The 218,041-nt window shown below is 46.7% G+C and overlaps 4 protein-coding genes across 20 annotated transcripts; 1 reads left to right on the top strand and 3 right to left on the bottom strand.

Moving 5' to 3' along the window:
• The first annotated feature begins 44,417 nt into the window (after positions 1-44,417).
• On the top strand, positions 44,418-52,335 carry PMPCA (peptidase, mitochondrial processing subunit alpha). Its single transcript, XM_083423242.1, has 13 exons — positions 44,418-44,531; positions 46,005-46,207; positions 46,580-46,659; positions 47,083-47,165; positions 47,765-47,859; positions 48,397-48,497; positions 49,050-49,313; positions 49,464-49,556; positions 49,647-49,765; positions 49,973-50,063; positions 50,408-50,470; positions 50,693-50,837; positions 51,812-52,335. Exons 1-13 carry the CDS (start codon positions 44,485-44,487, stop codon positions 51,979-51,981), a joined length of 1,554 nt encoding a protein of 517 aa, XP_083279368.1. The 5' UTR covers positions 44,418-44,484; the 3' UTR covers positions 51,982-52,335.
• A 1,757-nt stretch (positions 52,336-54,092) lies between these two features.
• Positions 54,093-66,262, bottom strand: INPP5E (inositol polyphosphate-5-phosphatase E). 3 transcript variants are annotated; one of them, XM_083423239.1, is made up of 11 exons: positions 66,085-66,262; positions 63,380-64,276; positions 62,186-62,309; positions 61,345-61,442; positions 59,989-60,113; positions 58,085-58,204; positions 57,318-57,425; positions 56,416-56,577; positions 56,195-56,310; positions 55,849-55,985; positions 54,093-55,157 (listed from the first exon to the last, which is right to left on the bottom strand). In XM_083423239.1, the coding sequence occupies exons 2-11, from the start codon at positions 64,114-64,116 to the stop codon at positions 55,025-55,027; spliced, it is 1,860 nt and encodes a 619-aa protein (XP_083279365.1). In that variant the 5' UTR covers positions 64,117-64,276; positions 66,085-66,262; the 3' UTR covers positions 54,093-55,024. The 3 variants fall into 3 exon arrangements, with proteins under 3 accessions (XP_083279365.1, XP_083279367.1, XP_083279366.1); XM_083423241.1 differs by having other exon boundaries at positions 56,416-56,574; positions 66,085-66,244; XM_083423240.1 differs by having other exon boundaries at positions 63,380-64,448; positions 64,856-66,204.
• Positions 66,263-66,950: 688 nt separating this feature from the next.
• Positions 66,951-106,152, bottom strand: SEC16A (SEC16 homolog A, endoplasmic reticulum export factor). 14 transcript variants are annotated; one of them, XM_083423274.1, is made up of 32 exons: positions 106,130-106,152; positions 96,993-100,699; positions 95,008-95,150; positions 94,311-94,399; positions 92,740-92,860; positions 91,425-91,611; positions 90,093-90,255; positions 89,836-89,978; positions 88,696-88,757; positions 88,451-88,589; positions 87,808-88,050; positions 87,123-87,220; positions 86,363-86,444; positions 85,859-85,976; positions 85,609-85,720; positions 84,995-85,100; positions 83,530-83,670; positions 82,588-82,701; positions 81,790-81,997; positions 80,870-81,109; positions 79,670-79,758; positions 78,391-78,444; positions 77,602-77,751; positions 77,390-77,467; positions 77,234-77,290; positions 76,830-76,941; positions 75,526-75,672; positions 74,445-74,539; positions 73,901-73,975; positions 72,816-72,875; positions 70,346-70,408; positions 66,951-69,682 (listed from the first exon to the last, which is right to left on the bottom strand). In XM_083423274.1, exons 2-32 carry the CDS (start codon positions 100,623-100,625, stop codon positions 69,614-69,616), a joined length of 7,191 nt encoding a protein of 2,396 aa, XP_083279400.1. In that variant the 5' UTR covers positions 100,626-100,699; positions 106,130-106,152; the 3' UTR covers positions 66,951-69,613. The 14 variants fall into 14 exon arrangements, with proteins under 14 accessions (XP_083279400.1, XP_083279393.1, XP_083279402.1 ...); XM_083423267.1 differs by lacking the exon at positions 106,130-106,152 and adding an exon at positions 105,221-105,369; XM_083423276.1 differs by lacking the exon at positions 106,130-106,152 and adding an exon at positions 105,221-105,369 and having other exon boundaries at positions 75,526-75,669.
• Positions 106,153-114,644: 8,492 nt separating this feature from the next.
• On the bottom strand, positions 114,645-211,814 carry NOTCH1 (notch receptor 1). 2 transcript variants are annotated; one of them, XM_083423265.1, is made up of 34 exons: positions 211,289-211,814; positions 202,520-202,601; positions 173,497-173,759; positions 173,039-173,377; positions 169,083-169,205; positions 167,988-168,221; positions 167,664-167,819; positions 166,332-166,517; positions 164,539-164,652; positions 160,288-160,401; positions 156,141-156,374; positions 154,923-155,033; positions 154,531-154,723; positions 152,353-152,498; positions 150,166-150,279; positions 147,953-148,072; positions 145,099-145,251; positions 143,891-144,119; positions 139,511-139,712; positions 138,603-138,756; positions 137,751-137,935; positions 136,108-136,240; positions 130,593-130,850; positions 129,150-129,262; positions 126,980-127,548; positions 125,832-126,257; positions 125,385-125,533; positions 123,101-123,317; positions 122,028-122,118; positions 121,293-121,458; positions 120,441-120,736; positions 119,922-120,069; positions 119,741-119,838; positions 114,645-119,007 (listed from the first exon to the last, which is right to left on the bottom strand). In XM_083423265.1, the coding sequence occupies exons 1-34, from the start codon at positions 211,365-211,367 to the stop codon at positions 117,604-117,606; spliced, it is 7,599 nt and encodes a 2,532-aa protein (XP_083279391.1). In that variant the 5' UTR covers positions 211,368-211,814; the 3' UTR covers positions 114,645-117,603. The 2 variants fall into 2 exon arrangements, with proteins under 2 accessions (XP_083279391.1, XP_083279392.1); XM_083423266.1 differs by lacking the exons at positions 202,520-202,601; positions 211,289-211,814 and adding an exon at positions 196,719-196,750.
• Positions 211,815-218,041: the final 6,227 nt, after the last annotated feature.

Here is a 218,041-nt window from a genome sequence, read left to right as displayed (position 1 = left end):
GAGCAGAGGTTAAATCATACATTTTGTACAAAGAAGGTGCTATGCAATTCTGGGGTTCCACAACTAGGAATGCATGAAGGATTTTTTTTTAGGTCTGAAAAAGCATAGCACTATGTAAAAATTAAAACAGGAAAAATGAACTGGAAACAGCATGAAGTACCTCAGTAAAAATAAACCTAACAAGAAAAGTAGGTTCTATGACTTTTTGTCACTTCAAAAGGCATGGAGTTTGACAGAAATGAGCATCCTACAAAAACAAAGACCAGAAATGAAGAGGGCTGCAACTAGGACCGAGCTCTGTCTCCTTCTCATCATCGTGATATTTCACCAGCTAAACATCGTGGAATACCGAGATAAGACAATGTCTGAAATAAGGAGGGAAGTATGTAGAGGCGAACAAGGTATTGTACCACCAACCACTACTGCTTAGTAGTGACTTAGTTTATGACTTAACTTTAGCATATTATTACAACTGTGATTCTACAATACAGGTTATTTATTTATAAAATTTCATTATTTATTTATTTATTTATTTATTTATTTATTTATTTATTTATTTATTTATTTGCACATTTTCTATAACCTTAAAGCTGTAGAATTAGTAGCATAGATATCAAAGGTAAGGTAAGAGAACGTTCCCAGAAATCTAATTCTGTAATTAAGCATGAAAAAGGCAATTCTGTGACATGAGGGAAACACAGACGCACAGACAAATATACACACAAACAAACACAAAAACCACAGGTCAAGGTTTATTTTTATTTTGTTCGACTCTGAAGAAAATAAAACCATGTTATTGTGGCTTCCAAGCCGAAAAGCTGCCTTTGCAGAAAGCTTACATGTTGGAGCTCTGCCCCCCTCTTCTTCCCAAAGCTTCCCGGCTTCCAGAAGGAGAGGCAGGGCTCTGGCGGCAGCCCAGAGCTCTCATGCTGCCCTCCGAAAGCCACACAAAATGGAAGGACTTTGTAATGTTACATAAAATGGCGCCTTTGTAATGTTACATAAAATGTGAGAACCCGTGTTGGCGCCCTCAAGTGGATCTTCTTAATTGTGCGCCACTTCAGCTCAGAGGTGACTTATGCAGAAAAAATGCTGGCGCAGTGCAAGGCACCAGGCTTTGGGAACCTTACTGTGCTTTGAGAAGGAGATGGGAGGGCTCATGCCACTGCGTTCCCAGTGTCAGGTAAGCAGTCCTGCACCATCCTGGGGTCCCCTGTTCTGGAGGTATTTGGTTTTGCGCCTTTTTTCTCCTATACAGGATCCTCCTCCACATTCAACTGAGAGGGGCCTCAGATTTTGCCCCCAGCATCATGCCCTGTCAAAACCAATAACTTAAATATCATTGTAGCAAATAAAGAGTGGACAAACATTTCCTAAGTGAAACTACATATACCTCTGCCATGCCACTTCCATTTGTTCTTGTCACACTAGCTAGCGGATGGGTAATAAGGCTGAGGCAAAGGAATACGCACAACAAAGACCCATCCTTAATGTTGGTTCTGTTGCATTAGTAGCACTGAAAGGACCTCTGGGGCACAAACCTAGGCAATTTGTGCAGAGCTCCTGGGCTGCCCAGATGACAAGACTGGCTGCCCAGTTTGTCTCGCAACAGTGGTCCAAAGGAAAGCAGAAAGAGGTCTACAAAATGCCAGAACCACCTTGTGTAGGGTTTTCTGCTTTGCCTTTTCTTCTCCCAAAGGTAGCCCACAAGGCATCTGGCATGGGCACAGCCAAGGCGGTGCAGGGGACCAGCTGCCCTCCTCTAAATCAAGAAAAAGCTTAATAACAGAAGCAATTGTGTTGTCCACATCAATCCTGATACCCTAAAATAAACCCTGCCTATGTCCATGCCAGCAGGTAAGGATTATTCTATCTTCACAAGGGCTCCATGTAGGGCTGGGCCATGGCTGGAAGCTATGGAAGCAATCAGTAGCATAGATATCAAAGGTAAGGTGAGAAATTGTTCCCTAAAAAAATTAATCCTATTACTAAATATGAAAAAAGCCAATTCTGTGACAGGAAGGAGACACAGAAACACTCCCCCACACACAAATAAGGGGAGAAGGGAAAATATAGGCTCAGAGAAAAGAGGAAGGTTTATTTTTATTTTGTTCCAACTCTGAATAAAATTACCCATTTATTTTTCCATGAGACTCATTGCGGCTTCCAAGCCGAAAAGCTGCCTTTGCATAAGGCTTACGTGTCAGGACTCTGGTAGCACTTACTAAGCACTTAGTAAGGTTCCGGCTTACAGAAGGGGAGCCAGGGCTCTGGCCCCAACCCAGAGCCCTCCCACTGTGCTCCAAAAGCCACACAAAATGGAAGGACTTTGTAATGTTACATAAAATGGCGCCTTTGTAATGTTACATAAAATGTGAGAACCCGTGTTGGCGCCCTCAAGTGGAACTTCTTAATTGTGCACCACCTCAGGTCCTCCCTCCCCATGCAGAGAAAGTGCTGTCACAGCTCTCAAATACCGCACTGCGGCAGAGCAAGAAGCCTAGATCTGGGAAGTTTACCTTGCTTTGGGAATGAGATTGTCACTGCTTTCCCAAAGTCAGGTAAGCAGTATACCACCTTGCTGGGGCTCCTGGTTCTGGACGTTTCTGGTTTCATGTGTGTGTTCCCCCCAACAGGATCTCGGTCCACATTCAGCTTAGAGAGGCCTCGGAATTTGTCGTCCCCCCAACATCATGCCCTGACAAAATCAATGCCATACGTATCCTTGCAGCAAAATAAAGATTGCAGTCACTCTTTAATAATAATAAGTGAAGCTTAATAATACCTCCCCCTGCCACTTGCTTCTGTTCTTGTCATGCTAGCTAGCAGATGCATAATAAGGTTGAGGCAAAAGGATATGCACAATAATGAACTACATTTAATAATGCTGATTCTGTTGAATTGGAAGCACTGAAGCTCTGGGGCACAAGCCTGGACAATCCTGGGCTGCCTTAATGACAAGACCCACCCTACTGGCTGCACTGATTTGCTCCAAAGGAAAGGGAGTAATATGTTTGGCACCAATCTGGATGCAGGAGTTGCCTGAAGGAGAGGTGCAATATGCCTTATGGACTACACTCTTTTTGTGTGTAGGGTTCACTCCTTAGCTTTTTCTTCCCCAGAAGCAATCCCACAAGGCAGCGAGAATGGACATATCAAGGGGGTGCTGGAGGCAGTTGCCCCCAATCAAGCAAATAAAAAAAAAAACTTAACTACCTGACCAATCGTGTCGCAGATAGTTCAGTTCTGCCACCACCACCACCCCACAACAAAAATCCTGTCCATCTGAAATAAATCCTGGCTGTGCCCATGGCAGTAGGTAAGGATTGTTCTGTCTTCACAAATCCCCTCTAAATGAGAGACATGTTGGTTAAAGAGAGATAATGGGATGGCTCTCCTGAGGTGACAAAATAGAATTCCCTAGAGCAGACAGCTAAAGGGCAACTTCATTTCGCATAAATTGGAAGAACCACAATTAAGCACAGAGGTTCAATTCTACCTTTTTACAAGGAAAGCTCTATATGGAATTCTAGGGTTGTACCATTTTTTAGAACTGATTTTTTAAGTATAGCACTGTGAGAACAGGCATAATGGAAATGAAACAGTATTAAGTAGCTCAGTAAGAGATTGCTCAAAAGAAAAGCTGGTCCTATAGGCAATGTATTATATCAAATATGGAGTTCAGCTACTCAAAAAGGCACTGAGATTGACAGACTGAGATGAACATCCTTCATAAACATAGGTCATAAAAGAAAAGAACTTCAACTAGGGTTGGGCTCTGTCTGGATTATAACATTCTGATATTTCACCAGCTGAACATTGTGGTATACCAAGATAAGACCATGTCTGAAATAAGAACGGAAGTATGTAAAGCAAACAGGGTATTGTCTTGCCAACTGCTCCTGCTTAGGGTAGGGTTGCCATATTTCAAAGTGAATATCTGGACAGAAAATGTATAGGAAATTATGGACATATGGCAGCCCTTCTTCCATGAAAATAGTGATTTTGCCCAGAAAAGCTCAACAACTTTTCTATCCAGATTTTCACTGTTTGAAATATGGCAACACTAAACAATGGTTGTCGGTTAAACTAAGATGAGGGAATGGGTCTCTTGAGGTAAGGAAATAGAAGCTCTTTATAGTCAACAACTGAAGGGCAAATCCATTTCTCAGAAACCATCATTAGAAGAACCACAATTAACCACAGAGGTTGCATCATACCCTTTTGTACTAGGCTAATTGCAATTCTGGGTACACCACTAGAGATGCAGTTGTGCTTTTTAAAGGACCGAAATAGCATAGCGCTATTAAAACTGAGAACAGAAATAATGGACAAGTAAAAGCCTTAAGTACCTCAGGACGAATAATACCTAGCAATGGGAGCAGCTCCTACAGGAAATGTATTATTTCATATATTATGTTTTCTGCTGCTTGAAAAGGCATGGAGATTGACCGCCTGAAATGAGCGTCCTACATAAACATGTAGGTTGGAAATAAAAGGGCTGCAAGTAGGTTTGGGCCATGTGGGGCATCCAACATCATTATATAGTATTTCACCAGCAAACCATTGCTGTATAATGATATAACACAGTATTTGGAATAAGGAAGGAAGTATATAGAGGTGAAAGGGGTGAAGTTCTGCCAATTACTACTGCTTAGGGGTCTAAAACAGTTAATAATTGCCTTACCTTTAACACATATGCAAACAATCACAAAGAAGGGAAGAAAGTGGCTTAAACAAAAGGGGAAGACATTTATTTTCCCTGAAGTAAATGACCCTGGTTTCCTTTCAACAGAACTGGGAGCAGCTTCCAAAGCAGAAAGCTGCCTTTGCGTAAGGTTCAAGTATCAGGGCAGAGCCCTTCTCTCCTTTCCAAAGCTGAGCAAGAACTTACTAGGCTTTCAGCTTTCAGAAGGGGGGACAAGGCTCTGGCAGCTGCGCTCCAAAAGTCACACAAAATAGAGGGACCTTGTATGTTTTTATGTTTCATAAAACGGATCTCTGTGAGAAGCCGATACAGACACCCTGAAGTGTATCTTCTTAACTGTGTGTCATTTCAGCTTGGCAGTGACTTGTGCAGAGAAACTGTCGGCACAGTGCGGAAAAGGAAGGCGCCAGGCTTTGGGAAGCCTACCGTGTTTTCGGAAGGAGATGGGAGGGCTCTGGCTTCCCACCGCCTTCCCTAAATCTGGTATGAAGACCTCCACCTTCCTGGGGCCCCCTGTTCTGGTGGTTTGACACCCCCCCCCCCATATACAGGATCTTTGTCCACATTCAGCTGACAGGAGCCTCAGATTCTGCCCCCCACCAGCATCCTGCCGTGACAAAACCAATGACACACATATGTTTGCAGCAAAATAAAGGATGGAGTCTAGGTTCATTAGTGATGCTGCAGACACCTCCCCCCCCCCCCTTTGCCACTCGCTTCTGTTCTTGTTGTGCTGGCTAACAGATGCACAACAAAACTAAGGAATATGAACAACAAAGACACACATTTAATGTTGGTTCTGTTGCATTAGCAGCACTAAAGTGATCTGGACAGTTCTGGGTTGCCCACATTTCAGCACTTTTGGTTCTGCTGATGTGGTCCAAATGATAGCAGAGCTATATGTTTGGCACCAATTTTGCTGCAGATGTTGTGCTAAGTAGGCCTGAAGGAGATAATTTTTAAATCAAAACTTATCTTTCAGATAAGTTTTAAATTAGCACATTTCCTCTATAATTAAACCTATGTAAGTAGTTAGTAGTATAGATATCAAAGGTAAGGTGACAAATTGTTCCCTAAAAAATTAAATCCATTACTCAAATTGATAAAAGCCAACTCTGTGATATGGGGAAAACAACGAGAAGTAAATGATCCCAGTTTATTCTAGAAGCGGCTTCCAAGTCAAAAACTGCCTTTACATAAGGTTTATGTGTCAGGGGTCTGGCCGCATACCAGAACCTCTCCCTCCTTCCCAAAGCTAGGCAAGACCTTACTAAGCTTCCGAAATACTGAAGGGGGGAAAGGGGTCTAGCAGCATCCAAAAGCCACACAAAATGGAGGGACTTCTTAATTTTTCATAAAATGAAGCCTTATGAGAAGCTTGTATTGGCGCCCTCAAGTGTCTCTTCTTAATTGTGCACCACCTCAGGTCCGCCCTCCCCGTGCAGAGAAAGTGCGGTCACAGCTCTGAAATACCGCACTGCGGCAAAGCAAGCAAGGCGCCTGGCTCTCAGAAGCTGACCATGCTTTGGAAAGGAGATGGGAAGGTATTTGGAGGAGGGCTCTGGCAGTATCCTAGAACCCTTCTCCAACCACCTTCCCAAAGTCGGGAAGGCAGTCCTCCACCTTGCTTGGGCCCCTGGTTCTGGAGGTATCTTATTTTACACCTTTCCCCCCAATACTGGATCCTCTTCCACATTCAGCTGTGAGGGGCCTTAGATTTTGTCCCCAAACATCCTCCCTGGGAAAACCAATGAGGGATATATCTTTGCAGCAAATTAAAGAATGGAGAGAGAATTCAAAAGTGAAGTTATAAACACCTCCACACTGCCATTTGCTTCTATTCTTGTCACAGCAACTAGCACATGCTTAATAAGGCTGAGGCAAAAGATTACGCACAAAAAGACCCACCCTTAATGTTGACTCTGCTGCATTAGCAGCACTGAAGGGTCCTCTCTGGGGCACAAGCCGGGGCAGTCCTGGGCTGCCCAGATGACAATACCCCTGGCTGTGCTGATGTAGTCCAAAGAAAGCGAACTATATGTTTGGCACAACGTGCCAGCCAACCGCCTTAAGGACTCCACTACAGACTTGTTTAGAGTTTACACCTTAGCCTTTTCTTCTCCAGAACATATCCCACAAACAGCTGGCATGGGCATATCTGGTGGAGGGGCAGTGCCCTCCCTGAAATAAAGCAAAAAAACAACATGAGCACTTAACTAACTGACCAATTGTGTCACAAATATCTCAGTTCTTCTCCCCCAACATCAATCCTGCCCCCTTAAAATAAATTTTGGCTACACCTATGGTAGCTGGTAAGGATTGTTCCATCTTCAAATACCTCCTCTACATAATGCACAGTTGTCGGTTAAATTCAGATAAGGCTCTCCTGAGGTAACAAAACAGAAGCACTTTAAAGCCAAAAGTTGAAGGGCAACATCATGTCTCAGGAACCACCATTAGAAGAAACACAATTAAGTGCAAAGGTTCAATTCTATCATTTTGTACAAGGAAGTCTTTGGGCAATTCTGGGGTCCCACCACTAGATGCATATTTGGGTTTCTTTTAAGACTGAAGAAGCTTTGCGCTATATAAAAATTAAAACAGCATAAATTGGACTGGAGTGTTAAGTACAGTACCTCAGGAGGAATATGTCCTATAAAAAAGTAGGCCCAACAGACAATGTATTATATAATATATGAGGTTCAAATACTTCAAAAGGCATAGAAAGTGACAGTATAAAATGAACATTCTACATAAACATAGGTTAGAAATGAAAAGGGCTGCAACTAGGGTGTGGCCATGTCTGGTTTTCAACAACGTCATATGTCACCAGCTAAAGCTTGTGGTTTACCGAGATAATATGATGTGTGAAATAATGATTGAAGTATGTAGAGAGGAACGAGGTAATGGTCCTGCCAACTGCAACTGCTTAGGGGTCTAAAAGGAATACATTTTTATTTATCTTTAGCATATTGAGAAAACTGTGATTCTATACTGCACATTTTTTTAAATTAGCACATTTAAAAGCCGAGATATCAAAGGTAAGCTGAGATATTATTCCCTAAAAAATTAACTCTATTACTAAAAATGAAAAAAGCCAATTCTGTGATGAGGGAAACATAGAAACAAACAGAAACACACACACACACAGAGAGAGAGAAGGGATGAAGGGAAGAAAGAGGCTTACACAACAGGACAAGGCTTATTTCTATTTTTTTGAACTCTAAAGTAAAGTGACCCCAGCTTATTTTTCCATGGGTCTCAAAGCGTAAAAGCTGCCTTTGCGTAAGGTTTACAAGCTTCCGGCTTTCCGGGGGGGGGGGGGGGACATTGCTATGGCAGCAGCCCATAGCTCTTGCGTCAGTGCTCCAAAAGCCACACAAAATGGAGGGACCTTACATAAAATTGCGCCCTGTGAGAAGCCTGTATTGGCGCCCTCAAGTGGATCTTCTTAATTGTGCACTACATCAGGTCCGCCCACTCTCTACAAAGAAAATGTTGTCACCGCTCTAAAATGCTGCACTGCGGCAGAGCAAGGCGCCTGGCTTTCTGAAGCTTACCATGCCTTGGAAAGGAAATCGGAGGGCTCTGGGAAGCTGCCAGAGCCCTCACACAACCGCCTTCCCAAAGTCGGGTAAGCAGTTCTCTACTTTGCTGGGTCCCCTGTTCTTGAGATTTTTGTTTTTTCCCTTTTTTCCCCTGTACAGGATCCTCCTCCACATTCTGCTGAGAGAGGCCTCAGATTTTGTGCCACAGCATCCTGCCCTGACAAAACCAATAACCTACATATCCTTGTAGAAAAATAAGGATTGGAGCTGTAGTTCATAAGTGAACACCTCTCCCCTACCATTTGTTTATGTTCATGTCACACTAGCTAACAGGTGGGTAATAAGGCTGAGGCAAAAGTTTATGCACAAGAAGGAGCCACCCACTCTCAGCAGCCAGAAGCATCATAGCCAGACACTGGAGAGACCTGTCAGGAGTAAGCATAGACCCATGGTATCAAATAGTATGGGAAACAGCCTTATTAGAAAAACTAACCAACAAATTGAAACTGACACAGGGACAAATAGAAGAAGACGCTTTCACCCCGGTATGGTTACCTTTTATCACATACACAGTCCAACAAGAACCCACCAAAAGCATACAAATCAATCTGGCTAACATGATCCAAAAACACACACACACAAACAAGTTTCACTACAGCCAAATAAAGACAACCAACCACACCTTAGGCCACACCAAACCTCTCTCACCACCAAAGAAATACAAACGAATAGTAAAGAGAACCCACAAAAGTGACCCTGACACAAAACCCCACCTATACACTAAGTAGAATAGAAGCATTGCCACCCAACCCCACCCCACTCACCATTCCCCCCTCCACCTCTCTCCTTTCTTTTCTTCCTGTTGTAACACTAATGTCTCAATAAATGAAACTGATCTGTAGAAAATGTAACTTGAAAAAAGAGACATTGCACATTCTTTTGTAAACCAAGAAAACTTTAATAAAAACATGTTTTAAAAAAAGAAGGAGCTGCCCTTAATGTTGGTTCTGTTGCATTAGCAGCACAGAAGGGATCTCTTTGTGGCACAAGCCTGGCCAATCCTGGGCTGCCCATATGACAAGACCCCCCCCCTGGCTGCACTGATGTAGCCCCAAGAAAGCAGAGCTATATGTTTGGCACCAACTTGGCTACAGGCGTTGCCTGAACTAGGCATTTGTTGTTGTTGTTGTTTAGTCATTTAGTCGTGGCCAACTCTTCGTGACCCCATGGACCAGAACACGCCAGGCACTCCTGTCTTCCACTGCCTCCCACAGTTTGGTCAAACTCATGCTGGTAGCTTTGAGAACACTATCCAATCATCTCATCCTCTGTCAGTCCCCTTCTCCTTGTGCCCTCCATCTTTCCCTGGTCTTTTCCAGGGAGTCTTCTCTTCTCATGAGGTGGCCAAAATATTGGAGCCTCTGCTTCAGGATCTGTCCTGCCAGTGAGCACTCAGGGCTGATTTCCTTCAGAATGGAGAGGTTTGATCTTCTTGCAGTCCATGGGACTCTCAAGAGTCTCCTCCAGCACCATAACTCAAAAGCATCAATTCTTCAGCGATCAGCCTTCTTTATGGTCCAGCTCTCACTTCCATAGATCACTACTGGGAAAACCATAGCTTTAACTATACGGACCTTTATTGGCAAGGTGATGCATACAAGGCTCAATACAACTACCTTAGGACTCCACTCTGGACTTGTGTAGGGTTTACTCCTTAGCCTTTTCTTCTCCTTAAGATATACCATAAGGCAGTGGGTCCATATTGTTCTGTCTTCTGCACAAATCCCCTCTACATGATAAACAATAGGGTTGCCATAAGTCCAGTTTTTCTGGATGGTGAAGGGCAATTTCATTTCTCATAAACCATCATTAGAAGAACCACATTTATGCACAGAGATTGCATCATACGCTTTTGTACTAGGTTCTATGCAATTATGGGTTCCACCTCTAGAGATGCAGCTGGGATATTTTAAAGTCTGAAATAGCATAGTACTATTAATACTGAGAACAGAAATAATGGACAACAAACAGCCATAAGTACCTCAGGGGGAATATGCCCTGCAATGGAAGCAGGTCCCACAGGCAATTGATATCATATATGAGATTTTCTGCTACTGGAAAAGGCATGGAGACTGACTGGCTGAAGTGAGGATCCTACGTAAACATAGGTTAGAAATAAAATGGCTGCAAGTAGGGCTGCGCCAATTCTGGCATCCAACATCATGATAGATTAGGTCATCAGCAAAATATCGCTGTAAGCTGATATAGTATAACAGGCTATCTGAAATATGGATGGAAGTATATAGAGGTGAAGTGGGTGGATTTCTGCTAACTACTATTGTTTCGAGGACCAAAACATAAATTTATTGACTTATGTTTAACGTCTTGTTAAAACTGTGATTCTGTAGTACAGATAAATTTTAAATTAGTACATTTTCTCTACAATTCAAGCTGTAGAATTAGTACCACATATATCAAAGGAAAGATGAGAGATTATTCCCACAAATTTAATTCTATTACTAAACATGAAAAAAGCCGATTCTGTGACATGAGGGAGACACAGAAATATAGACAGATAAACACACACACACTCACACATAGAGAAAGAAAGAAATACAAAGAAGGGAAGAAATAGAAACAGAAAAAGAGGAAGACTTATTTTTATTTTTCAGCTCTGAAGTAAATGACCCTGGCTTCTTGTAAACTGGGAGCAGCTTCCAAGCTAAAAATCTGCGATTACATGTTTAATTGCCAGGGCTCTGGCAACACCCCAGAGCCCTCCCCTCCTTGCAAAGTTGAGCAATAATTTACTAGGCTTTCAGCTTTCAGCAGGGGGGGGGCAGGGCTCTGGCAAAAGTGCTCCAAAAGCCACACAAAATGGAAGGACCTTGTAATGTTTCATAAAATGGATCCCTGTGAGAAACCTATATAGGCACCCTGAAGGGTCACTTCAGCTTGGCAGCGACTTGTTCAGAGAAACTGTCAGCACAGTGCGGAAAAGGAAGGCGCCAGGCTTTGGGAACCCTACCATGTTTTCGGAAGGAGGTGGCTTCCCACCGCCTTCCCTAAATCCGGTATGAAGACCTCCACCTTCCTGGGGCCCCCTGTTCTGGTGGTATGATACCCCCCCCCCATATACAGGATCTTTGTCCACATTCAGCTGACAGGGGCCTCAGATTCTGCCCCCCTCGCATCCTGCCCTGACAAAACCAATGACGCACATCTGTTTGCAGCATAATAAAGGGTGGAGTTCATTAGTGATGCTGCAGACACCTCCGCCCTTGCCACTCTCTTCTGTTCTTGTCGTGCTGGCTAACAGATGCATAATAAGGCTGAGGTTAAGACCCACACTTAACGTTGGTTTCTGTTTCATTAGCAGCACTAAGGTGATCTGGACAGTTCTGTTTGTGTGGATGTGGTCCAATGGAAAGCAGAGCTATATGATTGGCACCAAATTGGCTGAAGATGATGCCTGAAGTAAGCCTGAAGGGAAATGTACAAGGCGCCATCCAATCACTTTAGGGAGCCCAATCTGGTCTTGTGTGGGGTTTATTCCTTAATCTTTTGTTTTCCAGAAGCAGTCCCACAAGGCAGATGCCATAGACAAAACCAAGGAAGTACAAGGGGACAGCTACCGCCCTATATCAGCCGAACTAATTGAGCAATTACATCACAGATAGGTCAGTTCCCCGCCCCCAGCATAAACCCTAGCTATGCCCATGGCAGCGGGTAAGGATTGATGCATCTTCACAAACCCTCTTACATTAGAGGTTAATTTTGAATAACGTGAGATAAAGGAGTGGCTCTCATTAGGTAGCAAAACAGGAGGCCTTAAAGCCGACAGCTGAAGGGCAACTTCATTTTTCACAAACCACCATTAGAAGAAACACAATTAAGCCCAGAGGTTCAGTCATCATCTTTTGTACCAGGCTCTATGCAATTCTGGGTTCTGGGTTCCACCACTAGAGATGCAGCTGGGATTTTTAAGGACTGAAATAGCATAGTGCTATTAGAACTGAAAACAGAAATAATGGACAACAAACAGGCTTAAGGACCTCAGGAGGAATATGTCCTATAACGGGAGCAGGTCCTACAGGCAATGTATTATACAACATATAGGGTTTTATTCTACTTGGAAAGACATGGTGATTGATTGGCTGAAATGAGTATCCCATAGAAATATAGGTCAGAAATTAAAAGGGCTGCAAGTAGGGCTGGGCCATCATGATATAGTATGTCACCAGTGAAACATTGCTCTATGCTAAGGTTACCAGACGTCCCCGTTTCCTGGGGACAGTCTCCAGATTTACAAATCAATCCCCTGACAAAATCCATCTATTTAGTAGCAAGTTTAAAAGTATCCCTGGATTCATTGAAAAAAATCTGGTAACCTTACTCTATGCTGATATAACATGGTGTCAGAAAAAAAGATTAAAGTATATAGAGGTGAAGGGAATGAAATTCTGCCAACTACTGCTGTGTAGAGGTCTAAACCAGATTATTATTGACTTACATTTAACATCTTGTTAAAACTGTGATTCTGAAGTACAGATAATTTTTAAATTAGCACATTTTCTCTAAAATTCAAGCTGTAGAATTAATTAGTACCACAGATATCAAAGGAAAGGTGAGATTGTTTCCACAAAATTAATTCTATTACTAAACATGAAAAAAACCAATTCTGTGACATGAGAGAAAAACAAACAAACACAAAGAAAGAAACACAAAGAGTGGAAGAAAGAGGCTTAAACAAAAAAAGGAAGCATTGTTTCTTTTCTTTCAGCTCTGAAGTAAATGACCCAGGTTTCTTTTCAAAAGAACTAGGAGCAGCTTCCAAGGCAAAAAGCTGCCTTTGCATAAGGTTTAATTGTCAGGGCTCTGGCAGCATTCCAGAGCCCTTCCCTCCTTCCCAATGCTGAACAATAACTTACTCGGCTTTCAGCTTTCAGAAGGGGGGACAGGCGGGCAGGGTTCTGGCAACAGTGCTCCAAAAGCCACACAAAATGGAAGGACCTTGTAATGTTTCATAAAATGGATCCCTGTGAGAAACCTATATAGGCACCCTGAAGTGTATCTTCTTAACTGAGCGCCACTTCAGCTTGGCGGCGACTTGTGCAGAGAAACTGCCAGCACAGTGCGGAAAAGGAAGGCGCCAGGCTTTGGGAACCTTATCATGTTTTCGGAAGGAGATGGGAAGGCTCTGGCTTCCCAGCGCCTTCCCTAAATCCGGTATGAAGACCTCCACCTTCCTGGGGCCCCCTGTTCTGGTAGTTTCACACTCCCCCCCCCCATACAAGATCTTTGTCCACATTCAGCTGACAGGGGCCTCAGATTCTCCCCCCCCCCAACATCCTGCCCTGACAAAACCAATGACTCACATATGTTTGCAGCAAAATAAAGGGTGGCGTCTAGGTTCATTAGTGATGCTGCAGACACCTCTCCCCCCTTGCCACTCACTTCTGTTCTTGTCGTGCTGGCTAACAGATGCACAATAAGACTAAGGAATATGAACAACAAAGACCCACACTTAATGTTGGTTCCTGTTGCATTAGCAGCACTAAAGGATTCTGGACAGTTCTAGTTGTGTGGTTGTGGTCCAAAGGATAGCAGAGCTATATGATTGGCACCAAATTGGCTGCAGATGTTGCCTGAAGTAGGCGTGAAGGGAAATGTACAAGGCACCATCCAATCACCTTATGGATCCCAGTCTGGTATTGTGTAGGGTTTACTCCTTAACCTTTTCTTTTCCAGAAGCAATCCCATAAGGCAGATGCCAGAGGCAAAACCAAGGAAGTGCAGGGGGACAGCTGCCCACCTATATCAATCAAATAAAAATATATATGCTGGACTAACTGAGCAATTACATCACAGATAGGTCGGTCCCCCCCCCCCCCAGCATAAATGCTAGCTATGCCCATGGCAGCAGGTAAGGATTGATGTAGCTGCACAAACCCCCTCTACACAAGAGGTTAACTGAAGTAAGGCAATGACTCTCTTGAGGTAGCAAAACAGGAGCCCTAAATGCCGACATCTGAAGGGCAAATTCATTTCTCAGAAACCACCATTAAAAGAAACACAATTAAGCCCAGAGATTCAATCATACCCTTTTGTTCCAGGCTTTATTCAATTCTGAGAACCACCACTACAGATGCAGCTGGTATTCTTTAAGGACTGAAATAGCATAATGCTATTAAAACGTAGAAGAGAAATAATGAACAAACAGCATTAAGTACCTCAGGAAGAATATACCCTACAAGTGGAGCAGGTCATGTTGTGGGCCATGTATTATATCATATATGAGGTTCAGCTACTTGAACAGACATGTATATTGACCAGTTGAAATGAGCATCCTACACAAATGAAATGAAATGGTCAGAAATGAAAGGGCTGAAACTAGGGCTGGGCTATAGCTGTTTTTCAACATTGTGATATCTTGCCAGCTAAATATCATGGTATACTGAGGTAAAATGATATCTGAAATATGGATGTAAGTAAGTAGAGGCATACCGGGTAATATACTGCAAAGTGCTACTTCTTAAGCATCTAAAACAGACAATTTTTTACTTACCTTTGTTACAACTGTTATTTTATATTAGAGATTATTTTTATATTAGCACATTTTCTCAAAGATTAAAGCTGTATAAGTAATTAGAAGCATAGATATCAAAGGTAAGGTGAGAGATAGTTCCCTAAAAATTTAATTATTTTACTAAGCATTAAAAAAAGGAATACTCTGACAAAAGGAGACACAGAAACACTAATACACACAGACAAGAGGAGAAGGGAAGAAAAAGGCTTAAACACCAGGGGCAGGTTTATTTTAATTTTTTTCCAGCTCTGAAGAAAATGACCTCAGTTTATTTGTCCACAGGACTCCATGTGGCTTCCAAGCTGAAAAGCTGCCTTTGCATATGGTTTCCCAGAGCCCCTCCCTCCTTCCAAAAACTGGGTGTAGCCAGGATTTATGTAAGGTGGGCAGGCTTCGTGTTAGGTGGGAAAGGACCTCCATTAGTTAAGGGGGGGGGTGTATTGTTTGGGGAGGGAAATTGTCCCCTACCCCTTCCCAGGACCATGACACTAAGTAAGCTTCCAGCTTTTGGATGGGGGGTGGCATTGCTCTGGCACCCCTCTGAGAGGCCTCGCGTGCCCCAAAAGCTACACAAAATGGACATGCTTTGTAGTGTTTCATAAAATTGTGCCCTGTGAGAAGCCTGTTTTGCCGCCCTCAAGGGGATCTCTTTAATTGTACACCACCTCAGTTAGGCATGCATTGTGCAAAGAAACTGCTGCCATGCCATGCTGTCAAATATTGCACTGCGGCAGAGCAAGGTGCCTGGCTTTCTGAAGCTTACCATGCCTTGGGAAGGAAATGGGAGGGCTCTGGGATGCTTCCAGAGCCCTCACACAACCGCCTTCCTAAAGTCTGGTAAGCAATTATCCGCTTTGCTGGGTCCCCTGTTCTTGAGGTTTTTTTGTTTTTTGCCTCCCCTCCCCCGTACAGGATCCTCCTCCACATTCTGAGAAGGGTCTCAGATTTTGTGCCACAGCATCCTGCCCTAATGAAACCAATGCAGTGGCAGAGCATATGTCTGTGCTGCCCAGGGTGGGCACTCTCCCGAGGGGGGCGGAACATGGAGGGAGCTGCACACCCCCACCAATCCCGCTTTCTTCCTCTCCCCTACACTTCCCCCTCCGTTATTTACTCACCTGCCTCCTTCCTGTCCTCTCCCCTGCCTGCCAGCCTGCGAGCGTCCTGGGAGGTTTCACAGGCAGGCAAGCAGGCAGGCGGGCAGGGGAGAGCATGGGAAGGAGGCAGGCGAGTAAATAACGGAGAGGGAAGGGAAGGGAATAGGAAGGAAGCGGGATCAGTGGGTGCACGCAAAGCCCAGTGGGGGTGCCAGCACCACCCGACGGGGTTGCACGAGATGCCCAGCATGGAAGGAGCACGGCTGCAAAGATCCGCAAGGGGTTTTTTTTGTCACACACCCCAGAGATGGCACCTGGGACGAACCCCACCCCCACCTTTGTCCACCAGTGAACCAATTATGCACATATATTTGCAGTAGAATAAAGAGTGTGTCCACATTTCATAAGTGAAGCTGCAGACACCTCCCCTCTGCCATTTGCTTCTGTTCATGTCACGCTAGCTAGCAGATGCATAATAAGGCTGAGGCAATGGGATATGCACAAGAAAGAACCACCCTTAATGTTGGTTCTGTTGTATTAGCAGTACTGAAGGGACTTCTCTGGGGCACAAGCCTGGGCAGTCCTGGGCTGCCCAGATGGCAAGCACCCCCCCTTTCCCCATTTTGGCTGAGGTGATGCAGTCCAAAGAAGGCAGAGCTATATGTTTGGCCCCAGCTTGGCTGCAGGAGTTGCCAAGGTGGCATACAAGACCTCACTCTGGACTTGTGTTGAATTTATTCCTTGGCCTTTTCTGCTCCTGAAGATATCCCACAAAGCTGCTGACATGAGTTTGGCCCAGGGGGCTGGGGCTGGGAGGGCAGCTGCTGTCCTCCTAATACAGTAAATAAAGAAAACTTTACTAATTGGCCAATCACATTGCCGATAGCTCAGTTCTGCCCCCCCAAACATATGTCATGCCCCCCTAACTTCAATCCCGGCTATACCCATGGCAGCTGGTATGGATTCTACCATCTTCACAAGCAAATAACTAGTTGTCAGTTAAAGTGACATAATGGGGTGGCTTCCTGAGGTAAAAAAACAGAAGGCTTTAAAATCTGAAAACCAAAGGGCGCACAGGAACCACAATTAAGTGCAGAGGTTCAACCATACCTTTTTGTATATGGAAGCGTTTATGCCAGAGGTTTTCAACCTTTCTGAGACCATGGCTCCCTTGACCAACTACATTCTTTCTGCGACATCCCTTTGGGGCTCAGGGGCCCAGTTATGTCACCCCTTGCCTGCAGAGCTGGCAGCCTTTTTTTGAACATCTCCCTTGTGGAGTATTCCCTCAGCCTCCTCTCACCTCACCTCACATCTCCTTGGGAGTCCTCTTGGTAGCCACTGCTGCTGCCCCTGGTCTCTGAGCTCCCTCATCCCACCCCAAAGAGTGGTGCCTCTTCACACCTTTCCACAGGGGCCTGGGCAGAGGATGTTAGTGGCCTGATGGAGACTGGCCAAAGGTGAATGTGAGGCAAGCACCTTACCTTGGAAGGCAACAGTGGCAGTAGCAAGCCTGCTACAACAAACAGCTGTGCAAGCCTTTGAGAGAAAGAGATGCAAGAGGGCATCAGAGGAGAGAGGGAATGAAAGAGGGAAGAGGCCAGTGTTGCCCACGGCATCACTAACCATCATTCAAGGCACCCCAGGGTGCCACAGCACACTGGTTGAAAACCACTGGTCCATGCAATTCTAGGATTGGACCACTAGAAGAGCATATGAGATTTTTTTAAAGGACTGAAATAGCATAGCACTATTAATCATGAGAACAGGAATAATGAACAAGAAACAGTGTTTACTACCTCAGGAGGAATATACCCTACAATGGGAGCAGGTCCTATGGCAACTATTATATCATTTATAAAGTTTGGCTACTTGAAAGGTATGGAGATTAACAGACTAAAATAAGCATCCTACATAAACATAGGTTAGAAAAGAAAAGGGCTGCAAGTAGGCTATGGGTGGTTTTCAAAATTGTGATATGTCACCAGGTAAACATTACAGTTTACCAAGATGACTCAGTGTCTGAAATAACGATGAAACTACGTAGAGGCGAACAAGGCATATGTCGTGCCATCTGCTACTGCTTAGGGGTCTAAATTTTTACTTACCTTTAATATATTATTACAACTGTGATTCTATAGTACAGATAATTTTGACATTCATACATTTCCTCTAAAAATAAAGCTGTAGAAGTAATTAGTAGCATAGATATAAAATGAAAGGTGAGAGATTGTTCCCACAAATTTAATTGTACAGTATTACTAAACATGAAATGCCCATCATGTGACATGAAGGAGACACAACCCCCCCCCCACACACAAACGCATACACATAAAGAAGGGGAGAAGAGAAGAAAGAGACTTAAACAAAAGAGGAGACTTTCCCACCCCTAAGCTCTGAAGTACGTGACCCAAGTTTATTTTAAACAGAACTAGGAGCGGATTCCAAGCTGAAAAGCTGCCTTTGCATAATGTTTATGTGTCAGGGCTCTGGCAGCATCCCAGAGCCCTTCCCTCCTTTCCAAAGTTGGTCAAGTGCTTACATAACTTCCGGTATAGGGAAGGGGGTGCAGGGCTCTGGTAATCTCAGAGCCCTTGCACAGTATTCCAAAAGCCACACAAAATGGACGGACTTTGTAACGTTACATAAAATGGCTCCCTGTGAGAAGCCTGTATGGTGCCCTCAAGTGGATCTTCTTAATTGTGCACTACTTCAGCTAGGCACGCCCTGTGCAGAGAAACTGACGCCACAGCTCTCAAATACCGCACTGCGGCAGAGCAAAGCGCCTCGCTTGGGGAAGCTTACTATGCCTTGGGAAGTTGCATTTCATTCATTTTCAGCTTTGTATTCTTGTTATAACAAAGTGTGTCAAGACATTCCATTTTTGTGTCCTTAACCTAGGATTAAGGTGCCATTTAGCCCCTACCTTTAATATCTCCATTTATAACACTGTGCCTAAGGTACCCCACTCTGGACTTCTGCAGGTTTTACTTCTTTGCTTCTCTTCTCCAGAAGCAATCCCACAATGCAGTGGGCATGGATGTAGCCAAAGGGGGCAGAGGAACAGTGCCCCCCCAATCAAGCAAATAGAAACGGATACTTAACCAATGGACCAACCACGTCACAGAATGCTCAGTGCTGCCCCCACCCCATAAATCCAGCCCCACTAACATAAATCCTGGCTATGCCCATAGCAAGAGGTGGTGGTGATGGTTTTATACACCGCCCATCTGGCTGGGTTTCCCCAGCCACTCTGGACAGCTTACAACATATCTAAAATCATAATAAAAACATCCTTAAAAACTTCAAATGTTGCCTTCAAATGTCTTCCAAAAGTCAGATACTGTAGTTGTTTATTTCCTTGACATCTGAAGGGAGGGTGTTCCACAGGGAGGGTGCCACTACTGAGAAAGCCCTCTCCCTGGTTCCCTGTAACTTCACTTCTCACAGTGAAGGAACCAGCATAAGACCCTTGAAGGAGGACTTTAATGTCCAGATTGAGCGATGGGGATGAAGATGCTTCTTTGGGTATAATGGGCCGAGGCCATTTAGGGCTTCATAGGTCAGCACCAACACTTTGAATTGTGCTCAGAAACGTACTGAAAGCCAGTGAAGATCATTTAGGACCAGTGTTATATGGTCCTGGCAGCCACTCCCAGTCACCAGTCTAGCTGCCACATTCTGGATTAATTGCAGTTTCCGAGTCACCTTCTAAGGTAGAGTGCATTGCAGTAGTCCAGGCAGGAGATAATCAGGGCATGCACCACTCTAGTGAGACAGTCTGTGGACAAGTAGGGTCTCAGCCTGCGTACCAAATGGAGCTGGTAGACAGCTGCCCTGGACACAGAATTGACCTTCGCCTCTATGGACAGCTGTGATTCCAAAATAACTCCTAGACTGCACACCTGACCTTTCAGGGGCATAGTTACCCTGTTCAGGACTAGGGAGTCCCCCACCCCCACCCACCCCCCTGTCCCCCAAAAACTACTTCTGTCTTGTCAGGATTCAACCTCAATCTGTTAACTGCCATCCATCCTCCTATCGCCTTCAGGCACTCACACAGGACCTTCACTGCCCTCTATGTGAGGGGCATGTTGGTTAAAGTGAGATAAAGAAATGGCCCTCCTGAGGTAACAAAGCAGAAGCCCTTGCAATCTGAAAGGTAAAGGGTAGCTGCATTTATCCAAAACCATCATTAGAAGAACCACAATAAAGTTCAGAGGTTAAATTCTACCTTTTTGTACAAGTCTCTAGGCAATTATAAGGTTCTACCACAAGAGGTGCATTTGGGTTAAGGTCTGAAACGCATAACAGTACATAAAAAAGAGAACAGAAATAATGGACTGGAAACAGCGTTAAGTACGGTAGGGCAGGAGGAATATACCCTACAAGAAAAACAGGTCCTACTACAGGCAATGTATTATATAATATATCAGGTTCTGTGACTTGAAAAGGCATGAAGATTGACCGGCTGAAATGAGCATCCTACATAAACAGAGGTTAGAAATGAAAAGGGCTGAAACGAGGGCTGGGCTTTGTCTGGTTTTCAACATCGTGATATGTCAGCAGCTAAACATCGTGGTATACCGAGAGAACACGATGTCTGAAATAAGGACGGAACTGTGTAGAGGCGAACGGAGTTATACACTGTCAACTGCTTCTGCTGAGTCTAAAACGAACATACCTTTAACGTATTGTTTCAAGTGTGATTCTACAGTACAGATAATTGTTAAATTAGCACATTTTATGTAGAACTAATTTGTAGCATAGATATCAGAGGTAAGGTGAGAGATTGTTCCCTTAAAATTTCATTTTATTACTAAACATGAGAAAAGACAGTTATGTAGCAAGAAGCGTGCATAGAAGCACACAGAGACAAACAAACACACATGGAAAGGGGAAAACGGAAGAGAGAGGTTTAAACAACAGGGCTTCATTTATTTGTATTTTTAAAAATTCAGAAGTAAATGACCCCAGTATATATTGTTTCACGGGACTCAGAGCAGCTTAAAAGCTGAAAAAGCTGCCGTTGCAAAAGGTTTCCAAGTCAGGGCTCTGGCAGCAACCCCTCCCTCCTTTCCAAAGTTGGCCAAGCACTTACTAGGCTTCCAGCTTTCAGAAGGGGGGGAGGGGCAAGGCTCCAGACCATCCCATAGCTCTCGCACCGTGCTCCAAAAGCCACACAAAATGGACGTCTTTATAATGTTTCATAAAATGGCGCCCTACGACTAAACGACTAAACAACAACAACAAATGAGAAGCCTTATTGGCGCCCTCAAGTGGATCTTCTTAATTGTGCACCACTTCAGTTAGGCACGCCCTGTGCAGTTCTCTGACGTCACAGGCACTGCTTTCAATCTGGCACTGAGGCAGAGCCAGGCGCCTGGCTCTGCGAAGGATGCTCCTGGGCTCTAGGAGGGTCTAGAGCCCTTCTGTCCTTCACAAAGCTGTGCAAGCACTTAACATGCATTGGGAAGGTGATGGTAGGGCTTTGGGATGCTGCCAGAGCCTTCCTGCTGGTTTCTTGTTTTACACATTTTCCCTCCCATATGCAGGATCCTCTTTCACATTCAGCTGAAATGGTTCATAAGTGAAGCTGCCTACACCTTCCCTCTGCCACTTGCTTTTGTTCTTTTCATACTACCTAGTAGATGCATAATAAGACTGAGGCAAAAGGATATGCACAAGAAAGAACCACCCTTAATGTTGGTTCTGCAGCATTAGCAGCACTGAAATGACCACTCTGGGGCACAAGCCAAGCCTGGACAGTCCTGGGTTTCCCAGAGGATAAGACTCCCTCTTGGTCCTGCTGATGTGGTTGAAAGGAACCCAGAGCTATACATTTGGCAACAGCTTGGCTGCAGAAGTTTCCGAAAGGAGGTGTGCAAAGTGCCATCCAACCACCTTAAGGACTCTGCTCCAGACTTGTGTAGGGTTTACTCTTTGGCCTTTTATTCTCCCTAAGATAACCCACAAGACATAGGGCATGGGCAGAGCCAAGTTGGTGTGGGGGGCTGGAGGGCAGCTGCTCCCCCCAGAATCAAGACTTATTTACCAATCGCATCCCAGAAAGCTTGGTTTTGTCCCCCTAACATCAATCCTGCCCCTGCATATGAATCCTGCCCGTGCCCATGGCAGTGGGTAGGGATTGTGGTGTCTTCACAGCCCCTGTCTACATAAGTAACAGTTGTTGGTTAAAGTGAGACTAGGAAATGGCTCTCTTGAAGTTACAAAAAAAACCCCTTAAAAACGCACAGCAAGCACAACTACATTTCTCATAAACCACGATTAGAAGAACCCTATTAAGTGCAGAGATTCAATTCTCTATGTTTGTATTTTTGTACAAACAATTCTCTGGTTCCACCACTAGAGGCAAATTCCGGATTTTTTTAGGTCTGAAAAAGCATAGCACTATGTAAAAATGAAAATAACAGGAAAGGACTGGACAGAATGTTAAGTACCCCAGGAATAATATACCATATAAGAAAAGTAGGTCCTACAAGCAATGTATTATTTCATATATGAGGTTCTGCTTCTTGAAAAGGCATGGAGATTGACCAGCTGAAATGAGCACCCTACATAAACATAGCTCAAAAATTAAAAGGCTGCGACTAGGCATGGGCTATGTCTGCTTTTCAGCATCGTTATGTCAGCAGCTGAGCATTGTGTTATACCAAGACAACTCAATGTCTTAAATAAGAATGGAAGTAAGTAGCAGCAAATAAAGTAATATCCTGCCTACTGCTACTTCTTGGGCATCTGAAATAGATTCTTTTTGACATACCTTTAACATTTTGTTACAACTCTGTATTGTAGAGATGATTTTATATTAGCACATTTTCTCTAAGATTAAAGTTGTGGAAGTGATTGATAAGATGGTAGCATAGATATCAAAGGTAAGGTGAGAGATTGTTGCCTAAAATTTTAATTTTGTTATTAAAGATGAAAAAATAAATTTATGTGACATGAGAGAGACAGAGAAACACACACACAAATACACACACACACACACATACGAAGAAGGGGAGAAGGGAGGAATGATATTCAAACTGCAGGGCAAGGTTTCTTTCTTTCTTTTCAACTCTGAAGTAATGACCTCCACTTATTTTACCAAGGGACTAGGAGAGGCTTCCAAGCCAAAGAGCTGTGCTTGCATAAGGTTTATTTTTGGAAGGCGGTGTCAGGGCTTTGGCAGCCCCTCCCTTCTTCCAAAAGCTGAGCAAGCACTTACTAAGCTTCCAGCTTTCCGGAGCGGGAACAGAGGGGGAGCAAGGCTCGGAGGGGGAGCAGGGCTCTAGCACAGAGCCCTTCGCCCCTCTCCCAAAGTGCACACCCTGGGCAGAGGAGCTTCAGATAGCGCTGTCAAGCCATTACCGCCACTGGAGCTGAGCAAAGCCCCTGGCTCTTGGAAGGGTCTCACAGGCTCTGGCAGGGTCCTAGAGCCCTTATTCCCTTTCCAAATCTGGACAAGCATTGAGAAGGCAATGGGAAAGCTCTGGGGTGCTGCCAGAGCCCTCCTACAGCCATCCCAAAGTCAGGTGAGCAGTCCTCCACTTACTGGGACCACTGGTTCTGGAGGTTTCTGGTTTTATTCATTTTTTCCCATATGCAGAATCCTCCACATTCAGGAGAAGGGCCTCCGATTTTGCCCCCAGTGTCCTGCCCTGATGAAACCAATGATGCACATATCCTTGCAGCAAAATAAAGAATGGAGTGACGGTTCAAAGTTGACACTGCATATCAGCTCCCCCTTAACATTTGCTTCTGTTCTTGTCACACTAGCTAGCAGATTTGTGATAATGCTGAGGCAAAGTGATATGCACAAGAAAGACCCACCCTTAATGTTGATTCTGCTGCATTAGCAGCACTGAAGAGACCTCTCTGGGGAACAAGCCTGGACAGTGTGTGTAGATTTCCATACAAAAAGACACATATGCCACACTAATGGGATCCAAAGGAAAGGAGATGTTCAGTTCAAAACAATTTGGCTGTGGGAGTTGCCCAAAGGAGACTTTTAAGGTGCCATCCAACCGATTTAGGGATTCCACTCCAGAATTGTGCAGGGCTTATTCCTTAGCCTTTTCATCTCCAGAACATATCCCACAAGGAAAAGGATACATTTTGTTCCATCTTCCCAAAAAACCCTCTACATGACAGGAGAGACAGTTGTCGGTTCAAGTGAGATAACGAGATGGCTCTCCTGAGGTAACAAAACAAAAGCACTTAAAAACTGGCAGCTGAAGGGCAACCTCATTTCTCATAAGCCTTCATCAGAAGAACCACTATTAAGTGCAAAAATTCAAGCACTCCTTTTTGTACAAGGAAGTCTCTGCAATTCTGGGGTTCCACCACTAGAGGTGCAGTCTGGAATTTTTAAGGACTCAAATAGCATAGCACTATGCAAAGATGAGAACAGTAATAGACAAGAAAAAGCATTAGGTACCTCAGAGAGAATATATCCTACAAGAAAAGCAGCTCCTACAGGCAATGTATGAGATCAGATATGAGGTTCTGCTACTTGAAAAGACATGGAGAATGGAAATGGGCATCCTACAAAAACATATGTCAGAAATGAAAAGGACTGAAACTAGAGCTGGGCTCTGTCTGGTTTTCAACATCGTGATATGTCGGCAGCTAAACATCGCAGTGTATCGAGATAACACGATGTCTGAAATAAGGACGGAACTGTGTAGAGGCGAATGAGGTTATGTCCTGCCAACTGCTACTGCTAAGGGGTCTGAAATGAACACATTTTTATTTTTAACATATTTTTACAACTGTGATTCTATTGTACAGGTAATTTTTAAATTAGCACATTTTCTCTAAATCAAAAGCTGTATTAATTAAAAGCTAATTAGTAATATAGATATCAAATGTAAGGTGAGAGATTGTTCCCTAAAAATTTAATTCTATTACTAAACATGAAAAATGTCAATTCTTTGATATGAAGGAGACACAGAAACACACAGAAACACACACATAAAGAAGGGGAAAGGGAAGAAAGATACTTAAAGAACAGGACAAGGTTTATTCTTGTCAATTCTGAAGTAAATGAGCCCAGTTGATTTTTCCGTGGACTTGGAGCGGCTGTGAGGGTTCCGGCTTTCGGAAGGGGGGACAGGGCTCTGACCATCCCAGAGCCTTCACGCCGTGCTCCAAAAGCCACACAAAATGGATGGAGATTGCAATCTTTCATAAAATGGTGCCCGCAAGAAGCCTGTATTGGCGCCCTCAAGTGGATCTTCTTAATTGTGCACTACGTCAGCTCAACAGCGCCCTGTGTGGAGAAATTGTTGTCACCACTATCAATCCAGAACTGCCGCTGCAGCTGAGCTAGGCACCTGGCTCTGGGAAGGACACTCCCAGGTTCTGGTAAAGTTCTAGAGCCCTTCTACCCTTTTCAAAGCTGGGCAAGTGCTTACCAGGCTTTAGGAAAGAGATGGTAGGACTATGGGATGCTGCCAGAATCCGAGTGTTGCCTTCCCAAAGCCAGGTAAGCAGTCCTCCACCTTACTGGGGTGCAGGTTTTGGAGGTTTCTGATTTTATTCCTTCCTCCAAATCCTCCTCCACATTCAGCTGAGAGGGGCCTCCGATTTTGCCCCCCTGCATCCTGCCCTGACATAACCAATGATGTACATTTCTTTGTTTATGAGTGAAGCTGTATATATCTCCCCCCACTGCCACCTGCTTCTGTTCTTATCACACTAGCTAGCAGATGCATAATAAAGCTGAGACAAAGGGATATATACAAGAAAGATCCACCCTTAATGTTGGTTCTGCTGCATTAGCAGCAGCAAAGTGACCTCTCTGGGGCACAAGCAAGGGCAATGTGTATGGCAGACCAAAGCTCCCCAGACGACAAGATTCTCCCACTGATTTGGTCAAAAGTAAAGCAGAGGTGCATGGTTGACATCAGCTTGGCTGCAGGAGATGCCCCAAGGAGGCATTCAAGGTGCCATCCAACTGCCTAAGTGGCTCCACTCTGGACGTCTGTAGGGTTTGCTCCTTAGCCCTTTCTCCTGAAGATATCCCATAAGTCTTCATAAACTTATTTACTATATAAGTGACAGTTTTCAATTAAAGTGAGATAAGGGGATGGATCTTTTTGCGGTAATGAAACAGATGCCTTTAAAAACCCGCAGCAGAAGGACAATTTAATTTATCAGAAGCCATCATTAGAAGAACCAGAATTAAACGCAGAGGTTCAATCATATCTTTTTGTACAAGGAAGTATCTATGCAATTCTGGGGACCCACCACTAGAGGTCATTCGGATTTTTATAGGACTGAAGTTGCATAGCAACATGTAAAAATTTAAACAGGAATAATGGACAGGAAACAGAGTTAAGTACCTCAGGAGAAATATACCCTATAAGAAAAGCAGGTTAGAAATGAAAAGGGCTTCAAGTAGCCTTTCATTCATTGGTAGAAGTGCAGTATTTAAATGAAGGAATTGATTGATTGATTGATTGATTGATTGATTGATGAATGAGTGAACACTTCCAATGTTTGACAATGAACTGTCACCTGATTTTAATAATGCAGAAGCATAATGCTGATATGTGCCACCTGGCGACTCTTCCTCCTTCCTCCCCACCTCTGCCATCAGCTATGGAAGATACCCCCAAAATAACTGTATCTCTGCCTTCTGAGAACTGTAACCTCAAGAAATGGTGCCTATACTTTCTTTTTCTTTCCTCTACATCCCTTTGTCCCCATCCTTCCGCAGGGCCTGCAAGATGGAGCTGTTCTGCCTGGCCTTTGGTCCTGGCCCAGTTTGACCCCCCCTCTATGGGACCCTTTTATTGGCTCATGTGGGACCAACATGGATAGCTGGCCCTGATGAATACTTGAGGTTCCCGATCCATATGGTTGTAATTCGTGGGCAGTCATTTAATTTTACCCTGATTCTAATTTTTAAGCTGTATTTTAATCAATTGTTCGATTGTGTTTTAATGTATTTGATGTTAGCTGCCCTGAGCCTGGTCTTGGCTGGGGAGGGCAGTGTATAAATAAAAATTTCCTTCCTTCCTTCCTTCCTTCCTTCCTTCCTTCCTTCCTTCCTTCTATGTACTGTGTTCTTTAAGAGTGCAAGTACCAAATGCAGGCAAGGGGTGTGTTACTACTGAATCTTTGTATGGTGCTCTGAGACCCATTTTGGCTGAGGGGTTTAAATAAATAAATAAAGTGGGGCTTCTTTCAGAGTGGTCACACATAAGACTGCACATGTTGAATTATATAGAAGCTCAGGAAGTTTTACCCAATGCAACAGAAGACAGAATCAAGGATTTAAGATGACCCTAACAGATTAGAGAACTGGTCCCAAACTAACAACATGAATTTCAATTGCAAAAAAAATTAAGGTTCTACATTTAGGCAGGATGAACCAGATGCGTAAATATAATCTGAGGGACACCTGGCTTGCCGGTAATACATGCAGAAAGGACCTTGGGGTCTTAGAAGACCACAGCTTCACATGAGTCAACAGTGTGAAGCAGCAGCAAAACAAACAAACAAACAAACAAAAACAATCCTAATGCTATCGTAGGCTGCATCAACACAAGCATAGTGTCCCATTCAAGAGAAGTAATAGGTCCACTTTATTCTGCAATGGTGAAACTCCACCTGGAATACTGTTTCCAGTTCTGGATACCACAATTTAACAAGGATATTGGTAAGCTGGAATGTGTGCTTAGGAGAGTGACCAGGATGATCAAGGGTCTGGAAACCAAGTCTTATGAGAACAGTTGAGGGAGCTGGGTGTGTTTAGCCTGGAAAACAGACTGAAAGGAGATATGATAGCCATCTTCAAATATTTCAAAGGATGTCCCATGGATTATGGAGCAAACTTCCCCCCGCCCCTGCTCCGGAGGGTAGGACCCAGACAAAATAATTCAAGTTACAAGAAAAGAGATTCCAACAAAACATCATGAATAACTTTCTGGTTGAAATAACTGTTTGACCGTAGAATGAACTACCTTGGGAAATGGTGAACTCTCCTTCCTTGGAGGTTTTTAAGCAGAGGTTGGTTGGCCATTTGTCATGTAGGTTTTAGCTGATATTCCTGAATTGCAGAGGGTTGGACTAGATGATCGTTGAGGTCTCTTCCAACTCCCCAATTCTATCATTCTCTGAAACAGGCTAGTTTAGCATTTGAACAGCTCTTCCTGCACTTGCTAGGCTGGGCTTAGTGCCGGAACGGGAAAAAGGAAACCAAGGATGGAAGAGTAGCTTGTGCAAGCCAGCCAGCTGGTTACAAGGATTCCAGAAGATTCAAGAGCAAGTGAAGCAGGAGCTCAGCTTCATGGGCAATGGACACCCACAGGAATAAACTTAAGGAGGGCCCTGATGGTGGCAACAGCAGCTCTGAGACTGCACAAAGCACATAAGCCAAGCAGTGTTAGGTGGTGCAGATGCTCATTTCTTGCCTGTGTCCAGAGCTGGTAGTCAACATATTTGGGTACTTGAACAAGGGCAGGGTGGTGTATCTGTGCCAGGCCTGGTAAGATGCTGCCTATCTCCACATTATGTTGTAGGGTGTGGAGGTCAAGCTGGTCCTGAATCATTCCTTCACTGAGAATTGGCACTGGTCTGCCTGGAAGCACTCGGTGTCTGGCAGTTTGGGGTCATGGAGATCCTCAACGTCAATGACTATTTTGGTCTCACTGGATGAGCTGAGATATGTTTTGGGGGCAGATTTGCTCTCCCTGTGGGTGTTGGGCCTTCACTGACAGGAATTTCAAATACCTCAAAAGCCTGCAAGTTCTGGAGCAGATATAAAAAGGTCACTGATACCGGCCTCCTGCTCATTGTCAGTGACTTGGGGCATCTCAAGAGACTCATACCAAACTGATGCAGCCTGGTCACTGACCCCAGAGTCCAGTATCTGGCCCAGGAGCTCTCCTGCCTATGCCACCTTGGCCTTTGTTGCTGTCAAATCACAGATGAGGCTGTCTCTGTCATGCCTGAGCAGGCTGAGGCCTCTCAACTTGAAATTATGTGACTTCATCACCAATGAGAGCATCAGGCACCTGACAATGGCTGCCTGGAGCTGAAGCAACTCAGTCTGATGACTTGCCATAGGCTCAGCAATTACAGTGACCACTATCTGTCCCAGAATCTCCCCTGCCTGCACCCCTTGACCTCAGATAATAATGTGTCAGATAATAATGGCCAAGACACTGCTTTCTCAGTCACACCTGAGGAGGCTGAGGACCCTTGACCTGATCTGCTTCAACATCAGTGACAAGGGCATTGGAGTGGCATCACCTGCAATAGACGGCTGGAGCTGAAGAAACATCAACTGGCAAGCTTTGAGTGGCTCGTTGATTTTGGCATCCACTGCTTGGTCCAGAGGCTTCAGGAGCTGCCAAAACACCACAAACAAGGTGCTGCTGTCCCTGTCATGCCTGAGAAGGCTGAAGACCCTCCTGGATGAGGGCATAACAGTCAATGATTGCATTACAGTACACAACTGCAACTTACATGCATTTAACTCATGCAATTTCAACCATACGTGGTTGAAGGTTGAAATTCTGCTAGGTAAATGCAAGCGAGGGATAGAGTGTAAAACCTTTATCTACTGCATTGGGTTGCCAAGTGCAAAAAGAGCTTTTAATCCCTCTATGCTGTTTGGGGGTCATGTCCCCCTCAGAACACTGGTTCCAGAAGGCTAGGGGTGCTTGTGTAGGGGATGGTTTGAGTATACACCTTTTTGCATGTATGTCATCCCTGGAGTGCAACCCCTGCATAAGATGCAATCGTACTGTACAGTACTTGTTTTTGTTTTCTGTTTTTCCAATAATTTTTTATTATTTTCCTTACACACTGCCAAGCTAACGACTTCCCTCCTTCCCTTTAGCTGGTATCCCTTATCAAATCCAATCGTGCATTCTGACTCTTTACAGCTTATCAACATTGTAGGAGTTACTTCAGTCCTGCTAGTGTCTTTAAAATTTTACTGTAATCATTTAAGTATACAATAAATTTACTCCAATCTTTCTGGAATTTCTGATCGTCCTGGTCTCGAATCCTGCAAGTCAGTTTGGCCAACTCAGCAAAACCCATCATCTTCGCCTGCCACTCCGCAATAGTAGGAATTTATTGTGATTTCCTTTTTTGGGCCAACAAAGTCCTCGCTGCCACTGTGGTGTACATGAATAGTCTTTGATCTAACTTCATAATCTTGTTTCCCATCAAGCCAAGCAAAAAAGCTTCTGGCTTTTTGGGGAAGGTATATCTAAAAATTTTCTTTAATTTGTTGTAGATCAACTCCCAAAATGTCTTTGCTTTATCACAAATCCACCACATGTGATAGAATTATCCATCTCCATCTTTACATTTCCAACATTTTTTATCCCTCATCCTGTACATTTTTGCTAACTTTACCAGTGTCAAATGCCACCTATATATCATCTTCATTTAATTTTATTTCAGAGCTGTACAAGCTGTAAATTTAATACTTTCATTCCATAATTTTATCCATGCATCTAATTCAATGTTGTACCCAAAATCTAAAGCCCATTTTATCATAGCTTCTTTCACTTTCTCATCTTTCATAAACCATTCTAACAACAGATTGTACATTTTCGATAGTGTTTTACCTCTGCCTTCCAACAATTCTACAGTGGTACCTCTGGTTACGTACTTAATTCGTTCTGGAGTTCCGTTCTTAACCTGAAACTGTTATTAACCTGAAGCACCACTTTAGCTAATGGGGCCTCCCGCTGCTGCCACACCGCCGCTGTGCGATTTCTGTTCTCATCCTGAAGCAAAGTTCTTAACCCAAGGTACTATTTATGGGTTAGCGGAGTCTGTAACCTGAAGTGTATGTAACCTGAAGCGTATGTAACCCGAGGTACCATTTGAAATTTTGTTTTTTTATCTTCAAACCCAGCTTTCCCACCAGCATTTACGTGGTGGTATTGCAACCAACCTGTAAACAAACCTTCAATTTGTTCATATGGTTTAAGCTTTAACCCTTGTTCCGTTCTTCTGGTAATTTCCTCATAGGTGGCTCGCCTTCCCTCCATATTTACTTTCTTAACCGTCACTACCTTTATCAGTGATATTCACCATAGTGTATTTCTTTCCAATAAGTTTTTATTTCTTTCCCATACTTCATAAATTGTCCTTCTAATCACGTGGTTTAGGAAACCTTTATGAACTTTTACCTTATCATACCAAAGGTACGAGTGCCACCCGTACCTATTATTGTGACCTTCCAAATCCAAAAGATACGTATTTTCCAATATTATTCATTCTCTTAGGACGCCTCAAAACAGAGTTTCAGATCTGGCATGGAGAATCCACCTATTTCTTTTATATCTGTTAATATTTTAGATTTTATCCTTGGCTTCTTCGCCTGCCAGACAAATCTCAATAATATTTTTGCCATTCTCTAAATTGTCCTGTCCCCTTGATCACTGGGATTGTTTGAAATAAGAATAACATTCTAGGCATTCTAGGCAAAACATTCATTTTTATCACTGATATTCTGCCTAAAAAAGACAGTTCAAATCTATTCCAAATCTCAAGGTCTTTCTTGATTTCCCTCCATGTGATTTCATAATTATCCTTAAATAAATTTATATTTTTTTTATGTCAGCCAGATTCCAAGATATTTCACTTTCTTAGCCACCATAATTCCTGACCTATATTGCAATTCCTCTATCTATTCTTTATTCTTTTTCTTAACTAACATTTTGGTCTTAATTTTATTAAGTTTTAATCCTGCTACTTGCCCAAATTCATCTATTTTCACCAGAGCTTCTCGTACACTATTCTTTGGATCTTCTACTGTTAAGACTAGGTCATCTGCAAAGGCTTTTAATTTAAACTTTTTTGCCCCCACCTTAATACTTCTGATTTCTGGCAATTCTCTCAAATTCTTATTTAATACCTCCAGGACCATAATAAACAACAATGGTGACAGCGGGCAACCCTGCCTGGTACCTTTGGAGATATCAAAGTTATCGGACAAATTATTATTTATTATGAGTTTGGCTTTTTGTTCTGAATATATGGCACCGATACCTTTCAAAAACATTTCCCCTATTCCCATCATTTTTAAATTTTCTTTCATAAAATGCCACGAAATATTATCAATCGCTTTTCCCATGTCGATAAACATTAGTGCTGCTTGTTTATCATTCCTGGTCTCCAAATACTCAGTTATATCCAATATATTCCTGACGTTATCTTCCAGTTGTCCACCTGGTAAAAAACCATCTTGGTCCTTATGGATTACTTCATTTAACACAATTTTTAATCTATTAGCCAGTACATCTGCAAATAACTTATAGTCATTGTTCAATAATGAGATAGGCCTGTAATTTTTGACATTCAAACCATCAGTGTCTTTCTTTGGAATCAGGGTAATGTACGCCTCTTTCCATGTATTCTGAATTTTCCCTTCTTTCAAAATATTATTCATAACTTCACATAGCATCGGCAATAATTGCCCGCTTAGTATCTTATAATATTTTGCCGAAATACCATCCTGGCCTGTAGCTTTCCCTATCTTCATTCTTTTTATTGCCATCTCAATCTCCTGTTCCATTATTAGCCAATTTACCGTAACTGTTCCATTTTCCCTAAAGGGATCTGTTGTAACTGATGGCTTTGTATGTAGCTCTCTATTTTCTTAGTATCTTGTTAAAGTAGTCACCAGAAATTTAAGAACAGCATAAATAGGAGCGGGGAACCACCAGGAGTCTGCAAGACACCAAGTGAGTTACTACCAGTACTTTCTAGTGCTCTGCCGTGGTTGATGTTGCCCTCTTTGCTCTGGGGCTCTGCTGTTGTAAATGAAGAAGAACATGCACACAGAGAACACACACACACAGTGGGTGTGGGTGTGTATAAATGCACCCAAGACATGCTAACAAGCTAAAGTGGCCTGCTAATTTATGCAGCGGGGAGTCAACTGAAAGAGGAAGACTCAAATATGCAAAGGAAAAGTGCTATTTAGAGCTGATTTTTGCTGTTTTCCCTAACAAAACCTTTCAGAAACCACCTTTTTACTTGGAACTTTTTACTGAATGTACCTGAAATGGTTTTCCTATGATCCTGTGCATGTAATTAAAAAAAAACAAACCCTTTTGACTCTTAAACCATTCCTGACTTAGCACCTCGGGTTACAGACGCTTCAGGTTACAGACTACGCTAACACAGAAATAGTACCTCAGGTTAAGAACTTTGCTTCAGGATGAGAACAGAAATCGTGCTCTGGCGGTGCGGTGGCAGCTGGAGGCCCCAATACCTAAAGTGGTACCTCAGGTTAAGAACAGTTTCAGGTTAAGAATGGACCTCCGGAACAAATTACCGGTAAGTTCTTAGCCCGAGGTATCACTGTATTAATCTGAAACAAATGTAGAAACTCTGATGGAAGTAACAAACTGTAACCATTTTGAATGTAACAAATAATGTAACAAGGACAAGTGACTTTGAAGCAATATACATTTATTGAGATACAAAGACAAAACTGCTGAAAACTCTTTCCTGGGAGTAAGACCCTTCTATGGTACCCCATGCAGCTACATTGCTTCTTAATCGTGGAAGTCTTGAGAGTGTCAGCCACCTGCCTGTTCTCAAACTTGCCTTTGACTTGTAATTTCTTTCTTCCCTTCCTGTAAAGGCAAAACCTAAATGTCAATATGATATGCAAGACATCACATTGCATCTGAATACCCTGTTTCTGACACCTATTGTAACACTCCGATTTCGCCCATCAACCTCTTGTCTGAACCACCTAAAGTTGTCACGCCTGTCAAATGCAAATGTGTCTGCACCCAGCACCACTGTCTTTGCATCTGTGTGCCTCCTTGCATGCCTCACCAATGTACCTAAACCCACCCCATCTTTATGTTAATATGACAGCTTGCGACATTTCATACTGCCCGAAAACCTAAGGTATAAAGGTTCAAACATGTCTCTGCTCTGGGTTCTTCTTCTGCCCATCTCTGGCTACCCAATTACAACTGAATTGTTGTTGTTTAGTCGTTTAGTCGTGTCCGACTCTTCGTGACCCCATGGACCAGAGCACGCCAGGCACTCCTGTCTTCCACTGCCTCCCGCAGTTTGGTCAAACTCATGTTTGTAGCTTCGAGAACACTGTCCAACCATCTCGTCCTCTGCCATCCCCTTCTCCTTGTGCCCTCAATCTTTCCCAACATCAGGGTCTTTTCCAGGGAGTCTTCTCTTGTCATGAGGTGGCCAAAGTATTGGAGCCTCAGCTTCACGATCTACAACTGAATAACCAGAATCAAATTTTAAAGCTTATTTGATCTGATACACTGTATTGCCTGAGTCTTTTCTCCACTTGCCTAGCAATCTCTCCTGAGGGCTCTTGAAGCTCCAGTAGCAGATGGGGACCTTCCAAAGTCCCCCCACCCCCGCGTTTTGTATTTTGACAAATGCCAAACGCAGCTCCTCCACGGCCCTGGGCGCTTTTCAGCACCTGCAATGGTCTTTGTAAGTGTGCCGACGCGGTTGGCCCTCCATGGGAAGTCCTCTGGCGGTTTCACCTCTGACTGGTAGCTCAGTTCATCTCCTTCAGGCGAGGGACTGTGCAAACTTCTTACTCTCGGGTGGCTGAGGCAAGCGAGGCAGAAGGAAAGCTAGCGGGGCGAAGCCATGAGTGGACCCAGCATAGGATTGGGCAATGATAGCAGAGAGCAGCGGGGAAGAAGAGGTATCAAAAGCACCTGGAGGTGGGGGCAGCAGCGTACCTAATCTCCCTTGCACACTTGGCAAGGAGCTGCAGATGTACGCCTGGTCTCTTGTGCCCTTGGCACCTCCGAAGCCGGGAGAGACCATGGGCTAGAAACTAAAAAAATGTTGCTTTTCGTCACCTTTCGCACTCTGCCAATAGCCATTGGGGTCTGCTCTGCCTCCCTCCCTTCTCCGTTGATCCATCTGCCTGCCTGCCTTCCTCCTCCTCTTCATCTCTCCCCCCCCACTCGCTGCTGACACTTCTGCCTCCTCCCTCCTTTTTCTCTCTTCCTGCATCTCCTTCCCGCTGTCTTTCCCCATCTTTCTGCTTTGATGACCAATGCAAGCAACTGGATTCCTCTCCCGAGCTGCCCGACCGCCCAGAGCAGCGGATGAGCGGCCCAGTGAGCATATGAACGGTCGGGCTCCTTGCCGCTCCAAGCCAGACTGGAGAGACGCAGTTTTTGTGACCGCCTGAGAATGGCCACGTATGGATGGATACAGGTGGCAATGGTTCCCCATCCACCACTGACCACTGATTACAAGGGACTGCTGCCCTGATTTCCAGTTAAGCATTTGCCTTCAAAGTTCCAGCTCCTAGTGTTATGGAAAATATGCTCGTAGGAAAGTGCATTTTTACTCTCGAGTATGCATAAGCACAGCGCAGACAGACAGCACTGCTGACAAGCGCCGGTAGCCCATTATATTTTAAATCCCCTTATAAAGCAGCAGTCTCTATAGGAATAGCCTTGTAAGCAGCAGACGAGACTCTGCAAAACCTCTGCAGAGTATCCATCAAACAGCAGGGGGCAAAGAAGAGACACGCCCCTCGCGGGACTTAGGGTATTAATGCTGGTAAACTCATTTTTATGAATGAAAACACAGTAAATATTCCCAAATGTTCGGGTGGTCCCGAGCAGCCAGGTAATTGGCAGCCACAATTCCGGTACTCGACCTTTCCAGCAAGCTATCAATGAGCAATACCGGGTAACAAAAGGCAGAAATATGGCTATCTAATCATAAATAAAGGACTATTTGAACAAGAGATTGAGTGAAAGCGATTAGACCGATATTATCTGTCATATGTCAAAGAGATATGTAAGTTGTTGCCCAAAAGGTGAAAGACACTTTGACTGACAACTGACAGGTCAGCGACTCGAATTTATGCACATCACCACCCTTTTCTGTGACATAAAATGCTGACTGTATTACGCTTTTGGGGGGTGGATTTTGGGAGGAAAGAGAAATTTGAAAAGGAGTTGCATCCTTTCGTTTGGAGCTTCTTCTTGTTGCCTCTATGAAGTGGAAGCGTCGTAACAATTAAAAATCAGTCTTACTAGCTACCGTACTTTGTTTTACCTAGACTTGGTTTCAGTTCGTGACAAATGAACCCTGCGAAATCGCGAGGTCCTTTTCTGAGGGGTGAGCTGCACCAGCGACCTCTAATTGCACATCAGTAGTTTTCATGGAGACGATTGTGGGATCTCGAAGATTTTGCCTATTGACTTCAGCAGTTCAGCCACCAGTTGCAGCTCTTTCACACTAGAGCAGGGGTCTGCAACCTTTAAGACAAAAAGAGCCACTTGGACCCGTTTCCGAAGAAAAAAAAAACTGGGAACCGCAAAACTTGTCATTATAAAAATAACTTTTTTGTCACTTTTTTAATTATTTCTTTGTTTGACCCCTCAGAATTACTCCTCCTCATAGAAATAAATGTTAAATTAACAAGTTACCTTTTTGTGTGTGTGTGTTCTTCACTCCCCTTCAAAACAGTGACCAGCGTACATGCCCCCTTTCAATGCAGTGACCAGCGTACATGCCCCTTACAATGTAGCGGGCGGGCAGGCGGGAAGGTGACATCGGGACGGTGTGTGACTAACGCACGCACTGCCCCCATGCGACGTCACAGCCAGTACAGCGCCCGCCACAGTGGGGAGTGTCGGGGCGCACAATGCGCCTCCTCCCCTCGCTAGTACCCGCCCCGGAGCCGCGGCAAAGGTGTAAAAGAGCCACATGCGGCTCCGGAGCCGCGGGTTGCAGACCCCTGCACTAGAGAGCAGCTACCTGAACTGAAAGGAGGTCGTTTGAAGAAAGTTAAAAAAGAAAAGGAAAAAGAAAAGGGGGGGGGGGAGGGAGTGTGAACATGCCAGGATTTTTTTGTTTATTTGTATGACCGCTGTGACATTAAAAATATATAAAAGAAAGAGAAGGGAAATTAAAACTCAAAGATTATGCGGAAATTAAAGGACTTGGTTTATGACTGGCTGAAACATAGACAATTAAACGAGACATTTAAGGAAGATAATAAGAAGGGATTAATGTATACTGTATCTAGATTCCAAAGAGAAATAATAGAAGAGACTAACAAATTATTAAAGAAAACATATAGTTTACTGTTAGAAAGGGAGACAAAAAGATGAGGAGGTGAAGTCAGTAATGATAAATGGGCACAGGATATAGGACATAATATACAAATGGATGATTGGGGGAAATTATGGAAAAGTAACCTAAAATTTATGTTTGCATATTGTTGAAAGAGAATTATATGAAGATGATGTATAGATTGTATATTACACTGGAGAAAATGGCAAAAATGTACAAAATAAGTTCTAATAAGTGCTGGAAATGTAAAGAAAAAGAAGGTAACTTTTTTCATATGTGGTGGAATTGTAAAATAATTAGAAATTATTGGGAGATGATTTATAATGAAATGAAGAAAATGTTTAAGATAATCTTTGTTAAAAGTCCAGAAGCATTTCTGTTAGGTATTTTAGGGCAGGATTTGCCAAAAGACGAGAAAAATCGACTAATGTATGTGACAACAGCGGCCAGAATTTTATTAGCTCAAAGATAGAAAAGCAGTTTACAAAAAAACAAACCATTAAAGTTATAAATAAGAAGAATTTAACACTTTCCAAAAGTTAAAACAGTGATAGATTAAAAACAGATTCAAACTTCCATCAGATTTCCAAAAATCTGGGTGGGCTTGCCTAATCAAAAAAGTTTTTTAGTGGGCACTGAAAAGAGTACAGGGAAACACCTGTCTGGTGTCAATGGGCAGGGAGCTCCCAAGTGTAGGCACCATCACAGTAAAGGATGGATATGGATATGGAACAGGGATTACAGGGTTACTGTAACAGGGCCAGCTCTCCTGATCAAAGCAATCAAGTGGGGGAAGCCTATCTTATTCTATGTGTTGCTGCACTACAACTCCCATCAGCCCCTGCAGCTGGCATGGCCAGAGATCAGGGGCAATGAGGGAAAGTCCAGCAACAACTGGAAGGTCTCAAGTCAGTCCCCCTGTTATAAATGATCTCATTGATACCTGGTTAAAAACAAGTCCAGATTGCAAACAAATATCAAGCATCAACTAGAATTTGGCCTCTTCATCTTCCAAGATGCGTGGTGGTTAGAGCATTGGGCTAGGACCTGGAAGACCAGGATTGAAGTCCCCCACTCAGTCATAAAACAATAGGTGACGTTTGTCCACTCCCTCACTCAGCCTAGCCTAGTTTGCAGAGCTGCTGCTGGGATTAAATGAAGACTATGAACTGGGAAAGAGCAGGGGTCAAATGCCCAATCTGTCATGAAGTTCACTGGATGTGACCTTGGACTAGTCACTGTCTCTCAGTCTATCCTACCTCACAGGGTTGTTGTGGGAATTAAATGAGGAGTAGAACCTGGTATGTGACAACAGCAGCCAGAATTTTATTAGCTCAAAGATAGAAATGCGACCCACCAACGCCCCATCTGCGAGCTGAAGATGGCAGGCTGGCAGAGCTACGTGGATAACCTGATGTGCGATGGCTGCTGCCAGGAGGCCGCCATTGTCGGCTACTGTGATGGCAAGTACATCTGGGCAGCAAAGGCCAATGGCATCTTTCAGAGCATTATGTAATGGGCAAAGAAGGGGTCCATGAAGGGCGGATTGACTAAGAAGGCATGCTCAATGGCAAAATACTTGAGAAACTCTGGGTTCTAGTTGCTAGGCAGGCTGTTAAGTATTAGGGGAAATTGCTATTAAACTTTCCTGGCCTCAAGCTACATTGTGGAAACTTTATTAGCAATGCAGGGTGATGGGGTATGACCCTGTGTCTTCTTTGTATCCCTCTATTGGTAGGGAACCAAACTGACCAAACTGTGGGAGGCAGTGGAAGACAGAAGTGCCTGGCGTGCTCTGGTCCATGGGGTCACGAAAAGTCGGACACGACTAAACGACTAAACAACAACATTGGTAGGGAAAGGTGTTCTTCTTTCTTTAATACTGTTCGTCCTTGTTTCCTTGTGTACTCCAGCATTGATTATGGTCATGGGAATGGGAAGGTGTCCATGGAGGGACACTCAACAAGAAAGCTTATAAACTGGCTTTATACCTGAGGAGGCCTGATGTCTAAGCAGCCTCTCCCCATCCACATAGCAACTGTTTTCATCACCACCTCTTGTGTTAAAAGTACTACTAGCCTATAGATGGCAGTTTCATTTACACATTTCCCTATTGCCATGGCTCCAGTTACCCTTTTCGTTTGTATGTTAATCACTGTTGTACCCATGTTCTGTATCTGGCACCATCTATTGCAACACAAAAGATGATATGCATGATAAGTTGAAGTCTTGGGAGGGAATCATGCCAAGTCTAGGAATCACTTGTCTTAGCAATTAGCGTGACATTGAGAACTAAACCAATTTAAATTAAACTAAATAAGGTGCCGGTTGTAAAATCCTGATTGATCAATGCATCCTTAGCACTTTGAGCATTTACACAGCTCATTAGTCTTCCTTTTGTAGAGCATGGTAGGGCGGGGGGGGGGGGAGTGCATGAATATCTCCACTTTCCTCCCGCTTCTCCTTACCTTTAATCCACTCTTCTTTTTTCTTTGCTTCCATCTCTATCTATTTATCTATCTATTTATACATTTTTAAATACAGTGCCTGGTTTGTTTAACCAATTTGGTGCTTGAAAGCAGTCACAAGTGTTGCTTTAGTTTTGTTGTTGCTCTTCTGTGTAGACTTGCAAAACTCCTCATGGTGTCTGAAGTGCACCCTGCTTTTAAAAGGGTAACTGCAAAACTATGAAAAGGTCAGATGCTCTTCTCTTCTCCCCTTCACCACCATCCCCATCCTGAATGAATCCCCTGGAATAATTGGGTGCACTCTTCCCACCTTAGATCAAATCTATGCTGCCAGGTGCCATAAGAAAGCGGCAGAGATAGCACAGGATAGTACGCACCCCGGAAATGATCTCTTTCAGCCTCTGCCTTCTGGAAGAAGGTATAGGATTATAAAGGCAAGGACTAGCCACCTGAGAAACAGTTTCTACGCAAATGCAATTCTGGTTCTAAACACAGCATAAGGGGTCTCTATAGTATAGTGTATTTTATAGTATAGTGTATTTTATAGTATAGTGTATTTTATAGTATAGTATAGTATAGTATAGTATAGTATAGTATAGTATAGTATAGTGTATTTTAAAATGGGGTTTCAGAGTTTTTAGGGGTTTTTATAGTATAGTATAGTGCATTTTAAAATGGAGTTTCAGAGTTTTTAGGGGGTTTTGAATGTTTTATGTAGTTTTTCAATTTCATTGTTCTGTATGGGATAATGACAATAAAGATATCGTATCGTATTGTATCGTATCGAACATTCCGTCACTGCAATAGCTCAGACACATAATTTTGTTTTTGTTTTTGCCAGCTCCTGTTCTGAAGTTGAAATGTAAAAAGGCTGCCATCATGGACTTTAGATATCCCAGTGTAACCATCTGGAGTGTGTCCAGTTTCATTTTTTCATAGGACCAAATTGATTTGCAGCTTGGGTTTTTATATGAAACTGCATTGTCATTGTCAACAAACTACCACCTCCAGCTATACACCTATAGCCCAGTCTGAGATCAGTCTGTCAGATCATCAACTGAGAAATAAGATTTGCTGCTTTGATATCAGTGTATGTTTTGAAGGTTGGTAGTTGTAAGATAAAACGGTCCAAACGGATACCATTTCAGATCTAATCTTCATTTGGCCTGTTATGCCCTTGCTGCAGAAATTGTGGAGTGAACTGCCTTGTGCACTAGTCATCCGAAACATGTGTAACCTAATTGTCAGTTTGAGCACAGTACTAACTTGTATGTCAATTTAAAAGAGAACTGCAGAACTCTGTATACAAAAGAGAAAATGGAAGATGGTCTTGGTTGGAATAACTGAGTTGGCTGTCTTGTGATGAATTTTTAATGTATTCTGTGCCATACTAATGTTTTTAAAAAATGAACTGTTGCTATTGTGAGATGGATTTAACTGACAAGAAAGATTTCTTCTGAATGGCACTACTTTAGGGACACTAGTATTTGCTTCTATTGTTCGGGCCTTTGTGGTGGGATAGGAATTTTATGGTCTTAGATATATGTTAAATGTTCAATAGTGTACCAACCAAGCACATACATAGATCAGCACAGGAAGACCGACCTGGAACAATTTTGAATCCCAAACTGTCCCAAACTGACCAAATGTTTTCTCCGCAAGGTCAGGGGGAAATGGAAAAGCCTCCCCATTGTCTTTTCCTTCACAAATCCTGTCTTAAGGGTATGTCTGTGTTTGAATAGGGTGTGAGCCTGTAACCTGGCCCAGGAACTAAGTATTTATCACTACAAAAGAATGGCCAGGCTCCCCAGGCAATCCAATCAAGTAACCTGCCAGACAGGAGATAAACAAGGACAGGAGAAAAAACAACATTAAAATTTTCTGTTTTAGACCGCCTTTTCTGTGATGTAGGTATGATGTATCTGAGGGCTGGTCTTAGGTTACACCCCTTCTGTGATGTATGTATGATGTTTCTGGGGGGTGATCTTGATCTACAGGGTGGCAATTTCAAAAGTCTTTATAAGGCCTTGCACACCATTTTTCTGGGTCCTCCTCTTTTCCTGCGTGCGAGGGGAGCACCCTGTTGCAACAGATCAATAAAGATCAAGCTTACTAGCTGCTTTGCTTCTCAATATTCTCTGGTTGGCCTCTGTTATTTTCTCCTACCAATAGGGAATCTATGTAAGGACTCTATATAGGCTCTTGGGTACCCCATAAGGGAAAAGGGCAATTTTTGTTTACAACAGTGGATAATGTACAGACTTAAAACAAATTATTGTTGCTGATTTGTCTATTTATTTCCCTGCACTTTGTTACATCTGGGATACAGTCTAACTCATCTGATTTCATATGCATCTCAAAAAATGCCATAACTATTAAACACCTTCTTTACAGACAGGTGAAATAAATTTATTCCAACAACAACAAAAAGATGGAAAAGCGACAAAATGCCAACGAATGAACACTGGCACGAAAAGTTGATGGAATATGCTGAAATAGTGATGCTAACTGAGAGACTCAAAGATAAGGACAATAACGACTTTAAAAAAGATTGGGAATATTTTATGATGTATATACAGAAACAATGCACTGAAATGAACTCACTGGCAGGATTTGAATAATACACTTACAATGGACAAATACAAACAGAAAATATAATTTTGTGGTAAAAATGAGAAGAATAGACAAATGATACAACCTTAATTTTAATATACAAGGAATATAAAATTATGAGCAGAAGAAACAGATATGCTATAAACCAGGAATGGAAGTCGTGGGAAGTTGGGGGGGGGGGGTGTTAATTGAAATTGTAAAATGTAATTTGAATGTTTGATTATGTTAAAAATTCTTCAATAAAATTAAAAATGTTGAAAAAAGATAAAAAAAGATATCAAAGCAGTTAACATCAATAAAAATATAGCACCACACAATAAAAACCATTGAAAAGTCAAAAACCATTAATCACCATGGAAGGATCTGTTTATAATTGCCCACACCCCGGCCTTCAGTTCTTTCTCGGCTCGGCGACGGAGAACTGGAAAGGGGGGCGCGTGGCACCAGGGGTGTTGTGAAGGGGTTGCCCAGGTGGATAGAACACACACTCCTGGTCCTTTCTACCAGGCCCTGAGTGTGTGGCTCTGAGTGTGGCGTAGCCAGGGAGGCGCAGTTCCCCCTCACCCCGTAAACAAAGTAAATAAATAAAAATACGTAACTAACTGACCAATTGTGTCGCACACAACTCGGTTCTACGCCCCCGTAAATAAATCCTGGCCACGCCCATGTGGGTCTCTCTCAACTTTGCAAGTTCAATGCAAACCTATGCCATGGACCTGTGCCCCGAGGCTCTTACGGATCTAGCCCTGCAAGCAATGAGCAACTGGCTTCTTAGTGCAATCAGAACACATTGTGTCCTTATTCATGGCTCAGTGGCAGAGCACCTGCGTTGCCTGGCAGAAGGCGTCCCAGTTCAATTCCCAGCAGCATCTCCAGGTAGGGTTGGGAGAGACACCTGCCCAAAATTTTTGGATAGCAGTACATTCTTTCAGCTTTGGTGGACATGCCCAAGGATTAAGACATTCTGGTAGATGATCTATAATGAAATGAAAAAGGTATTTAAATATACCTTTCTGAAGAAACCAGAGGCCTTTCTCCTGGGCATGGTCGGCCAATTGGTGTTAAAGAAGGACAGAACTTTCTTTATGTATGCAACAACAGCAGCAAGAATACTTATTGCGAAGTGTTGGAAGACACAAGATCTACCCACCCGGGAAGAATGGCAGATGAAGGTGATGGACTACATGGAACTGGCAGAAATGACTGGCAGAATCCGAGACTAGGGAGAGGAGTCGGTGGAAGAAGACTGGAAAAAGTTTAAAGATTATTTACAGAAATATTGTAAAATTAATGAATGTTAAAATGTTGGAATGAAGTTATATGGCTTTAGTAGCCATAAGGATTTTATGGCTACTAAAGCCATATATTATAAAGCCATATGTTATAAGGATTTAAGTATAAATAGATTAATGGAATTTTAAAAGTAAAATAAGGTTAGAATGTGTTAAGATAATTATTTGACAGATAACAGAGGAAGATGGAAAGGAATTGCTGAAACATTTGACAGAAGTGGAATACAAAAAGGGAGGTGTGAGGAGGTCGGTGAAACAAGTGAATGAAAGATATTGAAATTGTTTGAGTGTTTTAAATTGTTTTGTTTGGTTTTGTTTAGTTTAATGTGTTTAGTGTTATGTAGTGTCTTTTTATTGTATTGTATTGGTTTTTATTTTTCTGCTTTTGTTTGGTTTTGCAATGTTTAAATTGTTCAAAAAGCAATAAATATTATTTAAAAAAAAAAAAAATTGGATAGCTACTGCTGCCCCTGGCACACGCCTGCGCAGGTTCATCAGTCCCGCTTAATGCTCCGCATGCGGGCATGATTTCCTCCCCGCATATGGAGCCAGGAAACTTATTGCCCTCTCAGTGAAGGGCACTCCTCAACAGCAAACTACAATTCCCAGAACTCTTGTGGTGGGAGGGGATATAGGAGGCCAATACGCTTCGCGTCCAGGAGAGAGGCGGGCCTTTGGGCGCCACCGCAAAGCCGAGAGTGGAGGAGTTCTACGCCATGCAAGCCATAGAGGCTGTAGGGGATCGAAAAACAAGGCTCTGAAGCACAGTTGTCCCCTCAGCGTGCAGAAAAAAACCGTAGGGCGGAGGAAGCACGAAGAATCTGCCTGTCAAACCTCTTTGGGAGAGGGGTCCATTGAGATCCGGAAGTGTTAAGCGGGAACCTTATTCTCCTTTCCTCTTTACTCTCGCCCTCCTATCTTCTCTCTCCCTCTTGCAGCAGCTGACTTCAGCTCCGCCCCGTAAAGGCGGCCGCCGGCCAATCCACGCTGCCCTCCTCAACTGGCCAATCCGCGCTCGCCTCGCGTGCCTCGTGACTGGCACCTCTCCGCCCCCGCTGTAAAGGGAAGCAAAAATGGCGGCCAAGGTGGTCGGTCGGGGCGCCTGGGGCTCCGCGCGGAGGTGAGGCTGGAGCGGACGCGGCGAGGGTGGGGGGCGTTATTTGGGGGCGAAACGTTAGCAGTGAGCCCCGCCTCCCTCAGCTTGTCACTCAGTGGGGGCGATGGGGAGACGCTTCCTGCCCACGAGATTCTCCCCTCCTGAGAGAGAGAGAGAGCGCCAAGAGGCGGCCCCTTTCCCTGAGGGAGAGAAACCTTTTTTGTGGAACTCGCGGGGAGGGCAGGAGCTCCCGGGGGGTGCAACACAGACCTCCCCCCACGCTGGATTAACTCAATATAACGGCAAGCATCGTTTATGCACTGCTTTCCCCGTGGTGAGCTCAAGGCAGTGGCTGCGTCCCCCAGCACCCCCATTCCACCCCTGCCACTTCCAATTTTATCCTCACTACACCCCTGTGATGTAGGTCATGCTAAGTGGTTTGAACAAGGTCTCCTAGCAGGAACCAGGAAGGTTGTGGCTACTAGCTGTCAACCGACCCTTATTTGGCGGGAAACTCCCTTATCCCAGCGTCGTGTCCCGCTGCTGTCCCTTATTGATGATGTCCCTTAAATTTCCTGAGTTTCATGCTCGCCCGGCTCGGGAGGGAAGCAGTGGCTCGGGGTCCTCCACGGTGAGAGAGAGCACGTGCTGGCGCTGTCATCCTGGCGCAAGGAGTTCAATCGGCCCTTCCCCGCCCGGGGGGGGGGGGAGGGAGAGAGACTCTCGCCCATGCCGCCCACGACCCTGGAGGTGGCAGTGGTGGTGACAGCTGAGGAGGCAGCCTGAGGGACGAGGAAGAAGAGGGGATGGGGGATGGGGAGGGACGCAGAAGCGGACTTCAGCCCCGCAGCCACCTCATGCCAGATTGACAGCATCTGTCAATCCTACCAATGTATGTAACTCTTTACAATAGCAAAATCCCTTATTTGGGCTGCTGATCCCTTATTTTCGAGGCTGCTTGTCCCTTATTTTCAAATCTGTAAGTTGACAGCTATGTTGTGGCTGCATCAGAGATGCCAACTTGAATGAAATATTGGGGGGCCCAGGTAAGCCCCGCCCCACATAATTGATCACAAGATGCGGTGCACACCATTCGAATGGCAATGTCTATGAACTTGGGGAAGTTGGTGCCCTCTAATATTTTATTTTTGGGGGGGATGAAGGGACTTCACTCCTTAGTAGTTGGCTCCTATGCACTGCATTGATATCTTCATGTAAGTCTGGTGTGTGTGTGTATTATAATTACTGTTAATTTATTTTGTTTGTATCCTGCCGTTCTTACAAACGAAACACATGTCATATATAAACCTGCAGTATATAAAAATAAAGCAATTAAAATCCAACTAAGTCTGCTCAAACCCATTGAAACGAATAGCTCTATATTACACCATGCTCATTATTTTTCAATGGGTCTGAGTAGATCTAGCAAATGAATGCAACCTATAGTTGCTGAAACTGTTTCTAAATCAATGTAAATTCTTATTTATTCTTCTGTAGGTTTGGACTAGTTGCCTACCGGAAATACAGCAGTGGGGGCAGCTATCCCAACATCCCTCTGACAGCTCCTCTCCCTGGAGTGCCAAAGCCCGTCTTTGCCACTGTTGATGGCCAAGAGGGCTTTGAAACCAAAGTGACCACCCTGGACAACGGGATGCAGGTGGCTTCCCAGAACAAATTTGGACAGTTCTGTACAGTTGGGAGTAAGTTGATTTCAGTTGCAGCTGTGCAGGTTTCCTGGTACCAGATTTATCTGCTTGGGTATATTACGTGACACATTTTGTGTGGTCCAGGATGGGAAAAGCAGACTATTCTCTGCTTTCTTCCCACCAGCAAACCCATCCTGGTTTTCCAGTCCAAAGGGATGGGAATAATTTTGCTTTGGCAAGGGGCCTTATGTTTTGGGGTGGGGGTCATATTTGTGAAGAGGCTTTTGAGCCTTTCCCCCTGACATGCCTCCTGACTGGGTTCTCAATCCCAAGCGCAGGAAGATCTGAGCGTCCACACTACTTTTGGAGGGTAAACAAACTGATTCTCTTTTCTTCTCTCTCTCTCTTCTCCTGCCCTTTTCTCAGTCCTTATAAATTCAGGCTCAAGATATGAAGCAAAACATACTGGTGGCATTTCACACTTTCTTGAAAAGCTTGCTTTTTCTGTAAGTAAAGTGATGAGTGATAGTCATATGTACTTGAACTTACTCTTTGCAGTTATGGGTGACCAACATCCATTGAAGTCAGTGGACCCAATCAGACTATGACTTATGTTAGGTATCACGCTGAACATATTATTGTAAACTGTATGCGGTCTCTTGATAAAGAGCGGTATATAAATTTAATAAGTGATGTAACAGCAGCAGCAATTATTGTAGTAGCCTGTGAACCTTACTACTGTTATTTGGTAGCATGGGTATGCCCTATAATTCCCCTCACCTTTTTCATATCCAGCCTCCTCCCCATGTTCTGTTAATCCTATAAGTCTCTGAGAGAACCCCCCTCTCTTAGGCTACAGCCATGGTCACCCATGGCTAGAACATGGTTTATGCTGACATCCTTCCTTGCTTTTTCTGTTGTGCTTTCAGTCTACAGCTCAGTTTGGCAGTAAGGACGAAATCCTCCTCACTTTGGAGAAGCATGGCGGCATCTGTGATTGTCAGGCGTCAAGGTATGTCTATCTAAGCATCCTCCGCTGAAGACAAAATGATCAGAAAACAAATGGGCATCTGTCAAATTTGTATTTTATTCACTCTTTTAAAAAGCTAAATAATATATGGACCTCTAAAATAGGCCTTTTTTTATGCCAGGCTCTTATGTTAATCCTTTTTAGGGTTCATATTAGAGCCTGTGTTGTGTAGTGGTTAGAGTATCACCTGGGAGACCAGGGTTCAAATCACCACTTAACCATGAAGCTCACTGGGTGACTGTGGGACAGTCGCTGCCTCTCTCAACCTAACCTGCCTCACAGGGTTGTTGTGGGGATTAAACGAGGAAGGAACGACGTGGGTCACTTTGTGCTCCTTGGAGAAAAGTTGGGATAGAAATGCAATAAATAAACAACAAAACTGTTCTGAATTGTAGTAGCTTTCCAGGGTTTCTTAAGTCTGGTGCACCTTTCTTCACGTGCAGTTAAGACTGCTTTTTCATATAGTTTAAGAAAGGGCCTCAGTAGAATCACAACAATGTAGGAGGTGTCTCAGGGCCATGACTTCACTGAGGCTGAACGTCCTAAACTGCTCATCAACCCAAATTCATCCACCTTTGCAGGGACACCACCATGTATGCCGTTTCAGCCGATGCCAAAGGCCTGGATACTGTTGTCAGTCTGCTGTCTGATGTGGTGCTACAGCCCAGATTATCAGGTGAGGCGGTACAAATCTTGAGACTGTGGCAGGAGAGAGGACATAAAATCCTGGCTTGGGGAGCCCCTGTTTCCACAGATAAAGACATAACAGGGGCCATGGTTGCTGCAGCAGGTAGCATGAATATGGGGATTCGGGGCAGAAGAGTAGCATGGGGGCATAAATGCATGCCCACTGAAATTTATTTGTTGGCAACTCAGAGGCTTGGCTCTGTTTTGAGGACCATATTGAGGTTCAGGCAGGACTTTCCTTCCACATGAGAATGGCACGTGAATGTGCCGTCGTAAATGCAGCTTCAGTAAATGTGCTGTTGTACACTGACCGAAAGGTCAAGGAGTGACATTCTTGGCCTTGCTTTGAGTTTGGCTCTGTGAGCGGCATTCAAGGATCCTCTTGTGCTCAGATCCTGCTTGCGGCTTTCCCATGGAGGCACCTCATTGGCCACTGTGAGGACCAGATGCTTGACTATATGGGCCACAGGTCTGACCCTTCATGGCTCTTCATATGTTCTTAGGAGGCTTTTTTCTCTTGGCACAGATGAGGAAATTGAGATGACACGCATGGCGGTCCGCTTTGAGTTGGAGGACCTGAACATGAGGCCTGATCCAGAACCGCTGCTAACAGAGATGATTCATGCAGTAGGTTCTGTTTGAATCTGTTCCAGGAACAAGTTTTTGAGATTGAAATTGAGCGCTCTGTGTGCGATGCTTGAGAATCCCTCAGCTGCACAGCTTAGCAAAAAGAGCAGTAGCTAAGAGACCACTTATCTCTTGAACTGACTATGAGGGTGCTCTTTGGGACGACATTATCAGTGGGCCAAATAGGGGCATTACCGGAACAGCTGCCCAGTGCTGGTTCTGAGAACCTTCCCAGACTGTGTACCTGTTCTAGGATAGGCTACCTCCCTAATTCCTGGACACAAGAACAGCTCACTTAGAGGATCTCCATCTTGTTGTGATTAAGCCACTGGTTTTGTTGCTGGTGCTCTATGTTCACAAGAGTTGAATTTCTGCTGAAGGCAAAAACTTTTATTGTCTTGCCTGATAAACATATTTAGGCCAGCAGTAATCTCTTGCTAATTAGACTCTTGGGACTCATCTCTTATAAGGAAAGCGAATGCAAATGAATTTGTGGATCACTTCCCCATCCCCCCAAAAAAGAGCCTCTCCATCCATTTTTTCTCCCAATAGGCAGCTTTCAGTGAAAACACGGTAGGATTGAACAGATTCTGCCCGGCTGAAAACATAGACAAAATTGACAGGAAGGTTCTCCATTCATACATGCGGAATTACTACACACCCAATAGGATGGTATTGGCTGGCGTTGGGATCGAGCACGACCAGCTGGTGGACTGCGCCCGGAAGTATTTCCTTGGAGCTGAGCCTGTGTGGGGGAGCAGTACGGCTGCAGTAGTGGACAGGTCTGTCGCCCAGTACACAGGAGGGATCCTCAAGGTAAGCCAGAGAAAATCCACTCCTGCTAGCCAGTGGATGCTTAAAGAAGGGCTTCCAGGTGGAGTTGGTGGCGCAAGCTTCTTATTGGAAGAAGCCACAGTCTGCGGTGAGCATCTGTTTTCTTTTTCTGATTATTTTCTCCCTCTGCAGCTGGAGAAAGACATGTCAGATGTGAGTTTGGGGCCCACCCCTATCCCAGAGTTGACCCACATCATGATTGGGCTGGAAACCTGTTCATTTCTGGTAAGGACCTCCCCGCCCCCTGAAGCCTCTGCTTGCACTCAACATCCTTTACGCCAAACTCTCAGCCACTCTTTGCTCCCCACACTCTAGGAGGAAGACTTTATCCCCTTTGCCGTCCTGAACATGATGATGGGAGGAGGTGGGTCCTTTTCTGCTGGAGGGCCAGGCAAAGGCATGTTCACCCGGCTGTACCTCAACGTGCTCAACCGGTGAGTCTCTTCTGCTCAAGGGCAATGTGACAGATCCCCTCACAAGACCTCCTTGTCTGAGATCCCAGATTTGTGCTTCTGCATTGGGGATGAATTGCGCATTTGTACACGGGAGGTTTTGAGCAGAGGGGGAGAGCAAGATGAGGGTAGAGGAGCCAGCAAGAATTGTTGCCTGCGGGAGTTCACCTTAGCTTCTCCTCTTCCCAGGCATCACTGGATGTACAATGCCACAGCCTACCACCACAGCTATGAAGACACAGGCCTCCTGTGCATCCATGCCAGTGCAGACCCCAGACAGGTGGGTGGCTTTCCTGGACTGATTTCACATCACAGACCACTTGGTGTCCGGTCTTGGGCATCTCCTCTGGCCACCTCATGAGTTGATCACTGGTAACTGCAGTGTGGGGATGCATTTACAACCACAGCTAAAAGCTTTCCAGGCTGGCATGCAGGCAGCCCTGGAATCCCACTGCTCTCAGTGGGGCAAGATTGGGTGATACTCTTCATCTTTTGTGGGTTCCAGGAAGAACTCATTGGTGATCAGCATTTTATACAGTTGCCTTCCTTCCATCCTTCCTGTCCCTACTTGACAGCCACCTTCATTGCTGCTTTTCATTTACTTACTTCATTATTTGCTTCCAGGTTCGAGAAATGGTGGAAATAATCACCCGGGAATTCATTTTAATGTCAGGAGCAGTTGGAGAGGTTAGCTGTTCCCCATATTCCTAGAATTTCCCTGCTGTTCTTAAACAGAGCAGCAGCAGCAAATTCCCATCTGGGTACCTGGGAGGAGTTCCTGGGGAGGTTTGTGCTGCTCATGACTTTCTGGTGCCTTTGGTCACTGACCCTGCTCCCTCCTTCCCCATGGAGCACATGAAACAAAAGCCTGAAGCATAGGTTGCGTTTGTCCTCTGTCTCTTCTTCCAGGTTGAACTTGAGCGAGCAAAGACTCAATTGCAGTCCATGCTGATGATGAACCTGGAGTCTCGGCCGGTTATTTTTGAGGATGTCGGAAGGCAGGTGTTGGCAACTGGCATGAGGAAGCTGCCCCATGAGCTCTGTGTCTTGATTGGTAAGTAAACTTGACTGGCTTTTCTAGAGTCTCTTCTTTTTCTGGGCCTCATAGCTCAGAGCACCTGCTTGGCATGCAGAACATACCAGGGTCAATCCCCAGCAGCATCTCCAGGTTGGGCTGGGAATGCCCTCTGCCTGAAACCCTGGAGAGCTGCTGCCAGTCAGTGTAGACAATATGCAGCTAGAGGGCAGCTTCTCATGTTCTTCTGAGGGAGAATATATTTTTGTAACCATCAGTTTTATTTTGGCCTCTTACCAAGACCAGCTTCATTGTGCCCACATCACTCTGGCACTCCTGAGCACACACACAAAGCTCTGGCTCCTAATGCAGTTTTAGATCCCTCTCATTTCTCTAGCCACTTCTTTCTTTCTCTGGGCCATATGACTGCTGTTTGCTGGCCCCATTGCTCCTACTGCACCTCCTTCCTGGCTTAGATTTCCCTTTTTGTGCTAGTCACCCCGAACTCATCTCCTGCTAATAGTAGGGTGAGGAGCCTCCAGCTCCGAGGCTGAATGCATCCCTCTGGGCCTCTCGATCCAGCCTTCATGACTTTCCAGAGGGTGTGCTCTGCACCACGTTGGGTGCCTTTGCCTGCTTGGAACATGTACTTTAGCTGTGCTGATGTTTCTTGCTTTGGCTGGGTGGAGGCTAGAGAGATGTATGGGTGAAAAGACACCTCTGGCTTTTACACAACTGGAATGTTGCCTCCCATCTTAACAAAATAACATTCGCATCTGTTGCTCTAGCCCCACTCAGTGCCTTTGGAAGGTGCGACCCTTGGGCTGGAAGCATTTGCCTGTTATTCTTACAGTTCACCATTACAGTCCAATAGCCAATACCTACATGTACTCAGCACCAAAATTTAAAAACTAAATTTGCATAAGCAGAAACAGCGGCAATGTGGCTTTACTTGGTATTGGTTCTGAATGTCCCTTGAAGCCATGCCTGATAGTTTTGTTCCCCTTCTTTAGGCAAAGTGAATGCTAGCGACATCAAGAGGGTGGTGACAAAGATGCTGAGGAACAAGCCGGCTGTAGCCTGTCTGGGGGACTTGACTGAGCTGCCCAGTTATGAAAACATCCAGGCAGCCCTTTCCAGCAAGGATGGGCGGCTTCCAAGGATGTATCGGCTCTTCCGTTAACAAGCCCTCTTGGATCCACTTGTCGAGATTTGTGCTTTCCCTGCCAAAGCAGCTCTTGGGTGTGTGAGCCCAGGAGAGGAAGCTTTGTGCAGGTTCTCCGGGCACCTTCGTAACTTTGTAAAGAGCACTCTGGGCCTGTCAACTCAAGCACCTTCGTCTCTGGAAACAGTTTCTTCTTAAGCTTCCTAAACTAACAGCAAAACATGCACCTGTGAAAAGACAGTGGAAAGAGCTGCCCACAGAAGTACAGCCTGCTGAATTGATTTTATATGTGTTGCAAGCCACCCAAGAGTGGCTGGGGCAACCCAGCTAGATGGGCAGGGTTTAGACAATAAAATTATTATTATTCTCAAAGTTTCTGTTCGTGCTGATTTTTTGTCCTAAATCAGGTGCCTGCAGCCCAGCGACCAAAACCCGTTCCACTCCATGGTAGTAAAGAACATAAATAAATATAACAGGTCACATGTTGTGATTACATACTGATTTTTGCTTGGCCACAAGAATATACTGATATAAAAATTAGAGACCCAAGGTATATATTTTTGATTGTAACGTTTCAGTATTTCGCTATTAATTGCTTTTAACCTCTTAGCTAGAATGTACAAAGGAAAAGGTTTGATTTCTGTGTGAGGTTCCCTATCTATCAAGGTGGCACAGATGGCCCTCCAGGATGTTGTTCTATCATGAGTTCGTTCTGGACTGTGAAACCAGCTATCCTTGAAGCTTCTTGGGAGAAAGTAGAAGGGAAGTGAGATACAAGGAAGGCATGTCAATAGCCCAAAGGCCTGGTTGCCAGAGCAGCAGTGATAGAAGCATGACATTTGAGACCAATGGCCTGGCCACATTTGGGCCACTCCAAGGTGATTGCAAGGGTGAAGATACTGATATGGAGCCATGCGTGATTTTTTTGTGTTTTTTTTTTTTTTACTTCTCATGACCCGTAACCTTTCCTGATGTATGTAGAAGGATGTTTATGTTTTAAGAATGTTTAGATATTTTGTGGCTCTTTGTGTGCTGCCAAAAAGCCCTTGTTCTGATGCTCCTCATGGCAGACTTCTTAACTGGGAGTTCTAGCCTATTGCAATAGCTACAATCAATGCTGTGTCCCTCCTGGACTTGAATTAATTTCCTTGGTTCTATGTTTTATTTAAGAGGTGGTCCCTCAGCTGGGTAACAAACAGAGTGGTGTAGAAGTACATACTTACTACAGTACTTGTGTAGAAGTATATGCCACTATTATGGTCTTTCACTTAGGCAGAAAGAGTAAAGTGCTTAACAGTGACTGGAAGCCTCAGGCGAATATTTGGGCTATCTGAAGAATGGGATTCTTTTCCTCACCTACTGCCCACTTACCCATGGCCAGCCTTTTCCTCTGCCTCTATAGAGTTACAGCAGCTTAGCCAGTGGTAGCTTCAAGTATGCTTGCAATGCCCCATCATGAACAAAAGAGCCTTGCTGGATCAGGCCAATGGATTATCTAATCCAGCATCCAGTTCTCACATTGGTCAAGCAGATGCCCCGATGGGAATCCTACAAACAGGACCTGAGTACAACAACAGCATTCTCCCGTCCTGTGGTTTCTGAAAAACGGTTTAGGCAGGAAGTGGCTGAAAACGGAGGCAGTACACTGCCATCATGGCTGATAGTGACTGGTAGATCCACAGAGACACATCAGGATTCTTAATTTTTAAAAGATTGGTGGCCCCTGACACATGGAAGCCAGGTTTTAACCCCTGTGAAAGAGGGGCATCTCAAACCAGTCACTACCCCCCCATCCCAAACCCATTACAGCACAACAGTGATGAACAGGAGAGATTCCTGCATCTTTGGGGCATTTATAGGTGTGAAATTTGCCATGAGTCACAAAATTCAACCTATTAAACAAGCTCCTACTCCAACATGGAATCATATTAATTTCCTTTTGCATTATTTACTCTGAGCAGAGTTTAATATGTCACAACATTTAGGGGTGGGGTCCTGCCTTTTCAAAATGACTGAAAGCTTATCCTAACCTGATGGGATGTCTTCTGTTTGCTTTGTGAGGATGTTTGATGGTAAAACAACAATGCAAACTGCAGCTGAAGAGGAAGGAAAGCTTGACACATTTGAAATAAGTTTTTAGAAATCCAGCTCTTGGTTTATTAAATTATGGACACAAATGCAGTCCAGAGCAATAACAAGCAACCAAATGGTGGAAGGGTAAACCCAAAACTCCAACATGCCTGCGGCCCTGCTTTGCACCTGTTGACAAGTCAAAATTTGGTCTTGCCACAAAGAATACTGATTTTTGTAGCCAGCTGGGAAGAGACAAGCAACAAAGGTTCTTGGTTCAATGAAACCAGAAAGCCTTCTATTTCTTAATACTACTAATCTACGTCCAGGTCTGGGAATGAGGGAAGATATCCGAGGCCCTTCCCATGAGTTGCAACATGCCATCAGCACTCTCCCTGGCACTTCCTACTTCAAAAATAAATGTGCCTGTCCCAGATGGGGACTTTGTTCTTTCTGGAATTGAGAAAACAATGTGTTTTGGGGGGCAAATGAAGCTAGCAGCATGCTCAAATGTTTCTGCATATTCAGCTTCTTGGTGGCAGGGAACGAATGGAGTAAAAATACAGATGCAGAATGTTCCCAGAGCTGGTCCCCAGAGGCACCTGATGAAAACCAAGATGTGAGCACATGGTCTTGAAACACAAAAAGGATGCCCATGACCCTTTTTCAGGCAACAAGTTTCCCAAAACGGCATCAATGAGACAAGGGAGCATCTCAGTCTAGGAAAGTCTCCCCCCAGCTCCACTGGACAAGTTTGTTGCCTTCTTGTGATCAAGTGTCTACAAAGAGCCAGTCACTGTCAACCTCAAGAGCATTCCTTCCATGTTTCCAGGCACAGCAGTGACAAGGCAGTTTCAAAGACCTGATGGCAGGAGGCCCCAAGCGACAGATGCTGGCGCTTTTCCTGCACAGGCCCTTTCATTGTGGGGAGGAGTCAGAAGCTCCTCTTGTGCCCAGCTCAGAAAAGCCCTCTTTGGATGTCCCTTTGAGGTCAGGAAACAGAACAGACGGCACTGGCTTTTTGGTCCTTGAGTGCTTGCTTCCTCTGAAGTTCCCTGGTGATACGTCGCCTGATGCCAATCAAGTAGAGTTCTCGATCAAACAGGCCAGCAGCCAGTGGGATGCTGGAAAGAGACAAGGCAGCATTTAGGTGGGAAGTAACATGCAGGTGGAGGAAGCTGCATCTTCACAAGCCATAAAAGCAGGACTCTGGGACCTGCCTGGCATCTCCAACACTTGTTGAACTCTTAATTCCCAGCAACCCCAGTAGCCAGCATTGTCAAGGCTCAAGGAAGATGCTGGTGCTGATGGTGGGGAGTATTATTCAGCAACATCCAGAGGGTCTCTGTTTCCCCATCCTTGCTGTCAAGGGATATCCATGCCAGGTGTGGGGAACCTCCAGATGCTGCTGGACTATGACTTCCACCAGCCCCAGTGGCTGAGTAGGATGAGAGGGGTTGAGAGTATAATAATAATAATAATAATAATAATAATAATAATAATAATAACAATAATGTATTACTTATATCCCACCCATACAACTGGGTTGCCCCAGCCACTCTGGTTAATCATGCTACTGTCAAAATAAAGACTTTTTACTGAATTAGACCACACATCCCTCTCTGGGGACTAGTCTGCAAGACCTGTGCTGCCTGCCCATGACGCAATTCCTGTGCCAATGTGGTTCCCTACAGCAGGGGAACAAGTGCTACCAGTCTGCTCTCTCTTGGAGGCTGCTTAGTACCTACCCCTCATCTCCAGCCCTCCATCAGATTCATGCCAAAGGCCACCATGACGCAAAGTGTCAATACTAACTTGTCTCTTCCAGGTCTCACTTTGACACGAAATAACCCATATACAGGCCGGTGGTCTGACGTTTTGATCCCAAGGCAGGAAGAGTATTTCACAGCTTGAATGTCATCCTTGTGACGGCTCCGGTAGATCACACGATCCTGAGAAATCCAACGGTCAAAGAGGGGAAAGGTGAGTTAATCGCTACAGCAGAGAAACAGCCAGCTCTCTTCCAAGGGCACTTTCCTTTTCACAAGCATAAAAGACACTCAGTGGCAAGTGCTGTACTTCTTTCCCACCAAGGCACAATATCATTCTTCCTGAAGTTTCCAGGTGAGATGCTGTCTGCTGCTCATGTAGAAGTTCTTACCGTGTACGATGGTGTCCTCTGCTTCGAGGTAGTATCGTAGGAGTCCTGCCCAACATCAAACTTGTAGGAAGGGCGGAAAAGAATGGGAGCCTCTTGGAACCCCTTGAAAATTGATCCTGTGGGAGGGAAGGACACAAAGAGTCAACTTTCCTCATGGCTTCATCAGGGCTGAATCAAGCTTTAGTTTTGGGATGGAAACATGGCTGTGATATTCTCCTTACCACTGGCCATTTCCTTAATCAACTGGTCATGCTGTAGCAACTTAGACATGTCCGCTTCCAGCCCTTGGCTAAGGATCTGCTCCACCACTTCCCGATTCTCGTTCAGGCGGAAATTAAAGTCCCCAAACCAAAATACATTGTCAAAGTGGGTTGTGACGTCTGCTGCAGAGCCAAATGAAAGGGAGCTGGGATTAGGTGAGGAATCTTACCATGACCCTATTTCAGCTGAAGATCCAAGATGCAGAAGCTCAGCAACCAAATTGTGAGATGCAGGAGTTTGATGAGATTGTCACAAGCCTTGACCTTCAAGAAGCACGTAAATAAACTGCTAAGTACTGCCACTGTTAACATTCTAAATTAAGGGGGATGCCTCCTCAGCAGCTTAACTCTGGAGCTCCCTTCTTCAAGGGCTTTATGGTGGCCTAAATACATTCTCTTATGTTTACTGGGCCAAAGGAAAAGAAATTATAACTGATGAGGTTTTCAATCTCTCTGAAGATTGTGGACTTCCTCCTCCTTCCCTGCACAGGAGGGCAGCAGATTAGAAGGTTCAGCCTCTAGTTAGTGGAAAGCCATTGGTGGTAATTGGCAGTTCCTCTACGTCACACTAAACTGTGGTTTAGCATGACATGCATTAGCAGGACGAACTCCAGCAAATTTCAGGCTCTGCCTTGCAGCTGGAAGGAGGAGTTCAAAAACATTCACTTTGGCTTGTGTTAACTGTGTTTACCATTAACCACATGAGGGCTAGACCACTGATTTGGAGAGGTAAATCAGCATATTTTTTAGAACCAAGTTTTCCATGGTGGTTTACATTTACTGGGAAGGAGCAGCTCATTACAAAATTGCAAGTATTTCACACAACAAAAAAGGGCCTTTCTTCCAGACATCAAGCTACTCACAAGGGCTGGAGCGATAGGGGTTGGTATCTGGAATGTTTTTTGGAAGTGTAAGAGCCTGGATGGTTTTGTTGTAGTCCAGGACCCTCTCGTACACTTTGCCATCTCCAGCTGAAAAAGAAAAGACAGTCTGCTTAATGCAAGGCCTCTTGAAAACAGGAAACAGGGGACAGAGTTCATGGGTAGCTTGCTCTGGCAATTAATTATCAAGAGATGGAGAAGAGGCGATGGATTCTGTTTTGAAACCCAGCTGTACTGCACAGGTCCTGGGCAGGATGAGGTGTGGTCCACAAGGCTGAGTCAAGGCAGCCCAATTTAGCAGTCAGCACCACCAAGCATGTTAAGCAAGATTTTCCTCAAAACAGACTATCCAAGGATCCAGAAATGCCACACATACAAATACAGACATCCAGCAACAGAAAAATGGGAAAAGGACAAAGACTGGGGAGAGGGACAAAGCCCAGAAATGCCAACAGAGGATAGTACATTAATTTCTCCACCCCATAGAGAAGCTCTATGTAATCTAAGACTTGGAGGAAAACATCTGGTCAAGTGCCTTTCCTCTGCTTCCGTCTCTCTCTCACAGACACACAGTCCCATATTCCAGAAATACCCAGCCTGATCTGCATGGTTCATTTTAGAGCCTGCTCTTGAAATGAGATGTTGGTGACAAGTCCCATTCAAACCATTGATCCTGGAAAGAAGGGGCAGCAGTGTTCCTTGCCCCATCTGCTGCTTATATGGGGATGGGGGCCTGGGGAGATACTCACACGTGAAGTGGGAGGTAATGAAGAGGAAGGAAGTGCCGAAGAAGGTGAAGCAAACTCCAAGGGCCCCCTTGGTCTTGATCTGAGACACAATGCGAGTTGTCACGGTGGCATATTCCACCTCTGGAAGGAAGGAGGGAGAGAATGCCTGTCACAGGTGATGCACCCAACTCGTGGCCAACCCTGACCTCTGGCATAAACCAAGATCACAGGCCAGTGGTGGTGGCTAAACAAGGGACTTTCCTTCCAAGGAAAGTTGAAGCTTCTGCTTATATTGGTGCAGATTTCATCACATTGAAGAAAAACAGTAACAACCGACCCCTGGGTTTGAGTCATTTTAATTCTGTTGGATATTGCAGTTTTATGGGCATTTTTAAAATTAGATTGATTATAAATGGCTAGTTTCTCTCTCTCCTATCTTCCAGTCCCTACTTCGGAATGGTTTTCTAGGATTTGGGATATAGCAGTAATGTATAATATAAATTAATTTATTGTAACCATGCATGGGGAAATATTCTGTATGAATTATTGAAAAAAAGAGCAATTTTAATTTTGGTTTGGAATTAGAAGTTTGGAGAAGACATTAAGACCCTGTTTATTATTAATGTTACTTTAAAAAGAGTAATATATTATCTGCACATTTTTCTCTCTTTTTGTCCTATTCTGTGAAACATAGTAAGAATGAGAAAATATTATGTATGGTTTATTTTAATTTGCTGGAAGCTGCCTTGACCCCTAAAGGATAAATAAATAAATAAATACTGTCCCTAAATAAATTTAAATCCAGCTTGATTAGATTTAATACTTATACCTTGCTTTTCTATCCAAGTAATAATCAAAGCAGCTTAACAATGCAAAGCAACGAAAAACTAACTAATAAACTGAAACTGATACGGGGACAAATAGAAGAAAACACCTTCACCCCGGTATGGCTCCCCTTTATCACATACACAGCCCAACAAGACGACAAGAATCCACCAATAGCATACAAATCAATATGGTTAACTTGATGCAAAAACACCCACCCACCCCACTCACACATGAAAACAAAGTTCACCATGGCCAATCACAAACAAACAACCACACCCTAGGCCAACCCCAGCCTCTCTTGCCACCAAAGGAACACAAACAAATAGTAACGAGAACCCACAAAACTGACGCTGACACAAAACCCCACCTATACACTAAGTAGAAGCATTGCCACCCACCCCCACTCCCCTCACCCATTCCCCCCTTCACCTCTTTCCCCCTTTTCTTCCTAATATAACACTAATGTCTCATCAAATGAAACTGATCTGTAGAAAATGTAACCTGAAAAAAGAGACATTGCACATACCGTATTTTTTGCCCTATAGGACGCACCGTCCCATAAGGCACACCTAGTTTTTTTGGGGGGAAATAAAGGGGAAAAATTATTTGCCCCCCAGGCGCGGGGCTGGGGCGGGCGAAGCCCGAGCTTCCCCCGACCCCAGCCCCCAAACAGGCAGCTCTCTGCAAGCCGTGGGAGCCCAGCGCTGGCTCCCGCTGCTTGCTGAGAGGTCCGTGAAGCCTGGATGCACTGAGCTCAGCGATCGCAGGCTTCAGCATGCAGGCAACTCTCCGCAAGTAGCGGGAGCCCAGCGCTGGGCTCCCGCTGCTTGCGGAGAGGTGCGCGAAGCCTGCATTCACCCCATAAGGACGCACACACATTCCCCCTTCATTTTTTGAGGGGAAAAAGTGCGTCCTATAGGGCGAAAAATACGGTACTTTTGTAAACCAAGAAACCTTTAATTAAAAATATGTTTAAATTAAAAAAAATGCAAAGCAACAAAAATACTAAAACTACATATTCAAGATCAACTATAAGAAATTCAATCCATAAATGACTTAAAACTTTTTTCAAAGACCACCCAATTGGCAAGCCCCACCTGAGCAGAACCAGATGAGGTCCCTCCGCAGGAAAACTGACATGTAGAGCACACCGTGAGATGCCGCATAGAGCATGACGTAATGGGGGCCCAGCGTCTCCTGCAAGCGGATCTCCCACTCACGCCTGGCAGGGGGAAGCAAAGGAAAGGAAACCTGTTGCGCGAGCTTCTCCTCACCCAGCCTTGAACTCCACCAGACATGTTTCAAAAAGGCTTGCTAGTGACAAGTGTCAGGCTCATTTACATGACATGGGGTGTCTGACACTGTTCTAAAAAGTGCAGGGAATCCTCAGCAGTGCCCCCAGATTTAGGTTGTACCCAGCTAAGTCCTACTCAGAGCAGACCCACTGAAATAAATGAACGTAAGTTAGTGTCATGGACTGGCTGGATGCAGAGGAGTGGTGGGAGGCAACAGCTGGGGAACCCCTTAGGGAACCCCTAAGGGAGGAAGGCTCAGAGCCAAGGATTTGTGCTGAGACTATGATGAGTGGTCAGAGGGAGAAGGAGCAGGCTGGAAGGAGGAGGTGTCCGCAGTAGGAGAGGTGGAGGGTTTAGTGAGCAGGAACAGGCTGTGGCAGAGGGCAGTTCAGACTGAGGCTTAAGCAGATGCTGGAGAGGAGAGGGGTCAAGAGGCTGCTGAAGAATACAGGGAATCTCCGCCTCCTGCTGCGACCAGCTCCCCTCACCCAGTCTTTGAGAATGCACAGAGAAATGAAAAGAGCAGTGATTAGTTGTGTGCAGACGCAGTTTGTGACTGCGTGGGGAAAACTCTGGAGAGAAGAAGTCTTAGAGAGGGGTGGGAAGGCAGGAAACTTTAGTCCTTGCAACTGCTTCACTGGGCAAGACCTCCTAGGAAATGTTGCTGAGACCACTAAGCCTGAGCTCTGTGGCTGGTTTCCTTGAATAAACATTTAACTTCACTGGCCTCAGGTGATTTGTTTTTTTGTTTGTTACTGACCTACGCCTGACTCAAGCCCTGACAGTTAGCCATGTCCATCAGCTTAAATGCATCTACTCTGAGTAGGACTACTACTGGATGCAACCCCAGACTTCTGAATCCTTGCAAGGAACTCTCCGCTCCGCCCACAACAGAGGCGAGGCAAAGGCCTCCTGCCTCCCAGGAGCCCCGGGGCCCTTATTTCTGACACTGACAATGATCCAAACTGAAGAAACAGGGTACACTTGCATCAGGCAGCAGGAGGTCTGTACTGGCTATACTCTACAAGGGGAGCATTGCCCTGCTTGAGGTCACGTGGCAGTGCTCAGCTACAGACTTTGACCCCTTGCAGGCAAACCACCCTCTGTGCAGTGGGTGGTCGTTACGAGGCCAAAGCCAGCTTCTCTTGGTTTCCATACCTATCTGGGCAGCCTTCTTGGATCCCTATCACATACATGTCCTGGGCAAAGTCAGGGCCTGGCGGCAGCAGGAAATCATCCAACACCTCAGGAAGTTCCTGCAAGACAAGGAAGACTTTTCCAAACTCTAGGTGAGTACTTAAGTGGGAGGGTGAGAGGTAAGGAGAAGGAATGGACTCTCAAGGACACAAGCGCCAACAGGTTAAGGGGATGTAACCAGCAAGCTGACCACAAATCAATCCCATGCAGGTTCATTAAACCAATAGAGTTCTTTAGGTTTACAGACACACATCATGCACTCCAGGTGTGCTTCCAATAAAGTTTCCATAAAGGTATAAAACAAGTTCAAAACAGGAATCATAAAGTGGCACCACCAGGGAACGTCTACACTTCTTAAGTGGCACATGTAAAATGTCACAAGGGATGTGAGCAGGAATGATCTACTCTGCCATCTTGCTTGCTGTATGTGGGCAAAGCTGTTATTGTGACCAGATTTGCAGGATGTGCATGACAGAGGGAGGAAGAGGCTTCCCAGACAATTTTGGAGACAACTATGCATAGAAACATAAGAAGCCGCTTGATACTGAGTCAGTCCATCTAACTCAGTATTGTCTACAATGAATGGCAGTAGCGGCTCTGCAGCGTTTCTGATGAGACATTCCCAGTCCTGCCTGAAGATGCCGCTGGAGATGGAACCTGGGACTTTATGCATGCAAAGCAGGTACTCTGCCATTGAGCTATGATAGCCCTTTCCAAATAAGTATTCTTGACTTGGCCAGGCTCCCTGGGTCAAAGGCCAATCACCAGGCAAAGCCCCCGGCCAGCCCTCTTCTTCCCTCACCTTTTGGCCCTGCATATTCCAGGTGGCAACAAAGATGCCAATGTTCCGGTCAGGAAAATACCGGTTCAATTCCTCTGCTCCCAGCAGTGCACCAGTCGCCAAAAGGCTGCCTTCCAAATAACTTCTGTAGGGAAAGATAGTGCATTGTTATTTCTTTTTAAAAAATAATTATAAATTTGCTTCATTTGAGGCCGAAGTGAAAACTGCCCAGTGATGCAACAGCACTAATGTCCTGCTTGGGTGGGGTTTGTATACAGGTGGAGGTGTACTGTGCCACACCCTGCACTCTTGTGCTTGAAAGATGGGTCTGGAAACAGAACAACAGCTGATGAGGCCACTGAGATAGTGAAGGAATACACTCCTAAAACCCAACACATAACCTGTTCACTGCATTCAAGACCAAACTCCTCCAAGAGAGTCCCATTGAGAATATGCAGCAGTAAATCAAACTGTAAGATGTAACTCAAGCATGTGTCACTGTGGCCAGATCTGCACCCTCAAGGCGCTGGCTGGCATGTCAGTCTAAGTGGAGCCGGGGCCTTGCTGGCCAAGGCTGTCACCTGGACAACTGTAATGCCACAATCCGCTATCCCAGATTGCTTTCCTCATTCTTTCTTCCTTGGGAAATGAAAAACAAAACAAAAACAGAGTTTGGGAAACATCCTATGAGAGTCAGGGAAGGCAGGCAGGCAGGTGGGGAATTACCTAGTTGAAAGGTAGTGCCCTTCTATTATGTACTGGTGTAACAAAATATAGCAGGATGCTGAATCATAAATACTACTGGGAATCCTGTAAAATATATTATGTACTTCTATTTATTTGCTCCCCCCCCTTCATTCCTTTCTTCAAACAAGTTGTGCTTCTTAGTGCTATTTATTTCTTTTTGTGTGTATTTATATTCATAAGCTATGGGAAATAAAAAGATGAGGGCAAATGAACTAAAAGTTTAAATCAAATATATTTTGAAAATCTAAGGGGCCCTTTCAAGAAAGAGATGAGAATGGGTTATCAGATTCCTGCTAACTCCTGTTCCTAAGTCTTTCCCTGGGACAACCTCAGGGATTTTTTATTCCAACAGAAAATTCCGTCCCCAGCTCACTGAGCACTCAGTGAGAATTAGCATAAGTGTACTTGTGGAGGAATGCTCCTCATGACTCCCCCTCTTGACCTCCCCCCACGCTACAAGGACCCTACCTGTTCCGCACATCCCTGACGCGGATGGGGGTCAAGAGACTGAAAGTGGACTTCATGGAGGTGGTGGAGCAGTTGTCACAAACCATCCCGCGGCTGTGGAGCCTAGTGTCACTCCAGCTGCTGCCTGCCCTTGGAAAGGCACTCTGGGAGCAAAGCCTGTAATCCGCCCAATCTGGGTCGATCCTATTAGTTGTCCTCAGAGAAGGGAAGGAGCCATCAAGCTCCAGAGGGGGCGGAGGATGGGTGGGCATCACTCTAGACAGCTTCCCATGCAAGTTGCCTTGCCTGGTGGGGGGCGCCTCCGAAGCTTGCTGCAAGCCACAGAGGGATTCCTGGTCACAGTGCGAATTGCTTGTGGAGGCTGCCATCTGTCCCAGAGGATTCTCCCCTTGGAGGGATCCGTTGGAGGAGCCCATCTCAGAGCGATCCACCAAGCTGTCTCGGCTCATCCTGAAGAGCCTCCTCCTCCGCCAGATCAGTTCATCGAGAGAAGAAGTTCGCTCAAGTCTTGGGGGCTTGCGGGGAGGCTTTGGGGTGAATGACCTGAGCTCCGTGTGGGCCTGGAACCCTTCTAGATGGCTTTCCAAAGCGTTGTTGAAAAAGGAAGCCTGGATTTCTTGCTGGTGCTTGGAGAGGAAATCCACGTTGTCACCCGCCTCCTGTCTGGCAGCCCGAGCAGCCTCCTTGGGTGGTATGTTTTGTGGTACTTTGTCCTCAGGGTTTGGTGTGTGCTCCATTGTCCCCTAGGAAAATCCATTGGATATCCCATCTATGCGGAAGTCAAGGCAACAGCCTAATGCATGTTTTCCTGAGTGGGAAAAGAACCCCAGTCAGGACACCAGTGTCAGGAACGGAAGGCCCGTAGCCTGAATATGAAGATGCATTGCTGGGATCCACCTAAGAATAAAATAACAACAACAATAATGTATTTTGTATTTATTTATTTATTTTAAAAAGATTAGCCAAGATCTCCAGGCATTATTAAAGGCTTCCCACCTGAAGCTCCCAACCTCCACATAGGATCTCTGCTTTCTAGAATAATTGTTTTTTATTAGTTTTTATAGGAGTGCTTTTGGTGTTTTATTGGTGTTTTATTTGGTGTTTCGGTGGGACGTGGGTGGCGCTGTGGGTAAAAGCCTCAGCGCCTAGGGCTTGCCGATCGAAAGGTTGGTGGTTCGAATCCCCGCGGCGGGGTGCGATCCCGTTGTTCGGTCCCAGCGCCTGCCAACCTAGCAGTTCGAAAGCACCCATAAGTGCAAGTAGATAAATAGGGACCGCTTACTAGCGGGAAGGTAAACGGCGTTTCCGTGGGCGGCTCTGGCCCGCCAGAGCAGCGATGTCATGCTGGCCACGTGACCCGGAAGTGTCTCCGGACAGTGCTGGCCCCCGGCCTCTTGAGTGAGATGGGCGCACAACCCTAGAGTCTGTCAAGACTGGCCCGTACGGGCAGGGGTACCTTTACCTTTATAGGAGTGCTTTTGGTGTTTTATGTTGTTATCGTGTTGGACTGTGAATATGACATTCTGGGCTCCCTTTAGGCAGGACAAAGATGTAACAAACAAATAATTTAAATATATTATTGATTAGCCAGGTCACTCCTATTTGACAGGTGGCCAGCTGAGACTGACTCGCAAGTCAGGAACCTGGGATGAGGGTGCATCAGTTGATTCAGGGGTGCTTTATTTCCACAGCCTGCAACTGTGTGGGAATACCGTCATGAGCAGTGACAGTGTTTGTGTACACAGAATCTGCCTGGCAGCAGCTGTTCAAGTCTAAAGCTCCGGAAAGGTGCTGCCACTCTAAGGCTTAGTCACGCCCCTCCGTTTCCCAGAGAAGCTGCAAGGACCCATAGCTACAAGCAAACAGTTTGACTCAGCCAACACACCTCTTTCCACAGCAGGTTTCTCAGGGATTGCTTGAATCAAGAAACATGAGGTTGGCAGTCAATGTGGCCCAGTGTTTGGGAAGTAGACAGGACTGGATTCAAGACCTGCTTCTTTTACAGCCGCTCTTGCTTAGCCTCTTTAGCCCTGTCTATAAAATGGGAATAGCAGCTGCCTCTGTAGGCACAAGAACGCTAAGCAGCAGTGGCTGATGGCTCTGTCCTAAGGCCTTTGTCAAGGCAGTGATCCAGAGCTCAAAAGGAGGGATGCCTGCAGAACAAGGGCCTGTTTTGAAACTGTAAAAACTTTAGCATACACTGTGAGTTTCAATAGGATATTTAAGCAGCTACCCAGCTAAGTTATACTAGAGAGTAGAGCGGACCCACTAGAGGTTAATGGAACTAAGTTAGTCGTGTCCACTATTCTGCAGTGTGTGTTTATACATTTATATTGACCTAAAAAATAAAATGCTGCTGTGATACAGTATTTCATACAACCACACACACACACACCACTGCATGTAAGCACGAAATAGAACTCTACCAAAGTTTCCGCTGGATCCCTTTTAGAATTGCGGTTTGTAACCAAGATAATATATATGTCATTGTGATTAACCAACAAAAAATATCATTTGTATTAAAGCAGCCGATGAAGGTGCGATTCAAACCGTTTCCATGCATATTATTCACAGTAATAATATGTAACACAGTAACATGCGTATACACACACAACGTGCGTTGAGACACCCTGTCCCGGGACAAGCCCCCACCCGCATCCTCTTCCCTTCAGTCCCACCCCCCGCCTCCATCAGCACCCCCAAACCTGCAACCCTCTGAATGAGGCCAGGCCGCTTTCCTCCCCGGCCTCTCGTCGCCGCTGCCCTCCTCTGCCTCCTCCTGCGGGGCCTCCCTGCTGCTCCTCCCAGCCGCCTCACCCCGCGAGGGGAGCTAGAAGCTCGAGTCGTCCTCGGAACCGCCGCCTCAGAGATGGGCCTAGCGGCGGGGACTCCAATTCCCATCAGCCCCTGCGAGTGCGGCCAATGGCAGGGCATGACGGGAGTTGGAGTTCCGAAACACCTGTAGAGGTGTCCTGGAGGGGGTGTCTTCCCCACCACGGACCACGACGACGAGGGCTTTTACTACTTTAAAATAAATGGATACTGCCTTTCTATCTTAGAAACAACAGCTCCTATCAGCCCCTGAGAACACATCCAATGGCCAGGCGTCATGGGAGTTGTAGTCCAATAACACCTGAAGGACCACAGCTCTCCCCCTGCTCCTCTCAAATTCAGTTTTACTCATTTACTACATTTATGTTCCAATTCTCCCACTTTGATCTTCACAATGACCCTGTAAGGTAGGTAAGGCTAAGAAAGCCACACACTCCAGCTGGCTGTATCCACTGTTAGCTTCTACTCAAGAGCAGACCCACTGAACCTGATTGGACACAACTAACGGCAGTGTATTGATTTCAGTAGGTCTGCTCTGAGCAGATGGCAGTCCTAGTTTTCCAGTTTTTTTTATTAGCATTATTTAAAACATGGTGCTGAGGGGGAGATGCCTATGGTTCTACTGTGGCGCATGATAGGTTCTTCTGTTGTTGTGACCAGCCCCTCCCCTTTGGAAGAGATATACTTTGAGAACCCCAGTTCTTCTGCATGACCCCCCAATAACCACAAGCCAAGTAAATTGTGAAACGTGCTTCAGAGCACAAAATATTTTATTTTTTAAAGAATGTACAGTGTGTTGATTCTAACATTTAGAGAGGACAGGGAGAAGGCTCTCTGTGCCAAGGAAAACCTCTTGAGCTGAGAACATGTTTTGGCGGGTCCACATGAAAAGACACAGAATCAGAGACAGCTGCACAGAAAGGGAAGAATGGCCAGTGGGGCACAAGTATTTGAGAAGACTTGGAAGGTAAAAAAAGAAGCAGCCATCATCACACTGTCAGCAAAAAGTCCAGGGCTCTTGAATGTGGATCGTTAACAATTCCTCCTGAACACAAGTAATCCCTTCTTCACATATTTAAGGCTTTCCAGATTCCAAATATGTGGATTTAACCCATAAACACTCCAGTCAATATTAATAAATCAGTAATAATAATCATGATTTATTTATATGCTGCCCATCTGACTGGGTTACCCCAGCCACTCTGGGTGGCTTCCAACAAATTAAAACACAATTAAGATCAAACATTTAAAATTCCCTATAGAGGGCAGCCTTCAGATGTCGTCTAAAAGTCAGATAATTGTTTATTTCTTTGACATCTGATGGAAGAGCATTCCAGAGGGAGGGTGCCACTGCTGAGAAGGCCCTCTTCCTGGTTCCCTCTAGCCTCACTTCTCGCAGTGAGGGAACCACCAGAAAGCCCTCAGAGCTGGATCTCAGTGTCTGGGCTGAATGATGGAGGTGGAGATGCCCCTTCAGGTATGCAGGGACAAAGCCGTTTAGGGCTTTAAAGCACCAACACTTTGAATTGTGCTCGGAAACGTACTGGGAGCCAATGTAGATATAATTTGGGACCAGTGTTATATGGCCCCAGAAGCTGCTCCCCATCACCAGTCTGGCAGCCGTATTCTGGATTAGTTGTAGCTTCCGAATCACCTTCAAAGGTAGCCACCCCATACAGCACATTGCAGTAGTCCAAGCGGGAGAAAACCAGAGCATGTACCACTCTGGCGAGACAGTGTGCAGGCAGATAGGGTCTCAGCCTGTGTACCAGATGGAGTTGATAAGATAGCTGCCCTGGACAGTGTTGATCTATGCCTCAATGGACAGCAGTGAGTCCAAAATGACTCCCAGGCTGCACACCTGGTCTAAGGAGTCGAGTTACCCCATTCAGAACCAGGGAATTCCCTGCACCTGCCCACCCTCTGTCCCCCAGAAACAGTACATCTGTCTTGTGAAAACTCAACCTCAATCCATTAGCCGCCATCCATCCCCCAACTGCCTCTGGACACCCATATAGTATGTTTACCACCTTCATTGGTTCCGATTTAAACAGGAGCTAAAGCTGGGTATTATCCACATATTGGTGAGCATCTAGCTCAAACCCCCTGATGATCTCTACCAGTGGTTTCAGTGTTAAAAAGCATGGGGGAGAGGACAGAAACCTGAGGCACCCCACAAGTGAGTGCCCAGGAGTCCATTCACTTCCCACTCCTTTCTGGACACGGTGCAGGAGGAAGGAGCTGCATAACAGTGCCTCCAACTAAACATCTCTTTCATCTCTTCAGCATGATTGGTTGTGGTGGGTGAGTGAATTGGCTCCATCACTACCAGAGCAAATCTTAACCCAGCACATAAATAAATATTTAAGTCTCCCTCCTGTTGGGGTTCTGTCAAGCTTAAGAGGGTGTGAGTGTGGCCTACTTCAAAGGGAAGGTTGGCTGAATCAAAATCTGCTTGATTTAATAGAATACCACAGTGATCCTGATCATGAAGTAAAGAGAAAGACCCTCCCCCACTTAAAGAACAACCTTTAAACCATTACTGCATTAATTTAGAGATTTATAACCAAGGGTTTGAGAGAGAGAGAAAGAGAGAGATATATTGCACTTCAAGAGGAATCGCCAGAGAGAGAAGAGCATCATCTACCATATAAAGAGCTTCTGGGAGTTGTTTGTTTTTTTAACTATACAGTGGCTGCAGAAGGAGCCTAAACACAAACTACATACATACTAGAGAAAATCCACTTCCAATTAATTTTTAATTACAAATCACAGTTTTCCTTTTTCCTTTTTTAATTCATTATACATATATCTATTTGGATGAGCTATGTTTCCTGCCTCCCACTCAAAGGGAGGAGGTGTATTGTGGGAGAAAGGTCAATATGTCAAGAAAAATCCCAGCCAAATATCTCTTAAATGCTTCAGGATAAGCAACAAATGCAGGCTGGTGGTTTTATATGCATAAAACTGTGCCCCAAGCCCTGTAAGGCCACAAACTGCAGTGTTAAAGGTGACAAATATCCCCCTAAATATTGGGAAAGAGCTCCCCTTTCCTAAAGCATTCAGAAACCACTGAAGAATATATGGATTCCAATCAAAGTCAGCCAAAGGGTGGGGGGGAGGACAGCCCTCTCCCCACCTCTCTTTTGATTCTTGCAGCAGAAAGTAGCCATTTCATTACTGGGGATTTGTCTCTCTCTGGAGTTAGAACACTCCAGCTGGCTTTTACGTAACGGGGTGCATTTGATGACTGATGCAAGTCAAGAGTCTCAGTGGGGAAAGCCACCAAAACGAATCTTCCCCTCAATATGAGAGAGGACAGATTCTGTACGTGGCATGGGATTTTGAGAAATTCTTTGTAAATTCATGTGTGACGGGCCCAGGTGACAGACTTGCTGGATGCTATTTTAAGGTGGGGTATTTTCTCTGTCCAATTCTGCCATGTCTTGAGTTTCCTGAAGCTGCAGCAGACTGGAAAAAGACAAGAAAAAACAAAGCTGAATCCAATTTCTACCTACACAAGAGAAGAAAAAAAATCAACAACCCACAAACAGAACATTTTTTTTATTTATTAATTTTGTACAGCGCCCTATACTCGTATGTCTCAGGGCAGTTCATACCAGGGACATTTTCATAAATGTATGGGAACACTACTTCCCTTTGACTCCAAGTTGAATAGATAAACTCAAAATGCAAAGCATCTGGAATTCTTTGCCAAATCAACCTGAATCCCCAAAGCTGAAAGGCTTTTGCAAAAGCATCCCCCAAGCAAACCTGTGGGCTGAGGTGAGACACAAAGAAATGTCTCCTGGTCAGTGGTTCCTCCAAATGTTGCAGGACACCAACTCGCAACACCTAGGGAGAATTTGCCAAGCCAACTTAGGCAAGCTGTAGTCCAGCAACATCTGGAGGCCCAAAGGTTTCCCGCCACTCCCTGCTCTTGACCATTTACTCACCCCACCCCCAAAAGAATATAGGCTTTGCTCAGGATGTAAATTATGGGATGTTTTTGCAACAACTCCTCTGTGACCCTCATAACTCCCATCTGTAGAATGGGCAGAAGAGGGATGATCTCCCTTACCAGGGGGCATGTACATGTGTTTTTTGTGTGCTTCCAGGAATGAACAACGTTACCTGCACAAACTGGGAAGGGTTGTAAAACTGGACTGTGCCGGCTGGGGGTCCTCCTGAAGGTGGCTGCAGTGGAGAAGGAGAGCTTTCCATTAGTGAGATGCAAACAAAAAGAGGCATCACCGTTTCTTACCAAGTTCATTTTGTGCACTTGACAGATGGAAGGAAGAGGTTGCATAACACCGCCAGCGCCCCCAAGTAGGTGCAGAGCAACAGAAGTTTGTTGTTATACATGGATGGAAACACACAAGACACACACACAAAAGGAGCTAAACCCACGCATTCTTGCCCCCCCCCCCAGCGCTTCAAGAAGTTTCCCACATTGTCAACAGCAGCAGCAGGGTGCAGGGTCATCGCCAAACCAAGGCACATGCACAGACCCAAAATGACTTGCTTGCTTGGGGCATGCGGGAGGAAGAGCAGAAGGGGTTAATGGTGGCCAGTTGCTTGAGGAAGCACCAGCCAGCAACCTGCATTAGTGAGGCTTATGCCTTGCTTGAGAACCGCATGGTGGACTCGCCCCAATTCATGTTATCAGAGGAGCCCCCCACCCCCCACAAAAGTATAAGAAGCATTTGGCTTCTCCCTCACAGAGCTGGGGGAAAGACTTCTGCGGTCCTTGCATTTTAAAGGCTAAGAGGCCCAGATGAAGAAAACCTGCTTTGGAGGCTCCTCCAAATGTAAAAGGCCTTAACCCAGACAGATCGATTATCAGATCATTTCGATCTCCAGAAATTGCGCTGTTAAAAGCACCACAGCGTCCATTCTACATTTGTGAAAATTCAGTCTTTTAGTGTGGTAGGAACTCTGGAACTCCCTGCTTATTGGTGTTAGGAAGGCGCCCTCTTGCTCTATTGCTTTAGATACCTGCTGAAAACCTTTCTGCTTCAGCAAGACTATCCAGACCCATTTGCTTGTTTCATAAAAATTATACACCTCTCAAATGTAAAAAGAAAACGCTGGTGACCAAATGGGGTGACAGATGTCGCAGCCAGATCGTGCCCTCACATCCAAAAGGAAAACCTCAAAGCGGTTTACCAAAAATTAAATAAAACAAAAGAATAAAATTGACACTAAGAAGAATTTACAGTAACAATTTAGGAATTTCAAAAACGTAAAAATAGCAGTAGACTTAAAACAGATTAAAACTTGCATCAACTTTCTAAACATCTGGGCAGGCTCATCTAAACAAGAATGTTTTAGCAAGTGCTGAAAAGAGTACAGGAAAGGTCTGACATCAATAGGCAGGAGGTTTCAAAGTGCATTGGTGCTACCTGACTAGGAGATCCAAGTTCTTACAAATGGGAAATGGGTATTATGTGGCACCTGTAACAGTGCCTGTTCTGTTTATAAATTTTCGAAACAAACCACCACACAGAGGCGGCTAGTGACGTCTTGGCCCTGTGGGCGGAACCTCCAGCCTGGCTCTCCTCAGGTCAACACCTCCCCTGCAAAGCATCACACAGAGACCAGAGTGCTTTTGGTACATCTGATGCACCACCATGCAGTGGCTGTAAAAACCTTGGTCTGCCACATTCCCTCTTTTGCCCAGGGAAACAAGGACTTTCAGAGAGAGAGAATTATTTTTAAGCAGAACAGCAACATGTCCACTTGGGGATGGCACGTGTTCCAGGTTCCCAAGTATCACTCCCCTTGTACAGTAGCCTTCAGCATTATGGTGCTAACTCCACTTCAGAGGTTGTAGGACTACAACTGCCATCACGCCCACCCACTGTTAGGGACCATGGAAGTTGTAGTCCAGCAACTTCTGGAAGGCACCAAGGTTAGAGGAAGCCACTGCAATAGTATTTGAAGGGCAGTAAAAACTCATATCTGAGTGTTTGACATGAGAAGAGTTTAATTTGCTGGGTTCTTCAATGCTGCTCTTGAGTCTTTGTTGCATTGGTTTCAATGTTCTTTGTGTTAAGCTTTAAAGATTCATCATGTTTATCTTTATGCTTTTCCTGTTTGAAGTACAATGCCCTGAATATTCATATCAAACACTGTCTAAATCAGCCTTCCCTTTAAGCTGTAGTTCAACGCTGGTCCAAGAATTCCAACAAATAAATATGGGGGGGGGGGTTACCACCATATTTTGAGGACTGGAATAAATCCAGCTCTCAGTCCTGAGTTATTTCTTCCAGCAAAGACTAAGTAAGTTGTGTCCGTCCCCCACAGAAAGAGGTGGAATGTCCAATGCAGTCAAAATTCTCAAAGGGAAGGATTACTAAGAGAGGAAGGAGCCCAGCTAAACTTGGATCACAACTGTGACTCTCTAAAGGCAAGGAGGAATTCTTCATCTTTGTGGCCTCATGTTAGTCCCATGAAATGCAGGTAGGAGAAGATGTGTATTAAAAAGTAAAGCAAACATAAAAGGGGGGGGGGGAGAGAGAGATGGAGGGTAGGGAGGATGAAGAGAGAACTCAAAGAGGGAGAGAGCCAGGGTTAAGGAAGGATGGCCAGCCAAATGTACCTGATTAAAATGCTGGCTTACTTCACGTGATAATGAGCTCATTGAGCTAGAGCGCGAAAGCTACAAAACAGCAAAAACACACACATACACACACACACAACAACACACACAAAAAAAGGGAATCAAAAAGTCATCATGCAGGCTTCTGCCTCAAGCTCTCTGTTCTCCTATTTTCAATAAATGGGGTGGAGAAAGGACCTTCCAGCACCAATGGTTAAATGATATGAATTACAAAAGGAGGTAAGTTAGCTTAAACTGCAGAAATAAAAAATAAAAAGGCAGGAGAGTAACTTCTTTGGTTAAACACACCCAAGATGCAGCTGGTAATGGTGCCTGCCTACGATTTGTAAATCTAGTGGGGTTACGGTTATGCATCTGCATGGCATTTAGTATGATAAACCACACACATGCACAGAGGGGGAAAGAGGAGAATCTACCACCCTGCTTTTTCACATAAAAAAAGAAACTTCCTCCACAACCTCCTTCCTGTGGGGAAAGGCCACAGCTCAATGGCAGAGCAACTGCTTTTCATGCAGAAGGTCCCAGGTACAGGCCCCCATGGCCTCTCCTGGCAGGGCTGGAAATGTCCCTCCTTGTATGAAAACCATGCAGAGTCACTGCCAGTCAGTGAAGACAATACTGAGCCAATGATAAGGCAGACTCCTCTGTTCTTTTATGCAGAGACCTGTTCAATTAGCACCCCCCACGCCCACCCCCTGCCCAGCCTGAAAGAACAGCCTGCTGGAACAGACCAAAGGCGTGGCATTTAGTCCAGCCTCCTGTTCACACAGTGGCCACCCAGATGCCCCAAAGAGAAGTTCAAGAGCAGGATTTGAGCACAAGAACACTCTCCCTTCCTGTCATTTCCAGCAACTGGATTTCAGAAGATGACTACCTCCAAATGCCAAAACAGATCTGAAAAGCCTCTGCCAACTACTCCTGGTTCTGATTTTGGAGGTAACACGAAACTTCAGGGGCAAATCTGCTCATGACTCAGTTACCTGCTGCTGCTGTCCCTTTATCTAAGGGTTTAGGACTTGCCTGTAGAAGTCCCCCCGCCCACCCATTTGGCCATGCAGACCTACCTCTCCAGGCTGGGAGTCCTCTGGGTTGGAGGCAGGGAGCTCAGAGCCAGGTGGCAACACGGCAGAATTTAAGTACTCCAGGGAGAAAAACAAAGAAGCAGAATTAGGTGGCAGAACAAACCAGGGAATGGGACCCTAAAGGCCCAGCAAAATGCTACCAACAATCCAAAGATCAATAGGCTTTTGAAAAAAATAGGTATTTTACGAAATTCTTTTCTTAAAACAGAAATCCTGCTATGGGACAAATCCATATCAGTCCCCAACAAGGGTTGTGTAACCTCCTAAAGACTTATAAGCGACATGCTGGATCAGGCCAAAGCGGGCCCATCTGGTCCAGCCTCCTGTTCTCCCAGTGGCAAACCAGATGCCTATTATGCCACAGGAAGGACCTGAGCACAACAGCAGCACTGCCCCCACATGTGTGGTCTGATTCAGAGGCACACTGCCCCTCCAGCATTGGAGGCAGAACATATCCATCAAGTTAGTAGCCACAGGCAGTCTTAATATTCTCTGAGAACATGTTAACACTGCAAATCCAACTTACTGAGGGTTCTGCAGCCATTCCAGGGTTGCTCTGGCTTCCTGGCACCAGCTGCCCTCCCGCCCCTTTCTCCTCCAAAGGCAGCTGATCCTCTGGAACTGCAGGAGGGACACCCCAAGTTAGTACACAAAACAAGCTTTGCATCTCTTCAGACAGGGTGGTTGCACCCAAAGGTGCGCATGGGAGAGGCCAAGACTGAGCAGCCCATTTTCCAAGGAGAAAAGACCACAAGCAAAGGATAACTCCTCTTTGCCCCTGAGAGTAGGTGGGACTAGCAAGTAGATCTTCCACCTGCTGCTGGACTACAACTCCCATCATCCATGATTATCAGCCATGCTGACTCAGGGGCTGATGAGAGTTTGAGTCCAACGTTGTTTGGAGGGAAACAAATTAGCCACCTCTGCACTTTAGAGCTTTCCATGATTTGCCAGAAAACAGCTGTCTGCGATAAAAAGTTTCACCCTCTAAATTGAATAGGGGTGGGGAGACTAATTGCTGTTTGTTAATGGGATGTTCTACACGGTGTCTACATTTCAGAGTTACGAAGCCATAAAAGATTGTTTGCTTCATATTGTATACTCTACTCTAAATATGTTTTTTAGTATTTTCATTTTTATGTTGTAGAAACTCATGTTTATTTAGCACCTTGGCTTTTACTCTTTTAGATCTATTGATCAATCGGGGAATATATTCTCTAGTGCTGGCTGTTCAAACATCAAGTCAACTGGTAAAGGAAATTTCAAATTTCAAGGAAGAACCAGAGAACTGTAGGGCTGGAAGGGAACCCCAAGGGTCATCTAGTTCAACCTTCAAATCCCACTTTTAAAAATTATTATTATAAAACCCAAGGCACCTAAAGAGAGCGAGAAATACTTATAGCTGCTGGCGAATCCACCCACCAAATGGCAGTTCCCATGAAGACTGTGAAAACTCATGACACTTTTATTTCCTCCTTTCCTTAAAGAACAAGAAAGAGGCCAAACAAGAGGAATAAGACTGGCCCTCAAACAGTTATACAAGAGGAAGTGAGGGAGGCAGAGGAGGTGGGCTGGGGCAGGGAGAGGCCTCTCCAGGCTCGACTCACCTGAGTTTGGGACGAAGAGGTTTGCTGCGATGGGCATGGGGGCCAGGGGAGCAAAGAGGTCTGATGGAGCAGGGGGCGCAGCACCACCACTGGGTGACTTGGCCCCACCAGGGTTCAGGATGTCGACATACCGGGCTCTGCTTCCTGCTGGAAAGAGGCAAGGAGGAAAGCTTATCACCATGCAGTGATGGAGTCTGAAGGTAGAGATCAGGGAGTGGGTGGGTGAGGGCAACCAGGAAGCAAGAGCACCCTCCAAAAATAGTCATAATCACATTAGCAAGGGTCCAAGCAAACCCATTAAAACTAATGGACATTATTAACTTAGGTCCATTCATTCACAGAGAGCCAGCATGATGTAACAGTTAAGTGTTGGATTAGGGCCTGGGAGAGACTAGGGTTTGAATCCCCACTTGGCTATAAAGCTCAATAGGTGTGGCCGTGGGTCACAGTCACTACCTATCAATCTAATGTAGTAAGGATTAAAACAGAGAAGGAAGAGAACTATATACACTGCCTTGAGCTCCTTGGAGGAAAAGGTGGCATATAAATTAAATAAATAAATGAATTTTCAGTTACTCTAAGCAGGACAGCTGGATTCAAGCTCACTAACGCTGGGAGTGTGAAGTGCGGAGAACAACACGTGCCAGTAGAATAGCCATGTAATGGTCATTCCACACTTGCAAAGAACCAATTCTTCAGTGTGGCAGCACCTACCCCGTGGAACTCCCTGCCCCTTGATGTTAGGAAGCCACCTTTGCTGTATTACTTTCAATTCCTGTGTTGTTGTTTTAAACTGTTTTTAAAACTACTCACTTTATATTGAAAAAACAACTAACAAAGTTTTTTGTTTTGTTTTTTTAAAAAACCTGGCCTTTGGTCATAATGGCAAAAAATAACTGCTTATCCAAGAGCAAGAATTGCAAGTGAATATGGAAATAAAATCTGGGAAAACTGGTTGCCCCTTATACATTATTGTCAGGAAAGTAACTGCCTACTCTGAGAGCAGATTCAAGTAGGTTTTGAGGTATGCAAGGTATTTTAAATAGGAAATACTGTAGTTCTGTGGGTTATTGTTAATAGTTGTCAAATAATAATTACACACACACACTTCTCTGCCTAATCCCTGCCTAGTAATTATTTGTTTCGCACATAATTTTGCGTAAGGGTAACAGACCTGACATGCAGCTTCTTGCATCTGTAATGACTGGCAAAGATGGAATCCTCTGCCAAGGACCGAAACAAACAAACATGTCTATTGTACATGCTGTTAATGCCCAGAACACAGCTCACACCCGAACAGTTACCTGCTTTCCTGGAGAATATGTTTACGGAGCTGTTGGGAGGTCCTCCTGATCCAGAGGGAACTGCTTGAGGGACCTGAGGGAACCCTGAAGGAGGTGGAGGTGGTGGCTTGCTCTGGAAGTAGGAGGAAAACAGACCCTTGAAACCAAGGCCACCTCCTGGGGCAGGTGCATTAGGAAAGGAAACGAACTAAACTCTGCTCTTTGCTTGACCCCAGACTATCTGTCACATTCACATCATGCACTGTGATACCACTTTGGACAGTCACGGCTTCTCCTGAATAATTTTGTGAATTCATTCAGGGTGCCAAGGGTTGCTTAGCAAAGCTACAGCTTCCAAAATGGTTGAACAGCCAATCCCTCTTTTACAGGGAACTCTGGGAACTGCAGCTCTGCCCAGTATTTACCTCTTCCTCCGGTTCATCCAAGTTGACCCACCGCTGTTTCTTTTCATCCCAGACAATCTAGGAGAACACATAGGAACTGGTTAGGAGGCAAACCAGGCAGGCTGTGCAGATGTTCAGTTAAGGACTCACAACCACTGGGATTCAGGGTAGACCTACCGATTTGTTCTTATCATCAGGGAGGTGAGCTTCGTTCTTGCCTTTGCCCATCAGCCAGCCAAGCCACGTTGCTCCACTCTGCAGGGAAAAGAAAAGAAAGGTAAGTCTTGCAAGAGGGTGAAGACAATGGCCCCGCCCCCAACAAACCCAGCCAATTGGAAAAGCTGGGGGCAGAGATGAAGCTGCTACTTTTACCTTGAATGCTGGCCTACCTTCCGAGGCTCAGGCTCTTTTTTGCTTGGCTTCCCTTCTGGGATGGGCGGTGGGGGCGGGGAGGGCTGCTTGGCTGCAGAGTTCCGCCTCTCGCGCCCAACAGAGTGCACAGAGGATTCTGAGGTGGTCCGGGATCGCACCCCGAAGCCCTGCAATTGTTACAAAAGGAACCAGGATAACATTACAACCCCAAAAGAGAAGGAAGCTTCAGCAGGTGCCAAGAGGTGTTGTGGGTCCCCTGTTAGTCTGGGTCCCGTTAGTCTGACTCAAGAGCAGATCCGCTGAAATACAGTGGTACCTCTGGTTACGAACTTAATTTGTTCTGGAGGTCCATTCTTAACTTGAAACTGTTCTTAACCTGAGGTACCACTTTAGCTAATGGGGCCTCCCACTGCTGCTGCACCGCTGCGTGAGTTCTGTTCTCATCCTGGGGCAAAGTTCTTAACCCGAGGTACTACTTCCGGGTTAGTGGAGTCTGTAACCCGAAGTGTTTGTAACCAGAGGTGTTTGTAACCCGAGGTACCACTGTAGATGGATGGATGGATGTTGACTAACTTTAGTTGATCAGCTTTGTTAACTTTGGTTCGTCAGTTTCAGTGGGTCTACTCTTGAGTAGAACTTAGTTGGACACAACCCAAGGTTCATCAGGGCAGAGAAAAAGTTCCAATGCAGCATGGAGGTGTGAAGAAAGAGTGAGATATTTTTTTTTAAAGGGAGGAATGAAAGAGAGAGAGAGTGACAGACAGACAGACAGAGCGACAGAGGTAGGGAGTCTGCGCATGGCATACCATGTGAACTGAAGAAGACTGGGAGGTGGATCTGGATCGTCGGCCCGAGCCCTGCTTAGACACAAAGCCAGTACATCAACAAGCAAGCTAAGCCAACCTACTAACAGCGGATGCAGAGTCAGAGCAGCACATTCTTCAGCCACAAGTTGAGCTTGTTAAGTGGGAAGGCAAAGGCTGTATGGTGAGTCTGATACAAACAGGTTGGGAGTGGGGAGCCTTTGGCCCTCTGGAAACTGCTGAACTACAACTCCTATTAGCCCCAGCAAATGTGGCAAGTGTGATGATGGGAGTTACAAGTTTTCAGTTGTTTTAAACTGCTTTTAATATTGTGTTTTAAAGTTGCAACCCACCCAAGGACCTTAGGGTGAAGGGCAGGTAGTTAATGTTTATAACAACAGTTCAGCAATATCCAGAAGACTATAGGAGCTCCACGCCTGTAGCAGGTCTTGACTGGACTCCCCCCTTGACCACCTGGCTCCTCTGCTCTTGGCCACTCTTCAGTATGACTGTGTGGAAAGGAGGATTATCTTGGGGGGGGGGGGGGAGGTGTCCAGAATATCTGGCCCACACACCTAAAACAGAGGGGGCTACTCTGCCAAACAAACGGTCTTAGGAACATGAGAAGCTGCCTTATACCAAGTCCATCCAGCTCAGTGTTGTCTCCAGGGTTTCAGGCAGGGAGCCCTTCCCATCCCTACCTGGAGATGCTGTTAGGGACTGAACCTGTGTCCTTCTGCATTCAAAGCAGGCACTCTACCAATGAGCCACCTCGCCTTCTGCTTCAGCATGCCCCTGGCATCTGAGCATGCACACAGCACACACAAACAAGGGTGGGGATTCACAGCACGCCTTCAATACCAGACCTTTTTTTCTGGGCTGTACACAACAAAAAAATTTCTCAGTGTACACTCACTGAAATTAATAAGCCTAAATCAGTCATGTCCCATTAATTTCACTGGGTCTCCTCCGAGTATCGGGTTAACGTTGGGTACAACCCTTTTATGTGTGTGCCAGATGAGGATGGCCACACACTCATCGTCAGCACAGCTAGCTGGGAGGACAGCACTTCCGAGCGACGGATTCGAAAGCAGAACCCAGAAGCGGACCTCCAGATGCCCCTTTGCTTGGCCCTCGTACAAACCTGAGCTACAAACTGGAGAGGAAGGAAGGACAGAGCTTTCAGACAGGGTCATGGGTGGAATTTGGCTCCAAATTAATGGCCATTATGTGCTCCCAACAAAACAAAACGTTAAAAAAAGAGTAAGAGCAGGATGGATACCATGCTTGCCATCTTCCCATAGAAGTCATCCTCTCTGGGCTCTGGTCTGGCCTTCCAAGCTTGAGTCTCCTGGGAGCCGCCCTGCACTCCTGAGGCAGATATAAAAGACAGATCAGGATGAGTATGCAATGGGTTGGAAGGAGGCACAAGAATGATTGCATCATTAAATTGCATCAATGGATAAACCAGCTCAACGTTTGCTGAACTTGCTTTCACAGGAAGCAGTGATGGCCATCAACCTAGAGGGTGATGCTTTAAAGAGGACTAGACAAATTCATGGAGGAGAGATCTAGCAATGGCCACTAGTCAGGGTGGCCACGATGCTCTGTATTCACAGCTGGGGGCAGCCATGCTTCTGAGCATCAGTTGCTGGAAACTACAGGAGGGGAGAGGGCTCCTGTGCTCAGATCCTGCTTGAGAGTTTCCCCAAAGGCATCTAACTGTCCACTGTGAGAGCAGGATACTGAACGAGATGGGCTACTGGCTGTGTTGAATCAACGGTGAATTGTTTCAGAAGCTTTGCTAATGACATCTTGGCTGTCAAGATAACCCCACAATTAATTGGTAGTTGTTGCAGCAATGAGCTCACATATGTTTACAGTCACTTGCTTTTATAGAGGCTAATGATGCTTTGATGTTACCCTTATCTGTGAGGCTTGGGGTGCTGGGCTCTGAGCCCAGAAAGGGGAACTATCTTTAAGACTTGGGTATCTACCATCAATGCCCTCATCTAGTCAGGTGAAATGACATATGCTGCTTTGTTTATGAAGAATGTATGCATGTTTGCTTGGGTGTGGACAAGCCATCTGCTTGCTATGTTGTCTATCCTGCATCTGCAAAGGCTAGGAGAACTGGCAGGCTGCTTTGCTGTAAGTCTACACCTTCTCTAGAACTGGCCACTCTGATGTTTTTCACTTTCTTCTTTAGTGTCCCTGCACCCAACCACTCCTACAAGCCCTTCTTTGGGCCTGCAGTTCAGAACATTAGTCAAGGGTTCTTATGTTCTTCTTATGTTCTTATGATATTTTTGTGTGGACATTCCATATTGTACGGCACTCCCCAATGTGGCCATAACTTTGCAATGCAGGACATAAGCAAGTGATGGGGATCTTTGAAACATGTGCAGCTCTCCAAGAATGGAAAAAAGCAGAGAGACCCCTTTCTGTCACACCCCGCCCCTGCCACAATGCCAGGACAAACCTGCATCTTGGTTGAGCTGCTCCTGCAGCTGAAGCTCATTTGCTTGAGAGGATGGGCCTGTTTGTGGCACCATCCCCATCGTGGGGTATGGAGGGTTCTGCTCGGCTCCATAGGCATGGGCATAGCTGGGTCCTGGCCCTGTAGAAGGAGGAGCCGCAGGGTAGAAAGGCGTATGGCCAGTAGCCTCTGAATGGGAAGAAGGTGCCGCAGTGACTGAGCTGTCAAGGATGGCCTGGGGAGCTATGGAGGGAGTGACAAAGAAGGTAAATGGACATCTAGGATGTTTGTAACCCACAACAGACTGGAGCCCAGAACAACTCACCATCAATCCAAAGAATATTCCACCCCTCTTTGATGGATGAGAATATATTTGGGTCAATTTGCATGGCCAGAAGCAGCTCAGTGGCTGCTGGCAGGTCAAACCTACCATCAATGAACTGCATGGGTTGTGGAAACAAGCTCCACCCAGGCAGCCTGTGTGCCTTGAGACATCATAACCAAAAAGAGCAAACTGGATCCCCAACCAAGCGATGACTACTGGCACAGAGGAGGAGAAGGCTAGCAGTGGCTACTAGCCACGATGGCTATGCACTGCCTTCACAGTTGGAAGGAGCAACTGTATCCAGCTCTTGCTTGTGGGCTTCCCACTGCAGCATCTGGGTGGCTACTGTGAGGACAGGAAGCTGGACTAGTTAGGCCACTGGAGTGACTCATCAGGGCTCCTCTGATGTACTTAACACCAAACACAACAAGGCCTTAAACTGGGAACACAAAGGGTCCTGGGGAGCCCACCACCACATTCCAACAGTGGACACTGCTGACAAATGGTTCCCACCCTACAATTCACTGTTGTTTCTTATTCTCCCTGCCCCATCTCTGACCTCTCCCTACCCCATGAAACAATGGCAAGGAACACCCACCGGAAGGCATCAGCTGGACACTCGGCTGCACAGCGTGACCTGTGCCAGGAAGCAAAGAGGCCAGGAGTGGGTTGTCAGAGCCGGATAGCATTTCATGGCCAGCCCCCATCCCCTCGCTTTGACTGACATGGTCCAGTTCAGAGCTTGGTGTGCTGCAGGCATATTGCTGAGGTGTGGATCTCCCTGCGCTGTAAGCGATCCCGCCCTCCTGGGAGAAGAAAAAAATCAAAGATGGCAGTTTTCAACTGACAGACATATCTACATGTTTCCCTTTGCTAGGCCCAAGACCACCACTGCAAAAGGTTTCTAGGTTAAAGACCCCTCTGTGACCTCCATCCCTTAGTCAGAGAGATAGGAGCACAGGTCGCTGCCTTACAAGGAGTCAAAGCATTGAGCCCATCTAGCTCAATATTGTCTACACTGACTGGCAATGGATCCCTTCAGGGTTACAGACAGGGTAATTTTTCTTTTGTACAATGGTTCTTGAGATCAAGGAGCAAGTTTGGGTCTATGTCTGGAGACCCTAGGATGCAATTTTGAATCAAGATGGTGGATTGAACCTTTTCAAAACTGATTTCAAAACTGCACTGGTTTTTTCTTGGTTTCTTAATATTCCTGAGCAACATGAGGTATAAGGCTGCTAATGTTTCCAAGCAACTCTTTAAAAATAAGGGAAAGGTTTTCAGCTGAAACCCTCAGCTCACTTCTGTTTATACTGCACAAAGCGGGGCTACACTGATTGAATGAACATGCTTGGGAATCTCACACACTGAACTTATGGGAGGACAGCATACTCACCTTGATCTGCCCATCTAAGCTTCGAAGTTGTACCAACCAATCAGGTTCATCAAAAAATTCCTGCTCAGGTTTCTCCCTTATCTGAGGGTCAAAGAGCCGCAACCGAGGGGAGATCTGTGAAGCAGAACCATTGGAAATTGTCAAAGGAGGACAGAGAGAAGGGAGCTTCTGGGACTGCTCTGTTGGGGCAGGCAACTGCAACCACTTTTTTAAAAGATTTACATATATTTATTTATAGTAATACATAACAAAGTATAATAGCGGATGCCAAATAAAACTAAATAAGACAAAAGTAGAACGGGATAGCTAAACATGTAGGAATAAATTTACATACTAAAATCCAACATAATAAATTAACATCACAAAGTTTCAAGTGACAGAAATGGGTTAACATTCTCCTGTACCTTATTACTTCAGTACATTATAAAAAGACTCCATTTCCTGATGAAGACACTATCTTTTAGTCTGCTCTCTCTGGTTCTCACTATATATGTGAGCTTAACTATGCTAACTATGTCCCAGATTTTAGTTATCCATTCCTCATGGATGGTGTTCTCATTTCCTCCCCAGTCATGACAGATAATAATTCTGGCAGCAGGCAAGAGATGTTACATCAATTCCCTGTCCTCTATTAGTACAGTTTCTTTAACATTTCTGAATAGCAAAATCTGACGATCCATACGTAAATTATTACTTAATTACTTAAATTTTCATTGCTGTATCTTCCCAGAATGTTCTAAGTTTTGGGACAAGTCAAGCACAGACTGCAGTCATTGCTAACTTTATGTTTCCCTCTCCACTAAAGATATCCAGGGACTAACTGCTCATAGAAATATTGGAGAGGGCTGTGTGTTGTGTTCGGAGGGGCCTACCTTAACCAAGACACACAGCACTGGAAAAAGGCAGTTGAACCTCCCCACCACCACCCCCAATATACTGTACCTGGATCAGCTGACTAATCAGGACCGGGGAATAGTAACAGGGGTTCTTGAGGATGGCTTTGGAAATCACTTCACAGTAATGGAAGGCCTGTGCGGCCAGCCCCACTTCGGCCAGTCGACAGGCATAGATAAACTTAAAAACCTGTAAGAAAGAGGATTTTGAATCTTAGGTGATTTGGGAGCATGGCCTTAGCAGCAGCAGCAGTTAAAAGCACGAGGGTGCCTGGCCTAGACATGCTGCTTGCACAAGCAGCACCAATGATCCAGAACCTCAGAGCTGTCATTTCTTCTCAAGCAGCCCAAACCTACAAGGTGCCTAGTGCCCAGCCCCTGCCCTGGCGTTCACTCCGGACTCTTCTCAACAGCTCATGTCTGGGTCATGTAACCTTTATAGAGAGGAATGTAACAGGGGACTTTGCCCCCTTATGAGGAAACACCCTTTGAGGACACCAGGATCATGCCTGGAATAGCTTTTGGCTGATGCAAGCAAGTTTATTAAGAAAGGTATTTGTGTGATCAATGTGTCATTAAAAAAATGAAAACGGGTCACAACAATAAAACCTTAAAAGCTTGCAATAAAAGCCATTAAAAAAGTTAGAAATAAGACAGCAATTAACAGTTGTGGAAGGATGTCTTCTTAACTGCCCATGTAGGGCTGGCAAAACAGAAATATTTTCAGCAGGTGTTAAAGAACAGGCTTAGTGGCCAAGTTCCTCTCCTCTGCTCAAATGTCTCTCAAGATCTGAGGGATAGCTCAGTCGGCAGAGCAAGAGACTTTCAATCTCAAGGTTGCTCGGTTTGTGCCCCACACTGGACAAAAAGATTCCTGCATTGCAAGGGGGGAGGCTATATGACCCTTGTGGTCCCTTCCAACTCTACAATTCAAGGATTCTAAGGCGATGCTCTCATTTTAGCTGAAAATTTTTAATCTTATTTTCTATCTTTTGCTAAATCCTTTGTACCTGTATTACAATGCATTTTAAGCAAGCAGATGTTTTCATGCTCAGGATTTATCCTGTGTGTGCTCTTGTTTTAGCGAGTCTGCGATGGTATAAAAAAATGATCTGATCTCTCCACAGCTCCAGGCATCCAACCTGAAACACTCCTTTCCCAGCTTCTGTGGCCACTCCCATCTTTTGCTTTTCCTTTCTCTCCCTCTCTCCTGCCCTGAAGCTGTGTGGCCCAGAGGGTGGGGTGGAGGTGGGGCTGGGGGTTGCCACCGCCCCCAGCACACACAAGCCAAAAAGGAGCTTCCTCCAGCACACATTCCCAAGAAAGGCTCCTGAACTGCAGGGGCAAGGTGCTCCTTTTCCATGCTTTCTCAGAACTTGAGCTGTGTTGCACATTATAAGCAAGATCAAAGTGGAAGAGGACAACAGCTGTCAAGCATTTGCAACCACTGCAAAACAAGGGGACAAAGAGCAGCCATCACCCAGGAGACTGAGAAGACAGGAGGCACCCCAAACCTGGAAATTGGGCAACGAGCATGGCTGTGTCCCCAGGGACTGCGCATATTCGTAGGCTTCTGTCCTTCGGATGGCTTCATTGGTGGAGAACTTTGAAAAAGGTGAACTGAAAGGTAAACAGAAGGGGGTGGGATAGGAAAGTATTTTGTGAATGAGACACAGGCACTTGACATGAAGGCCATTTAGAATATGGAGGTAGAAAATGGCGCAAGACCCTCTGGCACCCCTTGAACAGCTCCATCAGCAAATTTCATTGCCATGGCCCTTCTTTGGCCTCAGAGATAGAAACTTGGGACAGGGGCAGAGAGACAAGCCACAGTCCCTCAGCGAGGCTGCAATTGGCCCAGGGATCAGCAATAGGTGCATATCAAAATGTACACAAAGGCAAGGCTTTCCTGCACAACAACCACAACCCTGAGTCAGGGAGAGGCAGCTTTAATGCTCTTTTTTAAAAAAAAAAAAAATGGTGATAATGAATGGTGGCTGCTTCAATGCATTTGAAACTGTGTTTGTGTTGGTTATTTGGTGTTTGCATGCTGCTTTGTGAAGGCTCACCTGTTGGGCTTCAAATTTATTACTTAGGGCTTCATGGCAACCCATTCCTCCCCACCCACCTGTGGTTTGAGCCAATCAGAACCAGCTTAGTTGTTTTCTTCGTGTAGACTCCGAATCCAACCTGAGCCATCAGGTAGCAGAAGTGAGCAGCATCTAGGAGGCCTCTTGAAGCTGTGGCAAAAGACAAAAGGCATCCCTTAAAACGGGGGCAGGAGAGGACTGAGGCCCAGGGGCCCTCTGTTCCCAGAGACTGATCACTCTTCCCTCCCACCCCAATCTCCATCGGTGGGATTTGCTTCTGTGGTTTACCAAGCGTGTCGCCCATGGTGGTGATCGTCCTGTGCTCCACCTCCATGTTATTTGTCAGGTTGGAAAGGACCATTGCCAAGTGGGGTCTCCAGTCTCCCCATTTTTCATCTCCACAGCACTGGGGGGGGGGGGGGTGGCAGGGAGAGAAAGACAGGATAAATGAATTTTCCAGTACACTGCTAAGTCTTTACCTCTGCCTTTCAGTTTGTTTCTGCATTAAAAACAACAACACTGTACTGTGATTTTACTGTTTTGCTTTTACAATTGTTTTGCACACTGCCCTGGGACTAATGTGAATGGAGGCATAAAGATATAAAACAAGATGAGCCACTGCAAGTCTAACAAATAAATAACTACAAATTCACAAAGTGCATGGCTGCTAAGGGAGCACTTAACAGTGCATTCCTGTTTAAGCACGCACAAAACTGAAAGCCCTTTGCCCAATGAGGAATTGTGGCCTCCTCCAATGGGCAGGGACAAGGCAGGCTCTCACTCAGGACTCACTGTGGATGCTGCGGGCATCCTCCCGGACATGAGCTGGTAGACAGTCTGCAGGGGGTCGTTGATTGGGAGGCTGTTGGCGAACCTGACAAGCCAAGAACACACAAAATCAGGGGTCTTTCTAAGGAGACATTAAGAGAGTCCAATGGCACTTTGAAGGCATAAGAAGAGCCCTGCAGCAGCAGTTGGATCAAGCAAAGGGAACCCATCAAGTCCAGCATGCCAGTCCAACAGCAACCAACACGATGCTCCAATGGGAAGCCCAAATGCAAAACCTGAACACAACACCAACTCTTCCCACTTGTGGTTTCTAGCAACTGGTATTCAGAGGCATACTGCTTCTGGCAGTGGAGGCAGAACAAAGCCATTGTGGCTAGCAGCCACCGATAGCCTTCTCCTCCTTCGATTTGGTAAATCCCTTTTAAAACCACCCATAAGAAGTCTGCTAGACTGTGCAGTCCAGCCGTCTTATGGTGATCAAGCAGATGTCCACGATGGGAAGCCTGCAAGCAGGACCTGTGGAAACTGCAGCAATTCTCCCCACCTATGATTTCCAGAAATTGGTATTCATTGGCATATTGCCTCTGGTAGTGGAGAGAGAACATGTACCCATCGCGGTAAGCGCATTTATTTGCTTACTCCAGGCAAGAGATGAGTAAAGAACAGGTGTGGGTAACCAGGTGACAGCATCAGAGTTTTTAAAATGTATTGAAGTTCACTGGAAAAAGGGCTGGGAGTGCACATGGAGGTAGGTATCTCTTACCTGGTCATCACTCTTGCGTGAGCCCTACTGTCCATCTTGCTGGCCAGCAGCAAAGCGTGGCCCCAGAGCCCGTGTTTCATGGCTGATTCCAGAGCGTCCTGGTGAGAGGGGGACAGAAACTTGTCAAGCTGGGCATGGATCTCCCCTGGGGTGTGCTCAGCACCCATAGCTCTCCTCCTCACTCCAACACATGCTCAGGAAGAAACCAGCATTTGACTGAGAAACCTTTAATCAGATTTCTTTTGGTGTCAGCACCTAGGGTCAATGCCAGCTTCTAGAAAGACCTTAAAGGGGCTACTTCAACATCTTGGTATAGAAGGGTGTGGTGTATCGCCCTCACTGAAAACCCAACATGCAAGCTATGACTGGCAAAGAAGAAGAATACACAAGGACGCTTTTGCTGGAGAGTTGGTGGGACCATCACAAATGCAAAACCAAACAGGACCAGTACCCAGCAGTTTGCACTAATGCCATGCGAAACACTTCCTCCCTTCCTTTTAACAGAAACATCTGCCATTGTAAGGTGGAAATTACTATTATAACAAAGATTAAGGTATCTCCAGAATTGGGAGTCATAGTGCTGTTTTTGTTGCCTTTGGTTCAGTAACAACACTAAAATTTTACACACACATACGTATTACTGTTATGTAAGAAAGAAGGAAATTAGCCGTCCCTAGCCCGTCACCTTCTTGCGGCCATAGAGCAAGAGCTCCCGGAACCGGTCTGTCTCCTTCTCGAGGTTGCCAATGGTGGCGATGAGGCTGTCTGAGAGGAAGGAGAGCTGGGCTTCTCCAGACTCCTCCTCTGCCTGCTCCAGGGCCTCGTTCGTGAAGTCAATCAGGTTTGCTTCATTGGGTGATTTCCCTGGGAGCCACACTGTGCGATGATCCTGCAGCAGGAGCTCAGCAAGGTCTGTGCCCACCACTGTCTGCAAGGAAAGCAGTGGACAGCAACACTCTTTCAAAAGGGCAGCTTGGATGGAAACATCCCACAACCTGGCAAGGGGGTGGGGAGAGAAACATCTAGCTGATCCCCCTTAGCCCAGAAACTGCAGGACTTGAGTTCGCAGTCAAGTGTGACTTTTGGTTTGTTTAGTAAAATTAACTGTTTGGTAGACTATACCCAAAGAGTGATTATCATTCTTTAGCTCTGCATTCAGGCATTCTTTCAAAGCTCAAGGTGGGAGGGCAGGGCAGGGCATGCCTTTCCCTGTACATCACTGCAACCATCCCATAAAACTGAAAGCACAGTGAGTTGGAAGGATTAATATGCAGGATATTAAGCATTTCACTGGTTCAGATATTTAGCAGGAAGCCCAGAACTCTTACCCCATTCTGTCTGCACAGGAGAATGATGAAGTCCCAGAGGAGCCGAGCAGACTCCTTGTCGATCAGAGTGTCATTCTGAAAACACCGGGTGGCTTGGTTCTGGGCAAAATTGATAACATCCACTTTGTGAGTCTCTTCTCTATAAGGAGGAGAAGAGAAAGCAGTGGTGAGGCAGGGAACTAGGCCTCCAAGGGAGGCAGCTCGGAGTAACCTCTGACGTGACGAAAGGCAAGTGCTTCACATACTTGGTGAGGGGGCCAGGGAAGGCTCTCATCTCCTCCTGCTCCAGAGAGTGCTGCATCACCATCTGCAAGGCAAGCAGAGGGGAGCATCATGGACAGGGTCTGTGATGCATCTCATTACACTGAAGGCAGCACTAACTAGACCCTGCTGAACTCACAAATTAGGGAACTCAGCAATGGGGGAGTGGGCTCTGCTGAATTAAGGGGGACATAACTATTAATAATAACAACAATAGTAATGTATTACCCATTCATCAGTCAAAGGTCCCAGGCAGGATTACAACATTAAAACACAGTATGCAAACCAGTTTAAAACAGCTTACAATCACAGAAATATGGTGGGTTCTAAAATATACCCCTGAAGTGACAAATGTCATGGTAAATACTAATAATAATTTATTATTTCATGAGGCAAGCCAAAGTTATTTTCAATATAAGGACATATATAAAACAGATAACTACATATAAAAACCATGAAAACAATTGTGTGTATTCACACACACACACACACACACACTTATTAATATAAAGTACAGTTTACAACCACATCACATACAGAAAAGCAATGGGATAAATATTTTAGAAGGCTTAGTGAAATTAATGGCAACCTTTGTTTCATTGCATATCATAATAATTTTTTAAAAAACGAGCTGGCCATTTACACACATTAAGTGTTATTAAGTAATATTAATTATTATTATTATTATTATTATTATTATTATTAAATACATTTGTCCCAGATCACCTGGCACTTCAAGTGTGTGACCAGCAAGGACAGCAATGAAAGCTGGGCATGAACCGGAAGCTTCCTAGAAAGCCTCCTCCTCTATTTTGTCTGTTTAAAAAGAGTCTTAATTAGTCAAGTTCAACAAATAAATAGAAGCTCTTCCAACAGAGCTCCATTTTAACTTTTTTGCACCGTCTAAATAATTTGTTCATTCCACCACTTTAGGCTTCATATTTGAGCTCCTTGAAGGAAAGGTGGGATATAAATGCAACAAATAAATGAACAGAGCAATGTTTTATACAGGATGGTTTAGCCTGCAAACTTGGTAAGGCAGTGAGAGATTCTGTAGCATTAACAATAGCAAGACACAGAGTCCTGGGTGGAGCACAGCTGAGGCAGGCCTTCCCCTCCCTTACCTCCATGCTGTGGATCTCAACCAAAGCTGGCTGCCCCTCTGAAGGCAGGTTTGCCAGGACCTTGATCAGGTAGCCCCCAGGACCGAACCTGCAGCAGACATGGGGCACTGAAAATTTCTCAGGTGGCAGAGGCCTTGAAGGGGCTGCGATGGGGAAGGAAACAGGCAGGCAGGTTAAGAACAAACGTCTGGCAGGTGTCGGCTCTCTGTTTGCACCTTACTGGATGCATAAAGCCCAAGAAGCCGCCCAGGTGCTACCTTGTTCCACAGTCATCCACGCAGCTTGAGTTGCATAGCTGTCCATGTAAGGGGACTGCTCGCCAAAGTGGTCATAGGAATACTCTGTGTGGAGTGAGACTGGTTGGTGATTTGCTTCATAGGTGCCAGCTGTCAGGTCATGGTTGCTTCGATACAGCTGGCTCTGGAAGGGAAACATAAGGAAGAAGTGCTTAAGGGCCAGAGTTTGAGCAGAGGAAATGGCAAGGTACAAGCTACTCACCGCCCTTCAAGTGAGAGCCCAGGTTGTCCTAATAAACCACAAGGACCTGCCCAGGTTCTAATATCCTCAGTTGAGCACCTTCTAAGTGCCATCCACATCAGAAGAATGGTTGGGGGTGACGTGAGAGAGAGTGAAGTTTCTTCAGCTGCTCCCTGAGGATATTCTCTTCCAAGAGAGGTCAGGATGGCTCCCTCCTTGCTATATTTCTGCTGGCAGGCTGAGACTTCCCTGTACAGACAGACCTTTGGAAGACTAAGGTGCAGGTGGTGCTAACCACTGGGCTGCTGTCGGAGCAAACTCAGTTTTTAACTGCTGGTTTTAAATGTGTTTTGATGTACAGTCATACCTCGGGTTACAGCAGTTTCAGGTGCGTCTTTTTGGGTTGCGGACTGCTGAAACCCAGAAGTACAGGAACGGGTTACTTCCGGGTTTCGGCGGTTGCGCATGCGCAGAAGCGCCGAATCACAACCTGTGTGTGTGCAATGCGGGTTGCGAACACTGCGGGTTGCGAACATGCATCCCGCACGGATCACGTTCACAACCCGAGCGTCCACTGTATTGTTTTTAACTAGTTTCCTTTTATTACTTTATATTTTACAATGATGTTTTTAAACTTTGGAAGCCTTGAACCCCAACTTCTGAGAAAAGCAAGATATAAAACATTGAACATCAATAAGAATAGTATTAATAGTATCATCATCATCATATCTTTATTAAGAAAAGAGCTGGTGCTGTGACATCCTTATTGTAATTATTTGCAGGCCTTAATAAATCATATATATGCGTGTGTGTTTCTGTTAATGTTTACTTGCTTTTTAAATTATTTTCTCCACCTCCCACATAGGTTTCTAGCTGTTCTTATTTTATCCTTAAGCCACCTTGAGTCTCTGTCAGGGAAGAAGGTGGGATATTAATAAATAACAACAACAACAACCCTGGGACAGTTTCTTTTGGTGGTGGAGGTGGAGAGAGAAATCAGCGAGACCCAGCTGAGGCACAGCTAGTGCAGGGGGAGCGGGGAACCCAGGCTGCAGCGCTGGGGGTTCTTTCATGCTGCCAGGTGATTCTCCAGAGACAGGCCAAAGTCTTACCTGCTGGGAGCGCGAGCTGAAGCTGCTCCGCCGGCTGTGGGAGCTGCGCAGGCTGTGGCCAGACTGTTCGCTGTGAACACTGTGTCGGTCAAACTCGTCCCCATAGAGGTTCCGGCGAGGCTCTAGGTCATCAAAACTGGCGGTGAAACGGGGGTCATACTGCCAGTGCTCCTCATACTGTTCGTGGCTGCAAGGCATGGAAACAAAACACAAAAGAAAGTGCAAGGGAGGCCTTGGGATTGTGGGGAAGCTCCAAACTGAGGGGTCCTGAAAGTACTGCACAGGCTGCCAGTGAGCCTGATTTAAGGGGTCGGTGCTGGCACATAAAGTCTACAAGGGACAGGGGCCCAGGGGCCTACAAGAGTGCCTTGTTAACCCTCTAAGGCCCTGCTGGTGCCACTGCTGAGCTCTGCCTACTTGGTGTGGACCTGCAACAGGGCCCTTCAAATCCTAATTTCCACTGTAAAACTGAGGCCATGTTCACAGCGCTATACTACTTCAAACACTCAAGGCTTCTTTCCCTAAAGCATCCCGGAAGCTGTAATTTCTACAGGGTACTGAGAGTTGTGGGGAGACTGCCCCCTCCCATTCCCCTCCCACAGCTAGAATTCTCAATGTTTCAACAATCAATCTCCTTCTGAGTGAACTCTAGGAATTGGGGCTTTGTGAGGGGAATAGGGGTTTTGTAACAACTCTCAGAACCCTTAACTACACTTCTTAGCTATGACTTTTTAAAGTGGTGTCATGTTGTTTTCAATGTATGGTGTGAATGTGGTTAGGTCCCATCTACACCGTACATTTAAAAACACCATTATACCGTAGTGCTGTAAGTGTGTGGTGTTGATGTCACCTGTATTCCACACTATTACAGGGAGATTTCAAAGTCTGCAAAATCATAGAGCTGTAGAACTGGAAGGGACTCAAAGGGTCATTTAGTCCAATCCATCTGCAATGCAGGAATCACAGATAATGTGAGAATCACAGCTAAAGGACAGATAGACACCTCAATCCACTTGAAGTTCTCCAGCCTCTGCCAGTCCTTTGGACATCCAGTCCTTTGGGATCGCATGCAGGCTCAGAAGCCAGGAGAACCTTAGCTGTTTCTGCCACTGCTGCCATGGCCAGCCCCTGCAAGGGCAGCAGAATTCTGACAGAGGAAGTTCCCTGCCAAGGAGGGGCTTTTTCTACTCAAATGTGAGGCCCAGAATGTGATCCTGCTACTTCACGAGCTTCAATCCTCTGGGGGTGGGAGGTGCACTTGGTGTTTTGAGAAACACCCATCAAGACCATTCCAGACATCCAGAGGTTCACAAACCTGTTTGTGTAGGGATAGGCCTCTCTCTTTTGGTAAGGGTGCTGTTCTGGGTAATCCCAGTACCTCTGGTCGTAAACACTGGGGTCTCTGTACCTGGCGTCGTATGGGTAACGGCTTGGACCTTAGGAGGGCAAAGGCAGGAGAGAATCAGTAATCACAGGAGCTTCACACAACCATTTCAAGCCACATTTTAAGACTTGCCAGAAACAGAGAGCAGATGCTAGCATTCTATATGAAAATCCAGGTGTGTCAAATTTAAAAATGGCATCCCTGCTATTTATTATACAAGGTGTGTGTAAGAGAGTTGTGTGAACTTGAGGCTGTTTCAGCTACAATTAAGAATAGAACTGGAATGTCCCCTCTGAAAACTAATGGGGTCAGGTTTTGAAGAGGATGGAGTTTGCCATCAAAGAAGTGCCCTCTTTCTCTCTCCAGAAAATGTTATTTTTAGGTTTGAGATTATTTTTTAGCCAGATCCCATGCAAGGTAATAAACCTCTGAGCTCATTTACTGGGACATGCACACCCTGCATTTCCACCTTTAGCAATGGAGGCACTCAGGGAGTTCAGCAGGGTTTACTCCCAAGTCAGCATCCATAAGGCTACAGCCTGGGAATTTCAAAACAAAGCCATCTCAAAATATATAATAAAATTAAAACATCCTCAGCAAGGCAAATGGGGGCATTGCTATGCATCATTCCAAAACATACAAATCCATTTTCTTACAACCAATGCTGCTTGGGTTTTTCTTCCTCAAACTTGTAAAGTTGCCAGTTTCATTACTGACATACAATTCCACACCTAGGAATTAGCTTTTATCATGAATGAGAAAACTGCTACTGTAGATTTACAAATTAATTATTCACAAATCTTAAAAACACTTTTCCAGGTCAGTGAAGTATAAAAGGTTCAAAGAAGAACTTCACTTGGTAGCTTGAAATTAGCATCAGTAGCTCCCTTACTAGCTTCATGAGCACAATGAGTGACAGGGCAACCAAAGTAGTTTCTGTGCCAAAACTGGGCCTAAACCCTGATTGAAATGGATCTACAAAATCCATTTCCTCTAAGGTACACCTGTATCTGGTCTGTAACCACCCACACAAGAATCTTGCCCAAGGTATTTATTCACAGCCATGATGACTAAGATTTTACTTTATTTTTAAAGAAAGGCCACAAAGCTCAGTGGCTGAGCAACTGGTTCACATGCAGGAGGTCCCAGGTTCAATCTCTAGGGGCATCTCCAGGTAGGGCTGGCAAAAACTCCCTGCCTGAAAACCTGGAGAGCCGCTGCCAGTCAGTGCAGACATGACTGAGCTACATGGAACAATGGTCTGACTCAATGTGATGCATCTTCCAATATTCCTAATCAACCATGCTCTTCTCCAGTACAAGATCGTCCCTATAAACCTGCTGCTTGCCTCCATCTTTGAAACTCTGCAAACGTTATAAGGGTCCTCAGCGGAAAAGGGAGAATATAATGCTAGATTTAGGTTAACTATAAGATGAAGCAATGGTTATAAAATGTGTTTTGCTGAAGGACAAAAAAAACAGCAACCCACTGATATTCCCTACCTCCATAATCATAGGGATTTACATAATAGTCTGAGTAGTAATCATTCCATCCGCCTTTGGTGTTGTAGTAATCTTCAGGATATCCCTGCCTGCAAGAGGAAGGAAGAGGGGGTTGTTTTATTTGTTTTAAACATCAATCACCAAAGAGATCCATGCCCATCAGCTCACAACTGAACTGCAGTGATATCACACAACTTGAAGCCCTTAACTGGTTGTTTCTTGCTAAAATTTAACTGATGGCTTCCCATTTACTTTGTTCTTCCTGATGCTTTAGAACCACTTCACAAGCACCAGATTGCTTGGTAAAGCCAGGACACAACAGGCCTTTGTAATTTCACACTGCAGCAGCCATAAATTTATTCTGCAAATAGAGGTTCAGGCGGATGCCTTCTATGTCAACTTTTAAATGCTCGTATTCCATCAGGCTTACACAGGCAATTAAGAATACATCTTTCCACGATAGTTAGCAGATTTACGTTTAATTTTTTTTATATGGTGCTTGTCTTATGGTTTGATGCACAATTGTCGTAAACTGCTCTGATTTTATTTATTTATGAAAAGCAATATAGAAGTATTTTTATTTTTAAAAATGAACAGGAAACTTCTGGATGGGGTGAGGGTTGGCTAAAGTGTCTTTCAGAAAGGGGTGCACACATAAACACACACACACCCCACACCGCTTTCAAGGACTGCACACCTGGAGGAGGGTTTATCAGAGGTGTGGCTTGCTCTGGAGCTGGGGCGTTCTGGCTCCCCCTGATGATAGCTCCTAGCGTTCCTACTCGGTGCCGTGGTGTCATAATGCTGGGAGGCAGGATCATATCGGCCGTATTGATGCTCCTAGAGGCAAGAGGTTATATATTACTCAACAGAAAGCTCAAGAGCCGAAGTCCACCACATCTAGATCCCCTTCCCCTCCCAGCTGACCTTTTGCCAACTGCTAACTAGAGAAGCTTTGGAAAGAATAAAGGCTCAGACGTCAGGAGAAATGGGGAGTTTAGGCCATCATTCCTTTCAACAATTGCCATGTGGTATCACATGTTTGGGGGAACCCACATGATCCTCCCCTTTGCTAGTTTTTGAAGTTTCTAAATCCCTTCACCCTGAATGTCTTTCTAATTAAGAACGTAACAGCAAGGCTGACAGGTCAGGCTAAAAGAGGCCCAACCAGTCCAGCTTCCTGTCCTCACGGTGGGGGAAAAAGATGTCCCAATGGGAAAATGCTCCCAAGCAGGACCCGAGCACAACAGCAACTCTCCCCTCCCGTGGTTTCCAGAAACTGGTAGTTGTGCAAGCATAGCCAAAAGTAAAAAAGACAAAAACAAATTAAAACTGGGTGCAGGGAGAAGGCTCTAGTCAAAGAGCGGCATAAACCAGCCAAGTCCTCTGGCCACATTCAAATGATAGGCAAAGCTAGACCTTCCCACATGCCACTGCACTCCAGATATGTTGTCATTAGAGCTCCTGGCAACTCGCACAGAAACTGATCAGGGATAGAGTTCTAGTTGAGAGCATCAGGAGTGGGGAACCCTAGTCTGCAGTTGGGATTTCATCCAACCCCCTCTGGAGCAGCAAAAACCAAGGCATCTTCAAATATCTGAAGGAACATCACATGGAAGATTGAGCAAGCTTTTTTTGCTTCTGTTCTGGAGGGGAGGACCCGAACCAATGAATTCAAGTTACAAGAAAGGCGATTCCAACTAAATATCAGGAAGAACTTTCTGACAGCAAGAGCTGTTTGACAGGGGAATGGATTCCCCCAGGAGGTGGTGGACTCTCCTTCCTTGCAGGTGTTTAAGCAGAGGTTGGGTGGCCATCTGGCATAGATGCTTTAGTTGAGATTCCTCTGCAATGCAGGAGGTTGAACTAGATGATCCGCAGGGTCCCTTCCAACTCTACAATACTATGATTCTAAGCTTGTTCCATCTTCAACGTGGGAGCCAATCTTCAAAGGGCAGTCACATGAGAGATGGAGCAAGGTTGTTTTCTGCTGCTCCAGAGGATCCTAATTAATGATTTCAAATTGCAAGTCAGGAGATTATGATTAAATATTAGGAAGAATTTTCTGATGGTGAGAGCTGTTAAGAATGTGGAATGAACTTTCTCAGAACTTTCTCCTTCATTGGAGTTTTTAAAACAGGTTGTATGTCCATCCATCAGGGATTCTTCAGCTGCGATTCCTGCATTACAGGGGGTGGACTAGATGAGCCTTGGGGTCCCTTGCAACTGTAGAATTCTATGTTTCTATATATGGAACTGCTTTTAATTGTTTTGATAGTTTTTTTGTTTAATGCTTGTAAATAACCCACCATGGGATCTGATGATAAAAAGGCAAGTAAGAAGTTTAATTCAATGAATGAATAAATGAATAACTAAATTATTTAGCTGTGATTCCTGCATTGCAGGGGGGTTGGACTAGATGATACTTGGGGAGGTCCCTCCCAACTCCACAATTCTGTGATTCTCAGCTGACATCTGTCCATCAGCTGTTCAGAAGAGAGAAACTGAGAGAAGGGGAAAGGAAGATTTTCAATGTGGAAGCAACCCCCCCTTTTTTTCACTAAGCCAGCCATTGCTTTTCCCCTGGGCTTCCGCTAACACGCCCACCCTCCCTACCACCTCACCACCCCACCTACAGCCAACCACAGAACGGCACAGAGGAAAAACAACCTGTGAGCCCACCTGGTAATAAAGGTGAGCAGTCCTGGGGTCCACTGGAGGGTATGGCGTCTGGTACGAAGGATAACTGTTGTAGGGGTGCCCATAGTAGTAGTAAGGGTTCTGTGGCTGGATGAAGGTGGTCTGGCTGGGGGTCTGAGAAGGCGGCGGGTGCTGCGGCTCATGCTGAGAGGGGATCCCGGCTGGCTGACCAGCCACTGTCACTGCATTAGCCTGGCTGGTGGCAGCCGGAGCACTCTGAGGTTGGCTCGACGACACCGGCTTGCTCTCCATGGACGCCTGAGCGTAGGTTACCAAACCCCCATCAGCCTCATAAGTCCTGTGGCCTGGGGGCTGCTGGGCAGAGCTGCTTCCAGGATGCACCTGGGGGTTGGACGGAGCATGGGGCTGCCCTGAGGATGCTGCCTGCTGCTGCTGCTGCAGGGGGGAAGTGCCACCCGGAGGCTGCACATCTTTTGTGACCTGCTGATAGAAATGCTGTGGATCCTGAACCTCATTCTCCCCTCGGCCAGGGTGACCAAACACCAGCCCACTGGAGAGTGACTGGTTATGCACCTGGGTGCAGCTGGTGGTGCTGCTTTGCTCCAGGGACTTTGCTACCGTGAAATCTAGCACTCTGGGAAGCTCCTGACTGCCTGAGTTCTTGGGACTGCTGTTCACAGGGCCCGTAGCGAGGGTCAGAGGGGTAGACGTCACACTGGAGGCATTAGCTCTAGACTTGCCAGACAAGTCTGAAGGAAGCCCTTCTGAAACACTAGCCTTTTGGCTTTCGGAAGCTAAGTTGAAGGTGCCTTCGGAGGCTGGGTGCATCAGTGAGGTGGAAGGTTTATTCGAGGACATTTCAGAAGTGCCGAGGGGATTTTGTAAAAAATTAGAATTTGACAGAGCAGCAGCAGAAACAGATGCCTGACCTGCAGGTCTGGGTTGCCCCAGAGGCATGGTTTCACTATGAGGGTTTCTGCTGGTGTGGAAGCCCAGCAGAGGCTTATTGCCACCCCCGGGATCTTTTGCCAAGTGGCTGCTTTCACTCTTGCTCAGCTGATCAGTGAGGGAGAAATTAACTGGCTGAGCCAAGCTGTAGCTTTGATTCGGCTGGGCGATCAGGACGGGCTGGTTCTGCAGAGCCTCTGTAGGTGGGGAGGAGAGGAGGCTTGCGTAACCCGAACTCGCCTGGGAGCGAAGAGCCTCTTCTTCCCCCAGTTTGGGAGGGTTTTCCAAGTTTTCGGAAGACACATTCCCAGCCAGGGATGGTGGGTGGGGGATGGACCCTGGTGAGAGGGACTGCTGGCCAGGCAAACCTTCCTCGGGTGGCTGGAGCACCTGGGCTGCCTGCTTGGTCGGCACCTGCACTGCTGGAGCAGCCGGGGCCAACAGCACATTCCCCCCAAAATTTGGCACCTCACTTTGGGCCCAGAGCGTAGTGGCTGGGCTCTCACATTTTTTCCTGTTTCCCTGGGCCCTGCCTGGCAGTTTCTTCTCAGGGACCGACTGCACGTTTTCCACCAAGGACCCACCGCTGGGTTGCAGAGGCCCTGCAGCACCACTCCCCAATGTGAGAGGCAAGGGGTAGTCCCGGGGCACGAAAAGGGTCTCCAGATTATCGGGAGGCTGCTCCAGGTTCCCCGGTGAGGCGACTGGGGTGGCCTGGCTCTTCTTGGCACTTGAAAGGCTCTCTCTCAGCTCGGCCACCATCTTCGCTTGGTCGGCCTCAGGGGGCTTGACCCCCAACCCATGCGACCTGACAGGCTCGAATGAACTGTTGGCGCTCGTCTGAAAGACCCCCATGGGCTTGGGGGGGCTTGGGGTGGGTGCATGGGACAGAGGGCCGCTGTGGTGGTAACTCTTGCCAGGGCTCTGCCTGCTACCATCCCCTCCCAAAGGGGAGGAATCAATCTGCTTGAAGAAGCCCATGGAGGAAGATGATGATGCCTCCTCCTCTGGGAGCTTCCCGCTCTCCTGCTGGATAAATGTGCCCAGCTCCTGTGGCTGAGATGCGCTGGGGAGACTCCACTGGCTCAGGCTGCTGTAGTTGGAGGAGACACTGTCAGACCGGATGGGGTGATCAGGCGCTTCAAGGTTTGGGCCTCTTTCCAGACGGCTGGTGGCGCTAGACTTTGGCAGTGATGGGCCTAGCAGTGAGGTGTACCTGGTCGGATCTGGGGCCACCCCGGGAGACAAACGACTCTGGTTTGTAGGCTCGCTCGGCAGGACTTCCTGGTTTGGAACGCACTCCAGGTTCTCAATGTTTTCGTACTGTGTGCTGACAGGCCCTCGAGCATCGGCAAGGCTGGCTTTGTCTTCAGAGAGGAAGGCTGCACTTTTGCCAGCCTGGGCATCAGGTGGCTCACAGGTGGCTCTGAAGGGATGCTGAGCTTCCAGGCCCTCAGCTGTGCTTGCCTGCATAGGAGAGAAAGACGCTGCCGGGATCTGCTGAGAGTGGAGGGGCTGGTAGTATGTGTGGCCCATTGTCTGTTGAAAAGTGTCAGCGCTGCTGCTGGCCTGCTCGGCTCCTTCTGATGAAAGGATTTCCTCATTCTCAGCCTCATCTCCTTTGAAAAACATGGAAACTGTACCTGAATCAGTATTGGTCGGGCACTGCCTGCTGGCCACTTCAGATGCACCTAGAGGTTCAGCTGAGGAGTCGTTTTCTTGAGTGGTGGGATTGCCAAGAGTGTAAGTTGTTTCAAGAGGTTGCAGGTAAAAGTGTTCTTGAGGGAGGTGGCCGGGCCAAGGGCACCCTGCTCCTGTGTTTTGCCAAGCAGTGTGATGGTGACCAGAGCTCTGGCTGGAAGTCATGCTGGAGACATCGCCATATGTCAATGGGGCCTGAGCAGCATTGTGAACGAGAGGCTGCTGCGGAGAATTCTGATGGGGCTCCATGTGGGGACCTGGCTGGGAAACACCAGCAGCAGACTGAGTTACAGCATAGTGGGTGTTTTGGGATGGTGGCTCTGGGTAGGGCGAATAAGTCTGGCCCTGAGGTGGCCCTGAGCTCCCTTGGGAGGGTTTCCACTGAGGCACAGTTTGCTGGGCAGGAGAGAAGAAAGACAAAGATGCTGACAGGGAAGCAGGGTTGCTTGGATTCCCACCAGCCTCCTGCCTGCTCAGAGGCCTGTCTGGCATAGGAGCCAACCCCTGGTGCCCGCTGACAGAATTTTCAAGAGCGATCCCCATGGAATGGTGCTGCCCCAGAGGGCTATGGGTACGCTTGCCAGGCTCAATGCTCGAAGGCGTTTCGGCACTGTTTGTGACTTGTGGAGCAAACAATGGCATGGGGGCTGCCACACTCGAAAATGCACTGTTTCCTCCAGGTTGAGAGGCAGGCGCTGCTGGGGAAAATGAGAGCAGACCATGAGGACTGTCTGCTGCATGTGGAGGAAACGCCGCTAGAGAAAAGTCTTGCGCAACAGGTGGATTGCCTCTGGGGTTGTTGCTGGCAGCAAACTGGGTGCCTTGTGGGGCTTGCTTGCCAAAGGCAAAGGGGTCTGTCACGGGTTGCACCGGGCCTGCGGCTGCGGAGACTGGCACGGTGGCCCGCTTGCCGAACGGATTGCTTCGCCAATACATGTTCTGTGATGTTGCCAGTGGAGGGGGCCCGCCTGCCCCAGTGGGGATGGTTTGTGGCGGAGGCTGCATGACAGATTCCTAGCTGAGTTGCTCAGGAGAATTACTGGAGGATGCTGTGGAACTGGCTTCACTTCATGCACTCACTGCAAAGGAGAGAGAGAGAGAGAGAGAGAGAGAGAGAGAAGACAAAGAGTTAAAGAGGCTTCCTACTTCATAAGAAGTGTGAACTAAACATTGCCAGAAGTCACCGTTATGATGGAGGGGGTGATCCTTTTGAGTGTTTACTGAAATACTGTCATCCAAAGAATTCGAGGAACAAGTCCAGTACAGGGTTATTTCCTATGCAAGATGATTTTTTGTTCATCTTGTTCATCACAATTAAAAATGCAAATGTTTACTCACGAATTATTATTTTTTTGGAATGTTTGTAAATATTTTAAAATGTGACAACTCAACAGGATGTTATTCTACCACATTAGACTTTAAGGGGAGAGGAAGGAAGGCACAGAAAATTCAACATGCCAATTTTAGCATGCTTGAAGAGTTGTTAACATCAACAAGTTCTGGAGAAACAAGGAAATCCTTCATTGCTACATTAATGTTTATGAAGTATAACATAATTTTTTAAAAAAGAAATATCCTGTTTCCAAAAGCTGAAAATTAATCATAGAAAAACAGAGTGGGAAGTTGTCCACATCATTAACTTGCATATATTATTTAAGTCCACATCATTGGCTTGCATATATTATTTAAGTTCATTTTTCATTTGCTGCCAATTAATTTTTTACTGTGAGAATCTGAAAATAGCTCTCCATTCACAGAAGGCTGAATTGAAAAGGAAGTCCATTGAAGCACATGCCTTATAGCCAGGTGCTCCCACTAAACAATTTCAAGTGCTACTCTATCAAGACAGAAGCCTTCTTAAAATGAAGAGGGTCTCATAATAAGCAAAACCCTGCTAAACGTCAGCCCTTTGGAAATGCAACCCTGCAGTGAGTGTTTACACCTAGCTTGGTAACTCACTGGAATCAAGGGGGCTACGTCCTGAAATTAGGGAGGCCCTGCTGCAAATGTGTAAACAGGCACTCTCCTCATCACCTCTAAGTTTCTGTGCAAGCAACTTGGTGGGGTGTATTAATCATAAAAAAGAGGTCCAACTAAACAGTGGCCCTCCAGATGTTGAGGGATGACCTCCACACACACAGCATCCCTGATCATGGTTGCTTCAATTGTGCTTGAACAACAACAATGCTCCCCCACTTTAGAAAAGCCTTGCTTTCTTCCTCTCATTTTAGGCCACAGTGTTGTACCAAACAACTAATCTTGGCATGTGAAGCCTGGAAAGCTAGTAAACATGACAGTGGGCTTTCCTAGGCTTACTTTCATGGCTGCCCTGAGGTTTTAGATCAGAACCAAAATCTTTCATCTGAAATGCACTGCACTATTACGTGTTCCTAGAACCCCAAAGCAAGGGGGCCCCAGTCTTTCTGGAAAGCTAAGAAGTTGTTGTGATCACTGCAAAATGCCTATTTCAGAGAAGAAAAAATGGATATTGCTTAGAACTCCCCCACCCTCAAACAGGTATGCACACAACAAAACAGGTAACCCTTCCAACCAAAGAGAAAGGCAAAACTCCCTCCATTTTTAAAATGAAAAAGAATGGGATCTGTGGATCTTGATGGGAGTCACAGGGGTGTCTGAAGATGAGCTTGGAATTTCTCCAGCTCTGAACAATCTTCCAAGAAAGGCAGAATAGCATCACCCTTTCTGATAAGCTTCTCCAATACAAACTCCCCCTGGGATATTTTGTTTAAGTATGACCTAGTTTAATTTTTATTAAAAGGGAGACATTCAGAGTGCCAAATCAAGAGTTCTGAGTGGGGAGGAGGGACTACATGTGGATCAAATGCCCACGTACAGTATGACTTGGCGGCAGTGCAGATTGAAAGGATTCTGGCCTGGATAGCTCAGTCGGTTAGAGCGTGGTGCTGGTAACACAAAGGTTGCAGGTCCAATCCCCATATGGGACAGCTGTATATTCCTGCATTGCAGAGGTTCTGACTATGATCCTCAGGGCTCCTTCCTCTATGAGTCTATGACTGCAATTGATCTACACTGGACATGATGAGCTCCACTTTATTCTGCCCTACTTAGGCTTGATCTGAAGTTCCAGGTCCAGTTTTGGGCACTCACTTCCTTTAAGATTTCTAAATGAGAGAAATAGTCAACAGCATGCAAAGATAAGTTTTGAGGAACTTGGAATGTTTACTCAACAGAAGAAAAGACTGTTAGACGGAATTACAGTGCTCTTTAAACCCCTGAAGGGCCATTATATAGAAGGGGGAAATGACTTGTTCCCTGCTGCCATAGAGGACAGGACTAAATTACTTAGAAGTAATGGGTTTAAGTTCTAGGAAGAGAGAAAATCCAGTCCAATGTCAGAAGAAGCTTTTTGACAGCAAGAGAAGCTGGAACAATGGAACCAATAATTGAGGGGAGGGGAGGATGCCTTCAGGTAGAGTCTGGGCCGCCATCGGGGGTGGGGGTGGGGGGGGTGGGCTCTGGATTTCATGGAACATACTACCCTATTTGTAAGGCACCATTGCATAAAGTACAATGCAGATGCAGATGCCTTCAGGAAAGGCCACTCGATTTAGTTTTGGCTTTTAAAAGCAACACCTTCATGTCTTTATGGAGTTCACAACATCCATGTTTGTTTGCTTTTTGGTGTGTGTGTGCGTGTGTGTGTGCACGCACACCGCCTTAAAACACACAAAGTTTTAAAGCAATATTTACAAAGCTTTCAAAGACTTGCTTTTTTGATTGAAGAAAATAAGATTTTATTCTTTACAACACATGTTAAACACTTCATCCAGTGTCATACTTGAATTAAACCCAGTGCACAAGCTGCAAGGAAATCACAGTTGCAAAGGTCAAATCAGATTCAGGAGATATCCTTTAATTGGACCAATTCATTTGGTTAGCTGTGTGGGGCTGTGATAGTGAATGAAGTCGAGAAATGTGAGATTTTAGAAATGAGTGTTTGGACTTTCAGGCCTTGGCTTCAAGCCAACTCATCCAAAAATCTCCCTTTAAGCAAAATCAGGGCTGTTATTAACCACAAGTTGTAAAAGGCTGGGATGCTTCCTGGCTCAAAGGAAAGGCAGCTAGAAATTCCCAGGCAAACTGAATATGCTACCTGTCTATTCACCTCATCTGACCACTAAACCAATCTCCAGGATTTCAAATAGGAGCTTCTCCCAACCTTACCTTCTGTCTGCAAGGGAGATCCACTACTCTATAACACGCCCCCCTCCTGCAACTCTTAACCACACTCACAGACAAACACCCTTTTTATCACTGCCAATAATTGTTTTGAGTGACTCAGAATGTGGGATTAAGATATAGACCAACAAAGCAGTCCTGATGTTTTTACACTGCACTCCTGGATTGGCTCCCTTTTTCTCAGCACCTGTTTTTTCTCCCTGTAGGATGATGAGCAGAAACTCAACAGGTGATGCCATCTCTCACTGGAAAGAGTATGAGTTGCACAAGTTTCAGGTAGGTAGCTGTGTTGGTCTGACGCAGTTGGCCAAGTGTTTGGCAGGACATTTCCATATATTTCCTGTGCAAAAATTTCCTTAGTGGTGCAAATCAGATCTCACAGTTATGTTCAGATATCCTTCTTCAGAGTCCACAGCCATCTATTAAGGGGGAGGGTGCCTGCAGCAGAAGTCAAAATCTTGACCGGCTGTGGCTCAGTGGTAGAACACCTGCCTTATGCCAGGTTCAGTTCCTGGCATCTCCACATAGGGTTAGGAATGGCCTCTGAACATGAAACCCTGGAGAATAGCTGCTGCCAATCCGTGTAGACAATACTGAGTTAGAAAGATCAAGGGTCTGACTCAGTTCCCAGTGTTCCTATAAGGTTCATGTCAGGCCAAGTTTATATTCTTTTAGACTTCAGGTGAAAATCCTTTAAACTTTCCCAAACCACTTAGTTAACTTTGGTTAGCCTGTTCTAAGTTATATATAGCTTCTCACACTCATGGGTGTCCTGAATTGCCACTAGGTGACCTTCTACATGCAAAGCAACTGTTCTACCTGGTGATCTGAAGCCTTTCCCAATCTACCTTCTACCTAGTCACTTCACTTGACTCATGTAGCTCAGCACTGTCAACATGGAGCGGCAGCAGCACTGGAGAGCCTCAGACTCACAGGACGTTCCTAGCCTCACCATAGGAGCCTGTCCCTGCAAATCACAGGCTCTAACCACTGAGCTACATCCTCCCCTTAGAATAATGTTCGGGTCCTCGTGGTTATGAATAGAAGGGCTGAATTAAACAAGAATACCATCATATTTAACTTAGCACGAGTGGGGGCCGAACTTGGGCCCCTCCTGCGTGCATGCAAGAGAAGTCACAACCTCGCCCTGAGAGGCTGATTTATTTCTCGTGAAGAAAGCCCACCCGCGACCGCCGCATCCTCATCCTTATAACCTTTTCCTTCACCACAATAGCATGCGACGGATAGAAGAGAGGGTGGGAGAAAGGAAGGGCCTGCCAGGTAGACTGCCGCTGAGCCTGGAGGCTCCACCTTTATCCCCTCACCGGCCTACTCCGCCCTCTCCTTCCTACGCCTCCGACACCCCCGGGGGGACTCACCTGCTTACCGATCGCTCAGCAGTAGCACAAGCAGCGCCAACCGGCTTTAACGGTGCCTCGGTGACAGGCAGGCAGATCCAAAAGCACCAAACGCCGCCGCCATCTTGGAACATCCGGCAGCGCAGACGTGTCACGTACGCCCCTAACCATGCGTGTGACGCCATCACGGCCCCCCGCCCCCCCTTTGGCCGGCTCCTACACAAGGTAGAGATGCATGTAGACTTACGAAAAGGGATGACTTTAGACTCGTGCACGATTTCACTTCCGAGTTCACTTGCGAAGGTTTTTCTTTCTTTTTTTTTTACTCCGCGCCCCTTTTGCTCCCTAAGAGCCACGAAGACTGGAAACTTTGGCTGCCTGAAATGCCTTGCATTTAAATCATATTTCCAAGCCACCCCGCAAAGGATCGTGGGAATTGCAGCTTGCTTAAAAGTGCTAAAACTGTAGCTCTGAGGTGTGGTGAACTACAGTTCCCAGGATTCTTTCGAGGGAAGAATCGCTATGTACATTACAAAGATGTCTGCAAACGTGACATGAAGGTTGGCAACATCAATCTCGCCGTGCGTGAATCCCTTGCAGATGATCACAGTGCCTGGATCCACAGCAGTGCTCAAAGGAGGAATGACTGCTAGGAGTTGCACAGAGAGAAGAATCGCCATGGTGCAGCTGTAACAGCGAAACCGGGTACCTTCATCTGCCCCAGATGCAACAAAACATCTCTCTCCCATATCAGTCTCTACAGCCACATAAGGAGCTGTAACCTTCCAACAGCTTAACAGCTTATCTTAAACTCCCAAAAGCACATGATCTCCCGAGACAGAGGTATGCTAACAACGTACAGGTGCCCTTTCTTGGGTGGGTTAGAATCGGCGGAATCGATCCATAGAAGTTGGGATTCAGAGCGCCTACCTGCCATCTGTGTTTGTGTTCCGGTGGGAGGAAACAGGAATTGAAGGGTGGGCATGCTGCTCCTTATTTTCTTAGCTCTACGGTTTCGTCCGCCGTCAGTAATTCGTTGCTCGGCGTTTCCGTCCTCCGCCCCCAATCAATGAGTCAGTTAAAGGAGAGGCCACGGCGATCCCTTTAAGGAAGTTCGAAACTCTCCGGAGGGAGGAGGTGGAAAGAGCCAAAATCATTCCCCGGCTTTTCAGCTCGGAATCTTTAGTGCGTAGAGTAGGCTGGCTAAGAGCCCCACCGTGCCTCTGAGCATGCACAGAGTTCCCTCGCCCTACACGCATTTCTTGAGCTTGTGAGACCCGCAGGGAAGGACGCTCATCCCCCCCCCACTTTATTACACTTTCTTTTTATTTAGTTTTAAATTCTTCGCAGAATTCTCCGCAAAAGTTTTGCAACCCAAATTTAATTTACATGAAGAAGATGCCTGGAAATATTTTGAAGGTCAGGGTGGAGGCTCAAGCCATTTGTGCTAAAATGCTAACCAAATCTGCATCTGCATCCACACTGAATAATAATAATAATAATAATAATTTATTATTTGTACCCCGCCCATCTGACTGTGTTGCCCCAGCCACTCTGAGCGGTTTCCAGCAAATATAAAAGCATAACAAAACATTAAATATGAAAAGCTTCCCTATACAAGGCTGCCTTCAGATATCTTCTAAAAGTTGTATAGTTCTTGATGGAAAAAGGTAAAAGGTGGATCTAGACGGATCCTCATGAATTCATATGATTTTTTCATTCAAATTAAATAAAATCACCATGATACTGTAGACCATGTCTTACTCTGTAGACAGCATAAAAAAATCACACATCCACTGTTTCGCAGGGGCGCAAAAACATGGTTAAAAAACACGGATCCTCATGATTTTTGCACTAGATCAGGCCAAAGTCACCATCAGATCAAACATCATGGCCATGGGCACAGCATCCACCACAAAAATCACGCATCCACGGGTTCCTGGCCTTGTTGTTTAGTCGTTTAGTCGTGTCCAACTCTTCTTGACCGCATGGACCAGAGCACGCCTGGCACTCCTGTCTTCCACTGCCTCCCACAGTTTGGTCAGACTCATGTTTGTAGCTTCGAGAACACTGTCCAACCATCTCGTCCTCTGTCGTCCCTTTCTCCTTGTGCCCTCCATCTTTCCCAACATCAGGGACTTTTCCAGGGAGTCTTCTCTTCTCATGAGGTGGCCAAAGTATTGGAGCCTCAGCTTCACAATCTGTCCTTCCAGTGAGCACTCACGGATGATTTCCTTAAGAATGGAGAGGTTTGATCTTCTTGCAGTCTGTGGGACTCTCAAGAGTCTCCTCCAGCACCATAATTCAAAAGCATCAATTCTTCGGCGATCAGCCTTCTTTATGGTCCAGCTTTCACTTCCATACATCACTACTGGGAAAACCATGGCTTTAACTATACGGACCTTTGTTGGTAAGGTGATGTCTCTGCTTTTTAAGATGCTGTCTAGGTTTGCCATCGCCTTTCTCCCAAGGAGCAGGCGTCTTTTAACTTTGTTACTGCTGTCACCATCTGCAGTGATCATGGATCCCACGAAAGTTAAATCTCTCACTGCCTCCATTTCTTCCCCTTCTATTTGCCAGGAGGTGATGGGACCAGTGGCCATGATCTTCGTTTTTTTGATGTTGAGCTTCAGATCATATCTTGCGCTCTCCTCTTTCACCCTCATTAAAAGGTTCTTTAATTCCTCATCACTTTCTGCCATCAAGGTTGTGTCATCTGCATATCTGAGGTTGTTGATATTTCTTCTGGCGATCTTAATTCTGGCTAGGGATTCATCCAGCCCAGCCTTTCGCATGATGAATTCTGCATATAAGTTAAATAAGCAGGGAGACAATATGCAGCCTTGCCGTACTCCTTTCCCAATTTTGAACCAATCAGTTGTTCCATATCCAGTTCTAACTGTAGCTTCTTGTCCCACATAGAGATTTCTCAGGAGACAGATGAGGTGATCAGGCACTACCATTTCTTTAAGAACTTGCCATAGTTTGCTGGATATGATGTGTGATTTGGCTGTGGGTTTAGGGTGGCTCAATGCAAAAAGCATGAGAATCTATGAGGACCCGTGCTTCAAAACCATGTTTTTGGGCCATGGTATGAGCAGGAAGCCGTGGATCCAAGTTTTTTGTGGTGCAGGCTGTGCCCCTGGACATGATGTGTGATTTGATGGTGATTTTGGGTTGGCCCAATGCAAAAAGCGTGAGGATCCATGACGACCCATGCTTCAAAACCACGCTTTTGGGCCATGGAGTGGTCAGGAAGCAGTGGATCCAAATTTTGTGTGGTGCAGGCTGTTCTCCTGGACATGATGTGTGATTTGACAGTGAGTTTGGGGTGGCTTATTGTAAAAAGTGTGACGATCCTTGAGGATCCGTACATCAAAACCACGTTTTTGGGCCATGGTATGACCAGGAAGCCGTGGATCAGAGTTTTTTTGTGGTGCAGGCTGTGCCCCTGGCTATGATGTGTGATTTGACGGTCAGTTTGGGGTGGCTCATTGCAAAAAGTGTGATGATCCTTGAGGATCCGTGCTTCAAAACCACGTTTTTGGGCCATGGAGTTGCCAGGAAGCCATGGATTTTAGGTTTGTTTTGGTGCAGGCTGTGCCCCTGGACATGATGTGTAATTGCATCTCGAGGCCCCAGATCCACCCCCAAAATAAATACACATGGAAACTTATATTAGTTTACGTTTTGGGGCAAATTTTGGCCACAACTTTATTGAAATACAATCACGTCAGTGGCGTAGCGTGGGTTGTCAGCACCCGGGGCAAGGCAAGTAATTTGCGCCCCCTGACCCATAGATTTGCGCCCCCTAACCCGTGGATTTGCGCCCCCTAACCCTAACCCCCAGATGTTGCGCCCGGTGCGGCCGGCCCCCCCTGCACCCCCCACGCTACGCCCCTGAATCACGTGAGTGGTATTGACTTAGGCATTGACTCCCCACTATAACTGACTCCACCTCTCAGGGTGATCGTCCAATGGGGTGAACCAAACGAGGGAGCAAGCTTGATGAGGACCAACCTAAGCTCACCCCGGGGTTCCTGTGGTCCTGGCCCCTCAAGCGGACTTCGGACGACATCCAGGACCCCCAAATTCCTTTAACGGAATACCCAGTTCCTGGAGGGGCAGGTGATGGCCGCACCTCCCCTCCCCACAATCCAACGGATCCAATGCCTAACTGCCACCTTACAAGTTGTGATGATTTGCTAAGAGGTAGGCGAAAACAAAATGGCTAAAGCCAATCTGCCAAATGGAAAAAATTCCCACCGAGCCCCAAGCAGCTTTACCTAAACTAGGGAGGGTGGGCAGGTGTTCAGCCGTGCAAATACAAGTGCCCCACTTGCATCACACTGCTGTTTTTAAAGCCCCTGGATCACGCCACCTACTGGCTATTGGCTAAAACTTCATGGCATGATCCCAGGGGAATGGCCAGGACTTCCTGCTCCTGCCCCCCCCCCCCATTTTAACCCTGTCAGGTGAGCTCTTGGTCCCGAGTGCAACCAGGACCCTCTGTTATGAGGATCCCATTTGACAGTGAGTTTGGGTTGGCCCAATGCAAAAAGCGTGAGGATCCATGAGGTACCGTGCTTCAGAACCACGTTTTTGGGCCACGGTATGGCCAGGAAACTGTGGATCCGTGATTTTTGTGGTGCAGGCTGTGCCCATGGCGATGATGTTTGATCTGATGGTGACTTTGGGCTGATCTAGTGCAAAAATCATGAGAATCCACAAGGATCCGTGTTTTTTAACCATGTTTTTGTGCCACTGCAGCCCCACAAAACAGTGGATGCATGATTTTTTTTTATGCTACCTACAGAGTAAGAGGGACGCGGGTGGCACTGTGGGTTAAACCACAGAGCCTAGGACTTGTCGATCAGAAGGTCGCGGTTCAAATCCCCGTGACGGGGTGAGCTCCTGTTGCTCGGTCCCTGCTCCTGCCAACCTAGCAGTTCGAAAGCACGTCAAAGTGCAAGTAGATAAATAGGTACCGCTCTGGCAGGAAGGGAAACGGTATTTCTGTGCGCTGCTCTGGTTCGCCAGAAGCGGCTTAGTCATGCTGGCCACATGACCTGGAAGCTGTACGCCGGCTCCCTTGGCCAATAAAGCGAGATGAGTGCCGCAACCACAGGGTGGGTCATGATTAATGCTCAGGGGTCCCTTTACCTTTTTTATAGAGTAAGACATGGTCTACAATATCATTTTGGTTTTATTTAATTTGAATGAAAAAATTATATGAATTTATGAGAATCTGTTTAAAATCAGCTGGATCCGCCTTTTACCCTTTTCCTTTCCTGGGCATAGGCGGTATTCAGCCCCCTTAAGCAGTGTCTGGGTGGAAATTGCTGAAATGTCATGGCAGCATAGATTTTGGTGATTTTCAGTTAAAACAGCTCAAAAACTCATTGTCTTTTGTTAAGATTTCTTTAAAAAAAAGTTCAAGAACTTTTCTCTCATTGAAATATGGCAACCCTACTTTTGTGGTGTGACGCGGGTGGCACTGTGGGTTAAAGCCTCAGCGCCTAGGACTTGCCGATCGAAAGGTCGACGGTTCGAATCCCCGTGGCGGGGTGCGCTCCCGTCGTTCGGTCCCAGCGCCTGCCAACCTAGCAGTTCGAAAGCACCTTCGGGTGCAAGTAGATAAATAGGGACCGCTTACCAGCGGGAAGGTAAACGGCGTTCCGTGTGCTGCGCTGGCTCGCCAGATGCAGCTTGTCACGCTGGCCACGTGACCCGGAAGTGTCTGTGGACAGCGCTGGCCCCCGGCCTCTTAAGTGAGATGGGCGCACAACCCTAGAGTCTGGCAAGACTGGCCCGAACGGGCAGGGGTACCTTTACCTTTACTTTTGTGGCACCTGTCTGTCCACTGTGAGGACAGGATGCAGGACTGGATGTATCCCCATCAGTGGTGCCCTGTGAAATGCTAAATAAACATGGTGCCCTTGCCACCTCTCGCACTCTGTTCTGCAGCATTGTTGTGGCATCCCCTGCAGCACTGCAGCTACACTGATCGCACTAACCTAAAATTGCCTGTGACCACATTATTCCTGACCCAGCAGCCAGGTTCTTATTATCAATGACCATAGCTAAACTATGGAACTTGCTCCCACAGAAGGCACCAATAGCCACCAACTTGGATGGCTTTAAAGGAGGATTGGACAAATCCACAGCAGAAGAAGAGACTACTGCTGGTTAATAGCCATGATGGCTGTTTACTGCCTCCAATATCAGAGGTGGATCGAATAGTTTGCAAAGGTGAGGGGAGTGCTGTTGTGTTTTCAGGATCCCCTTTGCTTTGAGACAGGAGGCTGGACTAGATAGGCCCCTGTGTTGAACCAAAGGTGAACTGTTCTGGAAGATTTGCTAATGCCATCTTGGTAGTCAAGATAAGCCCACAATTAATTGGTAGCTGTTGCAGCAATGAGCTCATATATCACTTGCTTTGATATAAGCTAATTGTCTTGCTTTGATGTTACCCTTATCTGTGGGGTTTGGGGTGCTGGGCTCTGAGCCCAGAAAGGGAAACCATCTGTAAGACTTGAGTTTTTGCCACCTATGCCCTCATCTGGTTAGGTGAAGTGATGGGCAGTCTGGTGATGTATGCTGCTTTGTGGATAAAGAATGTATGGACATTTGCTTGGGTGTAGACAAGCCATCTCCTTGCTGCAGTGTCCGTCCCACATCTGTAAAGGCTAGGAGAACTGGCAGGCTGCTTTGCTGTAAGTCTACACCTTCTCTAGAACTGGCCATTCTGATGTTTTTGACATCCTTCTTTGGTATTCCTGCACCCAACCACTCCCATGACCTATAAAGACGTAAACGGCTCAGGACCACAATACCTCAAGGGCCACCTCTCCCCATATGAACAACTGCAATCACCATCTGAGGCCCTCCATGAGAGGTCCAGAGGGTGACAACATGAGTGCAAGCCATCTCTGTGGTGGCTCTCCGTTTGTGGGATGCTCTCCTGGAAGGCTTCTCTGGTGCCTTCATTACATATCTTTAGGCACCAGGCATAAACATCCCTCTTCTCCCAGGAGTCCACCACCTTCTGTTCCACTATGAAACAGCTCTTACAATCATAAAGTTTTTCTTAATGTTTAGCTGGAATCTCCTGTTTGCTTACACAACAGGACTTCCAGAGGGTGTGGGGACTCTCCAGAACAGATTTTGGGGGAACACTTTGGGTGGAGGACTATAGGAATGAGGAGAGAAAGGTGAAGTCCTTTTATGCAAGAAGTCCACTTCCGTGGTGTTGGATTCTGTCCCATGATTTGTTGAGCCAGATGGTGGGAAACCAGTCGCAAACAGCTTTTACCATCAGAAAGTTCTTCCTGATGTTAAGTCAGAATCTCCTTTTTTGTAACTTGAAGCCATTGGTTTGGGTTCTACCCTCCAGAACAGGAGAAAACAAGTTTGCTCCATCTTTCATGTGACAGCCGTTTAGATATTGAAGATGCTATCATATCTCCTCTCAGTGTCCTATTTTCTGGACTAAACATACCCATCTCCCTCAACCATTTCTCGTAAGGCTTGGTTTCCAGACACTTGATCATCTTGGTTGTCCTCCTATGCACATGTTCCAGGTTGGCAATATTCATCTTAGATTGTGGTGCCCAGAACTGGATACAGTACTCCAGTTGTAGTCTGATCAAGGCAAAATAGAGAAGGACTGTAACTTTCCTTGATTGGGCCACTATATTTCTCTTGATGCAGCCTAGAACTGCATTAGCCTTTTTTGCCACTGCGTCACACAGCTGACTCATGTTGAGCTTGAGGTCTACTAAGACCCCTAGATCCTTTTCCCATATACTACCGACAAGCTAGGGATCTTATATTTCCTGCCTGCTTATTATTGTATAAACCTATCCAGCTTAATTTCAATGCATCCACCAACTTACTTGGATACACCCTTAAGTAACTTTAAACCTTACCAGACAAAAAGTGTTTTGCTGCTTGAGGCAATGTACAGTGGCGCCTCGGAAGTTGAACGGAATCCGTTCCAGAAGTCAGTTTGCCTTCCAAAATGTTTGTCAACCAAGGTGCAGCCAATCGGAAGCCGGGGAAGCCCTGTCGGACGTCCAGGTTCCAAAGAACTTTTGCAAACCAGAACATTCACTTCCAGGTTTGTGGTGTTTGGTCAGAGAAACAGTTCCTTTTGTAGTGATTTGCCGTTTCCCCCCCAGTGGGCCTCTCCTTTATTTATAGTGGAAAAGGTCAATAGCAGAGATCTCAGAGTGGCTGAAACATGCAGGCCCCACCTGACAAGGTGGATTTAGCGGCCAGTGTTAAATTTGCAAACTGGCTTCTGTTTTGCAGCAAGGAGGGCTCACCTTTCAGGGTCAGTGCTTAAAAGGGTATTCCTCAAAGGACTCTCATTAAATTGTGGGCGGGGGGGGAGGAGTTTCCATGGCAAATGCTCTGCATTTTTTTTTACATCCTGCTAAATGAGTATACCTGTAATATCTAGGCAGGATTTTGCTGAATCAGCAAGATGCAAGACTACTCAAAATTGTTGGCTGCTGGAAGTTAATTTTTACAATGTTTTTTTTAAAAAGAAGGGATCACATCCGATGTTGTTCCTACTCAGAGTAGACCTAGTGAAATGAAAACCTATCCATCTTAATTTCAATGCATCTGCCAACTTACTTGGATATACCCTTAAGTACCGTATTTTTTGCTCTATAAGACTCACTTTTTCCCTCCTAAAAAATAAGGGGAAATGTGTGTGCATCTTATGGAGCGAATGCAGGCTGCGCAGCTATCCCAGAAGCCAGAACAGCAAGAGGGATTGCTGCTTTCACTGCGCAGCGATCCCTCTTGATGTTCTGGCTTCTGAGATTCAGAATATTTTTTTTCTTGTTTTCCTCCTCCAAAAACTAGGTGCGTCTTGTGGTCTGGTGCGTCTTATAGAGCGAAAAATACGGTAACTTTAAGCCTTTCCAGACAATAAGTGTTTTGCTGCTTGAAGCAATGTACAGTGGCACCTTGGAAGTTGAACGGAATCAGTTCCAGAAGTCCGTTTCACTTCCAAAATGTTTGGAAAACAAGGTGCAGCTTCTGATTGGCTCCTGCAGCGAATTGCAAGCCGCGGAAGCCCCGTCGGACGTCCAGGTTCCAAAGAACGTTTGCAAACCAGAACATTCACTTCCGGGTTTGCGGTGTTCGGGAGCCAAAACGTTTTGAGTCGCAAGGCGTTTGTCAACCAAGGTACGACTGTATTTTCTTATGAAGCTCCATTAAAAATAAAAAACTGTTATAAGAATGTTAAATAGTATGAGAGTTGGGTCACCTTGTTTAGCACCTTTGTCTTCAACAGTGGCCAACCAGATGCCCCAATGAGAAGCCAACAACCAAAACCTGAGCGCAACAGCAGCAATTCCCCCCACCTGTGATTCCCAGCAACAGATGCAGGATTAAGAAGGAGGGGGAAAAACCACATTTCAACTTTTGTAGAATTTCTAGATGCCCCGGGGGCATACTTTATTGCAAATCAGTTAACAAAACAAAAACAAAAAAATACATCCTTTTGCAAACTACACATTTTGCTTGAACATTTTTATTATGGAAGGGTGCTTTTTTACCACCCACATCCATCCCATCCCACCCACCCCCACACTTAAGAAACTACACTCTAGTTTATAAAACATAAAACAATGAACACCAGAGGGTGTTTAAAAATCACTTTGCTTTAGGGATGTCCCAATAACAGCACTTCGCCATGCTTCGTAAGAGGTGGGTATTCAAGAGGCTCCCCCCACAAGCAGGGTGTGCATGCACGATGCTTGAGTGTGTCAAGGTGAGGTCCAGCTGGACAGAGGACCACCGTAGCACAATAAACGCGCAGAATATTGGAATGCCCCCACCCCAACAAAGCCGGCAACTTGGATATGTTAGTACAGTGGTACCTCGGGTTACAGATGCTTTGAGTTACAAACTCCACTAACCAGGAAGTGGTTGCTCCAGGTTAAGGACCTCTGGAACGAATTAAGTTCTTAACCCGAGGTACCACTGCATAAGGGAAGTGTTTCTGAATCAGGAAGCCCCTGCAAAGTCAGTGGCATGAGCGCCAAATGAAATGTGTGTCAGATTGAAGTCTTCAAGGGTGGCTCACTTGGCAAATCCTGCCAGTGAAATGAACTCGTTCTCAAAAGAGCGCTGTGGTCACACAAAGGCCTTGTTCAGTTCAATGACTCTCTCTCTCAGTGAACTTTTTGGTGGATTGGGCTCCTTCTCTTGAGCAATATCTCACCCACCTCTAAACCACTTTCACTTTCAACTTGAAACCGTTTTAGATTTTTTAAACAAAATCCACCCTTTATCTCTCTTTTCTTTAAGTAAAAACAAAACAGAACAAAAAACTTATTTACAGAACATTAGCTTTGCCATAGGCTTATACTATATATTTATATATATAATAATTTTTATTTTTATTTTTACAAAGTCGACCCCCTTCCCCATTCTCCTTATTGCCATAAGAGCAAACATCCAACGTGCCATTCCGGAAGACTTTGCAATATCTCTCTCTCTCTTTCTCCCCCTGTCTTAAAAACAATGAATTCAGCCCCTTTTTGCTTTCTGGGGGTGTCCTGTGATGACAAGAGTCCAACCCAAGTCGGGCTGTAAAACTCATTTCAAAGTCAGGAACACCTAAGTGGGGCCTGGCCAGTTTGGCACCGGCATCTCCCAAAGGGCCAACCAAGCAAATGTTTTGCCAGCCCATCAAGTTCTAGGTATCCCCACCCCCCATGCCCCCGTCACTGCCCTCCTGCATGTGGGGCGGGCAGAAAGATTGGAGGGGGGGGGGTTGGAACTGCTGCCCTAGATTCTGGCAAGCAGGGTTTAATTTCCACCCAGAGTTCCACTCTCCAGCTCCCAATATTCAAGTGGGACAGGAACACAGTGAATTCCACTGAGGACTCTACAGATGAAAGGTGAGAGCCACTCACGAGATGAGAGGGTGGGATTTGCAGTTGCTGCATTGGGCTACACTGGAAGCAACGGGGGCAGGAAGAAGGTTGAAGCGGCACCCTCTCCAAGACATGTCCCTGAGTGCAGCACCTTTTCACTCTCTTCCATAGAAGTGAATGGGTTGCTAGGATCAACCCCTTCTGGGAAATTACAGCGCTGTGATATTTATAGGTGAGCCTATTGCCACGTGACTAATGGCCTGGGGCTCATACCCTGAGGTTTCTCTACACTGCACAGACACACCAACCCTCCCTCTGGGTAACCCTAACCTATACAGCTTATGTTTTCACACAGACACATATATCTCCTGCCTGTCATAATCAACAGTATTTTGTTAAGCCTTCTCATAGTAAGAAATGTGATTCTTAAAATGGCAACACCCCCCAAGGTGATGGGTGCTTTAAAAATAGCACGATTGGGACAATTTAGAGAAAAACCACAAAGCTTTCCTGGAGTCAAAGTAAAGTTTCTTCCTCTGCACCAAAAGCCTTTTTGAGCACAAGACTTTTTTGGAGAAGGGAAGTTGGAGGGTGGGCCCCAAAGGAAGCATTGGGATTTCATTTATAGCTTAGAACCCGTGATCCTGATTTTTGATCATAGGCAGTATTTCAAATAAATAAAAAAGAAGTAAAGCTTGCTATCATGCAAAAAAGGACAAGCGAGATAAACTATATAATACTGAAACTTTAAAACAGAAATTCATGGCTGCTGTCTCATAATATTCCCCGACTCTATCCACCCTCATACAAGGGAATATTTTAAAGCACTTAACAAAACAAAACAAAAAAACAAAAACAAAACAAAACCCAACAAAAACAATCAACAACTACCCTCCCCCCGCAAAAAACCATCAACTTATGTTTAAATTATAATTTCCCTTCAAATAGGTAAACTTTTGTTGAAAAAATGTGCCCATCCTCCCTATTTTTCCAGAATTAAAAACAAAAACAGGAAAAGAAATATCTTGTTCAATAAATAAATGTCACTATATAATCATGGGTCTTTGCTTACAGCTTTACAAAAGAAAACCTCTCTGCACAAGAACATCCTTGTGGTATAAAAGTTTTTGTTTAAAGAGGATGTCCTTAAAAAAAAAAAATAGTAGTAAGCAAGAGAGAGCAAAGCAGGCAATCAAACCCCATTAATAAGATTTTAAAATTTGGACCACAGCAAATGCATCCCACTGAGCTCTCAACAAAACTTATAAATAAAAAAGGCAGTGTTTTCATGTAGTACATAAATAAATACTAACGAAGGAAGAAAAACGTTGAAATTTCCCTCTTACATCGTATGTAAAAATACTTTTTCTTTTTATATATATATATATATAAAAACACAGAAACTCAAACCAAAGGTTACTCTGGTTCAACCAAAGAAGCGTCTCCCTCCGAAGGAAACTCTCTGGGGTCGCCTGCCCAAGTGGTTCCCCTCTTGCTCTACTTGAACGCCTCTGGGATGTGCCCCATCTGCGACTGCATGCTGGTGGGCGGGCTTGAGATGCCCTCGGACCAATCTGACAGGTTGGAGTGTGGAGATGAGCTCGACCATTGGTCCGGCGACTCCGGGGAAGGTGTCAAGAATGGGTGGTCTGGCACCTGGAGCTGGTGGCTGGGGGTGTTGTCCAAGGGGGAGGAGTAGCTGTGCTGGGAGGGTGGAGTCAGGAACTGGGTGGTGGTCATGGGCTGAGTGAGGGCAGAGGGCAGGGAGGTGGCCAGGACCTGGTTGTCCTGGGGCAGGATGGTGTGGACTGCCAGAGCCCCGCCATTCACTTGCTGCTGCAAGTCAGGCTGGCCCAGCTCATTCCCCAGGAAGTTTGCACTCCCGGCATTGGGGGCGGTGCTGTGGGTCTGCTGCTGCTGCTGCTGCATGCTTTGCTGCTGGATCTGCTGCAGCTGCTGTGCCTGCAGGAGATGGGGCTGGGCATTGGCTGGCAGGCGGCCGTTGGGCATGGCCTGGTAGTTCATAATCTGGGACAAGGTGGTGGTGGGCAGCCCGTTGTGGAGGGAGGTCAGAAGACCGTGCTGGAGGGCCTGGCCCTGCGGAAGTGCCCCCTGCTGCAGGCCATTCCGCATAGGGTTGTATTGGCCCTGCACCTGAATGCCGCTCTGCATCTGACTCAGCCAGCTGCATTGCCCGCTCAGGCCAGGCGCTCCGCTCACGGTGAAATTCATGACAGTGGCGTTGGAGGTGGGCAGGTGGGAGAGCCGCGGGGGCACCGAGTCGAAGGGCTGTTGCATCCGACTGGCACCCAGGCCAAGGTCTTGCTTGCCCACCAGGTTGAGGTGGTTCATGCTCAGGTGGGCATCGGGCATCCCTGGCAGGTGGTTGAGGGGCATGGAGGGCGACAGTTGGAAGGGGGAGGTCATCAAGGGAGGAGATGCCACATCAGACAAGTACCCACGGGGGGACTCTAGGGAGTCGACTGGGGAGAGGACACTGGAGCTGTCCAGCAGGCAGCCTTTGCCTTCCTGCGACTTCTTCCGGCGGGCCTTGAGGTCCTTGGAGGACTCCTTCCCATTGCAGATCAGTCCCTTGGCGCTGGGCTTCCGCGCCTTTTTGCCCTGCATAGCTGGCTTCAGGCTGCCGATGTAACTGCTAGGCGAGCAGAGGGGCGGGGAGAGGGTAGGTGCCCCCAGGGGCCCGCTGTGCAAAGGGGGGCTGCGCACCAGGTTGTACTCGTCCAGGAGGCGGACGATATCATGGTGCATGCGCTCCTGGGCGATGTCCCGTGGCAGGCGGTCCATGTGGTCTGTGATGTCCCGGTTGGCGAAGTTGTCTAGGAGGACCTTGGCCGTCTCGTAGCTCCCTTCTCTGGCCGCCAGGAACAGAGGGGTCTCCTCCTAAAGGCATGGGAGGAAAGGGAAGAAGAAAGCAGACTTAGTAGAGGCTCTTCTCCAAAATGAACAGGGTTATGCAGCTGAAGTATTATTAGTCATTCCTTACATTTATCAATTTGCTTTACACAATGAAAGGTCTAGCTGCAGCTTAAGAACATAAGAAGAGCTCTGCAGCTGGATCAGGCCAATGGCCTACTTGGTCCAGCATCCTGTCCTCACAGTGGCTAACCAGACGCCCCAACTGGAAGCAAAAGAGCCCTCTCCCCTTTTGCAGTTTCGAGCAACTTGTATTCAGAAGTGTTGCAGAGCATAGCCATCATGGCCAGTGGTCACTGATAATCTTCTCTTCCATGAACTTAGTCTTGTCCTCTTCTAAAGTCATCTAGGTTGGTGGCCGTCCCTGCCTCTTGTGGGAGGGAGTTTTATAGTTTAACTATATGCTGCATGAAGGACTTTCTTTTGCCTATCCTGCATCGTCAAACGGATGCAATTCAAGTTCACTTAAAGCTAACTCCCTGTTTCCCATCCTAAATTGCAGATAAACGATAAACTTCTCCTTCTGCCCAGGGAAGACCACAAGATGCCAGGGCACCTCTCTCCTATTTCGCAGCTTATTCCAGCAAAGCTTCTGACCCTGTCATTGAAGATTGCTGGTCCCGTCCTTGGCTGGATGGCCAGTGGCTCTGCCTCGCACTGGCCCAGCCCTGCTCCAGGAAGAAGCCCCCTCCCTTCTCACCTTGTTATTCTGCATGTCTTTATTTGCCCCGTTCTTCAACAGCACAACAGCGGCATCAATATTATTCACGGCAGCAGCCCAGTGCAGCGCTGATTTCCCTATGGACACAAAGGCACAAATGTTAAGGCCATGACCATGAGCCCTTCACCCTTCCCCAGAATGCTTTGGGAATGCCAGGTACCTAGGTCATCAACCGCATTGACGTCTGCGTGGCAGCTGATGAGGTCTTCCAGCATGCCCTCCACAGCCAAACGGGCAGCCAGGATGAGAGGGGTGGTCCCATCGTGCATGCGGGCATCCAGGTCGGTGGCCCTGTTCCTGATCAGAATCTGTCCCAGGAAAGAGAGACATCTTGGTTATTTGACATCCTGGCAGGGCAAGAGAGTGAATGTCCGTTCTACAGCCACCTAGCTGAAAGCCACATGAAGCTAACTAGAAACTCAAAAGTTCCTGCTTTGCATTGCAGGAGGGTTGGATGAAAAAAGAAAAACCTCACTGGGAAGGCAGAATGATTGCCCGGCAATGAGCACAGCAATCTCTGGGGGCTTTTGCACTAGAGTCCCAGAATGATAGGAATCATAGAATTTTAGGGTGGAAAGGGACCTCAAGTCTCATCAAGTTCAACCCTCTCCAACAGGGAGGGAGCTACTCAGCCCTCCTGCACTGCTCCCAAGCTTTGGAAGCACTGGACTCGCCTTACCTGGAAGACCCCCTGAGCGTCGGCCGAGACAGCAGCGTGGAGTGGCGTCTTTCCCATGTGGTCTTGGATGTTGGCATCGGCACTGGCTTCCAGCAGTCTCTTGGCTGCGTCTGAGCGTGAGTAGCGGGCGGCCAGGTGGAGGGCTGTCTCCCCAGTGCGATCTGTTTGGTTGTGCAAGCTGGCCCCCTGGTAGATGAAGTCTGAAATCACGGCTGGGGCGTCCTCCTCCTCTTCACTGTTGCCCATCTCCAGCCCACCTCCGCTGCAGGAGGCGATCATCAGTGGCGTGAATCCATCTGCCAAGGCACAAGTGGAGGGAAATCTGTCAGAAGCGCAATGACAGTGCCTGGATGCACTCCCATGATATCAAAGTACCAGGGCCTGAACTAAGCCTGAAGATGATTGGGATCTAAGAACAAGTGTCTTGTTTCTGGACCAGACCAAAGAGGGCCCATTCAGTCCAGCATCCTGTCCTTACAATGACGAACCACATGCCTCTTCTGGGAAACCTGAAAGCAGAACGTGAACCACAAGAGCAACTCTCTCCTCCTGCCATTTCCAGCTACTGATATTTGGAATCATTACTGCTTCCAACCATGGAAACAAGAGTATAGCTATCATAGCTAGTAGCTGTCAATGGAGAAAGAGAAGGCTATCAAATTTGTCTGATCCTCTTTTAAAGAGCTGATCTACTCCTGTTCCTCTCCCAAAATCCCACCTGGCCTGCTTGCTGTTCCGTTCTTCCCCTGGGCCAGCTCTAATGCCCTCCCTCCTGGCATTGCCCTCCTTTCCCCTGATAAAATCACAGAAAGGGAGGAAGAGAGAGGCTTGACACCCACACACCCTCCTTACCTGGTCCTCGCACGTTGACATCCATACAGTCAGCATCAATTTCCCCTTGGGGTGGGGTGGGTGCCATGGAGGAGATGCGCAGGTCGGCTGCATCCAGGTGCTGCTGTGTCCACTGCCTGTGGTCAGCCTGGTCATTCATGTCCGGCAACATGGCCTGTTCTTCCACCTGGGAAGAGAGGCGATTGAGGTTTTAAAGGATCCTTTCAGACATAAAACTCTACTCTTTCTCGCACATTGTGCTGCTGAGTTGAAAACAAGAGTTATCCCCTCTGCCCCCAACTTCAACAAATATAAAATGAACCCTGCCACTACACGATACGGAAAGCTAAATTCTATTATCAGAATGAGAGTTGTTTAATTTTGCATAAGCGGGTTTTCCAGTATTTCCTGAAACTGGAGAGGCAAAGGGGGAGAAGGCAAGGAAGGAAGGAGCAATGTGCTGATCTTCTGCTGAGGACAAGAAACTTGCTTTTTAAAGACAGGACCAAAGATAGGGGCCTTTTAGTGAAATCAGGCAGGGAGATCTACAGATGCCCATAGGGGCCTTGGCTGTTGTGGGATAGCAAGGTAAGCCTGGGGGGGACCTGGGGGGTGTCAAAAAGTTCCATTGGGCCAGGGATGAGGGAAGGACTCGCACTGCATACCAAATGCATCCAAACAGGATGGAAGAGACCTATGAATTAGTGAGTGCCTTTAAGGCTGAAACGGCATGGAAACAGCAGCTTGCTGGCTTACCCTGAACTTCTTGGTGTCTAGTGTCTCCTCATCACCCCACTCATTCTGGTTGTCGTCCATCAGGGTCCCATTGGAAGCATTTTTCAAGGGTCTTCATGGAGAAAAAAATAGGAAATTAGATCCACCTCTAGAAAAACCAAACTCTGCATTTTTTCACCAAGGGCTAAATGGAGTAATCAAGGATGATGATGATTTAAAAAGTTTCCCCTGCCATACTTAGATTTGTCCAAGCTGTGCCACACCCTAGGTGACATTTCAGACATCATTTATCAGAGCTGGGCACTGTACGTGGGAACTTGCTTAGAAGCGGGAAAAGAAGCTAAATTAAGGACCAAGCCTCTCCAAAGTCCTTCCACCAGCCTCAGTGTGCTATTTCTGCCCTGTGTGGATGATGCACCAATCTGCTTTTTATATATGCCGTAAAACCTTGGTGCTACACTTGGAGAAAGCATACAAAAGCAGATGGGCAGGTTGTGCCCAAACCCGAAAGGATCCTTCTTTCCTCCAAGCCAAAGGAGGACTACAGTAATGGATCTAAGTTAGCCATGCTCATCAATTTCAGTGGGTCTACTCTGTGAAGGGCTAAAGCCCTTGCTCTGAACTGCCCGGCCTTCTGGCTTCCACCACCCTTCCCTGGACACTCCACGTGTTCATTTCAATGGCCTGGAAAAACTGACACTTAAATTGGGCTCAGAATATCCCTCCCAAAAACATTTTGACACCAGATTTCCCTTCCTCTCCAGCTTGTCATCCAGAGAGCTGTGGCACAGTAAAAATTAAAACCAACTTTTTTTAAATGTGCAGAGTGAAAAGCTAACATCAAGCCTTTGGCAAAACTCTGTGCCCTCTGGATTTTTGCATTAAAACTCCCATCAGACCATGGTGGCTGGGACTGATGGGGGTTGTAGTCCGAAACATCTGGAGGGCACCAGCTTGGTGAATAAAAAGAACTATGGTCCCCAACAACAGCAGCAACCCAGGAAGGAGGCGGGAAAGGGCCTTTCCCTCCCTCCCCACCCAACCAAATGGCAACAAAGGAAACCCGGGAAGAGGTGAAGAGGGGGATTACTCACTTCAGCCCCACAGAATCCTCCCCCAGGGGCTCTCTGCGCTTCTTCTTGCTGGACTCGGTCACTTTGAAGCCCTCGGGGAACCAGAGCTGCCCATGTTCCCTCCGCCGCTTGCGCGATGCCAGAACCCCGAAACCAATGAAGAGGAGGAGAAAGACACCAGGCACCACCATGTACATAGGGTACCACTGGGTGCTCTTTTCGGGGTCAGTACTTTCACCTAGGAGAGAATGAGAGGCAGAGTGTGACGAGAGGACCTCGAGTTAAGATGCATCTCTGAGTGGAGGCAGAAGGCAAAATGCAGTGAAATTAAGTTAATAAGCTGCCAGCCTGGCTGTGTCTTGATTCTTCCGCCTGCAACCGAACCCCCACCCCTCCCCACTCACTGCCCCCAAACTCCTCCAAGGCCCCCTGGAAAAAATAAGGTCATTTTTCTACGCTGTTCATCAGAATTGCAAACTGTTTCTGTATCTGCAGCGCTGGAGGGGGAGAGGGTTCCCCCCCTTCCTCCTTTCACGGATAAAGGATTAAGCAAACTTCAAATCATTGCATTCACATTGAGCTGTTAAGTCAAAAGGATTGAAGGGGGATTTGGAAGATGCAAACTTCAACACTCTGCGTGTCACTGATCGATTACAAGGTTTGGGTTGTGGGGTTAACTTTGCACTCTCTCTCTCTCTCTCTCCGCCCCCCCCCCAACTCCTTCATCCTCCCCCAGCAGTAATGATTTTGGAATCAGCTATGGATGAGAGAGGGGCGGAACCATCAAGACAGAACTTCGAAGAAGAACTAAAAAAGAGTTAAAGAGATGCCACTTCCTTATTAAAGAGGAATCAAGTTCTTTTTACGATATTGTTTAAGACAAACATCATATACTGTAACTCTTTTGAATTTCTTCCATAAAAATTATATACCATTTGATTGTTGAGGGGGGAAACAACCCCCCAAAACAACAAAATTACCAGCAAAAAACCCACCATTTAAATCATTCCAAAAATAACTGAAACCAGCAATAGGCTAAAAAGCATATTCTTTTTGGCTCCCACTTAAAATATGTTTGTTGAGGAAAGTCCATCCAGAAATATTGAATGATGACAAGTGTTTTAATCTGGTTTTTAGCCTACTGTTGATTTTAATAATTTTTATATGCTTTTAAATATGTGCTTTAAGCTGTCATTTATCTGTATTTCTTAGTCCTTTAATGTTGTCAGGCTTTTATCTTTTTGGAAAATGCTTAGAGCAATGGCTCCAAAATTCTCCCCACCCCCAAAAACAGACCACCTGAAAATTGCTGAGGGTCTCAGTGGACCACTGAATTATTTCTCAGCTTGTTGTAGAAACGGAAATGCACCATGCTAGATGTTGTGTGGTTTTTAGCTGCATTCTTAAATTCCTGCCTGCCAGGCAGAAGGCCTTCTTGGTAGTGGCACCCACCCTGTGGAACGCCCTCCCGTCAGCTGTTAAAGAGATGAGATGAGCAATTATATAATTTAGGAAACATCTGAAGGCAGTTCTGCATAGAGAAGCTTTTTAAGGTGTAATGTTTTACTATGTTTTTATATAAGCTGGAAGCCACCCAAAGTGGCAGGGGCAACCCAGTCAGATGGGTGAGGTACAAATAATTTATTATTATTATTTTACTGCCTCATGGAATTCTAATTGCAATGCAATAAAATACAACAGAATAAATAAAAGGAAGTGATAAAAACACTCCCTTGGCTCTGCTGTGACAGACCAGCCCCATCAGGCCTTTCCTGCCCCTGGATTGTGCAAGCTCGTTGTAAGAGGACCAACTGTTTAGAAACTGTTGCCTGTGTTTTGGTTTTCCTCTTCCCTCCTTGTGCCTTTTCCTTTGTGTATCATGCCTTTTTAAATTTTTATTTTAAGCCTCTAGGTAGGGACTGCCTTGTTTTGACTGTATGAAAGCTGCTCTGGGAGCCTTTTTGACTGAAGAGCCTGGTACAAATGCTTCAAATAAATAAATGAACAAGAAAGACACAATTAAAAACATTTAATGCAAAGAGTGTGCCATCTCCCATCTCCAACCTCAGATCCATAGGCATGCATGGGTGGACCACCTGATTGAAGCTCATCCGTGGACCACACCCTGGGCAGCCCCGGCTCAAAGCTTTCATTGCAATCAAGTGGTATGTAGCTTTTGTAAAAGAAAGTGAAAAACTGCTAGGGGCAAAAGCTGACTGGGGCAGAGGCGGCCCAGCTTCCCGGGATATGCCAGCAGGGCTGCTAACGCATCAGCAGGTGTTTCCTGCACATGTGGCAGACTTACTCTTAACAGCTTCGATTTTGTATGGGAAGTCCAGGCTGCCCCGCGAGGCCAAAGCACCAAGGAAGGCCGCCACATCTGTGGTACTTTGGAAGCACTGAGAAGAGGACTGGACACACTGGCGATTGTCAATCTCCAGGTGAACGATTGATCTGCAAGTATTGGAAGAGGAAAAGAAAGTGGGAGTAAGAAGCAATAATCTTGGATGGACAGGTTCCTAGGTGCCTATAAAATTCAGCCCCTTTTTTCAGAATGATGAGGACCAGAATCTTTGTTTTTAGGGGAAGAGCCATGGCTCAGCTACAGAGCACCTGCTTTGTATGCAGAAGGCCCCAATGGCAAGTTGGGCCAGGAGAGACTCTGTGCCAGAAATTCTGGAGTCACTGCCAGTCAGTGCAGACAACAAACTCCTCCTCCCTGCTCCCAGAGAGCCCCAGCCGAGCCACTCACCCGCAGATGTCCACATGGTCCATCTCCCTCCTGTGTCTGTCAAGGATGGTCCTATACAGCTTAGATCTTATCTTGAAGACAGCATCACTCACATCTGGCCAGCTCGCCAACGACCGCTTGATGTGGTGCTTTTTGAGCTCCTCTGGCTTGCCGTAGTAGGGGAATATCATGTACTCGCCCTGCTCATCCTTCTTGAAGACCACATTGGTGTGAAGAATGCGGCTGAGCTCCCGCAGGAAGTTCAAGGAGTTGTTCTTTAAGTTCTCTGGGGAGGTCAGCACCACCACCACCAAAGTGCCGTCCGCCAGCTTTTCGGGAACGTTGTTGGCACAGTCGAGACCGTCCCACTCACACTCCGCGTTGTTGCAGCCCTGGTCGCAGTGTCCATCAGAGAAGTGGTCCTTGCAGTACTGGTCGTACAGAGGGCTGTGCAGGCAATGGGGAGAGGAGGAGAAGGAGTTGAAAACAAAACTGCCCGGTATCTATAATGCCATTATACAAGTCTATGGTGTGGCCACATTTGGGGGACTGTGCACAATTCTGGTTGCTTCAGCCCCATAGTCACTCAGAGCAGGGCCTTTAGTGTGGCTGCCCGTCCTTTGGAGCAGCATCCCTGATGAGATACGATAAGCTCCACAATCTGTGCTTTTTGGAAACAGTTGAAGGGCCATTTTGTCCCCAAAAGGCTTTCTCAGCTGGATAAATGAGTATTTGACATGAGTGCCCACTGGTTTGGGTTTCACTTGTGTTTCTACATATATTTGTTGTCTTTGTCTTTTGAATTGTTTAAATTATATGTAAATTGCCCTGAGATGATGGTTTAGAAGGTGAATAGTAGCTCAAAAATAAAAAAAATGAGAAGAAGAGGAGGAAGAAGGAGAAGGAGGGGTAGAAGAAAGAAGAAACAACCTTTTGCTTCTGGGCCCTCCCTGCTCTTTCCACATAACTCTCATCATAAAAAAGCAAACAGGCACATCCTTTAGCCCCAGAAGTAAATTGTTACTGTTATTATTACTACTACTACTACAATTTTATTATCTGCCCTTCCACCTAAAGTCCCAGGGTGGGGACTTACAACAATTAAAACATAACTTTGATATCAAAGTGCATTGTGACCCAATGTTAAAAACAGTTTAAACTCCACTCACTTGCACTGCCCCTCCATCTTCTGGCAGTCGAAACCGTCGTACAGGCAGCCGGTGTTGTTGCACTGGGTGTCACAGCGCCCGTTGTTGAAGTAGTCCCAGCACTGGAGGGACTGGGAGCAGTTCTTCCAGGGGTCGTTGAAATTCAGGGAGCAGTCACCGCCGTCCCAGCCGCAAGCGTGGTTGTTGCACTGGGCGTCACAGATCTTGTTGCCGGCGTGACTGGCACACACAGGGATCTCGCACTTCTCCTCCAAGGGAGGTGGAGTGATGTTCTGGCCAAGACCACCTGTGAAGTCGTAGTCCAAGATGTGGCAGTTCAGACCGTTGAACCGGGCTGGGCAGTTGCAGCGGTAGTGGGGTGGCTCCTTGGCAGCCTGGCAGGTGCCCCCGTTGTAGCAGGGGCTGGAGTGGCAGGGGCTGCCAGATGAGAACTGGCAGGCAGCTCCGCTAAAGCCCAGTGGGCAGAGGCACCTGGAGCTCTTCTGGGTGGAGATGCAGGTGCCGCCGTTCAGGCACCGCAACGGTCCGCAGGCGCGGGCGTCGTTCTCACACGTGGCACCGTCCCAGTCCTGCAGAGGGCAAAGAATGGAACGACTGAGACTACTCTAGAGGCAGTCATCAAATCACAGAAGAGTAAAGTGGGAAGGCCTCCAAGGGGTCATTATTATTATTATTATTATTATTACTACTACTACTACTATTACTACTATTACTATTATTATTATTATTATTATCTGTTAAACTTATTTGTTGCTTGTTACTTGAAGGTCTCCAATTGACTTACAGTAATACATGCACACACGCAAATATTCTCCTCCCAAAAGGGAGGAGAAAAGGGGGGGGAATCAATATATTGTCTAACACAGAGCTTTCCCAACTTTTCATGTTGGTGATACATTTTTTAGGCATGCATCACTTTGCAACACCATAATTCAGTTTTCCTAGCAAACCAGAGGTTAAACTAATCCCTTTTCAGCCCCAGGAGGAGCACGGGGAATATTCACGTGAGACTCCTACACACTGCAGCCAACACACTAACGTGTCACGATACAGTTTGGAAAGCTCTGGTCTAACACAATACTTATGAAAAGAAAAAAGAAAAAACACCCTCTCTATATAAATAACAAACAACATTAACTATTATCATCAAATAATAAACCAAGAATACACTCACCCACTAATGAGCAGATTTCCTACCCACTAATGAGCAGATTTCACCAACTATTTCTCCAACTTTTAACCTCACCAACGTGCCCCAAACTCTGTTCTCAGGCCAACTGTTTTATATCAGCAGTGGGTTGGTCAGTGTCCTCCTCCAGGAACTATCCATTATCTCCCTTCAGAGGGGAGCAGCTGCATGGCAAAGCAGGAACGTGGTGGCAAAAGTTTTACCTGCTTTGCCGTTGGTCTGGCTACTGCTTTTGTCCGGCTGCTGGTGGGGGTGGGGGTGCATCTAGCTCAACCCCCTGAATGCTAGAATCCCAGCTAAAGAATGGGCATTACTAACTTAAGTCTGCACGTTTTGGTGGGTCCACTCTGAGCAGGACTAGCATTGGTTGCAACCCTAAATTTGCAGTTTATGCTGAAGTCAGTAGAGGTCAGCATACTCTTTACTGATAGCTGCTACAGTCTCCTGGTGTTCAGATGAGCAGAATCAGTCCTTTTTTTTTCAGAGATCATGTGCTCCCCTGTCCACACTTGCCTGGCAGGGTTGCATATATATACATGGGAACTTCTGCGTGTGGAGCAGATGCACTACCTGCTGAACTATGGCCCTTCTCCTAAGAATAAAGCAAGGTTCTAGTCCTCAAAGTTATGAATAAGGGGATGAAATAAACAGAAACATGGGAAACTGTGTTCTTCCAAGTCAGTGCAATTGATCCATCTAGCTCAGTATTGTCTACACTAACTTGCAGGGGCTCTCTAAGGTTTTAGACTCACTGGATGTGCCCAGCTCTTCCTGGGATTGAACCTGGGGATTGAACCTAGGATTTTCTGCATGCAACACAGCTGATTTACCACCGAACCACGGCCTTTCCTCATCCAGCAACTCCTAAGCAAAACAGATGCTGGCTAGGAAGGGGCGTAAATAATCCCACCCAGCCCTAGAGGCTGCTTCCGTCTCTGAACCCCACAGCTTGTCCTTTAAAACCAAAAGCTGACTACACACCGGAGGGCACCTGCAGATGTAGCCGTGCTGTGTGTTGCTGGCCACTGCACAGGTCCCACCGTTCTTGCAGGGCTGGTTCCGGCAGCCGTCTACCACCGTCTCACAGTGGCGTCCTGGAAAGGGGATGGAGAAAGCCTCGTCAGGTTGCCCCGCCATCACCCCCAACATTTCGCCTGGACCTCAGCAGTAAAACAGCTGCATCTCTCCACCTCCGAAATCCCATGTGCACACTCTTTTACTAGTTGGGGGGGGGGGGCTGATGGATACCTATTGGCTGAAAAGAAGAGGTCTATGCCATCAGGGCAGCCCACTCCACCCCATGTATCTTCTCTAGAAAGGGAAAAGTTGAAGATATTAAGAAGCTAAGAAGAGCCTTCTGGTTCTGGCCAAAGGCACCCAATCTCATCCAGCATTCTGTTCTCACAGTGGCCAACCAGATACCTTTGGGGGACCTGGGCACAAGCGAACTCTTCCCTCCTTGGGATTTCAAGCAACTGGTATTCAAAAGCATTGCTGTGGAGGCAAGAGCATTGCCATCTTGATTAGCAGCAATCTCTAGCTCTCTGTCTAACCTTCTTTTAAAGCAGGCTAGGTTTGTGGCCATCACTGCCTCCTGGGGGGTGGGGGGTTTAATTATCATCATCATTTTATTTGTATACTGCCTTTGCACAGTTAAAACTATGTAATTACACAATTACAAAAATGGCCCCGAACAATAAATAAAACACAGGGGGGGGAAAGCACACAGCAAACCCGAAAAAATTCCACTTAAATGAAAAGAAGATCTAAAAACAAGCCTGCAAAAAATTAATACCAGGAACAGCAACAACCTCCACTAAGCAATACCCCAGCACAAGAGTCTGTTCAGCAGCCTCATCTTTTGTAGCTGAGAGTCGTCAGGCAGGGCCCTGGCCCTCTCCCACAGGCCAGGTGGGAAAAGGCAGGGAGTAGGACTCCCAGCTAAGATAGTCTATGCACTATCTTCAGGGCAAACAAAAACAAAGTACTTTTTTACACAGTGCATAGATAAACTCTAAAGGGGGGGGCAAAGACATGGAGCAGGATAAGGCCTATGTTCTCCCTCCACTGTCAGAGCAGAATGCCCCTGAATACAAGCTGCTGGAAACCACAGAAGGAGAAAGTGCTGTTGCATTTGGGTACTGATTGTGGACTTCCCACTGTAGCACCAGCTTTGGTTAATGTGGGAAAAGGATGCTGAGTTGCCCTGATCCAGCTGAAGATCTCTTCTTATATTCTTACTAGATACAGTCCATGGCTTATAATCTTTGGGTATATGAACCACCTATATTAAACTGCATGTTTGCATTAGGACTGGAGAATACCTTTACTGTCAACATCAGCCAGTAATCCTTGGAGAAAAAGCAAGAGGGAGGAAAACACCAAAGACCATGTGTTTTTTGGGGGGAGCCTTGTGGTGCTCACCAGAATACCCAAGACGACACTCGCACACGTAGTCGTTGATGCGCTGCACACAGTTCTGGGTTCCTAGCGGGTCACAAGGGTTGGACAGGCACTCGTTGACGTCACCCTCACAGCGCTCCCCAACGAAGCCCAGCAGGCAGATGCAGCTGTAGCCCCCCACGCGGTCCACACACCGCCCGTTGTTGAAGCACTTGGGGGCGAAGGTGTTGGGGTCAAAGGGTGGGCTGCAGTCGTCTATGTTGATCTCACAGTGCACTCCTGTGGTGGGGAGAGTGATGGGGAGCAGAAGAAGGTGAGGGCTGGATCCCAAGAGGCCTGCTTACAACTTGGCCTAGCATTGATCCATTTTCTTTACATTTCCTGGAGGCACCCTCCAAAACAAATAAATTGAAAACCTGTATTCCTGTACGTACACCAAAACTTTTAACAGTATGCATCTGTAAAACACATTTTAATTAAGTGATGCACAAGTACTGTGTCCAGTTCTGGGCACCACAGTTTAAGAAGTTTATTGATAAGCTGGAATGTGTGCAGAGAAGGGAGACCAGGATGATGAAGGGTTTGGAAAAGCCTTATGAGGGAGTTGGGTATGTTTAGCCTGGAGAAGAGACAATTGAGAGGAGATACAATAGCCATCCTCAAATATGGAAGATGGAGCAAGCTTGTTTTCTCCTGCTCTGGAGGGTAGGAAGCGAACCAAGGGCTTCAAGTTACAAGAAAGGAGATTCCAACTAAACATCAGGAAGAACTTCCTGATGGTAGAATTGGAGAGCTGAAAGGGATCCCAAGAGCCATATACTCTGCAATGCAGGAATATCAACTAAAGCATCCATGATAGATGGCCACTCAACCTCTGCTTAAAACTTCCAATGACAGAGAGTCCCCCACCTTCCAAGGGAGTCCATTTCACTGTCAATCAGCTCTTAACATCAGAAAACAAGAGCTGTTCCAACTAAAGACAACCAACCAAACCCTGCCCCACCACCTTCTCTCACTACCAAGGAAATACAGAAAGTGAATACCATGGTACCTCTGGATACGAACGGGATCTGTTCCGCATACCCGTTCGCATCCTGAAGCGAATGCAACCCGCGTCTGCGCATGTGGTGAAACCCGGAAGTAACGTGTTCCGTTACTTCCGGGTCACCGCGGAGTGCAACCCAAAAGCACTCAACCTGAAGCATATTTAACCTGAGGTATGACTGTAGAAAGAGAACCTACTCAGGTGTCACTGCCACAAAAAGCAAATACACTAAGCATACACTAAGCAAAAGAAAGTAAGTTTTACCACCCCACCCCCCTCTCTTCCCCATCCTTATACTGTATACAACACACTAATGCAGCAATTCTCAACCTGTAGGTTGCCAGATGTTGTTGGACTACAACTCCCATCATCCCTGAGCTCTGGCCTTGCTAGCTAGGAATGATGGGAGTTGTAGTTCAACAACATCTGGGGCCCACAGGTTGAGAAATGCAGCGAAACCCGGAAGTAACACGTTCCGTTACTTCCAGGTCACCACGGAGCGCAACCCAAAAGCACTCAACCTGAAGCATATTTAACCTGAGGTATGACTGTAGAAAGAGAAATACTCAGATGCCAATGCCACAAAAAGCAAATACACTAAGCATACACTAAGCAAAAGAAAGTAAGTTTTACCACCCCACCCCCCTCTCACTCTTCTCTTCCCCATCCTTATATTGTATACAACACACTAATGCAGCAGTTCTCAACCTGTAAGTTGCCAGATGTTGTTGGACTACAACTCCCATCATCCCTGAGTTCTGGCCTTGCTAGCTAGGGGTAATGGGAGTTGTAGTTCAACAACATTGGGGACCCGGAGGTTGAGAAATGCGGCGAAACCCAGAAGTAACACGTTCTGTTACTTCCCAGTCACTGTGGAGTGCAACCCGAAAGCGCTCAACCCGAAGCATATTTAACCCGAGGTGTGACTGTAGAAAGAGAACCTACTCGGGTGGCAATGCCACAAAAAGCAAATACACTAAGCATACACTAAGCAAAAGAACGTAAGTTTTACCACCCCACCCCCCTCTCCCCCATCCTTATACTGTATACAACACACTAATGCAGCGGTTCTCAAGTGTGGGTCCCCAGATGTTGTTGGACTACAAGTCCCATCATCCCTGAGCTCTGGCCTTGCTAGCTAGGAATGATGGGAGTTGTAGTTCAACAACATCTGGGACCCAAAGGTTGAGAACGGATACCCGTTCGCATCCTGAAGCGAATGCAACCCGCGTCTGCGCATGCGGCGAAACCCGGAAGTAACGCATTCCGTTACTTCTGGGTCACCGCGGAGCGCAACCCGAAAGCGCTCAACTTGAAGCATATTTAACCCGAGGTATGACTGTAGAAAGAGAAACTACTCAGGTGGCACTACCACAAAAAGCAAATACACTAAGCATACACTAAGTTAAAGAAAGCAAGTTTTACCACCCCATCCCCCTCTCCCCCCCCTCTCCCCCATCCTTATACTGTATACAACACACTAATGCAGCGGTTCTCAACCTGAGGGTCCCCAGATGTTGGACTACAACTCCCATCATCCCTGAGCTCTGGCCTTGCTAGCTAGGAATGATGGGAGTTGTAGTTCAACAACATCTGGGACCCACAGGTTGAGAAATGCGGCGAAACCTGGAAGTAACGCGTTCCTTTACTTCCGGGTCACCGCGGAGCGCAACCCAAAAGCGCTCAACCGGAAGCATATTTAACCCGAGGTGTGACTGTAGAAAGAGAACAACTCAGGTGGCACTGCCACAAAATGCAAATATTCTAAGCATACACTAAGCAAAAGAAAGTAAGTTTTACCACCCCATCCCCCTCTCCCCCCCCTTTTCTTCCCCATCCTTATACAGTGGTACCTCGGGTTACAAACACTTCAGGTTACAGACTCCGCTAACCCAGAAATATTACCTCGGGTTAAGAACTTTGCTTCAGGATGAGAACAGAAATCGTGCTCCTGCGGTGTGGCGGCAGCAGGAGGCCCCATTAGCTAAAGTGGTGCTTCAGGTTAAGAACAGTTTCAGGTTAAGAACAAACCTCCGGAAAGAATTAAGTACTTAACCCGAGGTACCACTGTACTGTATACAACACACTAATGCAGTGGTTCTCAACCTGTGGGTCCCCAGATGTTGTTGAACTACAACTCGCATCATCCCTGAGCTCTGGCCTTGCTAGCTAAGGGTGATGGGAGTTGTAGTTCAACAACATCTGGGACCCACAGGTTGAGAAATGAGGCGAAACCTGGAAGTAACACGTTCTGTTAATTCCGGGTCTCCACGGAGCACAACCTGAAAGCGCTCAACCTGAAGCATATTTTACCCGAGGTATGACTGTAGAAAGAACCTACTCAGGTTGCACTGCCACAAAAAGCAAATACACTAAGCATACACTAAGCAAAAGAAAGTAAGTTTTACCACCCCATCCCCCTCTCCCCCCTTCTCCTCCCCATCCTTATACTGTATACAACACACTAATGCAGCGGTTCTCAACCTGTGGGTCCCCAGATGTTGGACTACAAGTCCCATCATCCCTGAGCTCTGGCCTTGCTAGCTAGGGGTGATGGGAATTGTAGTTCAACAACATCGGGGACCCACAGGTTGTCTCATAACAAATGTGATTGATCAGTAGAAAGCACAACCTGGAAAAAGAGACAATGCACATACTTTTGTAAACCAAGAGAATCTTTCAGAAAAATTATTTTTAAAAAAGGAAGAAAGTAAAAGCTGGAAAAATGAAAAAATAGTGTGTAGATTTGGATGCTTTAGTTGCCATTCCTGCATTGCAGGGGGTTGGACTAGATGCCCCTCAGGGTCCCTTCTAACTCTTCTATAATTCTAATTCTTTGGGACTAATCATTAGTTTTCTGTGGAATTAGTGAATGAAATGAAGCTCCACCGTTCTCCTGCAGAGGCCTATCTATGCTTTGTTCCTCTTGCCAGCCTTAATTTGTGAACCAATTTTTCTTTAAGGGCAATACACTCTTCAGGTTTGCACATTTTAAGTCCTTCCAGACTGCAGCTATAACCTGTGTGCAGCTACTAAGAGAAATCCAATTAGTGGTTTATTCATCAAGTCCTGATAGCCACTTAAACCCATACTCAGTAACGCTGACGGCACCTGCAGATGTAGCCGTGCCATGCCGATGAGTCATTTTACTTATCTCTAATTAAACACTTGTTCTCTAAAAATTTCCACCAGGTACATCCACCAAAAATGCCAACCAATACCCCTGCCTCCACACTCTTGGCAGCACATATGTGAAGCAGCTTTATAAAAACAATTTGTTCCTGCTTTCTCTCAAGACCCTCCCAAATTCATAGCAATGGGCACCATCTTGGGTGGATTCAAAGGCATGGAAGTATTTGTCCAAATGTGCATCACGGGGTTGTTTTGTGAACTGAGGGGAGAGAACTACAAAGCAGTGGCGTAGCGTGGGTTGTCAGCACCCGGGGCAAGGCAAGTAATTTGCGCCCCCCCCCCGCTGCACTGTCCCTCCCCCAGATAGTCCCTCGCTCTCTCTCTGCACCGCACCGCACGCCTGGCACCCTCCCCTCCACAGTGGGCGGCGACCCGGCGGCTCGGATCGGATTCGCACAGCCAGCACTGCAGTGAGACAGAGTGAGCGAGCCAGGTAGGGGCAGAGAGCTGCGAGTGCGAGCGCCCCCCCCCCAGATGTTGCGCCCGGTGCGGCCAGCCCCCCCTGCACCCCCCATGCTACGCCACTGCTACAAAGGTGGCACTGAGAGTCTTGGAGGAAAGGTGGAATGTTCAACATAGTCATAAATACACAAATAAGACAAACCAGCTGCCAACCCAATGGCATTCCTCGAAATAAGGTCCCATGAAAACAGCAAAGGAGAATGCGAGTGGGGAGAAGCAATGTATTTCACTTTCAATCAAGGCAAGACCCTTCCCCTGCAAAAAGTCTTGAGAGAACACTGTGCCCCTTCTCCTGGCAAATTGCTGAATACCCCTCCCACGCCTTCTGAGACGGACACACACACACACACATGCAACACCCCTCTGCAAAAGTGTGTGTAGGGGGAAGCTATTCAGTCAGCTCTATATGCAAAGTCTCCCAACCGGCATTCAACCTGCACTTCATGCTCTACCACTTAACCTAAATCTCAATCCTCAGGGTTTTCACTAAAATTTGGGGTTTAAATAGGAACATTAGCAAGCTGCCTTGTACTGAATCAGACCATTGGATCCATCTAGCTCAGTACTGTCAACCCTGATCAGGAGTAACAATCCAGGATTTCTACCAGGGATAGATAGGTCTTTCTCCAGCCCTACCTGGAGATTCTGCTGAGCACTGAACCTGGGACCTTCTGCATTCAAAAGCAGACACCCACTGAACTGATGACTTTTAAGCCAATACAGAACAGACTGATAGAAATACTGGAGCCCTCCACCCCCCCCCTTAATCAAGTGGGACACCCCTAAAGACTGGGTCTTTCCCTACCTGCCCATGCCCCTGCTTCCACCCACATTTACCTTGAGTCCCTCGGGGACAAGAGCACTTGTAGGTGTTGATGAGGTCAATGCAGGTCCCTCCGTTCTGGCAGGGGTGGGAAAGGCACTCGTTGATCTCCTCTGAGCAGTTGATCCCGTGGTAGCCAGCAACACACTACAAGGAAAGGTAGTCCAATATTCCCAAGTTGAAATGAGTTCTAGAGGGGTAGGAGGATTCCCTCCTTCCCACCTTGGAAGGCAGCCCCTCAAAAGGGAGCCCACAATGGAAAATGCCAAAACCAACTTGTAGTATATTTTTAAAAATGCAACCAGATGAAAAATAGACAAACTGTACCGTCCTCAAATCACCCACCCCACCAAAAATGGCTAGTGCCTGAGCTGCTGTAATGTCACAGGAGCTGCAAGCCTAAGAGCCACTGGAGGGTCAGGTTCGCAAGGACTGGCCAAGACTGAACTGTGCAATCTTGCCGCGGGAAGTGGAGAAAAAAATTGGGAGCTGAGACTGGGGTGGGGACTTTGGGTGGGAATGGCATGGTGTGTTGGGAATATTTCTGAAGCTCATGGCCAAGCGATTATCAAGGCTGCTTAGACATAATAAAAAATACTTGCATTACTTGGCCTTTCATTATGAAAAGCCAAAAGATGTTTAGGTAAACTCCACTCTGAAGTGGCATTACGATTTCAGCTAGCTTTGAAGTCCGCAAGGGAAGCGCCCAAACGTTCTATCATGCAAGAGCTTATGAGGCTGCCTCTGTCTGCTGAAATGCATTACATTCACTTGGAAATGGAGGCTGGCACAAGCAGGGGCAAAGGTGCTGCCTTCTACCCAGCCAGACTGCCGAATCATAGGACTGTAGAGTTGGAAGGGACCCCAAGAATCATCTAGTCCAACCCCATGCAGTGCAGGAATCCCAGCTAAAACATCCCTGACAGGTGGCCCTCCAACCTCTGCTTCTAAGCCTCCAATGAAGGACAGCCCTCCATCTTTTAACTAGCTTTTGTCAGACGTGCTGGCAGGGAGTGAACCTGGGATCTTTTGTTGGCATAGGAGATGCTCTGCTACCAAGTTACGATGTACCCCTTTCCCTGGAAACTGTGGCTTTTTTTCAGGGTGGCTGTAAACTACCCAGCAATCTGGAAATATCTATGATGGAGGCATGTCCTGTACAGTGGTGCCTCGCAAGATGAAAAGAATCCGTTCCGCGGGTCTTTTCGTCTTGCGGTTTTTTCGTCTTGCGAAGCAAGCCCATTGACGGAGTAGCGCTATTAGCGCTATTGGCGATTTAAGGGCTAAAAACGGCTTTTTAAGGGGGATTAGCGGTTTTGCTGCTAAAATGCTTTTAGCAGCTTAGCGATTCAAAATAAGGGGTTTTGGAGCAAAAAAAAAAAAAAAATCATCATTTTTCGTCTTGCGAAGCAAGCCCATAGGGAAATTCGTCCTGCGAAGCGTCTCTGCAAATGGAAAACCCTTTCGTCTTGCGGGTTTTCCGTCTTGCGAGGCATTCGTCTTGCGGGGCACCACTGTACTTTGTTCTGATGTTCCACCACATCTCAGGACATGTACCCAGCTCCGCTAGCAATGCACAAACCCGGGTAAAGGAGGGTTCACCCTGTATCCACTGCCCCCCCCCCCACGCCACCTCCCTTCTGAGCACCAACCGTACCTCACACGAGTAGCCCCCTAGGTAGTCTGTGCAGGTGGCCCCGTTCTGGCACGGGTTGGGGGAGCACTCATCCACCTGCTCCTCGCAGTAGCTGCCTGTGTAGCCGGCCTGGCACTGGCAAGAGTGGGTGTTGCCCCTGTCCACACAGAGCCCAGAATTCCTGCATAGGTGCACCACCTCGACGCCTGCAAAGGTATAGGAGGGAGGTCAGGTACAAGTAACAGGTGTGGGTGTGTGGGAGAACGCCTCCTCAGTGATGTCTACTCCCAGACCATGGAACACCCTCCCAAGAGAAGCCAGACCGGCTCCTTCCTTGTCACACTTCCACAGGTTTTTATTCCAGGAGGCTTTTAGGAAATAACTGTTTCTTTAAAGGAATGGGTGTTTCTATATGGTGTTCATCATCATCATCATCATCATCATCTGTCATGTGCTTCTTATTGGGGGTCCCCCCCTCCCCCCCGTTGGGAGTTTAGTTTGCTTTTAAACAATTTTTTAAATATGTTTTTAGCTTTTTGTATTTTATCTGTGTTGTTTAAATTTGTGTAAGCTGGTCCCTAAGAGCCGGAAGAAATCTGTTTATGTATGCAACTACAGCAGCTCGGATTTTGTCTGTGTGTGTGTGTGTGTGACATAGCTGTAATATAAAAAAAAAATATAAACCAATAAACACCTCACTGCAACAACTATCAAATACTGAACCACTTCAAAACGAAATGCCAAATACGAATCTATGCATCTGGCTGGGGTCAGCCACCCCTCACCGGGTCCTGCCCTGGCCAGAGTCTGCTCCCAGGACAGACCAAAGAGGGAAGACAGAGGAAGGGGAACAGCAGGATGGGGCCTTCTTACCTTGCTGCCGTGCAGCCACCTCACAGGAGACATTGGGGACATCGCAGTAGAGTCCAGTCCAGCCACTGGTGCACTCGCAGCGGTACAGGTTGTCTGTCTGCCAGCACTTTCCGCCGTTCTTGCAGGGTGAGGAGTCACACCAACGCACCAGGTTCTGGGGGTGAAGAATCAGAAGGTTTGTGGGTGCAACAGCACCAGGGCCAGGGTAGGGTGGTACGGAGAAGGGCCTTTGTGGGTTCAATCCTGCGCAGCTGGTTGAAGGACACGGCCCTGAAGATGCCAGGGTGGAGGGGAGTCAACAGCCCTTCCAAGTGCCATGTGATTCCAACTCCTGGCAGCCAGCATAGCCATGGATGTTGATGACAGGAGTTGTAGTGCAGCAACACAGTTTCCCATGGCTAAGCAATGTTTCGTTGTGTTAGCCATGGTTTGGCTCAGCAAACCACAAATCATCTCACAGACAAGCAAGGCCACAGTTTGTTTCACCATGCTTGGTTTCCCCAGCTGCTCTTGCAATGTGACTTTGGGGTTGTCAAAGAACCAGAGTTAATCAAGGCTGATGGGGAATGCACAGAATGCTGAACTATCCTTAAGCCAGCAGTGTACCTTGGCTTCACATCATGGTTTGTTGCCAGGTAAAATGGACCACTGTTAAGTTTGCCAGGTGGGGTTCAGACAGTCAAACAAACCATTGGCAAGCTAAACAAACCATGAGTTTGTGCTGGGCTGCTGCCTCTCTGCTCCGACCTCAACACTTCAGCCATTTGCTCCTCACTCTGTGAGCCCACCCACTCCAAGCCCCCAGTGAAACAACAGAAGCAAATGAACTGGGAAAGGCAAGTCCCACTCAAGGTCAGGCTCTGCAGGCAGAACTGCTTCGGCATCCAGTGGGGTCTTGGCCCCCTTACCTGACAACTGAGGCCAGTGTAGCCCTGAGGACAAGTGCACTTGTAGGTGCCGTAGCTATCCTGGCAGGTGCCACCATTCAGGCAGGGTTTGGAGTCACACTCGTTGATGTCGTGCTCGCAGTAGATTCCCGTGAAGCCAGGTGGACAGACACAGGTGAAGGTGTTGATGCCGTCCACACAGGTGCCCCCATTGAAGCAGGAGCTGAGGGGCAGAAGGAAACTGGCTGTGCCATCAAAGCTCTCCGTTGGAAGCTGCCTTATAGCAAATGCCAGAATGCTGGGTCCGTCTAGTGCAGTACAGAGTACACTGACCACCACTAGCAATGGCTCTCCAGGGTTTCAAACAGGGAGTTTACCCAGCCTCACAGAGTTGCCATTGGGGATTGAACCCAAGACTCTTTCCATGCAGAGTGTGTGCTCTACCACTGAGGCTTTCTGTGGCCTTTCCCCAAAATGTAAAATAGTATTCTAGATCTCATGATTTTAAATGAAGGGCTGAATTACACAGGAAGCTGCTTATACCTAGTCAGACCATTGGGTTCACTTGGCTCAATAGTGCCTACACTGACTGGCAGCAGCAGTAGCTGTCCAGGGTTTCAGACATATTCAGTTTTTAGGGGAGGAGTGAAAAATGGCATTTTGGGTGCTTCTACCCTTAGTCGAGATTCCTGTATTGCAGGGGGTTGGACCAGATGACCCTCAGGGTGCCTTCAACTCTAGTTTTATGATTCTACAGCTGCAAAGTTAGTCCACAGCCAATGTCTGCTGAAATCTCAGAAGCCAGAGAGGGCAACAAAGCAAGATCTAGTATGGTGTAGTGCTTATCGAGTGTTGGACTCAGACCTGGGAGACCAGGGTTCAAATGCCTGCCCCCTTGGCCATGAAGTTCACTGGGTGATCTTTCTCTCAGCTCTAACCTATCTCACAAGGTTGTTGGGGAAGGTAAAATGGGCTGAAGGATTACCACGTACCCCAACTTTAGCTCCTTGGAGGAAAGGTGGGATATAAATGCAGTAAGATAAATGAAAGTAAATAATTAATGTTAAGGAAGACCCGTGCCATGTTTGTCTTCCTGCAGGAGAACTTGCAAAGCTACACTTGTAGCAAGTGCAAACTGGTTGGCTTGCTGGAAGAGAAGGTACAACAACCTGAGGTCCAAATGGTCAACACTTCGAGGTATAGGGCAAGATGCAGACTTTCGCGATAGAGCTGAGTGGACTGTGACAGAACAGCAACACAGGCGCCCCAAGGGAGGAGGAAGATTGCTCATGGCAAGAGACCAACCCCTGGAGGAACGTGACGCACACAAGTAGGACTGTCAGGAACCATGCTGTGTCATTAGAACTGCGAAATCGGTTCCATGCTCTCACCTAGGACACTGATTCTGGGGCAGAAGAGTTAGGACAGCAGTTACGGAACTTAGAATACACTAAGGTAGCTGTGAAAGGTACGGTGCACATAATGATTCCTGTCACCCCCAATAGGAGGAATAGACAGGAGGAGATGGACTTGGGAGGTTTTTTTTCCATTCTTGATCTAACACTTTCAGATCCCGAATGAGTATGCTGATAATCCACCTGCTACCTTCCAAGGAAATGATCTCGGGAGAAAAGGAATTGCAGTCTGGAGAAGGCAAGTTGAGAGGAGGAGGAGGAGGAAGTACTAGAACCATAAGGTTCCTGCCTTTGTAACCTATTCCAGTAATATCCAGATCAGCTCGAAGAGACGAGAGGGGAAGACTCAAGAACAGCAGCTGCAGACCTTAGAACACTCCAAGGCGATTTTGGAAAGCACAGTGTACAGAACGATTCCTGCCACTCCCCAGAGGAGGAAGAGACTGTTGGTGGTAGTAAGTGGCAAGAGGCAATAGTTTTCGGAGGAAACAGGATGTCCCAAGAGGTGTCTTCCACGTGCAAAGATTTGCAATGTGACAGAGAACTTGCCAAGTCTTATAAAGCCCGCTGACCACAACTTCAACATATAGCAAGGGACTATGAGACTGGGCAGGAAGCTGAAGAGCCTTGGGGCACCGGTTGTCTTTTCATCACTTCTTCCTGTTGAAGATCATGGCCCAGGAAGAGAGGAAAATACTGGAAGTAAACCACTGGCTGTACAGGTAGTGTCATCAGGAAGGGTTTGGCTTCTTGGATCACCATCTCTGCTTCTTTGAGGAAGGAATTCTGGGTCGTACCTCACAGCGGCTGGCAAAAATATGTTTGGTAAGAGTCTAGCATACCTGATCAGGAGAGCTTTCAACTAGATTCTGAGCGGGAGGGCAGACAGCATTACAGGTGGCAGAAGAGCACCTGGTACTGGGGATAGTAGCTTCATTGGTGCACAAGAAATTGAGGTGGTGCTTGCCCTGCTAAAGGGCAAAGTACTAGAGGAAGGAAGCAACTGGAGGGAATGATTCATGGTTCCAGTTGTCTCTGCACAAATGCAGAGCATGAGAAACCAACAAGACGAATTGGAGCTTTGAATGCAGGATGGCAAATATGACCTGGGAAGCATTACTGAAACCTGGTGGGATGAGACTCATGACTGAAATGCAGGAATTGAGGGGCATAAACTGTTCAAAAGGAATAGACCAAACAGGAAGGGAGGAGGAATAGCATTATATGTAAAGGAGGTCCAAACTTGTGAATAAATCAATGACCTGCAGCATGGAAAGCATATTGAGAGTATACAGGTAAAAACTGTAGGAGAGAGAAACAATACTGATCTCACAATGGGGGCTTTCTATAGACCACCAGGTCAGACTGAAGACTTGGATGGTGCTTTCCTAGAGCAGATTTCTAAACATTCAAAAAGGAGAGATAAAGTAGTAATGGGAGACTTCAAGTACCCCATATCTGTTGGAACCCAAACAATGCCAGGAATGTAAGGTCCAACAAATTCCTCCACTGCATTGCTGACAATTTCATTTCCAAGAAGGTGGCAGAAGTAACAAGTGCATCATCTATCTTGGATCTGGTCCTCACCAACAGGGAGGAACTGATCAAAGAATTGGAAGCATTTGGAAACTTGAGAGGAAGTTTCATGACACAAAGGCAAGGGAAAGGTGAGCATGGTGAGACATGCACTCTGGACTTTAAGAAGGCTGATTTCAAAAAGCTTAAGGAGCTACTGGGTGAGATCCCATGGTCAGAAATACTCAAAGAGAAGGGAGTCCAAGATGGGTGGGAGTTTATTAAATGAAATATTGAAGCTCCAAATGCAGAAAATTCAAACAAGAAAGAAAAGTTGGAAGTATCTAAAGAAACACTGGTGTGGCTGCATAAGGAGCTTACAGATGAGCTGAGATTTAAGCAGGGCATGTATAAGAAATGGAAGAAAGAGGAAATCACAAAGGAAGAGTGTACACAAGTAGCCAACAGTTGCAGGATGAATGGCAGGTTCTGCACTTAGGCAGGAAGAACTAGCTGCACAAATAGAAGATAGGGAACACCTGGCTTACTAGTAGGACATGTGAAATGGGTCTTGGTGGACCACAAGCTGAACTTGAGTCAACACTGTGATGCAGCAGCAAAAAAAGCTAATGCTATTCTAGGCTGCATCAACAGAAGTATAGTCTCCAGATCAAGGGAAGTAACAGCCCCGGAAGCCAACCAGGCAGTCACAGAAAAAGACATTGCCTTTTTTTATACTGCCTTGATCAGACTACATCTGGAATACTGTGTCCAGTTTTGGGTGCCACAATTTAAGAAGAATGTTGACAGGCTGCAGCATGTGCAGAGGAGGGCAACCAAGATTATAAAGGCTCTGCAATCAAAGCCTTATGAGGAACAGTTGAAGTAGCTGGATATGTTTAGCCTGGGAAAGAGGAGACTGAGAGGGGATATGATAGCTATCTTCAAATATATAAATGGCTGTCACATGGAAGATGCAGCAAGCTTGTTTTCTCCTGCTCTGGAGGGCAAGACTCGAACCAATGGCTTCAAGCTACAAGAAAGGAGATTAAGGATAGAACTTACAGTAAGAGCTGTTTGACATTGGAACGGACTCCCTTGGGAGGTTGTGGACTGTCTTTCATTAGAGGTTTTTAAGCAGAGTGTGGATTGCCATCTGTCATGGATGCTTTAGTTGAGATTCCTGCAAAGCAGGGGGGGTGGACTAGATGACCCATGGGGTCCCTTCCGACTTTATGATTCTAAGGCCATTTGATTAGGGTCCAGAGCCCTCTTGCCCATCACCAGAGTAGACTATGCAAAATAAAAATTTGCAAGTGATGGGTGTGATTTATACCAACACTGCGGTGTGCAGAATGTTGGTTCTTTTGGGATGAATCATCCCCACTCACACACAGGAGCATGACTATAGCCAAGCACATTGTTTTTTTAAAAAATGACGTTCCAATGTTATTTCTGGCTCCTGAATTACCTTTCTGTGCAGTCGGGGGTGTTATGCTCGCAGTGGATCCCGCTAAAGCCAGAAGGGCAAGTACAGGTGTAGCTGTTGACACAGTCCGTGCAGTTGGCGCCATTCTTGCAAGGGTTGCTGGCACACTCGTCAATGTCCTCCTCACACTTGGGGCCCCGGAAGCCAGCGAGGCAGTCACAGAAAAAGGCATTGATGCCATCGGAGCAGGACCCGCCGTTGTGGCAAGGATCTAGAGGTAGTGGGGAAAGGGGCAGCGATGGACTCTCATTCCACGGGGCTGATGGTTTTTTTAATTATTTTTTTGAGGCTGCCTTGGCCTCTGCAAAACTTCCCACATTCTTTCCTAAACCTTCTGTGTGAACTGAATGCACAATTCGCCCCAGCCTTTGATAATTCAGTGCCCTGTTATTTGTTTATCTAGTTAATAATAAACAAAATAAATCAAAGATAAAGCTTACAGAAACACTGCTGCAGATGGCTGCAAACTGTACACAGCTGAACATTATCACTGAACAGTCTTCCAAAACATTACAGAAAGTGCCCATTTTCCCATGAAACCTGTTTTCCTGGCTTAGATGTAGCCTTTTGTAGTAAGTTAGCATATCACAGTTACTGCGGAGCAAATGTTCTCATTTCTTTCAGACATAGCAGGAGATAGGCTTCTCCAACCCCCAACCCGAATTTTAAGCTATTACAATCTTAGTCAAAAGTTAAAAGGTTAAACACTATTTCTTGATCATTTTCCAGAAGAACATCTTTTACATTAACCAAGCAGAAATATTTTATGTTCGAAGGGTATATGATATCCTCACATAGCAGAGATCTTATTAGCCTCAATGAGTTTCCAGAATATTTATATTTGAGAACAATTCCAATATGTCAATGAATTTTCACAAGACCTCATGTTAAGAACACCAGAAGAGCATGCAGGATCAGGCCAAATGGCCCATCAAGTCCAGCATCCTGTTCTTTTCTGTTCCAATCAATCCTTCTTCCCAGGGAGCTCTGGGAAATTGTAACTCCGGGAAGGAATAGAGGAATCCTCTTAACAACTCTCAGCACTCCTTTATAAACTACAGCTCCCTGAATTATTTGGGGGGAAATCTTGACTGTTTAAAGTGATGTGCAGCAGTGCTTTCAATATATAGCGCAGATGGGGTCCAGGTCTCCCAGGGCAACCCACTCCCCAGCCTCCTTGAGGCTCTTACTAGGCTGGCAGTCATCAACGTCCGTCTCGCAGGTGTTGCCTGTGAACCCAGGTTTGCAGACACACCAGTAGCTACCATTCGTATTCTGACATGCAGCACCATTCCGACAAGGGCTCTTCACGCACTCGTTGATGTCGATCTCACAGGTTTGCCCTGAGAAGGCAATTTGAATGGATATTTATTTTTTACATATTTCATAAAATTTATAGTTTGATTGCTAAAAAAAATAATATCTCAAATGAGGCTTATGAAGATTAAACAATAAAATCGCCACTAAGAAAATTAGCGATATTTTAAGACATACAAAAATTGAAAACAACAATAGATTAAAAACAGCTTAAAACTTGTACCGACTTCCTAAACATCTGGACAGGCTGGCCTATACAAAATGGTTTTGGCAGGTAGTAAAGGAAGGACAGTGCCTGCCTGACATCAATAGGCAAGGAGTTCCAAAGTGTAGGTGCCGCCATACTGAAAGATGGGAGCTCTTACAAATTTGGAAAGGGTATTATGTGGCAACTGTAACAGTGCCAGCTGTATTCAAGTAAGTCCTCAGAGTAGTGCCAGGGTGTGGAGGACTCCCTGGTCCTGAATGGGGTAACAGTGCCCCTGAAGGACCAGGTGCACAGCCTGGGAGTCATTCTGGACTCACAGTTGTCCATGGAGGCGCAGGTCAATTCTGTGTCCAGGGCAGCTGTTTACCAGCTCCATCTGGTACGCAGGCTGAGACCCTACCTGCCTGCAGATTGTCTCGCCAGAGTGGTGAATGCTCTAGTTCTCTCTCGCTTGGACTACTGCAATGTGCTCTATGTGGGGCAACCTCTGAAGGTGACCCGGAAACTACAACTAATCCAGAATGCGGCAGCTAGACTGGTGACTGGGAGTGGCCACCGAGACCATATAGCGCCGGTCTTGAAAGACCTACACTGGCCCCCACTGAGCACAATTCAAAGTGTTGGTGCTGACCTTTAAAGCCCTAAATGGCCTCGGTCCAGTATACCTGAAGGAGGGTCTCCACCCCCATCGTTCTGCCCGGACACTGAGGTCCTGTGCCGAAGGCCTTCTGGCGGTTCCCTCACTGCGAGAAGCCAAGTTACAGGGAACCACGCAGAGGGCCTTCTCGGTAGTGGCACCCGCCCTGTGGAATGCCCTCCCACCAGATGTCAAACCTAGCCAGATGGGCGGGGTATAAATAATAAATTATTATTATTATTATTATTATTATTATTATTATTATTATTCCTGCTGTTGCACTCATGTCCTGCTCGTGGGCTTCCCATTGGACCACCAGGTTGGCCCCTGTGGCAACAGGAAGCTGGGCCAATGGCCTGACCAAACAGGCTCTTCTTATGTTCTTAATATCTGCCTGCTGCAGACATAGCACAGGCTCCCCAGTACTAACCATGGTTTGTGGTGTAATGGTAAACCACGGTTGGAAAAAATCATTAGAAGAAACAGGTGCTGGAAAGGGGAGAGAGGAAGTATACCCTTTTAAGACAGACTTTCAGGCTGAGTTTCCTGCCTGTCCTGGGGCTGTCTAGGGATTCCACATGAACGCCTGTCGTTTTGGGATCAGCTCACTGACAACATGCAAAACAATTGAGACTAGTGCCAAATACAATCATTGATGTCCTTGGAGAAGAGAAGAGAAGAGAAGAGGAGAGGAGAGGAGAGGAGAGGAGAGGAGAGGAGAGGAGAGGAGTGGCTCTTTGTAAATGAGCCCAGAAAGGCACCAGCAACAAGAAAGGAGGGATAGAGAGCAAAGGGAGACGATTAACAGCGAACCACAGAGCAAGGGGCTGCAGGAAGGCAGGTGCATCCTAGGCAAACCAAGACCTGTTTAGCGGTTGTCGCTTCAGGCAATAAATCAAGTAACCTGCCACTAGAGAGAGAGAGAAAGAGGGAGGGAGGTGGGGGTTGGGGGGGGCTATCTGGGGCCTGTTCAGGGTATCTTTATTATTAAGAGCAGAGATGCAATACTCTCTTTTTCTCAGTCTCAGTGTTGAGGGAGTTGGGTGGGGGAGGAGAGGGAAATTAAAAATATCTGAGACCTGGGAGACTCTCAAAAAGTTATTTTACCACCTGCACACAGCAGAACATAATCTGCATTGGTCCAAGTTTAAAAAATAAAATAAACAACAAAACCAACGATATATGGTTGCATCTAACAGTAGTCTTACTCAAGAGTACATCCCCTAAAGTTAATGAACACAGATGTTATTTTAATCTTATTTATTTATTACATATATATCCCACCTTTTCCTCCCAATGAGCTCAAGGTGGTGTACATGGTTTTCCTCCTACCCCGTTTCATCCTCAGAACAGCCCTGTGAGGTAGGCTAGGCTAAAAGGCAGTGACAGGCCCCAGATCATGACTAACATAGGTCGACTGATTTCAGCACGTCTACTCTGAGGACTTACTTGGATACAACCAATAGTTTATAAGAAATAGAAGGCTCAGTCTATTAGGTCTGAATGTTCTGGCTGCTGCATCCTGCCAAAGTCCAGCCTCCTGTTCTCACAGTGGCCAACCAGATGTCCATCATGAAAAACCCACCAGCAGGATTTGAGCACAACAGCAACTCTCACTACCTCTGGTTTCCAGCTTCTGGTGTCCAGAAGCTTTGGTGCCTCCAACCACTGAGGCAGAGCACAGCCATTGCGGCTAGCAGCCTTAGACAGTCTTCCCCTCCTCCTCCATGAATTCACCGAACCCCTTTCTAAAGCTGTCCGAACTGGAGGTCATCCCTGTATTCTGTTGCAGTGAATGAAGCAGGCAGTACCACCACCATCACCACCACATACGTGCATGCGGGCACCTCTGGAGACCATGGAATGGGAACCAATCCCTCACCTTGCCACCCTGGAGGGCAGGCACAAGAGAAGCTCTCAAAATCTTCAGATTCTCTGCACTTGCCACCGTTCTTGCAGGGACCGTCTGCACATGGAGCCAGGACATCCCGACAGGTCGGCCCTGGAGTGTAAATACATCAAAGATAAGGAGAGTCCACACATTTGGTCAGGGGAACAGCCATAGCAGCTCAACAGGCTTTGCATGCAGGAGGTCCCAGTTTCATTTCCTGCCAGCGTCACCAGGTAGGCTGGGAATGTTCCCCACCTGAAACCCTATAGTATCACTGCTGCCAGTCAAGTAGACAATCCTGAGCTAGACAGACCAACGAGTCAGCATAAGGCACCTTCCTATGTCCCTACTTGTGCTGGGGCTGCTGCTGCCAGCCAGTGTAGACAATCCTGAGCTAGACAGACCAATTGTCTTTGCTCTATAGAAGGAAGCTCCTTACATTCTCTTGGTCCAGTACTCACCCTGAAAATCTCGCAGACATGCTATGTTTTTCTCATGCTGCCCAATAAGAGTTGGGCTGATCTGTGTGTGCATGGGGAAGCAACAAGCTGTGCAAAATTTTCGTGTGTGTGAGAGAGACACAGATTAACACACATTCCTGGAAACTTTTCTGTGCCCTTTGGCCTGTGGGTCTTCAGGGTCTTGCTGGGAGCCTTGAGAGATTTTCCAAGAGATTCTCTTCTTGGGGAAGAAACATACAGTGGTACCTCGGGTTACAAACACTTCAGGTTACAGACTCCACTAACCCAGAAATAGTACCTTGGGTTAAGAACTTTGCTTCAGGATGAGAACAGAAATTGTGCCCAGCAGCGGGAGACCCCATTAGCTAAAGTGGTACCTCAGGTTAAGAACAGTTTCAGGTTAAGAATGGACCTCCTGAACGAATTAAGTTCTTAACCCGAGGTACCACTGTATTTCTTATCCCTTGTGAAGGGGTGTTTTGGAAAGGTACGTTCCCAAATTTCACATGCTTCTGTATGCTGTCAGGGCGACCCCAATAAGGGAACACTATTTGTGTGGGGTGTGCAAGTTCAACTTAACTCGTATTTTCTCTCCTCCACACCTCTGTCCCATTGTCTTCCTGTTTACGAAGCCAATATTCCCCACATTTTACGTTATCTCCCTTGTCAGGCCCTTACCATCCAAGGACCCTTTTGCTGTTTTCCAGAAGGGGGCCTCTGACTCCCCCATTTTTCTCTGGATTGTTTCCACAGCAACTGGCCAAGGCAGGAAAGGAGTCATGGCTTCCTCTAATTGTGTGCAGGATGCTGCTGTTTTGTGAAGCAGGAAACGGGGCAGAGGACGACTCAACTCAGCAGAAAATCCCTGCCCTTACAAAGCTGATGGACCTGCCTATGCAGGTGATGCGGGAGAGGCCTCCATCATTCCAAAAGAAAGCATCCAGAAGGGGCATGAGCGAAAAGTCTTTTTGCAGTATTTTTTTTTTTTTAAGTGAAAAATGGACTCATTGAAGAAAAGCTGGTTCATATAAATAAGGCTTTCTCACAGAACAAGTTGCTGAAAAATGTGAGTGTGGGAAAGGAGTCCCTCCTGTTCCAGCAAACCAAAAGATGACCTCCCCCCTCCCCACTCAGGAGCATGTGAAAATGATAAGCGGGAGGAAGCATCCTATGTTTAGAAAACTCTTCCAGCTGGTTTTGATTTCAGGGCAGAAAACAGGAGCAAGCAGCCCTTCAGACAACCTTGACATAAGTGCTTCTGCTGGCCTGAGTTCTGGATTTGCACAAAAGCTAAAGTCACACCTGCCCCCATGTTTAAAGCAGCACCATGCCACTTTAAACAGTTATGACACCCTCCCCCCCCAAAAGGATTCTGGGAACTGTAGCTTGTTAAGGGTGTTGGGAATTGTAGCTTTGTGTGCAGTAATTACAGGGTTCTTGGAGGGAAGACATACTGTAAGATACATTTAAAGCAGTACCATGCCACTTTTAACAGTCATGGCTTCCCACAAAGAATCCTGGAAACAGCAGCATGCTAAGGGGTCTGAGAGACCTCTATTTGCTCACACTCACACACACACACACACACACACACCCGAGCTACAATTCCCAGAGCGGTTTAATAATCAATCCCTCTTCCCAGAAAACTATGGGAAGCTTTCTATGCTTGTCATTAAACTAGCCCTTCAGAACCATGAGGACTGCCACGGCTACAGGCTTTTGATCCAGGGTTTGGTCTCTTACCGGTGTAGGGTGGAAGACAGTTGCACTGGTAACGGGCCACGTCATCAATACAGGTCCCTTGGTTCAGGCATGGGTTGGAGGCACATTCGTTGATGTTGGTCTGGCAGTTGGGACCTGGGAAGATCGAGAGGCCCACATGCACGGTCAGCCTGCCAAAGCTTGCCTCCTCTCTCCATGACTCCTAGGCTGGGATCCTTCCCAAGCCAGCCTCCCTGAAGCCTTTAACTGGTTGCCAGTCCATTTCCAGGCCCAATTCAAGGTGCTCACATTAGTATTTGAAGCCCTAAACAACTTAAGCCTCAAATACCTGAGCGGCAGCCTCCTTCACTTCAGACCCTCCTTGGGTGTTGTGGTTGGCAAAGGGGGCCCTCTTGGTGGTTCCCACTCCCATATAAGTTCATGAGGGAGGTGTCTGGGAGGGAGCCTTCTCTGTGGCAGCCCCTATGCTGTGAGACTTCTCCTCAACAGAGGTGTGCCTAGTATCTTCACTGTACAGCTTTTATTTATAAAAATACTTTTTTATGCCGCTGTATCTAAAAATAGATTATACAGTGGTACCTCACAAGACGAATGCCTCAGAAGACGAAAAACTTGCAAGACGAAAGAGTTTTTCGTTTTCTGAGTTGCTTCGCAAGACGGATTTTCCTATGGGCTTGCTTCGCAATACGAAACGTCTTGCGCCTTTTTTTAAAAAACCGCCAATGCATTCCTATGGGAAACCGTCAATACACAGTGGTGCTTCGCAAGACGAAAAAACTCGCAGAACGAATTAATTTCGTCTTGCGAGGCACCACTGTAGTGGTTTTAAACAGCATAAAAACATAAAACCAAATAATAAAATCATTAAAAGTTTGAAACTAGTTAAAAATAAAAATAAATTAAAGCAAACGTCCATAGGCCATTGTGGGGATGTACTCTTAATTGCCTGCATAGGTCTGGAGGAACAGAAAGGTTTTCAGCAGGCATGCTGATGACGTATCTTCCTCAGTCTGGTCTCTGACACACCTGAGAGGCATATGTTTAGGATCCTCCCTATTCTTCTGACCTGCAATTTTATTAATTCATTTATTTGATTGATTGATATACTGCCCTTCATCATAAGATCTCAGGGTGGTTCGCTGAATAAAATGCAGGATAAAAACAAGTAAATAAGTAAAACAAAAGAGCAAAACAATACCCCCCCCATCCCACAGGAACATTTAAACGCCTGTAGCATATTAATCAGCCAAAAGCCTGGTTGAAGAGCGGCATTTTCACCTGGCACCTAAAGATATACGATGATGGTGCCAGCAAAACCTCCCAGGGGTGAGGATTCCACAAACGGGGACAGAGAAGGCCCATTCTCGTGCTGCCACCCTCTGGACCTCACATGGAGGCAGCACACGACTACGGGCCTCGGATGATGAACACAGAGTCTGGGATGGATTGTAAGGGGAGAAGGCGGTCCTTGAGGTATCGCGGCGCCGAGCCATTTAAGGCAATTTGTTTAAACTGCTTTTAATTTTGTATTTTAAATCCACCTTGGGATCTTAGGGGTGAAGGTCCTAGTCCTTCTCAGACCCATTGAAATTAATAACCATGACTAACTCAGGCTCATTCATTTCAGTGGGTTTACTCTAGAGCAGGACTAGCGCTGGCTACAAAAACTTCGGAGCACCTGGAAGTGAGCAACCTGTGGCCCCCAGTCTCATTTTATACAGCCTTCGACGCCCCCTGAAGAAACCCCATCCTTCCATTTAATCGAATTTTCTTCCTTCTGGTTTGTTTTCTCCTGGCTTTTATTTTTTTTATAATTAATTTTTATTCAATTTCCAATATACATTCCATCCATGTTTAACACCCACTTCTAACATATACATCTTTTAGACTTCCCTCAGCCTGTCTGACAATTTTCCATATTATCACAATTACTCACATTTCTTAAATTCTCCTGGCTTTTAATACAGTTCAATTGTTTCTCTCTCAACCCCCCCCCCAAGAACAGTGACCAGAAAGCTCCACCCAGCAATTGGACCAGGAAGCTATTGGACCAGGAAGCAATTGGACAAGAAATAACCAGGAAGTCTAGTGCCACCTATTGACTGGACTATAGAATGACACTACCTGTTACACCACAGGCCAGTCACAGGCCTTGGTGTGCTCAAGGCAGGGCAAGCATTCCCTGTCCGCTCTCCCCAGACCTCTTACCGCTGAAGCCCTCCTGACAGGTACAGATGTAGCCGCTGGTCATATCTTTACAGGTGCCACCATTCATACAAGGGTTGGATTCACACTCGTTGTTGTTGATGTCGCAGTTTGTCCCGCTCCAGCCTGGGTCACAATCGCACTTGTAGCTGTCATTAAGAAGCAGAACGCGCATGAGCATGTGCCTGAGCATGTGCATGTGTGAAGACCAACGTGGAGGCTTCCAGATGTTTTGGATGACACAACTCCTGCTCCTGATGGGTGAATTGTGGTCCAAAGAATCTGGCGGGCACCAAGTTGGCAATTGAAAGGGCTGGTGTGTCTGCAGCAGCCACCCCCCAACAGAGACCCATCTTGTAATCTTTGGTTCCAAATGTCTGCTGCTCAAAGCAGCTGCCATCCTGCCACCCCTGGGTGCCCTGTTCCTTTCAGACACTGTGCATGTATACAGTTCTAAGAACCTCAGAAGGGTCCCGCAACAGCTGGATCAGGCCAAGGAGGCCCCATCTAGTCCAGCATCATCTTCTCACAGAAGCCCACAAAAGGAGGACCTGAATGTATTAGCCACCTCCCTGCATGTGATTCTTAGCAACTGACATCAAACTGGCAAACAAAGACAGGAAGCTGCCAAACTCTTGGCCCATCTACCTTAGCATTCTCTACACTGGCTGGCAGTGGCTCCCCAGAGTTTCAGGCAGTGGACAGTCCCAGCCCTATTGGACTTTCTGCCTGGGAAACATCTGCTGTTCTACTAAGCTGGGACACTTCCCGAAACCTCTCTGGACTCTCTTTTCCTTGGTGTATGGCGGCTGTTATAGGAACATAAGAAGAGCCTATTTGGTCAGGCCAATGCCCCATCTAGTCCAGCCATCTTGTTCCCAAACTTGACCAACCAGATGCCACTATTTGGCAAGCAGGACTTGAATGCAACAGCCCCACTTGTGATTCCTAGAAATTGGCGTTCAGGGGCAACTTGCCTCTGACCCCACAGATTCCATGCAGTCACAGGAAGACCACATCTATTACAGATGCTTGGAGGATAATGCAAACCAAGAATGATTCAGAGTAGACTCAAAGAACATTAGAAGAGCCTGATGCATCAAGCCAGTGGACCATCTAGCCCAGCATCCTGTTCTCATGGTGGCCAACCAGATGCTTCAATAGGACCTGAGCACAAGAACACTCTCCAGTTGTTGTTCCCCATCATTGGTTATTCAGAGGTAGATTGTCCCTAGACACAGAGCGGTGGTTCCCAAAATTTTGTTGGGCCACCGTGCCCTTGGCTCCATCAACTCATCCCCATGGCCCCCTAACCTATCAAAAGCATTATTCAGAAGACTGGTTTTCACAACTCACTAAGGAAGGTAACAGCAGAATAAAATTCAAAAGAGTAACGATTAATTGCACATTTATTCAAAATCCAATTAAAACTATTGAGTTTAATTAATTCAACAAAATTGATGGAACTTGATGCAGGGATGCCAGCTTTTCAACATCTGATAGTCATTTAGCAAGAGTCATAGTAACTCCTTCACTGTGCAGCAAATTCTTAATGCGATGCCTGGGCTTCATGAAGTGATACCAGTTTCCCGATGTCTGGTTTCAAGTCACTTAGCAGGAGTATTAAATCACCACATTTAGGAATCTGATTTCTTTGCTTGGATGACCACACCAAAAGCATGTTCCACCAAATGTGATGTTGGAATTGCAACAAGGAGCTTCTAAACCACTGTCTATCGTCATGTGCAGGATAGCGATCAGAAATTTCCTTCTGTAGCCAAAATGCTTGGTACGATTTCTTAGACTGAGCCTTCTGCTCAGTGTCATTTTGTAGCTTCCATGATGTATTCCTTTGTATATTCCTTTATATTTTTGGTTTTTAATGTTGTACATACATTTCTCTTTCTCTTTTAAAAAATTTCTGTGTTATATAGAAACTGCTTAGATGGTTCCCCCCCCCATATAAATCAATAGATAATTATTGATGATGATCCTGTTGTCATGGTGCCCAACTAAGTGACTATGAGAACCTGAGAGATGCCTGTCTGGGAAGTGACTCCAGAACCTCTCACCTTGCTCTACTCTCGGCTTGGCAAGGGCTGCATCTGACCATGTGAGACAGCGGAGGGAACTCCCCCATGCCAGGCAGAGAGCCCCAGAGCCGCCTCCCCAGAAGCTTACCCATTCAGGCCATCATTGCATTTCCCGTGAATGCAGGGGTTGCTGTTGCACTCATTGACTTCCGAGAGGCACATGGGATCATGGTAGCCCTCTGGGCAGACGCAAACGAAGCCGTTGATGCCGTCCCTGCAAGTGCCTCCATTGTGGCAAGGGTTACTGGCACATTCGTCAATGTTGATGTTGCACATCCTCCCTGTGAAGTTTGGGTAAGAGAAAGAGGTCACAGGCTGGCCCAGTGTCACAACCCAGAACCAATCACCATAGCTGTAAAGAAAACCCAATACAGTACAAGAATGGCTTCCCTGTATTGCACTGCAACGCAACCATTGTTGGTTTAGGTCCCTTTCAACTCCACAATTCTATGGTTCTATGATCCCACCCCCCGTCCTCACCTGCATATCCAGGCTCACAGGTGCACTCGTAGCTATTGATTTTGTCAATGCACTTGCCATAGTCACACGGATTGCTGGCGCAGTCATCCAGGTTGACCTCGCAATTGGGCCCTTAAGAATAAGAATAAGAATTTATTTCTATGCCATCCATCTGACTGGGTTGGCCTAGCTACTCTGGGTGGCTTCCAACAGATTAAAACATCAAACACAGTAAAACACCAAACATTAAAAACTTCCCTATACAGGGCTGCCTTCAGATGTCTTCTAAAAGTTAGGTATTTATCTCCTTGACATCTGCTGGGAGGGCATTCCATTGGATGGCCATGGCTGCTGAGAAGGCCTTCTGCCTGATTCCCTTAACCTCACTTCTCACAATAAGATCCTTGGAGCTGGATCTCAGTGTCCGGGCTGAACGATGGGGGACCCAAGCTGGATACTACAGCAACAAGGGGCTGACTGAGCCTCTCGCCTGAGGAAGGCTGCAGCATTTGAGACTTTTCAGTTTAAAGAAAAGGCAAGAGAGGGCATGGTAGAAATTTGCAAAATTACACATAGCATGGAGAAAGTGGATAGAGAAAAGCTTTTCTCCCTCTCTCGTAACGCTGGAACTCTGTGGGTATCCAGTGGAGCTGAATGATGGAAAATTTGATTTCTTCCGTCATCAGTGGAACTCGCTCCCAATGAAGGGCAGTGATTCCCATCAACTTGCATAGATTTAAAAGAGGATTAGTCAAATTCATGGAGGAGGAGAGGGCTATTGATGGCCACAAGCCATAAAGACTATGTTCTGCCTCCACAGTTGGGAGGCAGCAATGCTTCTGAATACCAGTTGCTGGAAACCACAGGAGGGGAAAGGGATCTTGTCCTCCTTGCTAGCCACTTTAAGAACAGGACACTGGACTAGATGGGCACCCTTTGGCCTGATCCTGCAGGCTCTTCTTATGCTCTTATTTCCTGCTTGTGGGCTTCTCACTGGGACATCCCTGAGTGGGCATGAGGTGCTGCCATGGTGCTGGATCAATTCCTTACAAGTACAGAATGGAGATGATGTGGCCCTTATGAAAATGGGAGCGATTCCCATAGATAATCTATGTGCTGAGTGCAGAAGTACTTTCCTTTGTCTGTCCTGAGCCTTCACCTTACCTAAACATCCCTTAGGATTTAATTTTATTTTTTTACAAAAAGACTGCTGCAGTGAACACCCCTGAGAGCTCTTACCTGTCGTCCCTTTGAGGCAGAGGCAGTTATAAGCATTGTTCCGATCCTGGCAGGTGCCCCCGTTCTTGCAAGGCTGGCTCTGGCACTCATTGATGTTCATGTCACAGAGACGCCCCGTGTAGCCTGGCTGGCAGAGGCAGGTGAAGGTGGCAATGCCATCTTGGCAGGTCCCATAGTGGCAAGGGTCTGGGTCACACTCGTTAATGTCAGTCTCACAATGGGGGCCAGAAAAGCCTGAGGAGGAGACAACACCAAGCAGGTCATGACAATCAGTCCATCAGTCAATCAATAAATTGGGAGTCAGCCACCCCAATACAGATCTCTGTTTTATACTGGGTTCCCCCCCCCCAAAAAAAATATGTTATTGTTTTCACTTATTTATACAAGAAGCAACAATGAATATCCTGCAGAAGCACCAAATGTCCATTTAATTACAATTAACTTCAAAGATTTAAACAAATGTACCATTCCACTAGTTGCCAGGTGTCCTCAGAGCCTATAGCCATGTTCTATCGATGTTACATATATATCGCAGAACTACACCAGTTTGATTGAGCAGTAGTGGCTTGATTGTTAGTTTGACTCTCTTGGACGTGTTGTCCATGTGTGCATTAATATTAAACCCCAGAATTGTGAGGTCCAGATATGAAACATGTCTGCACTTAAGAGTCTACCATTCTGTTGGTGTTAATGTATGTGCTATTTCCTTATAAGCTGCTTTGAGTTATTTTTGTAAAAAAGCAACTTGTAAGCCTAATAAACAACAACAAAAACCAACACAGGGCAACCCATAAGCAACTTGCAATTAAGTTTAAAAACTTTTCAAAACTTTTCAAATTCCATCAACTGCTGAGTAGCCTGGGCAGGAGGCAGGAGAGGAAAGTCTTAACTAGGCACTGAAAAGATGTCAATGTCTGCAGCAGGTGGGTTTCACTTGAGAAAGCATTCCAGAGGTTGGTGGGGCACAGCCCAAAAGCCTCTTGTGGACACCTTCTGAGCCTCCTCTCTCTAAGGGAGAGCCTGATCACAGAACACCAGTATGACCAGTCCTTACAGGAATCATAGGTGGCTCTTCTCATTGCTGTGACCTTGAAGCTGGTTTGGAATCAGCACCTGGTGCAGGAAGTGGAGGCCAGTGAAACTACGGAACTCACCCCTGCAGGAGGCAGTGACAGCCACCAACCTGGATGGCTTTAAAAGAGGATTGGACAGATTCATGGAGAAGGAAGAGGAAGAGGTTTATCAGCGGCTACTAGCCACGCTGGCTGCACCCTGCCTCCACAGTCAGAGGCAGCAATGCTTCTGAATCCCATTTGCATGAAACCACAGGAAGGGAGAGTTGCTCTTGTGCTCAGGTCCTGATTGTGGGCCACTGTGGTTGGCCACTCTGCAAACAGCATGCTAGATGGCCAGATCCAAGAGGCTCATTGATGTTCCTATATCATGGTCTGACTTAGCATGAGGCAGCTTCCTATACAGATGAGTTCCCGGGGAAGCCCCCACAGAGAGCCTGGGGCACAGAAGCTGAACCAAACACACACCAAGTGCCCTTGAGCCCAGCAGCCAACAACCCCTTTGCCAGCCAGCATGGCTAAGACATGGATAGGGGGGACCCTGGCTGCAAAGGGAAGACAGCGCGTGGCAAGAGGATTTGGAGGGGAGGTTCCTTAACGATCGGAGGAAGGAGAAGGAGCCGCACCCCCCTCCCTACTGCCTCCCAACTGAATGCAAAGAGAGCCTGGCTTTGTCCCCGGGAGCGCACAATGGCTCCCCTTGCACAGACTACCCCTTTCTTCCTGTCTTTCGCAGGAGCCCAGAGGCAGCCTCTTTCCCCACTTTGTCTGCATGCAGCTCAGAGAGGCTGGCCATGGAATCCAAAAGGGCAGGACCAGGACGGGAGGGGGAGGTGCGGGTTCGGTTGGGACAAACGGCTGCATGTACGGCTGCCTGTATGGAGGGATAATAGCAACTGAGAAGTGCCGGGAGACAGAGGAGGGAGGAGGACAAAAGCCGGGAGTGGGGGGAGGAAGAGGGGGGTTGGAAGGAAGACAAAGTCAGGCTTTGACTGTTCCCCCCCTCCCCACAGGCCTCCCCCACCAACGAAATCCACATCTCAGCTTTTCATCGGCGAGACCAAGATGCTCATTAGAGACTGTTCAGCTGGAAGATTTTTAGCGGAGGACCCCCACAAAAGCACCTCTGTTCACTGCTGCCGGCTCATGGCGTCGGCTTTGTCCCCAAACCTACTTGAGTTTCACTCGTCGAGTGCGCACGGCCCCTGCTACCCCCCCCCAAAAAAACCCCGTGTGTATGTGTATGCGAGGGTTTGGAAATGGCCTGTTTTTTGTATTGCTCCGTCCCCGCTTTCTCCTTTGCGGGGAGGCGAGGGGCCCAAGAAGGAAGGAGGAGACCAGAGGCAAAGTCCCCAATGGCTGGCACACAACACCCCCTTCCCCAGTAATGTTTGGCTTTCAGCCGAGGTGGGGGGGGGGGCTGCCTCCATTGTGTCAGGTGCTGCACAGAGCAAAACTCATGAGGAGTGGGGGAGAGAGGGAGGAAATGGAAGCAGAGTCCAATTTTTTTTGGGGGGGGTGCCACCAGTTGTCGGTGCCAGGGACCCTGGCACTGCACCAGCCAAGAATCAGAGCTGCTGCTCCTCCCCTCCTGAAAGCATTTCTAGGTTGCAAGCCCAACTGAGACCCCTCTAGGCCTTTCAGAAACATCTGAGGAAGTGTCATGGCGGCATCTGCTTGGCATGCAAAAGGCCCCTGGGCTCAATCCCCACATACAGTGGTGCCCCGCAAGACGAATGCCTCGCAAGATGGAAAACCCGCAAGACGAAAGGGTTTTCTGTCTGCAGAGGCGCTTCGCAAGACAAATTTCCCTATGGGCTTGCTTCGCAAGACAAAAAATGACAAAAAAATTTGATTTTTTTTTCCCCCGCTCCAAAACCCCTTTTCCTGAATCGCTAAGCTGCTAAAAGTATTTTAGCAGCAAAACCGCTAATCCTCCAAGCCTTAAAAAGCCGTTTTTAGCCCTTATATTGTCAATAGTGCTAATAGTGCTACTCCGTCAATGGGCTTGCTTCGCAAGACGAAAAAACCGCAAGACGAAAAGACCCGCGGAACAGATTCTTTTCGTCTTGCGAGGCACCACTGTATATCTCCAGGTATGACTGGAACCATCTCCTGCCTGAAAACTCTGGAGTGCCACTGCTGCCAGCCAGTGTAGATTGAGCTAGAGGGACCATGCCATCAGTAGAAGGCTGGTAAACTGCTGCCTCTCAGGCTACTGTCAGAGGCACAGAAGGAGGACTTAAGAGTTTTTTTAAACACACACATACAGAGAGAGAATAGGCAGTAGCCTGGCTTTACAAGCAAAGTGTGTGTTAGACTCATGTCTGATGAAATGCAGAAAAAGAAAAATTAGGCACTACTCAGTGCAAACAGTAATGAATTAGATGCACCAAGGGTCAGTCTCAGTATATGGCACCCACAACGTAACTATTTAACTCAGCCATTTCTTCAGAACTATGAGGACTAGAATCTTACTTTATTTTTAGGGGAATGGTCGGAGCTTTGTGGTATACAGCCCCCGGAATCTCCAGGTAGCCCTCCTCCAATAAAAGCCTTTATTGTCCTGGGGATATGGGCAATTTTAATGACACTGTTGTTAACAATGTTCAGTCCATGCTTTACGGTGTGTGGGTTTTGTTTTGCAATTCTTGTTCCAACATTGTGTAACATTCCCTACTACGTTTTGCTATTTTGCATTACTTTGCAGTATACTTTGGAACTCCCTGCCTAGTGACAACAGGCAACCACCTTCACCGTACTCTTTCTGGCACCTGTTGTGCTTTCAACCTTTAAAAAAGTTCTTAAATTATTGTTTATTCTTCTTACTGATAATTTGTTTTAAGCATTTTTGTGCTGCACAGAAGGGTTTTGTTTTCAATCAAGGCATGTTATGAAATATATACTAAAGCATATTAGAGACTTTCTTTTAGCACCAAGTGATAGAAAAGTCTAATAAATCAAATCCCTTTGTGTGCAGTGAAATACATTATTTCCGCAGTGGGCTGCCCCCTGTCTCAGAATCCTTGCCCTCCAGAAGAGGTCAGAGATCCCACACCCCCAACCCTGCTTACCTTCAGTGCATTCACAGGTGTAGGCATTGGGGCCATCAACACACTTGGCACCATTCTTGCACGGGGTGCTGGCACACTCGTCAATGTCGTACTGGCACAGGTGGCCATTGAAACCTGCCGGGAAACAAAGAGGCTGAGCTTGGCCTGAGCACCGACTTCAGGATGGTCGAGACCCCTGCAATGGTCACCCTCCTTGCTGATAAGGAACAAATATGGCTCCCACCTCTTCCACAGGTGAGAAGCCTCTTCTTGCCCAGTCACCTGTGGCAAGTAAGGCATTCCTCTAGATGACCAGAAAGGGAAACTGTAGGGGCTTTAGGAGAAGGGCTGCGGCTTAGCGACAGAGTCACTGCTTTGCATGCAGAAGGTCCCAGGTTCAGTCCCCGGTTGCATCTCTAGGTGGGGCTGGGAACATGACTTGCATGAAACCACTGGAGAGTTGTGGCTGCCTGTCAGTGTGCACAATACTGAGCTAGATGCTAGAAACCATGGCATAGGGAGGGCTCTTGTGCTTAGATCCTGCTTGCAGGCTTCCCATACGGGCATCTGGTTGACCACAAGTGAGAACAGGATGCTGGCATAGAGGGGCGCCAGTGGCCTGATCCAGCAGCCAGGCCCTTCTTAAGTTCAATTTTAGTTCTACTCAAGATAGACCTATTAGAAATCACGGGCATTCCTAACTTCAATGGTTCTACTCTTCAGTAGGGCTTAGCTGGCGATGACCCCTTTGTGCACATCTTTATCTGGTCAGGATGCAGTCCAGACACCCTGCTTGAATTTCCCAGTCACTTTTATTTTAAAAAAGGAGTACCCAAGGGACAGTCAGAGGAATAAAAGCCAAAAAACCTTTTCTGTGAAATATCTTGATGAATAGGCTGTCATTATACACTTCACAGCTGCCTTCCCACAAACATCCTCAGCCCCAAAGTGGGGCGGGGGGACCCAGTTCGGGGCGGACAATTACGATAACTCTTGTGATTTCCCACAAACTGGAGGGGTAAAGCTGTATCCCGCCCCCCATCCTCAATCGCTTAAAAAATGTCCAGAAATGTGAAAATGCAAACTGACAGATGGGCACTGCTCCCCCTTCCAAGATCTTGTCCTGTCTCTGGAAATCTTCTCTAGAGAGCGTAAAAAGCATGTCATGGGGGCCTGGCTGCCCCCTTTTTTCGGTTGCCCCATTTGGCACAGTGCCCAGGTGCGAAAGCGACAGCCAACTCTCTCTGTCTCCAGCACCTTCTTAGTTACACATTTTGTTTCTGGGAAGTTTGCAGCACCGAAGCAGCAGAAATCTGCTCCACTTCGCTGCAGAAAGCCAATATGACTTCTCTCTCCCACCCCCGGCACCCTCTGGCCACCATACATTTTAAGTACTGCGATGCCACTTTAAAAAGCCACGGCTTTCCCCCAAGGAATCCTGGGAACTATAGTTTGTTCAGGGGACTGAGTTGTTAGGCAACACCCCCCCATATTCCCCTTACAGAGCTACAATTCCTAGAGCAGTTTAACCATCAATGCCTCTTCAAAGGGAACTCAGGGAACTGTAGCTTCATGAAGGGAATAGAGAGGTTTCCTAGGAACTTACAGCACCCTGAACAAACAGCAACTCCCAGGTTTCTTGGGGGGGAAGCCATGACTCTTCAAAGTGGAATCATGGTGCTTTATGGTGTCGATGTGAAGCACTCTCTCTCTCTCTCTCTCTCTCTCTCTCTCTCTCACACACACACACACACACACACGCAAGGACCCCTAAACTATCCCTACAACCAGGATAAGAAAAAAGAGCATGAAAATGTGGGTTTTTCACACACACCCTCCATACACACAGAAACTCTTCCAACTAGACGCTGAAGGGGAGGGGGACCTTCAAATCCTCTTCTTGCTAGTAAATTGTGGCTTGTTGTGGCAACTATTCCACGTCAACACTTGGGGTGCCAGCCTTCTGTACCCTGGGGCTCTGCTTCCCCTCCATTCAGCCCCCAAATCAAGTTTTTCAGGGCCTTCGCTCTCCATCGCCATGGAGACGGCTGCCTGGGGTTCTGAATGGGCGCTGGACTGGCTCTCCCTGAGAACATCTTATTTACATCTACAGAGGAGGAGGAGGAGGAGGAGGAAAGCCCGGCCTCTCGACTTCAAAAAGCCCCCAAAGCCCCATTTCATGGATTATCCGGCGCTCTCCCCCATTCTCTCGTCCTGTGGACTGCAACACCTCATTTAAATCCATCCAGCCTTCGTCTCATTCTGCCTCTCCCAGCTTCCCAGTGCTCCCCCTCACCAACTTATTCCCCAACTAGGGGGGCCTTTATAAGTGCAAATCTTGTTCCTGCCATTATTTAAATTGATCCTCGGTTTCTCGCTCCCTCGCTTTCATTCTGTCTCCCAGATGAAGGAGGAAGTAGAGCTTGGCTTGAAGGCGTCTTTACGCTGAGAGGAGGTGTGTGCATTTGCTGTTCTGAGTTGCACAAAAAAGGGGTGTGTGTCAGAATAGGGCAAAACTACAAAGTAGCAGCCCCTTCTAATCAACAGGGCAGAACCCCTAACCCCCACCCTCAGCATCTTAACTCTGCAAAAGTGGCACCGAGGCTTGTTGTGCAGCTGGTGTGGTATAACTTTGGCTGAATTTACATGACAGTCTATTTCATGGGTAGGCAAACTAAGGCCCAGGGGCCGGATCTGGCCCAATTGCCTTCTAAAGCTGGCCCGCGGACGGTCCAGGAATCAGCGTGTTTTTACATGAGTAGAACGTGTGCTTTTATTTAAAATGCATCTCTGGGTTATTTGTGGGGCATAGGAATTCGTTCGTTTTTTTCCTTCAAAATATAGTCCAGCACCCCACAAGGTCTGAGGGACAGTGGACCGGCTCCCTGCTGAAAATGTCTGCTGATGCCTGGTCTATTCCCTTTTCCTGACATTTCCCCAACTGCTAGTTTCCATGTTATATTTGAGCTTTCACACGATGTAAATCCACTTCCAGGAATATAGAGAAGGCTGTAATCCCAGCACAGTTTATCCCATTTTCCTGAAGTTTCCCTAACTGTTGATTCCTGCATTATATATGAGCTTTAACATGGCGAAGAAGCCACCTCTAAAAATCTAGTGGAATGTAGAGCAAGTTTTAACATGTATCTCTGTTATTTGCTTCCAGAAGAAACGTCTGTTTGCAAGTAACACAGAAATGAGAGTGAAACCTCCGTTGCATTCTGCTATATCTCTGGTTTTCATCTCATGCAAAAGTTCAAATATAACACAGAGGAAACGTCATGAAGGCGAAATAAACTACCGAGTGAATGCAGCCTCTAAAAAGGTAACAGGATCCACAGAGGTCATTGGTTTTTTCCTGTGGTCAAAACTACTTACCCTAAATTATATTTGCTGTTAGGAATCTTGTAATGACAAAGCAATTTTACACACACACCCACACACACACACACCCACACCCAAATGATAAACTCAGTTTCTCCATAGGGCAGGCACTGAGCAGAGAACGGAACCAGTCCTCTCTGCCTGATGATGAGTGTGCCTGGGTGATTCCCAAGCTTCCCAGTGCACACTCCTCTCATCCACACATGACGTGCACACCAGGGCCCTGAGCACAATAGCACTTCCTTGCTAGCCACCCCCCAGCAACTGGCATTCAAAGACATAACACCTCTGATGTGGGGGGGGGGTCCTTTCTGTCCTGAACACAGTGCAAATTCTGTCTGTGCAAGGCAGATTTCTATTTAAACCTGCCCTTTATTTAGAATCATGAGGACTAGTAACCTTACTTCCTTTTTTAGGGGAAAAAGCCGCCAGTGGCATGGAGCTTCTGCTTTGCATGCACAAGGTTCAAAACCCCAGGGTTCAGCCTTTGGTAGCTTCTTTAGGTAAGGCTAGGAGATACCCCCTGCCTGAAAGGTAAACTGGACCTCTGGACCCAGAGGTTTCCTTTACTTACCAGGGCTAAAAGCAATGGCAGGCCCCCCCCCCAAACACTCTTTCAAAGACAGGGCAACCCACTTCTCAACACCACATCCCTCCACCTCAAATGCAGGCGTGGAGCCCCTTGGAACTGCCAGAATTAAGAGACATCAGAGGAGAAGCATCCAATTTCCCCCGAGCTGCCCACTCTGAGCGTATTTCAAACCTGCCGGCGAGGTTTGCCTCTGGGTGGTGGATTAACTGCAGCTCCGTTCTCACTACAAAGGCTTTGCACTGAAGGCGGAGAGATCGATGCCCCTCCACCCCCACCCCACCCCGCTCCAGTAGTACCTCTGGGGCACTCGCAGGCAAACTCATTGATCTTGTCCACACAGTTCCCGTTGTGCAGGCAGGGGCTGCTGGCGCACTCGTCCGTGTTGATCTCGCAGTAGATGCCCTCGTAGCCTGAAAGGAGTTTCCCGACAAGGAAAGAAAAGGTAAGCCTAAAGGAGCTCCCCTGACGCATGCTGAGAGGACAGCACACCTATAGCACCTATAGCCTCAAAGAGCCAGCAGCAAATGGCTCAAGCCCACCTTTGGCAAGGCCAGCTCCTCCTTTGGCTTTATGGTGGAGGAGAGACTCCTGGCTCTGCTTAGCCACTTTCTCCTGCACTTTGGTGGCAGCAAAATGTTGCAGTGCATCAACACATATCAGGACTGCTCTTGTTCAGGATGTGATGCATGTGTGTGTGTGTGTGTGCCCCTAAGCGAGGCTCTCCTACCCCCTTCCTTGACCAGCTGCAACACAACAGCCCTGCAGTGTTGCCAACGGGTCTTACTCTCTGGTAATTGCTGCCACCTTCCATCCTCCCACTTACTCCTGCAGCCCAGAAGGGAGAGGATCTGGGGTGCACCAAGGCTTTTAAAAAGGCTCTGAGCCTGTGTATCCAGGCTAGGGTCAAAGCAGCTTGCTTGTTTCCCTCCTAAACTTTTGGGAAGTTTAAGAGGGTCTGCCAGGGAAACAAGCAAGCTGCTTGGTTTTACTTCACTGGTAGGAGAAGTCCAGGTGTGGCAAACGTCAAAGAAGAATATGCCCAGATGCCACCTCTCTCCTAGGCATCAGGCTCCACACAGTGCAGGCACAAACTGACATACAAATATGTTGTAACAGAGGCTGTCAATGTGGTGACCTGCAGCTGCTGCTAGACTACCAGCTCCCAGCATCATTCTTTTTTTTTTTAAAGAATATTTATTGGAAATTTAAAAGTTACAGGAAAAAAAGCACAAAAAAGGAAAAAAAGAAAAGAGGAAAAAAGAAAAGTAAAAGATTACATAAAAAGAGAGCAAAAAAAACCACAATACATCCAAACACAAAAAAACACAAAAACAATTTAAAAACACACCCGATATTTATCCTTATCTTTCATTAACTTATTTCCTCGACCTCCTCACACCTCCCTTTTTTGTATTCCAGTTATTAACTATATCAGCAAATCCTTTCCATCTTTCACTGCTTTCTATCATTTAATTTCCTTAATTTATTTTAATCTTATCTTACCATCAAAACCTTAAAATTTATCTACTCCTTATAATATTTCTACTAAAGTCATGTAATTTCATTCCAACATTTCCTAACATTCATTAATTTTACAATATTTCTCTAAATAGATTTTAAAATTTTTTTCCCCCAGTCTTCTTCCACCGTCTCTTCTCCCTGGTCTCAGATTCTGTCAGTCCTTTCTATCAGTTCTGTATAGCCCATCAACAGCTCCCAGCATCATTCACAGGCACTGGCTATGCTGAGAGTCAGGTTTGATGCAGTTAAGAGTGTTGACTAGGACCTGGGAGAGATCAGGGTTAAAATCCCCCACCCCCCAACCTGGCCACAAAGGTTTCCAGACAGGAACTTGGGAGCCAGTGACCGCCTCTTAGCTTAAGCCTAACCTCACAGGGTTGTTGAATTAAATAAGGAACAGAGGAAGAACCATGCATGCCACCTTGAACTCCTTCAGGGCGGTGTGTGTGTGTGTGTGTGTGTGTGTGTGTGTGTAAGTGAATAATAAAGGGAGCTGGGAGTTCAACAACACCTAGAGGGCACACTGCTGGGGATACCTCCTGGGTGGTACGTAGAACTGGGCACTCACCTGGCATGCAAATGCAGTGAAAGACCCCGATCTGGTCCAGGCAGGTGGCATCGTTCTGGCAGGGGTTTGAGGAGCACTCATTCACATCAATCTCACAGCGGGGGCCAGAGTAGCCTTGCTGGCACTGGCATTCGAAGGAGCCCTCTGTGTTCAGGCACTTCCCCGCATGCTCACAGGGGTTGGCACCTGTTGGGTTCAGAACCATTAAAAAGACATAATCAGCATTCTATATTAGCATTACTGGTCTTCCGAGTTTGTACTGAACTGTGTTAATTCTTTACTACTCCTGTGTTCGCCTTTGCTTTATCTATATGCTGTCGTGAGTTTTTCAGTTCAATAAATATTGTTTGCTCATTTGTAACACGGTTGTTGTTGTTGTTGTGAGATGCTCTGAGCTTGGCACTGCCGTTGTGCCCCCCCCCTTCCAGAAAGCAGAAAACAAATATTAAATCAAATCCAAATTGAACACACACACAAAAACACAGTGAAGAGAAGCAGTAGCTCCCAAAGGAAGCAACAGAGCATGACTGGGGATGGTGGCCATGGATCGGGACCTCCCAGCCTGCACCTTTCTGGTTCCTGGCCTTGTCCTTCCCCAAACTCTCTGTTTGCATGTAGTTTCCTGAGGTGGGTTTCAGGATTCCACTGTACTCCTTGAGTATTTCTTATGATGACCTGCTCTAGCTAGTTCCCTATTTTGGGGGGTCCAAATGTTGCTAAATAATGCAGAGTGTTAACTATGGGCAGATTCAATGCCCTTCCATATCCGAAGTGCTGTGGGACAGCAGGTATGCTGGCTCCCCTCTTTCCTTCAAGGTATTATGCCCCTGTTAACTATCAGGAGCTGGAATCCACAAAACAATGTATATCTGTTCTGCAATTACTAAACTGGAGTTTGGCAGCAAAATAAATTTGGCCCCTTTGCTGACCAAGGTCAGTTCAACTTTATGTTAAAAATCTAATGGAAGATAAAAACATAAACAAAGGCATCAATGGCAGCTAAATTTCTATCGGTGAGGAAAAACCAACACCTGAAACCAAGAGAGAGCATTTTCAGCGAGTAACTCTGTCAGCCGGGTTTCCAGCATTGCAGGGGGTTGGGCTAGATGACCCTGAGGGTCCCTTCAAACTCTACGATTCTAACTCGAGATTACAGTTGTTGTTGCTGTTATTTTGCATTTTGCTACTTTGTTCTGAAGTCCTTGTGTGAGGCATGCTTTTTTTATTTCCTGTATGCTGACTGTATTACATTGGGTTTCAGGCTAGAACAGACTACGCAGGTCCCTTTCCACTGGTTTTTCTCCCCGCCAAGTCCTCCCTGTGCCCACTTACCAAGCGAGCATTCATCCACGTCCTGGTTGCAGGCAGGCCCCATGTAGCCAGAGGGGCAGGTGCAGATGGCCTTCCCAGTGACTGGGTTGGTGTCGCAGTTGGACCCATCATTGCAGGGATTGCTGATGCAAGCATCGTTGAGGTGGCACAGCAGACCTGCAAGGAAACGGGCACAGGTGCTTAGAGAAGAATGCTTGCAGGGGGGGCTCCGACCCTCCCTCTCTCAAAAGGGCCATGGCCACCCACCCCAAAGTGGCACCCCTGGTTTCGTGCACCAACAGAGGAGAGAGCTGGGACCTTGCATTCAGCTCCCTCGATCCGCACCTGTCCGTCCATGAGGGCACTCGCAGTAGAAAGAGGCCACACGATCGTGGCAGGTAGCTCCCACGAAGCAGGCAGCGTTGGCACAGTCGTCAATGTTCTCGCTGCAGTCCTCGCCTGTCCAGCCGTTGACACAGACGCAGTTGTAGCTGCCATGGGTGTTGTGGCACGTGCCCCCGTTCTGGCAAGCATTGGGGATCAGCTGGCACTCGTCCACGTCCTCTGCACAGTACTGGCCTGGAAGAGGTTCACAAAATCATAGAATTTGAAGAGTTGGAAGGGGCCCAAGGGGGGGGTCATCTAGTCCAGCCACTGCAAGACATGAATCGCAGTGGGGCGGAGTAAAGAAATGAGTTGGACATCACCTTTGCCCTCATTGTCAAATGACAGCAAACTTATTTAACTCATATAACGCAAGGTCCTCAGTAACAATCGTGATAATTGTAAGAGTGGGTTGTTTACAGCTAAGTCCTATGCAGAGCTGACCTACTAAAATTTGGGTGACCTGAGCGAGTCAAATTCACCAATTTCAATAGGCTTACTTTGAGGAGGTGTAATGTGGGATAAGCCCCAGCAACATTATTAATGGTAGCAAGAGCAACAACAATAATAGTTGTAGCTAAGGCTAATAAAATGGCAATAACAACACTAATACAGTGGTACCTTGGGATGCGAACGGGATCCATTCCGGAGCCCCGTTTGCATCCCAAATGGAATGTAAGACGTGTCTGCAGGTCACGTTTTGCCGCTTCTGCGCATGACGTCATTTTGAGCGTCTGTGCATGCGTGAGCGACGAAACCCGGAAGTAACGCACTCCGTTACTTCTGGATTGCCGCGGAGCGCAACTCGAACGCGCTCAACCCGAAGCACATTCAACTTGAGGTACTACTGTATTGCGTATTTCCTAATGCATAACTTTCAACATAAATCTGTAAAGGTCTGCAATCTTGGCATCTTAGGTGTTCCCTATGAACAGAGAATGCATTGGAAGGGTGCAGCTGAGCCAGTCTTCAAACCATGACCATGACCCTCCCTGGAGCCAAACCCTCGCCTATTCCCTAGTCCCCCACCCAAAGATATTGGCCTTCATTCCCTACCTGTCCATTCAGGGGGGCACTGACAGTTGTAGGTGTTCACCCCGTCCACGCAGGTCCCTCCATTCTTGCAGTTGTTCCCTGGGCAGTCGTTGAGATTTTCCTCACAGTTCTGACCAGCAAAACCTGCCAGGTGTTTGAAGGTGGGGAAAGAAAAAGGGGAAAGGAAGAAAACGTGTGTCAGACCTGGTTTTTAGCCCCCTCTGACAATGGGAGAGAAACAGCAGGCTCTGTTACTTAGTGGCAGAGGATTCAAAATTGCTCAGCTTGCCAGAAAACCTCAAGAGATGCTGTCAATCTGACTTGATCTGAAATGCCATCCAGTCTCAGAAAATATGGGTGCCCCATTAAAAATTACTGGAAATTTACCTTATATATTGGATTTGGAGCCTCCATGCTTGCTTAAGAACTTAAGAAGAGCCTGCTGGATCAGGCCAAAGAGGGCCCAGCGTAGCATAGACAGTCACCAGCCAGGTGCCTCTTTTGGGAAACTCTCAAGCAGAGCACAACAGCAACACTGCCCTCCTGAAGGTTCCAGTAACAGCTATTCAGAAGCGTTTATTGCTTCCAAATATGGAGGCAAAGCATCGCCAGCGTGCCTAGTAAACTCTCCTCTATGAATTTGTCTAAACCTATTTTAAAGCCATCCTAGTTGGCCATCGCTCCTCCTTGTGGGGGGTGAGTTCCTCAGTCATAACTATGTGCTGCATGAAGAAGTCCATTCTAAAAGAACACAAGCTTGCTTGTTTCTTCTCTTGGGGGGCTGGGGGCTTGAACCTTGCTGGTTCAAATACAGCACACGGTGAACTGGGTGCCACCCCTCGCTCTCCAGACATGTTGTGACCCTACTAATGGGACTCCCCCTTTTTCTCTCTCAGCAGGAGCTCTTGATCCCTATGGGAGGATGGTAGCTGTAGTTCAACAACAATCTGGAGGGTAAAAGGCTCAGTTCACATTTGTTCTTGGAGCATCGCTATTTGTTTGGTTTTTTCCAGAAACTTAACTGCTGCACCCTGGAGGAACCAACACGCCTGAATTTGCATAAGACTATGTTTATGTTCACTTTTATTGAGAAGCCAGAGTAGCGAGCCCCCGGGTACAAGACTTTGCAGAAAAGCTGTGTGAGCATCTGGCCACGGCAACTTGTTTCTACCTAAGCTCACAAGAGAGGAGCTGTATAATAATTGTGGGGAGAGAATGCAATACGAAGTGTGTGGGAGATTCCAGTGCAGGAGCTCCATCGCCTGGTGTCCTTCCATTCAGCACAGCAGGAAAACAGGGCCCAGAAAGGAAGGAACTGCACTGCAATTGGGGGTGGGGGTAGAGAATGGGACTGGTGCCACACAGACTCCGCCAACCACAGGGTTTTATAGCGGAAGGGCCCTGCCCGCTTCACCTCCTTTTAGCTCCCTGTGCCGTCCATGATGTAACCTGCTTTTCTCTTCCTGCTCCTGTCGCTCTCTCTCTCTCCCCCCCCCCCATGCGCAAGGAAGTCCTCCTAGCATCCTGACATTTGCAGCCCGAAACAAGGGGTCCATATCTGCGACAGGAACCTAAGAAGAGCCCTGCTGGGGCTGGGGCTGGCCAATGGTGCACCTCGCCCAGACTTCTGTTCTCCCCGTGGCCAACCAGATACCCCCGAAGGAAAGAACACAAGAAGGACTCAGGCACGAGAGCGGCAGCAGCGCTCTCCCCCTTTTGTGATTTTCCAGCCGGCTGGCATTTGGATGCATACTCTGCCTCCTCCCAAGAAACCAGCTCCATCAAAGTCTGAAGGCACAGCAATGGACCCAGACACAGTAATGGACCCAGAGCCTTGCTCGTTTCCACACAGAAAGGATCTCCCACCCTCAAAAATAGAAGAGGAGGAGGAGGGAAAAGGCAGGATCTTGTTTGATCAAGGAACCCTCCTTCTCTGCTCTTCATTGACGCAGATTTCTCCAGCTGCCACCCTGTGTCCTCAACTCAGGGTGAAAGCAATATACTTGAGAGTATACAGTGAAGGAGCTGGAGAAGCAGGTTCTGCAAAAAGATACACACACACACACACACACACACACACACACACCTAGAAGTGAAGCAACAGCTGTTTTGACTGCGGGCTGCAAGGTGGTTTTTTGTGTTTTGTTTTGTTTTGTTTTAGCAAACTCCTACTTCCTATATGTACAATAGAAGCTGCCTTTTAATGAGTAACGACAAATGGCCCATTCCGTCCAGGACCTCCCTACACTGGATGATAGTGGCAGTCTAGGTTTTCACATGGGGAGTCTCCTGGAGATGCTCCTGGGGGTTGGATTTGGGGCCTTCTGCACAAAAACGCAGCCCTCTCCCTAAAAATAAAGTTAAAATTCTGAATAAAACAGGAACAAGTCAGACCAAAAAGCCATCTAGCTCCATACTGTCTACACAGATGGCAGTGGCACTCCAAAGCTTCAAGAGGAGTCTTTCCCCGCCCTTGCCTGGAGATGCCAATTGGGGATTGAACCTGGCACCTTCTGCATGCAAAGCAGGTATTCTACCACTGAGCTACAGCTCAGAGAAGTTATTCTTGTCATGAAGATGCCGTGATTGGAGGAAAAATAATGTCCCCTGCCTGAAATCCTGGAGAGTCACTGCTGCTGCCAGTCAGAATGGGCAATATGGAGCTAGATGGACCAATGTCTGACTCGCCACAAAGCTGTTAAATTGCTGCCTCTCTGGCTGCTGTTAAGAGGCACAGAAAGAGGACTGGGTGTTTTTAAAAAAAGAAATGCAAAGAATAGGCAGCAGGTCAGACAAAAAGGAAAAGAAAAAAAAAATAGTCATTTGTGAATGCTAAAAAAGTAGGGCAGCTAAGATAAGAGGAAGCCTGATTCGTTCTTCTTTGTTACTTTTTGAACTTGTGCCTCTCCAAACTGATTAATCTTTCAAAGAAGCCCAATTGACCAATCTAAGGATCCGGCACCAAAGACACTTCGCAACTCCTTTTGAGCCTGTCCCAAGCAATTAATCAGCTGGAGAGGCACCAATGCTTTCAAACTCAAAGCAGCACATTAACAGCAGCAGCAGCAGCAGCAATAGGGGTCTTAGATAAAGTTAGCAGGCAGTTGGGATGGAAAAAACAACAACAGGGGAAGAGGGCTTTGTTTTTGAAGAGCCCGGCAGCAGCAGCACACTCCTGTTGCGATAACTGACCCCTCTCTGCCCCTCCTGGGTACACGGAAGGATCTGATTGCTGCCTGGGAAACGGACTGCACTGATACTGAGCAGCACTTTGGGTGGGGAGGAAACCTATCTAAGGGACCTCTAGCTGCAGATGTCAAGCCTGGGTGCCACAGGACAGGACCACTAGTAGCCAGGTTGCTATGGGTAGCTTGCTGGAGGGAGCAAAGAAGCCCCTCTTTGCTCTGGGTCCCGGTGGTTTGCATAGGGCATAAAGAGCTGCCGTATAGCAGTTGGGCAATTGAAATATTCTAGCTTTATATCCTTCGCACTGAGTGGCAGCTCTCTAGGGTCCAAGGTAAGGAGATTGTACTGGGGGTTGAACCTGGGACCTTCTGCTTGCAGAGCACTGAGCTACAGCCCTCACCCCAAAATAAGGGAGGATTCTGGCCCTCATGGTTCTAAACAAAGGTCTGAATTAACCAGGTAGGGCAGGAATTGCTCCCTGCCTGAAACCCTGAAGAGCTGCTATTAGTGTAGACAATGCTGAGCTGGTTGGACCAATGTCTCAGCATTGGGCAGCTTCCTGTATTTCCATTTAATTCAGCGCTTTGTTTCAGAACTCTTGAGGACTAGAAACTCCTCTCCACAAACACCCTGGTGAAGGGCTGGAGCTCAGTGGGAGCCCCATTCTCTGGCTCAGCAGAAGGCAGCTTCCTACGTACCCACCCCCACCAAGGGCTCGCGGCCACTAGAAGCCAAGGAGAAAAGGCAGCTTCAAGCAGCCAGCAAGAACCGGGCAATGCCCCCATCCATACCTGGCAGGCAGGTGCACTCGTAGGTGGTGTCTCCGGTCTGCCGGCAGGTGCCTCCATTCTGGCAAGGCGAGGGGTTGCAGGGGACGTAAAGGTGCTCGCAGTTCTGTCCTGTGTAGGCCTGCCTGCAGTGGCACTGGTAGGAGCCCACCTCGTTGACGCAGGTGCCGCCGTTCTTGCAGATGGCGGGGGAGCGGCTGCACTCGTTGGTGTCCTCCTTGCACGTGGCCCCATGGAAGCCCGGTGGGCACTTGCACACATAGGTTGATTCGAAGGGCACACACTGCCCACTGTTGGCACAAGGGTTGGAGGCGCAAGGGTCTGCCTGCTGGCACGTTTTGCCTAGGAAAGGGGCGAACACAGAACACAAGCTTCCTTTAGAGAAACATTCTGAGCTCAACTGATTTGGGACTGATAATAACCTGGGTTTGCTGGTGCTCAAAGACTTGCTGCCCGCTTACCTGACCATCCTGGAGGGCAGCGGCACTTGTATTCCGTCAGCGTGACAAGGTCACAGCTCCCTCCATTGTGGCAGGGGCTGCTGAGGCACGCGTTCTCCTCAGGAGTAAGGCACAGCTTGTCAGTGTAGCCTAGGTGGCAGGCACAGGTATACTCGGCCACGTTGCCACGGACGATGGGCTGGCAGGTGCCCGCATTCTTGCAGGGGTAGCTGAGGCACGGGTTCTGCAGGTGGCACCGGCTGCCCACATGAGAGCTGGGGCACCTAGAGTGAGGAAGAAGGGGACACATCAGGACTAAGGAGGGTGGTGGCATGGCAGCATTTACCCAAAACAGCAACCCTCAATGGATACATTGCACCTCCATTGCCTCTGAATGCCAACTACAGGAGAGGAGACTGCAGTTGCACTCAGAACACATCAGTGTTTAAAATTCCCAAGGTGCATTTTGCTACTGGCGCAGGTCCAATTGCAACTATGTGGAGATTTCTGGGCGCAAAGTTGGCAACCACAATTTAAAAACCTTTGCCTTAGGCCATAGTTAATACCATTTCTGCTGTGTTGTGTTTCTTCTTGTATACTGGGACAAAGGAATTGTTGTAGAGCAAGCTATAGTCAAGCAATGTAGCTGAGATCATAGAATTGTAGAGTTGTAGTGTCCAACTCTCTGACAAGTAAGGCACTCCATTGTAGTGACCACAAACTAGGTTTAAGGTGACCATTGGCGCCTAACTTATATATCTAACACTGCTTCCCATTGGGGCATCTGGTTAGCCAACGTGAAGGTCTACCATAAGAGCAGAACCTCCATCCCCAGGAGCAGTCTAGCTCTGAATACCAGTTGTTGAGAATCACATGTGGGGAGAGTTGCTGTGTGCTCAGGTCTTGCCTGTGGGCTTCCCATAATAGGCATTTGGACACCCACTGTGAGCACAGGGTGCTGGGGGGGCCCTTTGGCCATATCCAGGATCTAGCAATGAATACTCAACTGGTAGTAGGAGGTCTTCCAGGAGACTTTCCCCAACATGTTTCAGGTACCTCAGCAATCCATACAATGCTCAGGGCAACTGGTTGGTGGGGCTGATTCAACCCCTCCCAGCATTCTGCATGAAGAGGAAGGGGTTGTGCCCCCAAACTATCACCTCCTGCAGCCCATGTCTGCAATTGACACCTGCCACCTGAAAAAAATGCCCTCTCATTTCCAGGACAGGACAGGTAACCTGTATATTCCGCAGGGCCACAACAGGCTTTTTGTTACCTCTTGTCACACATTTGTGGGTTTCTCTTGGATTTATAGCCCATCCCATTCAAAAGGTTCTAGGTGGGAAGCAACACATTTAAAAACAGCTGAATAAACTGTTACTGGGGACACAAGAAGAAGAAAGAAGGAGGGCAGGGCCTCAAGGCTGTAAATTCTTAACAGCCCTGCCATTAAAAGCCCCCTGCTTCTCGTCTCCACAGTGGCTAGACAGATGCTTCTAGGGAGTCCTCAGACAGGGCAGAAACTCAACAGGCTTCTTTGCTTCCCACCAGCCCAGTAACTGATACTTGGAGGTAGACTGCCTTGGAATGTGGAGGTTCCACTGAGCTGTCATACCTCATAGCTGTGATTAAATGTGTTCCCCTCCTTGAATTTTGTCCAGCCCCCTTTTAACAACTCCTGGCCCTTATATCCTGCGGAAAGCAGCCATCTCACAATTTGCACTTGCCCCCAGACTTGCTGCAAATCAATTTCACTGAATGACTCCTGGGTTCTGATGTTATGACAAGAAACAGGGGTCACTGAACAAGATAAAGGCAGGCTTCCCACAGAAGTGAAACTCAATCCCCTGGGTTTTTAAATCACAAACTACCCTCAGCTCCTGCAAAGACCTGAGCTGGAGAATCACAAGCAATCCATCAACTGGCCAAGCCTTCCACAGCCCATGGGAACCCTTTTTTCACATCCACCTTAGGCACCCCTTTCACACCCTGGCCACACACTCCCCCCCCCCAATGCCCACGAACCACCTGCCCCAACTCCTCCCAGAGCCACCGAGGGAGCTATAAATCTCCCAGCCTTCAAAGAGGCAGCTCCAAAGATCAAAGAGCCATCCCTGAGAAATCACACCCTTTTTTGCTGCTGGACTAGATGGGCCATTGTCCTGATCCAGCAGGCCGTTCTTACGTTCTTATGCAATGGAAGCCAAAGAGCGAGGGGCCCACTCTGCGCTTGTCAACAGGTGAAGCAGCCCCCACCCCTATTGGGTGCACAACCTTCAAGACAACTGCTTCGTCGTTCTCTTCAACTATAAGCTCCCTTCCAAAAGTTGTTACCTACAGCTAAAAAGGCAGGGAACAAGACCCCCCCCCCCAAATGCAACATATGCCAGATTATCTAAGTGTGAAAGCGCTTCCATTTTTATTTTCTCTCTTTCTTTCGAAAAAAATAGAGACATCCTAGCAGCAAACACACCCATCCATCAAGTGGTCACTGGCAGAGCCATCTGTTACCAGAAGCCAAAAGGGCCAGCTCGTTAATAAAAGAGAGAGACCCTAAACAAAACAAGGCAGCATGTGGCACAAACACATATGGGCCAGAGAAAGAGGCGGATTTGCAGATGTGAGTATTCCATGTAAAAAGATGCTCTGAGATTCCAGAAAGCTACAATCATTATTTTAAACCAGGAGAAAGTCTTTCAGCAGCAAAATCCTGTGCAGCTTGAATATTTCTTGCGGCCCCAAGTTTCAGTGCTTTGGGTGAAAGGAAGGTATTTTAAGGGTAGCCTAGCAAAAAGGTGGCAGTTTCTTTTCCTGCAGAGGGCTGCAGTGGTGATGTGGGCTGGAATTCTGGAGAGTCGAAAACAGCCCTGCAATATAACCATTGCAGCATTATGCCTGGTGTGGGTGGGAGGATGGAGAAACACTCCAGAGCCCCCATCTCTAACGTGCACATTACATCATGTACAAAAAAAAAAATATTTATTTTAAGTTCCGAATGCTTTTTTAAAAGAGCATCCAGTCTGTGTGCAAGCACCTTCCCAAGTACCAACCACCTCGGACCCTGCGATTGTCTAGTGAAGGCTTGTTGGGAGCTGCTTAGTTGGTGCTGACCTGTGACTGGGCCTTTTCGGTGATGGCTCCCCAGCTGCAGAATGCCCGCCCTAGTGGGGTGCAGCTGTCTCCATTATTATAAGCTTTTCAGGAGGAAATTGAAAACATTCCTGCTTACCCCAGCCCTTAGGAGGCGGAAGACAGCTGCTCCAGGAAGCCTCATGCTAATAGGATGGAAGAATGTTTTTTAACTGGAGTTGTTTTTAGAATGCTTTTGCTTTGGTTTTAAATGGTTTATCTGTTTGCCACCCTGGGGTCCTTAGGGAGGAAGGACAGGGTATACCGTATTTTTCGCCCTATAGGACGCACTTTTTCCCCTCCAAAAATGAAGGGGAAATGTGTGTGCGTCCTATGGGGCGAATGCAGGCTTCGCGGACCTCTCCGCAAGCAGCGGGAGCGCTCCCGCTGCTTGCGGAGAGCTGCCTGCATGCTGAAGCCTGCGCGCGCTGAGCTCAGCGCGTCCAGGCTTCGCGGACCTCTCCGCAAGCAGCGGGAGCCAGCGCTGGGCTCCCACGGCTTGCAGAGAGCTGCCTGTTTGGGGGCTGGGGTCGAGGGAAGCTCGAGCTTCCCCAACCCCGCGCCTGGGGGGGGGGGGAAATAATTTTTTCCCTTTATTTCCCCCCAAAAAAACTAGGTGCGCCTTATGGGACGGTGCGTCCTATAGGGCGAAAAATACGGTAAATTGAATTAAACAACCACCATCACCACCAGTGCGAGGCCTCTCCAAGCAATTCAAATGCTTGGTTTGGTCTGAATGGGGCAATTTAATATTCCTGCCTCTGGCCTGGAACACTTAAATGTGGACTACACTGCTGGGCTGTTCTGAGCAACTCTCTTTGAAACATAGCATTCCTACCTGCAATGCTGGCATAACAGAACTGCACTACAGAGCTGATATAGACGGCTCCCGTGTCCCAAGAGAACAATGGACACCATGGCAGGAACACTGTGGGCTCCTCTCTCAGCTTTAGCCTAACACCCCACAACTTAAGAAGATGGAGGGGAGGGTCAGGCCGCTCAGGACTGTTGTGAGGATAAAATAGGGAGAAGGAGACCCACGTACACCAGCTTGAGCCCCTTGAAGGGAAGAAGGTGGGGTAGAAATGCAATAAAAAGATAATAAATAAATCCACCGGATTCAGGACATAGAAGCCAATTCTGGTTCAGAGGCTGAACTTGGCCCTTTGCAAGTGAAACTCTGCCTGTATGGTAGGGAGAAAACAGAGAAAAGGTGTCCTGTGTACCATAATTCCCCTCTTTCTTTTCCTTTTTTTCCGCAAGGCTGGTTACATGAACAACCCAAAGAGTTCAAAGGCGGCAAATGAAGGCCCATCCTGTGCCACAGATGCCCGAACAAAGGGCCAGGAGACAGGTGGGTTTGTGCTAGCCAGGTGTTGACAGGGGCTGTCTTGGGAATATCCCTTTGATTACAATGATGGCGATTATTATTAAGAAGCGCCCTGTGTCTGGATTCTGGAAAGAGAGAGGGAGGGAAAGTTCCCTCCTCTCTCTCTCTCTCCCTCTCTCTCCTTCTCCTCACCGTTCTCAACTCCCTGCACCCTCCATCTAACTTTGCCACGACTCTGCCATCCTGCACAAAGAGGACTGCAGCTGGCTTCAGCCCCAGCCTGCTCTTGCATTCATGGAGAATAAGCAGCACTTTACACAGGGGGATGGGATGTAGCAAAACTGCCACAACATGGAAGGGCAGCCTTTTGAGGCACAGCCCATTCTCCTAGGGCAGCCGCAGGGTGAGTGCCAAGAGCTTTCCCCGCTGCCACCCACAGATCACCGCGTGGGGTGCTGGAGGCATTTCAGGCAAAACTGGTACCCGCCAATTTAGCCCCACAGCCAGTGTGGTCTATGGCCAGGAGTGATGATTTGGAGCCATCGTCCTGCAACATCTGGAGGGCAACAGATGCCCCACACCAGATAAAATCTCTTCTACCCACCCAGAACCATGCTGGTCATTTGCAACCTAAGATTGCTCAAGGCTCCAAAGGATCAACTCCTTGCAGCATCTCCAGGGAGGGCTGGTAAAGCCTTCCTGCCTGACCCCTGAGAGATACTGCTGCCAGTCAGCGTTGGAAGGACTGAGCTGAAATAACGATGGTTTGACTTGACGCTCCCTCTATGTCCTTGCACTGTTGCTATTATGGGGCTTCAAAACTGCTCGGCTTTGGGTGGTCCACATTCAACACTTTGAAGACCTGGGAGGCCAAAATGTGTCCAGATGATATCAATAAAAAACCCGGGGGGGGGCAGCAAAAACACCAAGTGGGAGACCAAGGCAGGAAGTAGGTCAGCAGAACCAGCTGATCCAGAGGGAGCAAGGAAACCAAACCCCCAAATGTCCTTCATGCAAATGGAGAGAGAGAGCAAAGGAAGGAGGCAGCCAGCAGCCACCCCTTCCTCCTCCAGCTCCACAAACTCCCAAGCTCCCATTGTTTGGGGTCCTTGTGTTTGTGAGAATCCGAGGACATTTCAAGTTAATGAGATGGCATGAGCCAGGCCCAGTGAAAAGTGGGCATAACAGAAAGAGAAGAAGGAGGAGGGGAAGAAGGGGAGGGGGAAGGAAAAAAAGGAAAGCAGGGCATCTGCTGGGCAGACAAAAGGGTGCCAGGAGCAGGTGCGCATGTTAATTAGAGGGTCAGAGCAGCTGCTCTCCCGCTCGCCAGCCAATGTGCTGTTCCAGAGGACCGAATGCTGCAGGGAAGGGGGAACTGCAGGGGGCTGGGCACACACACATACACACACACACTGCTCTGTTAGGGAATTCAGCTGCCTGCTTTGGCGCTGCTCAGGGGAAAGGCGCCAGCGAGATGGAGGCACAGGGCAGCAATGGAGGCATCCCGAGGATGGCGGCTGCAGGGCTGCTGCTGCATGTGTGGCTACCAGCGGCTGCACCCTCTGGCACTTCCTGTGGTGGCTCCCTCTCTTCCTTCTCATAAGCTCAGATGGGAGAAGCAGATCACCCCAAGTGCATGGCGCTGGCATTAAACAGTGTGTGAAGTGGGAGAGGTTTGTGAGTTGTTTAAGGGAAGTAGCAAACTTCCTTATTTCAGCAGCCCACAGCTGGATATCTGTCTGCATTGGGGCCAACCAAAAGAAGTCACGAAAACAGCTGAAGGTCCCAAGTTCCCCAGAGCTTCTGCTTGAATAAGTTAATGCAGCGCACATCTGAACTACGGAACTCCCTCCTGCAGGAGGCGGTGAAAGGCGCCAGCTTGGATGAATTTAAAGAGACTCATGGAGGAGAATAAGGCTAGCAATAACTACAACTACTACCACCCCCATCGTTCTGCTCAGACACTGAAGTCCAGCACCGAGGGCCTTCTGGTGGTTGCCTCGCTGCGAGAAGCCAAGTTACAGGGAACCAGGCAGAGGGCCTTCTTGGTAGTGGTGCCCGCCCTGTGGAACGCCCTCCCACCAGTTGTCAAAGAGAAAAATAACTACCAAACTTTTAAGACATCTAAAGGCAGCCCTGTTTAGGGAAGCTTTTAATGTTTAATAGGTTATTGTATTTTAGTGTTTTGTTGGAAGCCGCCCAGAGTGGCTGGGGGGACCCAGCCAGATGGGCGGGGTATAAATAATAAATTTATTATTATTATTATTATTATTATTATTATTATTATTATTACTACTACTACTACTACTACTACTACTACTACTACTAGCCATGGGGATTATACTGTGCTCCCATGGTCAGCGGCAACAATGCTTTTGAATAAAAATTTCTGGAGACAACATGAGGGTGAGTGCTCTTGTGCTCAGGCCCTGCTTGCACATTTCTCTGGCATCTGGTTGGCCACCATGAGAGGAGGACGCTGGACGAGGTGGGCCACGGGCCTGAGCCAACAGGAACCCTCTTAGGTTTCTCCTCCACTGTTGGAGGCAGTACGCCTCTGAATACCAGTTGCAGCAAACTGCAGGAGGGGAGAGAGTTGCTCTTGTTCTCAGGTGCTGCTTGTGGGCTTCCCATAATGGGCATCTGGTTGGATCCTGTGAGAACAGGATGCTGGACTACATGGGCTACTGGCCTGATCCAGCAGCCAGGCTCTTCTTGCTTACACAAATGCAGACCTGATGAAGAGTTCTGGAAGTCTCAAAAGCTTGTCACATTTCTTGAACAACTTTTTGGCCGATACTATCTTACTGCGGACACTCTCCGGACCGACTCGGTTCCACAGATGTTGTCTGTGCAGCAGTATGCCATCCAGCCAGCAGTGCTCGCAAATTACGCTGTGCGCCACGTCTGGGAGTAATTTTGCTCTTCTACATTTCCCACGAACTTTACTAGTAAGGAAAATTGCCTCATATTTGTGAGCCACTTGCAGGAAATGCTCTCATGTCTTTACAAATAACAATGAAAAAACCATACTTTGCCTCGGTAATGGACTGGATGAGAGCCAACAGACTGAAACTCAATCCAGATAAGATTGAGGCACTGTTAGTGGGTGGTTCCCTAGACCAGATGGGTGGGAAATCGCCTGCTCTTGATGGGGTTATACTTCCCCTGAAGGAGCAGGTTCGTAGCTTGGGGATACTCCTGAATCCTTTGCTGTTGCTCAAGGTTCAGGTGGCCTCAGTGGCCCAGAGTGCCTTCCATCAGCTTAGGCTGGTGGCTCAACTACACCCCATCTGCACAGGGAAAGCCTAGCATCTTTCATCTATGCTCTGGTATATCTGGTCCAGTATATCTGAAGGAGCGTCTCCACCCCCATCGTTCTGCCCGGACACTGAGGTCCAGCTCCGAGGGCCTTCTGGCGGTTCCCTCACTGGGAGAGGCCAAGTTACAGGGAACCAGGCAGAGGGCCTTCTCGGTAGTGGCGCCCGCCCTGTGGAACGCCCTCCCATCAGATGTCAAAGCGATAAACAACTACCTGACATTCAGAAGACATCTGAAGGCAGCCCTGTTCAGAGAAGTTTTTAATATGTGACATTTTAGTGTATTTTTCATCTTTGTTGGAAGCCGCCCAGAGTGGCTGGGGAAACCCAGCCAGATGGGCGGGGTACAAATAATAAATTATTATTATTATTATTATCTGGTAACCTCAAGGTTAGATTACGCAATGCATTATATGTAGGGTTACTTCTGAAGATGGTTTGGAAACTTCAGCTAGTGCAGAATTCAGCAGCCAGGTTGCTCACCGGAGCAAGACGGTTTGAGCATATAATATTACATCGATCCTGGTCTGACAGCACTGGCTAACAATTTGTTTCCTGGCCCAATTCAAAGTGCTGGTTTTGATCTATAAAGCCTTAAACAGCTCAGGACCGCAATACCTCAAGGACCGCCTCTTTCCATATGAGCTTACCTGGACCCTGAGATCATCTTCTGAGGCCCTTGTTTGTGTGCTTCCTCCCCGAGAGGTCTGGAGGGTGGCAACACGAGAAGGGGACTTCTCTGCAGTGGCTCCCCATCTGTGGAAAGCTCTCCCAGGGAAGTTCACCTGGCGCCTTCATTATACATCTATAGGTACCAGGCAAAAACGATCTTTTTAAACCAGGCCTTTGGTTGATTTGATTGACATCCTATGCCCTTTTAAAATGTGGGGGTTTTTTTGGTGTGTGTGTAGGGGGGTGTTATTGGGTGGTTGTTTTTATTTTTATTATATATTTTGCGGTTTTATATATTTTGATCTTGCTCTGTGAACTGCTCTGAGACCTCCAGGTATAGGGCGGTATATAAATTCAATAAATAATAATAATAATAAAATAATAATAATACTATAGACATCATTGGAGGTGCAAATCCTTGCAAAATCCATGTAGTTTGGGCTTAGCCAAACTATGGATCCAGGGGGCAAAGATTCTCTTAGTAACAATAACAAAAAATACAGTAAAGGCTTGCAAAGCCACCCTCTACACTGCGAGTACGACTAGCAACAATTACAATCCAGCAGCTTTAATTTTATGATATGATATTCTCTGATTTATGATGGTTAATAAACTACTTTCCCAACCACACACTTTTTTTTTAATCACTTGTTTCTTCCCCATTTTCTGTATTGGGCTGTCGTCAGGTCAAACCATATTTGAATGCTGATTTTAAATTTGTTTTAATTTATGTGTTTTAATTATTCTTCTTACCTAGTTTATTTTTATTGCTTTGTATTTATTACAATGACACTTCTAAAATGTTGGAAGCTGCCTTGAATGCCAAATAGGGAGAAATGTTAGATATAAATACATTAAACAAAGAAAGAAATAGAATGATAGCTAAGATGGTAGAGAATGAGACTCTTAATCTCTGGGTCATGGGGTCGAGCCCTACACTGGGGAAAAGATTGCTGCATTGCAGGGGGTTGGACTAGACGACCCTTGTGGTCTCTTCCAACTCTACAGTTCTATGATTCTTGGGGGAAATTCCCCTCCCTCATTCCCTACTGGAATGTAATGCGGTTTGGCTTAAAACGAAAACAATTAACACCTGGATCTACTGAATGAAATTTGTGCCTTATAGACATTTAAATTAAAATGCATTGGTTGGGCGGGGGGGGGGGTGAACCCCTCCACAGGCAGGAGGAGGCAAGACAGTAGCTAGGTCTCTGGGTGGACGAGGCAAGCATTCAGACACCCTCAAAGGTCAGAGCATGGGTCAGGAAGGTTTATCCTGCCTGGGCCAGATTGGTCCCGTAGAGATCCCTCTGTGGGCTGGATCATGCATGAGCATGAGTGAGCGTGCCTGCGAATGCACATGCGCAGATGCAATTTCCAGCGCCACAGAAGCGAGTCCCCATGCCTCGCTGCGCCACTTTAGTACAGCGCGTGAGTGGGCAGCGCAGTTGGGGGGCGGCTCGTGGGCCAGTCAAATGACCTCTGCGGGTCGCTTCTGGCCCATAAGCCTTAGGTTGCTGACCCTGGTCCAGAGTAATAGTGCTTGACTCCATTTGGTTGTCTGACTGAGCATCTCCCAACCTGTGTCCCTGCGATAAAGGCTCTTGCTTATCTGCTGGAGAGGTTGGCTCTTAACCCTCCAGTGGATTCAAGATCTGCTGCAGATAAGAACCAGATAAGCTCACGGCATATCTATCTGCCCTGGTGAAGATCTTCCGTTGGAAACTAAACCGTTGCATTGACCCACCATTCCTAGAGTGTGCATGTGTGTTGTGTGTCTATAAAGACAAGCACAGCTCTCTGTGGCCCCGATGCCTGCAAATAAAAGCTTGGAAACTTGTGTGGGAAGAGGGTGCTTCAATTCTCAGAAGTCCAAACGAGGCTGAAGAAAGCTTTCTGGTGGCATGCAGAGCAGGGAGGCAAACTGTCGCATCCTGTCAAAGCTCTTTGTGGCTCCGGGGCCCTTCCATTACCTCCCATCGCATCAGGACATGACATTTAATCTAAGAATGCCACAGCACCCACCCGTCAGCTTCCCGTGTAGGGCTTTGCCAACAAAGTAATTCTTTTAAAAGCACAATCTTGGAACTACCACAACAAAACTACCCATAAATGCAGGTGCTTAATCTAATCTGTTCACCAAATTTTGGGCTTTTCTTTTGAAAACTGGCTCTGTGTGCAGTGAGCTCGGTGTATAATTTCTGCTAACACATCACAGTTTGTAGTGGAGGCTGTAGGCAGCAGTGCTGGGCACTGGAAGAAGAGTTGCCTTGGTCATACTGGCAAAGGAAGCTCTGATTTTTCTGAGCGCAGCAGTGCAATTTGGCAAAAGCGTGTGTGTAGGTGCACAAATTCATTGATCTGCCTGATGGTGTTTCCAATCAAAAGGAATCACAGAACTGCAGAGTTGGAAGGGACCCCAAGGGTCATTTAGTCCAACCCCCTGCAATGCAGGAATCCGAACTAAAGCATCTATGACGGATGGCCGTCCAACCTCTGCTTAAAAACCTCCAAGGAAAGAGGGATAATCCACCACCTTCTGAAGGAATCTGTTCCCTTTGTTGTCAGAAAGTTCTTCCTGGTGTTTAGTTGGAATCTCCTTTCTTGTAACTTTTAGCCATTGGTTTGGGTTCTACCCTCCAGATCAGGAGAAAACAAGATACAGACACACACACACACACACACAAAATTTGTACCTATGTGGACAGTGCTTCATGCATTTGATGACATGGTCACTGGCCCAGGAAAGTGCACTCTACTAGCAGTGCATATGAAAAGGATCTAGAGGTTCTTAGTGGACCACAAGCTCAACAGCGTGATGCAGCAGCAAAATAGCTAATGCTATTCTAGGCTGCATCAACTGAAGAATAGACCAAGGGAAGGAATAGTCCCGCTGCTTTATTCTGCTATGGTTAGACCACACCTGTGTCTGCATTCTGGGCACCACAATTTAAGGAAGATGTTGACAAGCTGGAACACGTACAGAGGGGGGTAACCAAGATGATCAGGGATCCGGAAACCAAGTCTTATGAGGAATGGTTGAAGGAGCTGGGCATGTGTAGCCTGGAAAAGAGGAGACTAAGAGAAGACCAGGTAGCCGTCTTCAAATATATAAAGGGCTGTCCCATGGAAGACGGAACAAGCTTGTTTTCTACTGCTCTGGAGGGTAGGACTCTCAATGGCTTCAAGTTACAAGAAAGGAGATTACGACTAAACGTCAGGAAGAACTAGCTGTGGAATGGATTCCCACAGAACATGGTGGACTCTCCTTCATTGAAGGTTTTTAAGCAGACTTTTGATGGCCATCTGTTATGGATGCTTTAGCTAAGATTCCTGCATCACAGGAGGTTCCAGCTCTACAATTTCACGATTCTACAAATATACGTGTTGCGTCTTTCAAAATGCCACAACATTCTCAAACATTTCTGCTGTAACAAACTGGGTGCATCCTAGAACTGGCTCTCTGCTTTTCTTAGGTGGCGTTTGTTGGAAACGAGGGAGATCTTAGCTGGTGCCTGTTGCAATTCACCAAAATGTGCAGTCTGAGTTAAGAGGCAACAGCATTTCTCACAAATTCTCCTATAAAATTCATTTCGAAGAAGAGACCTGTTGGATCCGTCCAATGGTCCGTCTAGCCCAGCATCCTGTTCTCACAGTAGCTGACCAAATGCCCCAAAGGGAAACCCAAAAGCAGCGCCTGAGCACAAGAGCACCCTTCCCCTCCTGTGGTTTCCAACAGCTGGTATTCAGAAACATTGCTGCCTCTGACTCTGGAGGCAGAGCATAGCCATTGTGGCTAGTGGCTATCGGTGGCCTTATCCTCTCCATGCATTTGCCTAATCTTCTTTTAAAGCCATCCAAAATGCACAAGTGAGTTCTATAGTTTAACTATGCACTATGTGATGAAGGATGTTCTTCTACATGTCCTGAATCTTCCAACATACAGCTTTGTTGGATGCCCATGAATTCTAGGTTTAGGAGAGGGAGGAAATATTTCCCCAACTCCAGCTTTGTGCCGCCCCCACATAGTTTTATAAGTGAGAATGCTAGCTACCCCTTTGGGCAACTGCCTGCTTGACCTCTAGGGAAACTCATAATGGCGAAGCCCAATACTTTCCCTGAATTAAAACTGAAACAGAGCCGACAGTCCTCTGGCAGTCTGGAGCCTGTTTGACAAAACGTGTGTGCCCCCCCCCCCGCCTTTTGTTCTCTTATTTCAATATTTCCACTGTTTTTCGGAGCTTTTCTGCCTTTCTACCAGCAACAGGTTTTGTCTCCCCTACACTCTCCCTGTATAGAAATGCCGTCTCCTAACACAACCCCAGGCAGATGTTTTGCTGACCTTTAACCCGCGATCAATTCAAGAGGTTCACCGTTTTTCTTTCACAGCCTCCAGCTCACCATCTGCCACCCCAGGGACAGATGCCACGCACACGCACCCCCACACATCGCACACACTCTCCCCCCTTAAAAAAAAGCCTCACAGTCCATTTCATTCTGCCCTTTTCTCAGAGCGGGGGGAGTCCCTATTCCCACCTTACGATGGATAAGCCCACTGCCAATCTGACACAGAAATCAAAAGGTCCATCACGGGACAAGAGAAAGCGTGAATTCAGGAGGGGGGGAATCTGTCTGCAAAGAAAGAAGTTTCCCATGGACCATAAGGCATCCCAGCTCCACAGCCTCCCTCCCTCAAACTAATTCTGATTCATTCATTTTTAAAACTGCCTGTCCGTTCAACTTGAGGCTTGTTTGTTTTTACCAGGAAGGAACACAGAAAGTTGAGGAGCAAAAGCTATACAAAAAGGCCTAGTCAAACCAAATACAGTGGTACCTCGGGTTAAGTACTTAATTTGTTCCGGAGGTCCGTACTTAACCTGAAACTGTTCTTAACCTGAAGCACCACTTTAGCTAATGGGGCCTACTGCTGCTGCCGTGCCGCCGGAGCACAATTTCTGTTCTCATCCTGAAGCAAAGTTCTTAACCTGAAGCACTGTTTCTGGGTTAACGGAGTCTGCAACCTGAAGCGTATGTAACCTGAAGTGTATGTAACCCGAGGTACGCTGTACCTTTTAGCAACAATGGAAGTTACGATCTTATTGGACCCAAGAAGAAGGAAAAGCTGGGGAGTGCGATCGAGAAAACTGGTTAGGAAGTCTCTGTGAACTGGCTGGGCCCACCAGATTAAATCAGGATTCGAAGTTAATTCTCAAACTGAGGGGGGTGAGTTTAGAGGTTGGCTTTTCTGACTAAGGCCCCACTATAGATTCGAACCTGCATCATATCACTTTTGTGGCTTCCTCTAAAGAATCCTAGGAGCTGTAGTTTGTTCAGGGTGCTGTTAGGATCCCCCCCCCCCCATATTCCCCTCACAGAGCTACAATATTCACAGAATGTCTTCGCAATCAATCTCTCCTCGTGAGGAACTGTGGGAGTTGTAGCTCTGGGAGGGAAGTACAACATGCTGCATCTTAAACAAGCTACAGTTCCCAGGGTTCTTTGAGAGAAGCCATGACTCTTTAAAGCAGGATCATACTTTAAATGTGCAGGTGGGGCCTACGAAGCAGTTCCTACTTACACTGGGAAAATAACATTTCACTCTGCCTCAGTGAGACTCTTTGAAGTATGGGCAGGATTGAACATCTTGGGTTAACCCCTTAAGTCCAATGGATAGACTGTGCTAACTTTGCTCCAACAGTGGCTACAACCCAGTACTTTCCAATGGATCTTGTAGGTTTCATACTTCATAAGAACAAAGGAAGAGCTTGAAGGATAAGGCCAAAGGAGACTCATCTAGTCCAGCATCCTCTTCTCACAGTGGCCAACCAGTGGGAAAACAGCAAGCAGGATTGGAGCACAAGAACCCTCTCCTCTCCTGTGGTTTCCAGAAACTGAATTTCTGTACCATCAGTGTGCAGGCAGTTTCCTGGCTAACAGCCATTACAGTGGTACCTCGGGTTACATATGCTTCAGGTTACAGACTCCGCTAACCCAGAACTAGTACCTCAGGTTAAGAACTTTGCTTCAGGATGAGAAAAGAAATCGTGCTCTAGTGGTGCAGCAGCAGCAGTGGGAGGCCCCATTAGCTAAACTGGTGCTTCAGGTTAAGAACAGTTTCAGGTTAAGAACGGACCTCCGGAACGAATTAAGTACTTAACCCGAGGTACCACTGTAATAGCCCTGTCCTCCATGAATTCATCTGATCCTCTTAACACCATCTAGGTTGGTTGCCATCATTGCCTACTGTGGGAGTGAGTTCCACAGTTTAACTATACCCTGCATGAAGAAGCACCACTCATTAAGTGAGATCAGCGCTTGTGTGAACCAATGAATTAGACCGGTTTCTAAGAAAGTTCTAGGATTGCAAACTAAATGCCCTCTAAAAAAAATTTCCACACCAAATCCTGCTAACTCTCTGTCATGGAAGCTGCTGCTCCCCAAAATCTTTATCTGTTGGAATCATACCGGCTCTGCCTGTCCCCCCCCCCCATGGTAAAACAACTCAAGGGGAAGTCTGGGAATAGAAAGGTCACTGCCTTTTAATTAGACCCCCCGCCCGCCTCCACATTAATTAAGCACTAAGAGTTTCCACCTCTGCCGCTCTGACAACTGGAACCCTCCCAGGTGAGCTGCCAGCCCAGCTCCATAGCTGACAGCTGCACTCTCCCCAGCAAATTCCCTAAGTCCTCCTGATTACAGGTATCACCTGGTGGAGATTATAGAGCCCTTCTGCTGCTCCAGGTGCCGTTTTATGGCCCTGCCACCTAGCCCTGTATCTGGAAAGTGCTTAATGATTGATCCATGCAGAGGCTCAAAGTTTGAAGCTGGCTGTAAAAGTCAACAGAAAAAGTGCCTCTCTCTCCACTCTCTGTCCCAGGATGTGCCGCCCCCCACCGCCCCAAGGAAAGTTTGGCACTTCTACTCTGGGGTGTTTATAAAGATTAAAATATAAGGGCTTCTTTTCTCCCATGCCTGGGAGAACTGGAAGGAATATTCTGCAAGAAGAGAAAATAGGTTTCTCAGCAATCCAGTACAGATATCGCCTGCCTGAGGTCTAGCAAGTGTTTTATGACACCCATCAAAAGGGGTTGCCGCTCTCCATAAACTGCCTACAGCCACTCCAGGAGCAACAAAAATTGGGGGAAAGGCTGTAGCTGGGCGGTGGAGCATCTGCTTTGCATGCAGAAGGTCCCAGGTTCAATCGCCTGGGGCATCGGCACGTAAAGCTGGGAAAAGACTCCCTGCCTTAAGTCCCGTAGACAAAACTGAGCTGCGTGGATCACTGATGGGGTCTGACTAACAGAAGGCAGCTTCCTTTGGTCCCCAAAAGTGGGAGATGTGCCCCTAAAACAGTAGCCTTCAACCTTTTTAGACCCAGAATCCAAACATGCATTTAGGGACCCATTTCTTGACCTTTTGATGGTGGCAGTGCTCCTGTTGCATACCACTAGTATGGTGGTTCTCAAAGGGTGTGACGCACCACACTAGTGTGGCAGGAGAGGATGGCAAGTGTTGTGGGGAGTTTAAAGGCAATCAAAGGAGCATTTAAACAGTTCAGTGTAGTTTAGTACTGTGTAGTACAGGCGGCAACCATTTTGTGTGCACCCAGTTTGACTTCTCCAGCCCAAACAAGCATCAATCCAAGTTTACAGTGGACCCATCCTCAAAGAGAACTTCGTTGGCTACTGTATGAACAGGATGCTGGACTAGGTGGGCCGTTGGCCTTATCTAGAAGCCAGACTCTCTTAGATCCTTTCTTAGAAAGTTGCAGAGGCTCTCAATCAGGCAAGGCGGAGGCACTTGCCGCTTGTGGAGAGCTAATCTGTGCTGCCAGGGAGTCTTTCATCAGTTATCCCAGATAAGATAGCTCAATCTCATGACTCAGAGCCTCTCCTTCCAAGCAGTTCCTGTGATTCCAGCACACGCTAGGAAATGAATCAAGGGCTCTGGGCTTCTTGTCTCCACTAAAGCTGCATAGATCTGGATTTGCCATGAGTTTCTTAAATTTAAGAACATAAGAGGCTGCTGGATCAGGTCAAAAGGGAGCCCATCTAGTCCAGCATCTTGTTCTCACAGTGGCCAACCAACCAGGTGCCTCTTCTGGGAAATCTGCAGGCAGGATCCAAGTACAAAGCAACTCTCCCTTCCTACCATTTTCCAGCAACTGGTTTTCAGAAGCATGACTGCTTCCAACCCTGGAGGCAGAGCACAGCCATCATGGCTAGTAGCTATCAACAGCCTTCTCCTCCTCCATGAGAGTTACCAATCCTATTTTTAAGTCATCTAAGTTGGTGGCCGTCACTGATGCCTGTGGGTGGCAATTCCATAATTCAGCTGTGCACTGCATGAACCTACGGGTGGAGGAGTTCTGCATGGTTTTGTACCTTTTTGGTCTGACCTCAAGCAAGGAGGAACATGGTGGAGGACCCCTCCCCCTTTGACTTACAAATGAATATGGCTGATATAGTAACTTTCGGATACAGTGGAACCTTGGTTCTTGAACTTAATCTGTTCCGGAGGTCCGTTCAACTCCTGAAACCGTTCAAAAACCAAGCCGCAGCTTCTGATTGGCTGCAGCAACTTCCTGCACTCAAGCAGAAGCCACGTCGGATATTTGGCTTTTGAAAAACGTTTGCAAACCGGAACACTTACTTCCGGGTTTTCGGCATTCAGGAGCTAAAACGTACAAGTACCAAGGCGTTTGAGAACCAAGGTACGTATGCCATGAATAGATCCAGTTGCTACATTCCACACATTCGTATGCTTGTGGTTTATTTTTATTTGTTTTATGTCTGGTTTTTGTTCAATAGTGATCTGTAATTGCATATGGACTGTGCATATTGTCAACCTCTCTTAAAGCCATCCAAGTTGAGGCCATAACTGCCTCTTGCAGGAGAGAGTTCTGTAGTTAAAATTCTGCGCTGCGTGAAGAAGTACTTCCTATTATGCATCCTGAATCTCCAAAAACATCAGCTTGATTAGAGGTCCACGAGTTCCAGTGTTAGAAGAGAGGGAGAAAAGCTAGATGTGGAAAAGGCCATGGCTTGGCTAGAAGTCACCTTGTACCCATTAAAGAGCAACAGCGCAGAACCCTGCGCAACCCTGCCCTCTGCTTTCTGAGCCTATGCTAAGTGTGGTTTTCACCCCACATTCCCAGATCATTTCTTGAGACCTCAAAATTTCATTTGAAAAGGAAAAAAGCAAGCTGTAATTCACAGGGTTGAAAATTATGCCCAAAGACATTCAGAGACTCGCATATACAGGGTTAATATTCAAAGACTTGAAGACAAGAGATTCTTCTTAGATTTTTTTTTTTAAAGAAAGAAAGAAAAGGGGGTGGATGCAAATGATCATTCATAATCCCTTCAGTTGGCAAAGGAGTATTTCTGCTGTGAATGGAACCTTGTAGATGCTTCATTCAAAAGCAGTTCCTCTCTTCCAACCCCAACCCCCCCCCCCGCCCCATTCAGAGACAGACACAAACTGTGATTCTCCCCCCACACTCCTTTTATCACTGGGGACTGTACTGTCTTTTCATTACAATAGGGACTCCCAATTCTTAAAAAAAACTTTTGCCTACATAACAGCATTGAGGATTTATTCCATACATCCCTCCCTGCCCCACTTGGGATGGAGGAAGGAAAACAATTCTAAGTTGCACACAAATTGGAAAAGAAACACTCCCAAACTTTTACCATAAATGGTAGACATGGGGTTTTGTTGTTGATAATGATAAAAGTTCGCAATTCTGTCTGCAATTTGTTTTTAATTAAGAATGGTTTTTTGTGGGGGGGGGGGACCGCAAACATGACCAAAGAGGCAGCTTTTTTAAAAAAAAACAAAAAACACCGTCTGCCATTCATAACTTGCACCTTGCATTTTGCCACTGCTTAATTGTGTCCCCCCTGCCAATGGCATCCTGGAGTGTTTTAATAAACTTGGATCTGGATGTCTGATGGATTTAATTTTGCAGTGCTGTAGGGCAATAGCTGGAGCAATTGTATCTGGGCTAGCTGGTCTAGACTTTCTAAAAGGGAAGAGCAAGGTGGGGGGATTTAAAGGAGGAGGGGAGTGTTAAGAAATGTGGCCCTGATCTCAGGCTGCTTTGTGGTGCTGTGGAGCATTGATGGAGGGATGGTTCTGTTTTTGAGACAAGAAAACCTCCCCAACTATTAACATGTGGCCCAAGGACTGATGTCAAAACCAAACTAACTATTTCCTAACAGTTGCTGTCACCAGAAACAAAAAACTGCACAATCTTTCATCAGCAGATGAGTCAGATGGCATACCAAGCAACTGAGAGAACATTTGCAAGGGGGTTAAGTAGAGAACTCCGGACAGTCAGAAGTATAAAAGCAAACCACTAGAAATGAACATGGTTTTTGTTTTGTGTTTTTGTTGTTTATTACCTATCCTTCCCCCCTAAGGTTCCAGGACAGGTGACAACATTAAAAGCCGCTTAAAACAAGTTATAAAAACAAGGTGGGTGCTAACAAGTGTTGTTGTCTGTTTTTTCCTCAAGCACTATTATAAGAGAAGCTTCTGGTTGTGTTTGGTGGGCAAGACGGGGAAAACAATTGCCACTTCCTAAAGCAAATAAGCAGACTTTGCAGAGCAAAGAAATCCTCTCTGCTGGGCTTGGGAGCATACTGTCAGCGGCTCCTCAGACCAAGATTCAGTCAGCGAAGCCCATGTGTCAACATGAGGCCTTATTGACAGACTCTAGACAATGAGGGGAGTCTTGGCCCTCCCGCCATTCTTCCATGGGGTCTCTTGGAAACCCACCTTTCATGGTGAACAACAGGCACTGTGCGGAAAAGCAGTCTGTCACCCCTCTGCCTTTTGACTCTGAAGAGGGGGAGGCAGCTGGGTGGGGGGCAGGGGGCGGTTTCTGAACTCTCCCTGCCAGCTTCCTCTGGGCAATCAATTCTTCCAGGCCACAACAAGTGTCAAGGGGTCTCTCTTCCGCTCTATCCAATCAGACCTGACACATCTCCAAACAACATTTCTGCAAGATACAGACTGAAGCCAGGACAAGGAAGACACCTTTCCCACCTGTTTCTTTACCATGGGCTCTGCTTGTTTTGTGCCTAGAAAGCACGGGTCCAAGCAGTTTTCCACTTGACCCAAACTTTCTAGGTATGGGTCCAAGTGGTTTCGCTCTGCTCCTAGGGAGAACTTGCTCTTTAGCTTTAAGTTGGGGAAAACCCAGTTGCTGTTTGCTCCAATTCAGTGCTAAAGATTGGATTTCCCCAGGAGAAAGCGGTGGGGAAAGCTGAAGTCTGGATGAGCCCAGTGTTCAGAAAGAGTACAGTCAGAAATTAAAGCCAACCCCCCCCCCCCGCCTCGTGTTTCTACTTGTTGCACCAGACTCTCGTGACCAGCTGTGTGTCTGGAGCAAAGAGGAACGAACGGCCAGTTCCATCCAAGCCCCCAAGCTATGAAGGGCTCGCATTTTCTTGCCAGAGCACCTCAAATGACTGGCTTAGCTGTGATTCCCAGAAAGGGAGAGAGATGAGGATGCAGTTTTGGCATAATTTTCAAAAGGTACAAATCGGCTTTCTGGACATATAAATGCCACCTGAATGTGTGTGTGTGTGTGTGTGTGTGTGTGTGTGTGTGTGGAGGGTAGAGATATACAGGTCCAAGGAGCATGCAAAGAGGAAAAAACTTGTTAAAGAAGGCACTGGTTTACGTGCCTGTAAACTCTTGCAGGTAAGCCAAGCGTGAAACTTCTCTGTTAAAATGCAACTCCTCACCATCAATCCCTCTTCCTTGAAACCTTCCTTGGTCATTCCACTAAAAAGGTATGGCAACCCAGACCCAGGAAGTTAATTGCTTTCAACTTTGATGAACTCTACCCTTGAATAACTTCAGACATGGGGTGGGGGGTGGAGATAAAGAGAAGCAAAGGCAGAACAAGGAATCAGTGCAAAACACTCATCAGACCAAGACACAAACAGGGAGGTGGGATTTCCCGGGGGGGGGGGCGGGTACTAAGAGGCAAGGGGTGACAGGGAGGCACTGGAGGTGTAAATGCCTATCAGACTTGGAATAAATGTGAAATTGATTCTTACCATTTTGTCTCTACAGCTATAGCAGGCACTGTAACCTTTCCAGTTTTGACTTCACCCCCAAAGGGACACCCCTAAGCCAATGCCAACAAAATTATCATGTAAACTGCTGTTCTGATTAATGCTTCTTATAAGATAGGGTATGGTGCATGCCAGATGAGTTTATGAAACCAGTAGCCTGGAAAAAGAAAAGGGAACCACTGAGCTGTACTGAATCTGAGCTGTTGACATTGCAAAGTAAACTGCACTCATTTCTTGGGAGGGGATGAGGGGGGCACTGCCTCATCAGTATGAGTTATTGCCCCAGCCTTTGAATAAGTCAACTCTGTCCTCCTTCCCATGGATAAGAGGGGTGTGGAATGCAGCCTTTGGAAGTTCCCCCCAGGCGCTCTCAATCTAAAATTCCTGCAAGATAGCCGGCAGGTCCAGGGACTCACCCCACCCCACCCCACTTAGGAAGTGTCATTCTATTCAGTGTGGGCCAGGAATCTGATAGGAGCACAGAAGATGAAGAGGGGAAGCCTTGGGAGAAGCATGTGGAGAGCCACTGACAGCCAGTGTAGGCAATACTGTACTGAGCTAGATAGGCCAAAGGTCTGGCTTGCTATAAGGCATCTTACGAAATTGTGGACGTTGTAGGTGTGTCAGTGTGCAGGTTCCCCACTCCCAAAGTCTGGCTTCCAAAAAGCGCCTCCTGAGTCAGTGTGGTCAGAATGCTACTTGGGGGTTCAGTGTCAGAGGACCAGAGTTCTGAGTTTAGTGGGCACAGGCCATCTCCCCTTAGGCAAACCACCCCCACAGGATAGACTTAGGGTTGTTCTACCAGATCCCTGCCTGGTTCCAGGTCACTCCAAGGACAGCTGCACGTGCCCAGCATCTAAAGACTGCCAGCAGCAAAAGGCGACAAGGCTATGAAGCAGATTTCTCTCCCAACCCCACTTCCAAATAGCGCCCAACCTAGGAAAGGAGCCAAAAGGCTGTCAGAACCTCAAAGAGGTGTCAATTCTTTTGGAATTAAGACAGGGACCAAAATTTCACACTCCCTGCTGCAAAGCACAGAAGCCACAAGATGTTGCCAGAGCTTGTGTGCTTGCTTGCAATGTTTCTATGCCAAACCCAACACTTTATACAATGCAGCTGGACTGTCCCTGACTGAGATAAGCAAGAGAGACAGAGCGGTGTAATACTTAAGTATGTCGGACTAGCAGTGGGGAGGCCCCTGGGTTCGAATCTCAGCTCAGCCACAATCCTCACAGGGTGATCTTGGGCCAGCCCCACACATACTCGCACAACACCCCCACACTCCCCCCCTTTCCTGTGGTTTCCAGCAACTGGTATTTGGAAGCATTGTGGCCTCAAAACATGGAAGGCAGAGCATAGCCATCATGGCCAGTTGCCCTCAAAAGTCCTCCATGAATTGGTATAATCCAATCTTCATGAAATCTTGGTTTAACTTTAGACCTTGCAAGTTTGGGGGAAGAGAAACCGGCCCAATGCAAGGCAGGGCTGTCTGCCCAACTGAGGAATAGAATTTAGGGAAGGGGTGTGTTTGTTTCCTTCCACTTGCCGTCTCTTTATAATAATGAACACAGGCCCACGATACCGGAAGCCAGTCCTTTAACACCAAACTGCTTTTTTGTTCTGTGTCATGGGCTGCTCTCAGCAGAGCCACAAATGCATTTTCATCTCTCTCTGCAAAACCAGAAATGCCCATTTAAGTTTACAGAGCCACAGAAAAGAGGAAGCTGCGAAGGAAATGGCTGTGCTTGTAGTTCAGTTCTGGGTTGAAGCAAAAGATCACCCTGTCTCAAGCAGAGGAGGCACCCTTGTCAACAAAGAATGGCAGCCAAATTAGGTTTCACTTATTGTTTGTATTTTAAAAATTATTATTTATTGCGTAACATTCATAGACTTATGGATGGTAAAAAAAAGGCAAACAAACCTCAAAGGGGTTTACAAAAAATATATATGAAGCAATGAAATCATCAGTTAAAACAATATAAAACTTTGGAATTCCCTGCTTGTTGGTGCCTTCACTGTACCCTTTTTGGCACTTGCTAAAAACATTTTTGTTTAGGCGAGTCCTATGCCAATATGTAGAATGGCTGATGTGTGTTTTAATCCAGTTTTTAGTTTACTGCTGATCTTACTTAAAAAAAATATTTTAACTGTTATTTTTAACTGTTTTAACTGATAATTTTATTCTTTTTGTAAATCACTTTGAGGTTTTTTTCACAAGCGTAAGCATTTTACTTTTAAAAAATGCCATGTGAAACTTTTAAAAAATCCTAAACAAAAATGTTTCTAACAGGTGTACAGCAAAGGGGCTTGCCTGACATCAGTAGGCAAGGAGTTCTGAAGGGCAGGTACCACCACATTAAAAGATCTGATTTCTTAAAAATGGGAATGAGTGTTATGTGGGACCTGTAACAGTTCCAGTTCCAGTAAGACTATTCCCTGTTCCTTTATGGACTTCCTCTGGCTATTTTAATACCACATCCTTTTCCTGCCCACTGAGAGTCCCTATTCTCTCTCTTGCCCACCCCATCCCCCACTCCCACATTGCTGTTATTTGATGGAATTAACAGCACTTAAAACAGGAGGGAAAAACTCAGGCAGAAAAACTTCCAACTCTCACAGCATTAAACAATGGCGTTAAATAACCCCAGGGCTGGATGGGAAGAAACCCAATACCAGAAGGGGCTTTGGACTCCCCACCATAAGAAGCTTTCCATGCAAGGTCCTTTACTTACTCCTCTTCTGGTATGGTTTTCTCTGCAACACCCATGAGTGTTAAGCAACCCCTGCAAAAAGCTAAGAACCTAAGAAAGGTCTGCTTGATTGGCCCAAGGGAGCCCACCCAGTCCAGTATCCTTTACTCACAGTGGCCAGCCAGATGCCCCCAATAGGAAGCCCAAAAGCAGGACCCAAGTGCAATAGCTGTGCTCTCCCCTCCTGCAATCACCAACAACTGGTATTCAGAACCATTTCTGCTTCAAACTGTGGAGGAAGAGCATAGCTATCTCATGTCAGACATACTGGCTGCTGGCATCTATTTTGAACCTTCCATGGCCAGAGGCTTGGGAGGCAGAGGCAGTTGCCTGGCTGGTGGGGTTGGAAACGACAAGAAGCAGCGCCTCACAACTTCATCCCCCCTCATGAGAATGAAGAATCAGTTTCAAACATCAGAATCTAATTTCTAGGCAGCTGCCACTTCTGAAAATGATGCCTTGCGGTGCATCACCCAACCATCACCTGGCCTCCGTTCATTTCCAGTAGCCAACAGCACCAGCCATTTAAAAAGCTGTTCTCTTCATAGAGTGGACATGCCTTGGCCTTCTGCAAAAATGGCCCCCTTGGCTGGGCCACCCTGCTCCTCTTGGGGCTCAAGTCGCAGTGTTTTGCCAACATAGGCATAAGATCAAATTGCTGGAACCAAGGTTTGGCCTAGCTGGGCAACTACCAAGGGGCCACAGCTAGAAGGATGACCACTGGAAAAAGCCCCTCCCCATCCTCTTCCACACTGCTTGTCCACCTGACTCTCAGTGTGGCCCAGACAACTATGGCAGCAGGAGAGAAACCTCCTGTCAGCCAAAATGGGAATGCCATTGCCATGCAAGGCCGATGGCAAGTATGTTCACATCACCTGGGCTCCAGAGCTGCACACATAAACCAGCCCAACTCTGGGCCAGTTTATGAGCACGTCCTTCTACCCAATCACTGATCCAGACCCCCCCCCCCCCCGCAACAGCACCATCTGCTTCTAACTAACCCAGCGGGTTGAGGGAGTTCCTGGGAAAGTGGCAAGCCGGGTCACCACAATCCCAAGACAAATAAATAAATAAGCAAGTCCCTTTTCATCTGTGGTGGGGATGCCAGCCTGAGAGACAGAGATGCCAAGGTCTAATTGGTACCTACGACAGCTACATGATCCCTACAGAAACCGTTTCATCTGATCTGGGGGAAAGCATTTAGCCCAAGTGGAGGGCCCAATTTTTTCCCTCTGCAAAGCTGCAGTTAGCACTTTCCACCCCAAAGCCACAGGACTCCGCAGGAAAAAAGCTGAAGCTACCATCAGTGCTTGTTGGCACAAGACCAGCCCTGCCACCTCCAAGCAGTCATTTTGTTTTTATCATATTATATATCTAGATAGATAGATAGTTTTGCTTTCTGGTTTCTATGTGCTTTTCTCGCTATTTTTGCAAGGATGACGGAACACAGATCATCACATGCAAGGGAAAAACTTCGTTCTAAGCAGGTGGGCTCGGACTATTATTCCATTTATTTATTGTAAAAAGTTGGCTATTTTCTTTCTATGGGCATATAATCTAGTAAGAACAAAATAGTGCGGCTAAAATTAACTTTCATTATTTATTTATTTTTACCCGATTTTTTGGAAAGGTCTTATCTACAAAACAGCTTCCCCACTGTTATCTAGAATTGTTTTGCAAACGTTACAGTATATAAAAAGGTTCACCTGGATGTGATTCCTATTTACCAAAGGCAGCCAGGAGAGTTTTAATTTGCCTTTTGAAGTTGGAAACAAGATTCTCAAGTTGGGGAGACCTTCTGCACATTGCGGCCACTGAGACATGATTCTCTTCTCGAAACGCTTCAGCAGATTCCAGTTTCAATTCCTGCTACTGCCTTGAAAACATCACGGAAGTTCCTACACTGTCCACAAAATACAGTGTAACAGAAACATCTTGGAAGGGTAGGGCCCTGGCTCAGTGATAAGAGCAGCTGCCTGGCATTCAGAAGACAGTCAGTGCTCATGCGTAGAAAGAGCAGAAGAGGAGGAAACTCTGGCACATGTTGCTTCCTAGATTTTGGTCCTCCTTGCAGGGCTGATGTGGGGGAATATTTGGCCCTCCAGATGTTGCTGAACTACAACTCCCACCAGCTCCAGAGAGTGGCCAATGGGGCAGGGAGAAGGATGGGAGTTGTAGTTTAGCAACATCTGGAAGCTGAAAGGTTCCCCCCGCCCACTCATCTATCCAGAGATTGTGGTCCAGGACAACAGCACCTTAGAAATTCTGCCAAAGGATTTAATGTCTTATTTTAACTGATGGTATATAACCCACTTTGGCAGGCTCAGTGGTCAAAAAGCAGTTTGCAAGTGCTATAAAATAAATAAACTGTATATAACAATGCCATTTGCGTTTCTCCAACTATACACAGCCAGGCTTGGATGGGCAGCCATGCAAATATATCAGCTCTCAGGGCTGCAGACCTTTCCCCAGAAAATCTTGAATGGGAAAACATTTTCTCTAGGCAAATCCTAAGCTTGATTTTTATCAGAACATTTTTTTCAGGTTGCAACTGAAAAATGTTCTGGTACCCAAGACAGAGAGAGTGCACCATCTAACGCAGCATGTTTACTTGTTTACTTTCGTATTTAGTTGAAAAAAATTAAAAAGCTGGAAACTTTCAAACTTGCTGAAGCTTGCCTAGCAATATTGCTCCTGAAGGCTTGCTTCCATTTGTGAACCACTGCTAGCAAATTTTATGAAACAGAAAAAAGGTTCCATTCCACATCGCTGCTTGGCCCTTTCAATGATGATGACCACTGGAAGCCGTCCAAATATTGATATATATATGACATGACCCACAGGTTTCTAGGCTGGCTTGAGACACCAGGAGGAAATTCATGGCTGCGTTCTCCCACTGTCACCCTTGCTCATTCTACAAGTGGGAAGTCCTCTGAACGTCCGCCCCCCCCCCCCGCTACAGCTCACACGCCTCAGGCCTAATTAGATTCCCCTGCCATCTGTACATCCAATGTAAATCAAGGGGAATACAAGAAGGCTTCTTTTTTGGAGAAAGAAAGAGTAGGGGGGGCAGAATAGCCAAAGAGAGAAATTGGGGGAGGGGGGACACCCAGAGAAGAGAGAGTGAGAATGGGGGGTGGGTGAGGGTACAGGAGGTGGGGAAGAGGACTCAGTTATGCATTCTGGGAAGCCCTCCGCGATTAGTCACATAGCATTAATCTGCCTCCCGCAACAATAGCTGCTGAATTTCGACCGAATCCCAGCTGTCACTCCCTGAATGAAAGAAAACAAGATTTAGAGCGTCAAGCGTCCTTACAGCTTCTGCAGAGGGGGGGGGGGACTGTGCGGTGCGCATTCATTAGCGGCTCACAAAGGCGCCCAGCCTTTGTCCCTTAAATTGCTCATGTGCCCGATTAATTTGCTGAAGGGTTCTCTTCTCTCTCCCCCTGTCCCTCCCCTCTCCTGCCCATCATCCCCGGAGCAAACAGAAGACGCCAAATGTGGGGGCAAAATTAAAGAAGTGGAGCAGACAAGGGACAGAGAGGTGCAGGCTTTCCATCCCCCACCCTCAATTCCCAACTGCACCGAAAAAGTCTGCCATTCAACAGTTGGGATTAGGAATGCCTGTGGGGAGAGCTGCTTCCTTAGAGAGACACACGCACCCCTCCTTTTTTAAAAGAGTCTTCACATTTGCTTCCAACAGGTGGAGTTAAAAAAAAACAACCAAAACAAGCAATCTCAACATATCCAGCTCTCAATCAAATTCTGTTCCAGGACTCTTGCAAGCAGCGGATTCCACTGAACATATCCTGAGGCTACATGCATTTGGGGACAGGAGGGGTGGAGAGGCTGCTGCCTTTTGCTTTTCTTTTATAGAAGGGTTAAGAAAAGAGAGCAGAGGTGGAGGAGATGCTGGGTCCCTACCCGACATTAATTGGTGGGCAACTTGTTCCCTGCAGCCATCACTTGGGGAAGCCCATGAGAAGTTCAAAGGCTCCTCACTGTAGGGAACATGGGTGCACTGCAATAAAGCTGCTGGCATTTCCCAGTGCAGCTGGGGGGAAATCCCTGCCTGAAAACCTGGAGTGTCACTGCCAGCCAGTGCAGACAATATCCATGGTCTGACTGCATATAAGGCAGCTGCTTATTTCCATACTTAATTCACACAAACATAAGGCAAGCGACCTGGAATGGGTCAAAAGGAGTCCCCATTTAGTCCAGCATCCTGTTCGCAACAGTGCTCCGATGGCGAGAAACCTGCAAGCAGTACCTGAACTCAACAGCAACTCTCTCCTCCTGTGATTCCCAGCAACTAGTATTCAGAGGCATGGTGCTTGTGACATCTCTTTCTTCAGAAACATTAGGAGTACTTGGGTGGGGGGCAGGCTGCTTTGCATGCAGAAGGTCCCAAGCAGCATCCCCAGGCAGGGCTGAGAAAGACAGACCCCTGATCCCAAAACCCTGGAGAGCTGCTGCCAGCCACCGCAGACAACACTGGTCCATATAAACTAATGGCCTGACTTAGTATTTATTTATTTATTTATTTATTTAAACGAAACACACATACTGCTTGATAGTAGCAAAAACTCTCAGCGGTTTAAAAGCACAAGGCAGCTTCTTATGCTCATCATCCTAAGTCTAGACAAGGGCTGGCTATTCCCACTTGGAAGAGGCTCTGTCCCTCAACCCCAGTTATCTCTAATCTCCAGCACAGAGCACAAGTACAACATCCACTCATTAGGGCCATACACAATTACAGATCAATTGACATGGATAGTTTAGGGTTGCTCAGTTAAATTGCAATCACCCCCCTCCTTCCCCTTCCACAAAGTTCAGCCTGAATTAAAGGGGAGGGTCTCTCTCTCTCTCTGTGTGTGTGTGTGTGTGTGTATTATCCTCACGATCGCTCTTAGATGCATGCTGCCATGTTGAAACTACTTTGGTTAATGGCAACTCCACAGATGGACTGCACCTTGAGCCCAGGTTCAGCTCCCAAGGATCCAGACAGCAAACTCCCATCAGCACAGCATCATTTCATATCACACAGACACACATATGCCTGTGTTTGCAGCAGTTAATAGAAGATGCACATCCCCAAACCCTTAGTGGGGATGGGGATTGGGAGCGATGGCAGGAAATTGTTGGCTCCCAGCATCACATCTATCACATGTGGACACTAAAAGTTGTCTCCCTCTTAATAGGCACACCCCAATGTAATATCAGGCTATCTGACTCCTTCTGAAAGCCATATTGTAATCCTGGACTTCAAACTCAAAATGTAAGGTATCCTATTAAAATCTGGAGCCCTTTTCTGCCTATCAGGTTACAGATTAGTTTCCATCAGTCCATGTATGTTTTTTAAAAAACAAAACAGGTAGGGAATCTGCTTCAGCCCAAGGGCCACACTGCCTTCTGGGCAACTGCCCAAGGGCCATACTGCCAGTGGTAGGTGGGGCCAAAAGTGAGTAAGACAACCACTTTAAGTTATACCTTTGTAAGTAGGTTAAGGGTTGTTTGTTGTTGTTGTTTTTACACACTCCTCTCCATCCAGACAAGCAGAGGGTATCCTCAGAATTCAAGGACATATTCCAAGCCACCCAAAAAAAATTGGGATGCGAAGCAGGGTGTGTGTTGCCTGGGGAGAGTTCCAAGGGCCAGGCAGAGAGGCCTTGAGGGCCACATCTGGCCCCCAGGTCTGAGGATGTAAACCAGAAGTCACACCTCCACTGCGTATAATTTCGCACTTACCGGCAAACCCCTGTTCCATTGGGGTAGGTTTCACACCTTCCTCCATTCAAGCAGGACTCCGAAGCCTGGGAACACTGGATGCCTGCAATGAGACCGCAGAGAGTTACAGTGGTACCTCAGGTTACTGACGCTTCAGGTTACAGACACTTCAGGTTACAGACTCCACTAACCCAGAAATAGTACCTGGGGTTAAGAACTTTGTTTCAGGGTAATCGCACGGCGGCAGCGGGAGGCCCCATTTGCTAAAGTGGTACCTCAGGTTAAGAACAGTTTCAGGTTAAGAACAGACCTCCGGAACGAATTAAGTTCTTAACCTGAGGTAGCACTGTATTTGGGAATTTGGTTGAAAAGGCAATGTAGGACAGGGCTTAGATCATAGGGCTTGAATCTTGAAACCTGGGAAACTTCAGACCACCTTCATTCTTAAGTCAGCCAACAGCCTGAGTCTGGGCCTTGCCTCAACCTCAGATCCCCATCTGTGAAATGGGGACAGGATTCCTTTACCTTGAGGGGTTGTTAATGCTGAGAGGAAAGAGGCCTGATGATTACTGCATTGTATATTTCTTTTACTGTGGCAGCATTCAGGTTTTTTTGTTTTTTTAAAAACCAAACTAGAATGCTAAGTGAGTACAATGTATTGTTTATGGAGTAGGTCACCGCAAGCCGCTTATCTCCACCCTAGTTTATTATTTGCAAGGAGTGATTATTCTGTGGTATTATGGCAGTGGACAAAGCTGTAGTCTAACTCCTGATTTTGTGAGGAACGTATTGTTATCATTTGTTTTAATATCAAATAAATGTGTTTAAAGAAAGAAAAGGAAAACATTATTTCCAAGCCTTTGAAGAGTAATAAACACAGAATAAGCAAAAAGGAAACAAGTTCTTGTTTGCAATTCAGTTTAGGAACTGAAAACAACCCGAAGATTTGCAAAGAGGGGCATTTTTTTTTTGTAAAGAAAGGGATTTTTTTTACAGCCCTCCAGTTTTTCTAGTTCTACACAATTCACTTTCCTCCACTGCAGCCATGCAACAAGTAGCAACTCAGCATCAGTCAGGGAAAAGAAAAGAAAAGAAAAGAAAAGAAAAGAAAAGAAAAGAAAAGAAAAGAAAAGAGACCTCTTTCCACCAAAGGTCTCTTTCTGAACACTTCCTGTGCTTCAAGTTCAGCACCACCAGGGCTAAGCCACACGTGGAATGAAAGTGTGGAAAGACATTCTTGATTGCACGTGGTCCCAAACACAGCCAAAGACACCTCTGTCACCTTGGAGCAGGCTAGAGATCCAGGTTTGAATGTGTTAATTGCAAGTCAGTGTTAAAATGCAGTTAAAATAAAATATGCAGTTAAAACAAATGATGCAATGAAGCCCATGCTTCCTATCTGTGCATAATTTAGCTTGGAACCAGAGTCCCAGTTCCCCAAGAAGCTAAAAGAGGATGGAGGGGCGAGCAAAGATAGTGGGAAGAGGAGGGAGCCTGGCAGGGACAGGAATCTGTACAGAATGGCAAGTTCCAGCTCTAACTCCGCAATTTCGAGCCACATCAGATCTCCTTCTTGATTCTCCCTGCAGAGTTCCAGACTTCCCTCCACAACCATGAGGACTAGGGTGGGTTTTTTTGTTTTAATGTTTTGAAAAGGAAGAAAAATCAGGATGCCAAATTCTATGCTTAACTCAATTCAGGGAAAACGTGCACAGCCCTACAGATAAGATCCACAAACTGGAACATGTTGTGGTTTGCCAGCAGTAACGCATTGCAACAAGGCACATCCTGGCTGAGCATAATTCTGGTTAGCCAACAGAGAGACCTCAGGGCCAGTTTTGTGGAAAAGCAAATGCTGCAAGTCTGACTCTCAAACCAAATCCAAAGAACAACCATATTGTGTTCTTGGCTGTTGGATGAGCCACATTTTTTAATGGGCAAGAGGGTAGGTGTGGAGCTGTCAGTCCCAAAATCTGTCCTACTTCCCTGCAAATAGGAAGTTCATGTCTGACCAGCAATGGTTTCAAAGCACATAAGCGTGGGCTTTGTTTTAATAGAAAAAGGTTCACGCCACCCTGCTGGAGCCCCATAATGATGTCAGCGGTGGTTACTCAGAAGATCAAGCTCAGCATCAGACCCTCAAATGTCAGGACTTGGCCACAGGGTACCTGCTACTGTTCAGTCTTAAACCAAACGCTCTTTGCGAAAAGGAAAAGAGCAAGAAAGCTCTTTTCCAATGGGGTTCTAAGGCAGCAAATGAGACAAGGCTGAATTAGTGGCTAAGGTGCAAGAGAAGCCAGCCAGCATCATTCAGTAAGCCAAGGACAGGGAGTTTTATTTCAGCTCCAAAGGGCCACAATTTTTCATTGTCAACCTTCTGGGGGGCCACATATCAGAGGAGGGCATGGCCAGGAAAAAAAGTGGGAAGAATAAATGGATGCAGCTGTTACATCTGAACAGTACGCTCTGCTCTAGCCATGCAAAAGTCAGAAGTTTGTACACACACCTCTCTCTCCATCCACACAAGCAAACAGCACCATCGTGGTTTAAGGACACCAGAGCTAGCCAGGTAAGAGCACTTAAGGAGTAAGTGCAGGGCTATTTAATGCAGCCTGGTGAATGTGGGTGGTCCAGAAGAGAGAGTCCTGAGGGCCACATCTGGTCCTTAGGCTCCACACCTGTGTGGTAGCTCACTGAAGCAAAGAGCTGCCTATTTAACTTCTGCTGTTGTATAACAATGGCAACAGTAGTGGAATTTAAATGCTCACTCATTGGATTGCCTGGAAGGCACGGAAGTACTTGCTCATCAGAAAAGAATTGTTGATTTCTTCTCTTTAGGTCCCTGATGGGTCACATGAGACATGTGCTATGGGCAGGGCTGCTGCTGCAGACTTACCTGCATGGCTGAATCTTGGGATCCTGGGTTCAAGGCTATACTTAGCCAGGAGAACCTCAGACAAGCAAACCAGAACCAAGCAAAACCCTATTACTGCTCTGTTCTTTATAGGCTGCCACTTATACCTCGTTAAGGCTGCTTTTGAGACAAAAGATGAAGGAAGTCTAGATTGTGAACCAGCTGTTTGGCCTACTGAGGTAAAGACTGTTTTGTTTTGTTGTTGTTTATTGATTGCATGTAAAGCCACTCTGAGTCTTTTTGGCTGCAAGTGCTCTAAAACCAGAAAACAAGGACTTTCACTAAATAAATAAACAAAATACCCCTGGCTTATGGCTTAGCTTTCAACAAGGTGAGTTCAGCTCAGCCCCTCTCTGTAAAATAAAAATGGGTATGATGCGTCCATCACATTCACTGTGAGGTGAGCATAAGCAAGAAACTGAAACATTGGTCTCTGTCCCAAAGAGGCTAGGGCAGTGACTGTTCCCCCAAATTAGCAAAGTATTGGTATTTCACTTAAGTTTTTAAGCTACTGCTTCAAAAACATTCAGGCGGGAGATCATCCTTGCAGGCGGGGCACGGCTGCGTTTTAGAAAGCCCACCACTCAGGACGAAGGAAGCCAAAAACCTGTCTTTCATTCACAGCTATAGGAGTTCAGGCTCTTTTCTTTCCAGAGGGCAGACACAGACACACACCCCGCCACCATCCTGCTCACAGAACACACACACACAAACACACACTCTCTCTTACATAGCTATTTTTGAATTGTCTGGCTGCTCAGATATTCATGAATATTTTTTTTTTTAAGCGCAGTGTGTCTGCAAAAGGAGCCCAACAGAGACCGGGATAAGAGAGAGTTGTAAAGCAGGCGGGTCCGAGTTCGTGGGAAAAAGCAACAGCTGCAGAGCAGAGCTCTGGGCCTTCCCCAAACAAAGCGGGAAGGGAGGGGGTGAAATCAGAGCTGCCCATTGTCAAAAGCCAAGGATACCTCTTGTATTTACTACAAGCTGATGGGGTTGGCTCAGTCCCCTTGATACCCAACACCTACATGCTCCTGACTGAGTCGGGAGAGAGCACTCTTCAGGACCCATGCACACACAGACACACCACACACACACACACACACACAACACAAACACACAGCAACCTCAACCAGGCACTCTAGTTACCGATAGTTCATAAAGAAAGTGGAGGATGGGCCTGTGTGTAGCTGGAACTGCCGCTGGGGGGAGAAAACACAGAGCGAAACTAGACACTGACCCCAAAAGGTATGCAAAAAAAGAGAGCTGTTTCTCCTCCATTTCCCGGAAGGCAAGAGGTGAAATTACTATTTGGCATGATGACTAAGGTGACTTGCAGACTTCCGCTGCGCACAGGAACACCAGAAAAGGGTGGCCTCAGGCAGCCCAGATCCTTAGAAGGCCCTTCCAAAGGGGCGGTTCACATGTGCACACACAACCACTTGATGGCTTGCACCAAATGTGTGAATACTCTGACTGAAAGAGGACCTGCTCCAGAAGTGGCCTGTACATAGCTGTCAACTTTTCCCTTTTCTTGCGAGGAATCCTATTCAGAATAAGGAGATTTCCCTTTAAAAAAAGGGAAAAGTTGACAGCTATGGGTATGTCATGAGCATGGGAAGAGACTGCCGGGCCAGGCCAGAGGCCCACCTAGGTGACTACTGAAAGTCCACAAGGCGGACCTCAGCGCAGCAGCAGCCGTCCTCTTCTGAGGTACCCAGGAAGGCTGGTTTTCAGAAGCATACTGCCTCCAACAATGAAGGCACTGGTACCCTTATCCTCCTGCATAGAATTGGAAGCAATCCCAAGGGTCATCTAGTCCAACCCCCTGCAATGCATCCATGACAGATGGCAATCCAACCTGAATTTTGTCTCATCGCCTTTATATAAAGCCATCTGAGCTGGTCACCACCAGTACACCTTGGGGCAGCACATTCCATAGTCCCAACATAGCACAAACAAGTTTTAGGAGAAAAGAAACCCAACAGCCCAGTGAGCACTCAGTGTGCTGAGTAGGAATGGGGCGCAGCCTGACTCTTGGAGGACTCTCCATACAAGCTGTGTATTCCGGTGTGGTGTTATACTTAGAATCACAGAATAGGATCTGGGAGCCCAGGGTTCAAATTCCCACTCAGCCATGATGCTCACTTGACTTTGGGCCAATGGGCCAGTCAGCACCTCTAAGCCTAGCTACAGGGCTGCAGTGGAGATAAAATGGGAAGACTGAGAACCATGTACACCACCTTGAGCTCCTTGGTTTTCCTCCTTGGATATAAAGGCAATCAGTAATATCATAATCATAATACTCCATTTGGGTGCCTGCATGTGATGGAAACATAGGTTCCCAATCCCAGCTACGTAAAATCTTCTGATTTCTCTGCTGATTTCTATGGGAAGTTTAATCACTTCCACCCCTGGGAGGGATATAAAAATAGCATCGCAGGTTGAACCAGGAAATGAGCTACCTAGCCAAAGAAGTTGTTCACTCTTTTCCATATCTTTGTCTCTTCCTCCCTCCTCCTCTTCCATGCCATTCATCCCAAACAGCTGTCAGCCCCACCCCTTAACCATCAATCAGGCTCAGGACCCACACTCACAAACTTTTCAAGAAGATTTGTAGGAGTTCCCTTCTCTCCCTTATGATTTTTTTAATTATTATTTCTGCAAATCTCAGGGTTATGGCAAGCCTCCCAGGCACCCTCTGCCCTGCCACTGAGCCAGTGTGGGCATGACATAGGGGTTAGAATGTTGGACTAGAACCTGCAAGAGACCAGGGTTCAAATCCCGCACTTGACCATAAAGATCATTGGGTGACCTTAGGTTAGCCTGACCTACCTCACAGGGTTGTTATGAAGGTTAAATGGAGAGGGGAGAGAACAATGTACATCACCTTGAGCTCCTTGGATAAAAAAAAGTGGGATATAAATGCATTTTTTTAAAAAAAGACAGTTAATTAAACGATGACACTGTGAGAACTGAATTAGGATCAGAATGTAAGACACTGATGACACAAAGTGGGGTGGAGGGGGTGTCTTCCTGAAATGACACTATCTGTTGGGTATGAGGAAACCAGGGAAGACCAAGGCTGTGGGGACAAAAAGGTCTTTCTGGGTAACTAGAAATGCAAGGGTTTTGGGGGGTAGGGGATGATATTGGGCTGGCAACTTTTGGAAACTATTTACAAGTTGCTCCAAAGTAAGGGGACTGGAGTGCAGGGTGGGGAGAGAATCACTTCACTTTCACTAACATGGGTCAATCCATGCCAACTATCACCAGAAGTTTATTCCAAAAAACATTTACTGAATTGCTTGACCATTTCAAATTATTAGCTAATTATGTCCCTGCTAGAAAGGCTCCTTCTGGCAACCAAAAGAGAAAGACCTGTGACACTGATGGGAGACTTGAGTGGCAGGGCTTGGAGAGTCAGTAGGTCAACCCCCTTCAACCTTGGGATTCCCCCCCTGTTGTTGGGCTACAACTCCCATCATCCTGTAAATCAGTGGTAGAGCAACTGCTTTGCATGCAGAAGATTCCTGGTCCAATCCCTTGACTAGGAGAGATTGCCTGACAGCTTCCTATGATTCTCGTAATTGGGCTAAGCCGTCTGGGGATGATGGTACTCTGCAGTCCTGGAAGTACAAAGTTGAAGAATTCTGCACTAAGGGATCCAAATCAGGATCTGAGCCCTAGTCTCCTCCCAGCTCCAATCCAGAGAGAGCTATGCTTGTGTACATCTATGTGTCCAGATAGTTTAAGGATCCCACCCACCAAACCCCAGAGCGGATCTCTCTCTCCACCCCACCCCCACCCCGCAGCCCCATTTCAAGGTGCTTGCAAAAGCAAGGATGCCTTCTCCTCCAAACCCACAGCATGTGTGACAGAGAAACCTGAAACTCAATCTTTAATTTAGTTTTTGTTTTTGTTTTTTGTTCAGAGGCTAAACCAACACACCTCTGCAGGTGCCCTGAATTATATACTCTCAGCACACACAGCATCACGGCAGCAACAATCACAAACCGTTCCCTGGCAGCGAAGCGTATGAATCAAGGTGAGAAAAACTGCCCAGCGAGCACCCCCAGCATTTAGCCACTGCACACTTTGATTTGAAATTGAAACATGACTTCATTCAATGAATCAGGCAGCTGGTGAGAAGTTCCATTCACCCAACACACAGAGCCTTTTTTCCTTTGTCTCCACTACTCCAGTTAAAATTCTGTCTCCAAAACAGATTGCCCTGCGGCACTTCAGGGAAAAGTGAGAACAGCCTGCTCTGTGCAAAACTTTTTTGCCCCATCTCCAAGTCTAGCGCTCGCTGTCCAGGTTCTTTCATTCCACCGTCCCCCTTCCCACCAAGGATTCACAAGAGTTCTGCAGAGCAAGAGCACAAGAAACAGCTTGTGACATCCACCCCCAGAAAGTAACACAGCAAAAAATAAAAAGGAAGAGGGAGGTGAAAGAGAGGCAAGGGTGCGAATACAGGAAATATTACGCATATCCACAAAGTAGAAACACCCCCCTCAACCGCAGAAAAAGCACCCTAACCTGTGACAAGAGTCCTAAATTTCCCAATTAAATCTGAAACCACCATGCAGACAATAGTTTGGCCTTTCACAGCTTCCTACCAAACAGAAGGCAGTCTTTTCACATATTATAATGCAGCATTGGGTTGGTTGGGTGCTTGCAAAAGAAGCCCCCTCTCCAAAATGGGAGGGGGGAAACTGTGGTTGTGCTCCCAGGAGCCCCAGGAAGAGGCAGAGGACCAGATATCCAATGATTTGGGGTAATCTCCAATGCCAGCCTTGCTCAGAGCAGACTCACTGAAATGAATGGGCATGGTTATGTTTCAGTGAGTGTACAATCAGAACGGTAGAGCTGGGAGGGAACCCCAAAGATCATCTAGTCCAACCCCCTGCAATCAAAGTCTACTCCGAGAAGAGCTTTGTTAGATACAACTCTTCTCCCTCCTCTCTCCCCATACAAATTTTGTTAGGACTGTGTGCTGCACGGCTACGCATTTGCTCAAACACGGTGCTGGGAGACTCCCACTCCCACTTCCTAGAAAGAGGGGGCAGCCGAAAAGTTTTGCAAAGCAGCTGGAGAGGGGATTCCTCTCTCACACACGCGCGCGCTCCTATTCTTGAAAGACTGCCGTTCCCAGTAAAATACCAGGCTCATGCTGCATTTGCCCGGGGAAATTACATCTCTGCAAACTTTTTCGAAGCTGCTTCGCTCAATCTCGCAAAAGCAAAAAAAAAGCCCCAAACAGCCTAGCCGTTCGGTTTTGTTTCACTTTTGTTGCAAACCCCAAAGCGCCCTTTGCATCAAATAAATATGTAAAGAGAGTAAGAAAAGAAAATCCTGCCCTCTTTCCTATTAAGGTGAGCTGCAGGTCACCGACGCTGCCTGAACCAGCTGCCAGGCAGCTTGGAAAACTCGCGCGGAGGGCAGGAAGGAACCCTCAGGGTAGACTGCGCTTGCACGGGGAGGCTTCCCATCTGAGCTGCTCTGAGCCGACACAACGGCCCGGCTCGTTGTTTTGTTTTAATCGCCCTAAACTTCAGCACCACCATGCCGCGGGCAAGGGAGACGCTTGCAAACACAATCGTAGAGTCGTGGAGTTGGAAGGGACACCAAGGGTCATCTAGTCCAACCCCCTGCAATGCAGAGCATAAGAAGACCATACCAGGTAGACAGTTCAGCCCCCACCCTCCATTCCATCGCTCGCCATGAAATCCTGAAAGTGAAAAAAGCGACCCAGGAAGCTCATCCCCCACCGGATCAGGCCCAAGACTGTCCCGCGAACCCCACCAGAGGATGTCCAGGCCGGGGAGCGCAACAGGTGGCCGAAGTGGCGTCGCCGTCTCCAGCGCACCTACCTTGAGCGAAGGCGGGCAGCAGTGCCAGCAGCAGGAGGCAGCAGCAGCCGCGGGGGCTCCGCACCCCAAGGGGCCGCATCCCGCCGCTCCCCAGCAGAGCGCGGCTCGCCGGGTTAGAAGAAGAAGAAGGTCAGCCTCCCAAAGTTGGCAGCGGTGGCAGCGTCCTCTCCGCCCTGCCCACCGAGGCTCTGGCTCCGCACACGCGGCCGCCCCTTCGGTCCGCTCTCGGGCGCCGCCGCGCTGCAACAGCCCGTCGAAAGGAAGCGCCGGGACACTTATTAACTCTCTCTCCGCTCTAGCTCCCCTTGGAGCGCGCTGCCCCCCTCGCCCCGCCGGAGGATCTCTCCGCGCCGGGCCAGGTGCGAAGTTTCCCAGTGGGGCGCAGAGAAAGAGCCCCCGTCGCCCGATTCCCGGTCCCCCTCCTTGCCCTGGCGCGCGGCGGGCTCTCCTTCGGGACGGCCCTTCTCTCGCGCGCCGCACAGAGAAACAGGAACTTTCTCCTCCTCCTCCTCCGCAGCCGCCGCCTCCTCTTCGCTGATAAGTTTGGGGAGTATGTGTGGGAGGGAGCGAGCGAGCGCCGGGCCACAGCCTCTCGCGGGGCGGGACCAGCCGGTCGCGGGGCGGGGTAGCCTCGGGGGTTGCTTAGTATATGAGGGGCGACTCTCCCCTCCCTCCCTCCCTTCAAAGGGGGCTTCAGCCTTCCTCTTGGTGGGCGAGGGAAAGGCGCTCGAGCGCATGCAAAGTTTGGCGCCTGCTCCGACCCGGCCCTGCCACCCAGAGGGAAAGCTACTCCGCTCCGCTCGCTCGCTTGCCTGCCTGCCTGCCTCAGCGCCGGGGAGAGGCGGCGAGGGGACCCCTCAGGAGTGGAGAGGACTTAGTTATTTATCATTTGTTTTTATGTTATTATTATTATTACATTTCTGGCCCTCCCTTTCTACAAGGAACTATGCCCACTCTCCTTTTGAGCCTCACAACTGCCCTACAAGGTAGGCTAGGCTGAGAGTGTTATGTTAACCGTTTGTTTATACTGTATGTCATTTCAACCAAAAAAAAGCCCCCAAGGAGGCTCACAAGAATGAACAGACACATACAAATACCATAGTGCAAATATGAAATAATGCCAAGACAAACAACAGAAGTGATACAAATTTGAAACAACAAACACATGACTGTTTCTGCCAAAAAAAAGACAAATATCACCCACTGAGCTGTATGGATAAACCTGGGTCTCCCAAGTTGTAGTCTGACACTCATACACCACACCACACTGACTCTTCCATACATGACCTTTTATCTTCCTAACAGCCCTACCCTGCCAGGTAAAGGTAAAGGTACCCCTGCCCGTACGGGCCAGTCTTGACAGACTCTAGGGTTGTGCGCCCATCTCACTCAAGAGGCCGGGGGCCAGCGCTGTCCGCAGACACTTCCGGGTCACGTGGCCAGCGTGACATCGCTGCTCTGGCGAGCCAGAGCCGCACACGGAAACGCCGTTTACCTTCCCGCTAGTAAGCGGTCCCTATTTATCTACTTGCCCCCGGGAGTGCTTTCGAACTGCTAGGTTGGCAGGCGCTGGGACCGAGCAACGGGAGCGCACCCCGCTGCGGGGATTTGAACCACCGACCTTTCGATCGGCAAGCGCTAGGCGCTGAGGCTTTTACCCACAGCGCCACCCGCGTCCCGAACCCTGCCAGGTAGGTTAGGCCTAAAGACAGGGACGGGCCTAGAGTCACCCAGTGAGCTTCAGGGCTGAGCAGGGATTTGAACCTGAGTCTCCCAGGTCCTAGTCTGATACCCTAACCACTATACCACCACTTCAGCCCAGTCCAAGCAGTGCTCTCCATACGGCTGTCTACTATAGTAGCAGAACATCAGTGCTCAAGGGCAGTCTACCTTTGAACACCAGATGGTGAGGGGGACACACAAATGGAGAGTTGCTCTTGCACTTGGGCTTCCAATTGGGGCACCCAGTTGCCCACTGCAAGAGCAAAATAGGTTGGCCTTTGGCCTGACCCAGGTGTAGCCAGGCTCTTCTTAGACTCTACGAGTCAGTGGAAGCAGCAGCGGAGCAATCTGCCTGCTTAGCCGTTGGCATTCTGCCTGGGAAGGAAGCGTGTGGAAGCAGGGAGGAGGAGGAGGAGGAGCACGAGGGCAGTGAAGAAGGTGATTCATGGGGAGCCCATGGGGTGGTGCCTTGCCAAGGGCCATCTGAAAGCCAGAGCTGGCCCCCGAGCACATTGGTCCAGCAAAGGAGCCTGCCCCCAACCCTGTCACACACAAAAGCTTTTTAAAAATGCATCTATATTTATAAAGATAACAGACATGTCACTATGCTGAAAATGCAAGTCCAGAAATGGAAACAAGCAAACAGTAATTACACAGTTTACCGAAAACACATCAGGTTATGAGTAAACTTTAATGAACAATGACTAATACCGTATTCCATTATATCAATATGTCTGACTAAATGAAAAAAGAAATAAAAAACCCACAATACTCAACATGTTTAATGTAGTTAATAGGGGGAGGGCAATGAGTGGGTCCTTTTATCCAGGCAAGGAGGATCATCAAGGGGAAAAGGCTGAAGGCTCATTTATTACAGTATTTTATTTATTTACATTTATATACCTCCTCCAAGGAGCTCAAGGTAGCGTTCATGGTTCTTTTCCCCCTCCTCACTTAATCTCAACAATAACCCTGTGAGGTAAGGGAAGCTGAGAGGCAGTGACTGTTCCCCCAGGTCCACCACTGAGCTTCATGGCTGAGTGGGGATTCGAATCCTGGTCTCTCTTAAACTGCAGTCTGACACACAAATCACTACACCACACTGGCTTAAGAGAGGTCCCAAAGCTGGGCAAAGAGAAAGGAAATAAGGGATATATTGGAGAACATTGGTATCATAAAGAAACAGTTGTTGGCCTATCAAAATGCAGGATGGGCTTGTGGTGTTAGGTACAGGGCAATAGCTCAGTTCAGTGGCAGAACATCTGCTTTGCATGCAGAAGGTCCCAAATTCAATCCCCAAATCGCAAGCAGCACTGGGAATGTGTCCAGTCTAAAACGGGGGTTACAAGTTGACACCCAAAAATCCAACTTTGTCTCTAAACTGATGCCAAAGTTTTGTGCTGTTTTGAGTACGGTAATTGATACTCAACCAAGGGCCATAGGTATCCCCCACAACCCAGCATTGTCAGATTCACTCTAAAGCGGGGCCAAACTTTAACAATACTGTAGTTTCAAATCCTTCTGCACTTTTAACCCCACTTCCAAAATGAGGAATTGATACTAAAAGCTGGGTTCCTAGTTAATGACACTGTAGTTAACTGCACTCAAAATCCCACTTCAAAAACATCATTGTCTTATAAAGGTAAAGGTAAAGGGACCCCTGACCATTAGATCCAGTCGTGACCGACTCTGGGGTTGCAGCACTCATCTCGCTTTATTGGCCGAGGGAGCCGGCATACAGCTTCCAGGTCATGTGGCCAGCGTGACTAAGCCACTTCTGGCGAACGAGAGCAGCACACGGAAACACCGTTTCCCTTCCTGCCGGAGCGGTACCTATTTATCTACTTGCACTTTGATGTGCTTTCAATCTGCTATGTTCCCTGGCAGGAACAGGGACCGAACAACGGGAGCTCACCCCATTCGAACCACCAACCTTCTGATCAGCAAGCCCTAGGCTCTGTGGTTTAACCCACAGTGCCACCCGCGTCCTCCATTGTTTTTTTTTACTCCACCCCAATGTCAAAGTTATGCTCCTCTGTTCTTGAGGTTTCTTACTTTAAGATATGTAACTGAATGGAGAAGAAGTTGAGCAAATATCCAAACATGCATACATGGGTTGAATGACGAGTAGTATACACATATATCCTTATACACAAATATCCATTTACAGAAATACACTGGGAAATTATTGACAAAGACATTTTCAGCAGTTAAAGTTGGCATCACCAGGCCCAGCAAGAATTCCAGAAGCATAATGCATGAAAAGTTAAAGAAAGCAGAATAGGCAGGGAAATGTGTAAGATTTATTAGGCAGTTTGGGGGGGGCAGCACAAAATGTGGGGTTTGCAACACAAAACAGCACAAAACCGTTGCAAAGGTTTGGCACCAGTTTGGAGTGAATGGGAGAATGCTGGGTTTTGGAAGAATACCTATGGCCCCCAGTCTGAGTATCATTTACTCAGTTTGGGGCGGCAGCACAAAATGCAGGGTTCATGGCACAAAACAAGGACAAAACTTTGGCATTAGTTAGGAGAGGATCCAAAATTTTGGGTGAAGCTGCTGAGCTGGGTGACATAATGGTTTGACTCACTGGGCCTAATGCAGAAGGTTCAAACCCTGGTGGCATCTTCCAGGTACGGGTGGGAATGTCCCCTACCCTGGAGAGCTGCTGCTAGTTGGTGTAGACACCACTGAGGTAGTTGGTACAAGGGATGGGCTAGGACTAGGTATAAGTCAGCTTCCTGTAGTTCCAAAATTGCTGGAGTACCACTATCCCACAGCAGTTGTTCTTAAAGCCGGAGACATGTTTCTAGAGGAATGTTCCGAAGGACAGCAGTTGCTGTGAACTGGTCTCCCATCCCCCTTCATCACATTAGCAAAATATTTCTGCTGGATATAGTGGGGCATTCTTTTATTTCCAAGGGAAAGGCAGAGGGAACATCACCCCCCCCCCCGGCTTTGTCCTTCTTCCTTCCCTCTGCCGAAGACTCTTTTACCCCCTTCTTCTTCCTGGTAGCAATTCCAAGAAGGAGGGGGGAAGCTAATCTTGGCATGTGGGCAGTTGAATATCATGGTTGCAGCCAGGAATGGGCACCTTATTTCTTGCCCCCCCCCCAACAGCAATACCCGTTAGGCATGCAGCACCAGCAACAGCTGAGTAGAGACAGCGATTCTCATTTGAGGCCCACAGAGGCCTCCCCGTCCCAAGGAAAAGAATGGCTGCTTCCAATACATTTCCTGCTTTCAAAAGTTCTTTCTAAGGGTGAGTGTGGAATGACTTTGGTGGTAGGAACTTGGGGGAGAGATTTCAGATAGAGCAGTTGAGTGGGATCCTGTCTAGAAAGAAGGGAGTGCTTTTTAAACTGTTGGCTGTGTTCAGCTCAAGAAGAAGTGGCAGGTCTCTGGTGCTTTGAGGAGATAGCAAAGTGCAAACTGGTGATGGAGAAATAGTGGAACCATCCACTCCTGTTGCATTTTGCTCCTTTCCCTCTGGAATTACGTTAGACCTAGGAAAAGTAGAGCAAATGATTTAAGGACGGAACTGGGGCCTATGATAAGTGAGGTTATGGGTTAGAGAACACCGAGCTACTTCAGGTGAGAGTCAGGGACCTTAATGCTCCATAGCTTAAAATACAGTGGTAACTTGGGTTACAGACGCTTCAGGTTACAGACGCTTCAGGTTACAGACTCCGCTAACCCAGAAATAGTACCTCAAGTTAAGAACTTTGCTTCAGGATGAGAACAGAAATCGTGCGGCAGTGGCATGGGAGGCCCCATTAGTTAAAGTGGTGCTTCAGGTTAAGAACAGTTTCAGGTTAAGAATGGACCTCTGGAACGAATTAAATTCTTAACTCAAGGTACCACTGTATTCAGTGGCTCCATTGAGTTTTTGGCAGCAGATGGGGTACTCCCTTTCTCAGTTTGGAGGAAAGGCAAGCAAGAAGGAGCATGACAAGAAGTTCACAAAATGATGCCTGGCATGGAGAAAGTGGATAGAGAAAAGCTTTTCCTCCCTCTCATGACACTAGAACTGGTGGGCATCAAAGGAAAGGAATAAAAGGAAGGACTTCTTCATGCAGCACAGAGTTAGACTGAAGCATTCTCTTTCACAGAAGGCAGTAATGGCCATCAACTTGGATGGCTTTAAAAGAGGATTAAACAAATTCATGGAGGAGGAGGTTCTCAATGGCTACTAGCCTCTATGGCTATTTTTGGCTCCACGGTTGGAGGCAGGAATGCTTTGAATACCAGTTGCTAGGAATCAGGTCCTTCTTGTGGGCTTCCAATTGGGGCACCTGGCTGGGCACTATGGGGACAGGATGTTGTTTTTGATGGGCCATTGTATCTCAGAAACAAGCTCCAATGCAAGTAATTATTGGAGCAGGATTAGGGTTAGCCTCCTAAAGCTTTAAATCAGTGTGGGGTGGGGGGGTGGAGTGGGGGCTTACATCCTATCATTGTTTCACCACATTAGATATACAGTGGTACCTCGGGTTAAGAACTTAATTCGTTCTGGAGGTCTGTTCTTAACCTGAAACTGTTCTTAACCTGAAGCACCACTTTAGCTAATGGGGCCTCCCACTGCCGCTGCTGCACGATTTCTGTTCTCATCCTGAAGCAAAGTTCTTAACCCGAGGTAATATTTCTGGTTTAGCGGAGTCTGTAACCTGAAGCATATGTAACCCGAGGTACCACTGTGCAGTATTTACTGGCCCTTACAGGCACTCCTGACCATGCACTATTAAGCATCCTTGGCCTCTGTATTTTTAATATCTCTTTCAGGATTATGCCTGGTCTGTTTTCCCAACCAGGATAACCTTTTTAAAAGATGGCTCATACAGAGCTAAAGGTGTCCCCATGCAGAAACCTGTGATCCAAAGATATTTCACACAGGTCTGGCAGAATGTGGGTGCTTCTTTGAGGGTTGCAAATAGCTGCTGCTGGGTTTCTTGGAAAGGGTTTTGGGAGAAAATCAGAAACAATCTTGCTTTCCTTATCTGAGACACAACCAGTTAGTTTCAAGTTATCCGC

This window comes from Podarcis tiliguerta (genome assembly GCF_965153285.1).
Source record: "Podarcis tiliguerta genome assembly, chromosome: Z".
In the NCBI taxonomy this organism is placed as follows: domain Eukaryota; kingdom Metazoa; phylum Chordata; class Lepidosauria; order Squamata; family Lacertidae; genus Podarcis; species Podarcis tiliguerta.
Note: the sequence above shows the minus strand (reverse complement) of the source record. Positions and strands in the feature narration are given on the sequence as shown.

What these genes read in the sequence shown, in the direction of transcription:
- PMPCA (XM_083423242.1), top strand. Translation starts at nt 44,485, where the DNA reads ATGGCGGCCAAGGTGGTCGGTCGGGGCGCCTGGGGCTCCGCGCGGAG. An exon ending in GCTACAGCCCAGATTATCAG is followed by an intron (nt 47,860 to 48,396) that starts GTGAGGCGGTAC and finishes CTCTTGGCACAG; the next exon opens with ATGAGGAAATTGAGATGACA. An exon ending in TACCTCAACGTGCTCAACCG is followed by an intron (nt 49,766 to 49,972) that starts GTGAGTCTCTTC and finishes TCCTCTTCCCAG; the next exon opens with GCATCACTGGATGTACAATG.
- INPP5E (XM_083423239.1), bottom strand. Translation starts at nt 64,116, where the DNA reads ATGGAGCACACACCAAACCCTGAGGACAAAGTACCACAAAACATACCA. An exon ending in GTCAGGGATGTGCGGAACAG is followed by an intron (nt 62,310 to 63,379) that starts GTAGGGTCCTTG and finishes CTTTCCCTACAG; the next exon opens with AAGTTATTTGGAAGGCAGCC. An exon ending in GATTAAGGAAATGGCCAGTG is followed by an intron (nt 56,311 to 56,415) that starts GTAAGGAGAATA and finishes TCCCTCCCACAG; the next exon opens with GATCAATTTTCAAGGGGTTC.
- NOTCH1 (XM_083423265.1), bottom strand. Translation starts at nt 211,367, where the DNA reads ATGCGGCCCCTTGGGGTGCGGAGCCCCCGCGGCTGCTGCTGCCTCCTG. An exon ending in CACCTGTGAATGCACTGAAG is followed by an intron (nt 156,375 to 160,287) that starts GTAAGCAGGGTT and finishes TCTCCTCCTCAG; the next exon opens with GCTTTTCTGGCCCCCATTGT. An exon ending in AAGATGGAGGGGCAGTGCAA is followed by an intron (nt 126,258 to 126,979) that starts GTGAGTGGAGTT and finishes TTGCCTGCACAG; the next exon opens with CCCTCTGTACGACCAGTACT.
- SEC16A (XM_083423274.1), bottom strand. Translation starts at nt 100,625, where the DNA reads ATGCAGCCTCCGCCACAAACCATCCCCACTGGGGCAGGCGGGCCCCCT. An exon ending in GCCTATCCCTACACAAACAG is followed by an intron (nt 91,612 to 92,739) that starts GTTTGTGAACCT and finishes CATGCCTTGCAG; the next exon opens with CCACGAACAGTATGAGGAGC. An exon ending in CACCATGGGCGACACGCTTG is followed by an intron (nt 85,721 to 85,858) that starts GTAAACCACAGA and finishes CTTTTGCCACAG; the next exon opens with CTTCAAGAGGCCTCCTAGAT.